Source organism: Cataglyphis hispanica, chromosome 25 (assembly GCF_021464435.1).
Source record: "Cataglyphis hispanica isolate Lineage 1 chromosome 25, ULB_Chis1_1.0, whole genome shotgun sequence".
Lineage (NCBI taxonomy): Eukaryota > Metazoa > Arthropoda > Insecta > Hymenoptera > Formicidae > Cataglyphis > Cataglyphis hispanica.
The window spans coordinates 231,741-511,890 of NC_065978.1; the positions used below are offsets into that span (position 1 = coordinate 231,741).

Genomic DNA, 280,150 nt, shown 5'->3' on the forward strand with positions numbered 1-280,150 from the left:
GTGAAACGTTTCGAATTCGTAATATCGAATTCCCAAGATACTCCGATTTCTCCATCCTCAGCTAGCGGTTTCGTGGCCTGTACTAAACCGGCCTGCGATTAACGCTCGCAATTTACGCGCGGAAGCCGCGCGCAATGCGACGTGCACTCGAAATGATTTATACGCGCTCCGTCTCTGAACGTGACGCGTCGTTTACCACCCGCTCTCCGGCGAAGATTAATTAACCCTGTGGCGTTTCGAGGGAGAAACGTGCTCGGCTTGGAGCGCTCTTCGCGGGGGCGACGCGGGTCCCGCCGGCTTCGGTTTCTTAATCCAATTTCGTGGCGCATTAATCTAATTATGCCGAGGCATATGCACGTGACGTGCAACTATGTCTGCTGTACTGCTGGACTTTCGTAATGCAATGGCGCCCGGACGTCGGGGAAGCTGTCGGGTAGGCGAGAAACTCGTCCGCACCGAGTGCCCCAGAACTGTCGAAGAGAGGTAGATGGATAGATAGAGAGAGAGAGAAAGAGATATGATGTTTTAAAGATAAAATTTTTTCTTTTATAGTTTCAAGCAAATTTGCATCTTAGGAAAGAATCCATTCAAGTCATGCAGAGAAAAACTTTTGATAAACTTGATAAACCTTTCGCGAATTTAGAAGTGAAAATATAGCTGTGAAACTTGCAATACTTTAATATATTCATTGCATGCAAATATAGTCGAGCAGTAAAACAGTAAAGCAAATTTTACTTTTTAATTTAATTAGACCTCAGTTATTGAAATTTAATTACTAGCATGCTAAAATATGAAAAATTTATAAGAATTTTTTAAATGGAATTTATGTTTAAAAATAAAAATATTGCGAATAAAATATTCGTACGGCTTTAGACGAAATATTTCAATTTTTCAGAAAAAAAAAAAAAAATCTTTTATAAAATAAATTGAAATACATGCTTTATAATTTCTAAGATTGTATCGAGAAATTACGATTGCAATATCGCCGATCGAAGTGGTCCGGCGCATTGATTCGAGAAATGGATTTGCTGGCGAAACTTTCGCTTCGACCTATTAACGGCCACTAAGTTTCACATTAATTACATCATCTGTGTTCAGCGATCTCATAATAGGGACCACTCGCGCTTAGATGTTGCGAACCGCGGAAGTTCACGCGCACTCCCGCGCGAATAAAGTATCAGAGAGAAAGATGGAGGAAAAGAAGTGCGAGGTGAGCGAAGCAGTATGTCGAATAACTTCCTAGAGGTGCGCCTGTCACGAAGCCCCGGGTCATTGGTCACCTCGTTCTTATCTCGCATTGTCTGCGGCCCATCTTATGCACAGTGCCGTTGTACGGTTCACCATAAATGGAATTAATTTACCAGGGATTATATGAAGAAGAAGTTGGTCGGAGAAATAATGGAAGAGCTATCTTTAGTAAATATTTTTGGTCGACAGTTATCTCGTTATTAGTTATCTAAGCAATTAATCGGAATGATTGCATTGGCACATAACTGCTTTATAATTGATTATATTTGTAAGCATCAGAAAATTTAAAATAAAAATCTCTATTTGTTAACTGTATATAGTGCCATGAGATTTGCTCTTTTAATAATTATCCGCAACTTTCTCTACCAATTGAACGTTATGCAAAACTGCATCAAATCGTAAAATTAAAAAAAAAAAAATGCATTGCATATTTTAAATATAATTTATTCTAAATTGCTATTCGATGGGTTAATTTATTTTTACGTAACGTTGTCAGATTCACACTTAGCTGCGGCAGCTGCCAGAAGCGCGTTAAAACTTTGATGCAACGGTGAAACAACGCGCGTTAAAGCTTTGAAAGCGATTGGTTCGCGCTGGAAATCGCTTAATACAGATTATCGTGTAATGTTCGCCGGGCACTGAGTCACGATCATTACTTTTCCTCCAAGAGGAGATCCTCTCTGGAGAAATCCGAAACAATCGTCGACACGCCCATCTACATACACCTATACAGATTTATTCGCGTTTTATTCGTTAGGTAACAATGTGTTTTGCCTGGCGCATATCGTCTCAATGTAACGTAATAATCGTGAGCTATCGCGGTTTATGAACTACTACGAGCGAGTCTCGTCAATATCGACCGATCCGTTTCGTGCAGATGTTCTCTCATTAGATAATTGCATATGTTTAGAAACTTTATTACAATTTTAATTCTAATCTTTTATTGTGACTTAATACATGTCGGTTACTTTTTTATCGAAATAAAAAATTGTACGTAGAGTTTAATAAGTCGAAATGCAATAAAAATTATATTATGTATGACATTTCACGTATTAATATTTATCAATCGTATTAAATTTTATCAATCTTATGAACACAAGGTATCGCATATTATTTGATCATCAACATCGCAAATATAGCTTTGACATACAGTAGAAGCCATATTAAATTTTTTTTACATTATTTTATGAATTATTTTAATAATAGAAGTTTTTAGGTCACTTTTTTTTTGTCGCCACACGCTCGTTTCCATCTCGATCAATGCAAGCGTGAAGCCGCTTATCCATAATACCATAGATCGCGCAATGCGTGACGATCAGATTCACGACCGTTAACTTTCCATGGATGAGAGTCTCTTTGGAGAGACCGAAACAATTGTAGACACACCCATCTACGTACAATATATGCAAGCCCATCGCGTCTAGTTAGGTAACTCGCAACAATGTGTTGTGGACTATATAAGACGTCGCGTAAGTATCCAGTATATGATTATTACTGAATCATTCCATCTCGTCCGATCCGTTTGTTGCGTTATACTACTCAAATTAAGATCATGATTCTTCACTCTCACGGAACGAATTTCAGCGCGCATCTTCAGATTTATTCTCTTTTGTAAGTTGCGTTTGAATTATAGTTATATTATATATGTGAGTGACACTTTATATCGAAGAAAGCTACGATCTCGTTATTTCTGATGCGCTTAGGTATTCGCTCATTTTGCTTCTCGCGAGGTTTCCTCTCAATCATTTCCCATCTCCGTTCTGAATGACGAACTAGGAAGCAACGGAGGCCCTGCCCACGTTACGTGATTACCTGCCATTCGTAAGGTTTTGAGCGGTGACCGCCCTTGCTAAGGAAATTATGAAACCGGTCCGTAATTGAAACTTGACTAATGACAGGACGGGTCATTGCGTATATTATTATAGAGCCATGGATTGGCATTAGCTCCCCTCGCGCAGTCGCAGTGTGCCGGACGTTTGACGGAAGCGCAATAGTGCTCCACGTGGGAAAGGATGCATTAAAAGTGCATCAAACATTGGTGGGGAACTGGTGGTGAGCGGTGCTTGCCGAAAGGTGAGCATTCGTCTGTCGAAATTAACATGGTAAAGGTATTTTCGCAACAGAGATTAGTTCCAACAGAGAGCATAAATGTTTGAGTACTAATTATTATTATCATCATCTACACATATTTTAAGCGTCCAAGGATGAGCGAATAGGGCGGATGTATAGAGCTAAATTATAGAGATACTTTATATATACGCATCATATATATTTTATAAAAAAAAATAATTTTTTATTAAACCATATTTTCAATAAATTAATACACATAATAATTCGGAAAAAAACGCATTTTTAATTTCTCGCGATATATTAGCCGTCGAAAAAAATCATATTTTGATGTTCTAAAAAAATTAGAATCTTAGAGATTAAATTGTAATATCTTATCGATATTGCGTCATCTACATCTTTATTATCATATCCGCCCAAGTGTAACGTGAACACGTCAAAGTACTTAAGGATGTTCTGGATGTACAATAGTAGCAAAAAATGATCAAAATTAAAAAGAAAACATGTTTCTTACGTTTATACTGTTTGAAAAATTAAAAAAATAAACTCGGGTTATGAAGAAAATTTAAGTATCACAAAATAATGTGGATTTTGACGTCTTCGTAAAAGAAAATAGTTGTAATTAATATTTTTCCTAATTTATGGCAGAAACTTTTGATCGTGAATATCCTCTAAAATCAACTGCAAAAAACAATGAAAAACGAGTAATTTGCAGAAAGAGAAAAAGAGACAGATAATATTTTTTTACAATTTTTAGTAAATAATTTTTAAACGAATTAGTGGATCTAAATCAAGTTTTGCACAAATATTTATTAGAATTTCCTTAATATATATGAAAATTTTTATTTCATTGGTAATATTTTTTCTTTGTCAAATTTGTCAATAAGTGCTGCAATAGTAACTTTAAATTTAAATAACTTCCAAACCGTTAAGAGAATTGTGCTTAGTTTTTGCAAAAATATTCAGAAGAAATAGTAGAATAATTTATGAAATTTTAATGCTTTTGTTAGTATTTCGATACATGTCACATATGTACATCCTTAAAGCGCAATCGTTCTCGTGTGCCTACAGATGGAGTATAGAGGCGCGCCGCACGGGCAGCAGGAGCAGCAGTAGCGTTCAGCTATCGTCGGAGACCTGATCGGGCCCGATCTCGCGCTCGGGGGGACGCGAGATCGCGGGGGCGCCGCGGCCGATCGAGCGCGATGGCCGCGACCGACGGTCAGATCGTCGTCGCGGCGGCACGCTGGGCCGAGGAGGCGACGTATCTACGCGAATTCGTCTCCAAGTATCGTTTGCCAGGCGTGATCAAGATCACCAAGGGCCAGTACGGTGGATTGGGCGTGCCGACACTACCGGCGCCCAGTTTACAGAGCACGGCGTTGCTGATATCGGCCGGTCGTCGGCGTAAAATCGTGGCGCAGGCGGTGAAGATCAAGGAGGGACGCCGGGTTGTCGGCGTGGGGCCCAGACTCGCGATACCGGATTCATACGGCGGCTACTTTGAGATCTTGAGCGAGGAAGGTCGCGCGGTGCGCGGCATCGAATCGGTAAGCGAGTTATCGCGCAGATGTCCGGAGGAAGGTGCTTTGGTGCGCGAGACGGTGCGCGCCATTGCCTGTCGGGTGGACGACGATTCGGGGATCGTGGTACCGGAGGGCACGAGGACCCTCGCCGCCGGCGAGACGATTGTCACCGCTGGCGAGGTGGCGTTACCCGGTCGCGGTAGATTTCTGCGCTGCGTGGACTGTCGCGGCGACAGCGTCTTGCTCGGGATGGATCAACGTGGCCGCTTCAGCGCTCTGGCGCGCGAGGACAACATCAGCGGCGTACACACTGCTAGGGCGCTTCTTAGCAAGCGTCTCCCGCTCACCGTGAGACTGGTGCATGGCCAGCCGCCTCGGGGACTTAAATCGTCATCGCAATTCGTGCCCGAGTTGAGGCTGCTGTCGACCTTCGAGGAAGAGCACGTATTCGCGCTCCCATTGCAGAGAGAAGGCGCGGCCGTCGCGCTACCGCTCGCGGCGCCGCTCAAGCTGGTAAAGGCGCGGAACGACGAGGCACTCAGATCGATGCAGGAATTCACGAGGCTGGTGGAACGCGCCTCCCGTTTGGTCGCCGACGTGGCCGATCGAGCGCACGTGCTAGACGGTCGTCTGGGCGAGGGCAAGTCCTCGAGGCAGAGGAGCGGCTCGGGCTTTCTCAGGAGACCATCGACGAACTCGGATCACGCGCCGCTTGGTCATCATAGAAACAGCAGCGCCGGCCATCATCATCATCATCATCATCACTATCACAGCAGCAACGGCCATCAGGCGTCCACTGGTCACTCGAGTTATCGGGACGAGAACAGAATACCGTCCTCATCATCGGCCTGCACGGAGGAATATGACGAGATCGATCAGATATACGACTACGTGCGCGGCTTTGCGCCATTGCCGAAGAGCGTCAGGTCGCCATATGAGAATCCTTTTGTCGCTACAGGTCAAGGTGGCTCCACTCCACCCTTGACACCAGTCACGGTGACGATCGCACCATTGCTCGACGATCGACCGGAACCACCGCCGATCGAGACAATACCGACAAAGAAGATCCAAGCGGAGAAACGGACGAGGCGCGCGGTCAAGGAGGCGCCGCAGCCGCGGGTGGAGAAGCCGCCTCTAGCGAAACTCTATGTGAAGAACAGCGGCACTCAGCGTGGACGTCCGCTAATGAGGCAGAAGAGCGCGTCGCCGTTGAAGGAAACGCCACCGGGTTACAAGGGCGGTTCGCCGCTCTTCAATATACGCTATAAAAGTCTGACGAATCTGCAGCAGGCAATGGAGCTCGACGGCACGCTGGACTCAAGCCACTCGGGCGGAAGGACGTCGGGAGATTCCGGCGCGGGCGCCAAATTGCCAGAAAAAAGGTACGCCAATAAATGGTCGAAATGTATTTGTCAGATTTATTTTGCTTCAATTTGAAGAAGCAATCTTTAATTTCTATCTCTCTCTCTTTTTGCGCAATCATATTATGCACACATATAAAGGCTAATCTTTTTTAAATCTTTTATTAAAGAAGATTAATTAAATAAAAGAATGTCAAGAAAAAACACAATCAAATAATCTATTTATTTTTTTATATTTATTCATTATGTGTTGTATATTAATTGTTGATTATTAAAACGTCATTTAAAGAAGTAGTGATATATTTTTTGGAAAATGTGTTTATTATTGGATTATTAAATAATTATTTTTTATAATACATAAAATAACTTTAATACATTTTTATTTATTTATATGCGTTTAATTATTAGTTGTCTGAATGACATGTTGATATTCATGGTCAAAATTTATCATGCTTTACTATGTCATTTGGTGAATTAGATCGAGACGTTTAAGCAGACCACGTTCGCTGACAAATTTAGTCTGGGAGCTACGAGGTGGAAGCGGTCTTGGTTGCACGAGACCGGAAACACCGCCGCCTGTCACGACTGCACCGCTGCCACCAACCAAATGTGGGCCACGTCTGGCTGTCACTGTCGTAGCACCGCGACGTGTCGGCACGCTCTACCTCTAACTCGTAAGTAGCGTTTTTCAAAATTTTCTATGTTTAAATGTTATCAATTGTTCAAATATTATTTGACAGATTATGGGATCGTAAAAGCGCTTTTGCAAAAAAAAAAAGGTAATTGTAAGGGATCAACTTCCGTTGCGTGTTTAAAAAAAAAATGCAACCAGTGCCCAATTGCTCGAAAGATCGCGTGCGCGGCTATTTTCTGAGAGTTCTTCGTGCGAGCGATCTTCGTCTCCTGTATTTCAGCCAGATGATACTTGCCGCTCGGCGGCAAGTCTATTTGTCGAATGGGCGGACATGCACATTGTAATTAACTATGTCGATGAAAATACCGGTTACGACGTAGTTACAGCCTACTTTGTCCGAGGAAGGAGGACTGAATCGTTAAATTCGCGAGATCTAGGATCGGCAGGATGATGTTTCAACGGGGCGGTTTAGTAGGCATTATAAGAAACGCGCAACGCTACTTCCCTATTGCCATAAGTTCTTATTCGTTTAATCGCTCCCCCTCGCCGCTCTCGATAATTGTAACGACGTCTAAGAAATGTACCTGTCCGCGAACGATTCAGGAAGTTCTTGCAATTACTTCCAATTACAATCCATGGAGAAACCCATTCTTAAACGTAATCGTATTCGGATGCGAGACATAGAAGTCTCACAAAACATATCCGAATCGAAAGACTGATTACAACTATGTAGTAATGTCATAATTTATTTTTTTTTTTCCTCTCTTAAAATTATCGCATTGGTATTTTTTTGATACTTTATCAGAATTACGGAACTCGATCATATTAATCGATGTAAAAATTGTAGCTATAAAATTATCATTTAAATATCGCGAATGAATAAAAAATTCAAATTACTATCTTATTTTATCAAAAATTCAATTTTCAAAGAATACACGAAAAATATTTTTTTTTTTTTAATTCATAAACAAAATTGTTTATTAAAATTTTTAATTCTTTTCGCCTATGACAATAGACTCAACGATGCGTTTACGAAGTTATAAAGCGGATATTGTCAAGTTAACGTACGATATTGTATACGCGTATATCGGGTGTCTCGTAGAATGAGATGTAGCAAGTATATAATTTCCGTGGACGCGATCGGGTCTCGCTCATTTCTCCGTCCGCTAATCCGGCGATGATAATCGACAGCGACAGCGAGAGATTGAAAGCGTTCCTTCGTCACGGGTCTGGTTTTACATCGGGGCGACGATGAGGCGTTTACGGGAGAGGAAGTCAGGAATCGCACAAAGCTTCCTGTCCGCCTGCATCGGCAAACCAGTCAGAATACTGATTAATATTCCTAAGTCGCGGAAATTAGCAAGATCCACGCGGGTTAATCTGCCTAATCTCTCTCTCTCTCTCTTTCTGTCGCGGGTGCCATTTAGCGACGATTAAAAGCTTTACCTCGCGAGAGGGCGGCTCGCTTGGAAACTCGAGATCGGAGGTCGGTGAGAGAGAGAGAGAGAGAGAGAGAGAGAGAGAAGGAGATAGTTGAACGGTGGACTGGCGGTGGACAGCCTCCGGGTATATAACATCATCCGCGCTCGGTGCAGCGCTATAATAGCCCCGGTTCGCTTCGTGAGCGGAATTAAACGAGACCAGGTTCAACGGCTGGACACAAACCGTGGCTTCCGGTCCCAGCGCGCGTCCTGTCCCTCCGCCCGCTTCATCACGTATTATGAAAATTATGATTGTACACGCGATTTCATCGATCGCCATAGAAAGCGAACGGCTTCCGATAACGCAATCGGCGACGATCGTACATCCGGCGGATCGTTTACAATCTGATAGCATGACTTGCAAACAAATCAAGTACATTGATTTCTTTAATAATTATATATGTGCAAAGATTGTTTCAAACTTCAATATTTTCGATATTTTCGAATGTCAATATTCGAGGTATCTCTTGATAATAATTTTGGATAAAAATTTTTATTTACGTATAAAATAGCCAGAGTCGAGTTTCTCGTACATATACTAGCGCATGTCTGCGCTAATCATAATTTAACCGATTCCCTTTCCACTTGCTAACTGTGACTATAATTTGACAGGGGAGAAAGATTTAGTTGGAGAGGCACGATTAGCTTCAGAGTAAAAGCCGAATGAAACTGGCCGGCTAAACCGGACTGCGAGCGAGAAGAAAATTTATAATACGCGGGAAACGCGCGATGATTCCGCAACGGAAACGAGGTTCTCATAGAAGGTTCAGGCCGCGTCTCATCAGGCGCTCGCGTTGCGCTCTCTCACTCGGACGGATCAAAGCTGGAAATTCAGATCTCGCGGCGCGAATTTGCGGTTTTCTCCGTAACATTAATTTCGACGTCGCCTTTCCCCGGCGACTCGCGCTGATCGCGTACTCTAAATTACCCGGCCGTACTTGTCACTTGCGGCTATCCGCAGAATCCTCGCCGCGGGCATTTTCACGTATATTTTAATATCCTAATATATTTTAATATCTACGCGCGAATTAACATTCGCCGTGATGCGAAATTACTACATGTCTTCTCGAGAGAAACAAGGACGTGCTCGTCCGTAACGTTGCTTGTCCGCTAATTAATTAACGCGGATCGAAAAAACACGATACTCTCTCTCTCTCTGTATCTCTGCACGCGCTACTCGTTCTCTCCGAATATCTGAGACGGTGGTAAAAGACGTGTCAAAGCTCCTTTGGGATCTCCAGAGAATAAACGTTTACGGCTACCTACGTTAAACCTCGCGTCATGGGAGGAGATGGATAAGGAGAGATTATCGTTGCCGATAATTAGAAAGTAATCGCGCCGTAGCCACGGTCCTGTATATATATATATATATATATATATATATATATATATATATATATATGAGAGAGAGAGAGAGAGAGAGAGACGATTATCTTGAAAATTGCCGGGTGCGCTGCACCTCGTAGACCCCTTGGAGCCCTTTCGCCTGCGCCGTCAACGACGTTGATTAATATCAACGAATTCCTCCGCGCGTTCGTATAATTATGCTCGTGGCGATATCGACGAACAGCTACGTCGGTTAACGCCCGTGCCCGTGCGACGACGTGCGCCGAACGTAGTATTACACGCGCGAGCGAAGATTGTCGGAGTCTTGGTGGATATGGCGTCTCACGGCCAAGCGATAATATTAAAGCCGATCTATATTCACCGAACGCGATCCCTCGCTCTCTCTCTCTCTCTCTCTTTGCCGTTCGTCTGTGAGCTTCTGACGCTCGCTCCACAACGAGTTCGACGCTACGATCATCTTCAAAATTGCTAGGCGTCCTTGCTTCGTGCCTGTGTTCGCTTGTTAGGGTGTTTCGAAAGGCACGATCGCTTCAATCGTGCCTTCAAGAACGTCATAATATAAACTCGGGATAGTACAACTTGCACGATTCGTAGTAAGTTTAACCGATAGCTAACATGCATGTATAATATAGCTGCGAGAAGATTAGAAAAAAATTATTTCGATTCATGCAATAATAATATTTGCATATTAATGCGTGAAAAATTTCTGAAAAAGTGTACTATATACTTACAATTGAAATCGTTTACACGACGGATGTAAATAATATAGATTTTTCTAAATTTTTAAGTTCGTTTAAATTAAAAAATTTAAAAGAGAAATTTTTATAATTTCTTGTGCCATTGTTTTAAAGAATACCAATCATATAAATATGATTTTTCATATATTTACGCTAAGCAAACGCGTGGCGATGTGTGCTCAGCGTGCTCACTGCATTCGATGCTTTTTCGCTTTCTTCTAACCAAAAGCATGCATATTTATCGTATCCCCGGTTACATTGCATGCAAATTATGGGGACGACGCTCGGCTCTGCGGCCACGTCTTCTCGTTATTCCGTCCCATTGTCTGCCTACATCCTTTCTTCCTGGGTAAATGCCGTCTCGACGTGGTTCACGTGCTTGTAGGCCCGCTTGTACGTCCTGAGTCATCTGATGAATTTTTTCACCCATTTACCGTCTAAAACCATCTACGTACCCCGAGATAGTCGCATATTGAGAGGCGACGAGACAACGGCGGAATGAAAGAAAGAACTTGAAAAAGAATATTATGAAAAGACTGCATTGTCAGCTGCTTCATCTCGAAAGCTCTCACTTAAAACCCACGCCTACGACGGATGGATGACGCGATGCATGGTTGACTGAAAGGTGTCCTGCATTATTCATCTATAAATTCTTTAGCTAATGCGGAGTTTGGAATATTAACTTACTTGAATAATAAAGTTTTTGATTAAATAAACGGTTAAAAAATCAAAAATCTTATTCAATTAAAATGAGAAAGAAAAAATAATAGAATATTATTTTTTTACTTAATTTTAAGACTTTAATTTTAGACTTAAAACTAGAAGTGAGTTTCACTTAAGTGCATGTATGGAAGTGTAATTTCAGGTAGTTCAGAGAGTGGTATTTTCTTGTTTCGAGAAAAGCGATCTGTTTATATGATGATGTGATTGAAATTCTTTGTTCCAAGAATGCGTGCAAAAAGGTATTAATTAATCCTGAAGGTGATCATTAATAAAGCTTACATCTTTAACCAGGAGCATAAAACGAGGGCCAACAAGTCTCGATAAATAAGATTAATACTTGTTGCTGTTTTCGCGTTTATAAGTTTCTCCTAAAAATCTAGAACATTATAATGATTTCTGATCTTATCACGAGATAGGTTCGGATGTCTTAACACATTCTCGGCTTATGACGCAAAAGAGAAAATAAAACAACTATTCTTAAGGAGTCAGCATCGCTTAAAGTCAAAGTTTAATCGCGTCATCGCATAATCAGAAAATATAACGAGTCTCGAAACTTGAGTCGCGTTTAAACGTGATAAAAGTTTTAAGTAATTTGCGATAAATAATGACGTTGCATCGTATCGCGCGAAAAGAAAAGATAATAACACGTTGCGGACACGCGTCTTAAATTGGCAAATTTACTGCGAAGCGACAAGAGCCGCGCGGGTCACGCTTCGCCTACGGAAAAGGGTTTGGGCCTCCATGTGAGTTACGCAAGAGCACGTCAACACTTTGTTTCCTGCGTCAGTAATTTTCTCCGCGAAAGCGAAGCAAATCGATGGCATTGTCGGCATGCCACTCGCCCACGTTTCTCCGGCTGCGTACAACGAGAGGTAAAAGTACGCTTTGAAAATGCGTACTCGCATTTCAACGTGTAACTTATAATTGGTTTACAGCGATAGTCGGGAGATAAATAGACCTGAGGAAAATGGAGAAAGAAGAGATCGAGGGAGAGATATCACCGCGTTGTTCGGCGAAAAAGAAATTGGCGAAAGAGATGCTTTTGGAAGAAAGCATATGTATGTATCATATGTCAAAAGATTTTACATGTATCGATTGCGACATAATAATATATTATTAAGATTGATTAATAAATTAAATAAATTTTTGTTTATTAAACTTGTAACATGCGTACACTCGAGATTGGAGTCATCGTTATGAGAAAAAAGAGCTAAGTAGAAACATCGTTATCTAGTCAGCCTTACAAACGCCGAGTTCGAATCAACATCGCCCATCATGTCTCTACTATTGATACAGATTTAATGTGTGTTTCATAATATTTTTGTAAATGTGATCTATGTTATATACACATGTAGTGTCAGAAACATTGGTTTACATTGGTAATTTTATTATATAAAATCATAATAATTTAAGAAATGAAATTATCTGCCAAACATACGTATCATATATTTATATATAAATATTAATTTATGTGAATTTCGTTTTATTGGATCAATAATTTATATTACACGAATACACCAGGAGATATTAGCATTCCTGCTGCTTGTTTTTCTTTAAACTTCTTGCGTGTACGTATTTTATGAGTCTCTCTCTCTCTCTCTACTCATCCGAATAGGATCCGCAGCCCCCCGAGTAAAACAAATTTTTCTCTTTCCGCTTATTCTTGCTCTCCGACCGCAGCTAAGGTAGCCGAGTATCTACGATAGAGTATCTACGCGTATGTAAAACTATAGATGAGCTTGCCGGGACACACACACATGTGACTCTCGCGCGCGCGTGCATAGCAGTATGTTACGTGGCCAAGTATATAACTATACACGCAACACAGTAGTAATGCAAGGAACACTCGCGGGCTTTTTGCAGCGTGTGCGTGCATAGATGCAAGTCTGTGCGTGGGCGGAGACCAGTAGCCGACTCGCCGCCGCACGGCCGGTTGATCGGCCTGTTGGACCGTGACGTGCCAACCACTACCACTTTATTATTACTACTGCACTCGTTGCTAGTAGTGCTTTGCGTTCGGCTGGCCATGCACTTGCTTAGGATGGACGGGAGGAGGGCGAGTCGCCCTCGTCTTGCCGGGCGGCGACTCACCGTGAGTAGCATACCGCGTCCAGATAACACAAACGCGCTATGCGATATAATGCGTACGACCGTGTGTCCGTATGTATGTGCGTGTCGGTCGCAAACCTGCGTGCAAAATTGCTCAGGGTTTATTACACTTGTACCGATGAAATTGTGCATGCGCCGTTCGTTACGCATCTATCTCTACCCAAGTACCATCGGTCGGCTGGTAAAGGAAAATACTCGACATGTTGTCGGAAAAATTGGCGCACATGATGGCGGAAAACGACAGGAGAGGAATCATTGAATAACATTGAGAATATTTAAGGATGTTCTGGATGTACAATAGTAGGAAAAAAATGGTCAAAATTAAAAAGAAAACGTCTTTCTTACGTTTATACTGTTTGAAAAATTAAAAAAATTAATTCGGGTTATGAAGAAAATTTAAGTATCACAAAATAATGTGGATTTTGACGTCTTCGTAAAAGAAAATAGTTGTAATTAATAATTTTTCTAATTTATGGCAAAAACTTTTGATCGTGAATATCCTCTGAAATCAATTGCAAAAAACAATGAGAAACGAGTAATTTGCAGAAAGAGAAAAAGAGACAGATAATATTTTTATACAATTTTTAAATAACTTTTAAACGAATTAGTGGATCTAAATCAAATTTTGCACAAATATTTATTAGAATTTTCTTAATATATGTGAAAATTTTTATTTCATTGATAATATTTTTTCTTTGTCAAATTTGTCAATAAGTGCTAGAATAAACGATTTTCCATAAGAATCAATAGTAACTTTAAGTTTAAATAACTTCCAAAGCGTTAAGAGAATTGTGCTTAGTTTTTGCACAAATATTCAGAAGAAATAGTAGAACAATCTATGAAATTTTAATGTTTTTGTTAATATTTCGATATATGTCACGTACTTAAAGAAATAAAGTATTTTTATTTCAGTATTCTTAATATTTTTTAAAGTTTTAATATTTTTAGATATAACCGAATTTAATCGCGATATATATATATATATATATATATATATATATATATATTTATTTATTTATTTATATAAGACATATTAAATATATAAACAAAATTAGTATTAATTAAACTTAAGAAACATGCTTCCTTATCGCACAAATTTCTAATTTATATTATTACCGATTCTTCTTCCTTTGATTAGTTTAAAGATTTTAAAAAGGAAAACTATTACCATTAATTAAGCGACATTAATTAATTTTTTCTTTACAAGCGATTAAAAATGAAAAGTAGGATTTTATCGTTCTAAATTTCAGGAACTCGAGTAGACAAGTAGAAATATTTTTATACTTTAATTGATTTAAAGATAGACTTTAATTTTAACTGTGAACGTCGATGTCAATTACAGCCTAGGCTCATCTTATCAATTCGTTCGCACGATACGCTCGCGGTGGACGAATGTCTGCGTATATAAAGTCGGCATTCACTCTCGTTCACCGCGTGTACAAATTCACCGTCGTTTTATTTACGCGGTGTTTATCGTAGAAAACGTGCATCGCACACGCGTTCCGTTAGAACGTCCACCTTGTAAACTATCGCTGGTCAGGCAGTCCGGGCCTTGCTAACTTGGCTAGGCCCGCATGAAGGCTGTCCAACTGAAATTATTTGCAATGCGCCACGGAGAGCTCCGGTTATACTAATTTATAATACTGCAAACGAGACTTGATAGAATCCATTTGCTTGGAGTAAAGCACGGAGCGTGTACGTCGCGCGGGCTGAAGCGAAACGTGGACATTAATATTGCTTTGACACGATAGCGCGAGAAGCCTCGACTAAACTGGTATCTCGATCCTCTGTATGTGTGCGTGTATGTGTATGCGGGCTCTTGCCTACGCTCTCTATAAAATTATTTCGAAACCGAGCGTGATATTAATAACTCGAAATTACAAGAGCAAACAAAACGGCGAGCGTGATCATGGCTCGTTAAAATGCGTACGAAGATCTGGCATGAAAGTGGGCTATAAACGGCCAGAACAGAAATCTCAGAATAAGGTAAATGAATGCTTATTTAGCGCGAATTATATGCATTACGTGAAAAGATAATCTGCGTTCTTCATTTTGTGCCTATATAATCTGACATATGATGTTTATGGCGATCTAATTGCTCTTAGCGCAAAAAATCACCCGCCATTTAGCAGCGTGGATTTTGTAGAAAAGGTCCTTGCATGCGCAGCGTATATACATTATGCTTATGCATCTCAAGCAAGATCTCTGCCACCCTTGTTCTTGCATAATCGGCCGCGTATACGGTCTGCATCGACATGGAGCGATCGGAGGTCGATGCGGAACGAGCTTTGACTCCTCTCATCTCCATGCCCGTTCATTTCTCTCTCATCGTTCGCTCCGCTTTTACGATCTAATCTCTTCTTTTACTCTCACCTTCGATCGCGTTCGCTCATTTACGGGACCCGGGATAGGGCAGCGATTCGCGCCCCGTGGTCTCCCGATACACCTTCGCGAGAGCGAGCGCTAGCGATTCCCCCGTCGACCGGTTTTTCCTCGTAGATGCAGCGTATGAAATTGCACGAAGAGAGGCAGGGATCGGTTGCCACCGATCCAGAAGCAGCTGCAACCGGACGGAGAAACGTCAGACCGCTGCGTCCACCTCCTCCTCCTCCTTTTTCTCCTCTACCTCCCTCGTCCTTTTCCTTCTTCTCTTCTGCCGTTGGCAGGCGCTGCATATGCTACTATGAATCCACTTGATGTTTTACGATCGCCCGTGAAATCAAAGTACACGGTGTTTGCGATGCGGTTGCACCGGCCAGTGCGTTTTTCATCGCCGAAGACGTCGATCGAAGACGAAGAGAGCTCGTTTCTCGCGATCGCGAAAGCCGCTGATTAGTGAGCTCGCGGGAATATCTGTCGTTGAAAATTGCGGAAACATCCGCATAATTTATTGAGCTGCGTCGCCGCGCGCGCTAGTGAAATCGCGAAATATGCATAAGGTCGCGTGCACCTGCGATAATTTCTCTCTTTCGTACTTTTACTCTTCCGGTAAACATTTTCAGATAATAGTAATAAATGTCGTATTACAAAATAATTTCCTTTGATTGTACCAACATATAGATAATAAATAAATACGCGTTTTAAAAAAATACTATTCGAATATTTTCGTATATGTATATGTAAAGAAATTTACAAAATAATTATTTAATTGTTCATTATTTAAAAAAAAAAAAAAGATAAAAAATTATGTTGCTTGCTTTTTGGAATCTTAAAGAAGATATAATTACCCAAAAGAGCGTGTAATTTTTTATTAATCGGAATAACTGATAAAACAACTGAATAGAGCCACTTTCTATACTTGTCATACGATCAATGTACACGAGTACTTAACTCTCTCGACGAAACATTATGACTTTATAACATTTCTTGCTGGGTTCAGCGCGGTAATAAATTATACGGCATTGAATCATACATTGGCATTCCTGCGGCGCGATTTCGTTTTCACACAGCCGATAAATCACGTCGCGATTGTACGTCGGTTAGAGATCGAGATTTAACGACTTTTTGCGAAAAGTGCACGCAATAGCAGTATTTAGATCGTTTGCTCGAAGCAGTTTTTTCCTTGCAGAATCGCGCAATCGCGCCTCTCGTGCTTTCGTAAAGTGCTTTCGCTCGAATGACGCGTGCGCATAGATGCACGTCGCGATTAATAGGAAGTTACAAAATGACTAATCGTTTCGTACAAACGATCAAACTGTCACGACCGTGGCCGTGATCAAGATAGCCGGCCATTAACAATCTTATGACAAAGGTAATGACGCTAATAATTCTTTGCGCAGCTTATTGCGAGATATTGATCTCACTTCTGTATGACTCTCGCGCCAATAAGAGAATCTTGAAGGGCGCATCGCGTATCGTGTGCTCGATAGTAACAATACCCGGCCTGTAATTCCACAGAGATTTGTCCATTCATTCCGCAAAGCATTCAACCGTGCCGTACGTCAATTCTGTCATGCATCTTAGATACCAGCAACTAATTCTCCATTGAATCATTTAACACCGGCCATATCCACGCGATTCTTTCGATAATGTTAATTTTACAGCATGGCAAAATATTATTTCGTTGTTATTTTTTTATTTAAAAATATTAATTATCATGTTTTAAATATCTTTTTGAAGAAAAGTAATATAGAATTATTTTTTTATCTTAAAGAACCAATTATAATTTTTAAATACTCTCCTTTTAAGAAAAATAACACATATGCATATATTATATATGTATAATTTATTATTTCCTCAAAAAGAAAGTATTTAAAAATTATAATTAATATTCTAAGGTAAAAAAATAACAACGAAATAATATTACAATGCCATATAATTTCCTGCAAATTGTACTACAACAACCTTAGGCATTTCGAAGGCCGCTCTTCGAAAACTCGATAATACTATATACCCACATACCTTTTATCCTCATTCTCGAGGAGATCGAAAATCCCTCAAGCCGGGGAAGAGGATGCACCGTCGCAGGATTGCTCTCGGTGTTGTTGCGAAACAGCGGTTCTAAGAAGCGTATGGATTGGTGGGTGGTCTCCATTCAGAGATGTTTATGACTGTGTCGTGGCAAAGTGGCTGTGTGCGCGCGCCACTAAGACCGTGCGAGAGGAGAGGCGCTCTCCTCTTCGTAGCGCCCACCGGGTCGAAGACCCTATGTTCGTCCAGGTTCATCCGCGAGAGACCCTTCGCTCGGATCGACCAAGGCATCCTGGCGACCTCGGCGACGTAACGGCGAAATCCCAGGAATACGAATCGTGCAACATAAATATTTATTTCGCTTTCCTCTCTCTCTCTCTCTCTCTCTTCTTTTCTTTTTTGCGGCTGTTTAATGAAATGATTTCGATTTAATATTCAGTTGAACGTTTTCTACCTATAATAATTTCCACGCATATATTTTCCTATATCGAGTTCTCGATCTTTACATACATTAGGTTACTGCGTTACGCAACGTGCTACGTATGGCTCTCGTGATAACGTCCCGATGATATTAATCGATATTCTAATCGGCCAATCGACGCCCTAGGCACCTTTTGCACGTAATATCCTCCTCGTAACGGGACACCGAGTACTTCTGTTCCTTCATAGCTGACGATCAGCATCGATAAATCGCCCTCGACGAAGTCACGAGGGAGGAGCTGGCATCTCAGAATCCTGAGATGCGCGATGAGTGCGGCTCGCAGAATTTCGCTAAGCAAATATTGATTCTATTATATCTTACAGATAACTATCTGTACTAGAGATTTTTTTCCGCTCAAAATGGATTAAATAAATATATGGATGATTACATATAGGAATATATGATAAATATATGAATAATTATATATATATATATATATATATATGCAAATTATTCTCATCACAATTATTATTCCTAATTTTAATTTGACTCTTTGTTGACTAAATTATCGAAATATACTTTATCTTATCAGCAATGAGAATAAAGAATAATAAGACTGACAATTGTATTTATCATATTTATGATATCATTACGGCGTTTCATTCGAACGAATAACTTACAATGGTCTTTGAAATATTTAGGGCTGTGTTAGACAGCAAAGACATAATTCCCATAACTCGACATAACTTGTGCGAATGCAACCATCCTGCGCGTTCTCTACAAGCATCGTACATATAAATGCTATTTGAATTCCATATGAATCGCTTTGCGTACGTATTCGCGCTTTAGCGACCGCGAAATTTACGCCCTTCCGTTTTTCCTCGTCATATTCTCAAAAGAAAGAAAGAAAGAAGGAGAGAAAGAGGGAGGGAGAGAGAGAGAGAGGAGAGATTCATGAATAATTCACGCTATGCCCGCCTAGTTCCCGTCGCGCATTGCTGTAAATCCGTATCATTACATAGCAGAGCAATCTCCACCCGCAGGAGCCATCGGTAAATTTTCTCCACCGGAAACTTTAGCCACGCTTTATCTTCGCCGGCAGGTGGTGCTTGCTACATCTATTCGTAAAATATCACCGACGAGAAGCTCACGCACGAGCGATCGGCTTCGACCTGCCAATTTTATTTGCGTATGTATGGTATATGGATCGATATTATTCGCACTTATTCTACACTGAGAAAAAAAAGTTGTTGATTTGATTAAATGTGTTCAACTGATTATTATTTCTTTAATTGAAATATTTAAGTATTTTTTAAGTTAAATACGACATATTAAATTTAGCATGACGTATTTGGCTTAAATACTTAAATATTTCAATGAAAAAAAATAATAATCAGTTGAACACATTTAGTTAAATGAAGAATTTTTTTTTCTCAGCGTAAGCGAGAGCTATTTTAAATTATTTCCTAGGATCTCGATCGACGTATTCTAAAAAGAGTTCTTAAAATTTAACACGCGCGAATTGTCTGTCAGCAGCTAACGAAAAATATATCGTGATACACAATGAATCTTGAGAAAAGCGCATACATCATACATAACACATGCACGCACACTTTGGAGTTGATGAGCGTTCTCTTCAGCAACTTGTTATAGAGCGCACGCGACAATTATTTTTGCATCACCAGGTTGGGTAAAATCCTCGTTCTCAATCTGTGATAATTATGCGTCGACAAACTTGTCTAATATATATGCTAACTATAGGCGGTCATAAAAACTAATTGACAGGCGAGCGGTAATTTATTATCTCGCCGAGTTTCGAGACTCATTTCGTTCAAGCATGATTTAGCGAACGCGATCGATAGTGTTCCTCGGCTGGCCACGAGATAGATTATCATCGCGAGCTTCGATCTCATTAGACCGAACGTGTGCGACGCGGGCGTCAAGGTTTTTCGCCAACATGGGCACGTGATACGTGCCTTCTTCAAGTAGTAATGCCAATTATTCCTCTTCCACGAACAGATACGCCTCCGACTTATTGCCGATCTCCCTTCGTTAGTAACACCCCTCTTTCGACACTTCTTTCTTTAAAGCCGCTTTTACGAGCGTCACCCAGACTCGTTACGTTTCTTTCCTCCGCTAAGAGCATCAACATCGCTCTTTCGAGTCTCTCGAATCATCGGTCATCCGATATCGAATATATCTGACACGTGTCGCATTATACTTTATTGTCATGTCTAATATAATTCATACGAATTATTGCAAATTATAAATGTATCACGAATTTTTGAATTTATGAGTGTGTATCGCAAAAAAAAAATATTATTATAGATGAATTAATTTTTAATTTATGTGTAATAATTTATTCTTTCTTTGATTTTTTTTATTTATTTTGTCGTCGAATTTATCTTTATATAATTTACGTATGCAAAATTTAATATATTCTTCTTTTCTCTTTAAGAAGATTTTTTAATATAAATACTTTTGGGGGCATAAATATTTATCTCATTTGGAAAAATGCATGCTATTTTTTAGCTCTTTTGTTTAATTTAAATTTAATGACGGATATATTATGATCATCTCGTTGCATTTCTCGTTTTTTATTCTTGAGCATATGAATATCTTTTAAATTTTTTAAATCTTTAATTGCATAGCATTTTATTACCATATTTGATAGAACTTTTATAAATTACTTACGCCATAAATATCGTGAAATTTGTGTCAAAAATTTATTAACATTTTAGTAAACCTTCTAATATTTGAGATCATCTTATTGACTGTTGGTTCTTGTACAAACATATTTATTTTATTTGAATCGCGAGCGTTAAAAACAATCAAAGTAAATACTATTCTGTTTTATAATACAATAGTATAACTTATCTTAAATCCTTGCGCTCTTAAAAATTATTTTGCTTCAATATTTAAATTCACGGATTAATAATAAAAATCAGAAGCCTGCGCAGATATATTTTCGGAAATTACAAGTGTCATAAAAAATCACAGACATAATAAAAATTATAAAAAAAAAATTTATGCCGAATGTATTATTCTCTATTTGTGACTACGATTCTTTTCTTGAAAATCGAAAAGAGCAAGAGCGTAACTTGTACACGAAAAATTATCCACAATCGTCCACCCGCGCTTATTAATCTTCGAGACGAAGGAAGAATTCGACCGCTGATGATGCCGTTACTTGGAATGCGTGTACTCGCCAGTCGAGAGAGACTCGTGCATGTGTTGCTGGAATACCTACACCTGCGTATGTAATGATACGTAGCCACTATCTAATCGGTAGCCCTTCGGACCTTGAAGTATTTCGTAATAACTGAAACTGTACATGTATGTGTGCAGTCTGCCTGACAGCTGTCAGTCTCTCTCTCACAATAAATCTCTTCAATTATGATAAATTGAACAATATTAAGCAATATTTATCGTGTTGTAACTATGTTGCAATGAAATCTAATCTGAAAATTGATTTTTATCAAAATATTAGTGCTGGCTCATCAGTATTTTTTATTCATTCAAGCATAAAATTTTTTTTATTTCTGCCTGTAAGTCGGAATGTATTTTTGACACTTAAAGCAAAGAATATTTGATTCTTTAATTATTTAACGTTGTAAAAGTGGCGTAGAAAAGGATTGCGCGGCGAAATTCCTCAGCTAATAAACGCCGACGTATCTTCTTTTAATCGGATGCATAGGCGAGCGATCGGTGATTCGACGGGCTTATCAATCATGCGTTCGCGCACCACGGGGCTTTGCCGAGAATCTTGCTGGAGGAGGATCCATTGACGCGTATAAGTACACAGAGAGAAACATATAAAATGCACGGGTTATTGTCGCCGGGCCTCTCACCGACAGCTGCTCGTTAGTTGTTGCCAGTCGTGCGGAGGTGAACCGCAGTCGAACCTACATATGCAAACGTACATCTAAGTATCTATATACATATGTATTGCGCACACACGCCAAGTAGTATTTCTACGATATACGCTGTGTATTATATAAACGTGTATATATTGTTTGTAATTTATTAATCTTGGAAGCGATGACAACCGCATTTCTTAACTATATTTAGTTTGCTTTAGTTTATTAATATTTGTAAGTAAAAAAAAAAAGGTAAAATTTAAAATTTTTAATATTAGATGAATAAGCAAATATAAACAAAGAAATAACGTCAACATATATTTATGAAATGAATAATAATATATGAAAATATATAGCCCACGTCTATTTGTTGCAAATTTTGTTTTAAAGCTATTTCTAAAAACTTAAAAAGAACATGTAATGTCTACCTTTTCAAGGTACACTCTGTGTGCATAGACGCGCATATTTGTGTGTACACACGCATAGAAACGCACGCGTGCGCTTTGTCGGACTTGACGGCGGTCGTACGAACGAGTATATACGAGTGAAGAAAGGCAAGCAAAGGCAAAGTAAAGGGACAAACCACGCCTTACGCCGCCTTGGCAGTGGAGAGAATTCGCCTTCGCCTCCACTTCTTCGTCTCTCGCTTCTTGCCTCCGGCATAACTAATATATCGACGGCTGCCTTCCCCCCCCTTCGCGCTCGCTCGCTCGCTCTCGTGACGTCGATTCGCGATTCGCGTGATCTCTCGTCGACGTTTGCGAATCGTCGAGGAGATGCCAGATGCGTTCCGCGCGTTTCCTCTCACGTGCCGATAGTACGTGCTCTCCTTCTAATTGTAATTGTTTTAAAAATTATATATTTATGTAGAAGAATCTGTGAAAAAAATTTTTTTTAATTTAAAATTTACGCTCTTTTTGTCTGAATTTTCAGATCCGGAAATTTCAAACAATCTGTCTTAATCATCTGGATCGTTTTTCTGAAAGTTTAGAAGAGTGTATCTGAAAATTGTCAGATAGCACTCTGAAATGTCAAACAGTGTGTCTGTGAAAAAGCTGCAGACACTTTGTTTGAAGTTTCAATCATTTTTTTTTTACAATGCAGATATACTCGTAGATCTTACCGAGCGAAAATATTATTAGGTTGGCAACTAAGTTGCCGCCGTTTTTTTTTTAAATTTTAACATTCCGTATGTCATTAAATGTTTTTGGCATAATGTTTTAAGTCATTCGAAAGAGGATGTTTTGTTCTACCGGAATCTGTTTTTTTTTTATTCGAGTTAATTTATGTTAATTTTCAGATCATTAAAATGGAATGTCAAGTTGAGAAAAATAAGCATTTTCGACATCTCCTTCTTTTTGCTTTTAATCAAGGTTCTAAGGCCGCAAAAGCTCGGATTTCCACTTCTTCCGATCTCTTTCAAATGCTATGCGCGGAGTTTCGTTCAATATTGATGCAGAATTGAGAGCTTGGTTGGATGAATTTTTCGAGTCGAAACCGGGTGATTTCCACCAACGAGGTATTGAAAATCTTGTTGAACTTGTTGGGAAGAAGTTGTAAACAACAAGGGAGAATACATTATTGATTAATTAGTTGTTAATTTTTATTGAAAAATAAACTTTTGAAAAAAAAAAAACGGCGGGAACTTAGTTGCCACCCAATATATCTTTGAAGACAAAGGAACAAGAGTTTATTAATTTAATAAAGATACTAAAATACGTAGTTATTAAAATATTATAAATTTTATATTATATATGTGGTAGATATATTATTAAAATATTTTTATATAAATTTAATTTATAAATTAATTTATTAATTAATTTTAATATAAATATTTATTAAATTAATATTAAAATATTTATGAATTTAGTAATTTTCGTTTGAATGACAATATCGACCTATCTGATAGTGAATTGTCACTGGGTTACTGGAAAATTTTTTAAGTTAGCAAGCAGGCGAAGCGCAAGGTGTTACTTCCCTATTACTGTTTTACGACGTATCGTTGGCGTATATAAAATTAGTTTCGTTCCCGAACAGTGGTGTTGACTTCCTATACTTGCTCTAATAGACTTTTATTTAGCGTTTTGTGCGGGTATTTTAATTGCTTTATAATTAATTAATTTGAAAACCAAAGTAGTCAGTAATACGTTTACTTGGCATATTGATAACGATAATATGTGTGTGATACTGCAATTAAAAATATATTTATAAATGTAAGATTTTTTTAAGAACAAAAAGATTATTTTGCTTTGATATGTAAGAGATACTTAGCAATATATTAGAAGAAAAATATTGAAATAATAAAATTAACAGAGAGAGAATGAATGAATCAAAGTTTTAGAAAATATGCAATGTCAAAGATCTTAATTACACTATTTTGAAAGTCGAGACTTTTTTTCATCATGGATATTAATCATAATTATGTAATCATTCGAACACATTGACAGAAGACGGAAGAGTGGAAAGAAAACTTTATTGATCGTAGATATCCGTAAAAGTTGTGCAGCTACGCTTCGCAGCCGGCAATTCTGATTCAAGCGAATCCTTCCTGACGGTCAGAATGTCACTAGGTTATTAGAAAGTTTTCCAGACGAGTAAGCGTAGCAGTAAGCGTTTACTATACTCCATTGCTTGTGAGAGGGAATTGGCTGTTTGCATCGCGTAACGTCTTACTAGAATCTCAGTAATATTGCACAGTTTATTGTAAATCTTAGTTCCTTTTAATATAACTTTAAAGAAACTTGTAAAACAATATTTTTTTTTTTTTATTAAATTACTAATTTACTTAAAATAAATTTTAATATATATATATATATAGAATATATATATATATATATAATATATAAATAAAAATATATGTGTGTGTATGTGAATTAAATTAAGACAGTTGTGATGCTACGAAGATAATAATGATTGTTACGATTTTATTAAAATAAAATTAGAAAATTAGAAAAAAATTACTCATCTCTTTTTGTGCCTGCTAGAAATATTATTGACAAAGACCCTCGAGTCACTTTGAAAGTTGATCTGCATATCATCTGCGTAGCCTATTCTTACACCTGGCGGGTCATGTAGATAGAATTTTTCATTCGATGTTACAGTTAGACGTGCGGAAGGCAAACGCATATGGAGCTTGACGCGAGAGAGAATGAATAAAAAAGAAAAAGAGAAAGAAAGAGGAGTGTACCGTTAGGACACCTCTTTAGCACCGAGGAAAAAAAGGGGAGCTCGATCGTTTGGTACGATGAATCTAACGATGCTTTCGCATCGAAAACGGAAATGGCACTTTTAATGTTCTATTTCTCAAATTCCTTACGATTCAATCCCGTTTGCTCGCAATAAAGATTCATATGATTTTTCTTAAAAACATGAAATGTAAATTTATTTACCAAACGATATAAAATAAATGTATGAGACGTGTAAAGGTATAAAGAACACAGATAAATCAGGCAAGAATATAAAGATGCATAAGGACATAAAGATACGCATCGAACGTATAGCATCTTCCTCTCTCAGTCTCCCTCTCGCTGTACATAGTGTCTGCTAGTTCAATAGCGAAATTAAGATAATACAGGCGCAATGTCGAGCGCTAAATTGCCAACGGGACGGCACGAATGTCACCGGGGGTGACTCCATTTCCTCCATCGCTAAAGCGAGCAAGAGTCCTGCGCCTTAACATTTAACTCTCTCGGTGCTCGGCGGATCACAATTGACTCTCTCGACGGGCGACTCCGCGGTATTTTGCATCGTAGATCTAGCCGGCGATCGGCGTTCCACGATCTGTCCGAACGTGAGAGAGGATAACGATAACGGGAGTGCACGCCTGGGAAAACGATCCGTCCGTCTTCCGTGAGACGTAAACGCGCCTTTCGCCTTCCACTCTCGGCGCAACCACGAGACTTGCAGGACTCTACTTCAGAGAGAGAGAGAGAGAGAGAGATGTGTAACGCGCATATTATTTATTTTCGCGGATGAATCGATCGCATGACGATTTCAGGCCCGATGCGCCTCTATACGCACGAATAAACTTTCGCGGCTCTCTCGAACGGACGGACTTTATATATGCGCGAAGGGGGGAAAAAAAAGGGAGACAGAGAGCGAAATAGCTCGCAGGGAAGTAATCGCGATACCGGTCCCTGGCGATCGTTATCTTCTGCACACTCGTCGTGGCAATTAACCGCGGCAATAACGATTTTTGTCCGGCCGCGTAATGCCCGAGCGCGGACAAACACCATTACACGGTGCGCGGCGTGGTCAGTTGCGGCGCGACGAAAATTGTAATGGAGCGTCTCGCATGTAATTATGATTTGTTACGAAGTTTCAAATGGCTCTATAACGTTTGACGAGAGGACGAAACATGCCGCGTTTTCTATGCCTTGTGCGTTACCATGCGGTTTACGGTGTCAATTTGTGCGCTTTTTATCAAAAGTCTACATCGCCTTTGAACGCCATACCAGAACGAAAATCTCGTATAATGCTCGACATTATCTCTCTCTCTCTCTCTCTCTCTCTCTTAGTTTCAGCAATCGACCTTCCAATCAAAGAAGAGACGTCGCGAACCAACAGAGGCATTGTAGAAAAGTATAACTCGAGATAGATTTTATCGAAGAAAGATAATTGCTTTCTTTCACAATATTAACTTAATTGTCAAATATACATTTAAAGCAATATTAAAACATTCGTCGTTAAAATCGTTTCATCGTAAAGGGCATCATTCGCCCTTGGTTCAACCAATGGGCGTTCGGCGCCGATGATGAACATCGTGCGTGTTCAATAAAACGTAATCGCGTACGATATTCACGGCGCGACGTTACAGCCGCTCGTTCGACCATGTAACGAAACGGAAAGAGCGGTTAAGCTCCTCTCTCTTTCTCTCCTCTCGCGGCGCAGCAAAACCCGTAGGACAGAAACGAGCGCTACGGCAAAGTGCGCCGTTCAGGCGGACTTACCCTGCAGGCAACGGCACGAGATGAGCGATGGATCGAAACGATTCGGGAACAGTACAATCGGGATGCCACGTCATAGCGCAGAAATAATCCCGAAGCCGCTCAGATTCTCTCTCTCTCTCTCTCTCTCTCTCTCTCTCTTTTGCTTTCTCGAGGGTAGTTAATCGGTCGATCGATTAATTGACGGTTCGCGCGCTCGCGCCACGGAAAATAGCGATCGATCAAAACAATCGATTAATCGCCCGCGCGTCCGATAAGGCCGGATGATAAGGCATCGGGCCATTGTTCCTCGTTGCAAACAATTAATGATACGCCGCCGATCGATAATCGAACGAGCCTCGCGATCGCGAAGCTCTAGGCTACTTTCTCCCGGATTTTTTTTTTTTCGTCGCACGCGGAAACGCGGAAATGTTTCTCGATCAGCATTTCCGCGAGATATTCGTGATAAGAGAATCGATGCAAATACAGGATGTTTTCATTACGCTTTAAAGACGCAAACGTGTTTTTTTTTTTTTTTTATACGCTTGTCTCTTTTTACTAATTCAACGGACGATCTACGTGGAAGGCAATATGAAATGCATCATCAAAATTCGATTAGTTTTGGATTACTTTTCACATTTAAAAAATTTATAAGCATTCAAATTTATGGCAAATTTGGAAAATGAAACATACAAGTGATCGAAAATTAAAATAGCGATTTCCACTTATGCTAGTCAAGCTGTCAAAGTGCCTTCTGCTCACTTCGCGAACTAACAATATGCTTCTATTGATTATGGGGGCGATCTATGCAAGAGTATCTAATACAATGTTTGAATGAAATTGGTAGCCAGTCGCTCGGGGCTTAAACTCGCGATTTCTACGTAAGGGATCTCCGTAAGACATCACCGACATTCCGAAACTCACTTGCAGTTAACGTGGCCGGTTACCAATGATGCGCGCTCGAGTCTTTCGCTGACGTTGGACGCTCGGCCGAGACAGGAACACGCTTCTTCCTCATATTAATCTAGGCTTGTTGAGCCCGCTTCTTATCCATAACGGATTTTTCCGCGTTTTTGCCATGGCCCCGCGCAACACAGGCGCATTATCCCTAACGTGTTTCGTTCCCCGTCGCGATTATCCTCCCGGCAAACGGTAAATCCCTTTCCGATGGGCGATCGTCAGACGTCGACTTGAAAACGGCGTTCGTCTCTATATACGCGCTTAAGATAATCTTATCGATAGTTGTATCGATGCGATATCATTCTTATTGTAGAGATCCACTCTTGCAAGGACGGTATAATCTCTCCTTTATGTGCATTCGCGAAAGTACCTTGTCCTAAAGATACAAGGGTGTACTGTATTGACCGGATATAATTATATGCATTTTTTTATTTTGCGCCGTATATGGAATCTTGAAGAATGCATTTGCGTCTCTATTTGTCGAGTACCTGCTTCTTGCGCCCGATTCTTTCCAACTTTATCTCTCATAGACAGGATGTCTATTCCCTAGAAGAACTTGGAAAGATTTGAAAATTTTCAGAAAATTTGTTTACAAGATTTAAGAAGACATCTTAGAGAAAACATTTGCACATTTTATTTCAATCTAAAATCTTTGATTCTGAATGAAAAAATTTTAAAATAATTAAAAGGCTCCAAGGATAATAAGCAACAATTAGAAAGAATAGCAGCGATTAACGGATATATTAACTTATATGTAGTATTTCATTCTTTAATTTTATAAAATTAATAAATTTTCTGGCGTGGTTCTTATTTTCTAAATTTAATTATATATTATACGAATATCCGAATTAATTGCTCCTTCTAATTGTTGCAAAGATTTTTATCTCGTGGTCACTCATGGAGCGCGATTGGACTCGAATAATCACCTGCGCGCAATGAGTTCACTGGGTTTCCGAGCTGCAGACGCACGGCCGCTCGCAAGTCGAGCGTGGCAAAATGCCGCGGCTCCACTTCGCCGAGCTTTCGTTCGAAAACGGAAATGGTAGGTTGCAATTATTGCAGTCGTTGGCTTGACTTTCCCGTCGGCCGTGCTGCGCGAGTGCATAACCGCCGCCGGTCCATTAACTACGACCTTCGCCGCAACGTTGATGCAAATAGACGACGTATCCGCAACGTATATGACCGCCTCGGGATCTTGCTACGACAATTTTGCGACGACTTTGCTTTCCCCTTCCTTTCAGCTAAAAGACTGGACTCTTTCGAGCCTGAAGATAATTATTTCTTGGAGGCTACTCTTTTACGCAAACGTGTAATCAAAATGAGGGCTTTCAAGAATGAGGATTGAATATTATATCGAATTAAATGTCTCTCTTTCTCTTTTTTAAGAGAAGACGAAAGGAGGCAAGGGAAGGGACACAATTGGAGACATGATGTTGCTGTTCTAATCCACGAATATGGGATTCATCTCGCTCGAGAAGATCGGCGAACGAAAGTTACATGCAACGGTGACGTGTGGAGCTGCATGCTGCTCCATCCGTTTGCATCATCGCAATTGCGCGATCTCAGAGCGAATTTTAGCGCGTAGCGCGGGCTAATTATTATCGAACGGTATTAATTATTGCACGTTTTCGCTGGATAACTTTTATAATGGCCCGTAATAGACATAATCCATCATTGTCGTCTCGGAAAGATAATTGCATCTGCCGCGAGGCATGCGATATAATTGATTTCCTCCAAAAGTTTTCTGGAGAAAGGCAGTAAAATATTTTTATTATGCGTTAGTGTTTTACACATCCTACTGTCATTTTAAGTTTGTGTCAAGTAAAGGCAACTCGTGCGTTATGCGAGCACTAAAATTTTGACGTGCCAGGTGAAACGGAACGGCGGTTAATAAGCAATTTTCGAGGTATAGTACGGGTTTTGCAACAGGATCTCGAATCGACCGCGGGCGATGCTCGCCGGATCTCGAACGCGCGTGGTTGCTTACGCTGAGAAAAATTCGTGAAATGCCATCTGGACGCCGCGTCGTCCAGAACAAACAAAGGTACGCTCGTCCGTCGTCGCTTCTCTCGCAAACAAGTTCTCCGCGGTCAATTATAAATTACCTCGAATTAAATCGATGGTCATCACACCAGCAGTTATTGCCGCCGCTGACGGCGGACCTTGGCGAAAACTCCCCGCGCTTTTTACCATCACATATGCGCAAAGTCTTTTTACGGCGATGCGCAACGTAATTGCAACGTGGCGAAGGGAGTGATAAACAACGCTCGAGGCTGTATTATAAGACAGTAAGGGCGGGCTTGGCTTCCCTCCCGCTCGGGCTTTTCTCACTCCTTCGTACGCACGCGTTGGATAATATTTATCGGCATACTTAATTGCCGCTCGCGACGAAACTCTCAACCTCGAAAGCGCGTATTTTTTTGTCGTGCTTTTTTTCACGCATCAAAATTGCTCTGCACGCCCTCGTTCGATAGCGGCCATAAATTAATCCAAAATATCCATGCTATTTATAAGTAGACATGTCAAGAGTCTTTATTTATTTCTTAAAAAAGAGTATATTTTTTTTTTTTATATGAGAAGAAGTATTCTTTTATTTTATTAGAGAGCGAGAGAAAAAGAGAGAGAGAGAGAGAGAGTTTTTAAAAAATGCCTGAATGTTACATGATTTCTTTTTATTTTCTTATCATCGAACTGCTATTGTATATATAACTTGGAGATATACATAATAATATTTTTAGTAAATTTATTTAGTCGAATAAGAAAATATATTAATATAAAGTTGATTGAATTTTTAGTTCTACACTCAATCCTTTCAAGAATTTTAAGACTATTTCAAAATTTCTTAATAAAATTATATATTTTTTATATCATGTATACTTTGTGGTGCGTGTGTGTGTGTGTGTGTGTGAGACCCTGTGTTTAATTTTCTTGTTATTCCGGTATTTCTCAACTCTATCAAAGCATTGCCGGCTCTGGCCTCTTTCAACGTCCGCGCAATCAGAGAATTATGAACCTTCAGACTGATTATTAAGTCCCGATGATTTAAGGTAGCGCGTTTAAATACCTGGGTAACATTAAACGAAATTCATATTCTGTAATGAAAAAGCATGCCGATATCGCCGTTCCCGTCATTTAATGTTCGCCTACGCGGCCCGTTAGGCCCCCCGAGGACGTTAACCCACTAACTGGGAGATTATTTTTTTTATCTGCGCAGTTACGGAATCACTTGTTGTGCTCGTAACCGCGACCGTGATTATCATATTTTGTGGTTTCGGATGTGACGGTGTTATTTTCGGCCCCGAAATTTATGGCCCCGTCTTTTTACGTCTCTATGACATCGAGCGCTTTTCAGATGTTTGAATATTTAATAATATTTATTATAATTATAATTTTTTATAATTTATTATAATATTTATATTCGATTTATGCTTTGTAATAAATAAAAAATAACAAAGGAACATGTATTTCGAAATTCAAGATTGCACTTTTTTTTAGTAAAAGAATTCCCTTATCTATGATAATAATTTTGATATTATATATCATTTAATCATTAAAATTTTATCACATCACAGCTATGTTCTAAATAATCTTAAAAGAACAAACAGATGCATTGTGTATATATATTTCAATATTTAATCGCGAAGTAGACTTCCTTCTTGATGTTGGAAATAATTCTCTCCCCCACTCCTTTTTCCGATCATTATGGATTCAACGTAAGAGGAACCGAAGAAGTAATTAATGAGCAATAATAAATTACTGGTGTACAAATATAACGATCGCGAGTTTAATGCCGATAGACTGTTTTCTAAACCGGTATGCACACAGTGCGGTGCATCGCGAGGGAGGGTTGGTTGAGGGGAGGGGAGGGGAACGGCGGACGATGGGGATACCGCCGTATTCTGCATCGCCAATTTGCATGACCGATGATCGGACCGCTACTATACGCCAGTGACTAGGTGCATCATCATTACGCACTACCGAGATACGATCAAACTGTCGGTAATAACAGTCGCACGACCCCGCGCGCGCGTACACGAGAGTGCAGGGTCGCGTTTATTAAATTACGTCAAATTATTGGTACGCGTCGTGGCATCCGGCGTAGAATAGCCACGGCCTCGCCGTGGTTGTTTAACAGCGAGCGATCACGCCACTTTCCCAATTAGGCCGCTAATTTTAACGGGGGAGCGTGTAATTGCCGCGCGGAGCCAAATTCTCTCGTAGCGCAGAACTCACTTTCCCAGAAGTTCCGCCTAATCGTAGGTCAATGGCTAATGCCACGATATGGAATTAAGTTATCTCACTGTATTTCAATTATCAAGATTGGATGTGGCTGCGATATTGATGATTTACGCTGCGGGACAAGACTGAACACGAGGACAATCCCAAAGTTTTACCTTTATCGAGCAACTTGTCGAATTTTAATCGATTCAAGCCGAATTACTTCGAAGCAAGCTCGAAATATCGCGCGAAGATTAATTATTTGCAACATGTTAAAAATCGATACACAAATGGAAGAATACGAAATCCAACTCTTGTCTTAAAGCACTTATACGTCTTGAAAATATATAATAGTAAAAAAGAAGGACGATATATTGTTATAAAGACATGACATCGTACAAGATATTAAACAGAAAGACGATCCTATCATATTCTTGTCAGACGATTGATTAAATTTTAAACGATTCCAATCGAATCTCTTATTGAAGCGAATTCGAAATATCATATATTTAATTCCAAATTATTAGAGAAATATTTATCTGTGAAGATTGTAACGAAATAATAATTTATAATTAATTAAGATGTTTTCAATTGAGAAATACTTTTACATTCTTTTCTCAGTTAAATATCTTAATTGGTTTTTAATGAAAAGAATGTAAAAGATGAATGTGAAAGATGAATCGTTCACATTTCGGAGTATAAAATTTCAATTTCAATATGCTCGTTAAATGAGAAAGATTCAAGTAACAACTATAAATACGAACCTAAATTATCGTCGAAGCGCGACACTTTCAATCAACGATTTAAAAATTCCAGAGTATAATTCTATTTATCCATCAGGTAACACAAGGCGTATATATCGCATTTCATTACTGCCAGCGCGATAGCTGTTCATCAGCGATCAAGATTGAAAAGGGGGATAAAGTCTGTAAAGTTTCACGTTTCCCAACGACGCGGATTCACATACACCACAAAATATATTTTATACCTAAATATTTAAAATACTTAAAAGATTTTTTCTGATTAATATAAAAATTATATAAAAAAAATATTATTTAATGAAATTTCATTTAATTAAGCGACCGTTTTTTGTCAAAAGATGTTTTATAGAGATTAGATTAAATTAATGAAAGTATCGTTACATGACATGTTCAGAAAAAAAAAAATGGACTACATTCGTAACAAAAAATTATATATTTTATACTTGAAAAACGCTGATTTTATAAATTATGAATTTAGTTTTCTGTTATTCTGTATGAATATTCCTTATCTTTATTAATTGTATTAATTAAATTATAAATTTAAATTATAAATTAAATAATAAATAGATATAATATATATGTTATTTTACCTTTGCTTACAGATTCGACCGACGAAGGGCTGAAGAAGGCATAGAGCCGTAGGAATTTCTGACGTCGTTTGACTAATCAAAATTTGCAACAAGAATTCAAGAAAAGAAGAGAGAAAAACGGAGAATATTTCGCCATTCTTTCAGCATTAATTATATCGCAGCTGCGAAAGCCATTTAAACTCGTCGTTCGACACATATGCTCTATATGCATTCACACGTACAAGACATTAATATACACGACATTAATATAACACGTACACGACACATATAAGGGACCCAAAAGCCTGATTAACACCGCGTACTTCCTGTGATCGTCGATTAACACGATAAGCGGAATAATCAAAAATAGCGACGCAACGAAAGGAGAAATATGTGTCAGGTCACGTACGAACAGAAACGTGAATTACTGTAATGCTCTCGTAAGAAAAAAGACGACGCTGTGTTTCAAAGAGTATCGAGATCGATAAGATCGACGAGGCGAAATAATGGAAGTCGATAATTTGTACGATTCCAAATACTTGATCTACTGATATGTATAGATACAATTATCTTTATATATAAAAACAACTCATTCTTATATTTTTAAATTTTTTTTATGAAAAATAATTAAGAATAATTACACAAGTAATTTTGTATTAGAAAATGGATTTGAGACTTAAAGTATGATCAAAATTTATCGACGAAAATATATCATTGTTTTATGTGTTATTTGTTTTGTCTTCATCTTGCTGCATCAGAAAAAAAGGACTTCTTTAAATTCTGATAAAGAAGGATATAAAAAGATATTAGCAATATCTGCATTTACAATTTAACTTTTTGACGATATAAATTTCTCCATTAATATGATGAAATTAGATAAAAAGAAATTTATATCTCGAAATAAAATAAATTCTAAGCTAAAGTATAAATAAATTTGCTATGAAAATTTATCGAGAAACTTGTCGAAGTTTGAAATTTTTTTCATTGATAAATTATAGTCTTTGATGAACAGATGTGCTATGGTATTATAATATTGATAGTACCGTTTTCAATCTTTAATTTATGTACGCGTGCGTCGTATACATAAAAGATAGAAGCCTTAATTTATCGCCGAGCCATACTCTCGTTACTCTTTGCTATCGGTTAAAGAGGGAACCGGGAAAAGAGGAGTCGAAGAGAGGGGATCGAATCTATAATCGTGCGTTTTTCGGAGAGCTACACGAAACGCGCGTACGCGTATCACGACAATCATCATCTTCGTACGCAAGTAATAGATTCTTTTTATAAAAGGACGCGCCGTCAGAGAGCAGACGCTATCTAACGGATCGCGTAGTTAAGGATACGAATGCCATAATAATGACCAAGTTTTGTGGTTGTACTTAAGTCATACTTTATACTCTACTTTATTATTAAGATGCTCTAAGCGTAAGTTACTTTTATATTTCATTAGCGAAGTGTCTATCTACAGTTATTGCTACGTGTGTTTTTTTTTTTTTTCCTATACTTTTGCATCGTCGAACTAGACGACGAATCGACTCTGTTTTGCGCTGATTGTCAATTTTGACGCAAGCTATGAAAACTTTGTAATACTACCTTACCTGCACTTGTGATCGTATACCTAACTTGAATTTAAGCTGAATGCTTGTAATCTACTACTCCGATATTTCAATATTACAGTGACTTGTGGAAAAATAAATTTTATCGCGATGTTATATTGTCTTGACAATAAAGTGAAAATTGACAGCAGTCTTTATTTTACGGAAAAAGTAATACATTATTGATGAATTAAATTGTAGACGATAAAACATTTTTTTCTTATTTGATGCTAAGATACGCAAGGATTAAAACAAAAACCAAGATTATACTTTTCTATAACATTGTGTGAATATAATTAATAAAACAGTTTGGAAATATCTTCTACAATCTGAGCGCTCAGTTCCGATTTCCACGTCAGAAAAACTCTCGATTTTTTGTTCCTGAGAGTTTCGATTTTTTAATACAATATCACTATATATTAGTAACTCTTGGGATAAAATTTTGGCACTGCGATATACATAAAATTATATTATACTGCACTTACTTTTATTCCAATGTTAAAGAAGCCATCGATGAATCATATCACCTGTGCGATCGTATGAATGAAAATGAATAAACTCACATTGAAAATCAGGTGCGAGACCGCCTTTCCATTGATGGTCCCGACCAAAGGACGTATTTGGACCTTGGTCTCATTTTTGTGATTATTATTTAAATATACGTTAAGCAAACAATAGAATAGGTTAGCCTTGTTATGTAATTGAATATGAGAGAATAGCATTGGGTGGCCTTACCCAGTTGATATAATTTTTTTTTTTCTTTTTTCAATATCCGACAGAAGAGCAGTAATTACGAAAATGATCCGAAAGGAGGTATTATATAATTATGCTTATATATGTATATTTATCCAAAAAAATCAACGGATATTTTTCAATTATCAGTAAAAATAAAACTGTTGAAAAAAGAAAAACAGTCGAAAACAAGTGGCCTTCTTTAAAACAAGAATTACGAGCTAAATGAAAGAACGTTAAATAATCAGAATGCGCTCGCGTTACAATGAATTAGCTGTATTACGAGTGTACAATAAGCTTTTAGATTTATAATACAAAGTATAGATTCTATATTATCATGAATATTATATTGCGTCATGAATTTTTGTATAGAAGGCACTCGGTCCCCTTTACGACAGAACTCTGTGTGTTATAAGCGTATGGACACGCTTATTTCGTACGTTGATGTTCTCGGAGAGTGTAATTTTGCCATGATGACGAGCGCCGGAAGAAGAAGCGCGGAGCTTATTAAAAGCGATATTATACATTTGCGTATGAAACTAGAAGTAGTTTTATGATTCCTCGGGGCATTAGATGTCAACGGAGATCCGTTGACATCTTAGAACGACCGCCTTGGAATTAAAGCGAACTCTGATCGTGTTTTAGCCGCTCCTTCGTTACGCGAGATGCAGAAGGTGCGACTAAAACGAATGGATATTATGGAATAATTGCACGATCAGCTCATCGATATTACTTCTCAATATCGTCAGCCACGTTCTCGCGGCGAAATACTCAGCGCGTAAGGGTCGAGGATCGTTGTGCCTTCGTGTATGCACGTTAAAAAGTACGTTTATAATGATTGTAAGAAGAGCAGATATCCACACTTTGTGATTCCATAAACAGTTGTTCATTTTTTTTATACTTTCTTTAATGCTTACGTAGGATAGCTTGTATACCCTAAAGAGTGTTTCAATAAAAAATCACAGTGAAATAATTTGCTGCATTCTACTACTTGTACTTCGAGATCCAGTTTTACCTGTCCTTTCGCAAAAAAAAAAATAATAAATAAATAAAATAAAATTTCCTTTATATTTTGCAATTAAATTTTCGTTAAATTATATAATATTTATATAATTTATATATATTTTTAACATGTATCTAGATAATAATATCTTTCGTTATCGATATAAATTCTGCTGTTTGAAATAGAGAAATTTTGCGAGAAAATTCGAAAGAAAAAAGGCTGGAAATAAATTTTTCGATATTAAATCAATAATAAATCGTAAATGAAAAATCGCAAAATCATCTGTTGAAAATATACTATTGCATAAAAATCGATTGGATCGAAATCCAATTTACTTTATTCGTATATCACAGGTAGGGTTTTATACAAGGGGGACGAAACAGCGGATAACATGATTTATTATTATTTTTTTGTATTCAAGGTTCTCGAATTAATGTTACAAGCAATAATATAATCAAAGATAACGAATGAAAAGCGATGAAACTAAATTCAAATATTACACCTCTTTCATTATTGGTCGCATTATCTCATCTTCGAATGATTGATTTTTTCGCAGTTATCATCTTTTACTCTTTTCTTTTTTTTTTTCTTTTTAATTTGTACTTCTCTTGGCGCAATCTCTTGGCTCTTTTATTTCCAAGGAACCAGTCGATTGCTTTCCAACGTCGACAGATTTGCGAGGTTTATTATACTTTATCGTATAACGATAATGATATTTAGAAACGATGCCGCTTGATTCACAAATTTTAAGAAGGAAAATCTCTTTGTCCGCGGGAGATCACGTTTATTAAACTTTGAATCAATGTAGGTTTGCATGTCTGTAATGAATTGAATCAATGATGACAGACAGTTTGTTTCAAGTTATATAAAAATATTATTTGTTCAACATATTACTAATTAAAGTTCTCTTAATGGGTCAAAAAATGAGGAAGAAGAAGTATTTGTCATAAACGTCGATCTCCCACTTTCGTTGACGAATACATATGCGAATTAAAAACATTTACATAAATAAAAATAACAAGAGAAATGCAGAAGTCAAGCCGCATCGTTGCAATAACGACGGCAAGCAATTGCTTGCCCTCGTTGTGTATTCCACTTAATAAAATCTTGTTGATTAAAATAACGAAACATTAGTCATAATAACTTCTCTAATTAACGATTATTTGGTAATATACAAAATAGTAGAAAAGAGAGAAAAGCAAGTCCGTTTCCTATCTCGTAAATTTTTTTCCTTCGTAAATACAAAAACGTAACGCGTAGTATCTAAAGTATTACATGTGTTCCAGGACGTCAGAGATGTTCCGATCGCACGGAAAAGTCCTTTCATAATTATATCATTTAAATTATCTGCAAATCAATTGTAGATAATTTTCAGATTTGTATATCCAGTGATAAGAGCGAGAAAAGAAGCGTTAGTTTCGCTTCTGAGAATAAAATACATTGTCGAAATATGTCATCGACTGTCACGTAGTGTACGATCTTTGGAACGACGTGCTTTCCGGAAAATTTCGAGCACAAAAAAAAAGAGACCGAAATCATCGCAAGCTACATTGAAAACTTGTCCGCGCGATCGTTTGCCGCCGCGTCGTGGAACTCATCCTTTTTTTAATCGTATATACGTACCGCTGTAATATTCCTTCTTCTTTATGTAATGTATCGTTATAATGTTCGTGTAACAATAAAAAGCAATATGCAAATGGTATTGAAGACTTCTCGTTCGGAGGTGGCTGCTTGTGTTAGCGCGTTCCGTGCATTCGCGCAGAGGAATTCCATTAGCTCTAAGACACTTCGCTCTTTTACATATCTCTATCTAACGCATTTTCACATTCTCTTATTTTCTCTCTCTCTCTCTCTTGCGTTCACTCATTCGCTCTCTTTTGCCCGACTAAAGTAATCTCGCTATCAACAATGCTATTAATGCGCCGCAACATCTCATTTTTTCTGGAAGATCCAAAACTGCACATTTGCCGATTTTCTAATTTCAATTTAGAATCGATTTTTCCTCATGATCAATCAAAGGATACAACGCGACACCCTCATATCTTTCAGTTATGGAGATAATTAATGATTTCTTTTTATGATGACTTTTCAAGTGACTGGCGAATAGAGTGTTTTCCAATTATAATTACTACTATTTTTATCGTATATATGTATTTTATTGCGGCACATTTGTATAATAAGCGATTGACAGATAGACATACGAGATTCTTTGATGATCTGCAAAAGTAACAAAGTCGTGTTCCTGCTCTAATCTCTCAAACATGTGTTCGAGTCAAAGTAATCGGCAGGTTTTCGCGCACGATAAACGTCTCTGTTTTTTTTTTTTTTTCATTTACCTTTCAGAATAATTATGCGTGGCAAAATACCGATTGATAGAAATTGCAGATAAGAGCCGAATAAATATCACTTCGCGCACGTTTTCTCATAAAGAGTCTTACGATACAGGGTGTCACCGAACCATCGGGTATCCTTTTTAATCACAGTTTCTTCGGCCAATTTCAATTCCATAGGATTTTGCTTTGGCTACAATATCATAAGAGCTTATCATCTTTATACTTTCCTATAATTTTCTAGTCTTCAATGATATATCGAATTAAAAATTGATATATTAATTCAATTTAATATATCTTTTGTTGCTTGTTTAGCTTTCAAAATTTATTTTTGCGAAAAGCTTTTCAATCGCTAATAATTTATAAGCTTTTTATTCAAATTACTTTTGAGAAAATATCAATCCCAAAGAGTGTGCCTTGGTTTATGGGACGCCCTGTATAATATTAACGATTTCCTCCGTGGCTTCGAGTTGCCAGCTTGAGCTCTCGAACGTCTTTAATCGCCATAGCACGAAATCTCCGCTTTTTCCAGCCGCTTCCGATATCTCCCTTCTATTTCTCGTACGACAGTAATCATAGTTCTTAATGCTATCCGCCGACCCGAACGAATTATTAGCGGATCATCATCGTCATCGGCACAAATATTAACGAGCATTTCTCCGGGATTCGCTCGAGTCGTCGCGATGCAATCGGCGTTCTTATTATTTTACGGTGCTTAATCGACAAAAATCTTTCTCGCACTCTCACTCGCAAAATCAATGCACTCTCTTTCTCATTTTATCTTTTCTCTCTCTCTCTCTCGACATTCTGTAATGACTATCTAGTCTTTCTCTATCGCTTTTCCGATTCTTCCTAGCGTCATGATACCTCTCCAGGCTTTCTTTGATATCTCCGTTTATAATCCCCTTTATAATTCCGCGTTATTATTTCTAGATAGCTAAAATATTGACCGATGACCGACACAAGATTGTTTATTCCTTGGGGGTGCTTTTGATTCTTAAAGATAAGCATAAGGGTTAAAAAGCAGAAATATAAGATAATTAAAAACTATTTAAAATATATCTTCGTAATTATTCTTTGTTACTCTAATTTCTTTTTCCTTTCGCGCATAGACTTTTTTCAATAAAATTTATATGTGTGTAATTATATTACACGCGTCTCTCCGCACGATGGGATAATTAAATTTTTTTTACATCGATATTAGATTCTGATAAATGAGCGAGTGTTGCGTATCTGCATTCTCTCGAAAAATTCATTACATAGATGGAATTCTTGCACCGAGTATACTTTTGTCAAGACAATCGCAATGTTATTACTCGCCTATCGCATATAAATAAATAATGCGAAGAAAAAGTGAGAGCTCAACATCCTCACGCCGCGAAATATACATACGCCGTTTTGCGGGAACTTCGCTTGGTTTTTTTTTTGTTTTTGTTTTTTTTTCTTGTTTTTTTTCCCCGATGTTACATCATTCCCGCATTTCGATCCTCGGATACAGAAAACGATTAACGATCTCGTGTTTATAGTCGCAATAAATTATACGATTTGTACGATCTCACGCGCGCGATTCTAGTATCTAGGATACGGACAGCCTCTCGGCAATATTCGATCGCGCTACATCGCGTCTCATCTTACACGCTACTTAATATTGATACTTGCACGATGCAAATTTACATATTCGCAAATAATATTAATTAATCGCGCGCGCGTCAATTCGCATAAATATCATAATCATAATTACATACACGTGTAATTAAATCATGGAAATACATCACAGAGAATTATATTTTTCCCCTCTCCTCTTGTATTATTGATTTCTCAGGATTTCTTCTAGTAATAAATGCCAAACTCGCACACTTATAATCTCGCATCGTCTCCGGTCTCGAATAATCCTTTTATCGGGGGACGTTTGATCTGCATAATCCTATGGCAATTTATACACCGCTGCGTCTCCGACCAACGACGTCGAGGAACGACTCGTTTTCTCCCGCGGAAAGATCGAAATTTTACATCCCAAGAAGACCTTTTATGCGGAAGGATTATACGCGCGTCGCCCCATTTTCTCTTTCACAAATAATACAATGGCATTTAAGCTAGTGACGGATTTAAGACTTCAAATTGCGTGCGATAATTAAAGACCCGAAATGAGAACGGAATTAAGTGCCGCAACAATTACATTCGAGATAAGTAAGTCATATTTTTCCGCTCGTGACGTATACTTTTTCAGTCATTATTTTCTTTATTTTTTCTTTAATTTTTTTTTTCTTCTTTTTTGTTTCTTTAATTTGTTTCCATTTCGAGTTTTCAATTAAAAGCTATAGTTTATCATCATCAAAAGTACCTCTTCGAGTATTACAACATCATTCTTTATACATATACCGAAATTCACGATTATTTATTTAATAATTACAAATATTTTCGAGAAGCAAATAATTATAAATGCGTTAAATGATTTAGAAAAGTAACGAGACCATTAAGTCAGTAAATCCATCACCGATTCACGCACACACTCGGTCATACATACGTCTCTCTTCTTCTCTCATACGTTTTTTTCAGAAATATCGGTTTGCTCTTTCTCTCTCTCTCTCTCTCTTTCTCTCGGTCAATTATAACTATTTATTACAAACGAGTACACACTCAAAACTCAATGGCAGTCTGTTCTTGTGGTGTAGGTGACGTTTACCACGTGCGGACGATATTCGCTTCATCGTGTAAAATCGCGTTTCTCGAAAATGCGAACGCACGCGGCAAACGCCGCTCTTGAACTCTTGAGGAACTTTTTGTTTATTCTTCTTTTTCTCAATCTGTGTTCAGAGTCTCGATTTCGAATTTTTTTTTTTTTTTCTTTATTTTATTATTAATTGCGCTTACCGGTACCCTCGTCGGTATCACGGCTCTCTTCAGTATTTCAGTCTCGAGAAGTTATTTCTCCTGTTTCAGTTCATATAAAGAGCTCGATACTGTAAATAGGATCGAGGATGCTCGTGTCGTATCGGACTATCGGCTGGTCTACACGTAGAAAAAATCGCATATTTTAACGAGAACGATGCCACCTCGTTCCTTGTAATAGAAAAGCTGAACTGTTTCATTTCGTGTGGTTATTTTCAGAGATGAAGTGATGAATTTATTCGTTTTAATAGATATGTGGCTGTAGAAAACTCGTGAAATAATTGAAGGATTCGATGCATTTAATACTCTTTGTTTTAAAAACGTATCTTTTCTTCTGCAATTTCAACATTTTATTTAATTTACTATCCTTTTTTGCTCGTGTACTTCTTAAAGTGATCAACACGTATATTATCTACATCATTTCTTTATATTCGACAACTAAATGTAATCTATGTGAGAATTAAAATCTAAACTGACGGCGAAAGGTAAAAAAGTTGAATAAAAAAAAGTATTAGGGATTACTTTTTTGTATGAAATTCTTAAACAGTTAAACCGTTGCACCGTGAAACTTTTGCAACTTTGGAACTCTTTTTCAATTTATGTCAACAACAGTAATTTTAAGTAATGAATGTGAGAAGATTTCTTGGCTCTCTTTTCGTTCGTTTCAGCTGCATTTATCCGATCGTTTTAATCTCGTCATAATATGAATTGTTCTCTATTTCATTATAATTCATAATACATTTTTGAAGTTTTAGAAAAATTCAGTGAATATAATTTTCGCGATTTCCATTGTAATAACTAATCACTGGATTATTGATCGCGCGATTCGAGCCTAATTAGTCGAGTTATCTTACGTATTGCATAAATCATGAAGTACTAACGGCAGGTTTCTCGACTGAAATCTTAAAAAGTGAAGATGATCGAACACTTTAATTCGAATTGACTATTATCAGTGTAAAAAGAGATGGATCTCTAAAGGAACCACGTGATCTTCGGCTAAGTCTCTTCGTTCTCATCGTACTCAACTGGACGGTGCATGGAAATTGTAAAATTCAAGCAATATGTCGCGTGTTTGTGATACGATCGATATTAAAAACTTATATCATATTTATAAGTTTCATTTATTCCATCTTGTTTCATATATTCTTTTTTCAATTCAAATGCTGGAATCAATTTTTCAATTAGTAGCATACACTATTAATTAATAGTTAAAATAGATTATTTAAGTTCTTCAGTTATATAGTAGAAAAAGGTTCAATTTTTTTCCATATTTTCCGTTATCACATACAACGCGACGCATTGCTGGCATATTAATCTTCCGTATTCGGTCTTGCGTTTATACGACGCGCTCTAATAGATTTTTATTTGGTCGACATTATGCTTTTCTTATGCTTATTCGAGATATAGAATTGTTTTTAACGTTTTTAAAAAATTAAGAGAGCACCTTTCTCTCGCTAATCCGAATCTCTTTTCGAGCAAAGCGTTTTATTAGTACGTAGTTGATTATTAATTGGTACATTTTCTCGTCATTCTTCGGATAATATCAATTATCGAAAAATGCGTTACGTATTTCAGAAGATTTCATCAACAACAAATAGCAGAGCCGATCAAAGTTTAAAATAATTTAGGAAAAATTTAATAAAATGCAAAAAAAAAAAAAAAAACAAAAGTTATACTTTGATTTAATACTAGTTTGATGAGAAAGAAATTCCTATCTTTCCTGGACAAAATTAGTTACATACTTTTTAGTTTTCACGATTAAGTTTGGTGTTCTTCGAAGCGATGATTAAATACGTCTCTAGATAAATATTCTCATCATAGAGTTCGCATTAAATAGCGTTTAACGGAACTGCAGAAATCTAAGAACTACGTAAATAAAAGTTACAAAAAATAGAAACGTTTTGCGTACGAAGAAATTTCTCGAATAAATATCTAACATTGATTTTTTCATCATTTTCTTCTCTTTTTTTTTTTTTTTACAAGATTGAAAATCTCCGGTCAGCTCACCACGCTTCAAAGTGTCACAGAGATTTTTGAGATTCCTATTTGACGTCTGTAGTGTATTAATTCTCGATCTGAATCAAGGGAAGAATCTCGAAATACAAATATATTATTCAACAGCGTTTCTTTCTCTCTCGATTTTTTGTGATATTAATGATTGCTACGCATGCCTCTTCGTTTACCAGGCGCCGCGTAAGCCCGGATTATTCTTCAGTCGGCGGATACTCCGATGTGACGAATATTCAAAGCGCGAAGTTATAACGTCATTTAAAAGAAGAAGAAAAAAGAAATGTATTTCAAAACTTGAAAAAGAAAAAAACGAAAACATCCTTTCGGCGCACTACAAATTACATCTACGCATTCTCACGCTCATTTTTCTCATTCGCAAAAAAAAGACACGCGCCCGCGACGCGCACGCTACTCAGTTCTGTTCCTGAAAAACGACTTCTGGAATCTCCGTCGCTATCTACTATTACTCGTTATTACAAATTTCCGCTATTTTATACGCATCTGCCTAGCATTCTCTCGCACTTTCCCGTTCACCCTTTTACTCTCGCTTTCTCCATCTCTACCAGATCTCTATCTACCTATCTACTATCTCCCTGTTGTACGTTCTTTCGCCAGCAATCCAATGTTTTATGGATTTTACGCTATGTACATTCCTGTCGGCAGGCCTGTGGCGAAAGAGAGTAGGATACTGACCCAATTAAAAAAATACTCCATTTCGCGAAATATCCACGTCGCCGAATTTCGATGCACGGCATTCTAGAAAATAAACAAATATGACGTCGACGAGTGATCATTTTCGGACAACGCAAACAACATTCAAAGACGTATAAAAGACATTTTGATACAGATGTCAAAGAAGCTCAAGGAACATCTCAATCTCTCCGATATCTGAAAGATAGCGTTTTTAATCTTTGCTTAACGTCTTTTAAACTCTTTCGTATTGTTTGAGTTTTCTCCAATCTCTGAAGAGAGAAGAGCTTGCGCATTTCGAATAAAAGCGCTAGCCCTTGATGACAAACATGATTTGCAATCTTCCCTCTTTTGGAGGCGACCTTCATTAATCTCGGCGCTACTCTCAATCGCCATTTGCCACGTCGTGTACAAATCGGATTAATCTTAAATGGTATAAATTTCTTCGTCGTTCTTCGTGATCGCACGCGCGATCAGCACAGCCACGCCCTCGCTCGCAATTTCGGATATATTGGCTGTTCCCCGTCTTTTTAACTTTTTCGCACGCATTCTCTATTACTCTCAATGCGATTACGTTACTCTATCAGCAACTTTCATTAGCGCTAAACCGTATCCTTCGAATTGTTACTCTTTTTTGCCTTTCTCCCTCAACGAAGCAGTAGAGAAGTTATAGGAGCCATTGTGTGTTTTGTATGTATATATATTTTTATACTTTATATGTATATATTCAACGATAAAAAAAAAGATCATTTCGATCGAGTGTCGTCGCGGCAGAGACGATGACAGCTCTTTCTTTTCTTTTTTTTTTTTTTTTTTTTTTTTTTTTTTTTTTAAGAAACGTCATTTTCGAGCGGCTGAATCTGAATCATTAATTACAATCTCGTTTTATGTGGGACTCTCTCGTATGTTGCATTGTATTCTGCCTCACTGGATGAACTGCCGCTCGAATATCAACATTTCCGAGTCATCACCCTTGAAATTCGCGCAAACAAGTCGACGATATCTTCAAAATTTTCGTAAACGATTTCACAAACATCAGAACGCATCTGACAACAGATTTAAAAAAAAAAAAAAATATTAAAATTTCGTCAAAGTTTCATGATACAGAGTTTTGTAGCTTTGCGCATTTTATGGATGAAATCGAAAGAAATGTATATGAATAAAGAATGACATTTTAAATGCAAAGTATTTTTTAAAAATTTAATTCTCGTCAATTTTATTACTATGGTTGATTAAAGTTAAAAAGATGGCAAAAATTTTTTTTATATTAATATTAACGTACAATTATCATTAATAATGAATTGCAATTTTGCACGACAAAATTATTTTATCACATGTATTATATTATGCATGATGAGATTTTGTATAGCAATCCGATTATGTGCGTAGAAATCGAACATCTCAATTATCAGCAATATTAGTCTCTTTCTAAGAGGCTCAACGCCATCGTGTCAAAAAGAAAAAGTTATGTGAATGTACATCATTCATACTGATATCTGCGAGTTTAATGTGAAGTGAAACTGAGCTATAATTCGTTTGCTAGAATTAAATCTTGTCGTATGAAAAGTTATAAACAATAATCATGCGCGATTAAATATCATATCAATAGATACAAAATTTATAGAAAATTTGCACTGGTGAGCATTAAATATTATCACAAATGTACAATATAAGTCTTTAGTAATTAAATATTAGGTAATTTAGTAATTAAATATCAATTAATTAAATATTAAGCAATTATAATAGTATTATAGTAAGAGTTATTATTATTTGTATTAAACAACAATAATAATTGCTCTTAGTATTAATTATTAATTAAAACCAATTGCTCTTAATATTACTTTTTTATTATTTATACTATTATAAATTTGTAATAATATTTATATGTATCAGTGCGCATATGTGCATCCGAATTCGCTATTAGTTTCAATAAGCGTATAAAGCACTAACGATTAACAGAATATCAAATAAAATACATTTAAATGAGTGAGGTGTCAATAGTTGCAAAATAATTATATCACAGATAGTGAATAATTTAATAACATTAGGTGCAATTTTTAATGTGAATGCAAGATTTGCATATAAAAAAAATATTTCTAATGCAATACTTTAGATATATATATAATTGGGATTATTTTTTTATTATCATCAGTAACAGACTTATGTTATTATTCCAAAAATGTTTTAAAATTAAAAAATACATAGTATGTATATATAACAAAATATAATATATAACAAATACATAAAACACAAAATGTTAAGATTTTGTAATGACTTGAAAGAAGAGAATGGAGCTTTGCATTATTTCCGCGAAATTTAAAACTTTTATAATACCGTAAGCATTGTCTGCCTCACGATCGTAAAGAGCGATATCAATATGAATGAAACCGAAAAACAAATTGAGAATTCGATTCAACTAATAGTCTAATCTCGAATAAAAAATTTTGAAATGACTTTCATAGCAATAAAACCGTTACCGATATCGTCAATCTTGTTCACGCTGTCACGTGTGCAATGATGTTTCGAATTTTCTGCAATTCGGTTCTATCTATCTCTTTCTCTCTCTTTCGCGCATTCTCGACCACCCATCGAAAGCAAATCGCGACACGCTATTAACAAGGGCGACACGCGGAATAAAATATAAAAACGTGCCGCAAAACAAAACACTTAAAGAAGAAAGAAAAAAATCAATCGCGAAAAACTCGAGAATCACCAATAGGTTCTTTAAATGCGTACGCGCGTACCGCATTCTCGTATACTTTATACGTGCGTATATATATAGTTACGCACGTGAATATATCTGTATTCGTGTATATATGGATGTACGTATGTGTGCTTATGTGTATGTGTATGTATCATGGAAGCGCCGAAGATATTCGCACGAGATTTTCGAAACTGTTAAAATCATATGTATATATGGGAAAATGAGACGTATTATCGTACACGCGTATGGGAAAAATTCAATTGCTGTCAAACTCAATGATATATATTTCTTTTCGTATCTTCGAAAATCTTCCCAGCAATTTTTTTCCGCTTTGCTTTGACAATCTATGTCAAACCTAAGTGATAAACAGCGTCGCATTATACTCGGTACTTTTACATACACTCGATTACCGAAGAATATAGCGCGACAATGCAGAAGACGACTCTTCTATAAATGATGAATTTCTTATCCCGTGAAAATTAAGAATTTGCCGTGAATCTTTTGCGTATGATTCATGGTGGGAAAAAAACAGAAGCGGAGGTGAATTTCTCTACTTGTTTTAGGCCCTCGTGCGTCCTCGCATGAACGTCGACATCGAGCTTTGTACATTACCTTCGAGATCCGCGACTTTGGAAACGCGCGATCACACTTTCATCGCGAATGTCGAAAGCCTAAGATAGAATCGTAATTCCTACATAGGGCGCCTCTCGTACGTTTCGGGAGCAATTGTTTCGTTAAACATATCCTTTTCTCTAGTCCAGATAAATAATACATCTATCTACATATTCTTGAAAAAAAAAAAAACAAACAATGAAAACGTCAATGGTATGTAAAAAAATATGCAAATATACCCTATCGAAATGAGATTTGAATTGAACGAAAGGTACGAAGGGCGCATTTTACGACATTATCCTATTTCAGCATCGTGGTACGTCAGCTAGGTGATCGTGTGTTGCGATGATATCCGCTAAAAGGTATTATATACACGCAATACAGTTACGGAATAGCGTCACATTTATCATACAGATAGACAATAACCTGGATGTATTTCAAATTGCGTACTCGGCTAAACAATTCCTACGTTTATCCTAACTGTTAGAAGATTAACTAAAGGTCTTAACTGTAATTCTGCGTCTTACCACCACGTCTTACTTCGCTTGAAGAGGTTCACTAACTTACTTACATATATTTAAAGAGATATACTTAAAATTAATTTCTCGTAGGCATATATACCTCTATGCATTAAATCTTTAAGCTTACGTCGCGCTCGTACATTAATTATCCTCATCGTAGAAAAGAAAGTAGTAGTAATAGTAGTAATAGTAATAGTAGCAGTAATAATAGTAAATTACAGGTGAAAGGATCCGTACTATAATGTAATCGATTAAAAATTGGTCTATGAGTCTATTACTCGCGAGCGATAACGCTTGCATAATCGACAAACACTCGATGAAACGGTACACGCACAAAGAGAGAAATAACACAAAAAAAAGTTAACGCACATAATACACAATAGACGCGTGAATGAATTAAAGAAAAGGAGAAAAATAAAAATAAAACGTAACGGCTCTTTTCTTAGCGCCGGTCGATCGATCGTTCGACCTTCCTCGTAAACCGATCGCTCCTCTCCTCGAAAGGCACGAGAAATTGTAAATTCCAAGCCTCTTAGTCTCGTATTCGCAAGCTATAAGAAATCCATATGTTGCGTAGAAAAAACTCGTATGCAATATATATCGTATGCGGCAGGTTAACGGTTTCACAGCAAAGAGAATCACACAAGACGTCACTCAACGCATAGAAAGCTTGTCGCCGTCCCGGTTTTTCCTCGGTTCTTGCAACAATTAGCGTTTATTAACGCTGGTTGTTGATTTGATAGAATGATCTGTGACGCAACCGGGAATATTAGCCGGGAAAAGTCACCACTATTAAGATTCCCGGTCGTCGTATCGCATTGACGAGTAAATTGAAGGAGACGAGCAATCGTCAACTCACACTACGCTTTCGGTCTACCGGATGTACCGACCGGCGTCGTCGCTTTACGTACATTACGTCTACTATGAAGGAACAAAACTTCTGGGTATTCTCTGGGAATATTTGGCACAGATTAAACGGAATTTTTCTTCAATCCGCGACACATGTTTTAATACGCGAGAACATAGTAGACAGGAGTTACGCAGACCTACACGCAGAACAGCGTAGGACAAGGTCCATTTTTTGCTCTGTCGTAGCATTTCTCTAACATGTGTGTCAAACATTAAACATTGCGGATATAGTTTGATTAAATTTTGTTGTTACGTGATAGACCACTTTCTCCCAGTTGTTTCGCGTCCCAATCCAGTGGTATGCGTAACTCCGTAATAAACATCAAAAAAACATATATACGCGTCGTTATATTATCTCAATACTTCATTCCTCGCATCATCGTCTTGTATTTTTTTTTATTTTCGTAACAATATAAAAAAAAGAACGTAAATATGTACTTTATATTCTTTACAAATAATATATTTATGTGTAATATATGTATTATACAGCGTACGCAGACTTATTCACCTAGAAATATTATCGACGTAATTCTCGCTTAAGTCTAAAAACGAACTACCTAGTAAAATGAAGGACGAGAAACATTCGCTTCGCATCTCGCAATTTTCTTGCGAAAGGAAGAGAACCTTTCTTCGGGAGGAGGGAGGGAGCGGGAAACTCTTCGAGATTCAAAGCGATCTCGTGGCGATCGTCGGAAACACACGATCGGAAGGAATTGTTAATATTTACACGAGAAAAAAAAAATGGAAAAACGACGTTTCGTTTCAACGACTCGACGATGAGGATCCTTTCATCAAGCTTCGAGCTTGGCTCTGTCTTCGCTATCTGTTCCGTGATTTAAAACTTTAGTCCTTCCATCTAAATTTCATTCTCTCGCGATCGTATGCATTATTCCATCTTAAGCAACCTTTATTAAAGCGAAGGCAAGCAAAGCACGTAGTAGGAACATACATAAGGTGTCTCTCGCAACATAGTCCAAATGAAGATCTCCGATAACGATTGGAGATTATTGGCAGATGGAGAATATTTTTTTTCCATCAAGCCGGAAGAGAGTGCATGCAATGTGCGATAGCCGCTCTATCTACCTGCCCCAGCGAACGCTCGCTATCTTTCTCTCGAATCAACCAAAAAGGATTCCTCATTTTCGAGTGATAAACCGTGGTGATGTCGAACGATGGGGACGAATGCATCGTCGTTTCGAGTACATCGTTCAGTGCACGGAGCGCAGCGCGTTGCTGGATCACGAGTGCTTTACCACAATCACGCCGGGCCGCTGTTGGGTCTGCTGTTGCGTATGAAATTGGAGGAAGTGTTCAGCGTGCAATATCCGTTGCTTCGCGGACGTCACTGTAGCGGACGTCGCCGAGGGAGAAGAGGAAGATGGAGGAGAGGAGGACGCCGTAGACTTCGTCGACGTTGAATTCACCATCGTTTGCTGCTTATTGGTCAATGCCAGCGGCATATCCTGCGCGGGCTCATCGCTGAACAGATGATCGCCCTCCAGATGACGTATCGCTTCGACAATCGTTTCCAAGTTCTGTCGGGATGTGTTCGCGATGTACAGCCTTGCTTGCGGAATGCCGTCATCCAAAGAGTTTGACGGGGAAGGCAACCTGTAATCGAGAAACTTCTTGTTAACAAATATCGAACATCGTCTACGCTTTCTGAGCCGACAAAAACAAATCTATATAATGAGGCTCGCGCAAAAAAATGTAAAAAAAATTTTAACATAACGATTGCTACGTCAGATATATTAAGTACATATGACTTTACCTCTAAGCTAAATCTTCTAATTAATTAATTTACGGATCTACTTTTACTCTTTGTATCTCAAATAAGAATCAGAATCAGACAAACAATCATACATAAAGCAGAATGACATAACATACGTACCTCTCCACCTCGACTTTGGGCTCAGCCTTTATCGCAGCCTCCAAAACACTGGGTAGTCGTTGAGGCTCAACAGTCGGCGAGAAGGGTCTGCTGGGACTCGCGGTGATGTACTGAGGCGAGGTGTTCTTAAACTCCGCGGAAGATGACGTGGCGTATGTAACACGATTCGATGACGAGAAGGAATCCGCAGTGGTCTGCTCCTCCATCGCCGTGAACACCTGATTCTGAGCGAAGGTGACTATCTTCGGACTACTCGGACACGATTCCTCCTCTTTTATCTCGTCCGGTTTTATCTCCATGTCAGCCGGCTGCGGTGACAAAGGTGGTGAGCTCGGGTCTGGACTTGAAGTCTCCACGGTTTGAGTGGAACCCACCGGCGGTAGAGACATAACTGAGACTACTTGCAACGCGGCCACCGCATCCTCCGTTTCCTGCGCCATCACATTATCCGTGTGCTCGATCACCTGTAGCAGAAATAGCTAATTATTAGTATCAGAATTGCAAAACCTTGTGCTTTGACAATTTGTTTATTCGAGGCAATATCCATTGTTTTGCAAGCAAAACGTCATTGAAGGAAAAAAAGGAAGAAATCGATTCGATAGAAATAACAAAACAGTACACAGAGCGTTGTGTAGAGCGCGGACTGTTATCAGAAGCAACAATCTCTATTCAAGCGATTAAAACAATGTTTGCAATATTTTTCGCCTGGAAACGTTTAAACCCTCGAGGGTCAAGCAAGAGTTCACGGTTGAATTATATTCTGCATCGTGTGCAGATGGTAATCTCTCGGCAACCGAAATTCATTTAAACATGTTTCCATATAGATTGTGACATTTCAGTTAAGGCCAATATATCATGTTTTTATTATATTCTTTTCTTCTTTTTTATAGCAACATTCCGTTTGCAAATTTCTTGTCGCCTATCCAGTCTGTCACGTATAATTTAATATTTATTTTTCTTGTTTTCTTATTTTGTGAATTAATCTCTACTTTTATATAATACTCATATATTGTCGGATTTTTTAAGGGGACATACCTGTTTGACCTCTTAAAAAATGAATATACATTTTCTAGATTTTTTTGCAGCGCAATAACTTGATAAAAACTTTTTATTTTTTTACAACATTAATAATTTAAAAATTTTTTTAAATCCAATTGTCCATTTTTTTTTGTTATATACAAAAGAAGATGAATATAAAAAAAAGAACATTTTTTCAATATGCCGTTTTCTTCAATTTTAAAAAATATTTAAAAATTTAAAAAAAAACGCTTGGATAGCTATTAATTTATTTAATAAAAAAAAAACACTTGTATTTTTTATTTCAAATATGATAAACGTTTTCATGCACATCGTGCATGAAAATATAAATTTGTAAATATTCGCATAACTTAAAAAAAAAAAAATGATTTAAGCTGAAAATTTTTACTAAAGTACTTATACTTAATAATATTGTAAAAAAGAAAGTTGTTAAAAGTGTTAAATCATTGCGCTGCAAAAAGTCAAGAAAATGTTCTCATTTTTCGAAGTTTTAAGGATATGTCCTTTTAAGAACCTCCTCGAGATAGATTGATGAAAACGATTATATACGGAATAGGATATTTACCTCGTGGGGCTGATAAGCGATTAGCTGATTGTCCCGGAATCTCTCTGGATACATCTGAGTCTGTATGGCTCTCATCTGTTTCTCTAAATGCAGTCTCGCGTGACGCTCCCTCTCTAGCTGTCGTCTGAGCTCCACCACCTCGCTGTTCACAACGGAATGTCCCTCTGTTGTCACTGTGATTACAGACAACGGCTCAGGGGACATGCTGCCCAAGCCCTCGTCGCCGCTTTCGCTGACGTGCATAGGTAGACTAACGACAACGCCTAAACAACAGAAAAGCATTCAATGACAAAGAAATTAAATCAAAATATTTATCAATAAAGAGATGAAAATAGCGCGCATGGAAAATCAATTGATAAGCGCTGTGAGATCAAAACGATCTCGAATTCCTTTTTTTTTAAATCTCTTTCTCTCTCTTTTAAATCATTTCACGTCGAAGAGCTTGTTGTCAAATAAATAACTGTATGTGTGAAAAAAATTTTATGCGGAGGAAAAATGTGCGCGCACGCGCGACTTAATATTTTGTGAAATTAGTTTTTCGGGAAAGCTTCGCAAATTTTCGGATTACAGATCGTTGAATAATCGCAATGAACTTTCGGAAATTCGGAGATTTCTAGTGTCCGCGCTTCAATGCAACAGCGCGAATACAGATATGCGATATAAACGGGGCTTGCGAGACCGAGCGAAATTAAATCTGGTCATTGTTTACGATATAGAACAAATATAGAGACCCTCTTCCCCCATCTCGCGCGGATCAAAGGCCAGTTCATTTGTTTCGACGTTATATTAAAGCGAAGTAAATGTAACTTTACGTATCCCTGTATGTTTTTTTATTTGTGCATTGTTGGACGTCATGGAACGTCAAATTATGGCAAATTATAATACGATAACGTAGCAAATTGTGTATCGTTCTTGCAAATACTTTTCATCAACCGAACATTTATTAATTAAAATTTATACCGCGTAATTTCTACGGCAACGATAATTGAGATTATTGATTATTACTGTCAATGAGATAGTTTCAATATCATTAGTTTTCATTTTTCAAATCAAATATGAATTAATTATTTGAAATAGAAATAATGTTAAATCACTTAAGTTGCCTTTACGCCGTAGTTTAGCCAGAAATTGATATCATGCTTTTAAATATTATACACGTTTCTTGTTTCCATCCCCGTTTAATCGTTTAATCTCTCTCGATATTGAGGATACAAAGCTAATGGTTCATATAGAATATAAAATGTATTCATATAAATATAAAATGTAAAATGTATATTAATAAAAAATATATATTTTTTCTCTTTACATCTCCCTGCGTGGCTTAAAAATTGTTTCATTGCTACACGCGATTGATACTATATTTCATATTTATAGAGAAAAAATCCGCAAAATATCTGTGCAAATACTAATTTGAAGAGAGCCGAGTTAGCTTCTTCTTTATAAATTACGAAATTACTCTTATTCTACTGTTCTCGGATAATGATTGTAAATGTCGAGACTAATATTTGAAGGCAATCGGGAGGATAACTGCGGCTGATCGATAAAAGTGGCTCGTCGGCATTAAATCCGCTTCGTTGCACAGCCGACGACGAACTTTCTGAATATCGGCATGCCATCGACGGAGGAAACTAATTTACGATAAAATCAGAAATTGAAATTGTCTCGGTCGAAGTTCGCGACAGATACTTGCCGGCGGTCATATCGCCACGATGGCGACCGAAATCACCGAAACCGCTATTGGCGTCGGAAAAAGAGAGCCACTTTAATCCGTCAAAGTTGTATTTAGCCACTAAAATAAAATATAGACTTTCAAGGGCGAATATGGTCGAGAGCAATCCTTGCCATTGCTGTCCACTGTCCCGTTACATTAAATCCAATATATAATCCAAAAGTTTAATCTTCCAGCAGAATAATTTCATCTTTTAATGAAACAAATATGCAAATGTAATTATAAATTAATTATCGTATAATTAATTATCATTTATAGATAAAAAGGTTGCAACATTACTTGGAAGCTCTGATTTACATAACTATTTTCTTTTACTCGTGGTATTTTTTAAAGATAAAAATAATAAAATATACACTGCAAAAAAGATTCTCTTTTATATATAATAATTGGATACATAGTTTAATTAGATTCCAAGTGAATTAAATTAGATTTAACCAAAGTCACATTCGCACTAACCAATATTATATCATCTCGACATTATACTGAAATCCCCTTCTCTAAAATAGTCTATACATATATCTTTCCAGCGTGATACTATAGTCGCGAAGAATGTAATTACTTTCGTGAAAATGACAAACGTCTCTCTCAAATGCGTTTGCATTGATCGTTGTCGCCGACATGGGAGTGATTAAAAAAATTCCTGCAAAATTTGCCATTCCTGCCGCGAAATATGGCACCAAATCTCGCGCGTATTGATTTGATGATTGCATTGAATAAGTAAATGTGGGACTGCCAAATTTTTCATACGTGTTATGGCGACACGTTCGAATACACTAGTTCGTATCCAAGCAAATAAATCTATAAATTATGTTCGCGAAAACGCGATGTTATTCACTTGGGCGCGGGAGTTTTCGAGACTCAACAATTCAATTTCGCGATTGAAAAATAACTTATGGTTCAACGTCGCGCGTGTTATAAACGCGGGTAAACCGTGAAATAAGCGGATCGCAATGTGTATATTTCCGCAACTTTTCGCGTTCTGCCCCGATTATTTTCCGCTTTTTGTTTTTATGATTCTAAATCCATACCGGGAGAGTGCAATCGCGGTCGCACTGGCGATAAATAATTCAAGCCCATTTGGAAAATCTCGTTATGCGATGAACGTTAATTCCATTGCTTTTACGTGTACAAATGTTTGCGCGCAAGCAACGGTCATAAAGATATTTTGTTGACGCATTTTTATACTATATTTTCGCGTAATATATGTTTCGATATTTTGCGATAATTTCATCGCGACTTTTTTAAAAGATTTTGTGCAGAAATCGCAATCAATTAATTTAATCTCTTCATTTATAAAAACAAAAAAAAAATTGTATGTTTTAATAAAAATATAAAGCTCTTACTTTTTGCACATATAATGTATATATAAATAATAATAAATTAATTTACATTAAATAATTAATTAATTAAAACATGACGTAGAACTTTTACCTTGGGTGTCGGATTTACGTTTCTTAGGTACATCGCCACCTTCGTGTTGATTTACCAACCGTTTCAGTTGACAATTTTGCGATAGCAATTGTGTTTTCTCTTGCTCTAATTGGTATATGTATTCGGCAGTCTGTTGAAGTATCGCGGCCTGTAACATAAGTAAAGAGACAAATTATTCTACGCATCTTATTTTATCTCATCATTATGCACGATTTGCTAACTCACATTACAATATACATCGCGTATCAGAATATTAACAAATTATTTTTATATGCTTAAAGCAAGGTCAACAATGATAATAAAAAACATTTCAAAATCTAGTGAAGAATTCTGGAGAACATTTAAAACGAGAAACGTGATGTCTACGATAAATCGCAGAGAGATCGCATTCACTGCAAGTGCCTCCTACGCATTATTAGCAATTAGCAACCTGCGGCGGAGGGAGGGACGCGATAGCGACAAGAGGAGAGCGGGCACTTCCTGTTTACGTGCCCCACGAGCTTAAGGGATTTTACATGGTCAGAGGGAGAAGAAGAAAAAGGGGGAGACCACACTGTGCGCGTTGCTAGCCGATAACATCCGGCAAAGGGTATCGCGTGACACGCGTACTACGTCGTAGTAAAACGGGAATGGCTTTGAGGAACCAGATCGGTGAAAATAAAAGGACCGATTGATACCCGCAGTTGTGGCGCGGGGTAACGGGGCCGGGTGTACGGTTCGCACCTGCCGACAGGTGGTTAACGAACAGATGCCCCGCGTACGCTCTGAACGTAAATGCACGAATGATTCTCGCCATTGCGCCTCATCCTTACCCCGCAACCGGTCCTTCGTATTACGTGAAAAACGTATTGAATTATCCTTCTCCTTTTCTCTCAAAATGTTTCTTCTTTTTTCCTTTTTTTTGCTTAATTGGATATCAGCCTGGAGTGATCGAATAATTCGTGTCGCGCGATTTCTGCGCCCCAATCTATTTCTATTCATTTACATATCGCAAATATAAGAAAAATAATTTAAAAAAATGAAAATTATGAAGAAAGAGAAAGAGAGAGAAAGAGAGAGAAAAGGATAACTTTAAATAAGATATTAATAAAATAAAATAATACAAGCAGAATTATAAAATAATTAAAATTAAGAAATAAAAAATTACTCTGTTATACCAATTTTCAATTGACGGCAATTAAAAATAATAAGAATAGAGGAAGATGGTGCGTACACAGATGATAAATTTTTATACATATTATGGATTTATTGTATGTTATCTCTTAAGGTATTTTTAAGATAAAAAAATTATAATAAAACATGCAGTGATACTCTAAAAAAATAAAGAAAATTTTTGTATCGCAAGAGAGAGTATATTTAAATACATTTACTTTCTTTATTAAAGCTTGTTTATTTCATGTTCGTTAGTATATGCAAGTCATCGAAACAATATACGAATATATTTATAAATATAAACGCAAACCAGGAACAAGGAACTGACGAGAATATTGAAACGTGACAAATAATGTAATTTAAGTTCCTGTTAATTTACACAAGCATATTTAAAATTAATGATGCATGCAGAATTAATGATTTCAGATGATATATAAACGAATGTAATGCGGAGAGATTACAGTTATCGATCTCGATGTCAGTTCCTGATATCAGTGTAAATCTATATCCAAAGTAATATTATTTCAATTATTCATTATTAATCTTTGATTATTTAAACTTGATATTTTGAAGATAAATTTAAAATTGCGGATCGTAATTACAAAAGAGCAAATACTTACAAATTTACTAACTAAAATTTAACAAATTTCCGAAAAAAATCTGTTTTACAAACATGGATACAGAAGAGATGCGTGATAAAATTAACGATAAACTTTATGATTCGGAGGAATTATTCCACAAGAAATTAGGTACCGATATGAATTATCGGTTCTCATACATTTGGCCATTTATCATATTTCATACATTACTTCAAATATCATGGTTCATTGGAGCATACATGCTTTATCACGCAAAATTAGCTACTATCATTTGGGGTAAGTATGGAACCTAAAATAGTATAAAATTATGATAGCAAGATTATATTATAGAAATGTATTATGAGAAATTAATATTGTCATATATTTTCATAATAGAAAATATTTTATTCCTAACATTTATGTTACATATATTTGTTAGATTGAAAAATGAGTGTATATTATATATGTACTAAAAAAATATATAATTAACTTTTTTCTAATCAAATCTTTCTGACAACAATTCTCGTACATTCGTTTTATGATCAATTTCTCGTAAAAAGCTGCACTGTTATCTTATAAAATGTTTTATGATCGAACTCTTTATGATCAAACATTAATAACGTTAATTTTTCAGCGATTTCTCTTGGACTTGCGACCCTCGAAGCAATTTCGTTGGTCGCGCATCGTTATTATTCTCACAAAGCTTTTAAACCTACCAGACTTCTAAAGATCATTCTTTTCTTTTTCCAAACCATGGCAGGCCAGGTAAAAAAAAATCGGTGAATATATTTGAGACAAAATCTTTGTTGTGCATGATATACTGAAAAAAAAAAAGAAATAAAAGACCTTGTCACGTAGTCTCACGTAATTTCACTTTCATATCAGAACAGCATATTTACGTGGGCTACAGATCACAAACTTCACCATAAATACAGTGATACAGACGCGGATCCTCACAATAGCAAGAGAGGATTCTTTTTCTCTCATATGGGTTGGCTTATGGTGAAAAAGCATCCGCTGTTTATCCAGAAGAGGAAGCAAATGGACTTTTCCGAATTGTTAGCTGACAAAATGTTAATGTTCCAATACAAGTAAATGTCACCAGAAATTATTCAATATCAAATTGTGCACCCAAAGAGATACAATAGCTGCGAATAAAAAATTCAAATATCGATTGTAGTTATAGCACAAGTCGGAAATATAATAAAGCAAATACAAATGATTTTTTTTCAGATACTTTTTGCCGCTTTACTTCGTTATAGGGCTTGTGTTACCGATAGCGGTGCCAATTTACTTCTGGAATGAGACATTATGGACATCGTTCTTCGTGGCATATTGCTTTCGATATGTCACCACCCTCCACATCACTTGGACTATAAATTCATTCGCTCATTTATGGGGCACTAAACCTTACGACAAGTATGTTTATTATTTCAATATCGCAATATTAAGCTGTCCCGAAAAATTTTCAATTGCGAAAATCTGATTGGCATTATAAAAGCAAATTTATTTATTAAAACTTTTATTAAAATTTATTTATTCAACTAAGGAGACATGTTTTTTTTCACGATTAATCTCTACCATTTTTAATGTCACTTAATTAACATTTATTATAATTACACATAAATATTATTTATTAATTATTACTTTATTAATTAACTGCAATCAATTTAAAATCAATTTCGATTATGTACAATACTTGATTTTAATTTGAAATTTATCTCGCTTTTTCTTTCGATTGAAATACAAGCTCACACAAAAATCATGTATGATTGCTTTGCAAAATATTGCAATAATTGTCATTGCACGTGATATTTGTTTCAGGAGACTTCAAGCAACAAACTCAAAAATCTCTTGGTTCTTTACATTTGCCGATGGTTGGCATAATTTCCATCACGCCTATCCTTGGGATTATCGAATGTCCGAGTTCGGAAACTTCACTAGTTCAAGTGGAATGTTGCTCGATATTTTCGCTAATATGGGATTGGCCTACGATTTAAAGACAGCCTCGCCTAATATCATTCATGAACGCATGAAGAATCATGGAGATGAGACAGGACAACAAATGCTTAAGAACAAAAATCTTTAAACATTTAGAAATATATTAGAAGATTTATTGACTTAAGGATTTATTACGAAAGATCAAAATTGCGAATTGCAGCTGTAAATTTTGTTACATTAATTCGAAGACATCTTGTATAACAAAGATACGGTAGAAATAAAAAATGGCAATTGATAGAATTTCTTCGCATACTTGTAATGTGATTTAACGCCTTTCTCACCTCATCCCTATCGTAGATATCACCTTTTGCTTATTCGGGAATGGAATAAAAAGAATTTTCTCCCGAGGCAGGTTAGCACATCGATCACTATACGCTGGAAGACCATGAGCTCTCGCGATTTATATGGTCCGCTCGACCCAAGTTCCAACGCACGTGCCAAAATCTCGTTAGACGATTATTCGCTCTGCAAAAGACCACGCGCGGGCCAAGGACGTTCACTGGCGGCGGCAGCCATGATTTATGCCACAAGTAACGATTTATGCGTGAGATCGCACCTCCTTTTCTTTCTCAAACAAGCCGCCAATTTCCTCAAATCTCCCCCCTTTTCCTTACTTTTCCTAATTTATACATTTTATTTAATTATTTAATAATACGTGGGCAAGTCAAATATAAACCGGGCTTTTTCCAAAACATTTTCGATCAAATATTTTTTTGCGCATACTCAAATCACTTTTCTACGTATTTAAAGCCGATTGCGCACGGAAGAATTCGTGCGCAATCGGCTTTCGACACGTCTCACTACTTTTTATCACACGCAAATAAAAAAACTGCCAATCCGGTGGCAAAAATGCTTAGATATTAATAAAAACTATATAGAAAAATAACTTAGGCATGCATTGAAAATATTTTGATCAAATAAAGAATTTTTTGAAAAAAGTTCGATTTACACAATTGATTTCGAACACGTCTCACTATCTTTTATAATACGGAAATAAAAAAAAATTGCCAATCCGTTAGGAAAAATGCTTAGATTTTAGTGGAAACTATGTAGAAAAATAGCTCGTGCGATAAAAACATTTTATTCCAATAAAATGTTTTGGAAAAAGTCCGGTTCATATTTCACTTACCTACGTAATTTTTTTAATTCAAAGCGAGAAAAATATTTCTGATTTACATGCAATTTTAGTTTTGACAGCTCTCTCGTTTTAAGATTTCTCTATAATTCTTGTTAAAAAAAATTCTATTATATTCTTGACAATATTGATAAGGAATAATAAACTCAAAAATATTAACGCACACAATAATGAGGGGTGGGGTGGGGGGATTTTTAATCCGTCAATTATTCCGCCTTCGTTTTCGTCTGTGTATCGGTAAAAATGTAGAGTACGACAGCTGTGCGGCCGCCTGTCTGAATGGGGTGACGATCGATATAGAGGTACAAGATGAGAAGGGCGAAATAATGCCGGGGCAGCTGGCGATCGAAAGAGAGGAACATTCGCTGCAACGCACGATCGCGTGTCTGAGTTCGTGACCCCACCTGCTGAACTCGTTTCCACGAAGCAGGGTCACAACTGCCCTCAAATAATCGACAAAGCGATGCTGCGTAACGCAAACGTATTATATGTGCGAATACACATTAGTTTTTACACGTGACAACATTCTGCCAAATAAATATGTATCTACGTAAAAAAAAAGATATCGAGTGATCTTTTGCGTCGAACATTTTTTTTTATTTTATCCCATCTCTTTCCAATTAACTTTTCCTAGCATCGTTCTGCTTCAAAACAGTCAGAGCCTCAAGTTTGATCCTCTCTTTAAAGATAACATTTATCGATGCAAATAAATAAACATTTTAATTTCGATACACAATTCTTTCTTATATGGGAATATTGGCAAGATTGATGCACTTCGACTGATTATTCTATTACCGTGCGTGCAATCTCTCCTCCTTCGCTCTCGTCCTTTTCGTCTCTTCCCGCTCTCACCTCTCGCTCTCCTTCACACTTTCTCCCTTTTCTTTCCGTAAGAGAGCTCCCACCAAAGACTCGCGGCTCTTCTATCGCCGAATCTTTTCTTCTTTAGTTCGCGAGAACTTTCCCGTCGAGAATCTCCCCGCCGGCTCGGCAATCGGATTTCTTTCTTCTTGTTGCAGCGGCGATGGTAGCGGCAACGACAGCATTCCAAAGTATTCGGGTTGGGAGAAAGAGAGAGAGAGAGAGAGAGAGGGAGAAAAAGAGCGCAATCTACCAAAGTCGCTCTCTTCCACTCTCGCGCGATCGTTTACGATTTCGCGCGCGAATCCAACAGGAATCCCTTGCTATTCGCGTTGCCCTATTGTTCCCATTTACGAATCGCCTTACCCTGTGTCTCCTACTCGGCTACAAATTGCTGTTCTGAAGGACAGATGTTAAATGAAAGAGGAATGAAAAGATAGAACGTAAGATATCACGTAAGGTATACCGAACGTTAATTATAACTGATGCATCGCTGCACAGTTTATATTTTCATAATTTTTGCGCACGAGAATTCTTCAACGAAAGATTCATAATTCAAAAATTGTAATTTTTCTCATTTTTGTATTTAATAATATTTTGTATAGAAAATTTGTAATTTTTTGTATATAACAATTTTTCAATAATAATCTCTACTTATAATAAAACTTTCTTGAATTTTTTATGTTACTTCTGATGATAAAATGAGTCAAGCATCTGTAACAGTTATAAAATTAATAATATGTCTCGCAAATATGCTTGCTGCGCGCCTTTAATCTTGTTTTTCTCGGAAGACAACGCGGTCCGGGTCGCTATAATTAATTGCTGTTATTGCACCATGCTTTTCACGCGCTTAATTATACAAGATGCACGAACGAAAATTTTCGAGGCGGAACGACACCAATGATTTACCGATAAAATGCCATCCTTACGACTCTACGTTAGTTATTATATCGTAATTATTTCGCTTATAAAAGCCACAGCTTGTTAGCAAATGCATTCTTTCGATTGGCGCGCAAAGACATGGAAGGTGTAATAAAATGTAATAAAATTATCATTTTTCAAAATAATTTGACAGATAGTAATTAGTTGTGAATTTTGGCAATAGTACGCTTAATGCAAAAATAATTCACCTCTCTTTTCTCCTCTCCCCCGATATTTTATTACAATTGCATAAGAAACTTATAAATAATTATCCATAGTTTTCTTGGGGAACAAATCTCAATAATAAATGTTTCAAAAGTCGCAAAGTATTACACAATCTTTCTATCTGAAATAAATAATCTTGTTCTTTGTTTTTCTCTTTTTTTTCTACCTAACTCTTGCTGTCTCCTCATTTCTTTTTCCATTCCCAATGTCGTAATAGGCGATTAGATATTTCGCGAGGAAGTCGAATGTGGGGGGATTCGCGGAGTCTAATTAGGATTCTTGGTGATGAGGTAACGAAGAAGGTCAGACCGACGCAAGTGGAAGATAAAAAGGATGGGCCGCCGGCCTGCGGTCGTTTTCGAAACTCCTTCTTGGAAGAGAATCCTTTGTGATCGCTCGTCGTATATGCTAAGTAAGCGGCTCCGCCGGCGTCCAAAGGCGAAACCAGAGATGCTATAGAAATTCGAACCGGCTTCACGACGGCGCAGTGGCCACAGCAGAATCGCTGGACCGGACGTTGAAAAACGACTAGTGTCCGCTTTCGTTTACGATGACGAAATCGCGACATAATATACGGTAAAACGGAATTTCGCGCTTACGTCGAATCAGTTTTTTTTTTTTTTTTTGTTGTTTAGCTGGCTAACAGTTAAAATTCAACATATGCTAGAAATGGTTTCTATAAAATCGAATATTCGCAAAAGAAATGTTTACAATTGTTTATAAAAAAGAGAAAAACGCGTATATGTTAGTTTGTGAAAAATAATAAAAAGATTTAATATTAAAATAATTTGAGAATAACGAAATGAGAAAAATGAAAATAATAAAAAAAAAATAAATTAATAAATAATAAAAAGATTAAATCTCTCTCTACAAAAATATTTTTTACTACAATTCTAAACAATTTGATAGACAGTGGCAAGTGAAACAATATATCTTCTGTACACGAAATATACAGCTCTCTAAATTTCAAGGTCTCTAGGTTTCATGTCGCAACGCAATTATGAAAGAAAGTAATAGTATCGATAATTAAATTTTTTTTTTTACTTAATTTGTGCTCGATTGTAGTCATTCTAGGCAATCGGCACGTCGTCTATTATTTGTACGTTTCTCCACAAGCATATAATTTTCCACAACTGTGTACTGGGTTATTATACGAGAGACGATGTCTCCCCGCGACGCGATCTCGCGCGCCGCTGAAATTCCTCGGTTTAATCGGCGCGCGCGAGCGCCAAGTATAATATTCCGTAGAAGAGATATTTCGCGCGTTATACGCTTCGCCATTTCACTCCACCAAGGGAGAATTATAAATCGAGCGCATTTGTTCGTACGTCGCGGTACATTGCGGTACGGGGGGCGTCGGTCGCGGCGGCGGCACGAAAAGCGCTTTTCCGCGTGCGGGGCGTGCGAACGAAAATACGTTTTCCGCGAAATCCGTCCGTCGTCATGTGCTATCTTCCTCTGCTTCGTTCACTTCCCTCCCTTTCTGCTTTTATGTCGCGATCTCAAAGCGCTCCGTCGCCATCTCGTAATTAAAAACGTTTATTACCGCCTTCTTGCACACGATGAGAGAGACTATTTGCCGAGCGAGCGCGTGAATGATATTCCGCGGATGTTACTTCTCCCAAAAATGAACGAAAATGACTCGCTCGCTCCACTCGCCTGAGTTAATTTTTAAATCGCGTTCAAATGACTAACAAGTGCCCATTCCAATCTCGAGAGATAGTATATACTAAAAAAGAGCTTCCTCCTCCTCCTTTCTCATTCTTTTCTCCCTCTTCTGCAGCTTTCCCTTTAATTCAGAAAATTTCTACAATTAGTGTATCTACTGCTAAAGTGTAATCGTTGATAAATAAAAAAAAAATTTTTAAATAAAAAAAAATGTAGATGAATATCGCTTTAATGCGATCAAATCAAATTGCTACTTTATTAACAGTTTTATTTATGTTTAATAATTTGCTCGTCGAATTTTGCGTTTTTTCTTTTTATATTCATTTTACTAATGTGTTGTACCGTCATATGATACTATTTTTCATCGCATTGCTAATCTATTTTGCTATCTTTTGATGCTATCGGATGATACAATCATATAACAAAGCTCTATTTATTTTTAAGAAAATGCAAAAAATAATACTAATTATTTGCTATTGTAGCCTTATTGTTGCGTTAAATTTACGAAAATATTGGAAATTAAAAAAATTAATAAAAGAGAAAAAAAAGAGGAGAGGGCAAGAAAATGACGTCAAAGAGTAAAGCTAAGATATAAAGGAAGAAGAGAAAGGAAACGAAGGTGTCGGGGGCAAGAGTGACCGGTCGTGGTGTTATGCAACTGCATTCTGCTCGTGGTATGTTTTCATACGTGCATTTGAGGACATTACTCCCTGTATGATACGACTCTCGTTGTATCGGGTTTTAAACGCGATCCAAAAAACGCAATTTGTAATATTACCATTAATTAACATGCAATAATTGTCGATTTTCATACTTAAAATATATACACGCACATATTAAATACATTGTATATGAAAGTTAAAAACAGACTTTCAAATAAACAAAAAAAAAAAAAAACGTTAATTAATTAACTTTGATTAATTTAAAACTCGACTTTTTTAAAATCAAATAATACATATATAAATATACAAATAATAGGATATAATAAATATTCTCTGAAATTCGATATATACACACATGTTCTTTCGTCATATTTCTAAAATAAAATATTACATCACGAGAAATCTCTACTTGTAATTATAAGAAAGAATTAACAAATATTATTCTTACGATACAGGCCGACTAGTTTGTTGGCAACAGGATGATTTTTTGTTTGTACCTGTAACAGAAAAAAGACAGCAATCAGTATAAAGTAAATTGTGATATATACAATGTGAGTAAATCAATGCTGTTCCGAAATAAGCTAATCGAAAAGTTTATTTGATCGATAATCACACATCACTTAATAAGCGACGGAAATTGCGCAGAACCGAACGTATATAAACGTTAACGTGTGACGAGTGTCCGTTCGTCACCTTTATCGGTTGACGTATGAGCGACGCTTAAGCTTATCTTAAACGAGCGAGTAAAGACGGCTATGACGACGGACGTTTGTGAAAGCTCGAAAATCGATCGTGATCGGGCAAGTGAGAGAGAATCGACATATCTGACTTGATCGGCTTATGGCGGGAGATGCGCGTATTCGAAGTTTGCCGAGAGAATTGGTGCACTTAAATATTCCTACACTGAGAAAAAAAAGTTGTCGATTTGACTAAATTTCGTCAACTGATTATTATTTCTTCAATTGAAATATTTAAATTAAATACGACATATTAAATTTAACATGACGTATTTCACTTAAATACTTAAATTTTTGAATTTAAAAAAAAATAATAATCAGTTGAATACATTTAGTCAAATCTTAGTCAACTTTTTTTTCTCAGTGTACAAGCTACAATATATAAAATTACACAAGGCTCAAGACAAGACAATGTTCGTAAAAATATTGTATTGGTATTGAAAATTTTCCGAAACTTAAATCCTGTCTTAGTCTTGAGTGAATCTTGACATTTTAAACAATTCAGTATTAGATAAAAATTCTTAATAAAATCAAGCAAAGATAAAACGAGATTTTATTAACAATTTATATATATATATATATCATTATAATACATAATAAATTAAAATAATTGTTACTATTTATTCCATTCGTTCACTTCCTAAAACACTATGTATGTATTTGTATATGTACTTGTTCGTTTTTCGCGAAAAAGCAGTTGCATCATATTGTTACGTCATCTGCAGATGCAGGTCACACGCATTCAATCAGAGAATCGCGTATATGTGTTGTACGCAAAGTTTTGCGTAGCTAAATAATTGTGTAAAATTTTATATTGTTTATTTTGTCACTATATAGTGATTTTTCTCTCATTTAATAAACACGCAAACAAATATATATATTTAAAAAAAATCAATAATTTTGACAAAACTAATAATCGCGACAATCTTAGTCTTGCTATGATCTTGAACTAATTAAAAATCTTGTTTTGATCTTATCTCGAATTTCGAGACAAGTCAAATATTAAGACTAGTCTTGATATCTTGCACTCATAATCGACAATATATCGGTCTCTTGCGCGCTGCGTTCATGCGCCATCAGCAGTTCATTAGCGTAAATACATAACATGTACGTAACAACTTTGCTGCAGTTCAATATATCTCTCGTCGTCACGCGGTCATTAGACTCTACGCGCCGGCTATATAAAAATGCGACCGGCAGGAATGCGCGTGGGAATGCGTGCGTACGTGCGTGCATATGTAGATGCGCGGGAGAGAGGAGAGTTATGCGTTCTCGATACGAATCGATATTAACAGCCACACGTCTATTACACATTATTGTATCGTTTCGACATAAGTAATCTTCGTCTCTGAGAAAAGTACAAAGCAGGGATGTATCTGCTACATATTTACAAGTTCATCCATTTTAAATCTTCTCTTTATTGTCTGTATTTTGTACAAATAGAACACGTAATAAAGTATCTTCTTCTCTTTCGAGATCCTTTTTTATGCAGATGATAGTTAATGTTAAATATATTAATATTGGTTTGTCCGATACAAATTATAGAGAATTCAATTCAGTGAATTTCTGACGTATTGAAAATTTCAGGACGTAATTTCCAGATTTTTATTGTCTTATGTAATATGTGATTTATTACGTCGATGTAGCCAGGCCGAATCAATTTATGCTTGATGCTCATTATGTCGGAAATGTCAGTCTGATGATTTTCAAGAAATTACAAAACAATATTTCTGTGAAGTATATACGATGAAATGTGATACGAAATTAGTTCACGTGTTTTAAGAAAAATCTCATTTATTTTTCGATATGAGAAAAATCAGAGAAAACAATTTCTTGCTCTAGATTGTTATTCGATGCAACTGCACTGAGCGCGATGTTAATGTTCTCATGAAAAAAAAAAAAAAAAAACTCGAATAATCGGATCAGTGCGCTATAAGTGGGTCAGACGCGTAAATGCTTTGTCGGATTTAAAGGCGCTCGTCAAATCGACGGATATCGAAAACGATCGAGTTGCTAGCTTATAAAATTTCTAATGATACTCTTCTAGACAAATAAGTTTGTCGCGAATAAAGCATTGCTTCTCATCTGGCATTTTACAAAGTATTGCGTGGTAGATTTTTTCCCAAAAATATGCAGACCAATTAAATTATTTTTGTAACTCTATAATCTATTTCTCGTGTGAAAATATTTAAAAGTATACTTTTTCAAAATATGGAAAATTAGAACGTGTCGATGTTTCAAGAAAAATCTTTACATTCCAAAAAATCCACAAACTTTTATTAAATTTGTTACTCCATTTTCTCCTTCATTAGAATTTAAGTTTATAATATTAGGCATGAATTGAATGCTAATTCATTATTAAATCTCAAATTTATTGCTTCTGTACATTAACTATGGAAATTAATTATGGTATTGACTTGAAAAAAAAAAAAAAATTGAGAACAATTTGACAAAAGTTTATCAACTGACCCCCAGTCACCGTGTCACGACGATATGACAAATGCGAATAATAAATATACGTTCTAGATAGAAATCGGAGATAATTGGTTTATTAACGATTCCACGAAGCAAACACGTTTGTGAAGGTCGTGCAAAACGATCGTGGTATTTAAAATAAAATGTATAAGAAAACAAGAGCCAAAGAGAATATATACAGATACATATATACACAACTGACGAGCATGCATCTGACATCCTGCAAGTGCAACACGACCGTTTATGGTTGCATTCCCGAGGGAGAATCAACGTCGATAGCCCGACGGGCGTGCAATTACTGGCCTCAGCCAGACTCATGGAAAAGCCGGTAATTAGTTAGCGCGCTCCAGATTCGATGTTTGAGCAGATAAGCTGGCGCCTCGACCGCCACCGTGACAGCGACGCCAGTGGCTCGCAATCCACTGGTTCACGGTCAAGGCCAAGGTCACGTCGCGTACTCACGATGCTGGTCGCGTTGCTTTATCGCGATTCTTTTTTCGGAATGCGATTTAATTTATTCGGACATTTTAATTCGCTTAAACGATAGCATCTTCAACATTCCGCATCCATTTAATTTTATTATACATTTTTCGTGTACTTGAGTTTTATCTCCCTAATAAAACTTAATCTTAACGTAGCATTTTTTCAGAGAATTATTAGAAAAAAAAATATTTGTGTACGAAAGAATCGATTTATTTGCAATGTAAAGATAAAAAAAGATGTTATATAAAAACGTAAATGTTTCTATATTAATAGAATTATATGAAAATAATAATCATTCTATTATAATTCCTAAATCAATTATATATAAATAAAATCTCACAAACAACATAAACATAATAAACCTTATTAATATTATAAATGAATAAATTAACAAATTAAAAATTACCTAGAATAATAAAAATTATTTCTTTAACTCCACAAATTAATATTTTATTTATATAAACTACCTAAGCTTAATAATTACTTTTATAATTTTAATATATTAGCCCTAAATTTAAAATTAATAAAACTAAAGGTCAAACATGAATCATTATAATAATATAATCTTTTAAATTAATAGAAAATAATTTTTCTATTAATCTAAAATGTAAAATCGAGATTTCTTCGAAATTGCAACCGAGCTGTGAGTTGATTTCGACGACCATAGGCAGCCAGCATCCCGCAGAATTGCGAGTGAGTGAGAATCGCTCAAAAAAGAGTGGCGGTTTCGGTATCGTGTCACGCATAGCAGATTAGCGACGCGAACGTGGCGTGTTAGTTAGACCGCGTGCTCGCGTGCATCCGACACTCTTCACGCGAGATTCCAGGAGCGCGATCGAGTGTCAGTAGTCGGTTCACTCGTGAGAACGGATATGCGAGAGAGAAAGATCCGACTTGTTGATCTGTATTGCATCGTTCTGTGTATGCATCGCGACGTTCTGGTTGGCTCTGCTGGTTCGACTTCCGAGAGACGTTTTGTACGCTTCCATTTGTCCGATCGTGTCTTATCATCCCGCGAACAAGAGAAAACGGATAAGCCGTGTCACGATCGACTCCGCAATCGGGGCTCGCGTCCGATCGGCGATCCGCCATTGTAAAGTTACGCTCGTATATATTTTGCTTTTCTCGAATATCACTCGTAAAATAAATCTCTTGTCGAATAGCCGCTATTCGACGAATAAACTTATTTCCTTTCCTTTTCAGACGCTCATCCGGAAATAAATTGTCCATCACTGAAGTTGGACATGTGTGCGACTTAAATGGTAAAAGGATCATATTCGATCGTTCATTTCGATTTCTGCTCACACACGGAGAGGATGAGCATAAATGATGGCCGACGTAGATCGGGTCATTTCGCGCAAGATAAATCACCGGCTATTCGCCGCTTGTCTTAAGTGCTCGCGACGTTATTACGTCAAATGAAGCCGAGTACCGACGAGACGAATCGGGGCTCGTTTAAACGACCGAGAGTCTCGAGGCGGCGAGAATCAAGAGTTTATCTTCCTGTACGTCGATCTAACCATAATGAACTCGATTTCATTATGGCGATATATAAAAGACGCCGAGTTTCCCGCCATTTTTACGACGCGCTCGTAATAGTGGATTTATGACTATATTAATTCCGTGTCGCACGATAATGGGATGAAACAATGCGAGGATAATAATCTGGCTGGCGTAAAATATACGTAGACGTTTCGATGATTATCGATGAGGGAATCAATCAAGAAGCAAGCGAGGCAATCATCAAGCAAAAAGAAGCGAGGCGATTTTAACGCGCGAGTTGACGTAACGCATATAAATGCATTATAATGCATACATAACTATGTATACGCGCTAACTACCGTGTAGATATGTTTCATCATGATTTCGATGTTTGGCTGATTAACAAATAAAGTATAATGATGTTTCTTAGATTCCCATCTTCTCTGGTGCTTCGCATATATTTCGGACTTGTGTGAACGCAATGCATTTTAATATTCAGTACGTTCTCGCGTACACTTAGTGCGTTATCTTTGGCATAACAACTATATGTACCTCAAGAAACATGGATTGTGAAAGCAAGCCCTTTTTCACCACACGCATAGGATCATGGGAAACGTGACTGAATCCGTGCAAACGTCCCTGACATTGGATTTCCAGAGTCCGGGCGCATTTATACACGCGCTCGCGTGTAAACAACGGAAAGGATGTGTGTATGTACTAGAAAGTCAGCTGGGGAAACTAGTTGCACACATTCGTCGTGGAATCGTATCGCTCGCATTGTGAATCGTGCCGAGATAGCTAGGTAAGTAGGTAGGTAGGTAGGTAGGTAGGTAGGTAGGTAGGTAGGTAGGTAGGTAGGTAGGTAGGTAGGTAGGTAGGTAGGTAGGTAGGTGGATAGGTAGGTGGATGGTAGGTGGGTAGGTGGGTGGTGGGTGGGTGGGTGGGTGGGTGGGTGGATGGGTGGGTAGGTGGGTGGGTGGGTGGGTGGGTGGATGGGTGGGTGGGTGGGTGGGTGCGTGAGTGGGTGCGTGGGTGGGTGGGTAGGTGGGTGAGTGGCAGGTGGGTGGGTGGATGGGTGGGTAGGTGGGTGGGTAGATGGGTGAGGTAGGTAGGTAGGTAGGTAGGTAGGTAGGTAGGTAGGTAGGTAGATAGGTAGGTAGGTAGGTAGAGATACCAGTAGCACGTGGCCGTTTATGGGAGACACGATTCCCATTGGATGCCGAGAGCTGGCGGAGGCATCGGGTGTTGCGGACGACCGTGACCTTGACTGTCGACAAGGACAGTGAAACGCGGCGAACGTACAGGCCCGCTCACAACGAGCGGAACCTTGTGAATTTTGACACGGCCTCACGCGGGTTATCGCCTTATCGTCCGATCATTCTTTCACGCAAGCGAGAATTGACTGAATATTTCGATGAGGATGACCATTGGCGCACAACTTGTACGACGTTGCCAGAAACGGAAACGATGCGTCGTAAAATATGGAAAAAGATATCCTTCATCCAATCAGAATTGATTTTTAGTTATATAAAAAATGTGCAAGTATTTTAAATATAATGTAACTATATTAAAAGAGATTTTTATACTTGAGTTATTTTCCAATTAAAATTTTATTAATAAGATTCAAGGAATTTAAAAAAAATTCCTTGATTTCAATCGCAAAATGGCCGTAGGTATTATTCTAAGTTGTGTTTAGAATATTTACTAATTTAATAGCACATATATCATTTTAAAATAAAAAACTAATTAATATATATTGTGAATCAATATACACATTTTTAAATGCAAATATACCATCAGTGAAAGATGAATAGTCCATTAGACACTTAAAATGATTATCTTGATAATCATAGTTTGTGAAAGTCAAAGGTGCTCGTAAAAGCTTCTCTCAGTGTCAAGGTGCACGGCAAATTCTGTACAAGGCTCGCGTGTGAACCAGACCTGAGGTACACGCGTGCGGGGATACCGATTGCAGGAAGGATGCGAAAGAGGGGAAAGACTTGATGCTTAAACATGGTTTGTTTGCATTCCACGACCATGGAATGATCGTCCGTCTTTCGTGGAAATTATCGCTGCATGTATGCTGTATGCGATATATGTCTTTCTCCCTCTTCATCTTGCTCTTTTAATAACTCCTTTAAAATTTACGAAATAACCGCGTATGAAAAAAATTTTAAAGAGCGTGGAAGATTATTTGAGAATAACCCTCGTGATAGCGTGTCTTGTGCCAAGTATGTACGAGATTATTATATCTTTATATCCGCGCACATATATTGCAAATATATAATAATTTGTGATAGGCAAAAACTTAATAATAAAAGTTATGACAAATTTTATCTATAAATAATATAAGGTAAAAGTAAACATTTTTGTACGGTATTGTAATCTCTTCCCAACTGAATTTTATATAGCTTTGAATGCTATTTGCATTTTTGCAATAAACCTGACTCCATGTTCCTGAAAATCTATCACGACAAGATCATGCGCGCACGCAAACTTCATTTCGAATCTCCAATAATGAGCGTAATAAGGGTATCTACTTTGCCATGGTAAGTGGCCACAAAGTAAATAGATAAGTACAGAAAATCGTCGAACCAATGCGATGGTAGAAGATAATCGCGATGCACCTCGCGACTCTTGTAGACTCCTTTTATAATATTTATGCATTTAAAAGGCGATCGTCTCGATATCGCCGTGAAAAGCTCCGGCTGTCTATCGAACTTAAACCCCATTTCAGCGCGACGCAAGCCAAGTAGTTGCCGAGCCCTCGAGAAACTTTAATATCTCGCGTCGCGAGAGATTAAAGATTCAACCGCCGCTACTTGTCATTCTATTGGCACGTTACTACGGGAAAGAAAAGGAGAAGGATAAATGGAAAGAAAGAAAGAGAAAGCCACCATCTTCTCTCCTTCTTTGTCTCTTGCACCCGCCAAATTGCGAATCCCTTCGTTCCTCTTCACCCTACGACCTCCGGCGACCCATCTTCACCTTCTTCTTCGCTTCTTTCTTTCTCTCTCTCTCTCTCTTTCTTCCTGCCTCTATCGTCGAGGCGTCGCGACGCTAAGTCACACTTTTACGACGTCACCCTGTTAAACCGTTTGCACAGCCCTTTCGGGCATGACGAAAGCGCTCTTGAGAGGAACCGTTTCGCTTTAGAAAATATATTTTCATCCTGTAAAGTGCGCTCCACAGACTCTCTCTCTCTCTCTCTCTTTCTTGCGATGTTACTTCTGATTTCCGTTTAACTTTCGTAGAATTGAAAAATTATTTAGTCATCTACGTAAATGCGACAAAGAAATATAAGATTATTTTTCTTTTTTTTGTTTAAATTAAATTATTTTTAAGTCGGTCGTTCTTACAAATATAGTTTTTCGTTCCCAACAGTATTATTCTGTAGAAGGAAAGGGAATAATTATAACAATTATAGCATGACACTCAAATTGTATGCCAATCGATAGACTGATTGCATCTTACGATACTGCTATAGCGTGCCGCGCCCTGGTGACAGTCAATCATATTGAATGCTTACAACGCATGTAAGAAAGAGGCTGCAGGGAAGACAGAAAGTACGCATTTATGCGCGTGCAGCTTGTTCGTGTACATATACGTTCCGAGAAAATATATGATGGCACGAATCTTTTAAGACATGCGGCCAAAACAAGAATAAGTAATAAGCTTATGAGTATGTATATTATCTAGCGGAATAGCCACGAAAATAAAAAAAAACCATTCAATATATATAATGTATTAGCGATGCATTCGAAGCTTTCTGCAATAAAGTATTTGCAATACGTCAAATGTCACTTCAAGTCGCGGATACAATATTGAATAAACACTGTTTACATTTATATCTATCATTTATGATTTACGTGATATCCAGAGTTTATAAGAGAATTATATTCTCGCATGAAATACATAGAAGAATATCAGCTATCAAACAAATCTTCCGCGGTCACGTATCGGTCGTTATTGACGACTAGCATCGATCATTCGTTGAGTCGACTCTATAGGAGCGTTGCCGCTGTAACAAGTGGCAAAAAGGAATAAGTACGGTAGCAACCTTAGCCAGTGATGGACGCTACTGCTGCTGTCGAGAATATTGGCTTCGCGGTTGGTGGTGGTGGAGTGAATTGAAGACGCACGGGATATCACGAGTGAGAAAATACGTAAGCCCGAGAAGTATTACATATCTTGCGTATTGTAGTTAACTCTTTCAGCTGGAGTTTCTGTGCATGAATCGCTGTAAAGATCTCTCGTGCATAAACTTTCAGTCGGACGCAGTAATCGTCAGAGTTTAACATTTCATTTGTGATAACAAGGTTGGACAAAATAACATTGATTCTTTGAAAGATTGCTGAAATATAGAGAAATAGAGAGATTATTATATTTAATATAGAGATTTATGTAGAGAGATTTTGAGAGAATTTTTGAAACAAGATTCCATTTAACATTTTATGTATTGTAATATATATTGATTGTAATATACAAATATCTTCTGATAATCTATCTTCTCTGATGATTTTATTTAATAATTAAATACATTATATAAAACTATATAGAATAGAAAAATTAGCGACTCTCTCAAAGCCTGTAAACTGTACATGTAAAACACACCGGATGTTTCGAGAAGATCCGGGATGCAGCTTGGGACTCATGAAGGCTGCGAGGAAAATAGACGCAGCCGACCTGATGATTTTATTTAATAAAAATATTTGAAAAAGATTTCAAATATTTTTATTAAATAAAATTCTATCTTACGAATTATAATATCGTAGAAGATTCTTTAAAAAATGATCTTTAGATTATTAGCAAAGAAATTGTCATTAAAAGTAATTTCATACAATTGGAATATATCATGAAAATATTATATATTTTACATTTATATATAAAGCAAATATAAATATTTAATTTTAAACATATCTGCTGTCTATAAAATGATAAATACATTATATAAACCTATATAGAACAGAAAAATTAGCGACTCTCTCAAAGCCTGTAAACTGTACATGTAAAACACACCGGATGTTCCGAGAAGATCCGGGATGCAGCTTGGGAATCATGAAGGCTGTGAGGAAAAGACGCAACCGATCAAAGAAAACGATCGACGAATGCGGGACGAACGCGCTGCTCTCTCTGTCGTCTCGCGGAACGGCGGATGTTCTATTATCGGCCAACCAAGCGCTATTTTTAGCGTTGATTTCCCGAGGCCGCCCCGTTGCACTGTCGCCATCGGTGCGGAGCGCCACTGACCTCGCCAACCGCTAACGCCGTCATCGCCGTCGCCGTCGTCGCGACTGCGGTCTAACCGCGAAACTTAGCTGAAATGTCATCTCTCTCGCCCGCGAGATAGACTTCTTTCGCCTCTCGCGCTGTATTCGCGGCTATCGAGCGAATATACGATATCGCATTTCAGATCCTCAGCCCCTAAGGATTCTACAATGATAAGATTAAGAAACATATCTTTGGCTCCTAAAAATTTTTTCATCTTGAATAACATAATTGACTAATCAGAAAGAATAATTCTAAATTTTAATTAAATGTAATATTATGATTATATTTTAACTCTCTATCGTCTTTGCAGTCATTTTATATATATATATGTTACAAGAATGTTGAAAATGCTAAAAGTAAAACATTCAATTTACATTTAATTTACATTCAATTTTTCGAAAGTCAAATTGAAATCTGACCAAATCGAATCTCGCGATGATAATCTTATGGCTAGCGAGTAGGATTGTTTGTGGCGCCTGATTAATAATAGGTCAGCGACGAAGTCATACATCAGCAAAGTCGATAGAGATTGCCAAGTATGCACAGACGTATGCTTCTATATGAGAGAAGGTGTATCATTAACTTATACCATTCGCGCGATTCACGACGGCACATCGATCAAGCGCATTGACGGTGCATCACGAGTCATTAACATGATAATAACTATCACACACCAACGAGATCGCAGTAACGACCGACGATCATTAAGCCACGCGGTGCGCTGTCCAATTGAATTCATCTTTGACCTATCGCGGCAAAAGATCGAGACACGAGACATCATCGTACGTGTTATTATTCGCGGAGCGAATGTGTGATTACAGAAGGATGATAATAAAACCGCGCATTCCCGAGATTAACGTTGCTTTAGACGAGAGAAGACGTGTCTATAATCCACAACACATACGTAAAACTTGCCCCAATTACAAGAAGCGTTAATTGTACGCTAACTTGTGCATAAAAAACAAGTTTATCCGCAAGGTGATAGTTTCAAGCCAATTAACGAATTTAATCAAATACAGAGCTGTCAAGCTGTCAAAATATATAGTTTATTTTTTAATGCTGCAAGACGACATATATCTACATAGCATTTTCCTATCAATTACACAATTCATTATTCTTTGTGTACTTTTTCCTGAAGAGAGAAAATCACTGATATTAAAGATTTTAAGATAAATGTGAAATCGATTAATCTTATAAATTAACATGTTTCGTCGTGCATTTCAATTTCCGACAATTAAACGGCCTTGTTGCAACTATCGACTCGAGTAAAGCGATTCTAGAATTTTGCATATTATCGTAAAAGCATAATTTTCAACGAGAAAAATCGCGGAAAAAAAATTATAAACTACTAACTCCGCGGTAAGAAATAAACAAGCAAAAATAAGCGGTGGGTGGGGGGAGGGGCGATACGGGATGAAGTGTACGGCTGATTTAATCTGGCTTAATTATGGCGGCGTCGATAATTTTTAATCGAAATATTCGCAAGAACGAATCCGGTTCGTCGTTATCGTTGCAATTTAACATCGCGCTGTATCCGCAATGCGGATCAATGTATTGGACCGATATCGCTTGCATGTGGGTCATTAGACACTCGTGTCGTCTTTATCTTTTTAAAATCTCTCCCCGCGAGTTCTTCCGTTTACCTTCGTGTCATCCAACCTGTTCCATTCGATGCGATTTCAGATGACGGTAATTCGCGCGGCGACATATCGATTAGCGAAAAATGACGATTTTACAAATCGCGCTTATTTCAAGGTTCTCAACTTTGCAAAGTTATATCGAAAAGTATTCCGATCTTTTGTAAAAATTCGTTCCTGGAATACGAAAACTGAAGAGATTACCGAGAGGAGGCTGCCGTTTTATTAAAAATAAAAAATAGTTTTCAGCATTTTTACATCTTTCTACAATGACGCATATCACCTTTCTCCTTTATTGCTATTCACTCTCAGCTTTAACCGAGTTCATAATTTCCGTCTCGGGCGTGTCCGCGCCCCCGTTCGACGTCGTCGGTCCACGCGCGGCTGCTGCACTGCCACGAATTTCCCGACGGAGGAGGCGATCGTCGACATGCTCTATCTATATCTCTCTCCTTCTCGTAAAATCGAAGCGCGAGGTCACCGACTTCAACTCTGCCGGTGAAATCCGCCTCTTTTAGAGCCGGCAGTATTAATTACTACGAAGATACTAAGTGGAACGACAGAGAGGTGAAGAGTTAGAGTTAGAGAGAGAGAGAGAGAGAGAGAAATCGCGATTGCTGCTGCTACCGTTGCAGTTCTCTCGAATCCGCCTGCCGCCTCCTGAACGTAATTGGAGCACGCGGGACTTTCCCATTAGCGAAATATAGGCCAGAGTGCAGTGACACGCGGAGGATGCCTGTGTGGTCGCCTCGTACGATACGGGAGAGAGTAGTAGGTTTCGTCCTACAACTCTCCTCTGCCGACTCCATTGAAAAGCCTCTGCGGTATTCTCCACCATTCGATCACCCCTCCGGCTTCCCTTCGCGCCACCCTTCCCCACCCCTTCCATCCTCACCGACGTTTCTCCCTCGTGGCGTCTCACCCCGAGCGCTCGACGAGGAACGACATCGCCGTCAATGTGGGAAGCGCACTCCGCCCCGCTGCATATCGCCACGGAGATTCGTCGATAATGAGAAGAGAGGAAAAACGGCCGGTTGTAGAGGGGAAAAAAAAAAAATTAGCTCTCTTTTCCTCCGTTCCAGTCGCCCCCGAATATCGAAGGGATGCTATCTTCGCTTAGGAGACGCGAAAGGATGGTGAGATGGGTGGGACCGCGGCGCTGAAGGCGACAACGAATGTCGCGAGACGGTAGTATTCTGACAATGATGATAACGGCAATAAATGCCCACTCGCGAAAGACAGACGGACAGACGTGACACGGCTCTGATAGTGGGCGTCGACCGGAGCGTAGGAAGCAATAGTAATAGTATCGTGATAGTAGTAGTAGAGTAACGAGCAATAGTATACTATACGAGGGAGATAGTACTATGTGCCATCCGTGCAATGGTAACCTCGTGGCGAGAATTGTTGCCGGTTGCAGCGGCGCGCGGCGGCTGCGGTACTCGCGCCTTCGAAGCGGAATCGAGGAGCGGGGAAACGCTCGCGCTAGGTCGCTTACGCTGCGCCTGCACTCCGTAATGAATGGTGCATCGTGTGCGCCAGCGGCGGGGCAACGCCCTGACAGCCAGCTGACTGAAATGAACCGAGTCGCGCCGAGGCGATCCGAGTCGAGCCGAGAACCGCGCCTGCCTGTCATGATCTGTCTGGCGCGGCGAGTTGCATTTACCGGCAAAAATTTTTTTTTTATCTCGCTGAAGAAAAAAAGTATCCCCTTCAATTACATTGAAATATCGGGAGAGATGAAGAAAAATAAATTACGTTAAAATCTTACTGCATAAAGTCTTTGGTATGCGTCTGCGATTTTCCCATCACGTCTCTAACGTTTCATCCCAGAATGCGAGAAGCTTCGGAAGGGAAAGGTCGATAACTCGAAGATGAAGTACCGGCTATTGCGGATAGAACAGTAAAATATTCGTGCAAACATGTCTTTCATTTCGAATAATTTAAAAACTACGTAATGGTTTGATAATTGTTTATCTCTCATCCTGTGAAGCATCTTCATGCATACCGTACGTTCAAAAGTAAGCGTGCTGGGTGTTGCGACAGCATCATACATGATAAACTAAAAGCTTCATCGAGATGCCTATACGTCAAATTTCGAAGAATTATCTATTTGTTTAACAGAATCTTTTTATACGACATTAGCTGAGACTCCTCTTCAAAAATAAGATAAAAGTAAATTAAACATTTCTGCGTATGTTTCAACTTTTTTAATTTTAGATTAAAGATTATTGAAATATTCATATTTTGCTTCTCGATATTATCATTTTTTTTTCTACTCGTATCGATTAACTTTCTTAAAATTCTCGATAAATATTCTGCTTTCTCCAATCATCGAAGTTTGTAAGAGCAGAGACAACGAAGAAACGACAGAAATATAGAAAGTTAAAAGAGAATATGAGAAAAGAAGATAGGCCGCTATAGTTATAGCCATCGTTACTATCCCCATAGACAACTCGTCCGACGACCTAATCGACCCCGTTTCACGTTTACATGCACGGCTCTTCCCTGCGAGTATCCCGATAAAGCCATGCGCCCTCTCTCTCTCTCTCTCTCTCTTCATCTCTCGACTCGCCGCTTCTCGAAACTGTGCCGATGTGTAAATGGAGCGCCCACGAAGGTTCAACAGGAAGTATTCGCGATAAGCCGGCGTTGGCTGAAGGTGGATTGGAAGGAATGTGCGAGCAAGTTGGCGAACGTCTGAATGGAGGATCACACATACATGCACACACAGTTACAAATATTCGTTAATAAAAGTAAAGAGCATGAATAAAATTTTTATAACGCAATGTTAAAGTTAAAAAGTCAGTTAAAAAGTGCGGAAAGTATATCATTGTATTAAACCTAGATAGGGAAAAGAACGTTTCTCAAGAAGAAATATTGCTCCTTTCGTTAGAAAAATATGATCGACGAAAAAAGGAAGCGAGAGAGATGAGGGGAGGGTGTAGTAAAAAAGAACGTCGCCCGGGCGAGAGGATATCGAGCGACGTCGGGACGTCGACCACGCAACCGTGACGTCACACGACGCGTCAGCTGCTGCCTTCCGCGCGACGCGACTACATTCCGGATCTTGCTGGCTCTGCCTGGTTCCGGTATTACCGGTTATCAAAGCAACCCCATAACTCGAATATATTTATTATTTTGTAAAATAATTTAAGCTCAAACCTCATACATCTCGTCGCAAAATACAAAAAAAAAAAAAAATTATCGACGAAAAAAGAAAATCGATAGTTAAAAAAAGATTTTGTCACCAAATCCTCGAATTTATGTATTGAGAATTTTTGCAGAAGAATAAAGAAGGAAGGACAAAAGCCTTCTGAGTTGCAGATAGAAACTGATGGTTCAACCCGGAAGTCGAATATCGCGAATGACGACAACGAAGAGAATTGAAGAGAAGTGAAGTGCGAAAAAACAGAGAGGAGAGAAAATGAAAGACGGAGAAAGAGATTCATTGTCTATGGATTTCTGGTGTCCTTCCGCCTGGGCGTATCACCGCGACCGGATTGGCTGCCTACGTGCGCCGTCTACGTCTTCCATGCAACGGCACGGCTACTTTCACGTAGTGCAATACGCGTGCAACGACTGTAAATTCCATTCTCCGCTCGATCCGATAACGCACTTCCTATGCATCGACCGTGAGGCGTAAAGCGATTCCGTCTTGAGGAATCGTCGCAACGATTCGAAGCGCGAGCGAACTCAGCTTCCGATCCGTTATTGACTGTTTACAGGGCACACTTGAAGACGAGATGTTCGTCGTCGATGTTAATTCTAGTACCCGTCGTGTTCTAGCATATGGTACTTGGCGAAAAGCGGGCATTTCGCTCAAACTCACTGACATTTATTGGTCAAAATAAAATCATTGTGCATCGCGATTAAATTTCTTTTCTTTGTGCGCATGATATGCTGAAAAATTTCTCTTCAAAATAAATGACGATACTTTTCTTTTTCTGATATTTATTATTGGAAGAAATTAATGAAGGACAAATTTTTCAAAATCATGAGATCAATTGGAAATTCGATCGATTGAAATGTAATGTAGATCCGCTCCTCTCGGCTTTTTTTTATACCGGATGCGATAATGAGAAGGAAGAGCGCTCTTTTGTCGGACGCCTTGTCGCGGATTGGCGAGTACGCCGCCAATTGGCTGACGCGATAAATGAATAGAATAAAACGAATTGACCGTACGATAGGTTAGGATCAGCCGACCGGCTGGTCCAGTTGTCAGTCAGGCGTTCGGCTTCCTGTGACGTATTCGATTGAGCCGACTAAAGAGGAATGAGACGCAGTACGCGACTCGCCTGGTACTGCCAGACACACACACACACACACATACACAAAACCGTTTCTTTCATGCGGCTTCGTGTGGCCGCGACGCGACCAGAGCTACACATTCCGATTAGAGAGAGCTAATCCTAATCGAGCGAAGTTAATAAATAAGTCTGGGCGAAGCAAAATTAACATCCTTTTTGATTGCGAAGAAAATTAAATCAGCGCGATATCAAGCAACCATTGCGCATTATATAATCAATGATTTTTTTAATTTCAATTCAAATAAGATTTTTAATGTTTAAAATAATTCTGTGAAACGGAATCTTATATAAATTATAGTCTCAATCTTAATTGACCAAATCCTCCGATACTAAATGCTTATTATTGCGTGATGTCGCAGATGGCCGCTAAAATCCGCTGATCCAAGAACAAGCTTGCGGTAGGTCTGAAACATCCACCCGAGTCTGATACGCGCCTGTCAGAATACATTTCGCGTCAGTTAATCAAGAAGCTCCCGAGAACGGTCGCCGAATCGCGTCGGCGCCCGCCGGCCAGATCGCGCGCGCACCTTTTGATCGATTGTGTGGCCTCCGCTCTCGCTCCGCTCCGCGTTACGTAATACACGCGCCGGTCGCGCATTCGTTTTACAATATACGACCGACGTCCGCTTAAAGAGTCAATGACCCCACGGCTTACTCCAGTGACCATGCTGGGGAGGGGGAAAAAGAGAGAGAGAGAGAGACGCGCGCTTGGAGCACGCAAGGTACGAGAAAAAGCGAGCGTGTGTGTGTGTGTGTGTGTGTGTGTGTGTGCTGCTTAACCCCATAGCACTCATGGACGAGTTATCTCGCCCTCATGTCATCCGTTCGATGCCTTGTACGAGATGTCTCGTGTTTTTCTTTCATCTTTTTTTCACCAATATTGCGACAATATATGAGCCTCGTTGTATATACACGGAAATGGAAATCTACGAGGAATTCTCGACGTTATTCTCCGAGTAATTTCGAGAGGCGATCTTTTCTCGAGATACTCATTTTAAGAAGGAGAAAAAAAAACTCGTGCAAAAAAATGTATGTTTAAATTTCGCAATGTCGAACAATCGTGAACCGAAAAGAAAAAAAAGATTAAATCCCGAGAGAGAGAGAGTCGTTAAAAAAAATTTATGAGTAAAACCATAGCACTTATACGTGAAACAAGGAGCTATTCAACAAATAGTTACGATATGCCTAGGTGTTTATGTACCTGTCGCGGTTAATACGACGCATTGATCGACGAGAAGTTATACGTTCCATTGGCGCACGCTATTGTCTCGTTGTCCACTCGACTGTGATTTCCGCGCACTCGTTGAAAAATAATGGAAAGACATCGGGCGGCCTTCCCCGAGGGAGTTACGATTTTATGTATACGAGCAGACAGCTCGTCATGACAATATCGACAATACTTCGACTTTTATGTCGGTACTTTGTAATTTAACGGAGAAGGAAAGAATCGATTATAAATTGTTATCGTTCTCCATTTTTTCGTCTACTTTTCTAATATCTGTGACTGACAACATTTTCCTTATGAATAATAATTTTATTATATATTAATATAATATAATATTTATGTTATATTATGTATAATAAATTTGTTATTAATAATAATAATAAATTTCATCTGTTATAATTTTATATATTCCATAATTCAAAGTAAAATCATCATAAATAAAACAATATGATTAAATCTTAGCAATCAAAAATTTTGTATATGTTTTTTAATAAAGTTGAATATCTTGTTAGTAGATATTCGAAGAATACCTTGTTAGTAGATATTCTCGTGGTAATATATTTTACACTTGACATACCGAGAGTATTAGCGTACAAAGCGCGCGCGGATGCAACAACTCGCTTCACATTGTCACAACAACGGTAGATTATTTCTGACATTTCACGGAGGATCGCGGCCCCGAAAGAAACGAAGGGGGCCTGTAAGGACCGCCGCATTAATCAATGTCACTAGATACGTGCGTTAAGCAGTCCCGCGAATGCATTGCGGAATACCTGCGCCAGAGGTATCCGGCAAATCTCTAATCACGAACTTGATTCGATAGGAATACGGAAGGCTTTCTGAGGTCAAGCTGATGCTTTTACACGGATTCGTCGGGCAATGAGCAAAAGGTCTCTCCTCGCGCGAGATGCGCCAGGCGGATAGAACACGCGGGAGCTCCGCGTGTTATAAAGAAAAAAAGAGAGAGAGAGAGAGAGAACTCGGTTAGAAAGATATGAGACTAACCGACGGACAGAACGTTGATGCATAATCGTGCATGAGGGCAGTGAGGGATGATTTTCTACGAGAGCGGAACGGGTTTCCTGCGGCGTAATGCATCACGCGCACCATGAGATCCGCGATGAAAATTTATATGTAACATTTCTATACCACCGCCTATAGCTATCCTCTTCCTCCCTTCCATCCAAGTAAACCTATCTACCTACATAAACCGAATAACTATCAAAATAAATCGCGAGCGTCCCGTAATGAGAAACAAACGAGTTGGTTTAATTATAGCCGCTTGCGGGGTAATTACGTGTACGCACATTGTTGCATTTGTTAAATGACAAACGCAGGGACTGCAATAGTTTGAATGCGAATGGCGCTATACATGTACGAGGAGGCTTAATTAGAGGATCGATTATTATATTAATTGATAAACGAATTAGGGGAAATATTCGTTGATTCTCTTAATATGAGAGAGAGAACTCTCGATAACGATCGACGTTGAAATAACAACGCCAATTTCATCATGTTATCGTTATCTCGTGTATAGCGAAGCAAATGGAAATTTCAAAGGATCTCGTTCGCTATGACAAGCGCGTCCGTCCTTCAAGAGGACGAGACGTGCTCGACTCGCAAATAGGGGAGCAAAAAGCGAACTAGTTTGCCTTCTCGAATTAATTCATACGAGAAATACGAAGGACGATGCATTCTTCGTGTCTCCGCTTACTCGAATCAGGATATGACGCGTGTTCTGATTATCCGTGCTGCAAGCTCACCTCACGTACTTTCTCAATGTATCATTTCACATTTATTTCCCTTTCATAAGCGAGAACCTTTTTGCACCGTCCCCGACATTGACGTCAATCTTTCGACGTTTATGATAAAGAGCATCTCTCCTCGTCTCTCGAGACCGCGTGGCTGCTCGACCGAAAACAAACGACCGGATGACGGCCACGGTGTGCATGAAGGATGCAGCGTAATCGCCGCGGAAATGAAAATCCTTTCGCAGCCGCGCGGCTGCGTCTTCAAGCCGCGCTATCGGTCGTGCTCGACTGCTGCGGAAAAACGATGCCTGTTATGAGTGAAACTGCATTCTTGTCGAGTAGATTTGCGCAACCGATCGTTATTTCGCGTGGATTAAATCGCTATTACTTTTCCGAGAGATTAATCCTCGCAAGTTCGATTTCATCGCATTTCTGAAATTTTTCGTACCTATCGCAAAAGTATGTAAACATTAACAAATTGCATTTACGAAACAATTGAAATAAATGGACTCGTGAAATGAACATTGTTATTGCTATCGGATAAAATGTTGCTTGAAACATGAAAAACTACTTGAGAATTCTTCTAATATCTCAAATTATTCTAGAAATATTCATTCATTATACAATACTTTTCTTAAAATTAAATGTCAACAAATCGCACTCTTTTCTTTTTGAAAAAGTCGCATTATACGAAAATGAACAGGCAAGAATTGAGAACAGCAGATAAAGTCGTAGATTCACCGAAACATCTCTCAATAGAAGGTAAACGAGCGCGGGAATACGAAGCGGGGACGAGCGAGAAAATCGAGAAAGACAGATAGAAGCGTACTATAAAGTGCATAGTAATATATCTAAGGTTCGCGAGAGAGGTATGCGGATCTGCGGGATCGATGTAGGTAAAGCAGCAGCGAATAGCGCGTACGTGCCTCTGTTAACGTGATATACACGTGTGCGTAGCTCTGCCGGTGGTCGATTTAACCGCATTATCTCTGAACGCTACTACTAGCAAACTCCGATACAATCCCTTCTAATTCCGATACCTTAAGTGCAAAGTGACGGTTAAATCGTTGGCGAATTTCCGCGTACAAGATAGAGGTATTCGTAGAGATTAGTATGTGTATTTTTTTTCTTTTTCATTTCTTTCATTATTTACCTGTCAAGTATATCAAGAAGTTTTTAAAACTGTCAATAAAAAATGTAAACGATATTTATAAATAATATTAAAAGAATTGCAATGCGTGTAAGTGTTTCGTGTGGCAAAATGGCGCATTTGAACGGAAAAAATGAGTAGATCGAATGATTATTGTCAAGAAGCATCGCAACAGCAATTTCATGCTAGTTGAAAGATCCTCGTCTAATACAAAATAACGAGTTTATAATATGCGTCCTTTTCGAGATACATTACCTTTTCGATTGAAAAATAAAATTTGTCCGAGAGAAACAGAGAGAGAGAGAGAGAGAGAGAGAGATTGCGCTTAACAAATCCTGTTCGCTCGTTTATTAATACACATTTCGCACCACATTGTACACGATGTTTTACAATAGGGGAACGCCAAATTATATATAAAGTGAAAACATCATTCAAAAACAATGGCAAACATACTGGTTTCTTTTTTTTTATTTTTATGAATTATTTGAAATATCAAAAACATTGTTTTTGATATTTCAAATAATTCATAAAAAAAAAAAGAAACCAGTATGTTTGCCATTTTTTATTTAAAAGCATGATTTCTCCCTGGAATACGAGAATTAGAGCGATAATACGATAAAGATCTCAAGCTCATGATAAAAAATATTTTGTAGAAAAATAAAAAATGATCGACAGCTTAAATGCCTCGCGGATAATTAATATTTCGAGTAGGGCGGATACAAGAACGGCGAAAAATGTTGTAAGAGGGTAAAAGTGGAGTACTGGGTCGATCCGTCTGCGACCTACGGAGATGCAAGATAATCTGCGCAGAAAGTTCGCACGACTTACATCGTGAACGCGAAAGACTCGAATTATTGCGCGACGACGGGTTGCCTGCCCGCCAATTAGCAGCGACTCGAGACATAGAGCAATGAGAAGGGACAAAACGCCGTGCGCGTCGCGGCGGCGAGTAACGCTGTAAATGGAGCTCGTTAATTGGGGATCCAACGAGAAAGTGGAGTAACCGCGGTAGCGTCGCCCTATAATTGCGAAATCCCGATCTATCGAGAAATCGCTCGGTTTTGCCCGACATCCTACACCGCCACGGCCCCAATATTCACGTTTGTATTTTCCTAAATGGAGATAATTGCGAAAGCGCTCAGGAAGTTGACCCGTGTGTGGCTTGCAACTAAATACTTGTCATCTCTATTTTTGTACCATATTTTTATGCTAAAATTATATAATTTAAAAAATGATATACTCATAAGCCCTCATTAACTAATATATCTATAAAGTTAAAAAAATAAATGTTTAAAATAATAATATATAATTATGTCTTATATTTTAAGCAATAAATCTTACTTAAATCTATTTATTTGAATATTATTTCCTCGTATATTCTGCGAAATGTTTTTCTTTTAGAAGAAAAATAATGGGCATTCTCTAACTGTAGCAATAATATATATAAATTCGATAAAAATTACATATAATAGATTTTTAAAAATTTTGCCTTTATCTCTACAAATGAAAAAACTTCGTGTAGTTATTAACGGACAATGGCAACGTTTTGTCCACTAAAACGATTAATTTGCATCCGCTCATAGGACAAGACCTTCAAGCTATGCTGTCCCAGGTGGAATTCACAGCGTCGTGGATCTCGATCGTCCGATCTCGATTCACGGCGAGCAAATTGCCGAGACATTAATCACACGACCCGTGCCCTCCCGCTTTGCCTTCCCGCGATCGTTCCAAGTCGCGATTCGCATCGACAACACCTTTACTCAGGCAACACAACTCGCAACTTCGTGCTACTATCTCGCTCTCTCATGCGCGCGCGATGTATTTACAAGATCGTAATAACATAACACTCGATCCAGCGACGCAGGGACCAAGTAGAGAAACTACGATGGGACTGCATTCTCTTCTCGTACAATATTGCACGCTCAAGCATATCCGTTTGAGCGAGATAAAGATAAATTCAAACAACGACGTTAGTAAAGCTTAATCCTCGATAACCATTTAAATCGTTGCTAAAGATACAGTTATAAATAAAAAAAATTGAAAGAAGTGATCGCGTTTTTTGCGAATTCTGAAAATAAAATAAGCCAAAGATATGGATATCAATTTTATGATAATTAATTTTTCATTAATTGTCACGTGTAGCGATCAAAAATTTTTAATAAACTTGTAAAAAAATATTTTAACAATTCTAATAATTTCATAAAATTTATATAAATTAATAATATATTTTAATGTAAGAAACATTCGCGCGAATTTGTGAGTGCTACGATTCGAGATAACACGCCATTTCTGAATGCATCTTTGTAAAAAGGAAACTGTGGAGAGTCGGAGGAAAAAAAGTCGCTTAACGGCTCTCCGTATCCACGAATCATGAAGGATACATGGACAGCTATTTCCTGGACCGGGAGAGACCGATTAAGTGTCGACATATTTCACGGAAACGGGAACTGTCACGAATACACGGATGCAGAAGCGAAGGATCGAAAGCGCGTGCGCGCTTCGATTTGTGTCTCGAAAAGAACGATAGCATTACTTTTACAAGTGGCGCGATACGAAGAATAGAACAACACCATGTATCTTGAAAACTTGATATGTTATGTCATGTTAAAACGGTCTTCTTGAAATCCTGAATTAAAACTACGAATTTAACGATTGAGCCGCGTGCAATTAAATAGAATAATTTGATTGCTAATATTTTCATTATGCAAAAATCGTTTATCTCGCGGAAGATTTAATACGTAATTCTGTTTGATTTGACAATTCGGGTCATACAAAGTGAAACGATCATGAGCATCCGCGTTTTACGTAATAGGGTTCCCCATTTTATATGTCATATTTCATATATATGTGAAAAAATAAAATTGTCCCTTTATCCCTTTGATCGCGAAATCTCTGATGTTCTGATGAGCAACTTTTCGATTGCAATTCACACGGTCGTTGCGTTTTATTCAAATATATTTATTTTACGATAAAATGACGCTTCGACAAAAAGAGAATATATTTTATAAAACAATTTTATAAAATCGGGGATATAGACACGGGTATATAATTTACGAAGTAAAAAAATGTTTATAAGTTTACAAAAATTTACCACACAAATTTCTCAACTTATGATTCTCTATTAACACGCATCTAGAATTTCTCTTTTACCATCTATTTTATTTTCAATTTTTTATTCCGATTGTTTGTCCATCAACTAGATCGGTTCATTTTCATTTATGCTCGGTTATCGCAATGAGACACGGAATTAAATCCGATTTCTATAAGTGTTTACTCGTTTAACATCCTCCGATACACGAGACATTTTAACGAGCGCGACATGATGCACGAACTATGGCGTTTAATGTTCCTCGACGAGCTTCGCAAGTACAATCCGGGAAAATATAAAGTCGCTATTATTCGCTGCAAAAGCATTTCGTGGATGAATTTGATTTCCTGTACTTCCTGGACTTTATCGTACCGTCGGTCGCGCGTTACTTCTCCCTTACGTGGTCGTAATAGAAATTGCTAGCTCTCAGCCCCCCGACGTTGGACGATGGCCAGACGAATCGGCTTAAAGCCAAAGTGATGTCACACACAAAGCTAGAACGCGGTAGTGACACACGGCAAATATTATACGAGCAGCCATATACCCGATCGTTCATCAATTTCATCACCGAGACAAATGCGCGTTTATCAACGATTTCGCTCTCGAATCGAGTATTCTTGCATCTTTTTCCGTCACGAAGATCCATCAAGTCACTCCTATAAATCACGAGATTCGAGTGCCGAAGAAATTCGATTTTCATCTCAACGCGGAGACTATCACCATACGATGTTCCACGCTTCGCTCTCATCGTATTACATTCGCGGTTCAATCGGTCAATTAAGATGATAATATCGTTTCAATAACATCAATCCACGGGTTATTTATCTCTATCGATAATCTGACGATCGCAATACGAATCACCATTAATAACTTGAGCAACAGAGGCCGGCGCTTCAATATTTCATCCTGCATATAATTATGTTTATAATTCATTATTAATCAATTAGATGAGTTGTCACCAAATTGTACAATCATGAACAATATATATACAAAAAAAATTTTTTTATTAAAATATCAATCTGTTAATCTGGAATTGAATAGTAAAAATTAATAAACATGTAATGAAATAAATAAATTATATATATATATATATATATATATATATATATATATAAAATACAATTTTTTAAATAAATACTAAGCAGTTAACTCTCCTTAAAAGTCTATTTGCAGATAAATACAAAAAAATAATTTCTTTTTTAAAGTTTAAGCTGCTCTATATAAAAGGCTTTAGTTTTTTATATATTAAATCTCTCCTATCTAAAAAAATTGACTTGTCGAAAAATTTAAAATGCAAGATACTGTACGTGCGAATTTGAGAAAGAGGACAGGGTGTGTCACCGCGGTTGCGGAAGTCCAGACGCGTTTTATGGCTGTGAAAAAAGCTGCTGCGACTGCGTCGTGAATTTTAGCACCTTTTTATCGGCCGCTCGACAAACGCTCTTCCCTCTCTCGTTCCCATGCATAGTCCCGTCCTGAAGTCCCCCAAACTTCGTCGTATTCTCATCGTCGAGCGTTTTCATTTAGCATGCGTATCTCCAACATTTAGCGCGGATGGCGGTCCGCTAGGCACTAATAAGACACCTGCTGGCTGATAATCATCGAGGAGAATCGTGAAACGCAAGCTGTCTCTTCCTTGTCTCTTACGAAACCATCGCGAATACCGTCGTGCATCGTCGCCAGTGCATCCTCCGGATCTCGTTACATCGATCGCCCGCGAGAAATATCTCGGATACCCGAACGGATGCGCGATGTCATCTCATGTTCGCTCCATCCCTCCAATGTGGAAAGAAAATATTTTTCGTAAAAAGATGCGATTTCTCCAGCCTGGTTATCGCGCGATTGCGCGAAAAATATCAATTTTTCATATATAACAGGTTTCGCGCAGAAATTTACATTAATCCTGAGTCACGCCATCTCTCTCTCTCTCTCTCTTTCTTTCTCTTTCCTCTCAACTTCCTCCCTGATTTTCTGCACGATTCTCGCGTCTGAGAATGAGGTATGTATGCATGTATATCGAAAGCGATAGGACATTGTACTTTAATAATAGCTTAATCGAATCAAAAATGATATGAGAAAAACTTGTATAATTAATATCAAAGTATTAAAGCTAATATGAAAATGTTAATAATGTCTTACGTGTGACAATTAGAAATTCAATTTCATTATTATTCGTTATAATAATTCAAATGTGTATGAGAATAATTATTTGTTTTTACAATTACAATTTTTTTTTTGTCATTATTTCATATTATTCTATTTAAAAATTTTCAATTTAATTTGGACACCAACACGGAAAAAATATTATATCTTTTTTTTTTTTTCGAAACACCAATATGAAGATTTGGCGAGAGGACCCGGTGTGATGCATTTCGAGAGGATCGATGAGGAAAAAAATGAACGGATCGGACAGGTGCACAATCGACATGACTCTCGCGCATCATCATCGCAAAATCCGCGCGCGGAACGTCATTGAGAAACGCGCATGCCGACGGGGCGAGATCACGCGTATGCGAGAGACCGGCTTACCTTGACGAGGTCCTTCCACTCTCGAGGCTCTGGAATGCAATGAGCCTGTATGCAGCCTCGAGAAGGGATAGAAGGAGAAGAGGGCAAAGCGACGGCGGCGGCAGTAGAAGGAGGAGAGAGAAGAAGAAGAAGAGGCAGAAGAAATCGAGGTGAAATCGTGGGTTGCAAGAATCGCGCAGAGTAAAATAAAGAGAATGGAGAGGAGCAAACGTAGAGAAGCGAAGAATTGGGTTAAAAGGCGACAACTCTCGACAGAGAGAAAAGGAAACGTGCGTACGAACAACCTGGGCTCCCATTATCTTGTAGTGATGTTCTTTCTGTCCTCTTCTCTCTCTCTCTCTCTCTCTCTCTCTGTTCCAGCAGGAAATAGAAATGTGCATTCGTCAAGCCGACGTCGGCCCCCGAGGCATCTACTACTAACGAGATCGTCCACCGTTATACTCGTTGTCTCCAGTCTCGTCATATACTGAATGATGTGCAACTACAAAACTGTCCCCAACTATAAAGGGTGTCCGGCGTCAATCGCATCACCCGTCGTATGCAGATAAAACTGAGGAGAAAAGTCGTGTACCATTTTTTTTCTATAACGCTTAATAAGAGAGTTATTATTGAGTAAAAGTCTGGCCGATCATCGCCGATCTTTAGCCAGAGAGACACGTCAGTGAGCCGCGCGCCTAGCATGTGTGCGCTCAGCTGTTTACAGCGTCGTGTGATGCGATTGACGCCGGACACCCTGTATATTAATATCGCATATTAACTGTAGAGTAAGACCGCTCGATCTACTTTCAGGATTTCAATACACTTTCCGCACACATACACAATACACACATTGACGTACATTTCTATTTTTAAATAAGCAAATGATACGTAGTTATAATATAGCGCATGCTTTTTTTTTTTCAAATTGACTCGATAAAATGTATAGCCAAGCATACGGGCAATTTACAATGCTGGTGCACAAGTACGACACTATCGCGTACCGTATACCGGAAATTCTTGCAACTTGTCGGTTTTATCATTCGTAATGTTTCTAATCGCGACACGGCATTTTCTACTCACGCATGTCTCGGACAATCAATTTTAAACATAAATGATTATTACATTGAAATGCTTATTGTATTTTTGTGTGTAAATTTCTTAAAATTATTATGTGTGTATATATATATATATATATATTAATGGAAATTAAATTAAAAAGAAAAGATTTTAAAAACAATATAATCTTACTATAATTAAAAATATAATATAGCTATACCAGCTTATATAAAGAGAGAAAGAAAAAAGAAAATGAAAATAAAATCAGATCAATTCTTTCCCCGCGTTAATTAATGAGACTTACGTCATCGAAGAAAATTATTTCTGGGAGAGCAACGGAAAATGCGCCGGTATATAAACCCGTGTATGTCGTACGCGGTGTGGTCGCGGGAGTAATTGAGATATCGCAATGACATAACAATGCAACTGGCACGCATTATCGCGAATCTCGTCCAGACATAACATTCGAGTCGGTCGACGGTATCGTTTCGCGAAAGCGAGAGGGTGGAGAAGTAGAAAAGTATGTGTGTGTGTGTGTGTGTGTGTGTATACATTGATACTAGGAAGAATACGGTATCGGTATTTAACGTACCAGACGTTCCGCGTATGAGTAAGCCTCCGTCTCGGAGCTCGATAAGATATATCTGTTGAAAGACGACGAAATCCAAGACGAAGGGAGACGAGGTATATACACCCCGACTGATAAACAAGCGATTGGGCTGATTTGTCCGAGTATGTGAACTCGACAGAAATTCTCTCCGTCCATGTGGTCGGGAGAGGAGAAAACGGAGCGCAGCTCCTATTCTGCCTGCCGTTCAAGACGAGCTATCGAGTAACAAGCATAACAGAACGCGTCGTAAATATTATCTAGAAAGATAAATATAATCATAAACGTATCTGAATGTATTTATTTATCAATTGAGAAGAAAAAACAAAAGAGTAATAAATGCAGTGATTGATTTATGATTGAATCAAATGTATATAATCGAGGCTCAAATAATCGAGACTCCAATGTTTAAAATCGATCGATACGGAAATTGTCCGAGATATACACGGACTATGCGAGGCTGTAAATTGCAATGCGAGCGCGTATTGCAAATTCCCACCCACGCGGATTGCGCTAGACGTCGTTCAACGTGACTCAATGTATAAATGGTCAGCTATTAATTTCTTATGTCTTTAACCCGAATAACCATCCTAAGACCGACAGTGGTGGACCAGTCCCGCCGTATATGCGTATCCTGATTGCGTTTAATGCATGCGAATATGGCGAACGTAAGTCGTTCAGGCTTCGTATGATGATGGTAAGCCGCTGCACGATATCGAGTCGAACGCAGACAAGAGAAAATCGAGACCCAAGGAAATTAGTATACGCGATCAGCTGATTGCTAGCAAAGAGGGACTGAAATAAATGACACCTGAGAGTTCTATGTTTTATGATCGCTTAGGAAATGTCAAAGTGATTTTTTGTTATTAAGTTAGTTTCATCCATGATAAAGAGAAAATAATTGTACAAAAAATTATTAAAAATAATCTTTTATCAACATATATATATATATATTTTTATCGCAGAAAATATTATATAAAATAATTGCTAATGAAATCGATTCTGCTCTGGAATTTTACGGTAAAGTTGCTGCGTGAGCGTCAACATCGTAACATTATAAATGCTAAGTAAAATGTACCAATATATTAATCGGATAAGTTAAATAAAAAGTGTTTGATTCATTTGTCATATCTCGAGATATTGCGATGAAACGTAAATATGACATCAGAAATCTAAGCGACGACGATGATAGACCGATTCCGAGCAGATCGGCGTCTTATTGATCATGGTATGATAAGTCGACAAACTCACATTGACTTTCCTATGTACTGCCACGTGGAGTGACCCGATGACTCATTGCGAGATTACTCGCGCAAATCTCAGCCTCCCCTTCCTCTCTCGGCCTCTCCTGTCGTCGCGAATAACGCACGTCGATGCATCGACGTGACATTCGCGAAGAGACGCGTATTCTCGCATAAATTTTTGCCATATATGGTGACCATCACCGTTGACACGAAAGTTCAAATTGAGGTAAACGCGTACGCTATATTCCGTGATTAGAAAGTAGCGATTTCGCTTGTAAATTTTTAAAATATAATCATTTAATTATTTAATAATTATTTCTGAATCAATCTGGTCATAATAAAAATAATGAAACATTTAAAGTAAGAGACTAGAATTAATCGATGCTGAAAGCAAATGTAAGATAAGGAGACTCGTGACCAGTTCTCTGCTATTCTCGCATCGCAAAGCGCATTCCGCGATTTCAGACAAATCACTCATCAGACCGGTCCTAGCCAATTAAAAAGAAGACGTATCATTCACCAGAAAACATGTAATATTTTTTTTTCTTGCAGCTATTTCCGTGACAATTTCATTTACACACAGCAAATGACAACCGGTATAGAAAAGATGAGCGAATTCTTTTAAACTGCTAGATAAGTTAGCTAGCAATCCTTCTTCATCTGCGATTAATAATCCGCGACTACCGCAATCGATCAGACCGATCGCGAGGCGCGCTTCGAGAATACATTCGAGATGGTTGAAACTGGTCAAGTATGAAAATTTAACGCGGCTCTGTGTAGGAATCACTCGCGTGGAAATCCGTCCATTGGCGTTTTTCATGTTCCATCTGACTGATTAATTTCGACGATATTTCTCCTTGTAATCCCTCTTCCTTTTTCCGCGATATCGTTAGTAAAACAAAAATGTGTGAGTATATAATGGTAAGAGTTTTCTAATTTTCTTTATATTAATGTTCTCGTTTCTTTCACACTTTTCACTTTTTTCCACACACATTCTATATTAAAACATAATTTTATAATATATATTTAAAAACATGTATTTAAAACATATAATATATGTTTTAAAGCAGTAAAATTATTTAAAAAATTGTCTACATCATATTTTATTTTCATGAATCAACTCTCATAGATTTTTCTGTGACAAGACAGATTTTAATGAAATCAGAAGGGTTGTTCAATATTCTATTCTTTTCTTCATTTCTAATAACATAGGATCGCAAAAAAATTCAAATTACGCAATTAAAAGAGCTTCAAAGTTTATTACGCTTAAATTGCGTAATTTTATGGAGCGAGAACGCACAAAATATGTGCAATGCAAAATAAAGCGGAGAGTTCGCATTTCCATCACGCAAATTTTTTTTCCTCGCGGATGCATCACCCATGTATAATTTATCTATATTTCACGGTATCGGTGGTGTGTGTCGCATGACATTCAGGGACATCATCGAGATATCGTTCTTCGTTAATAATTCATTACGACCTATGGCAATTATAAAAGTCACCATATAAGATTATAATAAAAAAGAGGAATAATAATAAGAAAGAAAAAATATCATGATATATTTGAAAAACATTTCCAAACGATTAAAATTATTATTATTGACGAAATATAAATTATAATTAATGTAATTGATAAAACTTGACACATGAATAAATATTATATTCAAATATTATACTTAAAAAGAAAATATATTTGATATTTATTGCATGGAAGAGACAATCTCTTAAATATGTCTCATCATCATATAATAAATAATTTTAATATTGATAATTTGAACGTTTGTGTCAAATGATAGTTGTCTTGATGATCTCGAAAAATATTTTAGATTTTATTTATTCCAGGAAAAGTGTCTGTAATACAAATTATATTTCCTTTGTAATATAAATTACATTTCTTTTGTAAGAAAAAAAAAAAGAATTTGATAAAATTTTGAAGTTATTATTATTAAATTGTATGAAAATGGCTAAAAATTTGTGATAATTAATTTCTAAAATTGCTATTGTGATCAATTAATTTACATCTACTGACTGCTTTTTTTCCAAAACCTCCAACCGTTTAATTTCGTTTGGCGAATTTGCGGATAGCGTAAAGACGACGAGGGGAAAGGCCGCTCATAGACAACGGGGGTGCCATTACAGACTGCATGCACGCACACGCGATGCGTGTAGGGTAGATAGGTGAACCGAGTTATACGGACGGTGCTTCGCACTGCCAGGACATTATATTTACGACCGCATCAGCGTCGTACGGCGGGTTCAGACGATTAAATGTGGTTTTCCTGGTAGGTGCCCCTCGCGCGACTGAGATTGAGCTACGAGTAATACGAAAAATGCAAAAAAGACCCATGCCCGCAAAATAAATTAATCTCCAAATCGGGCGCGAGCAATCGCGCAAATAAATTTCGGTAGAGAAAAATATGCGTATTAATTCGAAAAAGATTCGGTTATTTGAAAAACGCCTATCTATATACGACGAACAATTTACTTGTTGCTTTTTTTCTAGTAAAATAAATATTTTAGTAAAAAATTTATGTGCAATAATAATAATAATAAAAATTCAATCCATTATTCTTATCGCGGGCTTAGAATCTTTTTTAAATTCAATAATTTCAAGATTTTCAATATTGCGTTTTTCATATGTAAATCTTTCTTTTTCATAAGTTTTTTTTTGTGCTGTCCAACCAACTAATTATCCATCATTGTATAGTACGCTCATTAAAGACATTTTTGAGATAATCGTGGAACGAGAGATTCTTGGCCAAAGTCTTTGTCAAAGCTGTACAAAGATATGTTTCGAGACAATCGGGACAAGAGACCTACGCTGCTACGTTTGGCAAAGGTTTTTACTTGCATCACCTGTACGACGCATAGTGTGAGAAGAAATAGAACGAGGAATTAGTTCCCCCCGCACCGCGAGCGCATCGCGACAGAGACGCGGCGTGAAGGTGCCAGGTCACGTAGCTAATCAGCGTCACTCATTATGCGGAACAAAGAAAATTACGGTAACGCGGCTTACGACTCACGACGACACGAACCGCGTTAATGTTGCGTACACGCGTACCCACACACATACAAACAAACCCCCCCACACACACACACACAAGCATCCCCGCGTGCTAGCGTGATCGACGCTGTTTACGCTTACGTATATTGTCGCCCCTTGCGCGGTAGTTACAATGCAAACTCGAAGGTCCTCCGACCTGCGTTTACGCCAGCCACACGCACATTCGTCTCCGTCGTACGTGCGTGCCCCGGCATACCAGCGCTGCATTTAAAATGACGTTACCTCGTGACGTACGTCGGACCCGCGCATCTCGTGAGAGCGAGAATCTTCTCGCGTCCTCCCGTCGTCGTCATCATCGTTAAAAAGAATGTAAATCCACGTGATTTCTTTCTGTCTTCGAACGAGAAAGCATTCGTTCAAAATCAAGCACCTCCTCTTCCTCCCATTGCATGATATTATATTATAACGATGCAAGCAAGCGATCACCGAACGCCGATTTCACTCCGCAAAGTAGCACGGTCATTGTAATGATCCCCCGCCGTTCGACCTATCCTTCATTCGTCAATTCTATTGTCGGCGTACGATTCGTGTCGTAATTGATATTGCCGATGGCAAAACCGTACTGTTAATAATTGCGGAGTTAAAACAATGACCGTGATAAATTGTGCCAACTGGTTGATTTGAATTGGCGTCTCTGCATTTTGCGATTGTGAACTGTGTATGTGCAAACTAACAAAGAGAGACAGAGACGTATTCTTCGGAAATATAATGATTTCGAAATACTATAATACGCTATATATGCAATTTTTAATATCCTTCTACGTTTTATAAGAGCAATTTTATAGAATATATATGATAGAGAGAGAAAGAGAAAAAGCACGAGAGAGAGAGAGAAAATTACATATATAAAAAGTATAAAAAGATTTAAAAAAACTTGAAAAGCGAATTATATATTTTTTTCCATTGTCCTATTTTTTGCAACGCAATGCATTCTGAGAGATTCAATTTGTCGGTCACATTTACCGAGATAACTCGTGTAGCGCAATATCCGGTCTGACAACCCTCACGGCGCGTATTAACAAAGTAATTGTTACTCAGGCAATAACGACCGACGTTACGGCAATAATCCAGCGCGCGACCGGGAATTGGCAGTAAATTTTTCGTCCCGGACGAGACGTTACAGGCGCATCGCGTGCTTCACGGGGATAGTAAAGCCGACACTCTCCGCCCTTTTAGCGCCCAGCGCCGCTCGCTCGCAGACCGTATCGCAAAGTCGTTTGATCGCCATAACGCAGTTTTTTTTTTTATTTGCCCCGCGGCATCGTTAGATCAAATTGTACGCATGCCTTTTTACGAGCGGCCTGGGAGCAGCTCGTTGGACGCATTAAATCGCGCACATGTCGCAGTAATGTAAGTAGGTATAATATTTTATTTCTCAAGACACACAAAGCTTTCTCTCCAGAAGCGTATATTTTGACATATTCTATCGTTGTTTTGACACAGTCCTGTTGTGTGTGTGTGTATACAAACAAAAATTATGTATTCATAATCAGATTTGTTATTTAAATAAATAAAGTCCCGATCAAAACATTCTTTCCGATACATTTATTTCTTTCGTTTTCTTCTATCGCTTCCATTATTGTTTTTTTGTTATTATTTTTACGTTCGCTTAATTTTTTTATAAAAATAAGAAGAAAGATGTGAAAAAAACAAGAAGAAAGATGTGAAAAAAAGACAGATGTGTGTTTCCACATTTATTTCTAATATAAGGTGGCTACGCTTCTGGTATCATCGTTCGATAGTTTCTTCGTAAGCCCGTCCGGGAAGAATGTTACAAGAAAGTATTTTACAGATTGCCAAATTACGCTTGTTTGCGAAAATTTCCATGGAACGAGCGCTCAATGTCGCCCAAAGGATCGCTTAAAACGCTTCCAAGTGCGTTCGCCACGAGCAACTGCCTCTGACGCGAAAACATTAACCCTCTGGGTATTGCGAGATTTTTGGCGAATCTCACAAGAAAGGGTAATGGCATTAGATCTATCTTTTAAAATTTTCCACGAACGACGCTCGAGAAAATAAAAGTGGATATTTTTATAAATATTTGTAACTATTCAAAATTTATAATAAAGATGTTTTATTTTTGTTATAATAATAATGGAGAAAAAATCTATAATAATATTATAAAATAATATTCATTTCATGTTTTTAACTATTAATAAGTAAATGATGCTGCATTTTTATAAATATTTGTAACTATTCAAAATTTATAATAAAGATGTTTTATTTTTGTTATAATAATAATGGAGAAAAAATCTATAATAATATTATAAAATAATAATATAATATAATATTATAAAATAATATTATAAAATATTCAAAATTATCACATTAATAAAAAATAATATGATATAAAATAACATATAATGTTACAAGCCGACATTCCATGTAATGGCACAAGAAAAAGATTCCTGGACGTTACTTTGCAAATATTCACACATCACACGCATGCATAAAATTATTTTCGTTAATATATATCGCATATTGTTAAGATTAGCATCTCGATCATCCATGTAAATCGTAGCGTGCTTGTAATGGCGAGTCATCAAATGCGTCCTAAAAGTTTTCATCTTGCATTACGGACTGAAGGGACATAAGAAGATACTGCGCGACTCGTTTCAAGTCGGCTGTCTTGAAGGGGACGCAAGAGCAAACGCAAATAGCAGTAGGCTGGCCGACATTAAATTTGCATTTATATTGTGTTCCGTAATTTATGACACCGACTTATCTCACGCGGTGGATGTACGTACTCTCGTAATTGTTTTCGCTGCGTGTATACACGCGCAATGACGTCGGAGCAATTGAGCCGAATGAAAAAAAAAGACGAACATGACGAGAGGATAGAGAGGTAAAGCCAATGACAAATGGAAAGAAAGTTGCGAGGAGAATATACATAAGAATATCGCGCGAGGAAAAAGAAAGCGGAGAAACTATACGCCGGAAAAAATCAAACCAACGATAGTAAAGAGAATTTATTATAGTATTTCATGTTTTTTTTCTTTTTCTTTTTAAATCCCAAAATATCCTGAGATTTTGCGCGTTCGAAAATTCGGAAATTTTTTACTCTCAAGATTCGAAATTGTTAAACGAGTTTCTAATTTAACGAGCTTTCCAATATTTATACAAAATACAATAAATTGGCGTGAAGAAGTTCGAGATCGCTATAGGCGCCACGTACTTTCCGCGGCGACCTACCTCAATCGTATCGTTAGAGTTCCAGGTTAATTGCGGCGTTTGCGGAATCGCGGTGCACGGGAGTCGAGACTTCTTCTCGTGCCTTGAAGCGAGAGTAAAGAGAGAAGAGAGGGACGTTTCGCCGTCAAATATGTTCGGCGTCTTCTCGTCTTGCGGCGGGAAACATCGGGGTCGCTGTTTCTTTGCCGAACGTGCCTGCCTTTATTATCGGCATCCTCGACATTCCGCAATTTCTTTCGTAAGCGGGTAAATGTTATTCTCTACCGAGAGAGTTTATCGTCGAACGTGCGCAATGACGGCTAGGTATTTGCGGCCGGCGATTCCCTACGCTACTACGGAGAGCGGGCTCGCGGCGATTCTCATCTCGTGAATTATTCATTCAATTTGTATCACTGGAATATACGCATTTTTAGTGCACCTTATTATTGCCTTGTCGTCGAATTCATCATTTATAATATATTCCATTTGCGCTTTTACGAGGACAACATTTTATTTAGACAGATTAGTCCAGATTAGCGATCACAATGTGTTTAAATTAAAAAAAAATTATAATTATAAATTTTGATAAATTATAAGGAATAAGTTCCCTCAATGTTACACATACACGGGAAAAAAATTCTAGAATGCATCTTCATGTATTAATTGCTAATACAGTTCAGTAAGTAATACGCACACTTCTTTTCTAAGAAGAGGATTACTCTGTGACGTCAAAAGATTATTCACGATACGTTCAGGATAATAATCTTTCAGATAGTATTATGTTGAGAGCAATATACGAGCCCTGTAGCCTGCGGCACGGCACCAAGTTCCGCTCAGAAATCGCACATCGCATTAGAAATTAGATTTCGCAGGAACAAGGAAATGATCGGCGACACGCGAAAGTGCCGGCAGTAGCGACTCTCGGGAATTACTTCCGGCCGCATATTGGCTAATTAGGCTAATGACTCGCCGAAAACGGAATGGAAGTCGCCCGCTCCCGTACACGTGCACACGAAATCAAGTGAAAACTTCATTGAGCGGGCTTTCTTTCTGATCTGCCGTTTGATAATTTTCACCGATAACCAGAACATTTCCCTTTGCTCGCCCTTTTACAAAGGATCGCCCAATTTAAGGAATTGCTGCGCCGTACCAAAATGATTCTTATCTCTGGAGCGGCCGAATATATACAGGTGCATGTTTTATAGTCTCCGAATTATAAAGTCGCTATATCACATTGAAATGAGCTTTATCTGTGAAGAACACACGGCCGAAAATAGATGAGAATAAAGTCCATAAGGCTACGAATTTATTTTTTTATTATACGTATAAAACTGTAAAAATTCGACGTTAAAATAGAACTGCGGAAGTATCGAGGACGGAAAAATAAAAAGAAAGAAAAAAAAAGAAAAACATTTATCGAAGTAAAAAATTTGATATCGTCTTCTCATCTTTTCAAATTTTATCAACTGCTAAAGGCTTTGTAGCGCGAAATTGCTATGATTAACCTTTTCTTTTCCAGCCATTCCACAGACTGAATTTTTCATAGCCTTCGAAACTTCGTTAAGTGTAATGCGAGTCTACTAAATTCAGGTCATCGTACCTCACCCCCATAATATGCCCCTCCTTTATCGCGGCATTATCGAACTATAGGGTCTTTCTCGCCAATTATCTACGATCGTTGTTTGTTTTGTTCGATACTTTAATGATTCATGAAAACCGGTAATGGTGTCACATGGTGCGTTTGATAAACGACAAATCGATACAAATATTTTGTCTTTTTTAGTTTCAATTCAAATTTTACTACGAGGTGTAATTGAACCAATCAAAGAAAACTCGATCAACCAAGAGAAAGAGAGAGAGAATTTAAGAAGAATTTAAATCTCGCACGAAACTATAGTTACACTCAAACTTTTGTCTGCACTTGAAAAAGCTAAGATTTATTTCTATTAATTTCTAAAGGATTTCGCATATGTAGAAAATTAGATGAAAATTGAATGTAAAAGTTAATGTGTACATAATTTTTTTCCACAAAGAAAAATCCTTCGCTTCCCTACGTTTCCTCATCATAATCGACCAAAAGAAAAATGACGCAAATAGTGTTTATAATCTTGGACGACAGAAAACGCTCGAAAAGCTTTGAACGATAATGTGCTTTACACAACAATTCTCTATACTACACATGTTGATGCTGAAGAATCTTGTGTCGCTACTTGCTCCATTTTGCAACACGATATCAACTTACGGTTTGCGAGGTACTCGATGCGGACAGACAGGCAGGCGCGTGAAAACTAGGCCGATAATGTCAGGAGAGACATGGCAAGCATCGAGCTACCTACCTAAAGATACATTGTCATCACTGCCAACAGACTACTCTTAAAGGTTTAAAGAATCCTTTCAACCGTTTGTCTAAACAATGAAATAAAAAAAATCTTACAGCTGTAAAACGTGAGTTTAGTGATTAAAAACAATATCGTTCGTTGATTGAAAATGGCTAAAAATAGTAGGTAGTATAGTGGCTATAAATAGGACCGCGTTCGCGGCCAAAAGCATCCTCAAGTAGGATGGATACACCTGGGACGGATTCATCATGGCAAATAACGAGGCGAGATTCTCAACACTATCTTATAGTTCCTGGTTAAAAGCATCTTTACATCGACGGATTCCACGAAGCGATACGGGGTCAAACCGGTGTTACTAATAATCGATACTGTATAGAGGTGAGAGGACTGGGTGCCGGTGGTCGATGAAAACCACGTGCAAGCAGACTGTAATGATAATGATGATGATGACGACGGCGACGACGACGACGATGATGATAATCACGATAATAAGAAGCATAATGATGATCGCGATGTTGACGACTAAACATTAACGATGCCAACCGCAGGAACGACAAAGGTAAAAATATATGTGAAACGGTGAAGAAAGATGCGTGAAATCGTCAGCTAATGAAGGAACGTATTAAAGAAGGGCAGATATCTGCTTATATAGTAATTGCATTAATAAGCAAGCGTGTTCTTAACGACGTTCTTCCACGAATTAATCTTACGATTGTATTCAGAAAGAAGAGAAAGAAGGAGAAAAATTTACATATATATATACACACGCAGAAAGGTAGAATAAGGTTGAAATATTAAATTGGTGTCATCGTTTAATTAGACGCGAAATATGCGCAAATATCTATGTTTATTATTTTTATAGTATTACACTGAAATCGATGTTCTCGTTAAATCGATGTGACCGTTAACTCTCAAATAATATTGTTTTTCATATAAACATAATTTAGTTGCTAACTATGTGTCAATTATATTATGTATATATTTGTGTATTACGTTTGTATTAGTTTGTGTAAGCTTAAATAGAGAGATAAAATAAGCTTATTCATTATCAAAACGAAAAAATTACTAATTGTCAAAATTAATATAAATTTGAATTAATATAAATTAATATAAATTTGAAAACTGTCATATATATATATATATATATATATATATATATATATATATATATATATAAAAATTTATATTCTGATATAAAATATCATTATATAACGCATCTAATTCCAAGGATAAAAATTGACGTTTTTTTACGTTCTATTTAATGCAATTATCTAAGGGGTATAATGTCTCCACTGAACAGAATGCATTATCGACGGAAAGTCGGTGCAACAAAGTAGAAAGTGGAAAATGAGGGGGTTTATAAAGTTGTGTGCATGCAACCGACAATTGAGAACGATCGTAACGATCGACTTCCGTACAGTCCCTGCGACTCTAGAAAACAACCAAGCACGATTAAAGGATATCGAGAGACATGATTAGAAAAAAATTCTATAGCTAATAAATAGCACTGTCGGTTATTGCGCGGCTACACACAAACACACGCACACACGTATATACGATGTGAGATGAATGTGTATTAATCGTAATAATAATCGGGTCGTGGCCCTAATGACGTCATAATTACCCCGGCGCGGCTAATTCTAATTGTCTTTACATGGCGACAGGCCTGCAACACTTTCGTAATTATGATCGATGGTGAAGGAGCGATGCACCGAAAGGGGGAAGAAAGGGGACGCGAGTCTCCCGCTAAGTGTATGCACGCGCCGCTATTGTGCTTCAGGAAACCATCCGCGAAGGGAAAATCCGTCCGGCATGATGACGGGTGAAGGAAGGGAGGGAAGGGGTGAGGGGAAGGGAGGGTGACGATGACAAATGGCCGATTTCACCGCCTGAACAAGTACCAGGGAACCCGTGATATCTGCGCAAAGCTCTCGTCGTGGAATAACTCCGTTCAACGACAACAAGTATAAAATTGCCTGCCCCATCTCTCTCTCTCTTTCTCTATATCGTTCTAAATATTTTTCTTTTCGCGTCGATACGTAGATATAAATTTTTGAAAATTTCGCTACTTAGTAAAAAGAAAATTAACAAAAAAAAAAAAAGAAATTTCTGAACAAGATGTAATTTCAAATGATTTCACGTTCTCGCCATTTACTTGCGCGACTACTGGAATCAAAAGTAAAGATCGGGTTATTATTGACGATATTAAGGATACAACCACACGGTGATCTTAATGCGATTTAGCGGATAATACGTTTAGTTTAATATAGGGGGATCGCGGGATTGCGAGATCAGTCGGTGGAGAGAAGTTGGAACAATATCGCTTTGAGTTACGTGCACGGTGGGTTGCAATCAAAACGTACTAACTCCATTATCCATCGGGAAACCAAGTTGAACCATACGCCGGAGATAAACCGATATATTAACCAGGCGAAAATTCGCCTCTGTGCACTTAAGATAAGCTGTAGCAGCAGAATCGACAGATTTGATTCGTCGAGGATGATTAAATAATTTGCCGATTGAGACTTAGATTCGCTCATCGGCATCATCTGTGTTCCATCTTGCGCGTTTCAAATAATTAATTACGCACTTTCTCGAAATATTTCTTGACAAGTCCTGTGGCGTATAAAAGATTCAATCTTGATATTCGCGTCGATAATTTTGTATAAAGATACTACTCAGATAAATCTATGCATCTATGCATTGCGCTTGAAGATGCAAATATTCTGCGACAGAATATTCGGTAGATTCAAGTCGAAAGAATCAGAAAAATGAGAAAGAAGATAGAAGTAAAAATAAATAGAAATAGAAAGATAGAAGGCATTCATCGTCAACGTTCTAACATGTCATCGATTAGGACTGTAAAAAGTGGAAACTTTAATTCTCGCTGTACAAACAGAATAAAGACTGCGAGAAAAATAACAACACCTTCTCAAGCAATTTCTGAATTTGCGCGAATGATCATCAGGTATCTCGCGATATCTGATAAATATTCAATAAAATTGAATATAATTGGGATCCTATTTGTTGTGGCAGAATCTTTTATGTCTTTCTCTTTCATTTCTTATTTTCTTTTACTATATAATATATAAAAAAGCATTAATAGATATAAAGCTTTCCAATAAATAGATACACAAATAACTTCTCAAATCTAAACCGAGAGAAATGAACATGTCGCCTTGTACATCGCTGCCTTTTTCCTAGAGCGGCATCTGCTCCCCGGCGAATTAAACAACAGACCAATATTTCGCGTCTCCAGCATCTGCTGCGTACGCGCGGCAAAAAGCTAGTCCCGACTAAATACTACGAAGGCTCGTTTAGAGTTAATTAAAGGTTTACTCATTCTCTGCTCGACCAAGAAAATCATTGCAAAGTCCGACACAAAAGTGCGCCAAATGCGCCGCGTAGTCGACCCGACGGACTCGACCTTCCCTCGCGTTTCTCACAGCTGGTGTCCATTGCATATTCTATTCGCGGAATGTACGCGGGATATCTGTGAAAGCGGAGTCGGTGCCGGTGGAGGGAAACGGAAGCCATACAAACAAAATGCAAGCCGCGTGCCTGCACGCGCAATGGAAAAAGCGTTTGCTTCAACTGTCAGATGGTTTCATGCAAAAAGGCAATCTGGAAATGATTAATCGTTTATACTGAGAGAAGCAATTTCACGTACATTTTAAGTACATGTATAAATAAATTTCGCTACGTGGATTGTGTGCGCGTAATAACTCTTTCACATATGTAGAAAATAAATGCATTGGATCTTCTACTAAAGCGATGAAACATTTTTAAAAATAATAGACTATATTTTTTAAAAAGAATTCTTCAAAGGAGATTTTCCGACTCATGGATTCGTTTTTTGCAAAGACAGACACAGATTACTGCGTCTCATCCGCTAAAGGTGTTAAACTTATTTACACGGTTCCGGCGTTAATTCCGTAATTATCGCGAAATACGAGTCTAGAGAGCAGAAACTTGCGCTTACTCATGTTTCAGTTTGCGTTAGCCAGATTTCGCGACACGCTACGACATAGTTTCCAATGTCCTATTCGAGTATATACGTGTAGAAGAGAAATAGCAGGGAACGGCCGCGTCAACGCCTCCGGTGAGCAATCTGCGACCTTTTACGGCCGCTTCGCGTGGCGGTGTGGCTCGCTCAAAAGCGTCCTACTGGGGGTTCTAGGTTTGTTACAGCCTTTACACGTCTATCGGGAGTCTTCTAGAAAGCCCTACAAACATGAAATCTTAATTCTTCTAGCATCTGCTCTGACAGCCATCACACACGTGAACAATAATAAAAATAATATTGCTGTTTAAATTAAACGCCTATATGTAATTTTTAGAGATGTTTATATTTTTATTAGCATATATTGTATAGATTTGTTTTTTATTGTACTGTTATATTGTTTTGTTTTGTAAAAGTTAAATGTAAAAATATAATACATTATCATTTTTAAAGATATATAAATTTATTTCCTCTGAAAAAGATCTCATTGATTTAAAGTCTATTTATTTTCTCATGACTTTACTTCTAAAAAAATTCCAGCTTCTTAAATTTTTATATTCCAAACTGTCTAACTTTCTAGATATTAATCATTCTTATGATTTATGACATATTAATGATTCGTTCTCGAGTAATAGTTCAAAGTAAAATCGCGAATCAACTTAACCGAGAGGGCGGCGAGAACTTTTTTTTATCGAGTCGTTCCGTTGTATAAATCGAACAATACCGGCGGGTAATCCGGAGCTAACACTGCCACACTGCACATTCGAGATGCATTCCTCAGTCACAACACTGACGCATCGTAAAGTACGTTAGAGAAAGAAACGTGGACGTGTGTACTCGCGCGCGTTTGTGTCTCCGTCGCCAACGCTGTTTCGCGCGTATAGCGGCACGCAAGAATGCGATGTAAGAGAGCGACGAAGCTACACAATATAGGCTTTATATGAGTCTCCAGCGGTTTTACTGCTTTCCCGTAAACATCAACCCTTGCAGCGTTACAGCCACAATCAGTTACAGGCGCATGCTTTCGCGAAAGAGCCTTTTCAAAGACACCGTATAACACGATTATATTGCTGATGTCAATGTTCCAAGTTGGATTCTATTCTTTTCGAATTTAGTAAAAGTTTCCACGAGAGACTCTATCGTAACTAATAAACGCCTATATGTAATTTTTTGAGATGCTTATTATTTTTATTGCTATTATACATAATATATGTATATGTTATATATATCCATTACATTTTTATTAGCATATATTGTATAGATTTGTTTTTTATTGTACTGTTATATTGTTTTGTTTTGTAAAAATTAAATGTAAAAATATAATACATTATCATTTTTAAAGATATATAAATTTATTTCCTCTGAAAAAAATCTCATTGATTTAAGTCTATATTTATTTTCTCATGATTTTACTTTTAGAAAAATTCCAGCTTCTTAAATATTTATATAAATTTATTAATAATGCATAATAATGCAATATATTAATAATGCATAATAATGACAACTACATGAAAAACTACGATTTGTTTTGGAAGTAATAAAATTGAATAAAATCCAAAAGGATCTATATATTTTTACGATTTTTATTAAATTTAATTAAAACTTATTAATTCTTAATTTTTACGATACACTCACCCACGTAAATTTCATGTATATAAAAAATTACTTATCATTTTTCTTATGATTTTTATATAAGAAAGCTTCTAATTGATGCTCGTTAACATCGTAAAATTACATCATTGAAGTGTTCCAGAAGAAAAGGACGAGAGAGACGAAAAGGGCGATACTGTCGCACTCGTGTAAGATCTCATTCGTCCTGCGACAGGATTGGAGCTGACGCGGCGGGGAGATTATCATCGCAATGCCTCTTGCAATGCGAGAATAAATCCTAGAGAATATATACGCCTATATCTTATCACTTCGGGATGATCCTCGATGGAAGACGCGGCGCGCCGCTCTCTCTCTCTCTCTCTTCTTTATTCCAGATATCATACCTTTATGTTATACCTAATTTCACGCCTCGCCAAAAGCTATCATTTGTTTCAGATCGCTCGCGTGCAAACTCGGAAAACTCTATCGCCCTTCTTCGCTCCCTTCAAAAAGCCACAATCATGAGGTTGCCTAAAAATATGTGTGTACAAAGAATTAAGTTTTTCTTTTTGTACAATTGCATCTTTTTTCACTTGGGTTATAAAATAAAATTGCAAAATAAATATAATTCATAAAATAATAGCAGAAATTACGGTCGATTTTAAAATTAAATGAAATGAAGAAAGATATCTCTGTTATTATTTAAGAATCCTTTTTATACGTCATATATCTCCGCGTAAGAATATTAATTATTGCAAAATGATCGTTAATGTTTTTATCATGGCGTATTTGTTGCAAAATTAGAAGCGTGCATCAATTGCATTGTTCTGGGAATTTACTCTTTGCCAAAATTTTTCGAGGCTTGTCCAATCAGTGGGATTCCTATTTCGTTGATTTAGAACTCTGTCTAAAGATACTATTCAACGATTTCGCAGTTAAAGGCTGTACAACACCGTTTTCTATCGCTAAATCTCGCGCTATTCATTTATAATGGTCGCAACAAATCTTAGATCTTGTCACCCCTATTAGGAATCTAGTCGCAGAAAAAAATGACAGAAGGTAGGATTCAGTTTGTACGTCTCATCCGCGCGCGAACGTTACAGATAAGATTTATTTAAATTATGCGATTAATGTATTGAACGATATAAAATAATACTAACAGAAACAATATAAAATAATACTACAGAGCTTACCGAGAAAATTTCAGATAATGCAAACGCACATACAGAAAGAGTAAATTATTTTCGATGCAAATATCTGGTAGCTATCTTTCTATTAAATTAACAATTTTATTAAAATTATTAAAAACTTTTAGTATTTTTTTTTCAAAGATGAGATTAATTACCATTTTAGCAATATTTTATAATTTTAAGCAAAATTATTTGATGTATTGAAATTGACAAATGATGATCACGTGTTGTATATTTTCTACTACCTTATCAGGGCGTCAGGGGCGCCCGATCCGTTATTATTTACTAAGAAAACCACTATCCATAATACGTAAAATCGCATCGTAGAATCAAAGTTGTGCGAATCAATGCGAAATCAACGCGAGAGAGATTCGACTCGTGAAATCCCAACCGGCCTACGCGCGAATTACGTAATTTGCGAGTTGACGTAATTGCGCGGAATGCGTATATCTCTGTAACGAGATCACCTTGCAGAGTGACGGCTACCACCGTTGCACCGCAATGCAATGGCATCCACACGCCTGAGGTAATCGACCGGCTGTACGTGTTACGCAATTTTTAACCGAGTTCCAGGAGACTCCGATCATCTCACGATAGCCGCGATATCGCGAGACGTAAACGAGTGATCCTCCCTCGAGGATCAAACTCGGGGATGAGCAATTATAATAAAATTATTGATCGAGAAAAAATATATATGTGACGATGTTATAAATTCAAAGTAAATTAAAATGCCGCTAGGCTTAGCCCGCTTTCTTCGAAGAACTTGAGAGAATTAATCTTAAAACTGGGGTGATCGATTCTGAATATTTGAGTGAAATTCAATTCTCTCTTCGGGATTAATTTTCTCTTAAGAAAGTGAATTGAATCGTACAAAGAAAAATCCTTCAGTCTCTATAATTATTTAAAAAATCTATCGCTCTGTTTAATATGGTAGTCAGTACATACAAATTTTTTTTTTTATAAAAACTGTAAGAGAGGAATAAAAAATTCTCATGAGAAATATTCCAAGACGCATCTGACCGAAAAATCAAAAAACAAAGTGTCGAAATATACCCTGAATGAGGTTCAATGTAGTTATTATAATATTTCACAGAATACACCGACTCCCTAAAATATATTATCGCTCTTCATTCTCGCAAAGAAGAAACCGCTTTGAGCTGCGTTTCTTCGCGAGTTTACCGAAAAATTATCGCGATCAATGACGCCTTTACTGTATAAGTATGTCCACCGCTCTATTGGGTATTTCCCAAACGAGAGAGAGAGATAAGTCTGCGCTATAACGTTTTATTATATACTATAAAATCACCCATTTTAGTCTCTCATCCTACCTCGCGCAGAGAAACTGCTACATTGCCTCTAAATCTGTTAATATTTCTCTGTTATTTTACGATATCATCGGATGCAGGAAATAATAAAAGAAATTCGTGTGGAAAATCCGCGCCATAGATAAAATCGCGAGCAAATCCTCGCGTGCGCATAGCTCTGGCTACATTCCCTTTCTTCTACTTTACGAATAAATACTCTCCTGAACACACACTGTCACAAGTACAACTCTTCGTAAACATGTCCTTCAATTACGACTTTAATACTGCATAATTTAAGGAGCATCTGAGTTAAACATTAAGTTTAAAAACAAAAAATCCTTATATATCGTGTTGAAAAATCCACGATTCATGTGTTAACGAAGAGAGCGGATTTATTTCAATATATTGATATAAATTACAAGAATTAATTAATTAAATAATAATAATAATAATAATAATAATAATAATAATAACTATAATAATAATAATAATAATAATAATAAAATAATAATCAAAGTAATTGTAATAGACACAATCGCGATATTGTTTGAACTCAACGAAATTTTTTCCATGCACGAATTTTTTGATAAGCACAATAGCTCGGTACGAGTGAAATAACTGCTCAGTATTACCATAGCAACCCCCGCTAAAACTTGCGGCATCAAGGGGTTGTTTTCGGCACCCTGACCGCGCAAAAACCCAGACGTTGATACAATTGCAAACTAATTTCGACGAGCTTTGCTCATATACGACACCATATAAAATCTATTCTCTATCTAATCTCTTTATCATATAATCGCATAAAAAATTTAAATCAAAAGAAATACTGCAAGATATTTGAAAATTAAAAAATCAGAAAAAAAACAAAATTTAGTCAAGGCTACAGGAAATGCTGTAAAAAAAAAAGTAAATAGCACATAATATCGAAAATTGAATCTTATGCGATTCCTGATTGCCCGAATGTCAAAACTGTGAAAGTCGATAAGTCGTTGCAGAAATCAAATTGACGTAATGCTGTTAAACCGCGATTTTAAATGTTTTGTACGAGAAACATTCGTAAGAATAAAATATATTTTCATCATTCTTAAAAAAAAAAAAAAAATGATATTTATTGTTTAATAGATAACAAAAGAAACTTGACGCCCGGGATTTCAATCATAAAGAAAAATTTATTTCATGAGATATTAAAGGTTTGTTAATAGAAAATGTCCACACATTTTTATAATTGTCAAATAATTTTTAGATAAATGCACAAACATTTTATCAACAAATCTAATTGTATACGAATAAATGAGTGACTATGTATTATATCAAAAAATTGCATAACAATATTTTTATTTGATATTAAAACAGTGGGCACATGAAATATCAAAGCTAAATAATTTAAGGATTTTAAGAAAAGATCGAATATCGCGCGAATATCGTCATCCAGCATCAGAGATTCCCAGCAAGAATACGAGTACGACCGTAGGGGCGCAAGAGACGCGCGACCGCCTTAGTTTGGTCCACTTTCGGGAGAAAAAAAGAAAGCGGGAAACGAGAAAGGAGCACAATGTCCGTAATGCGCGAAAGGGAGAGGTCTGAGTGAGAAAAGAGAGAAAGAGAGAGAGATCGGAAGAGAAACAGGGGCGATGGTGGCGCGACGGCGGGCGAGGGGAACGAGCTGGTGCGAGGGGTGCGGGGGAGAGAGAGGTGTCTTGAGGCCGACGCCCAGATCGATGCTCTCGTCTGAGGTTCCTGTAGGCGGAGGCTGTGCAGAATTCCCGGCCGCCGAGAATAGGAGGCCCCCCGTGTTCCTCTCGCCGCGTGCCACGATCCCTTCCTTCTCTTTCCCCTCCTTTTTCTTCTTCTTTCCCATCCTCGCAAGTTCCGGCACGGAAATTCCGAGTCCACACGTCACTTATACGAAACAACGGCCGTCTTCCTTTTCGACGGTATCAGGTTCGCTTCCGGTCTGATCGCCGCGTGAGAGGAAATACGACGGACAGTCGGTCGGCAGGAACGAAACGACATCGTGATGCGAAGATACATACGCGGCCTGTCACCATGTGACTCTCTGTCAGATGGAACGAACCGTGTCATTATACGCGGTACAAATTCTGCTTGCGATTAAAGAGCAAATGTACACGATATAAATGTTTATTACAATAAACAATTTTTGAAAATAAAAAAAAAATTGTTTTTCTATTTTCTATTTTCAATGAAAGATTATTCCAAGAATGCTGTCATAATCCTTGATAAATAAAAAATGCAATAAAACTCGATTGAATTATATTTAGCATCTATTATTTAAGATTTATTATTTTGTAAAGATCTGGTATTTTGATAATATCGAACAGCGCGATGACAAGCAAATGAAGGACAGAGAGAAGAAGTCCATTCGAAGCTTTCGCGCACACTGAGCGATTCATCGTCATTCATGCGAATGCTAAGAGGGGGCCCCATTGTGCGTTATTACGGCCCTCGTGGGAGAAGGCTGTGCGTAATTTAAGGGCGTATGTGACAAATGCCTTTATTCACTTTCCCTCCGTATTATCGCTGCGACACGCACATCACCGGGTGGACAATATTTGAATAACGTTAGATGGAAAAACGTTCTACCATTTGCAGCACGAAATGCTAAATCTTTGCATTTTCAGAACAATTTTTTTTTTTTGTTAATTAATTAATTATTTCTTTATACGCTATTGGCTTCGGATAATAACCATTTTTTAATGTAACACACATGAATGAGATAATTCTTATTTTATATATATAATTTAAATATGTGTCATTTTTATACGAGATACGCTGAGAAAAAAAAGTTGTTGATTTGACTAAATGTGTTCAACTGATTATTATTTTTTTAAATTGAAATATTTAAATATTTAAGTGAAATACGTCATGTTAAATTCAATATGTCGTATTTAACTTAAATATTTAAATATTTAAAGAAATAATAATCAGTTGAACACATTTAATCAAATCAACAACTTTTTTTTCTCAGTGTAGATAAAAATAAAATAAATGATTAATGTATGTGTGATTATTTAAATGAGAATGTGTTTTAATGCGCGCGATTTGAAAGAAAAATTACAGCGTGATTCAGCCAACGACTGAAAGAATGCGGATGATAGTTTAATCGCGCGGGAAAAATAGCATTTCCATGAAAGAATCCAGAATTAAACGATTCGTGGAAGAATATATTTAAAACCACGATATTTCGTATAAAGAGAAAGCGAGCATTTTTTTTCCTTCATATTAGCGCCGGTTGCCGGCGTGATCAACGGGTCATATCCGGTGACTGTTAAAAAGCTTCATTTTTCAAACGAGCTTATATCTCTCCGCTCTCTTAATTACGCGCCGAGGTTTTACAATCCTCTCTCCATCTCGCAAATAAAACGCGAGTGATTAATGACACACAAGCGTGTCTGCCCAGCCTAGCTGCATAACATAACATAGTTAATCAGACTCAAAATCATAGTCACAACTCGGATAACGTCGCGTTTATCGGCTCGATGCCATGACGAAATTAATGAAAAATATCGGCAAGAGAACTTACGGAGAACTCCATCCTCGATGCAATCTTGATTACGCTATCGAGAATACGACGAATGGAATTTTTTTGACCAAACTTACCTGTAAAAAAAATAAAAGGTAAATGGATTAATAAAATGTTGAAAATTGCATAGATAAAAAAGAGATATAATGGAAAAAAATATGTAAATTATATTATAAAGGGGTTGAATTGCGAAAATCTCTTTTTTAAAAGAAAATAAGATGCCTGATTAATTTTCAATTCTTCGTGTTCGTATCAGAATTGTGTCTTGTAACGTCCCGTTTTAAAAGAATTTCGTATTAAAGTAACAAAGTCGGACATTGATTCGCGTTATCGGTGTACATTCACGGCACACATAATGTAATTCACTGAGCGCTCGGTTTACGTAACGCGTTCCGTGAATGAATCAGAGGTTGCGTTAGTTCGCTTTATCTATAGCTCGCAACTCTTTTCCCGCGTTATTTTTTCCCATCGCAGTTTTTCATTCAGCCGCTGTTCTCGCGCGAGTAGACACCGACCGGAACTCTCGCTCTCTCTCTCTCTCTCTCTCTCTCTTTCTCCTATGTCGTGTGTTCAAGAACAGAACACAAAGCCTACATCCTTGACTCCCTGACATCTCTGACATAATAACGCTACTATTTTTATATACGCATAAATCGCAAAGTTATGCGAGACTCATTCATCTAAGTAATCAGGACTGAAAACAATTCAGTATATCCCGTAGAATTGCGAATGAAAAACTACTTCAAATCATAGAATGCCCCAGCTAATAAATCACACGAAATTTATGCAGCGCGCAAATTGTTATGAAAAGTACGTATAATTATTGAGAAATGTTGAGGCTTCGCGATATTATAATTTAATACAAATATACGCGCGCGATGCCGTTTTCTCCGTAAATATTTGTATAAGAGAAACTGGCATTTAAGAATTTTTTAATAACTCATGCCTCTCTTTCTTCCTTTCTTTTTTATTAGCACTCGCAAGTAATTAAGAGACAAAATAAAACAGAATATTTATATATATATATATATTACAAAGTTATTCATTCGATATATCCAATACAATTCTGACAATAAAATTATTTCGATAAATTATTTTCGCTCTTTTTGTGCGAATCATAGAAGCTTACTGAAATATATAGCTAATAAAAAGGTATCAGGTCTTTTCTCAAGCACCCAAAACATTTTATCGCGTACGGTCCTGGCTGTCAATGGCAGTTGTAGCCTTGACAAGAGTCCGAAGAGTGGAGGGAATCGAGCCGAAGCGAGTGAGCGAGCGGGGAAAGCATCGCTCGTCGTCGTCGCGAGTTGCACACGCTGCGTGTCTATGTTTAGACGAAGCACGATCACGACGAACCGTCACATCCGGTAGCCCGTGGCCCCTCCGCTCGCACGCTCTCTCGCGCCTCGTCTCCCGCCCCGCACCACCACCTCCTCCACCTCCTAGAGCCTAGGAGTCGTCGGCAAGATATCCAATCTCCCGCGAGTAACGCGAACTGAATCGAATCCGAACGTGACCTACGTCGAATTATGGCAGCGACCTTCGGGCAAGTCGCGGCCAGCCGCCGCCACTGGCACCAAGGCTGACCGAATTGTGACACGGTCACGGAGACTTCCTGTTTATTAGCGCAGGTCGCAGCAGCCAAACCCTCCAAGAAATTCGTTAGAATAAGTTGCGCGAATAAGCGACGCGAATCAATTGCCGATCGGCGAATCATTTCAAGAAGATATGTTATATAAAAATATATGAAACCAATAAGTAGTAATTTCAAAAAAGACGATTAAAAATATTTTTATAAATATATTAAAAATTAATATTAATATATTTTATAATATTATTTATAATTATATATATAAATAATTATATATATAATTATATATATATATTTTAATTAAACGGATACATTTATCTTTGTATAACATTATGTATACAATATTAAATTTTATATATTATAAAATTACGATATATATATAATTCGAAGAAATTCGTGTGAGAATCTTAAGCGATTAACATTTGTTCACAAGACTGCGAGGCGATTACAGTTGGCGAACGAAGATCGCAATCATCTCTCGCGACAATTCAGTCGCGGGCATCGCCATTAATTCCGAATCCAATTAAAAAGATGGCGATCCAATTAAAACGTCAGCGGCGTACGGGGAGCGCGCGCGCGCAGTAAAGTTTTCATTAACGAGAAAGTGCCTGGCGCGCGCGTATCGGATTTAGCCCCGGCTTGAATCGACGTACACGTTAAGACTTTACGATTGCTACGGCTTCGTATGTCGGGCGCTGGTTCGCTTTACTCATTTTTAACATATTAACATAATACTCCATTGCGAGCCGATTTATGTACGTGATATACTGTTTTGTTGAAAGATCAAAAAATGGATATACATATATACATATTTTTTTTTTTTATTTTCAAAACTTTCTTCCCAGTTATCCTTTTGATTTCCTGATGTACTCTTTGATTCAAGTATTTAAAAAATCAAGTAATAAAAAAAGATTGTTGATTTATCATTTTATTTATCGGGTTGCACTGGAAAGCATTAAATTAAATAATAGTTGCCTATATCGCGCCTACGTTGTGTACGCACGTGTGAATCAACCTTTACACGAGTTCCCGCCCGTCTCAACCGCCACGAAAGACCGGTGCGCACGCATGCACGAGAGTACAACCTCGAGTGCGTGTCGCGTGTAAAGCCGAGATACGACGTACTACGCCGTACTACGTCGTTCTTATCCAAGTGGGCAGGGACGGACGGATCAGCTGTCGGCCTCGGAGTTTAACCCTTGACTCTTCGCAAGTCCCGAGTCAATTCAGCAAACTTGCTCGATCGTTTTCTTATACGTTTTGTATTGCCGCAGCGTTACGATAATTGCTAACTGATGATATTTCATGTAATGATATATCTCGATTAATCTAACAACTCGTAAAGTATTAAAAAATTCGATCACCAGTCCCGAGAATAATATCAATGAGAAAAATTGTAAAGTTGATCGATTTGATTTTTCCAATTAACGATAAAATGGAATAAACCAGGGAGATGAAATCAAGATTGAAAATATCTTCGTTTCAATTACATTTCATCATTAATATATTTTATATATATATATATCTATGCAAAAAAACTTTATAAACGATCTTTTCAGATTTTTCGTAAAGTTTTCGCAATGCAAATGTATTACATAGTCGAGCGGCATATTTATGCGTTCGAATCAGACTTTATATAGCTTGTATTCAGAATACTAATTATATTACAAAGGTAATTAAGAATTTTTAATTGCAATTCCGCGTTTCCTCCCTCTTCCCCGACAATTGAAATCCGTTTTCCAAGAATGAAGTAGCTCTGCTTCGCAATCGCACGAGCGCTCCTGGCGACGCCGTCCCTGAAAGCGACGCCGTACGTTGCACTCGTATGAATGCTCGAGCGATTCTCGAGGCATCGCCGCCAACTGCATTCACGTGCACGCGAATTACGACACGAGGAGCACACCTCGCCGCGGGGTAATATAAACGACCAAGGCAGTAGGTTACTCGCGTCCGGTGAAATAACAATGAAACAAAACAAATAGCCGCGCGATATCCTGCGCGTGTGATCAAAAAAAAAAAAAAAGGAAGAATTTTACATCGATACCAGCAAGTGTAATAACGCAAATATAAAGTAAAATTTATCGAATCGAAAGAATAATTTGTAGAATTAAATACGTAAGTCTCGAATTATAAAGCTCACAAATACGACTACTTATTTAAGGATGTATGTGACATATCGAAATATTGACAAAAGCATTAAAATTTCATAGATTGTTCTACTGTTTCTTCTTTAATATTTGTGCAAAAATTAAGCACAATTATCTCAACGGTTTGGAAGGCGATTCGCCTATTGTAGGCGATTTTCCATAAAAATCAATAGTAACATTAAATTTAAATAATCACTTATTAGTAACTATAATAGTAACTTAATAGTATATATTTAATAGTATATATACTTAATAGTAACTTTAAATTTAAATAACCACTTATTGACAAATTTGACAAAGAAAAAATATACCAATGAAATAAAAATTTTCACATATATTAAGGAAATTCTAATAAATATTTATGCAAAACTTGATTTAGATCCACTAATTCGTTTAAAAGTTATTTACTAAAAATTGTGAAAAATATTATCTGTCTCTTTTTCTCTTTCTGCAAATTACTCGTCATTGTTTTTTGCAGTTGATTTCAAAGGATATTCGCGATCAAAAATTTTTGCCATAAATTGGAAAAAATATTAATATTACTATTTAACAACTATTTTCTTTTACGAAGACAAAATCCATATTATTTTGTGATACTTAAATTTTTTTCACAACCCAAATTTATTTCTTTAATTTTTCAAACAGTATAAACGTAAGAAACATGTTTTCTTTTTAATTTTGACAATTTTTTGCTACTATTGTACATCCAGAACATCCTTAAACGTTAACAAAGAGAAATGATAAAAATATTTATCAATGTTGCTAAGTAGTATAATTTTGAATTTAAAATAAAGTAAAGTTGTTTTAAATTAAAATTGGAATCTTCGACACGATGAGAAATAGACCGGTCGATACGATTCATACTTTATGCTACAAGTTGCTAACCTGCAGCAAGCTTATATTACCGGTAGACAGAGCATTTCCACATGAGCGAGCATGAGTCATAAAACCGATTAATATACTTCAGACGATTTTTCATATCCCGAAGCGCAATTACTCCGTACGCGCGCAATGCATTGTTTTGATATATTTCTGTATTCAAAGGGACGGATAAAATGTAACAAAAGCACTCACGAATAAGAAGAATGATTAGGCGCGATGATATAGCAAAAAAAAAAAAATAGTATCGTAAATATAGCGGATGATTTTATTTCTTACTACATCGTCCTCTTCGTGCAGAGGCCAAATACTAACTGAACGCAGATACGATAGTATCTTGACACTTGTCAATAGCACAAGCGACCTTCAACAAAAAACAAAACAAACGATCTTCACGGCTGAGGAATGCGAACACAATTACACGTCACTCCGTATTGATATGATAATTTAAAGCATTTTTCTCTGCAAAAAGAAAAATGCACGCGTGTAAGATCTTTAATTTTATAAAAGAAGTTTCAATACTTTGGCGACTGCAGATCTTTTTTATGTGTAACAAAAAATCGTACGAGAGAATTTTATATCAGTTTTTTTTTTCCATTATTTAGATTAATTTAAGAAGTCTAATTTTTGTATCTAATAGATCTCAATAGTCTCTAAAAAACTTTATTAATGAGACAAATAAAATACAAGTTTCCTCAATTTTAAAACTAATTTCGTGAAAGTTCCTGAAAAATTCATATAACACATCACTCTGAATCTTTCAAGCCTATCCATTAAATCTATTCAACGTCGTTATCGTCGACGACGTAGTATGTAATTCGGCGGATGACAATAATTTTCGCGTACCATCTAATTCGACAGCGCTCGTTGTCGTAATTTCTATCGAATGGAATCGCGAATTTCCGAATCGCTCCGAGATAGCGGAAGACATCCTTCCATCGCGAATGGAAGAGGGTCATTGAACGAAAATGCACGTGGATATCGGATACCTCGCGCGTAGGTCGCAAGACGACGACGACGACGACGACGAGGATCGATCGATCACGAAGCTTCCACGCTCGGTGCGTACGCGATGGATCGATCCCTCCGCCGCCTCTCCCCGCATCGTCCCACGTGCAATACTTTCTTGCGGCTTTACAATGTTGCACGTTCCGCCTTCGCAGGCGAACCGTGAAACAAAGGAAGTCGAAGTCTCGTGCATATATATAGTCAGGGCGACAAGCACATAGGCCTACCGGCGTACACAGGCAATACCTGCGCACGAAAGTAAAGAGGGATCTCTCTCTCTCTCTCTCGTGCACACGCTAACGCGTGCGGAACGGAAACCCTTTCCCGTCGACATTGTAGTGAAATGTGGCAGCGCTCCTCTCTATCATCGCCGTATCTCTCGGAGTGAAAATCTTTCGCAGGGTCGCGCGCACGACGACGAACGCATAAAATTCGCTGTTGCATAAAATATTATCAAGCTTCTTGTACGTACCTGGACGCGCGCGTGCATGATAATATATAGCGCGAAATCTATTTATAGTACATTCATAAATAGTTATATGACTATAAGTTGTGAGATGCGCTTATGCGAATTGACTGCACATATGAAAAATTGCAGGTAATCATAGGTATAAAATTACGTGGCGTAATCGAACGCTTCGGAATAAATTTTACATCCGGGATGGACATTTTTTTATTCATCCATAACAGCAAATACGTATTAATCTTTGAAACTAGTGAAACATTATACATAATCATTATAGAGTGGAGAAGAAAATTTTTCTTTCCGTAAAACTCTTCTCTCTATCTCATTTTTCCAAAATGAGTGTCGCTCAATTAATTTCTTAAAGATCATTATATATATTATTAAACTTATATTTTTTAAATGAACTAAAACAAAAAATATGAATTTTCCAAGGTAAAAGATGGAGAACGACGTATAAGTAGGTTATTGATTTTCACGATAATACTTCAGCAGTATTGAGTTTTTTTCCCTGTAAATCGCGCAATGTGGGGAAAGGAAGAGGATTAATTCCGCAAGCACGACGGCGCGCTGCGACGGAAGGATTACAACGTAATCGAATAACTCGGTCTGTTATTAAGCCGCCGTGTAAAATGTACGAGCGTTCCCGACTGCGTAAAATGCGCGCGCGGGATAGAGAGGAGAGAGAGAGCCGGAGTGCGCAAACAAGCGCGGGACAAAAAGTTCATCCGTCGGCATCGCCGCAATATAGAGGTCTGGTTCAGTGAAGCGTGCATCTATTAAAATACAGACGAGCTGGCTGCAACGATGGGTCCCTTCCGGCCTGCGTGCCAAAAATAAACCGCGGTTAATATGAAAGTTCCAACCACGAACGAGGCGAATTAACGGAGAACATCTTTCATCGATATCGATAAAAGCGGTGGAGTAAATAAAAAAGAAAAAGAAAATACAATGTTCTCTAAGCACAATCATCTCAAACTAAACATATAACTAAGCTTATGAGCGCCACCAATTGCTAAATAAGAATAAAGCTACAAAATATTGATAACGCAATATAATTCACATCTCTCTCTCTCTCTATTTTGAATAATATTTTACTTATACATCATTTTTCGTTTAACGCATATTAATATTGTGTATAGCAATAATGTAATTGGTTTCGATTGATATAGGCCGGCCGGCGATTTTGCTTGGTTAAGCCGCGCAATACCGAAATGAAGGGACTAATTGCACATCGATTCTAATCGGGATTCCTAAATTACAGTGAGCATATAATTTCGAAGGCCCTCTACCATATCCGTATGAGATCCGAGGTGGGCAAAGCATATGTCAGCGGCAGATCCTGACGCTTATATTCGAGGCCTCACGAAATTAATCGCGAACGATCGAGTGTGTGACGACTAGGGCAGGTTGGCCGACGCTCCTGCGTAGTCAATTGGTCAGAAATGTCAACGACAGGTGGTCCTCATTTATACTCGAGATCTCGCGAAATAGGTCGCAAATACGATATCGTACATCGAAGAGTGAGAAATGCGCGCGCTTGCGGCGGCGACAACACGATTCGCGTTACCGATTACCTGCCGACGTCAAGACCAGAGCGAGATATCGAGAATCGATACACAACCGGCGCGTATAATGCTCTATGCTCTTACTCTTCTATTTGGCGCCGATGGCAGCTAGCCCGCGTTTCCATCGTAATGCTGTAGACATCGCGGATGGAAATCGGCGAGTTGTAAGAAAAAATGCCGGCATAAAACGCATTTTATATTGCGAAAATAATAAAAAGAAAGAATGCAGAGAAAAAAAGGCGGCTATTGAAATATAACATTTTATGTGTCAAAGTCTCCAACAAAAATGTTTCTTACGGAAATACGGACCGCGAAGACGCAACTATACTGTGATCTACGTAAAGATAAAATAAACATGTAACATGAAATAAATAATTTTTTAAAGTTCTTGTCAATGATCTTTTCTTTGCATAAAAAAATTAATAACGAATAATAAAAATACTTTCAAGATTTCTTTCATATAAATAATAATAAAAATATTGAAGAAATTAAATGTTTTAATTAGAACATTAATTTCAAGACAAGAGTCCGACGTCTTAATTTACAAATGCATATAACGGACTACTACAGCCCGAGGCGAGATAGAGATTAAAATCAGCAAAATGGAACGATCATAAACCCGATCGATAGTTCCACGATGGAAAAATCCGCGATGTACGGACTCTGCGCGCTTTTCTCTTTAGGGAGGTCTGGCAATGCGCGAGACGACGACGACGACGACGACGATGACGACGACAAGGTAGTTCGTAACTCGTCATGAATCGCGCGCGCGAGTAGAAACACTCGGGGTCGCTCGGTCGGTCGGTTGGTTGGTGGGTTGGTTGGTTGGTTGGTTGGGACGCGGTGGGGCAAGGTGTAGGTCTCGTGACGTAGTAGTACGTATTTCTACTACTACGTTGTAACCTCCGCACGCCCAAGCAATCCCCCGGGTCCCCCTCGCCACCGCAGCCAACCCCTCGCGAATCGGACCCGCTTCTTCTCAACCCCCTCGGCGGTGTGTAACCGGGATATGAGCAACCATCCCTCTACCAGTCTCCCAGTCAGCCAGCCAGCCGCCAGCCAGCCAGCCGGCCGGCCGGCCAGCCATCCAGCCAGCCATCCAGCCAGCCAGCCAGCCAGCCAGCCGCCACCTACTCCGCCTACTCTTCTTTCTCCTCCACGTTGCACGTCGTAGTCATGGCAATATTGATCGAACAGCCAGGTAGGCAAGCAGGCAGGCAGGCAGGCAGGCAGGCAGGCAGGCTGGCTGGCTGGCTGGCTGGCTGGCATGCTCACTGCGCGCTTCCTACAATATCCAACGTGCTTGCGGGGTTTGCCGGCCGGCACCCACCCCGTGGCATCCTTCCTTCGATCGCGAGTGGATTGTACCGCTGCGCCACCACCGCGTAGGAGGAAACTGCAAAACTTCCAACAGACTCCGACGAAGAGAGTTGGCGGATATCGACGATTCGCAAACTCGAACACGAGATCGGAAAATGAATCGATAATGACATGATTTTTCCAAAAGATATATATTTGTGAAGATATATATATATATATATATATATATATATATATATATATATATAAAGAATATATATATATTTAAAAGTATAATATCAAACTGATGATATTATGATATGTAATGATGATATATTATGATTGTTTAATGTTACGCTCTCATTTTTAGATAACTTTATGTGTATATTATAAATAATTTAATTTTCAATAATTTCTTTCCTTAATGATATTTTTCAAATTATTTATAAATACTCATATTTTTTTTTCATAATATTGTAATATTAAATTAATACATTCTGATAGTTGTGCTTATTTGAAAACAATTAAAATATACGTTTTTGCGCATTACATTTTCCTTTAATATTAAATTTACAGAAAAGCGACAAAAATATATATACGTGACATGAGAAATATTTGTATCCTTTTCATCTCCCTTTCGCAAACTCTTCAAGCTACAATTTTTTTGTCTCTTCAAGTTCTCCTACGCTTACATTTCCTTTCACATCAATGTTCATATCAAAGAGAAAAGAGAATTTCCATTTGAAGATCAATGGAAGCGAGACCGCGCGATCGGCCGGTGAACTGTTTCCGATATCCGAACAGGATTTGGTGATCGGAATTTTTTTAACGATCTCTCGCCACCATCGTGAGTCCGATCGCACAAACCCGAAAGATCCAATTACACCAATCGAGTCGGGCGGAGATTACAGGCTGGCCGGTTTGCGCTCGCTCGATCTGGCCAGCCGATTGGCTGGCTGGAAAAGTTTTTCTTTTTGGAGCACACGGGCGCAAGTGTGCGCACACAAGGCCGGTTCAAAGGACCTGACCCGGCCGAGTGGCCGAGATTCATTCTAGGAGTTGACTGAATATCGAGCCAAGATGATTCTCGGCTCTGAAAAGCGAACCGATGGCGCGCGCTTCGATCGATTCGTGACCCGACGACCCCGGTGTCACAAACCGAAATGTAAAGACAGAGAAATGATGAGCGAGGTCACAGTGCAGAATTAGACGTGTTAAATAGTAATATCCGAAGGAAATAGTACGCCGCTGAGTACGGCGGCGTCGTACGACGTCCGTGAATGTTTTCGTCACATGGAATGTCGAGCAGTAGTAAATGGCCGTATCTGTCTGTGTGTGCTCGATACGGAATTAGATTTACTGAATCGTAATGTCGAGATATATCCCGCGCACGTCAGAGCTTTTACAATTCGCCATCGGAAAATGGCATAGGGACATGCTGTTTATTTCTGTCGGAGGATGTTTCTAATGATTCCTTTTTTCGATTTAACGCGTGAAAAAGTAATAGAGCGTAAAATAAATGCTGCTCGCGCATGTCATGTGATCTGAGATCAATTTGGAATAGAAATTATACGAGAATGTCTGTCATCGCGCTTATCGCGTTATTGTACGTTATACACATATATATAAATTTTACGATATGATCCACGTATGATATGATGGTTTGATTGACCTCGAAATAAATATTCCACTCGATATATTTCATATTTTAAATCGATATGTCACGAGTGCGATTACGGTCGCTCTCACGGGCGAGCACGACCAGCGACGTGTTAAGCCTGTAATTTCATCGACCCCCTTCAAACGTCTAATTTTGCGGTTCGTCCAAGTTTTCGCCGAGAAGAGGCACATTGTAATTGGGTCTCGACCTACCACAGATATTGCACACAGAGACGCGGTTAAACAGGGGCTCAATCGAGGTCTTTAACCTCATATCGGACCAGTTCCAGCGACCAGATGAGCGGCGGTAAGATCGAACAAAGAAAGCTTTAGTTGCTACTGTCGTTTGTCTTCCTCTCGTGCAGCCTATAAAATTTATAATCCTATAATGGAATCCCGAATCGGCATGTATATTACTTCAGACACTTCTCGATTTCTTAATTTCTTTTTTATTTATGTTTTTTAGATACTTACATATTATGTTTTTATTTAAAAATATAAAAATTTAAATTTATTTTAATTAATAAATTGCAATTCAAAATTGCTATTATTGTATTGATCGAGATGAAAATGAAAGACACATCTCATTTGCTACACTCCGTTCTTGAGGCAACGTATTTAAAGAGCGAACGTGATCCGATGAACATCGCATAACGCTCACTATCCCGACGGCTAGAGAACATATTTTCCCAGATTACACTCATTATGTCGGAAGATGTTAACGCCACACGCACGCGTCGGCCACGTGATCAAAAGAGGCAGCAAAAATTCAATAGAGATTCGTATAGAGATTAGGAGAGGAAAGCGGAGAAAGAAAGAGAGAAAAGGAAAGAGGATATATACATGGTAGGCCGCCGACGTCGCATGCCTTCGGGGCAGGGGGACAGGGGAAAGGGGGCTTCGACACTCGTCGAGGGAGCACTGGATGCAACGATACGATGCGCGAGAAGATGTTGCGCCTGTAAGTGTATAAATTATCCGTGGCTCTCTTCACGCACCAACACCACAAATATTTACCGTAGCCGGTCTACGGCTAGCCAATAGGCATTCCGGCCTCACTTTCCAACTTCGTTCCATCGACCTCGTCCTCATCGGCAATGATTCTGCTACGCGTGAGACGCGCGGTGATCCGCTCGCGCGATCACCTGACAGTTCGATGCAATTTGCCGAAGGAGAAAAAAATGCCAAAAAAAAATTGTTAAGTGTCAAGTATCCTCAAGCAGATATTTTCGATTCGTGTAAATCGTCCGATGATCCCGTGCGAGCGCAATCGATTGCTAATGACACGTCGCAACTTTCTAATGAATTCGTGAGCGCGCACCTTTAATGAAAGTATTTCTTTTTTTTCTTTTTTTGCAAACATTATTATCATTAATGTTGAAGAGACTATTATTAGGTATTAGAGTAACTATTAAGTACGCTCGGTAAAAGTATGGCTAAAGTGCAGAACAAAACGAAAAGTATATGCTTGAAGTCCAAGTATGATATATAAATTCGAGAGAGAGAGAGAGAGAGAGAGAGAGAGAGAGAGAGAGCTGTTCATTATCAATAGAAAGTTCGAGGAGCGAATTGTCCTATTTTTGTTTGGTACATTCTTCCAAGAAAAGCAAGAAAATGTCACTTTTGCGATCGCTTGAATATATTATCACAGCTAGTTTCTCTCGCTGTGCTGCCGCGATCACTGCAAGATACAAACGACCTTCGATATACTATGGAGCGGTAATACATCTAATGCTATGCTTTCGGATGTCACAACGGTTATCCTCCACACATGTTTGCTTTCGAGGATCAGCTTTATTGTCCGACCAGGATCCATCGTCATCACCGTACAGTCACTTGGATGACATGAGCAGTGAGGCGAAAATGGTAGATTGTCACGACTATTGCATGACGTGCGTAAAGATCAGTGAAAATAATGTAAATATTATGAAATATTCTCACCTTCTCTTAGATATTCTAACAATAAATTCAATATTGTAATAATTTAGCAACAAAATCAAACAATATTACGAGAAAAATCTTTGATCTGTACAATTAAATCGACAATGGGAGATTATATATGCATGGTATTAATATAATGCATATAGTTCTTTTTTATAATACAGGATTAAAAGATTTATTATTGAATAGCTGCCCTCTACGAAAATTTAATTCTACGACAGCTTGTACCGCGACGAACTAAATAAATCGAGAGATATAAGCCAGGATTTTATTGATTGCTCATTCCCGCCATATTTCGCAAGTTTAGTTTTCGTGAAAATTTCAAAGCCGACTGTGGCTCGAAATTTTACCAAGATGTCAAGTGAAAGAGGACTCCTCCATCTTTCCGCGCTCGGCGCTTGCGATCTAGCCTAACGTCGCAGCATCTCTCCAGTCGGTCCCAGCCGGTTCCAATATTCAAAGTGTACTTTCACAAACGACAACTCCCAAGCCGGTTACTCTAACGTTCCTCACTAAAAGCTGCCCCTCTCCCCGTCCCGTATTCCGCTGCTAGTAACTCGCCCTTCGGTAAAAGGAGGTAAGAAAGCGTTCGCAACGTCTGAAGGACTTTGAACTTTACTCCGTTAAGCTCCTAAAAGGAGGGATTGGTCGATCGAATCGGCACTATGTCAGAATGTGATTCAGCGAACTACTTTGACCACTTTGCAGAGTACTTGGTGTTTTTCAATATTTTTGAACATGAGTAATAATCTCTATAACGTACACTCCACCTACACATGTAAGATATTTTTATTGAAATAATATACGTTAAGCAATATGTGAGTGAATTATACGTAATAGAGGAAAAGTTTTGTAAGATGTATAAAAAAAAAAAAAAAGGAATTTTTCCACGACAAAATGATGGATCTTTAAATAAGAAGCGTACTTTCGGTAATCTACGTGTCGTCATAAATTTGCGCGAGAAAGAGCGGATGAATTTCAATTGTCGCGAATTCGTCGCCGTCATCGCGCTAATCGAAAACATTTTCTCTCCCACGACGGTGAGATGGATGCTCCGCATCGCCGCTGTTCGCGACGCCGTCCGTCCATCGATCTTCGCGAACGGAAGCGGATTCCGCGGCCTTTATCGTCCAGAAAAATTCACCGCTGCAAATGGCAAACGCATTAAGCGTGCGGATAAAGAAGAAACGATGACACTATTTCCCCCACTGTCTCCCTCCCTTCGTTGCGCGATTCCCCGGATCCCTCTTTTTCTCCCGGAAGATAATGCTGCCCGGTTACGGAAGGAAGAAAGATCTCTTCCCTCGCCTGGATTCACTCAACTGGGGGGCTGGTCGGTACCGCCGAGAAAAGTGGATTAATAAATCAGGGGCTAATCCACCGTAATATCCCCGCATCCGTTCGTCCGCCAGCACTTTGCGGATGCTGCACGCTTTCCAACGTCACATCGAAAAAATAAGAATTGCGCTCAACGCGCGCTGCGTGATAAACACTCATTTGATTCCGCGACGCAACACGGTAAGCGTTTTAACCAACTTAGCTAGAGAACGAGTATCATCATCGTGCCACTATTTAAAGAGTCGATCGCGCGGCAGCGAAATGCGAAATCGATATTCTTGTTAAGTTTCACCGCGTCTCGCCATCGCTTTCCACGCATGCTACGGCATACTAATGACACTTTAACCGGCGTCATAATCGTCTTACTTCAATTCGTATGCATAATTTTCCACTTCCGCCACGCTCCGAATAATTTTTCAAGAGAGTTGTCGCTCTTCTTCGCTTCTTTACGTCTTTTTCATATATCCTCTAAAAAAATCTGCGTATTTTACTCAGAAATATTTGTTTTCTTTTAAGTTCAACACGAGAAAAAAACATCTAATCTTACAGCAAGAACTTTTGCGAGGTGCTATCGAAAATTTTCCGAAACTTACTCTATAAAAAATGTTAGCCTTATCTTATTTGCAATTTGCCCCCATCCGCTTCAAAGTAGTCTTCTTGTGACTTTATACAGCCATCCCCCGCGTTTCTGTCACGCTTTAAATTTTCCCTGCGAATCTTTTTGCTATAACGTGTGAAGCATCCTGTGATTTCGCGTCGATCTCTTGTACCGTCTCAAAACGTCGACCCTTCAGTTTCATTTTTGGGAATAAAAGAAAGGTTACAAGAAAGTAAATCTGATAACAAATCTCATGAAGAATTTTTGCAATTTTTTTCAACATTTTTGGAGATTGTGCTGGTGCGTGGCCATTCTGTGTGCTTGACGACTTCGACCAACGTTTTGACCAAAGTTTTGTGTCAAACTCGGAAAAGCAGACAGCGAGACTTTCGAAATGAGTCAGGCTTTTAGTGACGATGTTGTAGACCGTACGGTGGTTTCGAGTGGCATGCGCGCTTCAAAAAGGGCCGAACGTTGATCAAAGGCGACAGGCACACAGTGAACGGCCGCACACCTTCCGAAAATATTTTTAAAAATGCAAAAATTGCTCGTCGCCAGACGCCTCTTGTGACTTCTTTTCGTTCCCAAAAACGAAAAGCTAAATCTCAAGAGACATTTCAATAGGGATAGTACAAGAGATGAAGAATCGTAGAGAATGCTTCACACGCTACAGAAAAAAGATTTCCAGAGAAAATATGAAACATGGCAGAAGCGCCGAGGTTGTATAAAGTCACAAAAACACTACTTTGAAGGGCGAGAAACAAATTATAAATAAAATAAACTTTACACATATTTTTATAAAGTCTGGAAAATTTTCAATAACACCTCGTATGTATAAAAAAATATTTATATGTGTATTTTCCGAAATATACATTATTTTGCGGAATGAAGAAGGAATTCTTGTTTCCATAGATATAATAAAATATAATAATATTAATATTTATTACAATATAATATATACAGAGAAAATATTCTCATCTCTTGTGAAAATTTTCGTATATGAAACCTATTCTAAATTAGCAAGAGATGCAGGTAAACTCCTATTTGATTAAAAAAAGAAAAAAAAAGGAATAAGAGACGATATATTATCATCTGTCAGCCGGTGAAAGTGCTCGGTTACGATCGCGTATCATAAATCAACGAAACAATTTCACGGCGCTCCTCGCCACCGGAGAATGTCACGAAATGCCCGTGTTCGTCATAGATCACGTGTATTATATTCGTCATAAAGAGGATCTGTTCCGACTTCATTAGCCGCTTCTCGGCTCTGACCCGATTCGATTCTTCGATGCGGCTCGCTTCGCCAACGTAAACGTCACGGGAATAGAAGGCGCGCTGACCGGCCGGCCGCGCCGCATCGATATCAGCCAGACTTCCGGGAGCAGGATAGAGATACAATTCATGGACTGGGCGTGGGCGATACGCATAACTCTCTGCGCGCGCGAGGCCCTTGTCAGATAATCCACGAACGGCCGGAGTAATCGCGCAAACGGCGAGCGGAGGAGTGATCTTATCGCGCGCGCGCGCACGTTACTTTCCTCTTGGCACATTACGATTAACTACGAGCAAAGCCGAGAGACGTTTCTCTTTCTCTCTATCTTTCGCTCTCGGTTGTTCCGCAAGACTAGTGCTGGTTCCGAGTCGACCGATCCCTCGCGGATGAAGACAGAGATAGAGATATAGAGATAAAGAGAGGAATATCTGGATATTAGCGACAAGAGGAAAATCTTGTTCGCGAATAAACGAATAAGTAGCTCTTACTGGATGGTGGAAAAGATTCCTTGAAAAGAAAATTGTACATTGTTTTAAAATGATACTGACAATGAGAGATCGAACTGGTGTCCTAAAGAAAAGCTCTAGCCTCTGAAACGAATGCATCGCTTTTGATAAATAATTCATCGCGCATCGATGAAGTTCCCAGCTGCGCTCCCATTTCTTGCCTTTGATAATGTTTTCACCATTTCACAGCTCTTTCTCGTATCTATAGTAATCTTCTCACTTTTATATCATCTTACTATAATATTATATATATAATTATATCTCGTATCGATATTAATTCATATTTAATATCTACTTTGGAAATTTTCTCTGATGACTTATCTTTTTGACGATTTACTTTATCCTATCTGAGAAATTCAAATACATTATACTAACTTTATAATATCGTATTAAATCCTTATATTCTTTTACTAACATTAAATATTAACTGGTAATAAAATGATTTTATTGATCTCTCATTATTTCAATATGTATTCATTAAATGTTAATATATATTAAATAGTAATATGACTTCTTTGAAAAATATACATAAGTTATTATATATATAGTATTATATATATATATATATATATATATATATATATATAATATGTAGTATTATATAAACAAGTTAGATTGACAGAAAAAAGCATTTTCTCTTTTTTCTTTCGTGAAAATATTCATCGACCAGCAGTCGGATTTCCCTCTCCTATCTAATCTATCTTTGCCGCCGGCTGCCGCGGACGAATGGAATAAGTAACGTTAAACACACCGTTCCAGGATCTCGTCTACGGACGTAGACGCGAAGACGCGTGGCTAACGGAGCGGAAACGATTCCGAAGATCGCGAGCAAGATTCTGTTCTCGAGACGAGATTGCCTGGCGCGCGCGAGATAATAGATTCCTCTTGGCGAGCGCGTGAGTGCGCTCGCGCATCATCTTCTTCTATCGCGAAGATATTCGTAACGAGCCGTAAAGGAATTCCTAGGCAAAGTCGACCTCACGAGAGAAGAAAACGACCGCTATCAAAATCCCCGCGACTCTATCTCGCGCAGGAAAGAAGAAAATGTGCTTGCAAAAAGGAGATATTATTTGTCGTCTCGGCGACCACCTGTCTTTTCCTTACTCCTTCTCGTCTTACTTTTATTACGCTCGCTTAAGTCGCCGCGGTTCAAGAGAAACAGTCCACCCCGTCATTCCGCCAATCTCTGGTGTTTCTTCTCGTCTTTTTTACTCTGGCCTGGCTCACGCCGCACCGGCATTCCGCCTTACGTAAGGCGGCAACATCTGATCCCCGGGATCTCGCCGGGACCGAGATAACGGAGGAGAGAGAGACGCGCGAAAAGGCGAGATAAGGCGATTAGATCGCAACGTCTTCTCAAGGGTGTAGTAATTGAATCGCGAGAATTTATAGAATAGGCATATGTATGCGCTCGTGAGACACGCGTTCTCCATTGTTCTTGATCACAGCGCAGCAATTAGCGCGTCATTAATAAATATATCGCTCGGCGATTACGTTGCGCGTGCATCACGTTAATTAAGTGATTAATTAATCAAGGACGATATCTATCGGTTTCATCGATCGTTTTCTACTGTAAGATTGAAAAAAAAAAAAAATGGCGATTAAAATCGCTTTAATATATGACGTTAAAAGACCAATGTGAACGTTTATGATGATAATGGACTTGTACTTTATGTTGATGATACCACGGCTGGCATTAAAATATATTATTTGGAGATGCGAAAGAGTATTAAATGAGCGCCGATTCCACAGGATTACGCGCGTACTCTACTCGAGCGAATAATTAAAACGAATGTTTGAGCGATTACTCGATTAAACTATTATTGGCTTATTCATTTTAGTCAATTAATCAGGAAAACGATAACTCGCTTATACGCTTTCATCATATTTGTTCGTTTTTTCGCGTTAAAGTATCGAACAATTTGTTCACCACTCCGTATTGTACAAGGATATGATAGGGAAAAATTTCATGTGTATCTTCTCAATATAACGAGAATGTATCTCCCCGATGTAAAATTTTCTCAATGTTAAAAAAAATGTACAATGTAAAAATATTTGATAATTAACATAACAACTCATGAATTCGCAAACGATTAAAGTTACGGAAGAGGATTTAAGGTATTATATTCACAAAAAATAATTGTTTTATTTACTAAAATGATTAGCGTGATTCAAATATATTTTAAATATTTAACACTCATAATGAATTGTGAAATTAATTAAATATTTTGCGCATTTACTTCGATTCTGTTGTACTATTTTGTTTTTATATGAATAAGAAATGAATGAATAGATAATCATAATCTTTCATCCCACTAATAGCGTGGAATGTATGTCAATCATGAATTAAGAAAGAAATTGATAATTCCTGATGGAAAGAGAGAGAGAGAAAAAATTATATCGTAATTATTATTTACGTTAGTAAAAATTATTTAGTCACTTAAGTACTTAAAAAGAAATATTGCAAAGCAACTTTTCTTAAAAACCATACGAAATAAAAATAAAAATGTATATTAAAAACTGTTTAATTTTTCACAAAAAATACACAAACTTTTATATAATTTACGTAATTGAGAAAATATTATTTTCTGACCTATCTCTTTTATTTAACAAAATGATGAAACGATCGACTATATTTTATATTACCGTATATTTCATTTTTTATTACTTTATTATTTTATGGAATTGCATTGATTAGATTTTCCGTCGGATGTTTCGCGAAACCGGAAAAGAGGCAAATTAACCCTTCCTGCACCGGGGTTCTCAAAATTCTAGTTTCAGATATTCGGAGATTTAACGTGATACGAATCTCGGAAATTTGACAGATCTATATATATATATATAATTATTACATTTTAAAATTTTATGTAAAAATTTGTTACATTATTTTCTTCATCAAAATTGAATGTGATAAAATTTTATTTTATTGAATATTAAATACAATTCGACACACTTTGATTACAACATTCTACGATACTTTTAAATAGTAGCGTGTACCTTATCGCTCACGCAAAAAAGCTTAGACGATGACGTTTGGCGGTGAATGCTTGACGATAATTACGTATTTGCGTATACATTTATGGCGCGAGACAGATTCTATCCTTTCCATGAATGGTTTTCGCGATATGTTTCAAGGTGGGTGAAACCAGTCGGGCACGAAAAGTCAGTTCTCTCGCCGATCTCAATGTACGGTGGGCCCACACGAGTCCGGCCCGCCGCGAACAAACGCGCGACACGCCGGACGCGAGCCCGTGAATAAGAGACTTTTAAGAGACTGTCTCGCTTCGTGATTTACGATGCTCGTTTAAAACCCACGACGACAAGGCCTGTGGCCGGTTCGGATGCGATCTCGCGCGATATGTTTCGAGCACTTGCTCGAGAAAATTGAGTGTCATTGAGCTCAGACGATCTCGATCACTCGATTTCCCGCGATTCGGTTACTGGATTACCTCCAATTAGCAGATGAAAGGAACTTTATTACTACTCGTACCATCTCGTAAAAGCGATTGAGCATAAAACCTAAATTAAACTTTAAGAGAAACGAGACCATATACGAATAACGTCCTATTATCTCTTCGTAATTTTAAAGAACTTTATTATCTTTTAGAATCATTATTATAGATTCGAATAGATATTTAATATTTACGATTAAAAAAATCTATTGACCGGTATAATAATCTTCAGCGATTTTTCTTTATCAAATTGCTTATCATTTCATTTTTGCCATTTAAAATCGCTACATTATGTTCCATAAAATAATATTTAATCTGAAATATATAAATACATTGTGAAAGAATGCTCGAGCGGAAACGTCGAGTGGGTGAAATCATCTTCCGGATCGAGCAATGAGCTCGATGCATCGGATCATCAATCATCGTGATTATTCATGCAAGGACATCGCGGCGACTTTGGCCGCGTGTCATCACGACTATCCCAGTCTCGAGACTGCGGCTGTTCACGCGTGCACGCGTGTACGGGGACGGAAACGCGCACGTATACCTATATAGTCGGCGCAGTCATACAGCTATGCACGCCCACTCGAACTACATTCATTCATAAAAGTGGCGAGTCGTGCCGCGCCTTGCTTAGCCCCCGGTCGGCCTTTTACGAGCGGAGCGTACGCTGCCTCTCACCCGCGACCATGCATATAAGGAACATACGCACGCCGTAGTCTCACTCCACGGCGGAAAGAAATTGTGTGCTAATGGCCGTGATCGCTATCAACGCTCATAGTAAATTCAAACGTACACACTTCCTGAACTGGCGGCGACGGTGTGTCGCCGTTGTTATTATTATACTCTCCTGAAACGCGCGCGAGCTGTCAGAATCCGCGAGAACGAAACGATATCACGCGCGGCCGTACATTGCAGAGAAGAGAAAGAGAGAAAATGTAGGTTTCTATCATATCATGTCATTTTTCCATCTTTAGCATTTTGTTTATTGTTAAGAGTTTATAATTTACTTTAAAAATTTAAAAAAAAATTATTTAAAAAAAAAATATAAATATTATCGAAATATATAATAATTATCAAAATAAATCTATTTTAAATCTATAAAAAATTTACAAAAAACTCAAACATATTGAAATCGTTGATGTTAGTTTTGCAAGATTAAAAAAAAAAAAAAAATGAAACAAATTTTTAGATCATTATAAGGGCATTTAACTTCCGCTGTTTCCTGCATCGCTCTTCACTCGTACACGCACTTCAAGTCTTCTCTTGAACTAATTATACTCGGTTCCATAATTCTTAATTAAGAAGCAAGATGATTCTAACAATGCAATGTCTCGCGTCTAATAATTAGCCATACGCGCGCGAAAAAGAAAAATTTATGAAAAAAAAGTAAGGAAGAACCTGAAGATTAAAAAGTTTCGAGTGCAACACATAATACCACAAATATTACAAATATTCTGTACATCAATATTATGTGATTCAAACGATGCAATAATGTAATATCCGCATACTCTTTTCTGCAATAATCGAATGGCAAAAATTTTGACGGTTAAAAAAAATTGATTTACTTAATACAGAAATGTAGTTGATGGAATGGTGCGAGGACGCGTGTATAATATCTCAGGATTTTTCAGGAATACCTTCGAGGAACGTTGACGAGAGAAACATTCGAGAAATAAGAAAACGTCGATATCGCGCGCGACTGCCATCCGAAGTAACACGTTCATGAACGAAACCGGTTGGTTGGTCGGGTTTGTCCAAGGTATGGAAGGCCGATGCGCGCGACGTGTTGCTCTGCTAGCTCGATTTCGAATAACGAGGTTGCCGGTTCAGTTTCACGTGAAACTGGTTTTTCTCCCCATTCCTTCTTTCGTTCGCGCGCGCTGCGCGGAGTCTTCCCGACAGACAGGGAGAAGAAAAGATGAGAATAAAGTAAGACCGGTGGCGCGCGTCTTCTTATCGCATCGCGTCTTCTTATGCCGCTGGGTACCGTTGCGGTTGCATTTGCGGCATGCTTGAACTTTTTGCGCGGCCTTGAACGCGCACTTGCGCCATCGAAAGCGGAACGTCGTCCTCTCGCAAAGTCTTACAGTGCAGGATCGTCAGCTGTCAGCTCGATTCGCTTTAATCTCGCTCGTCGTGTTCTTAATAACGCAAGCTCGGCAGCGCAATTTTCTGTTCACGATTTCATCGTAAGATAAAATAGTTTGTATATCAGTTATGAAAAGAAATTTTACGTAATTAGCTAATTTAATTTTATAATACCTAAACTCTTTATATATTTTTGCTTTCAAATAATTATTTTATAGAATGTATAAAATAAAATGAGAAAATCGATAAAGTCATCAAATCGCCGAATTTTCCAAGAATCTGGAGAGAGAGAGAGAGAGACAAGAAACATTTATTTAGCAAAATTGTAGAGCAAACGATTTCTTTGACGATCGAATAAGAAAGCTATTGAAAATAATATCAATTAGATGCGTTATCTCCCATGCCTCTGTGATGATTTTCCCGGTTAATCGATTCGTTAATTTCTGCTCATATCGTGGACGAACGCGATCGCGTTTGCATGAGAAGCCTGTCAAATAGTGCGTGCGCCGCCGCTGAACTTGTCGATATGACGGGTGCAATTCTTTTTTATTCGACCACCGATGTTACTCGAGCGTGATCGAAGCACGAAAAATAAACTTTTCTTCAGTCACGACGTAATCGCTCGCAAATTTCTTGCCTCTGCTATAAGACGATGTAGAATTTAAACGACGGTAAAATGTATCGAAAACATTTTATCAAAGCTTCTAGAAGAGTGCTTTATGACGGACATATCGATGGTATTATTCATGAGAAATGCGTTGTGATATTTCTTATTGCAAGACAAATATCGTTTTCTTTTTCTCATTAATCACTATCACCTATAACAATAATATTACATCGTTGATGTATCGAATTACACGACTAAATAAAAAATAAAATCTAGTTTATATATTAAGAAATTCATCATTTTCCAGATTATACATGTAATTTATTAAAAAAAAATAATGTTAAAGTGCGTATGATGATGTTGTCGAGTTTTTCACGAGCAGGATGATATTTTTTATGACTGAAATATGATAAAGCGCAGGGGAGCCGTCTTTCCTAAGTGAAACGATGCATGGAGGGAACGATGCCGCAATAACGATGGAGCTGTTAAAGGATCGAACGAACGTGCGATGGACGAAGTTTTTTCGCGACGCGAACAGTCATCGCAGGATTTGCAGACAACCGTAGAGAATAGAGAGAAGGGGAAACGTCTCTAATAAAAGGAGCATAAAAATTCCGTTTCTTGCTAGATAACGGATTATACAACAGGCCGTAAAATCGTAAGGTACGTCATTATATCTGCCTGAATATCGATAGTCGCAGACGCGAGTGATTCATCATCACTTTCGCGTTTCCAGTTGACGAGACGGGAATGATAATCGAATGGTTTAAAAATTATACGTCGAATAATAATGATAAATAATGTGAAAAAGTGCGAAGAAAATGAAAAGAATCGAGTGTTCTTCCGTTATAGCGTCGCAATTATATGTGATCTTTTCCAGAATCGTCTACCGGGAGGAGATGCTGTCGAGTTGAGAGCGAGACGATTAAGCGAAGTCGAGCTCCGATGGTACGCGGCGGTAGACGGACGCGACAGGCGACTGCGCCCTCAAAATAGCGCCGTACTCACTGTCTGACTATGTGGCTATGCGTCTCTGCCACCCCACTGTCATTTCGTCCCCGCTTGTACGTCTATCCCGTCGATCTGAAACCACGCTGCGGCCGGCCGCTATGGTTGCGGCGACAGCGACCGTTTTATCCCGCATGTTCGTCCAGGGTCAGGATCGCAGCTCTCCTCCCCCGTCCCCTTGTCGAAATGTTTCCTTCGAGTATATTCGGTTATATGTGAGCCACAGGTACGAGAGTCGAGATGCAGGCTTTTACGTCAATAATTATGATTAATTTATTCATTTATTCCCTGAAATTCCGCGTTCCAGTAATGAATTCTTTTTTAACTTGCTAATCACGCGCTAATGGAAAATAATTATCTATATATTCTTCCTTCTCTTATTTTTACAGATGAAAGGAAATATATGACGTCGGAATATATAAAATGATTGAAACTTGTGTTTCAATATTTCGCGTCTCACGGTTAAAAGGCAAGGACTGATCGAGAGCTAGGTTTCAAGATTCACATTTCCCTATCGTTTTACTCGAAAACTCGCCAACCGCAATAACACAACGACGTCGTTTCTCGTTACGCTCTCGGACAATTTTCCTATATGGCAATCAAAGTTCTCGAATCAATTAGCCGCAAGATTGCATTTTTCGGACGAGATTCTTGCAGCGCGTCAATTTGCATTGTATGAGATATACATCGCACTGATAAAACCGATCTCTCAATTAAAACCGCAAACCGTCGTTTTCAGTTAAATGGTTCGAGAGCGCAAATAATACGTTTATTCTATGTTTCATGACGGAATTCGAGATCAATTTTTCTGCAATAAACTCGTACTGTCAATCTTATCTTAGATAATAACTGGGTTTTATGCAATTATAATAATAATGTACATACCATTAATGTTATAAAACATCAAATATCATAGTTTAACTTTGCAAAAGCGTGTAATGAGTCAATCTAATGGCAAATAAATCGTGTAATTAATACACACGGCGTATATGATTTACGACCGACATCTACTCATTCGAGACTCGTTATTTAAAAGTTCGTAAAATTACCTTTCACGCGGCATTAATCCCAAGATAAACGATACTTAATTTCCACTGATTTATCGAGTAGAAGCTAAACTGCACACACACGCGTCGCTAAACGGAAAAAGAAAGCCAGACGCAAGCTCCGTCTCGCCTCCGTGGCGGCGGCTCGTAAAACTTGTACTTGACCCTCTTTTCGAGATAAGCATCGTCGTTCGTATCATTATCGTTGCTGGACTTGACTGCGCGGCCCGGCTCGACACCAATAACACCGACCGCAATAAACGTGGGTGAACGATCTGTACAATCAGCGCAGCTGACATTTATCGCGCATTCCGCGCCCATTCGCGGCATGCATTATAATCGGATTTTATTGTCGTTTAACGCGCTCGATCAAAAAGCGCCTCGGCAGACGGCATGTACGCGAAAAAGAGCGGTGGTTATCGCCGACTCTATATTCCGATCTGTATTCCGTTTCGCGGATGGAAAAAGGGGATCGGAATAGCGTTGGAAATTGCACTCCGTAGCCGGCGGAGTAACGATCGCGGTAAATTCTATCGTGACGAGAACCACCTCTCGTCGCCCGGATTACTCGGAGGATCAGCTCGTCGCCGAAAGTCCGAAACGTGCTGAAGATCAAGTGACAGGAGTCAAGCTCTTTTCATTTAATTTATTTATTATAATTTCTGTAAATATATAGCAAAAAGAATTTAACGTTTAAAATATCCTCTCTCCCTTGTTTGCAAAAATAATCGATAGCGTTGTCAGAATTAAATTAATATAATAAAACGCATTATTATTTGTAATTATTAATTATAATTACATTGATTATTTTACTCCCAAATATTTTTATTTTAATTTCTGATTTATTAAGTAATATGTAACTAAAATAAAATATATAAATCAATTTGTTAAATTATGTTTACATCTTCCACAGATATATAGAAGCTATCGATGTTATATTTTGATGTGCATCGCAAAAACTTATCCGATAGATAAATACTCTCTCTCTCTCTCTCTCTCTCTCTCTCTCTTGAAAAAAAAAGAGAAAAATAAAAAATCGACGTTACCGACTTGTAGTCGTCTAAATAATGGTTATTTCGCTGGGAATTCAATCGACACTATGTCCACATGTATTGAAAGGTTCTCGAAAGGTCGCGCATTGCTCGCTCGCCCGATCGATTCCGATGCCGGTCGCAGCTAGAATCAATGACCAGCATTCCAGAGGTAACGAGCAACTCCCCCTCCCCTCGCACCCCTCACCATCACACTCCGCATTCTTTCGCGGGCGAACCTAATGGCCCGAGCAAGAACGTAGTCGCATAATATTCGCGAAATATGACGCGCGTAAAGGCCCGCCCACGCCGGGCCCTGGAATGTCGTCGCGGCTGGCAATGCCAGCGCGAGAAGGCGGCCACGCCGGATGAGAGCGCATTTTATAGACGCTTTAAAGCGACACGGCCAATATCGACTGTGTCCTCGAGCGAGAGTCCCGCGTCCACGCTGCGCGGAACTTTTAGTTCCGATTCTATAGCGGATAATCGTCCGCGCTTCAATGTTCTCTCTCTCTCTCTCTCCCCTCGCCGCCTTCTGTTTCCGAGCGACTCAACTCACGCGATTAAAATGTCCCAGAGAATTAACGATCCGAATCTTTCAAGTTTCTTAAAAAAAAAAAAAAAAAATAAAAATGTGTCGCCTGTAGAAGAAGATATTAATTAATTTTTCGAAGAATTAATTTCTCCCTTAATAAGAATATAAAATGCAATAATAACACAATTATCAGCAATTCTCATTGTAATTTCTTTTCCTTTCGACGATGATTACTTTCAATAAATCTAAAATATTAAAAAAAATGTTTAATTATTATGTAATTATGATAAGTATAGGAAATCCCATTTTAATAAAAAAAAAAAATGTCTCTGGACTTTAATTAAAAGTCGTGGAAAGAAAGAATCTCAAACGATTTGCGGTGGACTTATAACTTCCATTTTTGTTATCGCATTTCTACATTAGCTTTCTCTTGAAAGAGATTCGAAATTGAAGAAAAGATCTTACGGTGGCGTACACTTATTGGCTTTTTAGTTTCCGCTTTCAGAGCGGCTTTCCCTTAGATTGCAGGAAAAACGATCATCACACGTAACTCGAGAAATTTGCAGAAAACTATTGCCGCTATTATTTCTCACACATGGAGAGCTTCATCATTCCAATTAATCTAATTTGATCTCAAATAAGTAATAAATCGACTACACTCGCGCGCCAACCGTGGAAGGAAAATCGTGTCGGTTGGATAGACAGCCGAATAATAGAAAATTATTTTCGACGCGTATGTGGCGGCGCCCTCATCTGATGTGTGAATGAATTAGAATCGCATTATGCGCGCTCGTCCCGCCTCGTCAGCGCTGGCTCGTGTGCGTTTCGGGTTCAATTAATCAAAGATTGAGTTACACCGCGTTACGGATAATGAAACGATGATGCGCACGTGCGCACGCCGCGCTTCCCATTAATTCTTCAATGTGCAAATACTCTTTTCGGAAAAAAAATTGTCACAAAATTCAAGTAGCAACGATGATGCCGCTCGCCTCGAATCTATAGCGAGATACTTTTTAGTAAAACAATGTCGGACAGACGCTCGATTAATATGTATGTAGACGCTTTTAATTTAATTTGATAAAATCGGCGAATTGGTTATCCTTCTCTAATTAAGTTACGCCGCGCAAAAGAATACCGGGAATATTGTACGCGAGCAACTTTTGCCGAATTATAAATTCCCTGCATGTTCCCGGTAATTTCAACTATGCCATTAAAATAAGAAAATAAGAAAAGAAAGTATATACCGCGTGATTGGAATTAATTTTTCCTAAATTCCCTTTGCATTTTGATCGCGATGGCACGATAAAAGTATTATTTCCAAGAGACCATGTCAACATTTCGTATGCACAAGAATACGCTGGCAAAAACAATTTTTTTTTCTATCGATCCTTATATACTTTTAACTTTCCAACATAATTTGTGAATCAAAATATTAAGCATAAACATTTAAAAAAAAAAAATAATAATAATAATCTAATTACAGCAATAAATCGAGCAAACGCATCACGCAATTCTCGCTTAAATTACATGGCGAAAAAGCTAACAGTGTAAAACGGTCGATCAAGAGATTTTATCTGTTATAGTTGACAGGTTAAAAAAAAAACTCATTGTGCACGTAATGTTATATAATAATACCGCTCCGTTTCTTTTTCTTCCCAACCACGTAATCGGCGCATTTTCTTATCCACACTTAGAATCGCAGAAACGATTTGCTCCTGAGTTTCATTCAAGTTTCCATTTAGTGGCCGCACATAGTACGCGCTGTAGTACTACAGCTATTACTTACTACGCCTCCTGCCTATGTACTGAATTTATGCAATCGCGCCAGCAATGGCTGCGAAACGCGCTCGATCCGTGCCAAAGTTTACACATCACCTTTCTTCGAGCGCAAATTATATATGGAATATTTGCTTCTCCACAACTTGATCTACGAGCCATCATTTTCAACGACAGCGTAAAAATTATTAACATCTTGACGTTTTCATTGTAATGAAATCAACTTTAAATATTTTACAAGAAATAAAGGCTGTACTTTTCATTTAATTTTTGAAATATATACCTAATGCGTTTCTTTTTTTTTTTTTTTTTACATAAAATGGCTAAAAGTCTGATGAAAATTTCAAGAATTTTTAGCAAATCGAAGTCTCAAGAGAAAGAGAGAGTAATTCATAAAATAACAAAATAATTTATAACTTTCATTTTAGATATAGCTACGTTTAAAATCAGCTTTACAAAAAATTATGAATCTAATTCTCTTTAATTTTTAATATAAAAAATACGGGGTTACTCGGTTCATATGGATATGACGTATCGTGAGAAAAAAAAAAAAGCTCGCGTTCGCATTCGAAGACTTCGCTAAAAACACGTTGCGTGCGAAAAGCGTGAGCGCGCAGACGCGTATATCTCCCCGCGGTAATCAGAGCGCCCCGTTCCGCGGGCGCGTAACGTAATGTTAATTGCAATTAACGCTGTTATGCAATTCGCCTCCACCTCGGTGTCTTCTCATTAAAAAAGAGCCCGATGCCCGCGAAACGACAACGAGAAGCGCAAAATATATGCCCGGAAGATAAAACGCACCGCGGCAAATTTCTTCCGTAAAATGGAAAGATTAAATAACATGATTTGTGTAAACGCGCGAAGAACTCGGCGCAATTATCACTCCTTGTCGGAGTGCTAGTAATTTGAACGGTACAGAGAAGGGGTGGCGAGAGAGAGAGAGAGAGAGAGAGAGAGAGAGAGAGAGAGAGGTGGGTAGGGGGAGGGGGAGGCAAACGGCTTCTCAAAGTTACGCGTTTTCGAGTTGGTCCTTGCAAATTGCAGACTTATCCCAAGAGTTTGAGAACTCGCAAGTTCGAGTGCTCGGAAACTTGGGATAGTACTTGCGCCCGGAACTATCCAGTACCACCCGCATATTCTTGTAACATGCTAAGAATAGCGCCCGTGTATAATTTACAAAGTCACCTGAGAGAGATTCTCCCTCTTTCCCTCTCTCCCTTCCCCCTTCCCCCTCCCTCCCTCCCTCTCCGTGCAAATTTTGAGTTACGACAGTCTGTCGCGTTATATATAATTTCGTGCTTTTGATAAACTGTTCTCGACTGTTTGTTCCTCGTGATTTAACGTAAAGGAGCAATGAAATTCGCAAACTCGTTAGAAATAGCATGTTCATCGAATTTCGCTTCGGCAGCGTTTCGGTGGCCCTTCAACATTCTCGTCCGCTAGTTCAGCGTCATCTTAAGCACCGTCACGGAAATTCAATATCATCCGTCATCGAGCGTCCGTGAGCCGTCGATGATGAAAAATATCCCTCCGGATTGGAAGGGTTGAGTCAATTTCGAAACGAAACAAATCGAATCGAGCCGAAAGGCCACTCAACGTTAATAAATATCTCGTTCGAACGATGCGACCGTAAAAAAAATTAATAGAACATGCGAGGAATTTCGAAGTAAATTAACGTCCCTCGTCGAATAGAACACGAGCTACGTGGGGTGGTCACATTAATCGCATTTTGATGACTGTTTGATGTGTATCTTCATATGTACGAGGATACAGGTAATCATAACAAGAACGGTAAATGTCTCGGGAAATATTCATGCGCCTGAAATATTAATCGACGCGGATGGTATTAAAACGGCGAGATTCGCGGAGAAAACTTCGCCGCGAATCAAGCCGAGTAGCGGAACACGGGAGGCATTAAAGCGAGACGAGCGCGCACACACGTCGTACATGGAATATTTATTAGATAGTTTAACCAGCGTTCTACTTTAAACGCCATTCTGTGTATACATACAAATTAGCCGAATATATGGCGTATCGTCTGTGACTATGGGCGCCACTCGCGATTATCGAAAAGAATGCAAGGTCAGACGCGAATGCAAACGATGCAACAGTAAAATGAGCTGCTAAGATTGCATGTTTTTTTTTTTCTATTCCTTTAGTAAAAGAATGTCTTGTGCAAAAATATTTATGTGGATAGAAAAAAGATGAAAAAATTTTGCTTAATATTTTTAGCATGTCTCTGAAAATGATAATTAAGCGGGTCATTATTTACGCGACTATCGATAATAAAAAAAAAAAGACTAATAATTCTCCTCCAATTTTCTGGCTGATAATAATGAATACTCGTGTGTTATATTCATTGCCAATCATAAAATTCAAAAACGACGTTTTAACATGGCTGTAAAGATTAGATAAATTCAGTTGGAAATAATCATCATAAATCACAGCGGAATGATCATTGATAAATGTATGATATTGGCCTGTTATGTTATTAATTTATGTTTTGTTACCGAATTTTCCAATCATTTTACAGGACACATTAAGTGAAAACAGAGCAATTCTTCATATAAGACCATAAATATTATATACATATATATGTGTGGAGAGACAGAGAGAGAGAGAGAGAGAGAGAGAGAGAGAGAGAGAGAATATATAATACAAATCTAATTACTACAATTACTATATTGCTTATGTGTATGTGGTTTATAATTATTATAGATATTAATAACTTATTTTTCATGTTAATAAAAAGATATGTAAACAGAAATACAATATAATGAAATAAATTTAAATTTCCTCATTATCTTTTCAAATCAATAAACCACCATTGCAACAAATCTCACAATACTTTCGTTTTTATTATGTTTAATTTTAAAAATGTCGCCAGTAAATAAATTAATAAACAAGTGTTTATACGACCAAACTGGCAATTTATTGTTTGATTATTATATCACGACGTTTCGACCATATGGTTTTGGTTCTTATCAAGTGAAACTAAAATTACAATACAATAAATAATGATAGTCATGTTACAAAGAAAAAAATAGGATTAAGCAACTTACGTTATAATTAAAAAGTAGAAAGAGAAAAATCGAAATGTCAAACTGACATTCTTTCGTTTTTCTAAAAAAAAAAGCATTATAACACAGGTTACTTAAAAAAACCAAAAAAAAAAGAACATTATATTCATGCGAATGACAATGTACTATAAGTCTGCGCAATTTTCTAAGCAGCACGCGTTGCAATGTATTCTCGGTATTGATATATCGACACTGAGCAAACTGACGCTCTACGTGCGTAAACTACACGTGCGTGAAAACACACAGCGTCAAGTAGCAGGCTCCGCGTCCGGCCGCTATTCTCGGAATGGCCGTTCAACCGTTTTATCGATAACGAAGAAGATTGATTTACTCCCGATAACAACACACGTCGCGGAATCGATGGCTGAGCGTGTAAACGCGAACGTTGACTCGCGCAGGCGTATACGTGAATAAGGGGGAGAGATCGGGGTAAGATTTTTTTTTAACCATATGCCTATATAATGTCATGCTATGCACTGTACAGTGCACGCGTGTTTCGTAACACGCTCGTGGTTTACTTGATCCGCGCAATCTCCGTCATTCGTCATTCGCGCGGGCGCGAGGTTGGGAAATTCCGATAGCAGTTTTCACGAGCGCGATGCACTCTTACGCATACAAATGACCTATGAAACTCGGCAATCGCGATTGAAAATCTCGGCATCCATTCTCTTCGCAGCACGAGAACTTCTCTGTCACTGAAAAATGTGCATATCAGCGAAGATCCTCTACTATCCGCGCAATTTATTCTTTTCGCCAGCATAGCTAGTTTTTCATTCGTTAACACGTACACTCGACAAATAACTAAATACACGAGCAGTGATATTAATAAGAGTGTCATTGACATATTCAAATTTTTAGATTTTTACAAATAATTGGAGCACGTAATCTTCGAGTATTTAGATTTTTCTTTGCTTCTCGCATGTTTAAAGTATAGAAAATTCTTGGAATAATTTTGTTTGATCTAATTATTTCAAAATATAATATTGAATATAAACGAGACATAGATGAATAACTTTCGTTCATCGATCGCCAAAGAAGGCAGTTAAAGTATATTATCACAAACTACTTGTTTATGATATAGAGTCGCATAATAATTCAAACGTTCCATCGTCCATCGCCATAACGATATTACATAATAAAAGAGCCATATTTAAATTAGTGATAACGTATGAGTACAGAACCGATTATTGAATAATGTCTTTGAAATCTTCGGATATCAATTCTATCGACTAAATTATAAATTATTAAAAAAGTAATAACACATTGCATATGTGTAGTGATAAATGATGGACATCAGGCACGAAAAAGTATATTATACAGTTTTCTTTATAGATAGAAAAAATACATTTGCAAATTAAAAAATGTCAAGAATCAAAAGATTTGAAGGTAGACATTATGTAAAAGTCAGAAGTAATAAAAGATCCTAGTTACCGCAACTGTCACGTCATGCAAAATGTCGCAACCAATCTAAGAGTAAAGTTGCGCCGAGGAAAGGAAGCCATTCGATTACTCAATTAATGTAAGGTGTACGATGCGTATTAGCGTAAGGAAGGTAAGGTAAAAGGGAAAATTAAACGCTCACATGTCGAGCGGCTATTGAGATAGATCGTCTGCCGAGCGAGACGATCTTCTCCTTATCCTGGTTCGTTCACACATACATACACACGCATATAAATTCTACGACTCGACACACGTAGATCCTATAGATCCTATACTACCGAATGCCTTCATTGTATCGCAAATTCGATATATTCAAAGGCAGTCGAGGCACGCAGATCGGATCCTGTCATCGTGGATTCCGTGTCGCGTAACAGCACAACGGAAGTTCATTGAAACGATGCTTGCGATGCTACCATGCATAAAAGGAAATATCACAAAAATGATGAAAAAGTTATTCTTATATTCTTTACCTAGAAATATATCTAGGTCCTCTATTCTTGATAATTTAACTGTTAAATATTTTCAGAAATATTGCACGTAATATTGTCAATATATGTAAATAATACAAATTACATATATGTAAATTTCGCTTTTCCTATGTTGCGTATGATCTGCACACATTCCGCACCTTCATAATAGAGATACAATCATTACATTATTCAAGCAATTGATAGATTTATTTCATAGCGCGAGTCCAAGTTCCACTTGGCGACGTCCTCGAACGCGGCGACGTTGGGATATATTGGACGGAAAAATGGGGGCTCCTTGACACGAAACCGTTCGCGTACACTCGCGCCGTCTTACGTAACGATCATCAGCGACGACGACGGCGATGCTGTTCGGTTCGTCTCTGTACCATAACCCTTGGCACGAGCGACGCGACCCGAGTAATTATTTTCGTCATCGAGCACCGCGTAACGGGAGCAAGAACCTCGCTATTTGTAAACAGGATTGTTTGTCAACAACCATCGGTGGATTCGCTATACCGAGCACGCGTTTATACACGTTTGCCAAGTGTTACACCTATCTACCTGCAAGTATAGCGATCGTTCAACTCGACCCAGTTTCCATTCGTTCTTCCTTTTTGTCGCGATGATTTATCTATGCGACGTCGAGAAGAAAATTCGTATCGCGCAATTCAATTACATCATCGGCACTAGTTACGATAATTAATTGACGCTCGTTATACCGCGGTGATACAATATTACAATCGATGATAATTTATTAGGAGGCATTAACAAGACTAGGAACTGTCTCCGCAACTAGTTTATATATCCTAGAGATCGAGTAATCAAGAAAATGACTTATAGTCTATAATGGGTAGTATAAACAACATCGACGTTTTTATCGACACGCTGTTATAGAATATTCTATGTATTTAGATAAAATTCCGATCGCGTATTTAAATTATATATAAACATAAAGACGCAATGATTATATAGTGTCTGTCCATAAATGTGCGAAAAAAAATACATTGTAAATAATTATATACTTTTTCTTAAAAGCAATTATGTGTTTTTATTCCAATTGATTTAGCTCATTAGTCTGTATATAAAAGTATTGCGATAAAATTATCGAAAACTAAATATTTTGCAAAATATTTTATATCAAAATATGTCAGATTGAGATATAAAATAACTCGAAAAATATTTAATAAAAAATATTTTATTATCGTGTTTTGAAAAGATCTCAAGAAAAGGGCTATAAGAATACGCAATAAAAATAAAGGATTCTATTTAAAAATGATGGTGACCTTCACAACTTGAAAAAGTTAAAAATTTTTTTTTTTACATGCGCATTGCAAACTAAAAATTTTGCTATTCTTAAACTTTCTTTTAACTTCAATCAGTTGTGAGATATTTACTCGGACATTTATGAGCGGACACCCAATATATTCGAAAGAAAAAATTCAAGTGTCTGCATGATCTTATATTTTTTTCCATAACTTGACGGAAATTATATAATTTTAGAATCGATACATGTGTGTGTAAAAATCATTATAATTTTAGTGAGAGTTCAATCCTTCGAGCAACGCATTTATTGTTAGAAATAAACGCATAGATAATTTTCTCGTGAGATCATAATCTGACCAAAATAATACTAGGATGTTTTTTAGTTCCCACGTAAGATACTTTATTGTTAAACGTTAGTTGGTATCGCAATTGATAAACATTAGTGACGTAATATTACTTTCTCCGGCATAATTGACCGGAAGTTCCTTTCCCGCTTTAACGTCCACTGGCAACGTACCAGATCTTGCTTGTGCGCCGTGAAAGTCGTAAGTAATATTCACGAGGAAAACATCTCGCTTTGATGATTTCTTCCGGCGGCTCAAGCGAACCCGTTTGGCGGCCGCGAAGCCATTTGCCAGAACCGAACGAGTGGATAATTTTGCAGGCAGAAGAGGTAAACAGGCCGATAACTCGCGTCTGCGGTTGCCACCGCTTCGTTTTCTACTCTCTTCTTCTTCTTCTTCCGCCATGAGAGATCGTCGCTCGGAAGAATAATGCGTCGGCGGATTTCTGGGCCCACACTCCCACTGACCCCGCGGGACAGACCTCACGTTCCGCCACGTGGGTGAATCACCGTAGCGTGAAGTGACAGCTAGCTAAGCTAAAAGTCGGTGCGCGCATGTTTCTTCGCGAGCGAAACCGCAGACGCTACCCTATGTCATGATGCCGCGAAATGCATCACGTAAGGATAAACGATGGTAAACGCGTAAACGATGGAGTTCAAGAGAATTAAATCTTGAATACTACAGCCTATTTTCACGATGTTGAATCATTACTACATCATTATTACACAAATAGTAATTTTGATTAAATTAAATTTTTCAAAGTGCAAAATTTCATATTGCAGATTCAGTTGAGTAATAACACACTTCTTTTTCTTTGTAATTCGGCAAGTTAACAATATTCAATCATTTAAAAAACTGAAGACAAGCAAAGTGTCACAGAAAAACATTAAAGTTGACTCTCTCTTACTTGTAAAGAGAAATGGGATATATACGTGCGAACGAAAAACGATACAATTTAGTTTGCTTCAACGATATCATGTAACAGCTGGTGAACGCAACTCTCTATGTGTGATTCGGCCGATAATTATTAATGGAAAAGCACGTGCTGTGCGTTAAGTACCGTACATACATACAGCCGTGACCTAAATTTTGCGAACCCCTTGGTAACGCTGTCACAATAAACAGGCATGCGATCAATTTTTGGAGCAACGGCCCCGTAATCACCATGTATCGTGAATAAAGCTCCTCAAACTACATGCCACCAGCCACTGTCCAAACAATGTACGCGTGAGATAAGAAACAGCTAAATGAGAGAATTCCATTACGGCCGCATAACTTTGCATGATTGATGACAATGTAATAATAATTTATGTCTAATAATAATTTAGTATGTGAGATATGTTTAAAATAATAAAATTTTGATAAAAGGATTTTTTTCTCCCTTTCTCTTTTTTTCTTCTCTTCTCTATCTCATCATATTATATTTCTCTCTCTATAATATTCTACTCTACTCTACAAAACACAATTATAATAATATAAATAGTTATTAAAACATGATAATTTACTATATTCAAATGTTCAGAAATTAAAATACAATATAACAAGAAGACAAACTTGCTTCATCATTTCGTACAATCACAAAAATCAAACATAAGCGAGGAAATTTTTCTCATGCATCTGCGATAGAAATCTGGTCATTAAAGCGTTATGGGTATAAACGTCACCTTATAATGTTTATAATTATGTACGTCTCTTATCCATTTTTACGTAACAGATTGTCAGGTATGGAAGGCAAAAAACGGAAAGAGAGCCGAATACGTATGTGCTGCCTGTTCTCAATGATCTCCGGCGTTACTTACGAGCGTGCACGACATTACTGTGCCATGTCGTAGCAGGGTACAATGCGTCCATTAATCTCGGTTTCGCAGACGGAATAACACGACAGTTTGCTCGCGCAAGAAAGCGCCGTTTATACCCGTTAGCGCCGCAGTTGGCCGCCGATATTAAGTCCGGTCTTATTTATCCTCGTTTCTACTACTACATACGAATTACATATTAAGATATTGAATAATTTTAAATAAACATTAATCAAGTTTTTGACTGCGAGAATATATATCCAAAAATAAATTTTAAGAATAAATTTTAAAAATTTCCTACAGTATACACATAATTATTATTTACATATACGTTTAATTTTTTTATTAAACATATTTTATTTTATCTCAATTAGAAGATATAAAGCCAATGTAAAATTCAATCAAAGTGATAACCGATTTCTTAATAATAGAAGAAAATAATAAAATAATATACTTGTGCAATTCGCAACAATAATTGCAATTTCATTCTACATTCACCTTACGTAACTGCTCGTAAGTAGATAACGTCTGAGCTATACAATGGAGATAAGGTGCATCGATAACGTAAGGTAAATATGACTCATAACTTAGTTACGATAATAGCTTAAACAACGATCATAATTCAAACGGTAATGTTTCTATCAAATTTTTATATTAAATATATTCCATCTTTAGGCAGCAAAATATATTTGTAATTTTTAGGTAATATCGAAAACATACGAGAATGAAGAATTTATATAATAGTCAATATGTATCAATAATGATATAACAGTAATAATAAAGACGATCAAAATCGTGTTAATAAAAAAAGATTTGCTGCTGAACACGAGCGCTAAATTCTGGGGAAAAAAAAAAAAACATCGAACTTCTCAAAAAGACAACTAAAAGGATTGCAACATAATCCGTATGCCAAGTAATAAAATCTATGCATTTATTCAAGATAAAAATATATTTAACCGCGTCGCGTATTTTTCCCTCTGCTTCACTTTCATATAACTCTATCGTAATGCGATGGCCAGTGGAGAAAGATTTGCAATTTCAAATATCCAAGCGCGTTACGAGCCGTCTCAAGCTTGGTCATATACGGGCGCGCTATTCCGTAGGGCTGACATATGATTATAACGCGCGTATATACACTCACGCGTATGTAACCCGTGAGACTGTTCGCACTATAAATCACCCTTTATGAGATTAACACTTAACATTTTTAACAATTTATTATAATTTTTTTTTTTAGGTAAGAGCGTTGTCTCCAGAATTGTTTCTAAGATTCTCGAAAAACTGTCAGAAGATTTTTCTGTTCTCGAATTTTTTGACTTTCTATTTTTTTAACGATTTTTTTATAAGCAATTTAATAAACCAGGTATATACATAAGGAAATAAATTCAATTATGATTGTACGATGTGTATATTAATCATTTTACTCGATTACATGATAAATCCCTATTTCCACGACGGGAAAGCGAAATTTTTCTTCCGCAAGTTCGCACTTACGTGTTTTCTACGCGACGAGGGGGAACGTGCAAACTTATACGTCACGAACGACGTGGCGAAAACGTGTGAGAAGGAATCGCGCGCGAGAACATTTCTGCCGAGGCTACTACGTGCCGTGCATCACACTGTCACATTCCATAGTCGGCACAATAAATATACGGCCGACGATATAAACGCCGTATAATGGTGATCGGGCATACCCGTCGCTCCTGACTTTCTCCCTTCTCCCCTTCCCTCCGCGGTAGTGTGGCATAACGAATACTGTGTCATCATCGTGAGTTAATATAACGCGCCGACAGAGAGAGAGAAAGAGGAAAAGAGAGAGAGAGAGAGAGAGAGAGAGAGAATGGCGCGCTTGTGAAGATGGTGCGAAAGAGCAAGACGGGGGTATCCATTAATTGCGAGCTATCGTATCGCTGATGTCTGCGACTTTTACGAGTGAACCTTGCGACGATCTCAGCGGCGCGATTAAATCACGGGATGCGAATTAAAAGTAATTAAGAGAAGAAAAAGAATCATCGTGTTTCTCTCACAGATATTTTTTTTTTTTTCTTTTTTTCTCACGAAGGTACAATTATCATCGTCCTATTTCTTCGCGCATCAAGGACAGAAAACAACTCGTGCACAACAAAAACGACAATGGAAACTGCTTACCGCAAGTTACGCGAATCCTTAATAATTAATTTTTTTTTTTTTTTTAAATTAAAATTATCAAGATCGATCGTTATTCGGATAGAAACGAGCGTTGATCAAGATTAAGAAGGAAAAAAAGCGAAGACGCACACGCGCCGAGAAATCACGTGGACCGGTGGAAAAAGAGAGAGTCGAGTGCGCGCAAGATTACGGGGATGCAGGTGCAACAGACAATGGCATCATTAGGGCGACTTGTTACTAGCAAACGGCAATGCAATCACCGAGTCACGTTCTATAAATACAACTGATGATTCTTGACTCGATGGTGTGTCTAGGGGGCAGGTCGATGAGGAGAAAGATCTATATAACGGCAATGGTGACAATGTTATTACGTTAAAATTTTTATCAAACATAAGTATTATTATTTACTTAAAAAATGAGTTATGGTACACTTAAATGTAAATTGAAATCTTTCCTAAATTAATACAACTAGCTTTAACTAATTAATCCCAATTATTGATTTTAACTTGTATTTTTTTTATGTATGCACATACACATTTTACATTTTCTATAATTTATTTTTTTACAATTAAAAATATTAAATTGAATTATACGGTATCATAAAAACTACAAAAATAAAAAAATAAAAAAGGAGTGTAAAATATATATATTTCGTTTTCTTCAACTATTATATTTTTCAATTATGTAGATAAAAAAATAGATTGTGCAAGAAATATCATCACAAATTTGTAGCTTTCTTGCAAAAGATCAAAATGGAATTTAGTTCTCACCCTAGATAGATTTTATAGTAGTGAACTAAATTTAGTAATAAATCCTATGGACTCGGAGTAAATTTGCACGGATGTTCCCTCGAGAATGTTCGGCTCGCTTGTAACTAAAATAGCTTGACGCGCTTTTAATAACTAAAGCAATCTATTGTTCACGCTATTACGTGACAAGGCATGGAAGTTGTTGCCGCTGATCCGGTACGGGTCGCACGTGCGCGATTTATTTATTTACGCGATTCACGCGTAAATTTACGAGCGTGAAATGGAGCGAGGCATATTCATATATAGGTACATATTCGTCGCATAAACAATACCGTCACAGCGTTATTCGCCGTCATCGAAGTCGCCGGTTCCGCCAGTCGCGGAAAAGCTTGCAAATCGCTGGATGTTGATATTTAACGAGTTAATTTCTTGTGAATAATCATGCAGACAATTTATTGTTAGCCTTCATCGAACGTGTCTTGACATCGACGTTAAATATTACTTCCGGCGCAAGGACAATTTGTCTCTTACGTTATATAACTCTAACGAGCAAAACTCGTGGTTATTTATGATTTACCGAACAGATGAGCGTTGGACTAAACGATTAAAAGTTGTGGATCGAGAAGATTTAATGATAAAAACAAAAAAAAACTTTTTAAAATTAAGAGAAAACTTTCTTGCAATATTTGTTACTGTATCTCTCTCGTTTAATAAGCATTATTACAAGCTAAATGCAATTTAGATATTCTTGACTTTGTATTGAGATGAGAATATACAGTGTGTATTGAATCTTTGCTGAATTTTCTTTGCATCAATAAAAAGAAATTTCATCGCGATAACAATAATTACGACAAATTAATATTATAGTAGGATTGGTTCCATGACTCTCGTATATCACTAAATTTGTATCTCATAGTGTTATCTCCGTCCGTCCGAGCAGGACGTGATTCGTCATTTAAGATTTCGCGAAAAAATCTGCAGCCGCAGTCTCGCGTAACAAACTGCGTTGTAACCGCAGAAATACGATATTTGCGACACATCGTATTTATGTGAAAAAAAAAAGATGACAGCGGTAAAGTTTAACAGCGATCTGTTGTTATGTCTCAACACGACATTTGAAGAAAACGCGATTATAGAACCGTTATTATGAAGATTTTATTCTTGGATCAAAAATATATCGCGGTATCACACAATCAGCTTGATCAATTATTCGATTTTTCATTTGTTGAGAGATTGTATATTTTACGATTATTATAAAGAGAAAACTATATAAAAAAAAGAACACCTTATAGAAATCAGCAGCTGTATCGGTCGAAGTTGAGTCACCTTTACTGGTCATGAGTTAAAAAAAAAAAAAAAAAAAAGGACGAGAGGGGAATAGTGGGATAAAGAGATGGGTGTGCAAAATCTGTGGTACTAGAAAGGAGAGAGGCAAAGAAGAGGAAGAAAGAGTAACAAAATGACCCAGATGCTTAAGGGGATCCGCCCGTTTGGCTCACCGCGTCAAGTAACAAAAGCCGTATCGAAACAGCAAGAAATAGCAAGAAACCATATCGGTAAAAGAGTACGGGCATCAAGGTGCATGAGGCACACCTTGATTTCTGTCTAAAATATTTTTAGATACACGTAACAGGCTATAGTTTCCGAGAGATTAAGATCTTTAATCCTTAAGACTAAGCTATCCTCCTATTGGAAAAAAATATGTTCATTATACGAATAAGTAAAACAAACAAAAAAAAAAAAAAAAATCGTTCAGATTATATATGGTGATTAAAACTTCGATACGAAGAAAAAGACAATTTTATTCACGTGTTTTGAAAGTTTGTTCACAAAAAAATAAGACAAAGACGTTTTTTCGTTAGAAATTAACGAGATTATATACGTTAATTGGCCTTATTGACAGTATGTTACTGTCTTTCTTCTTTAGCATTTTATTAAATTCATTATTAGGAATAAATTTCTTATGAATATCTCATCACGCCCGTTACTAAAAATGTCGACTAATATGCAAGATTTTAAATCAAAATCCTCAAAATTCTCATCTCCTGCAAGCTCTTTGAAAATACCGAAAACGCAGAGAAAGTCATTTCTACTTGCACGGTTTTTAATATATGTATTATGTATAGGAAAAATGACAGCGAAGGAAGATGGACGAGAGAGAGAGAGCGAGAAGAAAAGCGAAAGAAGCGACAGAGAGATGCTCATTGTCAGTTAAATAGAGCATTGTCGATATTGACGCTTCTTATGATGTTTATAAATCCTGCCTTATATTGTGTAAAAATTCTTTACATAATTCAATAAAAACTAATAAAAAATGGATTTAATATTTTTCAATATAACGTACGCGCATAACAACCAAATATATGTTACAATAGTCGCATTGATTATTATAAAATATTATTATAAATTATTATAAAATATTCTATCAAATATAATCTAATTTTTATTGTACTGCATTAATTGTTTTATAATTATATAGATGATATATAACTTGTAATAATTTATATAATTAATTGAGTTATTCTAGCAAAAAGAATAATTCAATAATAAAATCCCATATTATGTTTAATTTTTGACAAATCAATAATCATTAAACAAAAATATCTTTCAAGTGTGTAAGACTTGTGAGTGAAGATTTATGAATGAGAGAGAGAGAGAGAGAGAGAGAGAAAGAGAGCGAAAGGATTTTCTTTTTGTATAATTAAGCCGCGATGATTGCACGTACAACAGCTGTCTTAATGTATGCAATCTTGTAGCAATTTTCAATGTTGCAGTAGCGCGTGCCACAATTGAAATCGTGAAATATAAAACGTCATAGAAATCATTATTTTATTAACTCAATTTTCAAGATAACGCATTCTTTTCTATAATACAAATGCTATGAAGATTCTATAACCATTTTCAAATAATATCATTCCCCTTTTCTGTATATATATATATAATATTTAATATTAATAATGTAAAATATATATCATCATGCATGTAACATACTTAAATGTTGCATGCATAATATGCGTATACATAATATGCAATAATATTTTTTAGTCATATACATATAACAATTTTTGTTACATGTGTTTGATCACATATGTAATCAGAGAGTTATTACATATATATAGTTCCGAGTGAATGTATTATATTACATATGTATAATATAATACATATGTATTATATTATACGACTTCATTCTCGCAAGATATGAGACGACGAGACTTATGTTGCGTAGCCGCTATTTGTACACACGCGCGCGTATGTATGCGATGTGCATCTCGTAGTACTCTATCGGGGGATTCGAAGAGAGAAAAGACGAGACCGTGGCGGACAAAGCACGTGATGTCTGGGGTTGCCGCCGTCCTTGCCTACCACCACGAAGATCAGAGAAAGACTGCACCGCGAGAGAACGACAAAGAGCAAAAGAATAATATATACATCTCACACAAAGAGGGAGAGAGATAGAAAGAATGAGAGAAACGGAGGCAAGGGGGATATGACCCAACCTCGAAGCTGGCGTTGAGAGTTCATGGAAATGAATGCAGCCCGACGATGCTTCCCGACGCAGTCTCTTTACGAGGAGACGACTCTCAATGAGAATCGAGGATCGAGGGGCCTCGTCCACTCTCTCTGTCTTTCTCCGTGTGCCCTTCTCTCTCACTCCTCTCTCTTTCGCGCGGCAGCCATGAAATTCCTACTTCGAGAACTTTCAAGAAAATGGGATGAAAACGTTTGTTAAACATTAGAAATGAACAAGATTGAGATTCTTGGATATCGTCATCGGTTAATGCAATTTTTCACTATCGAGAGAGCTAATAATAAAATTACTCCAACGCAGAATTATTCATATTCAATTGAAATCTATTTCCATTTCCAGGACCAAACTATCGATAATTAATGATTAGTTTGATTAAATTTGTGACTGTTATACATATATATTGACATACATTTAAAATATATTTTATGATGTGTATTTTTTTATCTCTTGATATATTCCTGATGGGATGTTCTGTATAAATTAAAACATTTGTAATAATAATTTGAAATACCAATATATATACAAACAAATCATAAGATGAGATTATAATATAAACAGTTTATCACGAAATAAAATTACTCCGTGTGAAAATCGAATCTAGAAAATAAGGAGAGTCCATCAAATTCGGGCGATCGATCGGAGCCGGCCTCTCCCACGCGGCGTGAAACGCAATTACGCGCACAAAATGCTCTCTTTAGTCGCGGCGCGCCAGTCTCGAATCAAGTTTCGTTAAAGGCCCAAGAGAACAGCAGAGACGGTTTATTTTTATTTCTGTCTGGCGAGCGCTAAATGAAAATGGGTCGAGGCGTCTGCGCTCATTTGCGCGCGCCCTCCTTTTATTTCGTTTCCGATGCGTGCTGCGCCCTCCTGCGCACAAAAGGCTCAAGAATATCCAACGAAAAATCCACGATCATCTCACACATCATTTTTTCAAAGGAAAAATATCGCTAGAAATCGAGAATTCAGAGATTAATAATAGAAAATATTGAATTATATCAAAAGCCAAAATGTATCTGTTTAGATTTAAGAAGAAATTTTTTTTTTTAATATAATTAATACAATTTCTCTATATCTTAATAAAATAAACAAAAAAGCAAATAAAATTTTCAATAAAATTTATATTATTGACACTTTTGATAGAAAATTAACATCGACAGCGTCGGCAATTTGAATCCTAAGCACGAAAAAAAAAAAGTTTCAAAGTAAGAAGTTGAATAGTATATGGCCCGATAGATATACATATGTATAACGACAATGGTCGAAATGATTCAAATGCAAATTTTGTTCGTGAAGAAAGGGAAGAGAAGACAAAAGAAACAATAATTTTTCATTTTGCTTTAAGGAAGTAATAAGCAAGAGAAGAAGTTGGGAGCAATCGGGCATTCTCGCATTTGGAGACCGTGGGCTCGTTAATATTGCCAAAGAGCCGACCGACGACGACTCTCCCTCAGTGGGCCAGGGCTTCGTGCGAATTTCGCTTGTCCGAGTTTGGCCTTCGTAGCGATGCCAAGAAAGAAGGGACAGGACCGACGATGAAGGCGAGCGAGATAAAAATGGGGAAAGGTGAGCGGAAGGAGAGAGGGGAGGGACAAAAAAAAGATTGAGATCGAAGGGAATGAAAAGGAGAGAAAGAGAGGGGGGGGGAGAGAGAGAGAGAGAGAGAGTACAAGAGAAATGCGTGGGAATTGAACCATGTGGTCGGCCGACTGGTTCGCGAAATATCACGTTGCGAAAGTGCGCGCATACATCCGTACGTATATGTGTACATACATATATACGTATATGTATACGCATTACCGCTTACCGTATACACGCGGAGGCAAATGAAACCGGTGCACGTATATATATTATCATTCGAGGTCACGGAGAATTTCGAGATAATTAGAGTACCTTTTATGGCATAGCATCATTGGACGCAACGAATTGCCGAGCCATCGGCTAAATAGTGCTTCGAATAAAATTCGCGATTTAATAAAACTATTATTATGAAAATGTCTTCGTATAATAAAATAAAATTTATTACATATGTTATATGTACTAAAAATTTAGCATACTATATATTATATATAATAGTATTTAATTATACTTTAGCTCTATTTTAAAAATGTATATTAAAGGTATAAAATACTAATGCAATCAGTGGGAGAGAAAAGCCAAATATATTAAAATTAATTACATAAATTCTAATTTTCAATCATAATTTTCTTTAAATTTTGTATTAATTTCTGAAGATAGAGATACTGATAGAAAAACTGTAATTTTTACGAATGATAAAAGATAAATACGACATAATAACATACGATATCACGATGTATACAACGACGCGTACGTAGGAATACGACACGTGCTTGATTACGCAGCGACTTGCGCTTGCGATCGGTGCGAGATCAGCTGTTAGTTCACACCGCCAATTACGAGTCACGCGACTCTCGAGGTTCTTGTCCCGACTGACACACATGCGCATTGTGTGCCTACCTTTAATCGTCTCATGAGGCACGGCGGTGTTTGACGACGCCTCGTCCCCGTCTCGTTTCGCGCACTCCACATTCCCTGTTAAATACTCGATTAACTCTTGACCCCCGCGTGACCGCGTTGTCTGGGCGCGTATACATTGCGCAATTTTTAGTCGATGCTATTTTTAAAGTTGGCGAAATTTTATTAGCATGGCTCATCTCCACGTTTATCCTCTACGTTCATTCTCAATTTTCATTTTAAATAAAGTTAACATAAAATCAAATAAGACAATTTCATCATATATATATTTAAATTATATTGTGAGATTCACATGTTGAAAAAGTTTTCAAATTTAACTGCTCATAATTCAAAAATATATATTGAAATCTGAATACAATAAATTTGTGAATAAAAAATGGCTCAGCACATTTCGATAATTAATGCCGCGTATACAAGTCAACTATCAAAAATGCGATTTTCATATGATTGACTTAATATTATTTGCGTTGTAAAATACACTAACGCTACGGTCCGTTCCCACGCTCGACCTTACTTCAGAGATTTCACAAGGCTATAGGAACAAGCTCGCAGGTAAAGATTTACGAAGGTCCGGTATTCATACCCAACAATGCTAACTGCCCGCTTTATTTTGATTTTTTTCTCGAATAAATAATTTTTTATATTTATTAATATAAATTTGCACAGACGTAATCAATTATTTGTATCAATTACAAAAATAACTTGAGGAATTACGACAAAATATATTATTCCATAATAAATAAATTTATAAAAACAAAACAAAAAAAATAACGCGTATGTGTTATAATACAAAAAAATCATTCCACTTTGTTTCAGGAAATTTAAAAATACCGTAATAGTTTCGTTTTGCAAGTTTGAAATTCAACAATGTTCAATCATGCGAATTATTCGCGTCAGCTGATACTTGACTGCAGTGACGTCAATGTCCCGACAGTATAAAAACTAAGCGGACGCTGTCACATGACGTGGGACTTAATAATGAAAGTCCCTGCGTGACTGGCTCAAACCGATTGTGCGGGAGTTTAGTTTTACGGCGTGGGATCGGATACCGACTTTCATCACATGCTAAAATTAGCCAAAGCCGAAGAGCATGCGGCGATTCATAAAAGCCGTCGACAAGGACTTGCGTAATATTGCGATGCTCAAAGGAGAGACGATTGAATTTTATTGACGAATTCGTTTTGTCAAAGAGAGGTAGATCGTTTTCGATCCACGTGTCCGCCTGAACTGACCCGCGCGTGTATGTTAGCCCTAATATAATAAAACTCTTTCGATCGGATAGTATCAAAACGCCATTCTAAAGTGTAAAGTATGCGTTTGCGTTCTTTAGTTTCTTATAACGGTTAAAAACGATTTTTAAATACGTACCAAGAGATTCCTTACTTGGCGAAAATGTAGAGAAATCCTTTTATTTTTCGGTACTATGCATGTGCAAAATTAGAATTAAATATGATCCAGTTATGTAATTAGCGAGCGCCATTGCATGCCAGCAATATTTTTTAGTTATATGGCCGAATAATAGTGATAAATATTATTTATATGCTCGCTAATAGATATCGAGTAAAAGATCTTTAGATTAAAAAAATAAAAAATATTTTGCAAGACAAAAAATCATGCAGTATTCATCCCATACAATCGGATTTTCACGGCATTATTATTTCGTTATCATCGTTACTATTCTTGTATGGTCTTGTATAAAATCTAATACTGCTAAATTAAATCGCAAGTAATTATTCTTTAAATGCATGATATAACTAATCATTTATTTTTTGACAATCAATTCGTTATTTTACTTCCAAAGTTATATTTCATTTTCATTATTGCTTAAAAATAGATAAGATATAACAATATCCAACAAAATGCATTTAAAAATTAATAAAAAAAGCTCTCAGGATTATTGTAAAAAAAAAATAAATAATTTCATCGAACATCTTCGATGAAAATCGAGTTGAAGTTATCCAAGGAGTATTGAAATATAATATTTTGCATAAAGCAATGTAATTCCTAACAACTTCACTTGGGCCAGATTACTGAATGCTCATATACTCGCACAACGACCCAACGATTCGAAATGTTCACATATCGGTTGAGAGCGTCATAGGAGTTCCCAAATCTTAAATATTGTTCGAAGAGATAATCAAAATCGCAAAGTGATACTAATACATAGGCGTGACACCACTTTTGCAATTCTGCGGTAATATCGCAAGATTTTCAATTTTATACATTAGTGCGTGCGGCATAAAAGAAATTTCGTGTACGCACGCCACGTCTTGCATATGGAATGAAATGAGAATTTCTCAAAATCGGATGCATTTTTATAAAAAAAAAAAAAAAACAATGTTTTGTGATTGTGATAATGAAACATTGCTTGCACAATAGAAACAATCATGCATTAAGACTCGAATTAGTCTCATGCAACAATTTTCGTTTATAGTTCGACTATTACGCGGTCTTTTGATAAAATTAAATTCATGTTTTTTTTTTTCTTTATGCCTTAAGATTCTGATAAAAACATAAATTATTAAAGAAAAGAGAAAACAATCTTATGATAAAAATTAAACATTTATAAAATTTAATTTAATTTGTTGGCATTTGATAATATCTTCTTTTCTCAAGAAGCATGCAATAATTGTGCATTCCTTCTAATGTATCCATGGAAAGACGTAAGCACGAGGCGATGAATGGATGATCGTTATTATTCAAGCTCAATCAATTTTTCCTCCAGCACAGGTAAAACTTATTGGAGGAAATATTTTTCAGTTTTTTTTTTTTACATGGTGAATTCATACCGAATGAACAAGCGACTCAAACTACGAGAAATATGACGATGACGATAACACTTTTCACATGGATACAATTCTCATTTCAACCAAAGATTTATTATACGATGCCAAGTATGCCCCGCACATTTTTATATCGGCACACTCGACTTATCGTACGAAATCAATATATAATGATATAAACGCGAATTTTCAACCTTAAACCAGAGTCGTAGAGTATAAAAATTGATTTTTCATTAATTTCTCATAATCAAAAAATGTAAATTCAATGTACTTTGTAAAATATATTAAAAATTTTACATATATCGTATATCCATTAAAAGTCAGTTCAGATTTTCTTGTTCATGTATGATACATCTATATACATAATATATTATAGTAATCATAAAACAATTTTATATTAAAAAAAAATGTATATTATATTTAATATAAAAACATATACATAATATGTATATTTAACATAATTTAATATATTTAATATTTTCTATATTTATTTTTATTTATATATATATATATATATATATATATATATATATATATATATATTAATTTGATGTATTTTTAATATTTTATTGTGGAAAATAAATTATGACTCCATGATTCAAAACATGTTCGAGATTCGCACGACTCCGGTCAGAGGTTAATGTTAAAGCCACACGAGAGACTTACCTTAGACAGCTTCTCGCCCTCGTGATGCGGCAGCAACGTCCTGAGCGATTGGAATCCGGCGTTGATGCTCTGCATACGACGTCGCTCGTTGCTGTTGGCGATTTCTCGCCGTATTCGCTTCTCCTGCTCCATCGCGTGGCTGCGCGGCGTGACGACACGGCCGACGTTGCTGATACCGCTGCCGTTGCTCAAAGCAGCGCTATGATTATTAACCCGTCGGCCAATTCCCACGTTTGCCTTAGATTGTGGTGGTTGCTGCGATTGCTGCTCTTGCGTATCAGCGACTTCGGCGACCGTCACACCCGTGGTCACCGAGCCGTCGTCCACCGTCTCGACGCTCCTGTAAAAAAATAAATTATAAAATATATAAGTGGAATTTTTCTTCACAAAAATCAGAATTTTTAACGATGTTTTGATGTTTGGCTGGAATGATAAACGACACGCTATGATCTTATTATTAGTGGAAAACGAGTGCGTAATCTATAAAATATATAATTTATGTGTGTAATTATCTATAATCTGTATCTATGTATGTAATTAAAAATTTATTTATTTTAATTAATATCAAATATATGTATAGATATATTGATATATAGATTTTTTGCATAGAATTATGGGAATTAAATTTTCATAGATTGTGCCGAATAATTTCCCGAATACCTTATTATGCATCACACATATAATTACGCAAAACAATAATGTTTAAGTCTTTAAAAATTTAAAAGTTAGGATCCTTGAACTTTTGTATCTTTGCACATTTAAAAACGTCAATTTATTTTAATTACTTCATGTAAACAGCTGCGCGTATATCTCGTTATTAAAGAAAAAAAAGAAGATATTTCCGTTGGACGATAAACATTTGCGGTCAAAGTATTTCAGCACAAATATCAAACAGATAAAGCTACAAAACCGAAGCGATGCGAGCGAGAAGGGATATTTACACGCGTATGGCCATTTGGACATGCATGATGCGTAATGTCTTACTGAATTTTCTACCGTTGTTGTGGGATTGTGCGACTCGTATCGTAGCGCAAAGGCTTTTAAGAAAATTGAAAGCAAGGTGGCTTTTCCCTTCCCTTTGTTTTCATTTCACCTCGAACGCGTGCGGCTTGGTTACGACGACGGACTTGTCGATGGTTGGATTCAGGGTCAATGAAGCGAGACCGTTGATGCTTCTCGGCGGCAGCGCCAAAGATTTGCTTGCGACACATCTGTTTCGATTACAGAGATATACGTCGCTTTAAAGTATGTTATGTATTGTTTATCCTCTCTGAATCGTTTTGTTATTACTGTCATCCAACTGTATTATATATACTGTTCTCCTCTGTTTACATTTTTATATTTATGTGAACTAGAGAGTACTTTATGAGTACAGTATACGATTGATGTTCTGTTAAAATATGATATCACGTATTTCTAATAATCTACCATTCATTACTTTGTTCGTATGACAAGCTTCTTCCCCATTCTTCTTTTTAGAATTATTCTAGAAACAATCTCGATATGATTCAAATTATATGCGTGATTCAAAAACTGTATACTTTATAATATATATAAAAAGTACCGTGAGTTATGTACCTAAGTTTTTGTAAATAATTTTTCTATTCACACTTTTTCTCAACATAATTTGTATCGTTGGTGTGTTTGCATAATTTTGAGAAATTATAATAATTTTGAAAAATTAATAATATCGATTAACTTGTTTTAAACATTAAGAAAATTAATATACGCGCGCACACAATATGTATTATTAAAATGTTGTTAGAAAATTATATATATATATATATATATATATATATATATATATAAAATCTCATTAAATTTAACAATACATATTACATATAAAATAAAACAGTACACACAAGTGACATATTACATATAAATATGTTATATATTATATAAAATATTATATATATAAATTATATATCATTAATTTTAAATCTTGTTACATTTTAATAGACATTTCTAGTTTCATGTTTATAGTATATATTGCACGTAACTACCTTCAAAGGTACGTCACGCAAATAATGGAGGCATAATAATATATAACGCACGTACGCTATCGGGAAATCATAAATGCATCTCATCATAATATAAAAGTCAGCTGTAAACACGCTATAACGTGGCGTAAACATCAATTTTAGTAAAGAGCAAGTATAAAATATTTAGCGCTATCAACATCGAGATTCGTTTCATATTTATCGTGCTAAAAATAATCATGATAGATAAAAATAATAAAAAATGTACACAGAGTTTAAGAAACATTTCGGAATTTTATACAAAAAATATTATAACATAAATTATAATTTTTGAAAACACAAAAAGATACAATCAATTTTACCAACTTCAAAATAAAATTTGCTAAATTTAGTAATGTTCTTCAATTTTGTTTTATTAATAATATCGATAATTCGTTAAATTATTCATATATTTAAAATATGAAAAAAGTTTGGCTATTAATACCTACAAATACTGTTATATTCATGTATCCTATATCTTGTTCAATCTAAAAATCATTTTTGTTTCAAAATTAATACTAAAATTAAGAGATTCATTTTTTAAATCCATCGAAGTCATGCACTTATGTCTGATTACATAGTTAAATCCACTTCGGTGAACTTATAAATAAATTAGCAAAGTCTTTAATAATACAGTACTTATTCCGCAATTGTATCGTAGACCAAGTTATAAGTAAAATCGGTAAAGGAGGAAATAGCAAAACAGCTGACAAAATTATATGTTGAATAGTAATAAGAAAAGCAATAGGAAAGACAGTTAAAAGAAAGAGAAAGATCGAGATAGTGGATATACCGCCGTAAGAATGACTCAGCAAAGAAGACTGTGACCTTGCTCTTTGCTCCGAAATGCCACGTATCGATAATACAAACGAATGTGAAAGCTTTCACCAAAAATTATTACGTAAAACGTTATATATATAAATATTATTTTTATATATGTAGTTATAACATAAGTTTCTCTCTTACTCTGTTAAAAATATTAGAACACTTCTCTGGAATTTATTAAAATTTGATTATTCTGAATTTACATTAAATTTAAATAAAATTAATTCAAATCAATAAAAATATACATAATTTGTAGATGGATAAACTTATATAATTAAAATAATAAGATACTTTAAAAAATAATGCAATTTAATTTACAACGTAAGAATACTTATTGCTATAGAATATATTAACAAACAACTATAAAAGTATGTAAAAATACGAAAGATGTCTTTAAATTTCACGATGCTTTATTGACCACTTGTCATATCCAGTAATTTTCTTAAACTGAAATATTAACAGTTACTCATTCGAAGATGTCACTCAAATACCGCATAACCACGATCAAATGTACAGAGGCATAATCGTACATCACGCGCGATGCAATAACCCATGTCACAATCATCTATCAAAGATTTCACAATGGCCGAAGTCTGTTGTAACATAGCATTCTAACTCTCATTCCCAATCCCGTACCTTAAAAAACGAAAAATTTTCCACAATGTTGCAATACGTCGTTAATTTATGAATTAAACTGTATAAAATGAAGACGCGATCACAGTTGTCTTGTATAATAATAGTCAAATCCAATACTGTCACTCTAATATCAAAATAAATCACGTTCCATTATAGTTTTGTTCGTTTTCGAAACAGCCGTCTTTTCTCGCGATATAAAAGCAGCTCAATTGTTCAGAGTAACACACACTTTGGATTGAATCAGGCCGCGACATTCATCGGCGATCATTCATAACAGCACGTGGAGGTCCACGGAACCAGAAATCCACGTGGCATACTCTCATCGAGTGGTTATATTAGATCAGCTGGTACGCCGGCGGCTTGCTGGCTGGATGGTTGGCTGTCGTGACGTCAGCTCGTTCGTTCGCCGGATACCCGTAGAGCGCTCGCTTGGCCAGATCAGTTGCGGCGAAGTAGGTCGACGAAGTGGATAGAACTGCCTTCCTTTTCACCCTGAAATCCTGCTACTCGTACGAAAAAGAATACGATCGTGCCGCAGACAACCCTATATAAAGCATCTAATATTTCTTTTAAATTATTATTTATCGCGCGCCTTGTATTGTTATTTTATGATCACTTTCCCTCTTTGATGATGGTCACTTGAATATATTTATCTGAATTAAATAAGATTAACAAATAAAAATTGTTTGTTAATCTCTATTTTTATCTCCTAATTTTTAGTATACATAGTTTTTAAATTTAGTTACAGCTATGATAACTACAGCTGTGATGAATCACGTGTTATCGGTCTGTGCCACAACCGTGATAAGCAGTCGAACCTGCAAAAGATAATTTCTTACAAGGTTACACGATACTCATGCTACATGTGCCAACGAATTATCTTTTATAATAGAAAATTAAAAAAAAAAAAACAATAGCACTTATACAAATCATACGCGACGTACAGTTCAGAAAAATATTAAATAGTCGAACAAATTAAAAAGTCAACGATTATTTTTTTCTAATTTTTAAAATTTTGCAACATTATTCCATATTACTCAAAAATCCTACTTTAAAAGTAATAACTCCAGGACATGTCTGCTGTATTTTAATGCATTTCGATTAAATAATTTTTATTTTTTATTGTCTCTATGTATTATAATAAAAATTTCCTACAATATGGCGAAAAGAAAACTATTTATATAAAGTGCATTTTTTTTAAATATTATATTATAAAAGAAATTGACTTTAAATAATTTTTTTCCTCGCATTTCAAACGCGAGAAAATATAACTTTGTTTTGTCAAAAATTGATCGATCGTATGGCACATCGAGAGGCAAACCGCGTGTCACGTTCTACTACATTATATCTGTCAGAGATTATCTGCCAATAAATGAATAGACTTTAGAGAACGATCGCTAAGCAGCAAGATCTATGTTCTAATTATAACCTCACGCATTTTACTATTAAGTAACATCGTACGATGAAGATCGACGATAAAGATGAAGAACACGAAGCGGAAGAGAAAAAAATAAGAATAACAATATAAAGTAAAATATTTGCGTATCGAGACGCTTTGTCATTTTTTTATCCAGGTCCAGCCGCACTCGCGAATTTTCGTTTATAGGTAGAAAAGAGAACGTCTTCATGAGAGATACACACAGACAGACACAACGGTATGCGCGTCTGGCGCACGCGCGCGCTAATATTGGTTGTGTATGTGTGTGCGTTATGCATCGGTGTACGCGACTGTACGTCGTCCGCTCTCGGTCGACTCGCCCGCGTGAGTCACCAACAGCTGATGGCTGGCGCCACTCAGCTGGTTGTTACCGGTGCCTTTGCACGAGCGTCGCTATCTGCAGCCGCCTATCAGCTGCGGCTGACTAGGAAACCGCGGTCGGAAAGTATGTACGTGTCTCGGAAAGAATGTCGTGAAAAAGTAATCTCTCTGCAGTACGCGCGTTCCAGATGCTACGCGATTCTAAATTCTTTAGATAGTCCCCTATCCAAGCGGACGATGATAATCGTTTGTGGCTGCTCGCAACCGGGGATAGAACAACGTCTCTCGTTGCAATCTAAATTTATTTTCGTTGTTGCGCGTTTGTATATTAATGTTATAATATTAATATTAATATTATTTGTACCGAAATATATGATAATCGCATTCAAGTTATCGTAATTTCGCGCATAATCATTTGCAATTTTAGCTAGATGTGGAATATGCAAATGTGCGGCGGCATAAACATATTGAAAATTCCAGTGACGTATTTTGCATGATTTAGCAGAGGACTGAAGAAAGTCAACCAGAAAATAAGAAGGGCAGGAAGGTGCATTGAGCATTCCGTAACAGTGACACACGCAGGTATTGCAGAATAGACGACCTTCCATTTGCATATTCTACGAGAGTGATTCTAAGAACATTGCATAACGCGATTCTACTGCATTTTACGATTTCTCCTTTTTTTCCTATTAACGGCTACAAAAATAACTGTCGGCTGGCGTCAGTCAGTTGCCTGTTACTAACGCTTCTACACGATATCTGCGACGGTCTATCAGCTGCGAATGACTAACGGGAGACGGCGCGAAAACGGAGATAAAGATGAGGCGCGGATTGCTCATAAACAGTAAACGACCTTGTGATACTTTCATTTATAACGTTTCATTGAGATTTTTGCAAGAATTCAAATTTTGAGTCTATTTTACGCAATTTTGCTTAACATTAGCATGTAATAAACGGTATTCTACATTCTTTAAACTATGTAATTTTTTCATTTAAATATAATTTTTTAAATGCAAATTGTAAAAATTCGTCATAGTGTTGAAGTAAATAAAATGTAGTTCTATATCGTTAAAACTTTCTATTTTATCTAGGAAATTATTTTAATATATCTAATTTTAATCCATCAAGTAATTTTATGCAAAACAGATTAAATAATGTGGAAAAAGAAACAAGTTGCAATTATTATGACGAATTTCTTTCTTCATCTATGGATTGATTTTCGACTAACTTATTCTCTGACCTAACCCAAAGCGAGATCTGCTCGCAGTAAAAATTCCAGCGAGTCACCCTATATAGAGGCTCAAGGCCAAGCTCGTCCGGCACAGCTGAAGTAATACGTGTCTCTTCCCGATTGGTTGATGCGTATAAGTGTGCGTGTGGGTTTACGTTAGGGTCTCCGGAACACCCTCTTTGTGCCTATCCACCCTAACAGCTATTCCCGGAACTCGTTTCTAACAGCTAAAACCCATCGTGAAGGCTTGTCTTTCCTTTTCTTCCTCCAAGTTCCAAAGTGTCGTGTCAGTTGACGAATCGATTCCTTAGTGAAAGTAACATAGTTTGGCAAACTTTTAGTTCAAAATTTTGAAAGATTATTGAATCGTGCAGATCTGTAAAAATTTTTTTGAAAAATATCTGATGTTAAATTTTTTTTTTTAAATCAATGCTTGCAAGTATAAATTACAAGAGATTTACATTATATGTAAATCAATATATTTCAAAAATTCTTTATAAATTTAATCTTTTTATAAAAAACCTTATAAAATGTTTTTAATAAAAAAAGAAAAAAATCAATTTACAAAAATTCGGCAAAGATGGAAAAAGATTAGACCTTTTAAAAAGGCTGATTTTATTATATAAAAAGCCTATAATATATATTATTATTGTTATATTTTTTATTTATATTCTTTTAATATCTTATTTCTTTTTGTAATAAATAAATAACTAAGTAAATAAATAAATAAATAAAGATAAAAATATGACGCAAAAATTACGGAACTTTTCATCAAAGAAAATGGAACCTTCTGAACTATAGAAGAATCTGAAGAAAAAAAAAAATCCGAACAAGAAGGTAAGAAGAAGATAAACATTTGGAAGGGAATTTTCGTGCGAACGCAACTGTCGTCGGCAGATGTTAACGGGATCAGGATCAGAAATAGGCAACAATAGGTTTCTCTCTTTCCCGAATATCTGGCTGGAATGGTTTACATCTATATGCCATCTAGCTGAATGAAAATAGTGACGTAAAATATTTTTGAATCTAAGAAATAAAGAAATGTGTTATTTGGTGCGTACGAGAGAGCGGAAATAAAATATATATTATATATTTTTTTACAAAAATAAAATAAATTAGAGTAAAAAAACACGGAACAAAGTAAAACATTAATATTCGAGATTTATATCTTTGCAAATTTAATAGAACAAAATGTTATATAATATGAATAGAATATGGATCTGAGACTTTAATCATGGTTACAAATACGAAAAAGATTTTATAAAACTAAGTGTACTCGAGCACAATTTGAAAACCCTACAGACGTCTGACAATGAGTTCTCTTGGCTTCCACGATCCGTCTTGACCATCGGAATAAATCGCCAATAACAGCCAATAACGATCGGCCGACTATTGTTGGCTCACGTCGCGCGATCTCTCGAGACGCCAGTTGCATCTGCGGCTTCCTAGGCGCACGATATCAAGTTACACGCACACATGAGGACAAAATAAGAGAAGAGATGCACGCACGCAGATGTCTTTGGCAGTAACGGCTAACGACGGCGACGACGAAACGACGATGCCGCCGCGCGCTGCTACTAGCATGGCTCACAGCGCACGGGATGAAATGAAGAACGAGAATGGGTATGAGATTGGGAACGGCTAAGGCATATATTTAGCAGTGTGACGTAAGACGCAGCCCAACGGGCGCCACGTCGCGAATCGTCTCTACGTGGCCTTTTCCCTACCATCTCTCATTCTCCGGTCGCTTCATCTTTTTCTCTTCCTCTTCACCTTCGTTCCGATTGAATTTACGCAAAACATTAGAACAAATCGATAGAATTTCGGATATGTCGAGTCTTCCATTCAAAGATTTCTCTCTGTTTATTGTTAAATTACTTTTAACTGCTTGAATATTTTATAAACTTAAATAATTTTAATCGATTTTCTTGTATTTAACATGAATTATAAGTATTTAATAAATTTTATATTTGTGATATATAATATGAAATAAATATTCAAAATTAAAAAAATTACATATTGTGTACATACTAATATATCACAATAATACTATTTCTTATAATTATATGCCAATATTAATATTTGATTATCTAAATATGAAGACGTGTTATTATCTAAAAAAACTAAGTTTAAATATTCTAGTATTTCTAGTTTTTTTTTTTTCGCAGACGTAACGTCAAAAGTTAATCGATCTGTGTGCTGTCTTATCGATTTAAAAAATCATTGCGTTTACTTAAGAAACGTTCTCGTATGTCGCCTCGTTAATTCACAGGTGTTTCACTCGCACATAACAATCAAAAGAATTCGGTTCGTATTTAATGACATGCGCGCGTGCGTAAATATATTATACTCTTAATCATCTGGGAGGGGAAACACCTGCGATGTGAAAACAATGACAATTTATATAGATGACAATTGGAATGCGTGCGTAAAATGACGTGAGTCAACCAGCTGTCGAACTCGGTTCGAACGAGACAGCGAACCGAGGCGCGAATGACAGACCAGTAATTTATGTATTGCGTCAGATTAAAACAACACACTCCTTATACTTAAACTCTCTGACGCGTGACACGAAATGCTGCATCCTCTTGTGCGTCAACAATCGTCCAAAAGAAAACACCCTTTATCGTGAACGTTATCATGTCTGTCAATCGTGCATCACGAACATTCTTACAATTTTAATTACGCTTATCGATCATAACCAATCCTAGGCATATGCAAATATGCCTAAAAGAAAAAGAAAATATAGCAGTTTAATGTTTTATGTGGCACTTCTCTACTATTGTGATTCATCAGACAGTCATCGTAGAATTAAGCTGATGAAGAATAACTGGATTTAAAATGTTTTATTCTTTTCTTCTATTTTTCTATGTTAAAAAATATTATGTATTTTAAATATATCTCAAAATCAGTAATCAGTTCATATATTCTGAAGAGTCCGGATTATATGCTATAGATTATAGTTCAGTCGAAAGATCTTTCTTGATGTATACATTCAAAAAAAACTGCCTGTTCTTAATCGCATTTTCTAAATATCAAACTTTGTAAAAAAAGCTAAAAGAGAACTAAAAACAGCAGGTATCGTTGGTCATTCCTTCTTTCTTTATTACTAGCTCAAAATAACGTAGATAGTTTGTAAGGAAAAATTTAAATCTTGATCAAGTAAGAGGAAATATAAAGAGATGTTAAAAGAGAAGAGCTATCACATTTTCTAATCGTTCTTATTGCTATATCGTTTTAATATTTGTCACAACTTTAGCAAGGCTAGTTTAATTTTTTAATATATATAAGATTAATATTAATATTTTTATTTATATTCTCAAAAAAGATTTTGTTCTAAAAAAAGTTTTATCGCCATTTAATAAAATATAAAAGAATTAAAAGAGAAATGCGATATGTTTACAATTAAAATTTATGTGTTATTGATATTCTGTGAAAGGTATAAATTTCACTGCAACAATCCTCAGTACGATATAGAACATAAAATACATATGTATACACACACATACACACACACACACACACTAGCGGTATTAAAATAAGACCAATAGTGGCGAAGAAAAGCATCGCATGAATACTTAAATAAAGATGAAAGAGGAGCGTGAGACGGAGGCATTATTCCCGTGTCTGAGGTCGGTCCCTTCACCTTTATCTGTATATGACACCTCCACGAGCATACGATATTTGTGTAAGCGGCGTTTGCGGTGCGCGACGGATATGTGGAGCATAAGAGGTCAACAGAGAAGCCATTGTTGTCTGCTGTCAGACTGCACAACTGAAAGGAGTTTCAAGATCATCTCCATAGTTTAGTCGCGCTTATTCTTTACGAAAAACGGAACGCTGTGCGCCGTAAAAATTATATTAAGGCTTTGTGTGTATAAAATGCATCGAATGTTCTGCATCGTGAGAATATTTGTAGACATTTGTAATTTTGAAATATACTAGAAATATATTAGAATTCATATTTAAATTTTTAAAATTAATAAATTCTAATACGCGAAATTTTAATGTAATCGATATACGTTGTGTAGAAAATTTCTTGTAAGATAATGGAGGATATTTTTTCATGCTTTTAATAATTAATTTGTTTTATAAAATAATGTAAATTAATGTATATATAAAACGTGTAAATCTTTTGATTGTTATACGAATATTATGAAAATGATGTAAGCATTGTAAGCACGATTTATATAAGAAAAAAGTCGGAGGGTACACAAAAAAGTAAATTAAATTTTTCATTAAAAAGAAATCGCATCGCTACCAGTTTGAAATATCCGATTAAGGGAAACCGGTAGTTAAATATTTCTAGCTAGACAACAGCTGGCTGTTATTTCCAGTTACAAAAAACTACACCTGTTACTTGATACTCGTTCCTATGCAAAAGTCGTACGTGCACACGTGCGGCCATTCGCATTTTTACAGTCCAAGGATCGCGCGCGAACAGTGAATTCCGCATTGGAGTAAACGGCTCCGCGCGACCTAATCCACCATTCCTGAGAAAGAGGAAGAACGCAATTCGTAACTGACAATGAGCCCCGAGCGACTGTTCCGGTCGCGATAACGGTTCGCGTCGCAGTTTATGCGCAGACGATCCTAGACACGCGGAATCAGGAGTCTCATTCATGCTCTCTATCTCGCACTCACACCCACGCGTTCCGATCGCGCAAACGGAGGAGAGGGAAAAGGAGAATGCGGCGTACGTAAGCGCGGCCATAAAGAGAGAGAGAGAGAGACGGGAATACCGGCTCGTCGATGGCCATCCGGCTCGCAGACGGTTACGAAGCGACTAGCCTTGCTAACGAAAGCTTGCCGATCTAGCGTCGGACGATCGCGTACGTTGCACCGGAAAAATTGCGTAGTCTTCGTTGGGTTAGGTCACGTTCCTGTCACTTGTTTATTTGCAATGTCAATAATTTACGATCTATCCGGGGATCTATCCGTTAATTATTCGCCAAGGCAAACATTTGCATAAGATATACGATGAAAAATAATTATTAGTAGCAATATTGCAATATCTTTTGCGATAAAATAATATAGGACAGAGCTCACTTGTATTGTACAGTAACTACATTATAAAGCTCCACGTCACAGAGATAATATCATTAATTTGTTATTATTGAGCACAGCGCTGTGTAGTCTTCTTTACAACGTGTGAAATATTGTGGAACACGGTTCGTTATATTGTGCGTTGCACTGTACGGTTTATAGAAAAGATTAAAAGATAAATTTATCATTAATTTTAAATTAATTATTGAAAAATAGTATTGTATGAATTATAGCGTGTTCTTTTGTAATTTCATATAAAATTCTGCAAATTAAAACTCATACACTCGTGTATACTACATTGTAGAGAGGCTCCTAGCTAGTTCCTAAAATAAAGATCCCCGTATTGTCTATTTACATCTATCGCGGTAGCTCTCTGTCTTCATGAATTGTATAAGAGAATCGCGCTTATTAAATTTACCTTGTCAATTATTAAATAGTGACAGAGATGATAATATTGTATAGATTATTGCGGGGATGCGGTTGCTTGTACATAGTATGCAATTATCGTGGTTCTTAAAATAAAGACTGCGCTTGTTTGCTTATGTCTATCATCGCGATAATACATATATTCACAGCGAGAAATGAAATCAAGTATGTACACCTTCTATTAATTATAATAGTGATATCGCAGGTTACAGTATGTGTGCAACGCCAATAAAGTATTCCCGCACATATATATATATACACACGCGAGTCATACTGCGAAGTCATGTTCCAGATAAGTGCAGGTAAATACAGGCCCGTTTTGTCTACTTATGTCTATCACGACAAGGCACAACTCCTATCTATTACGGACGTTATGCCGCAAGTAGCCGGCCTATCATTCGCATTGTATTTGCATGAAACGATAAAAACACGGTCCGGAAACTCGGGGAGATCGTCTTTATCGCGACGAGTGGATGAATATATAGGATGCATTGCGAATGTTCAACCCAGTTAAACATGACCGGCAGGAAGTCACGGGGGATAATGAGATTGAAAAAAAATATGCAGTTGCGACAGGTGTTAAGCCCATTCCTAAACGAAGCCATTCAAACGTCTAGATTTCACAGTGAAATGACATAACGCGGCGTCGCGACGTTTCCTTTGCATGCCTGACATATTGTTACGTTCGAGGTGCAATAATCAGTAAATGCAATATTCGTCATTCGTTTCTAATAAGTGAAAATAAAAACGTAAAAACGTAGTTTTAGCTCGTTGGAGCCAATGTTTTTTTTTTTGTTTTTTTTTTTTGTACTCTCCGAGAATTTTTCACCTATTATTATATTTCCAACCACATATTTTTTTCTAAAATATGTATAATTATAATAATTTTTCTATCTCCATATTTATATAGTAACTTTATATCTCACACGACAATTTCAACGCGTGATGTTAACTTATCAAGATCAATGACGTTTCTTTGAGAGAACGCGTTTGCGAATTACGTCGTGGATACGACATACGGCATGCACCATCATCAGGTACACGCGCACCCAAATGCAGAGGTTAAGCCGGTGCAAGTAGGTGCATCGTGCGAAATATATAACTCACTTATCGCATCTCGCTCCCTCTCGCTCGCTCGCGCCTCTCGCACATTGCATCGTGCGCTCTCGCGGCACGAAGGTATATATCTTCCATGTATGTATATATACTACTTAAAAAGCAATGTACGCGCGTGATATGGTGCTCTGCTATGTTGACCGTGGTCAGGATTGGCTCGACCCGAGCCGTTTATTAAGCCACCAACTTGCATACGCGAACTAGCAGGCGTACGCAAAAAGTGCATCGAGGTGAGACGAGGTCGCTTCTAGTTTTGGAATGCGGGATAAACAGTAAAAAGCTATGTGCGTCGTTTTTGCACGTATTTGCGCATGAAACGTGAAATAATCGATAAACAGTTTAATGATTTGCCTAATGAAATATACCTCGCATAACCATTTCATATTGATAAATATTACTTAGACATCATTGAATCGATATTTTCTTTTTATCTATGTATCTATGTATCTAATCGATATACACTTACGAGCTATACAAAGAGCATGCATATTACATAATTAGGATTATGCAAGAAATTACTGTCGTGATATTAAAAACATGTTAAAAATATTATTATACGGATTATACGACCAATTGTGAGTTATTGATATACATAATATTCGAAAAATAATATAAAAATATGTAAAAAAATAGATTTTATTATAAAAATATTAAATGTCAAAATTTTACATGTACACATAAAAAATAAAAAAAAAAAATCACATTTAATATTTAATTATTTACAACTGTAACCACCTCAATTGTACGTTATAAGCAAAAGTCGACGAGTGCATTTGACAAACATATATGATAAATATAATTTACATTTCTCTAAACCATTATCAAAAAATAAACTAATTGTGAGAAATATATACAGAGACAACATGCGCCAGAATAAATTATTTTATCAGTACGCGCAAATTTATCGTAATTGGTAATGCAAGAGCTATACTGATTACGTAACGACAGACTGTTTGATGGATTGATATCGTACTTGTCGTGCGATTAGCGGATAAGCACATGTGATGTGATTTCGTGCGTTCAATCTAACTTTGGTGTCAAAGTTATGGATTGCGCGAAGGAAGTTTTGGAAATAGTTTCTCCTCGTAACGCGCCGCCATAACACGCTATGAAAAAGACGAATTTATTATCATATAAAAAAACTTATATAATGATAATATAGGATAACGTAAGTAAAATGCATTTGATTAATGATGAATTATACATATAATTTAGATACATAAAAATGTTTATGAGCCATCTCTCCACTGTTTCCACTATCATATCACAATTAAAAACATAGAAATAATATAGCACAATGTGATGCAATGATATGATTACACATATGTGAAAAACTAAATTATTACTTCCACTTATTATTTACACTGGTATGTCGCGTACAATAATCATTGAATTTACGCTTGATACCAATTGTAATAATCCTTGAAGACAACAGCATTGACATTTACTTTTATTATCATGGCGTACGCTGTTTCATATGTTTTACACCATACATAATGTTTTGCATATGGCGCTTACTTCATATTATTCACATCTTTTATGATAACTTTTATGATAACCAAACATTGCTGCAATGTTCTCTGCTGTATAGGAATGATCTATGATAATGAACGAATTTTTGATATATCATTAAATATTTTAACATATTTTATTGAGTACAAAATATTATATGTTATTATGTTATCTATATCACACAAGGATGCGTCTGTAGACACCAAAGTTATTACGAAAAGCGTCAAGTATTACTTTATTTTCTATATACGCGCATATCATTATTAATAAAACAGATTTGAATAAATAGAATGAACAGATTATGAATGAAGTTGTAGCTTCCAGGATTCGGCACTCAAAGATAGAGCGATCGAGAAACGAGCGAGCGCAATGCAACGATCATGAGTATGTAAACAAGAAGTCGAGCCGAAGTGCGGCATGCTTGGAGTTATTTATAGAAACCGATTATTGTGCAACAAACGCGGCAGCTTTACGTAACGCGTATAGCGGCATTACATACACATATACATACATACATACATACATACATATATATATATATATATATGATATGTACACATATATGACCGACTCTGTCGGTCACTCGGCTGTACACAAAAGAATACTTTCCTCGCACCTTCCCTCTTTGTTCTACGATCGTTGTGCTCTAACGTGAGACAAAAAAAAACCATAAGCCACGCCATACACACAAGGAAGACGCAAAAAATGTCTCGACATACTTGGTTGAACTGGCGATGTTGCGTTGCGGGCTTCGCATTGGGTTTACGCTTTTAAAATAACTTTGTATCTTCATCATAATAATAAAGATTTCATGTAAGTTTTTTTTTATTATAACGGATTATTTGCAATCTCTGAGATTTATATAACTGTTTATTGTATATCAATATGTTATAATAACGTACACAACATAATGCATAATGGATAAAAATATATAGATAAAGCTCATATTTATGAAAAAATTATTTAGTAAAACTATGAATATATAATTTTGACATAAATAAAAATAAAAATTTATCCTTTGCATCTGTATATTCTTTTATATAAATAAATACATAGAAAAAGCTATAGAAAAGAGAACCCGTTTTATTATCTAGCTCTCAGCTAAGTAATACTACATGTATCGCTAGTAAAAAATATCAAATATGACAAAAATTATTTAATCGAAATAAAAGATAATGATTATATGTATGCGAATGTATATTTTAATCTGAGAGCGTATTCCATGCAAAAAAAAATATATATCCCTTATTCAATTCGTTAAACGCATAGACATATGCATGCGATTCTAGAGATATAGAAAAATATTTGTTTCCATAAAAGATTACGAATTACATGACATAAGAGTGAAATGCGGATGTGTGGATAGAGCGCGCGGTAATGGAAGAAATGTCACACGCGCGCGACAGAAAAAGGGACGTCGGCGCCGAGCGCGAGCAAGCGCGCGCGCCATGCTTGTTGGGCGTGAACGCGTAGAGAGTCGGGAGCGGCGGAGAAGATCCGCGAGAGTGCCGGCGCGGCGCTACGCGTCCCTGCATTTCCAGCGGAAAACAAGCTTTCGGGGAGCTCGCGGCGGAGGCGACGCGACGTCACGATCTCACACGCACACATCGGCCAGGCCGCCAGCGATGGATATCAGGCGCCGGCCGGCCGGCCGGCTTCAACAGCTGTGTGGCTCGCTCTCTCGCGCGGTTCGATGACGACATGACGACGACGACGACGACGACGACGACAATGATGATGATGCCACGGCGGCAGCTACGTTTACGCTTCACGCGAACAGATTGAGGCCGATAAGCAGCCTCTCTGGCACGACACTCTTTCGAGAGAGCCAATAAACCTCGTTTCCCCCTGCTCGCTTTGTCTCGCTCTGTCTCACTTCGATTATACGACGAGCGCGTACTATATAACGTTCACATAACCGAGTCATATCAAACTCGAGTACAGAGTATATATACGAGTATACGAAATACTTAGGTATACGTGTGTATATACGCGCGCTGCATGCATCGACACATACGCGTATATGCACATTAACATTACTATCGCGCGTATATACACATCAATCTTTTTCGTAAAGGAAATTTGAAGACTCACCCGCACAGCTCAATCTCCGACTGTTCAGTCGACTCGACGATTTCCTCGAGCAAAATCCGATCGTCACCACCAAACACTGACATATCTCGTCGGTCCGAAGCACTGAGAGTCCCGCCGAGCGAATTTCACGTCCGCGACAGCCGTCGTAGCGGCTGCGGAGAGACGACGAGTTACGCTGCTCTCGATATCTTTTCGTTATCGCTCTCACTTCTTCTCGCGCACTTATTTGCTCCTTTCTTTCTCGCCCGGCTGTTCGTTCGTTCGTTTGTCGTTTGTTCGTTCGTCGTTCGCTCTTTCGCTCGCCCGCCCGACCGACCGACCGACCGCGCACTCCACCGGAATGGAGGAGGGGGACAAACAACGCGCGTTTTATCAAATACGTCTCCGTTCGCGGTATAATATCTGTATGAACGTTAATCGCCACTTCCGGTACACGCCGTGTATCGCGACAGCCCCTTCTTTTCGTCAGCAGATGCCGGCGACGCGCACAAAAGATTCGTCCACGGGACAGCCACACGCTCCGCGCGGCGCGCACACACAACGCCCGAACGCGTTTTGTAATGGCGATCTTTGGCGGGAAACAGCTGAGGGCCCCCACGACGCGCCGTGGATCACTCCGCCGCCCGGCGTCAGGAACGTCACTACGTAGTCCAAGCTCAGGTGTTCCCTTCTCTTCCGAGGCGCCGTAATTTTTCCTTCACTTTTCACTCGCCACCGAATTATACGTACTCTTTTCCGGATAAATAATGTCACAGGCGAGATAGATCGCTGGAAACACTCGCGCGAAATTACACTCGTATGAAAAATTGCACACGCGAAATATGTAATAAGCGTAGTACAGTATCGTTAGAAAATATCGAGTCACACGCACTTACTCGTATTTTCACAAGAGACACTCTCTTTAGGACTGTCAATCGATCTAATTAAGATGCTAGGATGCAGAACGAGATCGTTCTGTTCTCATACGCCGGTTGAATCATCGCGCGCGCGAGTAAGCTTTTTCGCTCATGTTGACGCATCGACGAGGATGCCAGGTGCGATGAGTCCGAGACGACACGTAACTCACATACGTTACCGGCGTACGTACGCGTCGTGGGTGAAACGCGCGTAGAATATGCGCGTGCGATGCGACGAACGCGTTCGCGAAATGAAATTCACTGCGAGATAAGAACACTTGAAAGTCGTGGTCCTCGCCGGGCGCGTACTATCGAGGCGGCCTCGCGCTCGAGTCGAGGGGGAACCGCGCACTTCACTCTGCCCTGAGAGCGACGACTCACTTCAATCCTCTCCCTCCTCTTCCCACCTCTACATCATGGCTCATCCTCACCATCGACTCGCGATTCCGTCTCTCTTGGCGATCGGGTACGGCGTCGTAATCTCGCATTAACGATTCGCGTAAATCCGTGAACTCGTCTGTACAGAGCGATCGCCTATTGCGGGAAATATCCGGCGCCAGCGTGGGACTATTTGCGCGTCGCGTAGGTTTACGCTAGAGGAATGACGCGGCCGCGCGGGAAACATCTGCCAGCTGGCTAAAGCCCCGCCCATAGAATACGCGAGTCTACTCGCATCCCCGCCACTCTCCCCTCCCCTCTTCCCCTTCCCCTCTGCACTCCTCTCCCCGGCCTCGCTGAACCGGCGTCGCGTCGTAAACGTATATATGTATATACGATCGACCATCTGTGTACGGCTATCGGTTATATGTTTGACAGGCTCAACACAGCGTACGTTCTCACGTCTGCGTCGTTCGTTGCTCGACGGAGTCACGTCGCGTTTACGAGGCGCCGGACGCAACGTGAAAGTAGACGATGATCATCGAAGACCACCGGTCATCGCGATGCGTCTCCGCATTATTTATATCTACGCTTTATCGCGCGTTTCAGAATGCAGCTGTTATACTTTTATCTAGTAATATGATCTCCTTCCTTATATGGCATTACATCAAGGACGCTGTGTCTCGAATACAACATGGTGTTCCGAACAAATCAATGAAACAGATTTTTTTTTAGTTGTATGCGTTCCATTACATTAATACTTGCGAATCGGCGCGACATCCTGCGGAGAGATTCTAATTAATAATATTTCGTCGATAACGAAATTTATCGCCTAAATGATATAAATCTGCATTATCGGCGAAAGATATCTGTAGAATTGTAAAATATCAATTGGTGCCATATATGTATTAATTTCGTAAAATTCTATGCATATATAATATTTTTGAAGAAACTAAATCTTGCATTAATTAATTTTAGAGATAATCATATATATATGCAATATTCTTCTTTAACACAGTCATGATTTTATAGAAATAATGTAGTTTTGCGATACATAATTTTAGAATTAAAATAAATGATTATGGCATCATTATCGATTTCATATTATCGATATTTCATGTGCTGTATAAATAATATTAAATTTTATTTTTGTTATCGAGGTAATATGTATGGAGATTAAGAACAATAAACGATTGAAAAATTGATCTTTAACTCAATTAAAATTAAAATTTGCAAAATGTTTTCTTTTTTTTAATCACATATGTGTATATTATAATATTATTAAAAATAAAATGGGACCTTTTTATTGAATTTTGCGATGAATTGAGTTATATATGAATTGCAAATTTATAACCCAAAGACAACTATCATACTATGAATAATCTGATGATAATCTAATAATAAAAAATGTATGCATGCGTATTGCTCCTAAGTCTTTTCTAGTTTTTGTCTAATAATAAAAAGTTTCACAATAATTGTTACAAATTCCTGATAAATATCCATTTTATTTTCTTAACCCTCTATAGCCTACATATTTCTTCATAAACGTATGCAAAAATGTGGAATGCACTTGACAATAAATACAAATCCAGAAATTGATATGTAAATTACAATATGGCATAGAGGGATAAGACATATAATCAATAATAAGTATTTATCTCTCTCTAAGCGTATCTTTTTGTTTGCTCTAGCATTGACAATGACCAAGATGAAAAATTCTGCATTATTGAAAGGTCATATATGTTTTCATTTAATAGTTTTCTATTATTTCATTTAAATATATGATGTTTGAAATTATTACAAAATTTTTAAGACACAACACAAAATAATGATACTTGTTGCAGATTTTTTAGGTAAATTATAATTTAAGCATAAGATTGTACAGTATGAGCTTTGAAACTTAGATAATATTGCCTTTTTGTACTTTGACCATGTGATTCTTATTGGATAAAAATTAATACGCTTTTTATATAATCACAGAAATACAATCAAATAGCAAATAATCCTTTTATCCAGTCAAATTGTACATTTTAGAATAAAAATAAATTTAACGAGTAAGCAATATGTGTTCAATTTTGTTAAAATTATCAATATAAAAAAAAATTTTAAATAAATCAGATAAATCAAAATTAAACTTTAATTATAATCCTTAATTCTTTAAAAGTATACATATAGCAGGCCAAATAATGAGCAAACTGCTCCTGTATTGTATGTTAATGTTACTATTTGATTTTACAGCTCGTAACAAAAAATTCACTTGTGAACAAGAATCAATATTTTTCAGACAAAATTTAACGAACAAATATGGTTAAGAATATACAAGTTTCACTTTGCATGAATAACATGTTATTAGAATTCTGTAATAATTTGTGCACGAGAACGATACAGTGATTGGCCAGTCATACACGAGATGCTCTTTTACCACAAAAATATATATATATATATATATATATATATATATATATATATATATATAATCTTTTCAGAAAACATTATAGATAAAAGATACGAAATAGTCTAGTTTCTAGAGATTCCAAATTATCGAATAAATAATTGGCGAGTGTAATCACGTTTTGTAGTACTAAAATAGTATTTAAAAATCAAAGCGATATTTTTTAATGTTACCTGATTGCTTTGATTCATTATAAAAGTGCTTAAGCAATATATGGATATAATGTACATGTATGTATGCATCAGCCACTTATGTAGTGCAGCATAGTGCCGTGTGTCATGGTTTGCACCACAGAGAGATAGAGCTAAAACTAACATCATACTACATATAATATATACAAGATCTATATATACGCTTATATAATTTTTCAATTTTCTTTTTGTTATACTTAAATTTACGTATATGTATTATACGTCATACGTACAGAGTGTATTTGTAGAGATCAATTAAAATAAAAAAAATTATATTCTTCTGCAAAAATTGCATTATTGTACAAGTTTAATATTAATTGATATTAAATCAATAAAAAAAAAATATTCTCTTTGTACTTTGCATAACTTTTGCATAACTTTATATCTGTAATTAATTTACTCTATTAGCGTACATAAAGTGTGAGATGTTTAAATTTTTATCTTTATTTATCCAAGAAAGTTATTTATTATTTATCCAAAAAAAATTTTATATTTTCACATATCAGTTTGTGTATGTGGCTGATGCATCCATGTTATTAATGCAGTGCAATGTGACAGCATGGATTTACAAATAACGCTGTGGTTGGAAAAAAAATTTCAGTAAAAAAACATATTACAGAAAATATGTCACATATTTATGAATATGTATAAGTGCAATACGTACATCAAGTTTTCCTTACATATGTATCAGGTATAAATATATATTTATTTATATATATAAAATGTATGATATTATTGTAAAAAATGTTAATTTTAATTCTTTTCTACAATAATATATAGGCGTTATAAAAAAATTAGATGCTGTCTTTCTTACAAAAAGAGTAATCCATTCCAAAATGCCGTTTTTATGCAAAATTTATAGTTTATTTACTTATGTATGTAAGTGTGTGTACAAGGTATCCTATAATAACCATATTACCTCTTACTTTTCATCTGCTCTGTCAGCATAGAAATGATATGGCTATTAATGGACTCTGTATACATACATTATGTTGAAAAGTTAAAAGTTACATGCTTTAAATATTTATTATATAATTCTATACAATTATTATTTTTCTTACTTGGTCAATTTTATTTTATATTTCATTATCTTATTTTTAAAATAATAATAAACAAATGTACTGCATTTGTTAATTTATAGAAAATAAAATTTACAGAAATAAGCTAATTACATTATAAAATTTTGTTATCAAAAATCTTATTAACTAATAATAAGTAATTTAGCAATAAATGATTTTAATAATAAATGACAATTTAAATAATGAATATATATTATTTATTATATATAATACATAATATATATATATGTACATATATATATATATATATATATATATATATATATATATATATATATGATATGTATGTATGTATGTATGTATGTGTGTATATATAATTATATAATTATATATTCATAAATTTTTAATATTATATATACAAAGAAATTATTATTTATTATGTAATTACTTTATAATGTAATTATTTTATTGCTAATTTTATTTTCTATAAATTAGCAAATAAATATGTTTATTTATTATTATTATTTTCGTTCATAATAAAATATAATAATTATTTGGAATTATAAAATAAATATTTAAAACGTATATTAACTTTAATATCCTTTTAATAACGCAACAGCATTATTGTGTTTGTTTGTGTGTGTGTGTATATATACATATAACAATTTTTGTTGTTATATCTATTAGAAATAGACTACTTTTGCTTGCAGCAATCACACATTGTATATTTAACACTAAATATTTTTATTATATTTAATGCTTAAATGATCTCAATGCAGATTTATAGTTTTATTTTTTTTTTTCATTTTGGAAATTAATAAATAACTAATCAAATATAATTTTTTGATGAATTTAAGAATAAAAATAAAATCACTGCTGCCTTTCAGAATGGAATATTCTTTTTTAAATAATAATAAATCATACGGCATCTAAATTTTACGCTTTTGTTTTAGACTATGAAGAATCTACATATAAACATTTCTTCAGTACATTAGTAAATTATGTAACAAATAACATGTAATCATACTGAGATAGAGATAATTTTAATTATCGTTATTTCACATGCCTTACCTGTAAATCCATGTCTAATTTGCATAATGATGGAACTTAATTATAGCGCTAACTATATACTAGTTTTGTTATAATAATTTCTTCAATCCTAATTTCAACCTTTCCTGAGCTGGATTCACTTTGATTTTTAATTGTTGAATTAAATCATATATCTTTAAAGAAGGTCCAACTTTAAAACCTGTTAGGTCTATTATTTGGTCCTTAGTGAGAGTCAGCAATGTTTTTCCATCTATTTTACGTTTACTGAAATTATCGCAATATGTCGCACAATCATTAACACGAAGAAATTGTGCAACGTCAAAAACATTCCATTCAGATGGCACTAGATCACCAGATTCCGAACTTTTTTGTATACCATCTGCTAGTCTCGGTATATATTTACTACTTGCTGAAGTAACCTATAAGAATCAAATAAATTAGAATTTAGCTCCATTTATAATAATTTTAATTAATATGGTATATTTATATTTGAAAGAGATAAATTTTTATACAAATATTATGTTACTTACATTGATGTATGATGTAGCAGTCCTTTCTTTAGGTGGTGGAGGATTCTGTACTTCACTTTGCGTGTCACTCAATGCTTGACCTTGACCAGTGGTAGGACTGGGTAAGGTTTGATCGGGACCAGCCGGCTCTTCTGCTGTTTCCGGCTCTCTGCTTCTCTGTTCCGGTAGACTCTCTAAGTCACGCTCTCTCTCAATTTTGGTTCCTTGAGCAGGCTCCAATTCTCGCCCGCGTTCACGAGCCATACTAATACGTTCGCTCTGACGAGGTAGAATATTTTTGGAGCAAAACATCTTGCTACTCTTTTTCAATTTTCTCTTAGTTTTACGTTTAAGGCCTCTTGGTGATTTTACTATAAAAATATAATTTCATAAATATGATATATATATATATATACACACACACACACACACACACACACACACACACACACACACACACACACACACACACACACACACACACACACACACACACACACACATATACTTAATCTATCCTAAACAATATGTACAAAGACATATAATATTTACCAGTAGGACTAGTGTTTTTAGTGAGTACACCTCGCGGCGCTTCTAACTTGTGATCAACAAGATCGCACCATCCAACGGGATAAATGTCTGGACTTTGACAATCTAACCATTGATCATATTCATCTTCCCAACCATCAAAATGTACTCGTAATAATCTGCCAATCACTCTAGTAATAGTAGCAACACAAACTAATCTAGGATCCATTAAATCAGCAGCTTCAAGTCTCATTCCTTCGATAAATCCATGTTGGGGAATATCCTAAGATACATGAAAAATATTGGCAATTGCAAGATATAAGCAAAAATAACAAACTATTTTAAGAAATGTATAGAAAAATTACCCAATTAAACAACTGCATAGGAGCGGGTATAGTGTTAGTCTCCATTAGATATGCATCCCATGTAAATGTAGTAGGATCATAGCCTTTTGGTGGCGTCAACGGTAAACCATGTTGGGAACAAAAGCCGATTGGAAAAATACAAGGCGAACATGAATGATAACAAAACCAATCCGCACCACTCGCGTCTTCATCATAAGTATCGATGCGAATCATAATATAATCCTCTTTCAAAACTCGCATAATTGTCGCTGCACAGATAGCTGAAAGATTGAGTGGATCGATGGCCTCTATTTTCATTCCTTCCCTAAAGGTGTATCCGAGATGTATATGATTCTTTGGCACATGAAAAAAATTCTCCGTTGCGTCGTCTTCGGATAATTTTGATTTAGAAATTCGATCCAAATATTCGGGATATGCATCCAGCGTCTGTCCCACTCTCTTAGCCCAACCGACGGGATGTATGAGAGGTGAATCTTCGTGACACCAGAAACCGTTATCCTCCGGAGAAGAATCGTAATATCTCACATGCAAACGTTTGCCAACAATTTTTTGTATTGTCGCAACTTTTACTTGTGAGATTCTGTTTTTATCTACCACTTCCAAATGAAGACCACATCGAAAGCGAGATTTCATGCTATCGTTCACCTTATTGTAAAAATTTGTCGGCAATGTTCTTGCACCGGTTAATCGTCTCATTAAAAAATCTTTCCAATCTTTGTACTTGTTTGCAATCGCTGCAAAAATAATTTGATACATCAGATCTTGTTCTTATACAAATTTTTTTTAAGATTAATAATCGTTTTTCTTTACGTATTTCTTCTAGCCCGCGCAGTCATTTTGTTAGAAATAATTTCGATTACGTACTGTTAGGTGGAATAAGAGGTTTTCCAATTGTGGCACACCAACCAACGGGATGTATGTCATTAGAACAAAGCGACACCCAAAAATCTTTATCTGCATTGTGTCCAAAACCCTCATACCTTAACAAAGCTCTATATCCACATATACGTAATACAGTTGCAACCCAAAATGAATCTGGGAAAGCCTCGCATACTTCATCACAGTCGGTATTTTCTACCTCTACTTTCATACCTACAGTGATATTATCCCATATTTCAGATATAGGGGCCTAAAAAGAAGAATTGATAATGTAACAATAAGATTGTATAAAAATATAACAATAGGATTATATAAATGCTTGGATTATATATAGCAGATATAAGATATTTTGTCGCATATTTAAATAAGTTGTTGCTACTATGTATACCTTTAAAATGTATATTTTTCTATTCTAAAACTATACATGTGTGTAAAATACAAAATAAAATTCTTTAGAAAAACTAACATGTTTAAAGCAAGAGACTGGTGCAGCACAAAATCCAGGTTCAACAAGTTGCGGCGTCCAATCATAAGAACCAGCCATTTCTGCTGTTCTCTTTTTTCTAACTGGTAAATCCTCGGGCATTACTGGCTCTAACTTAACTTTTTCTTTTTCTGATTCCATAGGTTCCTTGATATCTATTTCTTCTTTAATAATCATCTGAAAATTCAAAACATTAGTTTTTTTTTTTATTTTCAAATGAATTCAATATTAACTTACATCTGTTGATACTTTTGTTTCATTAAGAGACGCTGGGTTTCCAGATGCTGATTGATCTACTGAATGAGATGGACTATATGTCGAATCAGCAGTAGGTGCTGTATGTTCTGAAGAACGTGCACATGCTCTACTGCAAAATCTACGCTCCTTTGTATAAAAGGCATGTTTCACTCCAATAGCACCACATTTTTCGCAAACAGCTGTAAAATATATATAAATCCAAATAAGAATAAACTGGTAAATACAATCAAATAAACTATATATATATATATATATATATATATATATATATATATATATATATATCTTGGAAAAATTCAAACCTTTGCTTTTATTTTTTTTTTAGTAATCTTATCTTCAATTAAAATGTTTATCAGAAAATATATCTTATAATATTCTATTATCTTAAATTCTATTATTTTTTTTTCAAGTTAAACATTCAATATATTATTAATTTATTTTAACATTAAATAACATTTATACCTCTATTTGTTATATGAAGTGCTATTTTAATATATTGAGTTAATAAACTTGTATTCCAATTTTTATAATCCTTCATCATTTTGACCAGCAGTGTACATTCCAGGTATAAATTTAAAGATATGTCTTATCTTTACAATGATTATGCTTACCTATACCATCTTTACGAATAGGAATAAAATTTAGATCAGTATGAGGTTGATAAGCAATTGGTGTTTTCAAAACAAGTCCAGGATGCTTTATAGGTTTTATTTTTCGGTTGCGATTGTCTTGAGTTGTTTGAGTTGCCGCATTGCTTACAATTTGTTCACGTTCTTCATCACCAATGTAATCTTCTAATGTTAAATATTCATTCATTTCTGGCCTTTCAGATTGTGAATCATATTCCTTTAGCAAGAAAATTGTAATATTAAAAAAATATTTATGTACATAATTTTACTATAGTTTATCATGGATTATTTTTTGTTGAGCAAAAACACAAAACTTACTTGTATCTCATGAGAGTCTACAGCTTCCATTGCCTCATCAGGTTCCGAACACTCATTTGAGAATTGTTGCGGTATATAGCGTACCATGGGAGCAATGTGATGATTTCTGAGATCTTCGTATGGATGTGAACCATGAGAGAAGAAAGGGCTTTCAGCTTGGCGAGGATCCAACATAAGTTCATGGGTGGGTTCTCCCACCATCATATCTCCCATCCATACCATCCCTAGTTGTTCAGGCAATCCAGGGATGGAAGTATACACTGTAGTCATACACATATCCATTCCTACATTCACACGATTCACCAATTGTTACTACTTCTATTCTAATTATTAAGAGTATAAAATATTTTATGTGAATACTGTTCATAGAAAAAAAATATTACCAGTATAATTACCAATATAAGTAAAAAATTCCATCTGAATAAAATATTCCAAAATTATTGAGAAATATGAACGATATTATCAATTAAAGATTGCTCGATCTATATTTGGATATCGATTTTGATTTTGATGAATCTTAACTATCTGTAGATTACACTTTTCATTTAGCATATGTATCGTGACATACATAATCGTAAAATTATCGACTATGACTTTCGCGGTGTTGCCGCGCTTTTTTGTGTAAATTTTTTATTAGCCTTTAGATCAGCGAAAAGCGACGCTAGAAAACCTTGAAGAGAGACATACTTTTATTTAACCTTCCTATCATCGTCACATTCTTCTCGTGCATCTAATAATCTCGTGATTGCTTAGCAAACAGATAAATGCGAAGATTGATCCGCAAATTGTCGTATCGCCGAAGAGAAACGATCGGCCGATCGCGTTCGAATTATGCCGCATACGAAAACAAGTGCGTACCATTAGAAGCTTGCATGTCCATGACAAAGAGTCGTCCGTGGAGTTTCTCGACGTTTTTAACCAGTATTACCGCAGTCTGCGCTCGTCGCAAAGAACTTGTCCCATCTCGATAAGCATAAAACACATCTCTACCGCTCGGATTCCGCTTTACCTAACTCGAATTCAATAGAAACCCATCATTTTTCGCGACATCCCTGAACAATAGGGCAAAACATTCGGCGGTAGGCCGTTCGCTTCGCCCCCACTATTTTCGTCTTCTCTAGCAGAGCTGGCAATTCCTAGGGCTGCAAATAAAACCAGACACTCTGGCGGATTTACATTAAGCCGATGTTCGCCGTATATATGATATTCCGATATCCAATAGGAGAATAGATTTTCTAGAGAATAAAATTATAGCAATAATTTTGTCTCTAAAGTTAAAGAAACAAATATTTCCCGTAGATAGTAAATGTTGGTCATAGTGTAAATTCTATATAAAATAAGCCTCATCTTTCTTGGATTTACGTTTATAATGAACGCGGGATGTATGTCATGTTGATCAAGTGATAAATTTCAAATTTATATACTTACCATCTTTATAGTTGGTCCGAATTTTTAGCCATTCTCATTTGCGTCTATATATGCAATCTATAATATATTAAGAATAATAAATCGATCTAATGAATATCGTAACGTGTTAATAACTATTGAGAAAAATCTTTTCTAATGGCTGATATAGATAGAAAACATTATTTGCCAAAACATTATTAAGCAATTAATTTATCATTTTTTTTATATAAGAGTAAAAAATTTATTCATGTGTCACTTTTTGTCATGTAATAAAATGTTTTTTTGCTTCGCGTTCTGCATAATATACATTAATATATATATCTGAGTTTACGAGTTTAAGTTATTGAAAACAAATACCGCGTAAAATATAATAACGGCAGATCCGCGTGAGAGTGCCCGGAAAATATCGGGAATGCCGGAAAATTATCGGGAGTGTCGGGAAAAGTATCGTGCGATCGTTTTTATATTTTATATTGTCTTATAACTTTGTTAAAGGTGAACTCTACTTGCTGCAGGTATATATTTTATTATACATATTAATAAAATTTTATTAAAAAATTAAGCCACGAAAAATAAATATTGCAAATAAGCGTGTAGTAGTCGAGAGAAAGATAAAAATATTAAATTTTTATTTTATTTTTTTCTAGTTAAAATAATAATGCTAATGGTATTTTTTATCACTAAAATACCAATCATTATTTTAACGACTATTATTTTAATATAAATAAAATTTAATATATATATATATATATATATATATATATATAAACATATGTAAAATAAACGCTAGAAAAGAAAAAAAATAAATAAATATCATAATTATATAATATTATTTATATAAAATTACTGTATTAAAATATGATTTAAAAAAAAAATAAATACGACTAGGATGATCTTTTTTTCAAACAAATTTAATAATACATATCTTAAATATACATAAAATATGTTTTAAAAAATCAGAAAAGATATATCCCCTACACTGAAATATTTTTCGATACATATTTAATCTCAGAATGTTCAACAGGACGAACTATTGATTGTCATTTAGTAATATCTATTAATTTGTTTAATCTGAAAGTAAAAATCAATCACATTCCATTAGTTTGCACAATTATTTTGTCTCTGAATGAAAAACGTTTGTATGTGTATAGTGTAATAAATATATCATGCGCGATACGTTATGCGCGAAGGTGAAAGACGTAGTTTTGTTTACATGAGAGAATTTGTAATAATTTATCAGCAGTTTTTCAAATTTATCTACGGTTTTTCGACTCAAACAATTTGCGTGATCCCATATAATGGTAATTATAAACATTTCGTGATTATGATTGAGGAATTTAAATTAACAGATCATATATAACCTGTACACGACAAGTTAACTATCACAAACTTGAAGCTGAATTCCTATATATATTGTGTAAAACGTTATTATTACTAGATAAAAAGTATTTAATTTATGTGAAAAATAATGATTAATATTTTGCCGCTGTTAATATAAATAATAGTAATGCTATTGCATCACTTAATGTATACGATAAATTTATAAATAAGATGAACATTTCTGGAAACGTACTAATATAATCTTGTTTGGCAGTCTGCCATATTTAATTTTCAGAGTCTACTGACTGTAATACTACTACTGATTTGTACTTGTACCTACATCAGATCACTGATGCCCAACTTGTTTGATAAACGTCTGGGAAAGGTTGGGTATGTACAACTTATATTAAGCAGATATATATATATATATATATATATATATATATATATATATCCATACATTACATACATAATCTATACGTACATATACTGAATTTTTGTTTTTAGTTTTCAGGGTACTTTTTGGAAATGTGCTAGGATTGGCGAAAGAAAAAGCCCATATGTAGCTTTTTGTTGCGTCTGTATGGCCTTTAGTATTTTGTTTTGGTCATAACATTCCTATCCAAATTATTTTCGTCGATGCATTTATATATCTCAATGTAGCTTAATATATTTATGTATAAAGGCCAAAGGTGAGAATAAAAAACAATTTTGATATTCATTTGATGACAAACAGCTATATTTGTCGTTTCAATAATACATAAAAATACATTCGTTTAAGCTAGACTTGAAGTCAAAACGAACGTCATTGCTAAATGTATGATAGTTCTTTTTTTTTTTATTTGTCAACACGTTTTTTCCCCAAAGCTATATTATCCAATTTGAGCACATTTTCTCATTGTATTCTCGTAATATATTTTCCGTTCTTAAATAACAACATTCTTTTAACATAGTTATTGTAAAGTTATTATATTGAGCATTCTCTGTGATATACAAGGTTCATTGAATAGATACATTTAACATATTTTTGCTCTGTGTGGGATATGCTACATTTTCCATGATAATAAACCACGCGATGTAACTAAGACGCTTTCCATATTGATAGATATTGTAATATTATTATAGATTATCGAATCACTTTTTTTCCTTAATTCTTACAATTTTAATGCTCTATAATATCTTGCTGATATCACTTTGCACAGTTGTCTTAATTATAGAGCAAGATATGGTTTGTAGTTTTGCGAGGAGCATTAAAAATAATCATTAAACAATATTAAATAATCTTTGTAGCATTGCTAGAAATTATTAAAATACATATAAGAGTATTTACTGTCAATTCCTGGTAAGTTTATATGTAATAACGACACACAGATATGTATATATGTATATATGTATATGTATATATATATATATATATATATATATATATATATATATATATATATACTCCATTATTTATATTTATCATCATTGAATTGTACATATGCTATTCTTAAGAGGAGCATATCCTATACAGAAATTGGCATGCCAAAGCCAATTTATAACGCATTTTATCTAAAAAGCAATATATCGGTCATTTTTTGCAATCAACCACTTATACTATATCTATAATGTGGTCTTACTTCATCACCGACATATAAGGTACAGTATTTGTCTACAAGTAATTTAAAAAAATACATAATATAACTGAATGATACTGATAATATCTTTCTAAGGGTTTGTATGTTATTATATGCGCTATGGATATGAATCTTATTTCGGATATGACGTGAGATAATTATCGCTAAGATGCCAAGTATAATATCGCAATTCGCTTTCTTACATCACAATAAATAAAGGTATTTTATCGTCTTATTTCTTACATACAAATTAGTATGCTAATTATTTGTCTGCATTTGGGTACAATCGCGCAATTGCTCAGAAAAGTCGTGTGGTTTATCGATGAAGACATATTACAATGACAACATAACGGATGTTCACTTTAACTGAATCGCCATTATCGTTATGAGATATATCCACATTGCGATTACAATTCATACATAAGCAATTAAATTCTGCGAGTTATCCCTTGTAACGATAGTGACAGTTCATAGACACCCTGCATATATAAGGCTTTTGACGCTAATATTATAAAATTTCTTCAAGTGTATTAATTAATCTCACAAACAAAAAAAGAGAACTTAATCACTAATTCTTTGAATAATAAAAATTTCTCTTTTGTGTTCCTTAACTCTCGGACAATAGTGATCGGAACCGAAATCTTCTTTTAAGACATTAATGTTTTTTATATAAATTGTAAAGAAGTGAGAGAGATAAAAATATTGTTTATTTATAACGTAAAAATACCTTTATATTTTCATCCAATTTTTTTTATCCAATATTATATTTTAGTCATAGTTTGCTTTTATTATTTATTGATTGTTATATTTATTTTTATTTTGGTATTAATAAGAGAGAAAAAATTATTGATACAATAAAATTAATAAAAAAATTTATTTTGAGATATTAGAAAACATTTTAACAAATCTGAATAGATTATGTCAAGCGTCTTGCTATCCGAGAGTTAAAAAATATGCATATTATATTATATATTTAGTCTAATCAAAAAGCACATTTTGTCCCCGAACTTTTCGCACGAACTTTTAGCAACGGATAAAAGGGTCATAAAAAATACATTCGTAAGCGTCTTTCCGGAAAAATCCGCAGTGGTTATCTTGGCCAACATTCATCCGCATTAACGGATCAAAACTCTTCCTATTACCCTACTCTACCACGCGTAAAAGTCCAAGTATTTGCGTCCCTATGATCTTCCTCGAGCTGTTAAAAACATCGATCTATAATTAAAACGAGCAGTTCTTTGCCATCCCAGACTCCTATAGCCGTCGTTGTCTGAAAATTGTTCTCCTTTGTGAGATTCCCTTCTTTTTGCTTATCCTCGTCATCCTATCAGATCGATGAACGCGATTCCATATTATCTCACAAAGTAACTCCTTTCGGATTAGCTCTCCTCCTTGTTGCCGTCATCGTTGTCATCTTATGTCTTATCGCACTGTCGAGAACAATATGAGACAGAGCGGCAAAACAATCCGCTTGCTAGCGATGACCGCGGACGCGTCGCTGCGATCCTTGAGATTCTGCTGGTTATCGTTACGGTTATTGTGCTTGAAAGCGTTATCATAGTCCTTGATTAAGGGCGCGCGTGGGTCCGCCGTGGTCGACGTGATCGCGTATCTGTTGTTGTAGATCAATCGCGCGGTGCTCTTCTGCATCGCCGGCGTGCTCACCTGCTGATGGAAAACCCGATTGCCCATCGTCCCTTGCCCCTTTGACTTGCCTTGGTTCATTCGCTTGTTACTGGTCGAGGTGACGCGGCTGGGTACGGTTGCGCGCTCGATCTCTGAAAGTATTTACACGAATTATGGACAGGATAGACCAAACGCTCCGCTTTTCGTGGGCTTGCCTCTTTTTTTAGATACTTTCATGTATATTTTTTTCTAAACTTCTCTATTGATTTTTTTTTATGTATAAAAACTACGATGAAAAATTTAAATGAACTTTATTTTATCATTATTATCTGATCATACATTTTAATGCTCTTTAAATATTGTATCAATAATATTTACGTTATTCATGTGTGATTGAAAAATTATAATAAAGTATATATATAATGTTATTTAATTATGTTTCGAAAATTGATTGATCTTTATTTGCAATGCACGATAATAATTATCCATACTAAAAGAATTTCGATTGATCGCAAATTTTAAACCTGATAATTATAAACCATAATTATAAATCTGATATCGCGCGTATCTCTGCTCCAAAGAGGATAACGTATTCATTCGGTCTTATATGTGTAAAACTACTCACCGTACACCCTGAGAGTCGCCTCGGCTTTTCCCATGCTTGAGGAGGCTGAGCACGTGTATTCGCCCAAATCCGTTTTCTTCAAGCGTCTTATCTTCAACACGATCGTCGTCTTCCATTCCTCGTCGGGGTCTCCTCGTTCGTCGATTTCGTACCTGCCTCTACATTGACATATCACTTAGATTTAACGTTCGAGATAGAGTGAATAGATTCCGTTATTCGACATCTCGTTAGAATAATCGGATCGCTGCCGGGATCAATATCCGAAATTGCAGTGACCGAGGTCGGGCGTGATTTAGCAAAAAGCGGAATGAAACGATTTTCTCTTATCGTCAACGAGATTGTCGAACAACGGCTTCGAACTATGCCTAGCAGACTAAATTGTCAATATTGTCTCAGCACATACCCGCTCATAATAACTTGCTCCTTCCGCATCCACAAGTTAATCGTCTTGGGATAAGCCTCGATTAAGCAGATTAGTGACACGTTTGTTTCCAGGGGAGAACTGAGTAGCTGATTGGGTGCTTTTGCGCTGGGAGGGACTGAAAGGGTAATGGGTGAAATGAGAGATATATTCGGTATTCATCGTTGCATTTGAATGAGAGAGAAAGAAAGAGAAAGAGAGAGAGAGAGAGAGAGACTGTAATTTAATTGCTAATATAAATTTTTTTTAAATTTTCATTCACATTTTTCGTGAATAATATATATAGCGTAGTAATACTAATATTATTAAAATACGTCTTTTCTCTCTCTCTCTCTCTCTCTGTCTTTTTGTTTACATAAAAAATAAACGTTAAATTGGATAAACAGAGTTTTCCGTTTGTCAATTGATTTCAATCTTGATTTGACGTCGTCAAGTGAAAGTGCTATAAAACGTTGTCAAATACTCACAATTTACTTTTAGATTAACCCTCTTGCTGACTGCCGGAGGCACTTCGTTTCTCGCTATGCAAAGATAAGCCCCCATTTGCCTCCTGTCTACTCTGGTTAATTCTAGCCTTTCGCCGGACAGGTTGTACACTAGAAAATCGTACGTTGTATGAATATCTCGTTGAAAGCTGCTCCCTCGTCGACCATATAAGCCGACGTGTTAACGCGGCCTGAGTAATTATTCACGAAATATGTCTTCCGGGGTACGCAACGATAAGCAGAATATGAATTTGCAACAAATTTTGTCGCTGGACTTTATTGCCCTTGGTGATAGTAAGCTTGTGTTAATATTTCTACCTTAATATCAAGGAATATATGAAAATTTGTTTAATCTGAAATCACATTTTATTAGAAGAATTTTTATAACATCAGCTTATACATTTAAATATTATTTTACGAAAATATATTGTTTATATAATTATAAAAGAAAGGATAACGAAATTTGAAAAATTCATATTTCTACTATGTATTTACATTTTCCATTATCCAATGAAAAATTGCATTAATGTGTGCATATATGTGTACTAGATATGCTTTTCGAATAACTGAAAGATAATGAATTATATTATTATCGAACGAACGGCCGACATAAATCACATGTGGAACGTGTCGTTCCATGTTCGCGATAAAATGTGTCAGAAGTTTAATAAGATCGATCGAAAATGCAAGATGCGTGATTTGTACTGACAGCTGACGAATTCGTGCAACACAGCAGTAACTTGCATTAAATTAATAATTGTCGAATGTCTGATTGCGTTGTTATGTACGGAAATAACGTCTTTTTATTTTTGAATTTAATTATTATCAGATTTTCGTTAATATTCATTAAATAAACCACGACAGAAACAAAATCTATCTCTTGCGGGAAAAAAGTATACAATTATTTTCATTATATTAACAATAGCACAGGAAGAATGTGCGTCATAATATTTATATTGTACAATATCATGATTTTCTACTTTTTACACATGATATTAATGTTATTAATATTTTTATTTACATAGGATATAATTGAATAAAGTGTAATACACGTATTTGAGGAAAACTTTTTTTTCAATTAAGAGAAAAATTTTACGTATATATAAATATATAGATTTTATATTATAGTAAATCTGCAGATCAATATTACAAGACTTTGAACTGTATTCGATGAATAAGATTGTATACTTTATGAATTTATGAAAGTCTTTCAAACGTGCATTGTAAACAATATATTGCGTTATACTTCGAGATACGCAGGGAGATGTATCGAAAATCGATTGATTGCCAGAATTTGTCTCTCTAGCGCGATGTCAATCATTCCAATTGAATGTCAATAGTTGTACAAGCACTCTTTTAATTCCGCACGAGCCATTGGCACTCATATGATGTTGCAAAATTAAAATTTTTTTTTTAACCGATCACGATTTATTCGCATTGCGCGATCCATCGCAACTGCACAAAATTCCTCGAGAACAGATGTCTTGCAAAATGCAGCGTGGTTCGACCGATATGCCCGAAGGATATTGAAAGTCATTGCGGACAAACTAATCTCTATTCGATGGAACGTGTTCTGTCGTAATTGCTTTCGATCGGGATCACCTACGTGTATGAATTTACGATATTTTCATATTCCCTTAAAACGCTCGATCATTTGATTGATCTAATTACTGTGATTATTTTAATTTCGAAAAAATGCAGGAAACATTTATTTGTGTTAGAAATTGACATAAAGATGAAATATTTTTACAATTTTTTTTTAAGAGAAAGAGAGCAAAGAAAAAGAGAAATGCTTTCTTCACATATTTTAGAGAAAATTTTCTATTTATTATTTACTGAGTGTATATATAGGGTGTCCTAGAGCATTTTAGAGAAAAACGTTTAGAACAAAAATTGTATTATGTTCCCCTCAAAACCATACAATTTTTGTTCAAAACGTTTTTCTCTAAAATGTTTAGTTTTTGAAAGAAAAGGGGTGGTCTAGGACATCCTGTATATAAAGTCATAAATCTTGTGTATAAATAATCAAATAAACAAATCTGTGTAATAGAGTTACATGACGTAAATAAAGAGGGAAATATCATTTGCGTGGCGGTTTCCCTTACAGAAAAAGAGACCCTTTATTCCAAAACAACGCGTATTTCATGTCGCAGATCACGTCGTCGTCACAAAGAGACGATGATTACCGAGGATTGCCGGGAGTGACAATTCCAGAATCCTCGGAATATAAGGGCGATATCTTACCTTGTATCAATGGATCGTGAGAACCCCTCACGAGTATGAAATCACTTTTCTCGCGTCGCCAGAACACACGAGGCGGTGGACGTCCGGATGCTTTGCACGACAATGTGGCGTTCTCACCCTCGAGAACGGAAACCTCGCCGTCCGAGGTGCCAGAATTCAGGATATCGGGTGGTACTGAAAAAAAAAGAGGATAATATTGCCAAATCAGGCAAGATAATGAAACTTAAAATCGTATTAAACAATTACGTAAAAACACCATTTATTTGCTCTAAGATAAAATTGAAAATATTTCTCACACATTTCAGATTTTAATTATCTGATTTTTCTGTGCAATACATTCACACTATATCTTTTATTTGAAAATTATGCACAATGAGATACACAATAAGCCTTTCTAAATTCAATAAAGAAAAAGATTAGAGATTGTGAGTGTATTAGTTCTATGCAAATACATTTATCATAATATTAATACACAAGATAAAATATATATTGTTGAATAAAAATATTTTAAACTAGAATAAGCAAAAAATATCACAATCTATGATAAGGAAAAATTGTACTATATAATCCATACATACCATACAATACATATCACAGTGAATTACGAGGACTATGAAGGATACGTTAAAAATTTATGGCTGTGAAACAAAAATGTTTGCAACGATATAATTCTATATCCTCTACAAAATTAATTTCCCGTTATTCACGCATTTTTCGTGAGTAAGTCATTCAATTGCAGTCTGTTCTGTAAAATGCAATATGAAAAATTAATTCTATTGCATATGTTTTAATCGCGCTTGAAAAAAAAAGAAAACTATTATAAAACTCTTTTGAGCTAATATTTTGTGTAATTCATTGCGTTATTGCATTGTGTTATTGTATCGGGTCAGACATCAGAAGCACATGTAAAGCTTGCTAACAAAAGAATAATAAAGCAGTTGTATAGGGAGCGTATTTTCTGGACTGCATTGTGTGTGTATGGAATGTAAAGTATACTAAATGTTATCACGCAGCCTTTGTGAAATGAAACGAATTTTCTCGATACACGTCCATTTATCACAAATTCAACATGTGTCCGAGGATTATGATGCAATTTCACCTGACATTGTTTACAACAACGAAACAATTTACGAATTGGATCGAAATCGCGCGTCGTGCGAAACGATATATCTTCATATAAGTCTCCTCGGCGTCTGTGCTTTCGACGTTAGATCGTGAACGAGATTTCGCGAGCGAATACTGGCGGGGGCGGGCGGGGACATGTGGACTATAAAGAATCGCTATTGTCGTCGTTTTAACTCAATTTAACCGAGACGTTGCCTGTGACGTTGGCAAATGTGACCGTAAAATCATCTTGAAATCATTCCCGTCACACTCAACGGAAATGAAATATCAGCGGGACATTCTCCTTTCTTCAAGGAGGAAAGAGAGAAAGCTTTCCTGATAGAATTTCGTCCCATTCGAAGAGTTCGGTTCGTTTCAATTACAATGATCCAAGCTGGACACAAGTATGTCATAATATAACATACACATACGAACGAATTGGCCGATGAAAAAAAAAAAAGAGGATGGCATTTTCTGGTGTTTCTATACAAAGGAATTTCATTCCATTCGGCAGCGAGAGCCCGCTTTTTGGTATCCGACGATGAACGAAGGCACGCACGCACACCATGCAAAGCATTCCCCGCTCATCTTTCGCCCCGGTGCGGCGTTCCCACGCACAAACTAGATGATATTACTCGGGCGGAGCTGCTACCGGCCTCGTCGGCGCGATATAAAAGTGAAATTGTGCATTTCATGATGCCATAATAGAGCGCAACGAGCGCGTTTTACGCCAAAATTGAAGCATACAGCAGTTCCTACTATGTCTAGGATATTGCCGATGTAGAAGCTAAGCGGCAAATATTGAGATGCATGTGTTATACTGGCGTAATTAACATTAAAAGGAGGTAATGTAAATTTAATAAAAACAATCTGGTTTGACGTTTGCGCACGAGCTACAAAGTACGAACATCCATCAACTGATGCAGTCAGTGAACCGATAGACTTTTCGCCAGATAGACTTCCGAACTTGGTTATCGTGTTTAATTAAACTATAAATTAAAGCACGCCCGTTAGTATTTCTTATATGACCGATGATGCTCCTTGTAAACTAACTCCTGTCGATATTATGTCTTGCAGAAAACACCTGTAAAATGTAACTTTTTACTAATCAAATTAAGCCAGTTTATAAATACTTTGCACACGTACGTCAAGTATTTTAAATTACATAACAAAATTAAACAAGATAATCAAGATTTTAAATCGTTTTTTGAAAATCGATTAAATCTCTTCCAATCATAAATTACCAAGGACGCAGTAGCAGTTTATAACGTATTTTCCTCATTTCGATTGTGCGATTTGCATGACACGTGCAACGAGAAATCTTCACGTTGCACGTGTGCGATATGCGCGATGGTACACGTGTGGTACGGCGGCCTATTCAGGCGCGCCGTTGCATCGGCGAGGCACGCATACTTTCCGGTCCTAAAGCATGGCCCAGATCTAATCGAAACGCAATGCGTGCGTGCGTGCGTGACGTCTCTGCTAACAGCCGCAAACCTTGGTCGGCTGGAATGCGGCACGCGTAAATGCGTGCAATTAGGCATACCTAGGACATCCACGCATCCCAGCTGGCTCAACATGGGTTTGGTGTTGAGTTGGCACATGTAGCAGCCACGGTCGGCCTCCTTCAGCGCCCGGATATGCAGCTGCCAAGTGGCCTCTTCGTCTTCCCGCGATTGCGTCTGGTTCTTCGTTTTGGCGTTCTCCAGGGTGACGAAGAAACGGGATGAGTGGGTGACTCTGCGATCGCCCATCGATAATATCGTCTGATCCTCGGCACGTAGCCATCCCACCTACGGAGCAGCATACAAATATCGGAATTTTCTTTCATGAAATCGGTGAGAGATCTCGAGAATATTTTGAATCGGTCGCTATGGGGATCAAAACTGAAAGGGGGTTGCTTCTCCCCAGCGGCCACGGATTTGAATCATCGAATGAATACCAGGCCCATGTAGATTGAAATTTCATGGAAAATTTAGTTGTGAAATTTTCAGAGCCACGGTTGCATAAATTATTCCTCGATAACGACACGCGAATACCACTCCCGCGAGAATCACACATAATATCCTATTATGATCATATTAACATTTAATGATAGATTTGGCCAATTTGAAATCGATAGTTTTCTTTTAATAACGAGACACATTGTATAATGATACACATTGAATAATATGTAATGGTTTCCTGCAGATAATTAGAATTATTTATCAGTTTAAAAATTTTCTATGAATTTTAAATTTATTTTATTTTCTTAAAAAGTAATGAAGATTATTATTATTGGAAAAATGAAATTATTTTACTTAAATTGTTCTCTTTTGCCGCAGAAATATTTTTATATAAGTTTAGTGAAATTGTGTAAATGCGCGAATATTTTTATTTTTCAAAGATTGATGCATTGAAAGAGTATCCGCATATTGCTAGATGACATAACTTTTTCTCAAAAATGATTTTTATGAAAGAAATGAAAGAAAAATATTAAAATAATAAGATGACATAAATTTTTTCTATTTACATTAAACGTATTTAAAAGACTTAGAAATTGTTGAAATCTCTTGGCTATTTTTCTATTTTCCGCCTCATTAATTTACATTTTATTATTACACAGCTAATTAAATTGGAATATTAATTGCGAATGTTATTAAAGAATATATTTGAAAGTGAAATTCAAAGGTACGATATTACTTTATATGATCATATAAATAGCCTAGATTTATCGATTATAGTTATCACTCTATCTATTATTATATAATTTATATTTTTCTATTCATTATATTTATGTTTTATAAATATAATATATTATATTTATTATATTTATATTTTTAGAAAAATTAGATTATTAGGAGGCATACTCTCTTAAAAAATGAATACATTTTCTAAATTTTTTGCAGCACTGCAATTTGATAAAAACTTTTTATTTTTTTACAATATTAATATAATATTATTAAGTACTTAAATAAAAATTTTTTTTGAAAATTATGCGAATATATTTTATCATATTTTATGTACGAAATATTTTATGTATGAAAATTGGGATTACGTTCGATGGATTGATTTCAAATTTTGCATACGAGCTGCTAATAAGATTCCGCATTTGTTAACGAATCTTTTTTTAAATCCGATTCCCCATTTTTTTGTAATAAACAAAAAAAGATAGATTAAAAAAAAAAAGAAATTTTTTTGAAGTGCCGCCAATTTTCCATTTTTTAAAATCTTGAAAGAATGCTTGGATAACAGATAGCTATTAATATGTATAATTTAAAAAACTTGTATTTTTGATTTGGGATATGATAAATGAACGTTATTTTTTTATTCGCATAACTTTGAAAAGAAATTTTACGTTGAACATTTTTATTTAAGTAGTAATATTGTATTAATATCGTAAAAAAAAATTTTATCAATTTGTTGCGTTGCAAAGAAAATCTAGAAAATATACTCATTTTTTGAAAGTTTAAACGGGTATGTTCCCTTAACTTGAGACGTAGCTCGGCGTTCAGCCCATAATGATATTCAGTCATCGCGCTCGGACATTAACATCAGATATCGCCTTTCGCTCGTGTCCCGCTACGGATTTGACGGAGCCGATACGAACGGGATGCTGGCCGAACAATATTATATCGCGCGCTATCATCGAGTTCACATGCGTACGTGTGCACGTCGGCAGTAATTGCTTTTAGGCAAGTACGCATACTGTACTCGAGTTGCGCCGAGTTAGGTCGCACCGGGGGTTGGTGCAGGAATCAGCGGTGACGAAAGGTTCAATTTAACGTCGTATCTAGGCGCCATCGCCTCACTTAACCGCCGCCACCAAGCCTTCGCCGCGTTATCTCTAACGATGCACTTGGTAATTAATCTCAAGTGACTGTTGTGCGACCCACATAACCACCTTCGGTCATACGCGGGCAGCCGGTTACATGCCGCGCGCTGGGACACCGCCGGTTGGTGGTGTGTCATCCATACACACCTGCGCGACACGCGTATACTTCGCCGCAAGCTACCCTCGATGACGAGCTTAGACGAAGGGTTGATCACTGAAAACATGGTTAATTGGCCTTGAGGGCACACACTGCGTCCACCTGATACGTGTTGATAAGTTGACCATACAACTAGAAACAAATCTAATCTATTTTTAGTGGTAAATAATGAAAAACCTTTCTTGTCTTTGAAAACTAATTAGGTAATTACTAAATATTAGCAGTTTTCACAAAAGTTTGTCAATCGTGTACTTTAACAAATTTTGGGACGCTAGACAAAATAATGCAATATCATTAATAAATACGCAACATTGACAATAATTAATTTGACATAAAATCTTAATTTTTTTTTACAATTACTAGGATAATATATATGCTACTAATATTTTACATCAAGTAGTCTTTACAAAGCCTCTTGTTTCTCAAAATATAAAAATGTACAATCATAACATATCAAGACATACAAAATATTAAGGGTAAAATCGTGATTTTGGAATTAAATTTATGTTTCATGATACAAAATTTGAAGAAACGCATTTAATGTCTTTCATTTAGAAAAACCGTTGCGATACCGTAATTCATTCTATAGAAGAAGTTTTTCTTTGTCTAGAGCGGCGCCATTTGTGATCATGGTAATGGGAAAGCGGCGAGCTGTGCACCGCACAGCTTAATCGAATCGATGTATAAGTAGTACAATATAAATCGAGTTTCCGATAAAGGTGGCCATTTGCGCGAAAAACGAGACGCTACGTGCTTGTAGCGACTGTAGAAGATGGGAAAGGGTTGGACAGGAGAAAACTGAGAGATGATGGCAACCGCCGTTTGAATTCTTTCGTTATCGAAGCGCAATCAACGACGCTTTAAGTACATTGTCACGAAGGAACACAGTTTGTCTTGTCTATGAAAAGAGTGGTGGGGCGTTATCGGCGTCGAGGTTGCGGAGTCATTATCTCTATGGAGAAGATAACGATTCGTTCGATGCTATCCCGGGATAATGCCGTCCTCCCTTTGGGAGACGGCATGCTTATCGTAGAAAAAGCTCCATAGAACTCAAACGACGACTTAGTTCGGCATTTTGCATGGTCACGATTCTGAGAACCGGCGGATATCCGGATGATATCTGATTGGAAAGGGTAATTAATGATATATAAATCTGAGACTTTTATTTCACTGCACGTTTCACATATAATAATATTTCTTTTTTTTTCCTTGTTGATTCTAGTAATGCGGAATATGTTGTAATTCTCCAACGTGTATTCTTAATTGAAATTTTTCTTGCCATTGTTCGACATTCTATTGAGAAATAAAATATTATATATAATAATGTCCATTTTTAATAGATATATCGAATCGGTGTACACATAAGAACGAAACTATATGACATCTATATGACAATAAAAAATTTATTGATATCTAAAGTGATACCTTAAGCAGATTAGCTGCATGAATTTATAAATAGACATATTTTTTATCTTAATATTTAATTCTTAAAAATTTAATTAACGATTGTGTGCGTATCATCGTGTTCGATCGATTTTCGGAAAGCAGTTGATTGCATTAAGTTACATTCACATTAAAACGCCTTTCATGGTAGATGCTGAAGATGCTTAATGATAATCCTTGCATCAAAGAGACTTCGCTATTAATTAGACTGTTAGAAATGTAAACTGCTCCTTTCTGCATAAAGGATTTTCATATGCTGAAAGTATTTTTCAATTAAATATGTATAGATACCAGGAATATTTAAATACAGAAATTTATATATATATATATATGTATAAAATTCTGTATTTAAATATTCCTGTTATCTATACATATTTAAATGCAATACACAATTAAATATATATAAATGCATCATTATTATATAAATTAAATGAATATATAATTATTAGATTCTTTTTATTTGGATCGCCCATTATCGGATCAAGTGTTCATTAAGAGATATTTCCCATCTATATTCATTTTTAATATATCAGTAGTAGTAGTGTATATACATATATATATATATATATATATATATATATATATATGATATACACTATTACTACTGATATATTAAAAATGAATATAGATGGGAAATATCTCTTTTTAGTAGTAGTAATAGTGTATATACATACAGGCATACATATATATATATATATATATATATATATATATACACTATATATATACACTATATACACTACTACTACTACTACTGATATATTAAAAATGAATATAGATGGGAAATATCTCATAATGAACATTTGATCCGATAATGGGCGATCCAAATAAAAAGAATTTAATAATTATATATTTATTTAATTTATATAATAATGATGCATTTATATATATTTAATTGTGTATTGCATATGTGTATAAATCAATTTGTAAATATGTATCATATTTAGGAGTATAAATATTAATCGCGTGAAACGATGATATTATGATATTAGTTTTATAAGCATGCAGTAATAAAATTTGCTAACAAAATTATGTGAAAAATGATGACATATACTATATATATAAAACAGTTAATATTTACTAAGAAAATAATATTCAGATAATTAACAAGTAACTAATTGTTGATTGAATTACTATCAGTAGTAATGGCGCGCGAAGTGATTGCGCGCAGAAGAGAGCTTGATGAAATTAGCGAGATATTCGGAGGCGATGTGTAATCGGCTTGAGGCCTTTGAGCGGGAAAACTGATCGCCCGATGGAAGGTTGCACGCCAATCGTTGTACACGATTCCTTCTTTTCATCGCAGTTCCAGAATTACTTCTCTCGAGTGCGCAGTTTCATTGTGTGTTGCTTAATTTAATAACTGAAATACTATTTCTCTAGTTATTCGTATACGTTCTCGTTCGTAGCTGCACTGCTCTCGTCTCCGGTACGCTTTTATCTGGGGATTTTCCACGTTCGCCCGTTGCAACAAGAAACGTTCATTATAACAGAAAGAGACGTAGAGAGAGAAAGACTTTCTCTCTCCCCGGAGTTGATAAATTAAAAACGAGTTCTATACTTTTCCTCCGGACGGAATCGCGCTCGACCGCTATTTCCACTGCTAGTCTTTGTAAGAGCATTAGCACCTTGAATCTGAGGCTTACGTTCCTTCGTACTTGGGATATAAATCTTCCTCCATGAATCGTCCGTGACGGAACCCAGTGCCGGCGGCTACGAGGTGATGTAACGAATCTCCGTGTCTCTCTCTCTCTCTCTTTCTCTTCCTGCATCTTCCGGCATCCAAACGAGGTGCAAAGTATTTTCCCCGGGAAAGCACTTCGGACAGGCTCGATGGCTGACACACATTACCCGCGCAGTTACGAAATTCCCCGGTGGGTACATCCGCGTCGGCGGCGGTCGTCGGTACCTCTCTGGCGTAATATTTCGAGAGATCCCGTCCCACGAATCTACGTTAGCGCTAAGAGATTGCTCCCCATACCGCTTTACCCGCGTCCGCCACCCTTGCGCTCTGCCCTATCCTACCCGGGCCGTCTCCCCTTTTCCTCTTCCTCTCTCCATTGTAATCATGGAAACAATCATTCTTCTCTCTCCCTGGCTCCTCTTCAGTCCGATTGCGCTCTCTCTGCCCTTCGCGCTCTCTCTCTCTCTCATTCTCCCTTTTGCTTACCAACTCACGGACACCCTCCACATCGCACAGAGTCTTCTCTATTCTACCACTTCCGCTTCTGTTACTTCTCTGTCTGCGTGATCGTTCGTCTTTGTCGTTCTACCTCCGCATTCACGGCGGATTTCAGCGTAATGTCTCGTTCTATCGTTGCACCGATAGGAAGCACAACGTGTTTGCGGCGCGGAGTGCCACGGTGCGGTGTGCTGGTGGCAAAGGCAACGGACGGGGTCGATAGTAGTAAGGATGATGGTGATGGTGATGGTAGTGGCAGCGGCTGCGGTAGCAGCGGCGACGGCGAGCTTACCTTTTCGCTCGCCTCCGCAGCAATCACCGATTTGTCTGAATAAGCCCCGGGCAAGTATATGTTCATGCTTACCCCAGGGGAAACACCACTCCGGCCAACTCTTCGGCAGCCCCCTCTCTTCTCTCGGTTCTACCTCGGCTCGCATCCCTCTCATTGCGCCAACAATCTGCTGCCGCTGTTGCTACTGCCTGCCAGAGCGCACCTCTGCCTCCTCGTTTTCGGCAACCCCGAAAATGCTTCCGTCGATGCTTGATGGGGACGGTCTGGGATACGGCGCTAGGCCGTGATGGAGAGGAATGAGATGGAGATGGAGCGAAAGAGGAGAGACGCTGAAGTTTCTCCTCGTCTATTGTTGATGGTGAAATTGGTATTATGGAGGAAGTACAAAAAGACGAGCAGCAAAGCACGGTGGGGAGGGGGCGGTAGATTCTTATCGCTCTTGTCTTGTAAATAGAGGGACAGTGCATAATTTCTTTCTTGTACAAAAAAATATCTCAAGCGCTACATCGGTATGGCGATTAATTATAATAGTTGTATGGTGTACAAGCCTGTTGATTTCAAGAAAACACAGATTAACTAACTATTGTACACATATGGTTTTTAGAGAGTTCTTAGGTATTAAAAAATTACGTATAATAAATCGCAATGTATATAAGTACTTTTCTAATATATAATAGTATCTTTTTAAAAATAATTTCTGTCTCTCTCTCTCTCTCTCTCATATATATATATATATATATATATATATATATATATATATATATAATACGCATATTATAAAATATTTCAAGATTGCATCTCGCGATGACACAAGAAAAAAGTGTTTCTCCCGCGAACGTATTACATATAACGCGTGTTAAGTTCACTGAACAATAAGGAAGTGAACATTCTCTTGAGTGGGCAGTGAGATATGACTTAGTAAACTTACAACTTCGCTCAACTATAAAGGACGATATCTCGCGAAAGAGAGAAAGAGAGAGAAAGTGGGGAAGAGAGAGAGTTGACAGTGATAAATGAATTGCCATAAGCAACTAAATTCGTCTCAACATGCCCTCCTCGCTATTCATATTACTATATTTATATTCATTTATCGCAATCTTCCTCCATTTCGCGCACATTGCCTGAAGTATAATTGGATTATGTAGGGATATCGAGGAAGCGTTCGTGGATTTATGTTTATCGGATATTTGCTATTATGTTTCATCGGTCGAAGTGTACGCGCCTATCCTATTTCACCGTTAGTCTCCACCGATAATGGATGATCTTACGCGAATTGAAATAAATCGCTTTGAGCTTGCCAATATTCGCAATTATGAATAAACAATAAAATTAAGCAACGTTATTAACATAATCGCAACTTATATGACGAAAATTAAAATTTATTATTTTTAATATGATGATGCTCTTTATTTAGCAAGTATCTATAGATATTAAAAAAGAGAGAAATCAATAAAGATTTTGACTATATTCGATGGGAGATTAAAGCAAAAAGTACAGCAAAAACGACGCGAAAATATTCACGTGTATTTCACGCTTAGTACTCTCTTCATGCTAGAATGCGAGAAAAACGCTTTGATTTCTTTCGAGCACGCGTTTCGACTTTCGCGATGGTGTAAATGAGAACGTTTAAGGGATCGCAGCCGTCACGTACATCTGACAGAAGGTATCTCCGTCCATTTTTTTTCTTGATTCGTCTTTCGCGTCGACAAGGGAAAAGAGGCAGAGACACCAATCTGCCGCGCTGCATCTCAGCGATTTGCCTCGTTTTATTCCCTTGAAAAGGTGCCGCGGATACTAAAAGCTTCAAGCTTGCCGGTGTCTTTTTTTCGTTTAGGTGGAAGGCTTTAGAAAGATCGGTCGAGACGAGCACAAGAATAGTAAGAAAACACCGAGGAACTCCACGAAGATAAAGCGCTGAGAGAAAGAGCCGCTGTTAAAGCATGAATCGGTGTGCGTGCAAATGTATGTGTGTATGCGCGCGCGCGCGTGAATTTTTATCTACTTGTCGCGAAAGGCGTTTTATAATCTCTTGAAAATTGCACACTTTTAAAATCGTACTTTTGTGTCAGTGACGGTAGCTGCTTCCGTTGCCTTTTATTCATTATGATCGCTTTTCAAAATCGGTTTCCTTGTTGCTAGTTGACGATGTTTAACGAACAAAACTTTGATCGAGAGAAACTTGATTAGCTGCTCTGAAAACATTGAAAATTCGTTTCCATTATGCAAAGTATCTTGTAAATCTGCAACTATTGTATAATAGCTTAATCCAGTTATCTTATTGATTACACACATGCGTATTACATATAATGTCATTCTCATTATATGTCACTTTCTCATTTATTTTTTTTTTCTTTCTCTTTTTCCATATCATTAAAAATAAATTTGACATAAACATATTACATAATTATTTCTAATACGTTTTTATGTAATTATCGAACCTTTATTAAATCTTGATTATAATCTGAAATTTGTAAAAAGATCTTTTGTGCATAATATCTGCAGAAATTTTAACGTTGAAATGTTAATCAAGTGAAAATATTTACCGAGTCGAAAATTATATATTCTGTCTGATCATTTCAAGTTTGGGTACTGAATCATGCCATTTCAAGAGGAATGTACATTATATGAACTAGTTGTATAAATACTACTAAATTAAATTTCTTCTTTAGCAACATATATATAAGCTTCAGAAGTTTATTAAATAATTTATAGTATATAAAATTTCGTGTGTAATTGCAACGCAAATTTAAAGTAATTTTTGAAGGAATAACAATATATTTACAATATTCAAAAATAATATTTATGAAAAGAAATGAGTACTTATTTTATATGATATAGAAAAAAAAGAATCGCGTCTCTCGCAATAAATTGCGGTGTTTCTATAAATGCAAATAAAAATTTATTTATATAACGAGAAGATTAGAATTTGTCAAAATTTTACGATCCTTAATCAATGCGAGAAATAATTTATATAAAGTCGGGCAATTTCTTTTTACTGAGACGATATATTCGAACTTTATTCTACATTTGAAAGAAATGCGTGTATATATGCGAGTTTCGATGTTTTTGACACTAAAGTGTTAAGTGCGCGCGAGAATAAAGTGCTGTGAAGTCTTAATTAGCGGCATGTTAGAGGCGAAGTCGTTATACATCAATATGAGTTACATATCTCTAACTTTGGTTTACAATGAACATTAAATTCTCGGACGCGGATGCATGTGCTTCTTGTGATGAATATAAAAGCTTGCGATAAATAATCATTTCACCTATTTTTCGCAACATTTTGGAGCAATCTTTTGACGATGATTTAAATTTATTTTGAGCTATTAAATTTTTGAGTTTTTTCAGTCATATTTCTGGATGGCTTAATAATTTTTTTATTAATATATAGTTTATTTTGTACATATAATATTATTTAATAATAAATATTAATATATATATATATATATATATATATATATATATATATATATATTATATTAATATATATAATATATTATATTAATATATATAATATTATAATATTATATAATATAATATTATATAATATTATATTATATTAATATATAATTTATAAAATTATATTGCGTGTTATATATAACTTTTATTTTTTGCACTTACGTACATTTTTCTATTTTTAATAGATAAATTTCAAATAATGCAAAATTATAATAAAAAAGATTCAAATTCTCTTACGATGTTTTGTATCGCGAATTTTACATTAATAACAAGCATCAAACTTATATGGTATGTTAAAAGACATTCCATTATTGCAATGTTTCTTTGTAGAAAACACATGCATAAAGCACTTTTATTACTCTCTATCCGTGGTATACAAATATGCGAGTCTGTTTGCCGATGGGCCATAGTTCTGGGATGTAGCGGAGTACATAAAAATAGCGCACGTACACGTATAAAAAAAGTATTAGCCGCGCGTATATGTATACCGTACGGCAAACAGTCATTGCCTAGAATGTTTTTGTATCAACCGCGAAGTGTATTCGATTTCGTTGTGCCCGTGTAAAAAAATTACACAGTTTAAAAAAAAAAAAAAGAAAGAAAGAAAATAATAAAGATATGTAACGCGTGTAATTCGCGCGTGAAAGCTTGCGATTCTTATCGCGCAGGCATATTGCTGTTTTATCCGCGTCTCACATCTCATACCTAGAATGAATTACTGGATCGTAAAGTACAAGATGTCGTAGAATAAATTAAACAAGATAATTATGCTGGCTGAGAACATTAACGCCATGGCATTATTGCAAGAGTCAGGGAGTATTATGGTGCTCAAACATTTAATTAAGCTACTTATTGTTAGATGCAATTTGGCTGTCTGCAGATGCGAAATGTTATCTAACAAGAAAAGTCTGTAAAATGTACGGAAAAACTGATCTGTTAATTTCTTCTCGGCAATGGTGAAATAATATATCCTATAATAATATAACCAATACGAGTGTTTTTCTTGTAAAATATGTTTGAAATTTGAACCTCTACACCCATATGTGACCATTAGCTTTTTCTATTTTTTTTTCTTGTTATTTATTTTTTCTATATTTACGTGCAATAATATGACAGAGAAAAATTCTTCTACAATTATTTAGTTGAAAAATAATTACATTTTATGATCTTTTTATGATCTTATGTTACTTTACAAACAAAAATTAATATACATATTAATTGCTTTGAAAAGAGAGAAAAAGGGTTAATTTTATCAATTAACTTGACGTCAAATAATTTTTTGACATTACATGCATATTATTTTATGTTTTCGTATAAGTTTAACGTTTTCGTTACATGTTATATTTCTTATATATATATAAGCTTATAATATACATATTATACTTTACTCTTTATTAAATTAATATTATATTTATATCATATAAATAGCGGATTTTTAGTCAATAAAAATTTTTTTAATCATACTTTTATATTTTATAACTTCATATACTATTTTCTACAAGATTAAAGTATTGCTTTCGTTCCTAATTAACGTATATTTGTTTCTGCATAATTTTATTTTTGTATTCGATTTGCAAGTTTGCCGTTATTACACGCTTTATTTTCCGATATCCGAATGATAATGCAATGCTTTCTATAAAATCCGCGCAATTTTTTGTCCCTTTTGCGGCGTCGTAATAATTGACCTGAGAAAGATGTATCCACTCTGGATTACAGATCGGCAAGGTCGATTCGGCAGCATACATATTTGTGGTTATCGAATTTTATTTTACAGGCGGTCACGTATGTGGTATTAAAAGCACCGTGTCTAAAATAACACAGAATAATGGCGATGCGCTGACGCGCGCGCGAGCTTTAACGCGTTTAATCGCACGTCAAAGCTTTATCCCGGAAAAAAATCATCCGAAGCGATGTCTATGGTAATTGTTCGTCGACGAATCATATATCCTACTATTTGCACGCGCGCGCGCGCGCGCGCATGTGGTTTGACTTCGAGCTTTAATTAATCGATTTATGCGATATATATTATAAGCGCGCTCGATAGCGAAAAGCTTGAGAACGAAATGGCAATTTCGATATTCTGCGAAAAATAAACATTGTATGTGCCAGTAGCAGGCGTTTACGCGTGGCTTATTGAATATACTCTATACATTTGCATCGTAAATTGCTGTGCCAAACATATTGCACGAATTGCGTCGGGTCCCCTTGTTATTCTTCGCTCTCTTTATTTTTCCAGTATTACCGGGGAGATTCAACATGAAATGCATAAAACTGTTCTCATGCTCGGTATTAACCACTTATCTTACTAATCCGAGGCAACTTAATCTTCGGATACGAGGAAGAAAAAATTATCCTGAGATAAGTCGAGCATTATTGAATTTTTCCGCTTAAATAATATGTATATATAAAATAAAGTTTTTTTTTTCATCCTCATATTTAATGCATACGAAATGAAATTAAAATGAAACTTTGGTGCAACGGGGGAATGAGAGGATGCTCTTTGACCAATTATTCGCCTGTGCAGTTATTCTAATAAGAATCGGCATATACATTTAATGGTTTTCTCTTCATTTAACGAGCCCGAGGTGCATTGCCTCGACTTATTTCGAGCGGAAAACTCACACCCGCGGAAAAATACAGGAAACGGCGGACGCAGAGCGCGCAAAAAGACACACCGGTATGCTGACATCTGCCAGAACCAGCCCGGAGCGACCCATTTATTTCCATGGGATTAGCCGAATTTCAGATTCCCTTATCGCTCTGGCAACGCGCGCGCTTATGCGTTCTACGAGCCGGCTCTAATTAGCGCCCGATGCTTGCTCTCCCGCGAGCGTCGCGCCGCCGTTTCTTGCCGTTGAAAATTCGCCGGCTGCCTTACCTTGTAATTTCCCACTTTCCTGATGGTACAAGAGAGAGCGACCTCTTTGCCGATGGCGGCGGTCACATTGCCAATCGGCTCGGAAAAGCTCGGCACATCTGTGAACCGAAAGAAGCATCGCGTTAATGCCTTCAATTAAATTTAAGTATCCTCAGATTCTTTATTCACGCAACGTAACTCTTTTATGATACTTTATAAAAATTCAATTGAAACTTTTTTAAACAAAATTCGAAGAAGAGAGGAGTAATGCTGTTCTCATTTACGTTTCGAAATAGATTGCCCGGATAAAAGTTAAGCTGTGTCGTACAGAACAACTTGTTGGAAATTCTTACGAGCGTAATTTTCATGACGTTCTTTGTGGCAGAACAATTTTTTAAACAAATATTTCAGGCAGATTATCGTATTTGGCGTCTTTTTAATATTGATCATTGAATAATCTTTATAATGGAAATGTCAAACATTAAAATTTTGTACCATTCTTCAAATGATTTAAGTGAACCGAATATAAAAATTATATTTGGAATCACCAAACTTATATCACCCGCCATATGATGCTGTTTGTTTGCTGAATATTTTATTGAAAATATTTGTTACAAAATAAGCGAAATATAATATACAATATATAAATATATAACATTGGTGTGCAGGTTGACAACAAAACGAAAAACATATTTAAAAACATATTATTTATAAAATATTTGGGTTGTTGTTACAAATATCGTAAATTATAATTATTGTTAATTATTGCAATATCATTTCTACGCGAAATAATTAAAATAAATATTTTGTCATGCATATATATTATTGATACTTTGATGATACGTCATATCTAGAAGCGATCAGGTTGAAATTATGAAATTAACACCGTGAGTTATACTATTTCTTGTAAAATAATGTTTCAAATATTTGGCCTCGTATAAATATATTATTATATATGAAATTTAGTACACGTTGCTTTGACATATATTTTATGCCACTCGAGGCAAATGTATACGATGTTCATGATTCGTTATTCTCGTTAAAACACACGTGACGGCGCAATAGCGACGATTAACGGCTTGTTGACGCGTATAATACCGTATTTCGAACGGTGAAATATAGTTTTAATTTCCTGTCAAGTCTCAAATTGTAGCTCGTTGACATAGATGACGATGCATCAAGTTGTTTCATGCATAAGAATGATACATGACCGATTACAAGACCGATATAAATATAATAATATTTATCAAAAAACACCAACTATGGAGAGAATTTGATGAATTCTTCATAACGATGGCGTTAATCTCAAATATTTCGGAATATTTCCTTCCTGAGTTTCGTGTAGCTTACAATAAATTCGTGCGTGCTCGCATATGTACATCTAATGCAAATGCCTCACACAAAGCGGTGTGAATACCATAGCTTACAATGTGCTCCTATATTATACGTAATCTCAGCATGAAGATAACTGAAGGAATTACACATTAATCAGCTGTATTAAAATTACCTAATGAAAATTTGCATGGTATCATATTACAAAAGCGTCATTTAATTTCCGATTACGATTAAGATCTGAGAACTTCAACTGTCACATCTGGTGGATAAAATCATATAACTGTCATATAACTGCTAGTGAGTTTGTTCCTTTCTTTTGAATGTATAAAATCTCGCGTGAATGTCATTTATTGTGGAATCTCATTGTTTAATGTTGAAAAGACTTATGCGATTTTTCAGCAAGTTCACATTAGATATTTTCGCTCTTATCATCTTTTTATCTCTAGAGGAAAATTACGTAATTGATCTCCCGAGTTCCCCAATTTTTCTGTAATAAAAGAATCTAGAGATTCATTCCTCTTGATTCATCCTTCCCGCTCTCGAGAACAATGCGCTGGTTTTATTTTACGAAAGCGTCGACGATTGTTTCCACCCGGCCGGCACCGTAAAATCGAGTCGGCGAATACGGTGCTAAGGAAAAAAGTTGCAAGGCGCTACACATTTTTATAAACGAAAAACCGTTCCTCGCCAGTGTGTAACATGGTGGAAGAAAAAACGAAAAGTTTAAACAACGCGTTCGGCTACATCGCGCACGGACACGTGGCGCGATATTGAAACACGCGCCAAGTCAAAAGTTTACAAATACTGTCTCATCGCCAAGTCATGCTTTTGGGGGATGCATCGGACGCGCAGCATCCGGCGGCATTTTGTCCCGATGCGTCGCGGTTGCATCGAACGGAAGTCGCGACTACAATCTGTCGATCGGCCAAATCGAAGATGCGATATTGCCAGATATTTCGAAATATGTCAAAACTGTATTTGAATCCTTGCGGCTGTTTCTTTCGCACGTAGCCAAGTCGGACGAGACAAAAGCGTTAGATGTGTTAGAGAGTCGCAGGGACTACTTTACAGGGGTCCGGGGCGATCTCCGCAAGCATAGAGTATCGGCGCAATATTATGATAAGATATTCACTGACAGAAACAGGAGCGGAAAGGAATTTTTAGCTTCCTCCGCCATCATCCCCGCAGCCGTATCTAGAATGTAATATAAGAAGACGTAGGGGAAAATAGTGATGTTACCCGTCTCGAGTGGCGAAACGTGGTGAAACGAGGGGATGAAGGGGGGGGGGAGGGCGGGGGAAAGGAGAGAAAGAGAAAGAAAGGAAAGTTACCGGCAAGAAACAAGAACGAAAGACTGAGGATCGAAGAGAGAGGAAGAGGCGGGAGCTGCAGAAATCGCTTCTCTCGAGAGGGATGATCCGCCACGAGCGGAGGTCGTATATGTGTGTATGTGTGTATAGATTCGCGCATGCACACTCGTACTGATCTTATTTTATGGCGAAATTATTCCGAGAGAAAAATAATTCAATCTCGCGGCACACAGGTTACGGTGGTAGCCGGCATCCGCGCTCCTATACTCGAATATATCGGTCGCATTTGCGGATTCGAAACGCGGATCGAAGAGCGGATTGGCTTTTACCTTTGGCTCTCGATATCGACGAGTACATTGATAATTACGTGAAAAATAAAAGCGGTGCCTCGAGAAAATTGATTCTGTCATTGCGTCGCATCCTTATTTTACTGTATCGTTTTATTGTTAATTTACACGAAACAAGAATAATGATACGAACATGCGATAAATTATATATATATATATATATATATATATATATATATATATATATATATATTACGCGGCACGTTGGGTTTTATATATTAATAAATATATTAATAAATTATTAATTTGATAAAAACTAAAGACGAAAGCGTGCCGTGTAAATATATATAATTTATTAACATCTACGAAAGGAATTGCTTATGCTTTGAAGCAAAATTTAAAAGTCACTTGGGACGATGGCGCAATGTGAATTTCTGGCTCGGGGCAATTCGTTCAAATATTCGATTTTATGTAATACAGCGTAGGGAATAGTTATAAAAAAATAGTAATGTGCCGATATTACATTTTTTAGAAAAATGTCCACTTTGAGTATGCGTAATTTACGATATAGTAGTTCTTTTTTAGACACGAGCCACATGAAGAAAATAACAATATAATAACCGAATATTTTCGATACTATTTGAAATATCAAAAAATTGTTTCAAATTTTCAAGTTCGAAAGAGAACGTGTTCGCATCTGCTACAAAAATCCTATATAGCAATCGAGCAGTTAAGCGTATATAAAAAAAAATCAGGTATCAGATTTTGCAGTTAAAGTCGTTATCGCTCGTAACTTAAAAAACAGCATGTAAAGCAAAAAAAAAAGGGTTGTCGGAAAGCCCTCCCTTGAAATATTCACGAATTTTAAAAATATTGTTTTTCTTTTATATTTAACTTTTAGCGAGCGGCATTTTATATGGAAATATTTGGAAAAATGTGGATCTCTCTCTCGCTGAATACGTATGTTAAATGGAAATTACTGACATAGAATTAAATTAGATAAAATAATTAATGTACATATAAAATAAAAATTATTTTTATTCATAATACAATGTTTATATTATATAGGTTTAATTTAACAATGAGCTTTAGTATGTCATTTTTTATTATTACAAAGTCAGTGCATTTTATGTTCGTTAATGTGTTAATTTTACACAATGCTATATGTATACATGCATGTATAGCTTTATACTTTGCTATTTACATTGTATCACGATCGCGATCGCGTTTGTAGGATATCGGCAAATGCGGTAGCGAACAAAAATAGTGGCGGTCAGTAGTAAAAGTAAGGCACGAATCCGACGCGGTATCGTTATTCCCTTCCACGTCGTAAAATACGTAACTACGTTAGCGGCTTTAAGCAATCGAGATTCGAATCGCGATAAAACGGTTGCACCGTTTCTATAGCAGCTTCTCTGCGGGAAGTCTCCGGCGAGAAACTTGATATGAAAATAAATGGGCGCAGCGTATCGCCCGACGCGGTAAAGAATCTGGGAGAATTCGGGCGTGTACGACGACGTTAAACCAAACAATATTGTACTCGTGATACATGTGAACACATTAGGTATCCCAATCGAGCTATAAATCCGTCACATCGCGGAGCATATTTTTTTTTTTTCTAAGCGCATAGTATATAAATAACTGCGAAGGTTACGTGATAAATCTCCACGATCGTTGAACAATTTTTGCAAAATCACTCAGTTTTTCGACAGGATTGACATTTTGCAAAATCACTCAGTTTTTCGACAGGATTGACATTTTTGGAAAAATGATAGAAGTGGAGCTGACTGGAAAGAGTGATATAACTGTATGGAAGAATTTAAAAATGGAGAGAGGTCAATGCAATTCATGAAACTTCATGAATATGATTGTAAGCGTCACCAGGATGAAAGGAAGAATTATCGCAAACGGTAATTTTACCTTTCTGTCCTCTAGAATTATACGTTTTTATTCGGCGAATGTTTCATTTTCATTATTCATGAGTTTTGAAAATGAATTTACCGACTTAATGAATTAAGAACATCATGTGAAAAGCGCACTGAAAGTCAATAATTTCAACATATTCATGAATTACACTATCCATGAATACTTGGGTAGATGAACGGTTAATCGGATCGGCTAACGATGTTAAACGAAGTTAAAAAATAACTAAAGAAGAAGGGCCAATATCTGCTATACCACCATGTACGCGCGCGAATAACTTTGCCGAGCTATCGCAGTTTTCACATCGTTTGTAAATACCAGGTTGATGCTGCTATATGCGCAAAATTTTTCGAATCGAAATAAAATGGAGGGACTAAACGAGATTGAGTCGCGATTAAAGCCGATTGCCAATATTTGAAAATAAAAGGGGAGAGACTCACGCGCGACGCCCAAACGTCCATGCCACAATAACGCGTTCTAACTCAGCTTTCGTCCGCGCTGCGAACATAAATCTTCGACAGCGTCTTATACGCGGAATTTTTGACTTGGAGAGAGAGCTGCTGGAAAATAGGTCCTAAGATCGAAATCGGCCTGCAGTCAGAAAAAGGTGGGGGAGAGGGGCTAGGAGGCGAAGACTCGCACGTCGATGTTCGACAGAACGAAATATCGCCAGACGTATTTCACAGATCTTACGGACATACCATCCACCGGCGATACATACCGACACGACGTAGAGCCGAGATACCGGCGATGCACCAAGAGTTGCAGAGGCTGAAAGACGGAGAAATGTTTCTATACATGTCGATGCACGATGTTGCCGTGCCCGTACGGACAGGTTATCGTGAATGGAGAATCGCGGGGACCGATACTTTTTGCCGCTATGCATGAGAGAAACGTATGTTCCAGCTACGATGCACGCTGCAAGATCGTGTTTTCGACAAATGATCCTCTTATTTCGGTCGCGCATCTCGCCGTTATGCAAAATGCACCGCGATGCATCGGAATCATTCGCTGGAGGATATTCACAAAATAGACTTGGGTTTTCGAAAAGTTATTTATTTCGCCACTCTAAATTTGTCTGTTTATAAAAAATAAAAACAAATAAAATAATAAAAATAAAATGTATAATAATATGTACTAATTAATATACACACAGGCATTCTTTTAATAGATTTTAAAATAAATACGAAACACATTATTACGGATTTTTATTAAATATGGATTATTTTTGACATTTTATTTATACGTAAATATATTACGATGTATATGTTCTTGATATTAAGAAAGTATTAAAAGCATTCAAGCTTAAAGTTTGGCAAATCCACAAATATAATAAATTTAAATCCTCTTAACGCATTTAAATCTTCTTAACACGTCAAAAGGGTTGACAATAAATATTATTAGCAGTCATGATAAATACGGTGAGAAATGGACAACGCGATAACAATGATGAAAGCATATCGCGTAAAATTGATTTAGCTCGTTCATCGCGTTATGTCGGAAAATTGACGACGTTAGATTATTGATAGACGCAGAATAAAAATGATCGCATAATGTCCCATGAAATTGATTTAATTTTTATTTATAAGTACGATAATATAAAAAAGACAAAATTTTTTGAAAATTTTCTACGATCATTCAGTAGTTTAAAGCATCTAATTGCACTGACGGATTTATTTATATAATTTCATATATAAAAAAATATTAATCAACTGGACGAAAAATATTTTTTAGATCCTTCTTTTTTATAGAAAAGAAAGGTATAATGTAAATTTAATCATAGAATTTATAATTTCATTATCGATATTTTTAGAGAGAAAAATTTTGCATTTTAAAGAGATGATAAAACTAATTATAGGCAAAATCCTCGTTGGAATATCCACGTCAAAGAGTTTCGTTTTTAGTTTTTAGATATTATTAGATACAACAAAATAGCGCAACAAATCTTATGAGCATAAATCTACTAATATAGTGACAGATAAATGTTTCAGCAACAGTGGAGACGAGCGGCACAAAATTTGCATTCTTTATCTCAATAGAGCGAATACAAGCCGAATGACGAAGTCTATCCCACGTTTTATGCAAATTTTATCGTACTTGGAATGCTAACTCGCTTAAATCGGCCCGCGATCGCTAGTTTGGCATTAATTGTCGACTATTCTCTCACCTGGTCTTTGACTCTCTAAACACTCAAATTACATTGTTACTGACGGGTGGGACGTGTATTGTGTTGAGTTAATAAGAATCGCCGCGGACAAGCGGGATGAATCGGGGCCATTAATGCCCTGAAGGAGAGAGCCCCGAGAAAGTGATATTTTCTTTAAACGAGAGTTTAACAAAGTTCCCGGTTATTACGACAGAATAGCCAACTTGCGTGATAAGAGGAGTACTGAGGGTAGAAACGCGAGACACGGCCAACTTCTCGCTTCCCCAGAAGGGTAAATATTTTTCTTTTCCTTTTTCGGTGCGCGCGAGGCTCAGCAAATTTTTATCTCGAGCAAGAGCATTAATTTGAGAAAAAACGATGAGAAAACCTTGAAAGTTTGGCTACCGCGCTCACGACGTCTACGAGACACCGTCGTAGTCTTTGCTTCTCGCTTCGTTGTGCATTCGTGTTGCTCTCTTAAAATCAAAACTTAACTTTCATCACGAAACTTTAGTATCGTTTTACATTTATCAAATCTTTTTACGTATTTCAATATTTTTACGTGATTGTGAATATTTCTCGATATCATCATTGCGTTAATGTCATCACTATAACAATATTATGTTATTTAGATTTGATAAAATAAATAATTAAATTTTCCGAAATTTATTGCAATGATCTTATTAATATTTGCATGATTTGCACGATGTTTGACGATTGTAAAATAAAACAATATTCCTTGCGTAATTAATATCCAATTTGTGACAGAAATACAGCGGTTTTTAACGAAGCTTTATCAAAAAAGAGCAAAGACGCAACATCTAAAACATTCATATATTGAAATATACATATAATATAATGAAAAAAAAACTTGTGCTTTTGACAACATATTTACAACCGCGTATATTTTAAAGCCTCGACACATTGCTGAATATAATCGGTGTCTCTGCTGCACTGTTTATGTTATTCGCAAGAAAGTGCCTCGTAATACTCTGCAGTCAAATTAAGGCACGAAGTTTCGCAAGAGGCTAACGCGATGCAATATATTCGTGCGTTAGATTAATTAAGATACCTCGTAAGACTTTTACATAATTACACCGTGAATATAATTCGCATTATCTTTTTCTTTATGAAAAAAGCCTCAAGGCTTATTTTGATCGTTGGCTCTCCTTACTTCTCATATAAAATGAATGTATCAAAATATTTGTGCATTGCTTTATATTATATTCATAACATAATTAATGAAATGCACGCCAATTTATGTTACGCAATGATTAATATATAATTGCGCGGTGAAATTTCCGTAGAAGATTTAATAACGCAATGTACGCACGATACTGCGATTGACGCATAAAGCGTAATTATATACAACTTACGATTAATAAATACGAGCGCGTCGGTTTCGCGAAAGGAGAGACACCATCTGCGTGTGCAACGTTTAAAGTCTCATTTAACCTCGTCGTCGACCGATTTTAACGCGTTTACGACTGCTTATTAAAATCCATTGCGGCCACCGGGCTCGTTTTCGAAACGCAATACAGCATCTACTGTAGTTGTCTCCATCAATGACGTATAATCACGCCTGCAAACATTTTTCACCGTGCACAGACGCAAAAGATTGAAATACCTTCACTGCAAATACATTTTTTTTTTTTTTATATTGTATGACGCGGTTTTAATAAGATTAACGAGGTTCATAAAAAATGAAAATAATCTAGATGCTCAGAATAAAAACTAGGCTAGTACTAAAATTTGAAGATAAAAAATAGAAATCTGAAAGTTTGTGCCGTTTTTTTTTAAATCGTTATGAAATATAATGAATAAGTATAATACGGAAAATGATGTTTTGCAAAATATAATTGCTTTTGACATGCGAAGAACTATATTAATTGGCGTACCTTATATTTTTCATGTTCACCTTTTTTGGATAGATTTCTTGATTATGAGAACATTAATTTTTTCTTATACAATATCCCGCAATCTGTATTATATATTTCGCTTCTTTATTAAATATTTCGTAAGGTTTCTCTGAAGTTTCTGTGCGCGCGTTGTGTTTCATATTTTCCTTGAAACTCTTATTCGTGCGCGCTCTTCCATATTTATCTCGAACTTTTCTCAATGTAAATATGATACTGGCAAAATCACTTTTTTAAATTCTACTTTTTTTTTAATTCTTCGTAAGACATAAGATAAATGTTCAACGGCGGCTTTATAACACGATAAAATTATTTTCTAATAAAAAAACGCATCGGGCATATACGAAATAACGTATAACCTTCCAAGTTAGATTTCACTTTATTTACCAACAGTGGAATTTTGTTATTAAATTTAAGCAATATTTTTTTGATGTACACGACACATGTTTGCATTTTTGCATTAAGCTTTTTACATGCACACGCAAACTGCGAGCTTTTTACAAGACTGGATTTGTTTGATGTAATAATATATAACATAGCAACTGGCAACTGTTAATGCTGAAAGAGTAGATAGTTAAATAATGCTTTTTTGCTAGCCTTGTTGTCAGAAGTGAGTAACACCAATTATATAGCACATGTCAAAGCGAAATGGCGGCCACAGTGTAGAGAATGGGTGGAGGCTTAGCATACGAATATCCGATTCTCTGTTTGTGGGTTGCTACGGCGGGTCTGATTTACATAGTTATTATGATATTATGCGGCTGCAAAAGGATTTTTATCATCAGCGCTGTCTACACCAGGGGGAAAAGGAGGTACAAGCTGTGACATACGCTTCCTCTTCTTCTCCGTCGCTTTTTTATCGTGTTTACAATGCTGTCAAATTCTATTCTCTTGTACATCATTCTTTTGCGTATGTGAAAGCTTACATATCGAAAGTCTACAATGAGTATTATCGCAAAAATACAAAAAAATAATTATTTAAGAAAAGAAGTATCTTATCATATCATCGTTCATCACTTTTTTCTTCTTGCACTTTCTTTGTTTTTTCCTCACAAAATTTGTTACTTTTATTTGGTATCAACTTGGCAGATTTAAATTTCAGATTTGCTAATTTATATTGCGATAATTGAACTTTTACTTTATTCATTAGTTATTTTTTTTTTTTATTTGTTTTTAAAACTTTTATTAGATTATTTTAGGAATAGAGTAAATGAAAATATTTTTAATATTAAGATGAGAGACATAGGATGAACTTTGATATCTGTAATAAATGTCTAAAAGGTCTCTCACGAAAAAGTATCTTTTGATATTCTAGCATATTAATAAAGATTCGGATTTTTCAAAAGCTTTTTTTGTGAAACTGATGACATAAGCGGATTATTGAACCATTACTAAAAGTCAAGAAGTCTTATAAATTTTTCTAGCTTTATTAGTTACTTATTATCTTTTTCTTCCTTATTCTTATTTATTTAAAAATAGCATTAATTATTGATATATTTCTTTTTTTAATTGATGTGTATGTGTGCGTGTGTGTGTGTGTGTGTGTGTGTGAGTGATTATATTTTATCTGCATATCATGGTCAACATTTATGTATTACATATAGAAATAATGCTAATTTTCTTATTTAAGAAAATTTAAACTTTAAATTTAAACTTTTTTCCTTTTAAACTTTAAATTTATTATTTCTTAAATTGTGTAATGAATATTAATCATATAAAATAAATAAAACATATTTGTAGAAAATATATGATATCGAATATTTAAAAAAAGCGTTGGTAATAACAGATATATATTTATTTAAATGGACTGAAAATCGATAGATAACAGATATTGTAACAGTGAGTTTAGCATTTTGAGCGGAAGAAAATACTTCAATTGCACTTTGTTTCAAGCGTGCACTTTATAACCGAGAGGCATAGCTTTCTCATTCCTGAAAAGAAAATCGCAAACGATCGCAAACATGACGCGGGCAATTTTCCAAGTGATTTTCAAACGTACACGTGTAATGGGCGAGAAGAATCGATATTTCTCGCAGCTCACGTCGAATGTCGGTGGTAATCGATCAGCGGCAGAGAATTCGACTTGAGAACCTAATAAATGCCCGTCCGACTCTTCCTCACCTCGGACGGAGGCTAAGCGACGCGATACCAAAGCGGATTATTGAAACGCTACTCGAAGTCGAAGGCGAGAGGAGGGAGGAAAAGTCCGTCGGTCTTAGCCAGATTCGCGAGAGTTTAAATTCTCACGGTTCCTGAAACTTTTCTCTATCACGCCACGCCGCTTGGGGTCGTAAATATATACCCTCCCTTTGGCCCGTTCGCTATCCATCCTTTCCCCCTCGTCCCTTTCCACGCTTAGAGAGTAACGCAAGCTGTTACACTGTTCGATCCCCAAATACCGCCGTTGCATCTCGCTGACGAAAACATAACCACCTCTTCCTGGTGGATAGCGATGATAACGGCTCACTGTCCTCGAACCGATGCATTTACCACCGCCACCGTCGACTACGCCGCGATAATTCCATTTCCGCGAAGCGGCGCGAATTCGAAGTTTAATTAATCGAATTCGCGCCCATGTTATCTTCGGCCATCCGAATCTCTCTCTCTCTCTCTCTCTCTTAGTTTCTCAGTCTGTCTTGCTCTTCCTACCTCCAGCTCTACCCTCTGGAGACACAAGCTTCGATTCCGGAAATTAGTAAGATCGCACATGCGGAACACGGAGGTTTCCCGCCTGCTGGAGCACTATGCATATATACGCGCGTACCTTAACATTACATGCATACCGATACACATCGATACGTATATGCAATTCGGTGTGCACACTCGCTTTACATAATGCACGTCATCTTGCTGCCTCCTTGTTCGGTCGGTCGGTTAATACGATACGGAAATATGTATATCGTTCTGAGACGCGGCGAAAAGTTTGCCGGAGAGTCAACGAGAAATTTACAAACATTGAACGCGCTCGTTCAAGCGCCTTGAAAACGGTCCTTTTATTGCCTTTTCTTTCTCGTTTCTCGTGTGAAAACGAGATCGATATTGATCAAGATTGTTGAGATGGTGTAACTGAATCTATTGCTCCGAGGAACAAAAAAAGCACTGAGGATATTAATGTAAACAAGTTGTTGTGCGGGATAGAGTGGTTGGATCACTCTCCTGTTTTCTTTTTTTTTTTTTTTTATTTCTCGTATAATATATTTTCTGTCTGTAATTAAAATTTATTTTAATTAAACTAAATTTTACGTTTACTTGAAATTAATTGAACATTAAGGACTTGTTGTATATTAGAAGTTTCGGAGTTTAGTTTGTAAACTGCTTGAGATTAACTGTATGGCGATGTAATGCAACGTTAACAGTGTTGGAACATAATTCGCAAGCCGCTTCATTTCACTCGCGTGTAACGGCGAAAATTATTAGCCTTTCAACATTTTCGTTGAACAAGGGATTTTGTTGCGTAAAGCATGGCCGCTGAATTTCTCATCCTTTATGGTGTGGTGACTATAGTTTTACCTGTTGCAATAAACACCGCCGGGTATATAGGCGGCTGTCGGGCGTATGTGTCGCGCGACGTGCGAAGAATTAAATATTTCAGCGTTAAATAGAAGCGGTGCATATTTTTTTTGCGCGCGCGAAAAGAGAGATGCAACATACGCAGAGCGCCGCATGTATTCACCGGCGTAGAAGAAACAGGGAGCTATAAATATGCGACCGCAGTTGCTAACATTTTTTTTATCGCTCAGCTGTAAGTGTGGACGGAGCGTGTGCGAGAGGATGCGCGAAATTGGGTTTAAAATTTCCGACCGGACGATAGATGCGCGCCTGTATGCAGATATGCGTGTGCATACGCGCGCAAATAGCGGACATATATATGCGTATATATTACGCACTCACAATTCACCTCACGCTCCTTCGTCCTTTAATACGAGCCTGTGCACGTATGCCTGGTAGCGTGTCCTTAACGTGTAAGAAGATTACTACTAGTACGTGAGCGCGGCCGGGAAACTATGCTTGAAACTATTTCTCATTCACCATATAGGCGTATAGCACATATTAATATTAAGCGCATGTGCTGTACAAACATGTGCGCACCGGTTGTGTTACGGGATGTGATACTCTGTGTCTTAGAAGTTACGCACTTTCCCTGATGTGTACAGACTTGCGGAAGTCGAAAGTACGAAGAGCGATTGTTTCGGTATCATCGATTATTTTAGAATTAATCCGGTATGTATATTACACACAGGTAAAAGGTTTGTTGAATTGAAATTTATGTGTAAGTTTAGGTGTCTAACTAACGAATCATATTTATGGGCGTGCAATTTAAATCCTTTCAGACATCGGCACCGTAAATCTCGAGTGTTTATTTTTTAATTACAAATAATAAAGACTTCTTGCTTATGTTGCAACAGCTTTTTAATTAGCGCGCTAATTGGCATTACATCTAGACATCACGTCTCAGTGACACAAAATAAAACGCTATGAAAGGTTTCATTTAAAAATCAGATTTTGCTCGCAAACAAGAAACGTTTTTCTTCAAATCCCATTTAATATATATTTAAGCTTCATTTTTCGCAGGATTTTTGAAGGGGTGAAAAAGAATTCTCACAGACAATTACGCGCACTCTAATAAAAAATAATTGATGTCTAATAGTTACTAAAATTATAATTTATTAAATGATTAAAACGTTGATGTTGGCGATCTTCTAATGATAGCGAATAACGATGCGAATTTCTCGAAGCGAGGAAAACGTTATTTCAAATTTGTTCGCGACAATTGAAACGGTCGAGAGAAGATGCCCAACGTTCCTGTGTACCTGCACCAATTGCATGCGCTCCGATGCTGATGTATACCTATATAATCGCAAATGTAATTGGTTCTATACATGGTCCATGTCCTTAACGTTACACATTACGTCGAAGCTTCCTCGGCGTTAACACAGTGCTCAGATGCGAAGCGACTACCCAGCCTCGAGATGATGGTCGAAGCCGTAACGGCTGTGTTGTGTAAACGTAGTTAACTACGGTAACGAAACACATTTTGCTGGCTATACGTGCGGACACGCGCATATATATATATATATATATATATATATATATATATATATATATATCAGTTATGTAGTATAAGCTAACATGTAAAAGGGCTTTGCCATGGAATACTCTCGGAGGATCGCGGCCGCATTGCACCTGTGACGCTAAATGCGAAACTTTAATCTCGCGTCTTAATCGCACTCCTGACGCGATCGGGACGCGTATTTCTGGAATTTTGCCGTGCGATTACTTGCTACTTTAAATGCAAAGCTGATTTTCATAACGGAAGATAATCGCGGATTATTTTCAATCTCTGATTAAAGGCGGCATTAATTCTAAATCCGTATTCATGAATCATTATTGAGCTCTTTACATTCATATTTGATGAATCTGTGTTTTGCAAATTGCCGTTTGAAAACTCTGTCATTACATATTTAATATTTATAGTTGATTAAATTTTGCTCATTGCCATGAATAATTGTCGATTGGATTTCATCGGAGTGGAAATTAATTATAATCTGTTTCGACATTCTCGTAAAATTCCTTATATTATTTCCAAACTTTTACTCCACACATTCTTGTTTTCTTTTTAATGCTTACTTTTTTTTTTGTTACGAATTAAAAGAATATTATACAAACATTTTTTCAAACGACATATAATTTCCTTTGTGCGGTTTTGAAATGTGCTTATCCCCCCCTCCCTCTCTCTCTCTCTCTCTCTCTCTCTCTCTCTCTCTCTGTCTCTTTCTCTTTATATCTATAGACAGAGACAACTGAAAATTGCGGTTGGAGCAAAGCTCTGTTTCTGCTTGCACAGAATCAGTGTATTCGTATTATGAACTATCTAGAATGACATATCACTGCGCGAATAGGCAGACGTATTGCGACATCACGTATTACGCAGATGGACACGTACGAGTATATTACATACAAGAACCTGACATCACGTGCATAACGTGTCATTTGATAGATAAGATCTTTACACTGTCCAAAGCGAATGATAGAAGCTCTATATGCAGCTTATATTACATTATCTTTTAATCGTTTTACGAATGAAATCAACACATTCTCTCACAATACAGATTGTTCTATCACTTCATATCAGCACACATCACAACGAGTAATCTTTTATTAAACGAGTTATTTCTTGCGAAATTTTGATTTATTTTAAAAACATAATAATAAATGAGAAAAGAAGATTTATATTTATCGAGTTTATAAGCAATTATATTTTGAATGAACACTTTTCCATATGGAATTATAAGAATATTTCATATGGAATATTTTTAGACAAATTTCATTATAATATGCTTAGGAAACATTAACTGGGACAGCAAATAATTTGTAAATTTTATTTATGATGTATTATGATGGGATTAGAAATGAAAAATGAATGTTTTAGAGGATAATTTTATTTTGATGATCTTTATAAAAATTAAATCCTTTTATGAAATTATTGAATATATTTATAAAAGTTATAATTGGATTTTCTGAATGTTTGAAAGAGATTATCTTGCTCAACTAATCCTTCATATTGAAAGATGAATGTCCATTACATCATGCAACATCTGCACCTGATGACTAACGCGACGTAGCTGTTGGCGTATTTCGCTTGCAGACATTTTCTCCTGCAAGTTTGAAGCATAGAGCTTTGCTCTGTGTAACAGGGTCAGTGTAAAGGTCGGTTGCCAATTTTGCTTTAGTGTGCACTCTGTTCTCATCTTGATATGTACATAACGCTTCAGTTTCATACATCGGTTATCGGCTATCGAAGTGTTAAACGTAACCGCTGTCAGTTATCAGAAAAGAGAAATGTTGGATAAGTAAAAGGTAAGTTAAATGAAGAAAACTGACAGCAGACAGATATAGAAGGGTCATTTATTATGCGCTTTACGGACATTTCCCCTTAAGCGTCTACTAAAAATATATAAAAGAGTCAGGAAATTTTACTCGACAAAAGGATATAGAATTTTATAACAAATGCATTTTACGCAAATAATACTTTTCTTGTTGAAAATTGAGATAATTTTATGCAAAATTTAATTTCCTAATTTATTTTTAGCTCTTGGAACTTATATATTACAATATATATATATTGTACAAAATTGCTATAAATATTTGTAATCAAAATACATATTTGAAAAGAACAGATGAAGTCTAAATAAAAAGAAAATAGATGAATTGTCTGCTTATGACATATATATCAAGCTTCAGCATGCTTGCCGATATATAATTGGCCGATTTTTTTTTTTCACGCGCGCATCATGTTTTTTCGCGTGTTTCGTCACGATTCGCCCTCGTCTATATTCTCTATCGTGCGCATAAATATGACGCGTTAGAGTCGCAAAAAGATGACTTGCCGTCCGCCCGCTCGCGTATTCTCGCGCACCTAAGTGGTAAACTTGTAAGTGGCGAAATAAAGTTGGGCAGGGTATCCGCGCGCGTGCAGAGTACCGTGTCTGTGACAGTTTAATTAATATCTTTCATCCTCAAAGGAAAAACTTGGCGAACTAACCGGCATGGACCGGGTCGCAATGCCGGGCCGGTTAGAACCACTTCAACTTCGGACGCGACGACAACGTTTTCTCCGCGGCTCCATTCTTCTCTCGCTTCTACCGCGTTTAGTTCTTTCGTCCCGCGATCACTCGGAAAGTTTCGTATAGTTTTCTCTTCTTTTACGTTTCGGACAATTTTGCATTTTGACGCTACCGAACGGATAAGATTTGCGCGACAAAAAGTCTTCTTGCACGGCGAAGTTTCTCTTGGGAAGAATGTGGCAAATATAAAATAATTTTTACTTGATTTTATTGTCTCTTATAGAGTAAATTAAAAAAAAAAACACTTAATTAATAACTAACATATAAATAATTTATCAAAATAATATACACAAAAATATTATAAATGCAATAGATGCAATTTTATAAATAATAATTTTAATTTTATTTTGTTATTTTTCTCTTTCTCCTCTCTTTTTATTATTCGCGCAGGTATTATAATTTATATTTTCATATGAAATGAAATGAAATGTTGCTTTATTTTTTCACAAGTCGGTGATTAAAAAAATGAATCGTGTACACTTGGTTCGACACGCATAGATTTACCAGCCGCGTATCTGTGAATGCACTGGCGATTAGCTTTATAAAATATCGCGGCAGATAATGCATTCCCGGCTGCAGAAACTGTGAAAGAGAGAAAAAATGAAGGTGATCTCTGACGATGTGTAAGCCGCGACTTATGAACAATCCGCAAAAATAAACGACAATGAAATCCGCATGCATCGAGTTTGCTCGGCAAATTTCCTACTATATTCAACGTCGACGTGGTCATTATAAACTCTTTGAAGTGTCTCGTGAGCTTTATAAGCTCATGACGTATTTACCCATTAAACTAAATTCGAGTATTTTCCAGCTTACGTTGATATTGCCATTTTTAGAGGCCATTTGGGGAATCGATGGAGAGTTAAAAGTGAAATGACAAGGGCTTTTGACGAATTTGCGAAAAGCTATTTATATTATCCATTTGCAAATATAAGAAGCGCATATGTTTTGCATTGTATAATATTTATGTTAAAATTATGCTATATATGTATATAATATTAAATGCAATTTTGCTATAATTGCTGAAGTTCAACGTATAAGAATATTCTATTAATCTTCATCTCTTTTTCTTTCCATTTCTCTCTCTCTTTTTATTTCTGAAAAAACGCAGTATCAAATTCTTGTTGTGATTATTCATATCGCGATAAGAGTAGAATTATTTTTAACGGTTTTATTTATTTAAAACTATTAAAACTGTTTCCTTGTATATCGAATCGAGATCCATGTGTGGGGATATTCCTCTTCTCTTCTTCGCCAAACATTATCGGGTTTTATGATAAAGGCAGACAACGTATCGCCGAGGCACAACACCGTATAAATCCGCCACGTATAGATAATATTTCACAATGCATTATTCAGATTTTTCACAAAGCTTTATACGCAGGAAAGCCCTTCAGACACATCGCGGAGTAGATATCCGCTTGTGTCGGAAACACGTGACGTTACAGCGTTTATTTACGACTTGGTACGCAAAGAAACCCTTCGATTATTGTCGGTCAAATACGCTCGACTATTAACAGTAGAGTAGAACATGCGATTTTTTCAAATAATTAAGAAACCACATATCTTGATTCAGCTGATGATTCAGAAGAAACGAAATTAAGATTTACATTTAGATTAAATATACTAAGAAAACAAATTCTTTTTCTATATATTTGAGCTTGATATATTCAATTATATTTAATTATCTTTTTTTTTTTCTATATAGATCAAATTTTAATAGCGATTAAAAGAAATATCTAAAAAATATTTAATTAAAAAAAAGTCAGTTGTGTGTGTGGGATCATTTGTTACGAACAATTTTATCAATCGAATAAGTGACAGAAGTATCACACAACATTATTTGTATTATTAAAAGATAAATATTAATTAAGTAAATTTTTTATTAAATAAAATATTGTGTATTGTGTAGAACTATCTGATAACACTTTATTTTCTTCACCTTCTATATTGTAAACTAAACTTCTAATTTATGCAAAGCGACGAAAAATAATTTGTATTCACGTGGAATACAAGTCATAATTTATGCATGATATAACTTGGATGTAACGAATAATTTTGCGAACCTTTGCTGTAACAACTCGAAAGATATCCGAGGGTGAATTCCTTTATTCTATTTATCAATGTTTGTCATACAGGAGGGAGAGAAACTAAAAGACATTTAGAGCGACGAGTGTCCTTTATTTTTCTATTTCCGGCGATAATACGGAATATTTGTCCGCGCACATTCCTCGACGCGTGCCATTAACGCCGAGGGGGAGTCTCTGCGACGCAGAGGAGCGAGGAAAGGAACCGACAATATGCAGATGAGCGTATATAGCTATGTACCTGATAGCGTCGGATTCGTCGCGGACGAGGGACCGTCCTGGCGCATGGCGTCACTGGTAATTGCCGTTCCGCCGAGATTGGTGCTGTAGTCTTCGAGAAGTACGCAGCACAGTAATAGCCGTGCCACCCTCATTCTGAAAGAACGAAAGAAGAGCTGAACGATAATAACAAACTTGTGCTCTTCCTCTGTCTTGTTTTCTCGTCTCTCTCTCTCTCTCTCTCTGCCTTTCTCTCTACGTATCTTGGATTTTTCTACGAGGAAATTTCTCGTACAATGACGTTTATTGTGTTTAGGTCCGATTCAGTGACAATTGTTATAAAATAGAAAATACATAAATGACAGGCTTCATATCTGATATATTTGATATATGATTATTAAAATTCAAACGTACAATAATTGGTTAATTAATTAATTCATTTATTTATTATTATATTAATTAATTAATAATTAATTAATTAATCATAAAAGAGCAACACAAATTGAAGCCAAATGATAATGCATATTCGCGAAATGTTTGCGAATTATTTCAATGTTTGAATTTATTTATTAAAGCAAACAATGGTTATTTAAAGATGTATTGTATTCAAACGCGAAGCTTTATGTTACATATGATGTTTTGGAAGCATTGAAGCTTTTAATATTCGTACTAAAATTGATTTACGCACAGCGAATTATGTAAATATTTTTTAAAAATTGCAAATTTGTTTAAAAAGGTTTTTGTATTTTCACATTTTGTATACAAAACTATATAAAATATATTTCATTCGTTGCTAAAATCAACTTATATAATTTAAAAACTAATTTTAATAAAACAATGTAACGTATTATTGATGACGAGACATTAAACTTTACAATTTCGTAAATTCTTTGAAATCAATTGCATCTCTGCAATATGTTTTTTTTTTTTTTTTATATCTGCACATATCATTGAAATTTAACATAAACTTATAACTCTATTATTATTCATTGTCATGAAATTTAATTTTAAATAAGATGTAGAGAAAAATATTTAAAGAATTTTATTATATCCTGAAAATTCCTAAGATTCTTTAAAATGCTATTAAAAAGACATATGCAACATTGATGACCGACTGTACCATTGTTTGTTATGCAATAGAAAAAGAAAGGAATTATTAAAATAATAAAAAGAATCTTAAGAGGTTGAAAAAAATGGGGAGATTTAAAATAAAAAAAAAAAAACAAAAAATATATAAAAGCTGAAAACTATAAATTAAACTAAAAATAAAAAAGGAAAGAAAACTCAATCGGCCGTGCCTATCGCGAGAAAACAAAGCTTCCAGGAGGTGAGGCTACCCCCAACTACTCTCGAACCGCCGAAGGCGGGCGAACTGGTTAACGTGTGCGAGAACTTTCCTCACGCTTCGTACTCTCTTGTGTCTCTTTTAGTCCATTTTTTCGTCGTTTTGCGCGCTTCTCCCTGTCTCCTTTCGATCGATACATTTGTCAAGCGACGTATAAACGCTACTAAGTTCACGGCAATTCCATGTAATGTACGTGCCCGAGAAGAATCGGCCGCCAAAGTGATTCGTCGGACTTGGACTCCGTATATCCAAGATCTTGGAAAAAGCGCGGTCGCCGCTCGTCGTCGTCCTTCGGGGAAACACGCGCGGGACAATTATACTTTACGCCATCTCGTAAATAACTATCTCTGCCGTTTAGCGACGAAGATTTTAGTCTGTGCACAGGGTGGAATTTACCGCTTCTCCCGCACCGCACTTGTATTCCGCGAGTAACTGTTTGTTCTTATTTACGACAGGACTAAATGAAAACTCTTCTCCTTGTTCTTTATCTCTTTCCGTAATTTTCTCGTTATCCTTTCTCCCTTCCCCGGGGCTCTTTTCCTTTTTTTTTTCTTTTTTTTTTCTTTTTCATTTTCCGTCAATCTCCATCGTCCCTCTTTCCGCACGCCGATGTCAGATTATGGGCTCTTTGTCCTATCTCGCTTACGCGTGATCGATGGTTCTCGCAGGCCAGCATGAAGTGAAAGATCTCCCAGCGAAAGCATCGTGATTTCGAGAGATTCCCCTATCTTTGATCTTTCCCCTCCCCTCCTCCTGGTCAAGAAATATCCATGATATTATATCCTGTTGATTACTTTTGCCGTTTTTATATCACATGGAGAAATATTCTTATTTTCAAATATCACTGTCGAGATATTTTTATAGCTGTCATTCCCATCGCCTGTTTCCTCCAGCTCTTAATTTCGGACTCACTTCTCGACTAGTGCTTCCTTCAGGGTTCTTTTACCTCTCGACTCTTTAGAGAAGCAGCTTCTCCTCTTGCAATTTTATCTGATGGAAGCCAAAGGAAAAATCTGGGGCCAAGCTGTTGAGCTTGAATTTAGTTTCCCGACTGAGCGAAAATCTTCCCGGGTGCTTATTTGCGTGTAAAAAAATATTTCGAATCAAAAGATTTTATTTCCATATTTTATTTCTGATCTCGATTTCTTCTGCTTCCTCGCCTCTTCGACTTTAATTCTCAGCGGCATACTTGGTACAGTAAAATCACGATGTATCTCGATTGCGATCGATCTTGCGCGATAAATTCAAGCATCTTATCGCTATCCAGATATCTGCTCTTTTTATTATTTTCTTTTTTATTTTATGAATCTTTCTACGATACGGATGGAATACTTTCACGTTCCATCTAAGGACAGCACACACATATCTCTCGGCAGCATCTCGATTCGATAAGATAGGAAAGAGAGAAATTCGAGGTCGCGCACGCCGAAGAGGGCTTGATTTATTCGAGCGCGGCGAAAATCTTTTATTCCTCAATTATCGCCGCGTGAAAATATTTTAATCCGCGCCACGGACTTTAATTCTCGCTCCATTTCCGCTGCTGTAATTTCCCCGGCTCTCGATATCTCTCTTTCTTTCCAAAAATATTTTTTCTGTCTATCCCTTTGATTGAATGCATTTTATTCTTTCACACGCCTTTATTGAATTTTTATTATCACGATTCATCAATTCACTTGCTTTATTATTGACGTGCATTTTTGCCGTTTAATCCTACCTTCTCTTTTTCTTCTTTTTGCTCTCTTTCTTTCTATTACTGATTTTTGACTTTGCAATATCCGACACCATTGCAATCGCACCTACAATGGTGGTAATTTTCCGCAAGGCGCGAAGTAAAAGCTTTGCGTCTATTAAATCTGATTTTCATCATTATCGGAAACCGTCTATCGCGAGGAGATTGGCAATAGCAACATCCATAAACGATATATCGTTATACAAGTCATTCTTTTATACTCTTAAGCGAGTTTGCAATCGCGGCCTGTTTGATCATCAATTGCCGCAGAAAGAAGAACCGGGCAAATGTTAGGGCCGATCCAGAATATCAATCCTATTATGTGGCAATGCGATAGAAACCGCGTTCGGGAAAATGCTAAAATCCGAGAAACGCTAAACGAGAAACACGAATCGCGAAGATTTATATGCGACCAAATTTTCCTCTTGCGAACGTAAATTTACTTCTCGCTGTGGAATAATGACTGCAAAAGTTTCCTGTTCTCTCGCTTCGTGGTGGAATTTCAGAATTTTCCGAAAAAAGGATTAGGACGAGCGAGAAGGTCCGTACGTTTCTTCCAAGTCTTTTACTCAACATGCTGAAAAATTTTTTAAATTTAAAGTGTAGTAGTAGATAGTCGAGATTATTATAGCCGTGTGCATGAATACTTACACATACAAACATAATAGGTATTATCAGTTAGATATTATTTTTATAAATAGACAAAATATTTATAAGAAAAAATGTGATTTGAACGTATACATATATATCATTTTATTATATATATCCGTATCGTTGCTTCTAAAATTTGCGTGTAAACTTTAAAGTCCTATGACATTATGTTTTTCTAATCAAATTCACAAGAGAAGGAAAAATAAAGCAACACTATTTATACAGCGATTCGGTGCGGATGTAGATAATTGACATATTTTTCTGTCTTTAATTTTATAAATTAGGATGGAAAAATCACATTTATTTCGCTTATAGATCTCTGAATTTTCTCGCGAAACATAAAAAGAAGCTTTGAATAAAAAATGGCTTTGGAGCATTTATAGCTCTTGTTCAGCAAGGAGACATATTCAATATTTTAGTAAATTTCTTACTCGTAATAATCTTTTTTTGTTTTGACTAAATTTTAACTTAAAACTCCTGTAGTATTTGCACATGAACGATTTATCGTTCCCTGTCACGATCAATACAAGGTTTGGCAGATGATACGTAACGATTGCCATAAAATATGATGAAATGACGACGCGAAACACGAGGGAGACGCCGACCCGAAGTGTGTGACATTGATCTCTATCGCGCGAATACGAATAGAAAATATAAAAAGTGATATACGACGAAAGAATTTACCGATTTAGTCGCCGGGCTTAAGCTATCGTTTCCTCCAATAGCCGTATCCTCTCCTCGATCCGTTCGATAAATCGATCGTGTCGCACGAAAATCGCATCCGAGCCAAGTTAATCGCGTCCGAAACGACGTTGCGGAAAAACTTCCGGACGGCTGATCAATTTACCGAGAGAGACTTTATGTCAGCGGCGGTTCTCAATAATCTTTTTTCTTATGATAATACACCCCGTCAAATGCGGCGGATTTGATTTCGTCCGCCGCGCTGGAGATCTCTCCGCGATCTGCGATCCCTCATACCGACGACGTTATATCACTCCCGAATGATTTATTCCAGCTATTGCACCGCACCGTGAATCGTTCTCTCCCCCTCGCTGGCTCTCTTTAATAATGCGAAGAATAATTCCAGCATATAATATCGCCACAGACAGACATATGTCTGCTTTATGAGCGGCCGGCATTGTACGGAAATGGATTAATTTGGATACGAGGCAATCGCGCATAAATACCATTTTATTTGAATAGAATTGCTCTATACGTTTTGCAACGATGAATTCATATATAATCATATGGTTGCGCGACATTTAGAGTCATTACAAATAAACATTGAATGGAATTTTGAAACATGTAAAAAAAGTATATGCAATAGAAATATGTTTAATGTTTATAAGAAATTGTTCGACAATTGAAATTTTTTCCATAATTTCTGCATTATTATTATATTTTTTTTATAAGAAATATTTATATTTATTTAATATTTTGCGATCTGCACAATCGAAAATATTAATCTAATTACTTTTATTTTTGGATTATATCTTTACTTGATAAAATAATCTTGGTATTTTTATGATTAATTTTATTTTCTCTAAATATGTACTTTTTTCAGTTTTCTTTAATTTATCTAGATGAATGTAATGTATAACTTTTTTGCAAGGCTAACGAGATGTGAACTTATTTTTCATGCTTGAAGTATTCGATAATGCATACATTTCGTGCATTACGCGATATCATCGTTAAAAACTTATCTTTTCTCGATAAAAATCATGAAACATTATTTATTTCTTTATGAAATTCACATAATCATGAGAGAAATTTTTATGGATCATATTTCTATATGCATATACGTACAAAATTAGAGAACTTTATTCGCCAATTAGAATGTTTAGTTAGGTTGTCTTTTAATACTTATAATTTCATATTCTAATTCAGCAGAAAATTTACTTCAACTTTAATTTTAATTTTAATATAATTAATTAAATATATTAATTATGTAATATTTATGAAAATTAACCTTCTAAAAATTATGACAAACAATGATAAATTTGTAGAGAAAAAATTATTTTGTTTATAAAGATTAAAAAAACAATTATTTCATATAAGATATTAATGACATTATTTAAAACTATTTGTTAGCAATAAATTCATATGTTTATACATTTATATAATTTTAAACAGATTTAATTAATAATTAATAATCATTTAAAATTTATTTTTTCTAAAGAGTATAAATATGCCACTAAAGTCATTAGCAGCGCCATTAAATATATTTGTAGATTTTGTCTTGTATAAAATGTTATGTATAAACGCATCTTTCTATTTCTCGCACACTTTTCTTCTCTGTTTGTCGCACGAGAAACACGCTCGGTATGCGGGTCATAATGGGAGAAAAAAAAAGTATCTAAGGTAAAGCACCCACGCATAAATGTGAAATATAGTGCAATAACTCACATCTTGCGTAAAATGCTCCAAAATGTCCTTTTAATAATATCGTTTACGTTAACGTTGCAGTAACATCGGTTTTACGCGTGTTCACGTCGACCGATTTTTATTCCCGGCTGTGCCATGTTCGGAGCAACTTATCATGCAAAAAGAATGCAACTGTAACTGTAATTGATGAGTTAACATAACTCTTTTATTCCAGTTTTACACCAGGCACACATAATGTATCGTAAAAAAATTGCAAAAAGGCTCACTCGCGCCCATCGACACAATGAAAATTGTTATTAAAATCACTTCTCAATCAGATCGAGGAGATCCACATTCTCATTACATCGCCGTCATTGAAAACGAAAAGATTAATTTAAAAATGAATTACCTCATTAACGATATTTTATAAAGGAAGAATTTTTTAATTTAATTTCGTCGAAGAATATTACCTCGCGAAAGAAGTGTAGCATTATAGTAGCAGAAGTATGACACGACGCGCCATACGCGCGAATATCCTTTTTTTTTTCTCTCACTTTTTTTCTCTCCTTTTTCGTTCTCGCGAATTTTTTCCCGACGGAATAACACCCGCGCGATTGACGATGATTCGCGCGGCGCGAAACTATACCTCCGTCGACGAACGCATCCCCAGGCGTCGAGACGCGTGTACTGACTGCGTCGAGTTGGCCGCGTCGTCGAGCGAGTCGAGAGCGGCGTCGGGACGTTCGCCGTGATGGGAAGCCCGCATGGCGCAGGCCCACAGGACTATACGGTGTCGCTTTTCTTCTTTCTCTCTATCCTACTCTCTGTCTCTCCTCTCTCTCTGTCGCTCTCTCTCTCTCTCTGTCCCTCTCCTTTCATCTTACTCTCTTTCTCACCCTATCGCTCGTGTCGTTGGATATAATATTCAATTTATTATGTGTCTTTGATACATGCGGACCGTCGCGCCGGAAAAGTGGGAGACGCGAGAACACGACAACCACCGTGCTGCCGGTTCTCCTTCCGGGGAAAAATAAAGCGAAGAAAAATATGAAGAACGAGCGAGAAAGAGAAAAAAAAAGAAAAAAGAGAGAGAGAGAGAGAGAGAGAAAGGACGCGAGAGGACATGGTTGTGGAGGAGGTGAGAGGTAGTGATGGAGGAGAACGAACAGAATCGGCAGCGTTCCGCTCGAGGGTGAATTGTCGAGATATTGTCGATCGGGCAGCTCGCCCCTCGATAAAACGTCTCGGTCAAAACGTCCTCCTTTTTGGTGCTCGACCAGCTGACGAGCGGAAGAAAGAGAGCCCCGAGACTGAACGAGTCGACTTGACGAGCCGATCACTATGTCAAAGATGAGGGAGTGAGGAAAAAGCCGGTGACGGTGACAACGATGACGACGACGATGCCAATGACACGTCGAGGGATCAGGTTGGATGTAATGTAGTAGTGCGGGTTCGTGCTCGCATGTTTTCCTGCTAATTGTCGATGAACAAATCGTTGCTGAAACGTTCGACTGTAATTTCGAGAGATTGTAGAACAATTTCATCACGATTAATAAATCTGGAAAAGTTGAAGGGATAACTGAAAGGGAGGATTCCAATTCGTACATAGTTTCAATAATCACGATTAACTGTTCGCCGATATTAATCGGAAAAGTAATTCAAATATCGCTAGGAGAGAGAATATATCAATCTGATAATTGGAGAATCTGCAAGATGATATCTTTAAAGGTTTTTAAAGGTGGGAAGAGATGAAACGTATCGTAGAAAGGGCTATCTCTCTTGAAAGATAATATAATGGTGTAATGTTATATTCGTAATAAATTTTAAGATATGCCATCTCAGGAGGTGTAAGACGAAGTAGCTTGCCTATCGCGAACTTGTCCTATTTTTCACTATAATGAAATTTTTACTACAAGTCCATTGATCTGAAAATTTGTTTAACGGGAATTAAATGCTGCTATAAAAATATGCTAAATAGGAGCGAAATTAAAGATAAAAGCAATATAATTAGCGTCTCGTTTAGCTTATTAAAACTCATTAAGAAGCTGCCAAGATATCGCGAGATATTTAATTTCAATTCAAGATAATCGCTGCCTGTTGAAAGATTATTTTCAGCTGAAATTTTTTTAGATAAATGTATTTCATTTTGAGATATGGAGTTATATTTCTTCTTTAGCGCTATCATCGTATTTGGACATTCTCGTGCAAAGTTAAATAGTTATTTAAAAATATTTTTTTTTATTATATTATAAATTTTATATTACTTACAATGCAATCCCTAAAATCTCTTTAAATTCTTCTGAAAAGATATTATAAAATGGTCGAAAAATATTTGAACAAATGTCGCCGATCAAGAATCGCAATAAACATTTATATTTTATCTTTCAATCAATTAATATAAATTAATTTCTTTTTACTAGTATGATTAATGATATTTCTGATAAATATTAATTAATTCTGTATACTTTATTTATTGATTTCTCAATGATGGTATAAGGTAATTAACTGTTATAATGTTATTACTATAAAAGACATTTTTAATTAATCGCGAAAATTTCTTAAAAATAAAACTAAACGAGTTTAGCTTATCGTAAAATAAATGGTACCTGAGATCCTTTTAAGCACATTTCAGTTACTAATATTGTAAATGACGTGGGAAATAAGTTAATTGAAATATACTCTCGACGATGAAATTATGTCAGCGGATTAGGCAAGAGTGCGGGATGGTATGTACACCTTGGTGCAGTACAAGCTGTAGGAGGCGCATGAAAAATCGTGAAAATTTTTTCTAATATCGTAACACGAGGCGTACCGAGGTACAAAGGCGCGTACTTGCGAGGCATAAGGCCGGAATTTATGAGAGAGGAACATTCCCAGGGATAGTGCCGCGGCTTCCTCCTCCTCCCTTCTCATCTCTTTTTCCTTCTTCTTTTCCGGGCGGCTCCTCAATTATGACAGTGAGAAAAAGTACACATTAAGGGGATTGCTCGGGGGCGGCTGAAGCAAGCACATGCATAGCGCGCTACAAAATTGCCGCTTAAGCTGCAGTGGGCGGTGATAAATGTAGAAAGGTTAGAAGCGCATTTTGACGGGAAGAAAAGAAGAAAAAATAGAAGAAACAGAGAGAGAGAGAGAGAGAGGAGGGATGGGTGGCCATACACCACGAAAAGCTCGATGTGCTTATTAAAAGAAAGGCAGACTGATGAAGTGCAAGCCGAGCATCCCTCTCATCTTCTCACCGCAGGTCGGTTGCTTCATGATGAAGGCACGCGACGAGATTAACCGAATTCATTTGTGATGCTCCCCGTTTTCTCTCTCCCTCTGTGGAGATTGAGAATTTTTTAGGTCGCGCTACTCAATCATAAATCCATTAAAAAACCTAACAACCATCGTGCGAGCGCATGTGCGGGAGTGTATCTGTATATGTGTGTCGTGAGGTGCGGGTCACAAATGCTGTGACAAATGCATTAACTTTTAATAGGGGCCCTCTCCGCGGGAGAAAACAATGCTTCGAACTGATTTAACGTCGGCGATAATTGGACGCTCGATATCAGGAGTAACGGCCAACTTTTTTGCCGCCTGATTTAATATTAGCGGTAGATGTTCGTTCGCGTTCGCGGGGGCAGAGGGTGAGAATGGTGGGAGGAACGGCTACATGGCGCTGGTAATTATCGAAAAAACATACTGCAACTTCGGCCTCAATCTGACCGGGAGTAATGGCTCGTTACTTCGGAAACGACGCTTCGGAAGCCTCGTACGAGCTCGCAAGTACCAACGATACGGATTGCATTATGCAACGACGATTCATGTTTCTGTACTTGACAAGCAGAGAGATCTAAGTCCTAAGAGAATTTTTTTCAGAGACAAACCTATCGAGTTCCAAAATTACGGATGCGTTTTCAAAATAAATTGAAAATGAATGAGCGCATACAAATTTGATCAGATATTTATATGAAAAGCAATATAAAAAAAAATTTTTTGTTTATTAGAAACTTTTTAATTAAAAATACAATAGTATCATTATTTTTTCCAGAAGCACATTTGAGAATTTTTAATTAAATTTATTTTGTTTCATAATTTTAACAGTCTATTTTCTTGACTTTGATGAGACATAATTATATCAAAATCAATGAAAGTTCACGCTTATTCTTTTTTACTTTTTTTTAACACACGCGTAATTATCTGCCTTTATGCCGATACTTTGCAAGATTGGCGATAAGTTAATAGATAACACGAATACAAGTGCGAATGCTTCTGTTTTTTTTTATTTATGGACGGAAATACTTCGAGAACATGAATGGAGATATTGGATCGTATGAATAAAAACTACAGCAAATGCTTTTGCCTTTATTTATCGAAGAAAATGCTTCGAGAAATACGAATGAAAATATCGGATGCTTATTTCTCGAAAGTAAAGCATTTCCTTTTCTCCAAGTAAAGAAGTTGCGGCGCATGTTGTATAATTGAGAAAGGGATCATTTTCTATCTGTAATATATAAACGCAAAATAATATATGTTGAAATATATCATTATAATACATGATACATATAAACTATGTAAACTATAGTAAACTATAATATAATATAAAATGAATGTGAATATAATGGCTTTTATTCATATGCACGGGTGTCTTTTATTATATTATATTATAATATAATAAATGTATTATAAATTTTGTAGTGTCAGATTAATGATTTTCAATCATAGTTGCGATGACAAATAAATTTTACAAGCATATTGTTCAAACTGACAAGCGTTTAAATTATGCTAGACGGAATAATTTATTACAAGCATGTTTCGCATCTGTTTTTATTTTAATCCATGATCTAGTATCTAATACGCATATTTATCTACGCGCCATAATCTATGCGATACATATACAGGGTATCCGAAAATTCGCGCAACACCCTTTAAGGAAAGGTAGAGGGTATTATTTTGAACAGAAAAGTCCTGTGTCATTTTTTTTCTATAACGCTTAATAAAAGAGTTATTATTGAGTGAATTCTGGCCTATCATCGCCGATCTTTAGCTGGTCGCACGGTCGGTGAGCCTGATAGTGTGCGTGAGCTCAGCTGTTTATGACAGTTCACCGACGGTGCGTCCAGCTGAAGATCGGCGATGATAGGCCAGACTTCACTCAATAATAACTCTTTTATTAAGTGTTATAGAAAAAAATGGTATAGGACTTTTCTGTTCAGAATAACACTCTCTACCTTTCCTTAAAGGGTGTTGCGCGAATTTTCGGACACCCTGTATAATATACATACGAAACGTATGTACTACTAAAGCTAATTTTCTTTTTTTAGGACGGAAACGACAGTGCACGTTGAACTCTCGTACTTAACAGATGAACTTTTGCGGAAATCCGATAGAGTTGGTGCTGAAATAATGTACGCTAAGCGTGAGTATGCTAATTGTTATATGATATTGCTAATATAAAGATTTTACTTAAGATTTTGTCTTTAGGATTTATCTTAATAATAAAATTAATGATTTTATTTCTATATCTTTATTTAATTAAAATAATTAATGAATGAATCCTCACGTGATCATGTTAATAATTAATTGTATTGTTGATATAAAAGATAATATCGCGGTTATACTAAATTATTATAATAAATAGTTTTAGCAATACGTACATTTCGAACGTTATTTTATTGAAAATACTCAAAATTCATTTATAATTTGTGAAAAAGAACAAGTCAATCGATAATTCAGTTTCAGTGCGCATCCAGCCCTTAATTAGCTAACTAATTATATACTTTATCGCTTTCGGTAACCATAATTAGCAAAATGAAATATGCACCGAATTCGATCACTGAAATTGCAAAACGTATATTACATATGTAACCACCGTATTTAGGTTTCTGTTGAATTAAACTATATTATGGTTTCTCACTATCTATGAAGTACCGAAAGCAATTATTAAAGTCGAGAACTATGTTATCCCCAAAATTCTTTTTTATGTTAGCGAAATTATAAATTGTATTAAATGACGAAAATAATAATGATTGAAATGAAATTTACCATCGTAATTTAAACATATTATTTCTCACACGTTAATTAAATTTGAGAAAATATTATAAATAGTATATTTGAGCTATATATTTGATCGTAGATTACAAAATAAAATAAAAAATGATAATAAAAACATATGAAAAAAAGAAATAATTTGAATGAAAATTTAAAGGACAAAATTGAGAGAAATGGCTTCAGAAAGAGAATATTATAAGTAATCTGAAATGGATTATTGGGACACTTTCTGAAAATGTTTTCATGTTATTTCATGGTTATCGTTAGGAATCGCGAGTTTACAGTGTATCGAAGGCAATACAGGGGTTCTACCATTGAGCAAAATGATCGTACCTGTGTATAGCTACGATTACGTATCTAATACTGTTATCGACTGTAATATATTGAGAGGACCGTATTATATCTGGAACGGAAATATATATATATATATATATATATATATATATATATATATATAGAGTTACTGCTGTACAGAGAGAACTTAGGAAATAATGGTCTTCAGAAATGTTCGAATAGTGATAAAGTGGCATGTAGAGTTGAAAGGTCGGAGGTTGCTGCAAACTTCATTATAAAGCTGTGCACGATGTAAAACGATGGCAACGAGATATCTTCTTTTGTAACTTTGCTTAAGGAGCGTAATATCCCGGCGGACTTTTGCGATCCATAGCGGTGAAAAGCTCGTAGCGGTGCGCAATGCTTTAACGTACTTTATAAACGCTAATTAAGTCCAAAACGTATTATTATGTTTTTAATTGAAAATTGAAAACAGTAATGAAGAGATTGTACTTTCACGGACACTTTTAGCTTTCCTTTTGCCGTTGTTTTGTCCCCGCGGCACATTAATATTCCATATCTACGTGTTATTTCTGTTCCGTAGCGGCCATTCCATCAAGAGCTAGGAAAAAATCTGACGCGTTACGAAAATCGTGGATGTTATGTATCATTGATATTTGCTGCGGACACTAATGTGAGAAAAATATTTGTTACAATGGTGCACCACTGTGTTAATTTCGATATACTGCCTGGAACACGCGGGCAATATCGCCTCAGTATCCTAGTACTCGAGTACGTTCATCGGACTCAATAACGATATCTGTTCGATTACGTTTGGAAAATAAAACGCGCGTGCGGAAGTACGCGCGCTCGTATAGCGCAGTTGGAAAATATTTTTCCGGACGCACACTGTGTAAATCTGGGAGTGATTTATATTGGATTTAATATCGGATTTCGTCACGTTCGTTCTCATCGACTTTCGCCAGCCCGCAATATACTTACCAATATAACAATAAAACGCATCGATAATTTTCTAATAATATTTTAATATTTTGAAATCTGCATACATTTATTGATATTAAACGTTATCTTCGGAAGCTTTTCCATTTTATAAAGCTTTCTTTCTTCCTTTTCTTTTTTTTTCGTTTAAAAAGTTTTCTTTTACTGTGTGTGTATTTGCGCTATTTATAAAAACAAAAACAGAATCCTCTTTGAGAAAATTTATTTATTTAATTTATAACATTTTTATTGTTTTTATTCATAAAAATTTTATCGTAATAACATTCTTAATTTTCATTTGCGAGAATTTTTCGTCCATTACATTCTCGGCGTGTGTTTAAATTATATACCATCTTTTGTATCCATATATATATATATATATATATGTAATACATGTACAATACACAAGAGCGTAAATTTGATCTGCAGAATCCTCGTGCAGAGGAAAGGAAGGATTGTGCACGTGTCGTTCCTCGCGCGAGCCCATCCGGAAAATGCGTTTACCTTTTCGCGTAAACCTACTAATGCCGCCGAAATTCTGCACGTGCATTACCGCGTTTCCAGGATGTATGTATACGTGTACAGTTTTCGCAGTATATACTTTATAAAATACGTGACTTCGCGTATTTTCGTCGGCTTATCTTCGCTACCGCACACGTCGCGCGTACACGTACGAGCGTCCACGTGTCTGCTACCATCCGAAAGTCTTAAGATAAAAGCTAATTTTACACTTGTACTCACACTTTTTTCAATTGCATTAAAGTTTTTGTTATTATTGCTTTCGTTATCATTTGTAAAACATGTTTTTAAAGAAGTCAATTTATTTCCGCCTTATTTTTTTCTTTCACGCGAGTGAGATGCATAGTTAAGATGCATAATTATCTTTTCTACTCTTAACGCACGCTTGTTCAGCCTAAAATTTTTCAATGATAGTGTGTATACATATAATGTATGTATTGCGCGCTATAGTATGTATATGCAATTGAATGAATGTTACATTCGAGTGTGTATGTGTATGTGTCTGCATCGTGTGTGACGCGAGTCGATACGTCGGTGCCCGTGTCGTACGTCGTGGCGACGACATGTGCATCGACATGCATCAGCAATGCGCGACGTTAAATGTACCGGGTGCCGTTCCGAAATTAAGCGGCGGAATAAGCCGTTTCCATCACCGCGATAAAAAGACAATTTAAGGATTGATGAGAACTTGTTATGCCAGGCGGTTTCTGAAAAATCATCAAACAACGAGATGTTTTCTCGCGCAATTATTTTACGAGTAATTTTACGATGTACGGTTACCTTAATAACAACGGAAACAAGGACTTTGTGGTTTTAAGAGAACGTGGAAGTGGACGTGAGTAAGACTCAAACAGAATATTAATCGGCTTGGCACCCAACACCTCTCTTCATCATCGAGAGCATTAACTGAAAATATAAAGCATGCTCGATAATTGTTTTTTAACATAGGTATCAAGATACATTTTATGTATCATTTTATGTTTATTTTAAGATGCTATTTTATTTTAATCGATGTTTTCTTTTGTTTTTAAAAGGCAGAATTTTTCTAAACTTTATGTCAAACTAAAAGTTTCTACATATTTAATGAAAAATAATAAAAAGTCTCAAGACAAAATAAAATACAAATTGTCTTTGTTTATTCTGAGACAATTTTATTCATAGAAAAGAACGGAAATAATTAAGCTAGAACTATTATTTCAACTATCAGAAATCTATAAAACTATTGAAAATAAAACTAGAACTTATTAATTTATATGAAATGTCGTTTTTATATGAAATCGTATTTTGATAACGCAAATTGATATTTAAAAAAAATTTTTTTTAATTAATTGAATAATAGTTTGATAAATTTATGCTCATGAATATAGTCTTTTTGAACACCCTCTAAACGAGATATTAACTGTCATGAAATTGGATGTTTCTGCTATTAATTTAATTATATCGGTTTATTGATAAACGCATTGCAAATAGATTTTCATCGAAACACGAGAATGGCAAAATCAAATTTCCTTTAGAATATTTATAATTACTGTAATGGTTACCGTTTGCATTGCACCGAGGCATAAACATGTTTTAACCCATTAAAAGTTACATGAATAGGATGCTATATGTATGTATATTAATATTGATATTATATTATCTACATATACTGTATAAGTTTCAGCGTTCATTCTGTTGAATATTAAAATAAAATTGGTACAGAACTGTATTAAAAACAATATTAAAACTTCCAATTATTATTACTGTACTAATATTATTAATAATATCTTTTAGATCTTATCAAATTATCTTATTAATTATATTTTTATAGCAAAAGGATTTCATCATTTTTAGACTCAGTGAAGATTCGTTTGAAAAATTTATATGTTTCTATGTGATATATTTCATTATGAAATCTATTATGAAAATTTTTAATAACTTATTATAATAATTTTTAATAATCTTATATTTTAGAAGTTATTTAAAAGAGTAACATTTTTTTCTTTTAATATATCTAAACAAACGAGAAATAGATATCTCAATAGTATAAAATAATATATAATAAATAAATAATAAAATAAAATAAATAATAAAATAGAATTATTATATGTGTACTTATATGAAGTTAAAAAAGGACAAAGAAATTTTATTTCAAAGCATCAGATTTATTTTCTTCGTCCGCTAAAAATCTGAAATTTTCGCGAATAACTGCGAATATATGAGCGTCAAGGATCGAGTCGAGATGATCAGCAGGGAGAACGCAGATCCGGGAAAGGTGCGTTGGAGCGTGCGCACGCCGCCACCGCGTGTGTGTTGATTTCTAAATGCATCCGTAATCCCGGTGAGAGATCGATGGTTTTAATCAAGAGAGTGTCTTCCCCGCCCAACGCTCTGCCGCCTGCTCTCGCGGGGTAACCGTATCTCTCTCACTCTTTCCCTCTCCCTCTCTCTTTCTCGCTGTTTATTTTTAAAATAAAAAATAACTTGCACGCGCGCTTCGCGATTTGGTGAAAAAAAGGGAGAAAAGGAGGGAGGAAGAGAAAAATATTTGCAGGTCCCGTTTGTACCATTTGTACGAGATTAATATGCGGCGACTTTGCCCCGGGATCGCGCCCGCGATATTTTCATCCATCGACGCATCTGTCACTCGCGGTGGCGAGTGTGGCGGAGAACTCTTTTAGATCGAGGAATCTCCATTGAATCTCAAGTTTCGTCAAACTATCCAGCTTGCTGTAGATTTTCATTTAACTTACAGATCTTGTTCAGATTGAAGACAAACGATTCGAGTGCATGATTGAATGAAATTGTGGAATTACCGATTCAGCAGAAAGTGCTATTTTTTTTTACTTATGTATAATATATATTTTTTTTTTCTCTTGAAAAAGAAATTAAATTCTTTAAAAGTTAGATTTAAATTAAATTATCTAAAATGCATTTTCTCTATATTAGGCTTCTATCTTCGATTATTCCTAAAAGAACTTTTCGTTATAACACGATAGTGGGAAAGTTTGGACTCTCTCTCTCTCTCTCTCTCTCTCTCTGGTTTAGATGGAAAAAGGCTGATCGCGCAACATCCTCTTAAGATAGAAATTGCTGGTTGGATTTGAATGCGCGGATATCGCTCGACCTCGTCGATCTGCAGGGGATTTCGCGGCGTGTATTTCGTTTATGATCCCATATTCGAGAGAATAAGAAAAATGGATCGATGGCGCTCTCTTCTTTTTCTTTCTCTATCGGAATTGCGCTCGGATCGATATATTAATGTATCAGCATCCGATCAAACAACGACACACTGCGATGACATACATCTTCATGCAAATGGGAACGCGGCTTTCTTTTCTTTCCTTCTTTTGATCGTTATTCCTCTTTGTTTTTTTTTTTTATCGTCACTGAGTGCCGTGTATTTACGCGCTGTTTTACAGCAGGATCGTAAAATTATCGGTGCTCATAACTCTCGTAGATAAAAGGGCTCTATTCCGCGCGAGAATCTCTGCGCGGGCTTTGGATACGCGCGCGTTCGGTGAAGTTATGGGTCCTCCGGGGGTTTTAACTCGTCACGCTTGCCTCCCTCCCTGCCGCTGGAGGGTGGTATATCGCGCGATAATTGTTTCTCGTAATAATTGAATACTTTAATTACGTTAATTAATTAAGAAATCTGCCCGAGCGATATCTCGCAGCGTAAAGGAATCGCGATGGATTTCTATCTGCTTTCTCTGTTCCTCTGTTTCCCCTTTTCGCCCTTTCGTCTTCTCGCGAGAGAGTAATAACGTCGTTATCATACCTTAACGGCCGTCAGCGAATGAAGTTAACTACGTTAGCCTCTCAATAAGCGGGCTTTGCTTTACAGTGAAAGTTCCGACGCCGTAATTGCCGCGCGCGGCTTTATTGTGTGTCACCCAGGCGTAACACGCGGGCGGCAATCGCCGGCACACAATCTATGAAATTCAGTTGCACGGGAGCGAAGCCGCGCAAGAGCGCGAGGATTAACACACCCCGACGTCGTCTCGCATAGCTTTAAACGAAGCGGTGCAAGCAGCGTGAACGGCACAAACGAGCGTGTCGTTGTCGTCGTCGTCGTCGTCTTGCCGGTGGTGATCCGAGGCCACCCCCTCGTGCAATCACTTTGCAAGTATAAGTTGGAAACGTCACGGCTCGGGCAACCTCTTACGTATGAGGATATTCTAGGCGGCGTCTGCGGACAGTCATGCCACCGACGATGACGACGACGAAGGAAGACGCGAGGAGGAGCGAAAGAGATGGTCGGACGAGCCAGGATCGGATGCAATTCGTGATATCTCCGAATATCTGTAGAAAGTCCCCAGTTGGTCGCTCTGTCAAAGCAACGTCGTCGCGCGCCATTCAATGCGGCAGCTACTTTTTTGCACGCAAGCTTTTCCTCAATCGCTGAAACGACATATAACGATACCTGCATTCTGATATTGCGCGAGAAAGAGAGAGAGAGAGAGAGAGAGAGAGAGTGGGAGGATGTTTTTCAATATGGTGCGGGTGGTCTTTTTTAGTTTTCGGTTGGCTTGGTTTTGTAAAGCAAAAAATGTGAAAGCTGAATAGAGAATAGCTTTTTCATCAAAGAGCTCTTTTGGAGAGTTAATATTTCTGATTTTTACGAGCTCTAATATTCTGCACAGATATGTGAATGTTATTTTTAAATACGTATGCTGGACGGAAATTGAGTTCTGCGATTTAGATTGTTTATTGGAAAACAACAATTTATTTTATTCTACGAATTAACATTGAAAAAATACTGATTATATCATTTACATATATTGCATATCAAAGTATATATATATATATATATATATATTAGTTGCAAAATATTTGTTATTTTCGTGAAACCAAATGGCGACAAATATTTAAAAATATCTAACGCAATAATTGTACAATTATGAGCAGCAAACGTGATCTTACATTCTCATATAAAAATGAGCGAAAAAAACGTCTATACATATACATATAATATTTTTTTTACAAAATATTTGTTATTTTTGCGAAAACAAATGGCGAGAAAAATTTAAAAACATCTAATGCAACAATTTATACAATTATGAGTAGTATGCGTGCAGTCTACGATTATGTTTGATTCAATGATCACAAAAAACAAATCTACTATACTAAATTTTATTATATATGTAATGTATAAGGCATTTGTCATACCGTCAATTTGTGTAATTAATCAGAAATATATGTGATAAAGTGATCATTTCCAATAATGAAATCAAAGTGAATTATAAACAATCATAAGGTTATTAACAGATGATGGCTTCTCCTCTTTTGATGTTTGTTTCAAACTGATGGCGATTCCACTGATTTATTATCTCTTGTTATTCTTCGCGCAGAGAATGCTATTCAATCGTATCAAATTGTAACTAAGTAGATAAGTATTCATGAATAACATTTGACATTAACACGAAAATTAAATGAGACATTAAATGAAGAAATAAAATTCTAGCGCGGACGGTTCTATAGACCGATATTGTATGAAAAGAGCGGGGTGGGAAGGTGGGTTAATTTTCCATTTTACAATTACATTCCATTTGCTGCCACAATTAGCTCGATTGACCTAAATATAAGTCTATTATAAATTGTAGCGATGCAAATGCAGGACGAGAGCGCGGCGCGAAAATGGGAAGGCAGCCGTGCGCGGCGAAACAAAATTACAGCGGCAACTAATATTTCTCTGCGTCGGTCATGAAAGTCCATTTAAAGTTAAAATAAAGTTAAAACAAGCGGCAGCAGTCGCCGCCGGTGGTGAGATTTGGTACACCGTTACCGAGCCCGGATCAGAAATTAAGGAGGGAACGTTGCCGGAGGGGGATTGGAACGCGTGAATCGCGGCTATTTACAAAATTATTCAGGATTTTATCTATGGCGAGTTATTAATATTCTGATTACGTAAACCACTCGCAACGGGAGGGGGATTGCACTCTTTTCTTTGGCCGGCGAGATCTGATCGAGATGCATGTACGAACACTCATACAAATCGCCTACAAGACCTGCGAGAAATGTTCGTTTTTTGCAGTGTCCAGCTGTTCAGGTCGTCGGTAGATCGTTCCCTAAATGGGCTTAAAAATGATCCAAGGGATCAGAAATAATAAAAGAGAGAGAAACATAAAATTTAAGAATGTGAATAAATACAAAAATTCTGAAAATATATAGAATAAAAAATAATCTCTCAAATAAAAATTAAAGGAAGAAAATGAAGAGAGAATATTAGTATAATAAAAATAGAATAATTTGTTACGTTGAAATATATTCTTGTTTTTTTTTTATCTCGAATTTAGATGGGAGAAAGATCTTTTAGCGCACAAAGATATACATGTCCAAGCTCCAGGCCGCAATCGAAAACAGATATTCGATGCGGTTGTAAGTTTTGAAGTAGGACAGAAATGCTTCATCTGCGGTTCTGGCATTAAGAGATTACGGTTTGTGGGGAAAAGGCCTCCAAAGGAGACTCCCAAAAGGAAATCATTCGGTGTTTGCTTGCGCGAGGGATTTGAAAGTCATGAATTCTCATTTCGTATCGAATCGTCATTACTTTCATACGCTTCGCGGTACAGCCGAATCTGACAAATGCGATAATCGAGGGAGAGACAATTACACCGATTGGAAGGCATAAAAATGCATGAGGTCCGTTCGAGTTCTTTGGTATTTTGCGAAGCAATGATGTTGCTGATATGTTTCCTCCTCTGTCCTCTCGCTCGGTGTATCTTCCAAGCTCCGTGCGTAGCGTCGTCGATACGCTCAAATCGATTTTTGCGAAGGCTACCCCTGTGAGGAATAGCGTAAAAGGACCACGCCGCGCATAGCAATGCGCGATTCCAGTTTCCGCAGCGACGTTACACAAAATATCGCTAAGTCGTATCGCTTTAACATAACCAAGTATGTATGGAAGATGGTTAAAGGAAGTTCAAAGATATATTGCATATTGAAAAGTGTAGAGCTGAGTATCGAAATTGAGAACATTATTAATAATGAAAAGAATTATTTTCACATAAACATGTACGTTCTCGATAGAAGAAAAACCAGAATTGTCAAATTTCTAGTAGAGATGACATAAATTGGGATGTAAACGCGCGTATCATGTCAATGCGGGATGCGATGAATTGAAAAGAACGCAATGACACGAAAGGAAGGATTTTTCGATTAATAGCGAACGTTGCTCTAGCATTGAACGAAATTACGATTTTGACAGAGCGCATAACGTTGCTCCGAAAGCACCACTTCATCAAATTTTGTCGATTCCGACGATTTTGGGATCGATGCTGCAAAAATACTGAGATATCGCACAAGTTTTACTTGTGATTTTTTTTTTCGGTCGTAACGTCTTTATCGCGCAAACTCGTAGTTCGCAGAGACTCACGTCTTTTTTCTTTCTCAACGATTTTGAGCTCGGTGTGTTTTACTTTCCACATCGAGCAAGTATATTGGGAGCTCACTTATCAATGTTTCTTGCAATACGTCGCTGACATCTCACCGTTACAAGTATATCTCAATAAGTTTCAAATGTAACATTATTGCGGTGATACATGTGTAAAAAATAATGCATAATCATATGTCAATTGACTTTGAACAGATTAAAGAACGTACCATTTAATTATAAATTGACAGATTATTAATATGTATTTTTGTTAATTTAACAAATAAATTATTCTATTTTAATTTTATATGTTAAAGTCGCAAAAAAGAATTTTAATTATAATTTCAATTAAGATCTGAGATTGAATGTAATATATTGATAAAAAGATTTAAGATAGCAAAATTAGAGAAAATACTTTCGAAAAGATACGATTATTATTTGTTTCTTTTTCATGAACGAATACAACGGAATTGATCATACGATCGATCATGCTACGTATTATCCGCGGTTTACACACGATTCCCAGAAATGGATTCACGTTGTGGACGCGCAACCGAGTTCCGTGATGATGTGGCGCAATTCCGAATCTTCCGGTATACGTACGTACGTATGTATGAGAAGCGAATACAATGAGATGTGCCGCGACGATTATTAGCCGTGAATACCGAGGACGGAGAAATTGCGTGCCTACAGTGAGGGAGGAGGAGGGGAAGAGGGTAGACAGGGAAAGCCTCCTCCTGAGCGACGCACACCCGGGTAATATGATCCTTTCGACAGGAGGAGCGCGCGCGAGGGTGCGAGCAGCAAAGAGCCACCTCATTCCGCATCCCGAGTTCTCAACCCCGTCGCTATCCGCCGCGCATCGGCTTGCAGCTCGATCTCCTGTGTAACCTCGTTACACTCGAGAACTCCCCGAAGACGAGAGACGAATGCTGCTAAAGCGTGACGCGCCACGGCTGATACGTGCCGGCGTGTGTCGCTTCTGCCGATAATTACATCTTCGTTAGCAGTCGACGCGAGGAGGGGTGGGATCGGTGAGACGAAATGCAGGAGATGGAGGATATATAGGGTAGAAGGAATGGCGCGAATGCTCTTTTAAGGACGCGATAATGTAATGTAACTTTGGCGCAAGTAGTGCACGCGTATTTTATCCGAGCGTGTTCTCTCATCGTCAGATGCGAGTGCGGGACACGTTTATCTTCGCTCTTTGTTGATTACGTTTCGGCGATGATGAGAATGCAATTATTATACGACGATGCGACGCGATGGGCGCGAGTAATTTAATGTGAAATTTTCAAAGCGTGTTTCTATGCGAATACGCGTTATCTTGAAGTCCATCTCTGCGAGGAGGCGCGTTTGCCGAAGTACGACAACGGGGTGCCGCGTTTCCTCGGGACTATTTTAATCGACGATTTGAAACGAACTCGCCACCGACTTACGCGCCGAGTTTCCCACGCGGCTTTTTGCTTGCTCGCGTCGCTCTGCTTAGAATTAAGCAGAACTTTGATAAAGTTGCAGCAACTTCGTTACAGCGTCGAGTGCATTTGGCATATTCGGGGCGATATAACTCGCCTCTCTGAGGAAGACAATTTGATCAAGCGCTATTTACGGCTAAACGGCGAAGTAATTAATAATATAACGCAGCTTCTCAAACAGAGTTTTCTTTTCAGATGATTGAAGGGGGATACAAAAATTAAAAAAAACATTCTGACGTGCAAGAAAAAAAAACCTGGTTTTTTTTTCATCATAGATGTTATTATATTTTTTTTTTCCTTGTGTGTTTATCTCTCTTGTTTTATATAGAAAAGTTATCGGGAATATGATGATATATTAATTGCAAAAGAGAATTTACAAATAAATCTAAATTTAAATCTATTTTTTTTTTTTAATTTTATTATTATTATTTGTAAACCTTAGTATTTGTTATTTTCGTATACATCTATTTGTGTACAATAGATAATGTAGTAGCAATATCCAGTAATTGGATATTACACGATACTTCTGCATCAAATGAACATCTATGATTATCCGTGGGAATATCTATGTCAAGAGATACACGCTTCTGATCTCTGGCAAACATCGGGCTAGTTTAATATCGCACCTCTCGTTGATGCGACTAAAGTTCGGTGGGTTAATATCAAGATTCTCAGAGAATTTCCTAAGTAATTTGTAGATTCACCGAGCATTCAGGGTTACATCAATCCTTTCCGCACATGAAGTTTCGTTGTGCGTGATGTGCGGTAATTGGCGATGCCGAATTGTATACGTAGCGAGCGATCTCGCGCGCTCCTAAGGAGTGTAGCGAAAACGGGATGCGTCGTATAACTCAAAGGGTGCTAATGCATGCGACACGTAGAAAGAGAGAAAGAGAGAGAGAGAGAGAGAGAGAAAGTGAGTGGGGGAGAGAACGTCGCGGCGCGCGCGTGCATCTTCTTCAGCCCCACGATCTCTTTCCGTCTCCATCGCACTCTCGGGTCTCTTCGGTTTCCTTTCGACCTTACTCTCCTTTTGGTCTACGACATTAATGCAAAGCGAGGACATGGGGCGACGGTGACGACGGCGGCAATGACGACGATGGCGTCGCGTCGGTGACGCCACGACCCCGCCGTCGTCGTGGACTACCCCGAGGATGCTTCTTGCAAGAATAAGAGAACAGGATCGCTGGGGATGTCCCGGGATTCTGTCCTCTATCGATCTCCCGCGTATATAGACACTAACTTGTGCCCTCCGCAAGCCGTGCTATGTATCTGCCATATATACATATATATCGTATCTTTCTCTCTCTCTCTCTCTCTCTCTCTCTCTCTCTCTCTTCCTCTACCTTCTCTGTCTCGCCTTTGCCATTACCCCTCCTCCCCCCCTCTCTCTCTCTCTCTCTCTCGCTCTTGATTTCTCCCTTTCTCGCCCTCTCTGTGGCCTGCGCGCTCATTCCCATCTCTCTTTCTCCCTCTCTTCGTCTCGCTCTCAGTTAGCGTCTAGTCGTCCACGACCATGCTCTTTCTCTCTCTCTCTCTCTCTCTCTCTCAGATTCGACGAGGAGGTTTCCAACACACGTATACAGAAGCCCCGAAGTTTGCATTCGTGTTTGTGTTACGCCACCCCCGACCGCCACCGCTAACGCCACTGTCACCTCTCTTTCCCCGAGGTTCCCCCGTGTGTTGCTGGGACGTGTCTGCGGGGTGGGCGAGATCGCGCATAGCCGTGCTCACCACTGAAGAATGTGTTAGATGCACATAAGCGGCGCGAACGCGTGCACAACGGGACGGAGGTTGCGCCGGGCTTCGTCCCCTTTGTGTTTACCGTATTATCGAGAGGCGCGATCCCCGCCGTGTTTCCTTCAAGTCCATCAAACCCCGAATATCATCGTGAAATTCCGACCCCTAGCCTGTCGCATGCGAGCTTCCTGTAGTTAGAATGAAATATATGTATATATATATATATATATTTAAAATTATTATCTCTATATATTTAAAATTATTATCACTTGCACATACATATTTCAGGAATAAATTCATTATCAAAATAACCAGGGGTGATCATATAAATAAAAAAAAAAATGACAGCTCGAAATTTTCGAGTACCATCGATACTGAAACTCTCGATATTCGATATTATATTAGAAAACCGCAAGAAAAATAGAGACGAAAAATATGAAATATTGGAAAAGAAATGAAAAATGCTCGAATGTTTCTTTTTAACGTCATGACGATCCATTTTTAATATGTTGGTAGCTTTTTGAGGAGAATAACTCTTCGTTAGTAACTCTTTTCCAATTTAGGTTTGTAAAAATTTTCTCTATACAAGTACTTTATATTACATATATTGTGAATATATTTTCACATGTCTATGGATTTCGCGAGCAATGGTCGATTGAGCGCGGAACAAAATTCGAACCGCGTTGTTTCTCGTGTGCATACGCGTATGTGTATTCGAATAAGTGGTGAACCAGACGATTTCCATATTACTCTCTCCATGTAACATTGAGAAATATTCGGCTGCACGCGCGGATACTACGGCCTCGTGTCTCGGTTATATCTTGTTTTTATATCTCCTTTTTCCTTTCAAGTACTTATCGATGTTGCTGTTGTCCTCTTGCTTCAGACTCTCTCCCGTTATGTAAAACAAGCATCGATGCGATATCATTTTGTTTTGCATTCAAAATGAAACATGAAATGTAATTCGTATAATCTGCGTGTGCACAAATATTGCTTACATTGGAATAAACCAATATGTTATACGCGGAAATAAAATTAGATTCGCGTGTCAATCAATTGATACAATGATATTTATTTTAATAATATTATTTATAATATTATTTATAATTATAATAATATTATTAAAAAAATGATCTGTTTTATTACAATAATTTCTATACAACGTTTCTATAAATTTCAATATAAAGTTATTTATATGATTAATGAAATAAATTTTATACAAATTTTTATTTATAATATGTTTAACAGAATATGAAAATAGTACATTCAATATTTATGAACGAACTGTTGCTTTATATATGATCGCTACTTCAATCATATTATAGTAATACAGGAAATATTACATTATACCATTTCAGTCACTCTGGCACTCGTCGAGTCCGATAATTCAATTTCAGAAGATTACATAAGTTTGTCGTAATAATTATCTTGCCACTTACGTTCGTTGCGTAGACGCGTTTTAAACGTGATATGCGTTCGCACAATTAATTACGAATATCTTATTAATCTATCTGCGATAATGTGTATGTGTGTGTGTGTGTATATAAACTCTATTATATAAATATTTAAACGATAATATGTGAATTATATTAATTGAATGAAAGGAATGATTTTGAAATAATTATATCAGTAGAATTGGCGGATTCAAAGTTAAATAAAATTATATAATTTCTAAATTTGATTTCTCTTAACTGATTAATTACTAATTAATTAAACGCAAAAATTTAGACGAATAAAATTAAATAAAATATTATGCGTGATATTTAAGGCAGAGTGAGAAAGAACAACTTTGTATCTTTTTCAGAATTTAGTTTCGATTAATGAGAGATATTATTATGAAGATAATTACTGATTTTTTATATAAAATCACTTATTACCATTTTTATAGCGTGATCGATTGTGAGTTGTGCGGCTTTACAAATGTTTTTTTACCGATGCAGCTCGTACTTACAAAGCCATCTTTCTGTTTACTGCATTATTTAGAAGTATGACCCACTTCCGGAAGTCCATTAAATCCCGGCTAGTGCTGTCGGGAACTTGAAGTACGAATATCCTGCTCTGAGAAACTGGCTTAAACGATAGTCACGTAGGAATAAGTACCACCGCGTACCGAAGTTGTCCCGCGGTACCATTGCTTAACATCGAGCGATGTCGAACAAAGAACTCGCAAAGCATTTGCACAAAGCATCTCCAACTGCTCTTAAAGTAGATCGAACGACGAGTACGACGCTTAAACGCATTCAGTTTTATTTTTTATCCTTACTTATTGTAATCTGTTTTTACACACACAGAGAAATAATAATTATATGGATTTTATATATATATATATATATGCATTTATGTATATATCATATTTATTTTTATTTATTAATTTTATTTACATCCGTTTTCTGTAAAATTTACGTAACATAAAACACAGGATATTAAAAGATTGAGTATTCTGTCAAAATATGATAATTAAATAATAAATTTTCTTGAGTAAATCACGCATAACTATTCGATATAATGTCAAAGAGCAGAAGAATTTAGACATTTAATTGCTATTATCGAGACATTGTCATCTAAAAATTATATCCCGCGCAGGCGATGCACGTTTGCCTTTTCAACGTACTTTTAATTAAAACATATGCGCTTGATTTAGTGCGTGCCCGCAATATGTTGTATCAATCAAAATCCGTTTGCGTTCGTAATTCAGCTTTTCCTCCAATTCGAAACGAAAACATTCGATATGATAGCATATTTCAGTTCCTAGACAAGACATGCATAATTGCGAAATTTCCTTCGGGAAAGTGTACGTAATATGAAAGCATTAATTAAACACAACGTTATTTTTCTCCCTATTTTTAATGAATTATTTTTTTTTCAGATTTTATTTGTATACGCTTTTTTTGCTTTGTTCCTCTTTTAATAATATAAAATTTAAACTTTTATACCTAATCTTTGCACAAATCATTAATCATACGCTCTTTTTACGATGAACACTTCACTTAATAAAAATAGATAAACCCGTAGTACCTATTAGAGCGCAGCAGTCACTACGCTCACTACATGAAAGAGCGTGTCTCGAAAAAAAGAGAACGAGGAATAACATATGGTGGAAAAGAAATTTTCTTCGTTGACGTGACGATTTGTACGAGCAACAGGCAACTTTCATTAAGCCTTTTGGTGCCGCGCGATTTCTCTCTCTTCTTTCTTCTCCCTATTTCCCTCTCTTTTCTCTCGGTCTTCTCTTCGTCGCTACGGCTTATGTAATTGTAGGAAAGCTGATGTGCATAGTGCGCGCGCAATGCATGCGAGAGAGAAATGCATCGTCTGTGTGCACGTCGACGTAGAAGCCGAGAGCGAAAGCGAGAATGATAGAGAGAGATAGATAGATAGATGGATGGATAGAGAGAGAGAGAGAGAGAGAGAGAGAGAGAGACGTCCGGGTCATTCACGAGTCGCGCGCGCTCCAGCATGCAGGCTTTGTGCCACGCCAAGAATTGCCGGCGGCGTTTGGTTGCGCGTGGGTGCGAGCGCGACGGAGATGCCTCTCGTGTGTTTAAGCGCCGTTAGCGTCGCGTCCCCCGTAATCCCGTCCCGCGTTTTCGCGTCGCATCGTGTCGAGACGGTCCTCACGCTGCTCTCAAACGTAATTAAAGCGACGCAAACGACGCCTCTTTCGGTTGTTCTCCACGTGTCTGCGGGAGAACTGGCAGTCAATCTTTCACGCTACTTCTTTTTTTTTTTTTTTTGGGAAACTGCTTTTTGAGCTTTTGGAGCTTTTGGGATCAGTTATATTTGGCAAAGACAAAGACGTTTATTATGAAAAGGTTTTAATTTAAAGAACGAAAACTCGAGTGTTATAAGAATATTAATAATTGATACAATTAGTAAACTTTTTAGTAAGTTTTTTGTTAGATTGAGTCTGAAGATATAAGTATAGGGAGAAGGAAATCTTTATTAAAGTTTCGTTACTGTTTTTACTTTATATCCTCTCTCTTTTTAAATCTTTTATAGACCTTTTATTTATAGACCTTTTTATTTAATCGAACATTGCCTCAATAGAGATTTAATTTAAAGCGTTATTTAAACATCAAGAGGTATATTTAATTTTGAAGGTGAAAAACGCGCGAAGCGAAATAAGCGAAATAAGGTAAACGTTTCACGGATAATTCTCTTAAGCGGATAGCAATTTCTGTTGGCGCGAGGAGCCGCATTAAAATATTAATCGCGCACTTGAATACCAAGCGAGAATCTCAACTGCCGCGTGCAAAGCGGCTGCTGCTGCTGCAAAAATGTGAAGTTTGTCGGCAAGCGGCGAACCAAAGAAATCACTCTCGCCCAAGACCTACGTACCGTTCAACCAAGTCTCTCTCTCGTTGAAAACTTTCGGTCGGAAGTTTTTTTCCCTCCCTCTCATGAGTTCTCTCTCTCTCTCTCTCTTTCTCAGCAGACTTTCTCAGCACTCCGTACGTACCGCTGATAGTGTCTGTATCTATACATATATATATATATATATATATATATATATATATATATATATATATAGAGAGAGAGAGAGAGAGAGAGAGAGAGGAGAAAGAACGAAGAGGGACCTTTTTATCTGTTTTCCATCGGGCAAAACGAGTTGCCTTTTGTACGACGGTCGATAAAAGGGTGGAAATGATGATCCCTTAGGATGAGAGCCGCGCGCCGAGGGAACTTTCAGGCGACGTTGAAGATTGGTCGTATTAACGACATCGTGGATTTGCGGCGACGATGGCGACAGCGGTTGCGGCGGTTGTGGATCGCGGTGGTAAGGGAATTGCGGAAAGGGTATAGTCGTTTTATCACGCTCGTATAACGAATTATAAAGCGAAGGTCGCGATCGAACGACCGCGGAAATTTGCCCGACACTATGGAATAATCTTACGCCTATATAAAGCTGCTTTTTCCGTAGCGATAATACCATGGTCGTTACGGAAAATTGCTCGCAGCACAATACTGTACATGGTGGGATTACAAATCATATTTAGTGTACTATGTGTATGTGTGCGGGAAAATGAAACAAATCATATCGCCGAGAATAATTAAAAAAAATATATATATATATGATTGAAAATCTTTCCTATAGCCGGCAATGTCGCGGTAGTCATTTATTTTGTTTCTTAACTGGAATCGAGTTGGAGTACTCTGATTGGTATTCTGTCGAAACTGCATTTAACGATTTTCAATACTCTACACATCTGCCCGGCTTAATTTTAATTACGAACGCGAAGTATTGTTACAGGTCGTTTAGCGTAATTAAAAGTAATTAAAGTACTCGCCGGATGTGTTTCGCAACGGTTTGCTGCATTTCGGCGAGCGATTTTCATCCCGGCTTCGATTCCCGGCAAAGTTGGCAAATTTTTAAGTTTGCCCGGGTGTAAATAAAGCCCGATCGCGGATGAGCAATAAAAATTTGTAGACGAGAGTGCAAGTACATATAAGACACATGTGCAATATCATTTGCCCGATATATACACGAAGTGTGCAAACACCGTTCTCCTCGTTTCTTCGACGGAATTCAATATTTGTCCCTCCCGAATGAAAGTGTATTATCGCGTATCAATCAAGAAGAACAAATGTTTGCTGAAAGACGGAAGCGACAGTTGCTGCAGCTTCGACTTCGGCTAGTCGAAGAGACGAGACGACACTCCGTGTCGTATACGATAATCACGGCCGATGAGAGTTTAATTATCCAGTGATTAAATATCTGTCAGCCGGAAGTTTGATCCGTCACTGTGATGATCGTATGATATGAAAACGCGCGTTCGATCGCGGTCGATTTAATCGCGCCCGGTTCATATTGCATTTCGCGAGACGAACTGTTTAAATTGCATCGCGTCGCACTGATGTAAAATGCAAGCATTACGTGAGTTGAATCTTCTCGCGACACACTTTGTACAGGATGTTACTGAAATACTTTGGCAAGCTTTGCAAGTGCGTTCTTCGATCAAGTTGGAATCAATCTTCCCTTAGCGGAAATTTTATTGAGAGGGTGCCTTCCTTTTTAACTTTACATATTAAATATGTCGACAACATTTTGGAATCGAAATTCTATTAAAATGAAGTTTACTCGAAATTGGGACATAACTTTGTTAATCATATCTATCTTTAAAATTTAATTTAAGATAAGCTTCCTCTCTATTGTCAATGATTTATACTTTGTTTATGCACATGATATTTTTGCTACGAAAAAATAAACCGTGTATTGATTAGAGGCTAAAGCTTTTAAACTTGTTAAGTATTTTAGAAACATACTGTACTACAAGCATTTATGTGGGAATTGTCAGCGTCTTTCTTCACCTATTCCTACATAGACTTCAATTTTGAATTTTGCGAGGCTAGACGAAGTGGCAAATTGGATTTCCCGGAATTGTCGAGATCTCCGCTTTTCCCCGGGAAAGCATAATCGAAAACCAGTTTGAACGGTTGAGTACACGTGGTCGATAAATAGTCAGACGAGGGTGTGCGTCATTGAAAGATTCACAACTTGCAAGGTGACGCGATAAATTTTTCTATTGTTACAATCGTTAGAACGCGTAATTCCTTGTATGTTCATTCTTTCTTAACTGCTGTAGTAGTCAAGAAAATGTTTTGAGAAATCTTTGCGTTGAATATCGACAGTCAATTAATTATTTTCGTATCATAAAATAATATTTCTGGAAATTCAATAATAATCTGTCCATATCTACTGTGCGACGAAATGTGCTTTGAATTCGCAAATATAACTTTGTGTTTTCTAATTGCAATATTCGATTTGAAACATCCTGCTTATATGATTTTAGTATTATTTTGAATTTCAATTTATGTTTTAAGTCTCGGACAAGAAATAGCGTAATCATCTGACGCATTGAATCAATTTTGACTTATAGTATTTCTTTTATACATATTGCAGATTAAATTTTTATAATTGATTTTAATTACGCATACGCATACAAATATAAATATAATTTATATTAAAATATATTTTAATATATCTCCTCCCTTAAAAAAATGGATATTATTTGTACATAAATTAAAAAAAGGAAAATATTTTTAAAATAAAAATTATTGATATTGTTTGTACAATGTATACGTGAAATTATTATAAGCAGTGAATTATATTTCAATGTGGAATACAATTGATAACTGAAAAGTTTCTTCAAGTAAAATAATTCTCTCGGGGCGTAACAAATATTGAGATCTTTTTATACATTAAGATGACGATATTATCACTGCACTACTCGTGCATTTTTATCGATGCTTACAAAGTTTAATTACTAATCTGTCCTCGCGTACAGCCAGCGTAGATATAGAGGACAAACTTAAATTAGCATGCATACGAAGGCTTTGACATCGAAGTACAGTAGAATTAATATTCACAGCAAGGGTAGTGAAATCCGAATCAGGGTGCAATCACGGCGACTGAATAACAGGGGGTGCGGAGATATAGTGTTAATTATGTGCCAAATAAATTAGCAACTTGTTGATTGTCATTAATACTCGATAAAGCTGATCAAACATCCAATAGCCCTTGCGAAACGATCGGATACTTATAAGCCCTAATAATAACACATTTTACGCGGCTCGTTCTCGTAGATCACATGTAGATTTAATGCAAATATCCCTAATTGACATTGTACATTGTGAATGCGAATCACCCTTTAATGTAACGAATGTGTGTAAACATGCGTCATCGTTGCATTAATATGATTCAAAATACATGAAGTTCAAATTGTTGCTATAGAAAATTTAAAAAAATTTTTTAAATTGTCAATAAATGAGATACGGTCGTATTAAGGGAAAAAATAATTGTGTTAATGTTAAAATTTTAACATTAAATTTTAACGTTAAAATTTTAAGTATGATATTTTTATGAAACGAAGAAATTTTCTTGGTTACAACATATTTCTTTTCTACGCTCAATTTCTCTCTACGCTCCTTGTAATTCTATGCAAATAAAATTACAATTTTGAACACTGTAAATTTTATATCAAATTAAGACAGCGTATAGTACTATATTTATATAGTTGCAAAAATATCCTGCTACATAACTATATAATGTAATTGCTGTCGGAGTTAAAAATAGACAAAAAAAGTACAAAATAATAATTTAATAGCATATCATTTTTTAATTACTTAAATTAGTTAAGTTATTTTTTTTTTTGTCCCACTTATAGCTTTTTTGTATGAAAGTACGCGTTGTATTCTATGTCTCGTTTATATTATTTTGCGAAATATTTTATGAGGCAATTTATGCGAAAAAAAATTGTAAGATATATTATACTCTTTAACAATGCATTATAATTAATTATTAAGAAATATGCTGAAATAATGCCAAAATTATAATGCGCTTGATATTAAATGTAGAACACTTTCCTAGTCACGAACGTTTTATTAATACGCAATCAATTAACTATAACGAACAGATAAAGGAAATTTTTATCTTGATAATACAAGAAAGAAAGAAAAATCTTTATTAATAAAATATATTAAACAAAACGTACATATAGTTTATTTATACATGTTCAACATTTTAAATAACAGATAATATCATTAATGCATATTTTACATGTATCAACATATTTTTATCTGATATACATACATGTGTGCATTTTAATTTAAATATTTTTTTCTGCTGAATTATATTTTCGGCTAAACTATACTTTTTCAATACTTAATATCGTCGAATGAACGAATGTATAATTAATGATGTTTCTCACCTCATAAACGTCAATATATCCCTATTATATATTCTTTTGTGTTTTTCATTATTATATTTTTGTACATTCAGCCTCGTCGTCGGCTTATATTATATCTCGTTTATAAAACTCCGGCGTATTGTTGCACTATCCTGCTCCACTCCTTCGGGAAGGATCGCTGAATGTGAGAAAGGACCTTCTTGATCTGACGTGTCTCCTCCGGGCTGCATTGCGGGCAGGAGCCTCTCAAAACCAGCGGCACTAAACCTGGATAAAATAACGACATACAAATCTCCGACAGAATTTTCAAGTCGGTTTTACGTAGTATTTAAGTTTATATACGCGTGAATAATTCCTCTCTCCGAAATTCGTATAATATTATTCTGCAATAATATTACAATATTCGTATACTAATATTATCGCAAGATATACATAATATTTAATTAACGTTTTAAATTTCCGTGAGTGTACATATATATATATATATATATATAATTTTCGGAATGCCCGATGCTAATTTTGATCTTCTATGAGATAAACCTGTGCGGATAACAAATAAAAATGAGGAAGAGAGGAAAATGCAAAATTTGCCTTTTTAAAGAAGATGTACATAAATATACTTAACATGTATTACATAAATAGCATATTGTGGGAGAGACAAATATGTTCAATATTTAATATCTTTAATAAAGTATTTATGCACTGGTGTAATTTCCAAATTTTCAGATTCTGAGTTTAGATTCTATTTCTATAGACATGCGAAAGTGTTCAACCCCTATGTTTACTCTGCGACAATGGAAACGCGACAATTAGCGCGACGTACTTGTTCACGTATCTCTCGCGTATCTCTCACTGGAAATTGGACTCACCAAAATTATACCAAATACAAACTCCTTGCTTGCAATTATTTCGATATAATAAGCACTTCACTTGAATTTGGAAATATCGAAAAATATCTTCTCATCTCTGATTAATTTTTTTTTCTTAATAAGAAGTTTATTATAGAGTTGATCTTTTTTCGCCGAGAGTTTATTGATGCCAATCAAAGAGGATTAGAATCTTATTTTTTAAGTCTTATTTGGGATAATCGCAGAATATGAACTTTCCGTGAAAAGTTTAATTTGCTCGAAGAGGAGGGATGGGGAGCGTACTTTTCAAGCGTCGTCCGACCGGGTCGCATGGCGCTTCTCCCAGGGCGCACTTCAGCTGTCTGGTCAAGTAACGCTTGTCGCTCAATGCTATGTTTAATTGTTCATCAGAAACCCGCGATCTGCCGGTTTGCTGTCCCTCGCTGTTGTCCGATTCGGCCGCCATCGTCGCGGCGAGCAGAGCGCAGGCGAGAATAAGAAACTGCAACATAATTGCATGTATTATATATACAGATGGCTCATAATTGTTGCATCAATTATTACTAAACGTATTGTGATATCGCGTAATTAAACGAACAGTATTAGCGCAATTCCGAAATTATTGACTCTCCGTTATTCCGTTGTGTTTTGTAAATAGCGGATACTTTCTCTGTAGATTTTGCACGAAAAAAAAACGGGAGACCGGAACTTTTTCTTCCGCGAGTTTCCGCACTAAATTTATTAACTCTGCCGCGCGACATTGCGACACATATCCATCCCTCCGACAGCGCTTAATGCGATTATACCATCTGCAAGTATTATGGTAAATGGGTTCCGGAGTAGACGAGACAGAGAAACGGGGATAGACATTTCGCATGAGGCGAAATTAGCTGCACGGCCGTCCGACAATAAGGGCGGAAGCACGTCTGTCATGCGGTAACGAAAGCGGATAAGGAAGGGCTAGCCTGCAGGCGAGGCAGGCGGAGCACGCCAAAGCTAACATAGCTAAACAAGCAGCACAACCACCGCGTCGTGCCGCTGCTATACGACGACGGTATGCGAGTAGCTCCAATCTCTGTTTGCTCGCCTCATCTCTCTTCCTCCCCGCGGCGTTTCACCACGAGCGTGCGACGCGTCTCGTTACGCTGCATCGCGCATCATCGTCGGATTTTAACTAAGGGGGTCGCCTTTAAATTATGTACCTCGTCTCTCCTTTTTTTTTTTCATAACCATTCTACTACGGAAAGTGAATTTTCTTCTCATGTGCTCTCGACTTCCTTCCACCGCGACACGTCCTACTTCATTAAGCGAATATCTTACGCTTTAAAGAATCAGTGTAAGTACGCTAGCGAATATTGTATTAATTTTATACTTATTTCTTTATTATTACGCGAATTGAATTACACTTTCCGCGGAGCAAGGAATATTTAATTATTCAATAAATTCAATTCTTAAGCATACAAAAATATCGCCAATTAAAACAAATTAAATACTTTAGATAAATTGTTTATAGAAAAGTATTTTTTTTTTTTTACTAAATGTGAAGTCTCAATACTGAAATGGATATTGGATACCATTTATTAAATTTTCAAAACATCAAACATGTACTATATGATATGGACATATGAAAAAGTGATATATCCTATTTTGAACAACGTATGTTTGTTCGAAAGTGCCAACATACTACTGCTCGATGATAGTTTCGCCGCTGGTGACAGTTTTTATGCCTCGTACACACATGCATATACACGTATATATATATACATACTCACACTGGATGTAGGTCAATTGACTCTTTGAATTTGCGCCAATCAAAAAAAATATTGTGTGAATGTTTTGTATACGTGTGTATATATATGCATATATATATATATATATGTGTGTGTGTGTGTGTGTGTGTGTGTGTGTGTGTTCGTCACGTTGCTTTATGGACATTAATCAAACGAGTTTATGAAGACGTGTTGATTGTCCGATGCGATAGCTTCGACATGGAGACGACATTTCCACAGATTATTACGAACTCGTGTAATATACCTGAGTTCGTAGCCAATCGAATTCCTTCGCGCGCTGTTTATTGGATTCCTTTGACATCCTTTGTGCCAACGTATTCGCCCTGATTGTGGTCCTCGTTCCTCTTTTGCATATCGCCTCGCGAGTAAACCCGTTTGACAGCCCGAACTGCAATCGGGAACTTATGATTCACCGCCGGTTCGACTACATTTTTAACCTTTTTTTTTTCTTCTTCTTTTTTACATGCGCGTTATAATTTGAATTTTAATCTCATCGCCCTTTCACTGCTTTCTCCGACCTGGATTTCGAATAACCTCGGGCTTTATGATCGTCGATTTTCTTCCTTGCCTTCGTCGACTCTTTACATACATACGTCGACTCTTTGCATACTGCCGAGTTTATGGCATTTTTTTGGTGCGTGCTGTCTTGTTTTATGACACTAATATTCATCATGGAACAATATATGCGAGACGGCTGAATACTAAATTCTCGTAGCCGACTGTAATCTATAGTATCGTAATCGAACATTTAAATTTTAGATAAAAAAAATTAATACACATACATTTTTTAGTTTCTTATATTTGAAATGGAAAAATAATGAAAATAGGAAAATGTGAATTGTTGATCGTAAAATGTTACGTTCTTATAACGTCGTGTTAGAGATATTGCATCCACCAACACCACCAAATTTTCATGACCCAAATGCAGCTTAATCACGACGTAATTACGTTTCGCGTTTCAAATCGTACTTAGCGCGCCTGCCTCGTCGTCGTCTGTCTGATTTCCCGGCGGAGATCCGGCATCTCGAATTTCGACTTTTGTGGCAGAATCCTAATAATCTCGACGGCTCCGTAAATCACGACGCGTCCATGTAGATATATATATATATATATATATATATATATATATATATATGTATGTATATATATGGCGAGATCCGGGAGTGATTTGTGGATTCGATGCGGGCGCGCTCGCGCAAAACCGCTTACTTCCGCAAAGCGGTGTGAATTATAAGAATTATTGGCCGCTCAGAATGGCAAATTGGTGGCGATATAGATTTTATCGTCGGCACGTCGCGCCTCGCGATAAACCGTTCGCGCGTTATAATGCATCGGAATGTTACGGATGCTGCGCACTCTCTCGCACACTCTCGCTTGTACATACGGCGATTCGCATACGGGCCGTTAATTACGGCTCGCATTCAATGCGGCCGATAATGCGCCGTAAGCATACGATGTTTCGCGAGAGAACTGTCGTGTATTAGTATAGTATTAATTACGCTCATGAGAAGCTCGCGCCCGTGCATTGCCCGATAATTACATATATCGTGCATTTATATCGGCGCGCCACACTTTTGCCCAGCTTCCACTCGATGATTTATTCTCGCGTCGCGTCGTCATGCTTGCGTCGCACGGCACATTTGCGCGATTATAAAATTAATTTGCATTGATGCTGGCGAGAGAGAGAGAGGAGATTTTCCCTCTCGTCGGTGAATGGTAACCGAGAGATATACCTATCAACGAAAACGCACACACCTTTCTACAAGTTATTCTACGTTCGACCGATATCGGCGTCGCGTTCGATAAATAATAATTTAGCGACACGTCGCCGCCGCCACGTCGATGCGGCGTTATTTGCGACCGCATTAATTTACGGTTATCAAACTAATTTACAGTTGCTTAGCGCTAATCGAGATATACTAGCGAGATTGTCGCCGCGATCGGTAGCCGCGTCTTCGCATTTCATATTGAGCGCGATCAATAAATGATATCATCAATAAATAACAGCTTGCTCTTGCGACTACAATATTTGCGTGTAAAACAGGCGAACTATTTGGGGCGAAATTAATGGTAGATCGTAGATTAATAATAATTATCGAACCAACCTCGTGTTTGTTATATTGTCGAAGTGCATTTATATCAGAACTGCATTTTGTATAAATCTGCAAGACTTATCAATAGTTAAAAGGCACACATAACATCCTTATCAATCCTTAATATTGTTGATGTTATAAATACAATAGATTTTTTAACAAGAAAACTACTTTGTACATATTAGTATAAACTATGTTAATATTTTATAGAAAGACTAATTTATTATATTTTCCAGCCAACGTTTAATATTAAAATCTTTCTTTTAAGTTTATGCGATACATATGACTCGGGTTTTGAAATCGAGAAAATTTTCATCCATTTATTTTCTCATATTTTCATTATCATAAATAGATTTACAAATTATTTTCTATAACGTCAAAGAGAGAGTTTCGTTTAATCCTTTATTCATTACTATACAGGCTGTGAACGCTTTAGACCACAATGTGGTTGCAGTAGGGTTTACGAAATCGTTCGACCACCTTTACGATTGTTATTCTGGTCGATGTTTCCACACCTTTCGCATAAGTATACCATTGCGATACGTATGAATTATAATGTTATTGTATCGCATTGTCGATAAGCCGCTGTTTCAATCGTGGCGCACATATAACCATTGCACTACGTGCGAAAATTCGATAATTCGATTTTAAAGCAGGAAAATTCTTTTTTCTTTCGTAGGATTTTATTCATAGCTCTGAGTTATTTTTTGTAGGCATTCCAATTATACACCAATTATTAAAAATTTTTACGTCATTCGAGAGACGTGTCCATAAGTTTATAAATCGTACAATTTCCTCTTTTTACTTTGAAATAAGTTACATATTGCTATTTGTGTTCTTGTGTGTTATAAAAAAAATTTCTTCTACAATTTAACTCAAGTAAATTTATTTTTATTGTATTAAGTTTTTTCTATACCATTTCGTGTATATCTTGCAATATTCAAAAAAAAAACAAAACATACTAATTTAACTCAGTTTCATAAACACAATATTTTATTATTAGATCAAAAGACACTCGTGAAGATTTAATAATAGTTAATATCCTGTTATGTTCATGCAAAACAACGATATGTATTAGAACACAACGATATCTGTCTCTTCATTATAATAGAAAGATTTCGTTATAAGGTTTCTCTCTGTCTCTCATCTCTACTATCTATTTTTTTTCTTGTACGCGTATGTAATTGTTACAAATCAATACAATTGCATGGTATAGCACTTTCAAATACATTACAATGTTTTTGTAGACGCGCAAGGTAGAATTATTTTGCATCATGCAAATCGTTTAGCCGTATAAAGGTATGCAACAATGAAACATTATTGGTTTAATGTAATGGTGCATTAATCCGAGCCTTTGCGTACATGCAAACATTCATTTCAACAAACATTCATTCCAAATTCGGTAATATGGTCTGTAAAATACGTCCTTATTGGCTTCCAATATTTGCTTCAATTAAATAGAATGTCTGCATTCGGAAAAAGATACAAAATTTATTTTTTTTCTGCAAAATGCGAGTCATGAAAAAAGTGCGCATTCTAAAAATAAATTAAATAAATTATTTTATTAAAATGTATTTTTATTACATGACAAATTTACTTAAAAAAAATTAAATAATATATTCACTTTATTACTATTAATACGCGTTATCAAACAATATTTGCGAGCTTTAATCGTTGATTTTATTTATTTTGTATTTTATTTGCTTGCTTTAGTGATTTAACGATGTTATAATTCTGAAATAGATCGATAATTTTGGATTTATTCCTTGTTATTTCTGAGATGCAGATACGCGCTTCGTAAAACGCGCAACTCCTGAGACACACGTCCCAAGCAAATATGCAATTATGCAAAGTGGAGCAATTTTTTAACACGAATTTATTCACCACTGGGCATCTCCGTTCGTACGGAGATGAAACGCATTACAATAAAAATAAATCGCCCGGAAGCGGCGCGGTAGGGTCTCCCCTATCCTCATCTGCCGTAAATGTATGACACAGAGCGAATCCGCGAGGAGGATCCTAAGTATCTCGTAGCCTGAACCTGAACGCCCGATGAATAAGCTCCTTGAGGCGGTATCTCGCAGAGGCAGGTTATCGTAGGGCGGGCGAGAATTTTCCCCGCATAGCGAAACAAACCACCGCTCCCCTAAACGCGTGAGCTTCGCGAAACGTGTCGCGGTTCTCCCTCGAGGGCGCTCACCCCCGAAACTTTAAATCACCGGTCGCGTATACACCTATATAATAGGGTAGAGGGAGATTGCGTATCGCGCGCGCGCGAGAGCGTACATCAACCTGTTGCGCACGTTCGTCACTCACCTTGATTGCCGGAGCCATGCCGAAACTCGAGAGATCACGACGCCGCTTGATCTTGGAGGTTTTGCAAAGAGGTCGAGATCGAGATAATGATAAATGATGTTCCAAAGTCTCGAACGTGTGCTCCTTCTGCTCGATAGCTCCTCGTTGATCCTCTCACCGCAAAGTCGCGCGACGCACTGGGCCCTGGGCCTAGACAGGCACGTATCTCTGGCCTTTCCTCCCCTTCTTTTAGATAAGTGTACTATAGTGTGCGTGGCGCGCGGAACAAGTGATATATACCGGCACTCCGAAGAGAGATACTTGTCTCCGGCTACCGGCAACGTTGAAGGAAGGGGAAAGGTGCGTGACGTAGCACTTTTTCACTTTTGACAGATACGCATAAGCGGATGTCGTTATTTTATACGACTTTCGTCGACATACTGTTTCTTTCGCAGAAAGTAAAATGGTGAGAGAAAGAAAGTTATTAAATATTCTCAGGCTTATCGCGGATAAAAATTAAAGATTTACAAGATTTATTATACTCCGTTCTATGTGAGTAAAATTTCAGAAAATAATTAGACGATCAAATATATAATAGCGAAAATAATAGATGCTGGCATTAAATAATAGAATTTTGGAGATTTACGAGGATAACTCTGAATGTATAATCATTTCAATATCATAAATTATAATTTATATATAATATTGATAATTATGTTGATATTTTTCTATGATATTATATTGATAAGAGAAATGTTTGACAAGAAGAGAAGGAACGAGAGATCTAGCAAGATGTCGTATTGATTTGAATTCTTTTTTTATCATTATCATTGATAAATTTATAATTATACCTTTAATGTCAAAATATTATTTTATTCTATCATATGCATATCGTACGGATACGGAACAGAACAGAGCAAATTGTTAATTTCTTAAAAAACTTTGTAGAACTCGAAGCGGATCTCGCATCATTAGGTAATAGCCGCCCGGTCGATTTCACTCATTGAAGAAATGCGCTGTCATAGATAGCTATTTTTGTTCAATCTCTTCAGCGGAAACGAATTGCATGCATTATGTCATACAAGGAAAAGTCATTTTCATGGATTTATCGACTTTTTTCTTGGCACGCTTTGGAATGACAATTCGATTATACAAATCCGTTCAATATTACGCGTATAACGTTACACGACCAGTTAATGCGATGTATTTTCAGCTGCTGGATTATTACAAAATTGGAACAAAAATAGCGCCTCTTGTTTATTCAGGGCTGTCGATGAACCCTGCTATCTTGGTTCCTTGAAAAGACATTGGCTGAAATATTTAAAGTTACAAAAAATAGTTGCAGTAATTAGCTCAACGGATAGCTATAACAATGTTATAATATCTTCGCTGCTCGACTCTTTTAAAGCTAATTGGATCGTGTAATTTATCTCTCTTTGAGATTTTTTAATTTCCACATTTTATTTAATTGCATTTAATTTTCACGTTCTTTTAATCTCTTCATCCTTAAAGAGATATACTTTCTCTAGATCTTGGTGGACGATACCGCGTAATGAAAACATGCAGAAAGAGACGCCGAGTGAATATTTCCATATTCCAACAGAATTAATCATCGCAATGTGGGATAAAATATATTCGCCACCATGTAAAAATATGCATTTATCTCGTCGTATGTTCAGACAGAGGTCTCGGCTTTTTACATCGACTCTACCGCCCCTTAATGCGGCATTTGCATCGCAAATTCCCTCGCTATTTTCTCCGCCGGATACATCCGATCCGCAAAGTTGCATCGTTACAAAAGCAATCCCGATAAAATCTCCGACCTGTCCTCTCTCTGGGACGAATATAACGAGTCAACGAGCGTATTTTTCGGCGCGCGTTTCATTTTGTTGCTGTCGCTCTAGCTTTGTCGTCGACCCCTTTTTCTTTTTTTCTTTTACACATTTCACCGCGACTTCACGACCTGGAAGCACGAGAAAGAAAATTCCCGGCTAAAATCGACGAATTTAATGGGTATGCGATGCCATAAGTCGAGGCGTCATTCGCGTTCGCATATGCGACGCATGCTCGTCCAGGATGGTAACAGGTTTCGAAAGCAGGGTTCGACGAAAAAAAAAAATAAAATAAAAAGGAAGATGACCTGGGAAGGTATGAAAAATACGGTTGTGTCGGCGAGAGAGCGGACGCGGCAACCCAGCTTCCACATCGACGAGATGGACCGACGACGAGGAAAACTCGTGCCTTGTATCAATGAAGGTTACATCGGCTGGAATTTGCTGTGCACTTTCGAGCCGGAAAAGTTTACGCGGCATTGCGTCAGCAAAATTACAACAGCATCCAAAGAGAGTAAATTTGAACAAAATTTAGCAAAATATAATTAAATTAATGGTTATTGCATAATTAAATTAATAAATAACACTTATGATTATAAATATTCTTGATCAGTATTTATTATTAATCAGTATTTATTTAATCAGTACTTATTATTTTATATTAATCAGTAATTATTATTAATTAATAAATAATGGGAGAAGGATAGCTAAATTAATTATTATTTATGATTGAATTATTAATCATTAATTGGAATTTGATTGTATTTTGAATTCAATAAATTAAACGATTAAAACAATATTGGAATTTATGAAATTTGTATACATTGTATATTGTATATATTGTATTAATTGTTAACGAAAATAAATCTCAAAATTATATAATATAGAGTATATATGAGAACTTTAAAGAAAAATTATATCAACTAAATACGAGATAAATATTTTTATGCAAAATTTATGAAAGTTCGTCATTATTTTTTCAACTTTGTACGAGAAGTATTACATATAAATAAATTAGATATTACATAAGTCTATTTAAAAATGAATGTTTATAAATAAATGTGTGGTCTAAATAAGTGTTCATCTTTAAAAATCTGAAAATGTGAAAAGAGTTGTAAGGTAAGAAATACACTGTTAAAGTTTTATGTGATAGTTGCAAATTCTCTCTGTGTATTAGCCCAGAGATTTCCGCGGCATCAAACCAGCGGTATCTAAAGGGAGCGGGATTCTAGTCCCATCGACGTGCCGAACGATTGCGTCGATTTGTTCGGCAGTTCCCGTAGAAAGATTTAATTTTCCGGCAGCAACGAGGAGTGTATTTTTGTTCAGAGATTTTCGCACAACGCCGGCGGCATCCGAAAAAGGGCGGATTCCAACCCCGTCGACGTGTCGGAACGATCGTGCTTTCGCGCTTCGATTTTTCCGCGCCGCCTCTCCGTCATCGGTTCAGTCTTCCTTTTTTTCGTCACCCGACTAGGTTGTCGGGAGCTGTTTGAATGGGCGATCGTTTCGAGGCGATCCGATTGTTCCAACGGAACGAGTTTACCCTGGAAAAAAAAAAAAAAAGAGCCCGATGGGGAAAAGGGGAGATCGATGGCTTATTGTGCTGTTAGTCACGTCGCGTGGCTCTTCCGAAGAGGGACGGGAAGGAAGTACGGTAGGGGAAGTTTAATTCACCTTGCATTGAGTTTATTTTAACATTTGTAGCCGCTTAACAGCGCGATTGATCTTGTATTCTTTTAGCGGCGCATGGATATTGAGAAGCGTCAATTTTGAGTTCGCGCCTGTATAACATATAAATAGATTTTCTTACAATTTAATTTAATAATAATTGAATTCGATAATTTTCTAAATTTTTAATTTATTGTGAACTGTTGTTTATTTATTGTAGATCAATTTATTTAAGCTTTAATTAGCTTGAGCTAATAATTTAAATTTAAGTATTTTTTATTCATTAATTTAATAAACCAATGTACTGTCGATTTAATTATCCTCATTTTATTTAATTCATGTCATAATAATACAATTGTTAATAAGATGTTTGCCAGAAAAATTATGTTTTCAAGTGCAGGACACGTGCATAGTCGCGAAAAGAAATTAGGATCCACTAGGACAATGATTAAGGTGATTTTAACGAGTACATGCCGGGCGTAAATTTGAGGTATAGCGCGAATGTGGTCGCGTTAATTTTTTCCTTTTTTTTTTTTTCATCGTCGCTCCGTTATTTACCAAGCTATCGGAAAATTCAATGTTTTATCTTTTTCCCGGGTCCAGCGCAAATGGTTTTTCCGTTTTTACATGGCGCGTAACAGCCATAACACACGTGAATGACTGTGTGAGGTATAACGCGAATTGTATAAGTAAATGTTTCGCATTTCAATTTACAAACGAAACGAATGCATGTTGTTACACCGCTCTCTTGTACATATACAAACATATATACGTGTATACATACATAAATATGTGTTTATATATATATATATATATATATATATATATATATATATATATTTATATATTCTAGAAATTGCGCTGTAAATCCTTGACTGCCAAGTAAACTTACCGTGAGGTGGATCAGTGGACGTTAAACCACCAGATTAGAGGCGGGAAAAGGATGATGCTTGTTTTAACCCTTCTGCGAGGGTTAATCTCCTCCGAGAGAATTCGAATAACCAGCCCGTAGCTTAACAAGGGCTGCTTTTCCTCCGAGGATATAAATTTAGATAAACAAGTTTTAATCACATTTTGTTGCTGGAAATTTCGCCGCTGCAATGTTAACTGTAATTTAATTATGTTAATTTTAAGCGAATGTAGCGGATATAATTATTCTTTCACGCACGCGCGTCGTGCACACGGACGGGAAAAATTGTGCGCTTTAAATGTACGAAGTGCGAGATTGCGCGCCCGTTGTCAGTAACGGCATCGAGTTACGCGAGATTAATCGTGTAACATTAAATTTATCGACAGAACCGTCCCGCGTTTGAGTCCAGCTTGATATTGGCTAGATTGAATAAATCGTCCGTGTTATTTAAATATTTATTCGCGGGAAATTACTCGCGTCGGCTTAATAAATTCAACTATGATTTCCCTGTAGACTGTGATCTCTTTGCTTCGAGGCGCTGAGAGTTGAAAAAAAGATACGGAGGGTAAGAAAATTCTCTCTCTCTCTCTCTCTCTCTCTCTCTCTTTATCCCTTTTTACTGATTTTCCTTATTTTTCCGTATTTTAAAACGATAATATGATTGATTGAAAAATAAATCGTTCTACATAAAACTCAATAATAATTCTGTCTTGGAGTAACATTTCATCGAATACATAGAACAGATAGAATTGTATCTGCTATATGTATACAACTTAATGAATAATCCAATAGGTATTATAAATCTTTTGCGTTACTTTATTAAAATTTTTATTAAACTTAGCTAACGACTATGCTTATATTTATTATGTTTTATATTATTATTTATATTATTTTCTTCATTTATGTACGCTGTGTTTCTTACATAAATCTAAATTTACTTTATATTTCTTGTAATGTTCCGTACTTTTGATGGCCGATTCTAAATTTCTTTGTTATACATATATATGCTAGTTAAATGTGAAAGTAACTTTTATATTTTTTTATCATGGAATAAAATAAAAATTCGAGTCTTAAAAAGTTGAACATATCAATAGATAGCTATTATATATACATGTAAATATGAAAGCATGAAAATTGATTCTATTTTGCAGATACAATAGATACTTCCTCACAGTTTTTACAATTTGCATGAAAAGAGAAACATTTCATGCAGATTTACTGCAGTTACATTGTTCGCGCATTCGTATAGTGTGTAGAAAGTCGTTGGAGACTCGGACCAACTTGATAGCATAAAGCGAACTTTTCAATCTACTATTTGCGCGTGACCACAGGAAAAGATATATACAAATAATGATATTGATAAATTTGACATTTTCACTGACAGTAAGGTATTCGATCGAATAGTTTGACAACGACAATGACGACAACGACGATGAGTTAATCACCTGCCGACGTGAATGGCAACGTCGATGATGAGCGAATGAATGGGATTGAACGCAATTTTGTCATTACGAGGTGTTCGCTCGAGATAATGCGACAGGAGAGAGAGAGAGAGAGAGAGAGAGAGAGAAAAGGAGAGAGAAATTCCGCCGCGCGTCCATGAACGCGGAGCCGCTGAGCTTCCGTTTAATGACAGGTTAATTTTTCGTGGCGAACACAAACAACAACGGGGCGTAATTACCGGCTCGTGGAAAGGGCTGATGAGAACACGCACGCGGGCGTTCGTTCCACGATGATTCTACGTTTTCACTCGCATCTCACTCGCTGTAATAATGTGAATGAGTCGCCTGATTATCGGCCTGCGAGAAAGTAATCTCAAGGTGAAAGTTCATGGGAACACGTTGCGGCCTGTGTCGTTCACTCGCTCGACGAGAGAAAGTGGGAAAAGTCGAATCGACTTGTTGGTGAACAGTCACGAAAGTGAGTTCGTTTCCCGGAAATATCTTACATAGATGTCAAATCTGAATAAAGCTAGAGAGGAAAGAATCTCGAACTTCTTTATTATTAT

The 280,150-nt window shown here is 36.6% G+C and overlaps 7 protein-coding genes across 14 annotated transcripts in view; 3 read left to right on the top strand and 4 right to left on the bottom strand.

Annotated features, from left to right (window-relative positions):
- LOC126858507 (uncharacterized) overlaps nt 1-36,657 on the top strand; it is a 145,348-nt gene extending 108,691 nt beyond the window's left edge. For 2 of the 4 annotated variants that reach the window (XM_050608895.1, XM_050608894.1), the window contains exons 4-6: nt 4,387-6,223; nt 6,681-6,876; nt 33,391-36,657. In XM_050608895.1, the coding sequence (XP_050464852.1) occupies nt 4,521-6,223; nt 6,681-6,873 (1,896 nt within the window). In that variant the 5' untranslated portion in view covers nt 4,387-4,520 and the 3' untranslated portion in view covers nt 6,874-6,876; nt 33,391-36,657. Of the gene's footprint in view, nt 1-4,386; nt 6,224-6,680; nt 6,877-25,025; nt 25,166-29,195; nt 29,515-33,390 lie in introns of those variants that run through there. The other 2 variants (XM_050608896.1, XM_050608897.1) reach the window with 2 other exon arrangements.
- An 8,738-nt stretch (nt 36,658-45,395) lies between these two features.
- Nucleotides 45,396-180,866, bottom strand: LOC126858512 (helix-loop-helix protein 11). Its single transcript, XM_050608909.1, has 6 exons — nt 179,676-180,866; nt 163,013-163,352; nt 56,007-56,154; nt 52,847-53,109; nt 51,244-51,707; nt 45,396-50,963 (listed from the first exon to the last, which is right to left on the bottom strand). The coding sequence occupies exons 1-6, from the start codon at nt 179,756-179,758 to the stop codon at nt 50,591-50,593; spliced, it is 1,671 nt and encodes a 556-aa protein (XP_050464866.1). The 5' UTR covers nt 179,759-180,866; the 3' UTR covers nt 45,396-50,590.
- On the top strand, nt 57,613-59,978 carry LOC126858527 (acyl-CoA Delta-9 desaturase-like). Its single transcript, XM_050608931.1, has 5 exons — nt 57,613-58,033; nt 58,371-58,501; nt 58,622-58,827; nt 58,970-59,155; nt 59,561-59,978. Exons 1-5 carry the CDS (start codon nt 57,832-57,834, stop codon nt 59,823-59,825), a joined length of 990 nt encoding a protein of 329 aa, XP_050464888.1. The 5' UTR covers nt 57,613-57,831; the 3' UTR covers nt 59,826-59,978.
- A 4,384-nt stretch (nt 180,867-185,250) lies between the features above and the next one.
- LOC126858492 (polycomb protein Sfmbt-like) lies at nt 185,251-190,726 on the bottom strand. Of its 2 annotated transcripts, none has more exons than XM_050608865.1 (10): nt 190,490-190,726; nt 189,632-189,915; nt 189,296-189,530; nt 188,664-188,863; nt 188,409-188,603; nt 187,928-188,192; nt 187,064-187,797; nt 186,723-186,981; nt 186,192-186,541; nt 185,251-186,080 (listed from the first exon to the last, which is right to left on the bottom strand). In XM_050608865.1, exons 1-10 carry the CDS (start codon nt 190,509-190,511, stop codon nt 185,751-185,753), a joined length of 2,874 nt encoding a protein of 957 aa, XP_050464822.1. In that variant the 5' UTR covers nt 190,512-190,726; the 3' UTR covers nt 185,251-185,750. The 2 variants fall into 2 exon arrangements, with proteins under 2 accessions (XP_050464822.1, XP_050464823.1); XM_050608866.1 differs by having other exon boundaries at nt 185,260-186,080; nt 189,632-189,891.
- A 1,454-nt stretch (nt 190,727-192,180) lies between these two features.
- LOC126858547 (protein kish-A) lies at nt 192,181-193,079 on the top strand. The gene is made up of 3 exons (XM_050608956.1): nt 192,181-192,339; nt 192,633-192,748; nt 192,866-193,079. Exons 1-3 carry the CDS (start codon nt 192,337-192,339, stop codon nt 192,969-192,971), a joined length of 225 nt encoding a protein of 74 aa, XP_050464913.1. The 5' UTR covers nt 192,181-192,336; the 3' UTR covers nt 192,972-193,079.
- A 114-nt stretch (nt 193,080-193,193) lies between these two features.
- On the bottom strand, nt 193,194-240,330 carry LOC126858518 (lachesin-like). Of its 4 annotated transcripts, none has more exons than XM_050608922.1 (9): nt 240,270-240,330; nt 233,557-233,690; nt 214,708-214,805; nt 202,029-202,275; nt 199,379-199,552; nt 197,117-197,245; nt 196,632-196,767; nt 196,229-196,386; nt 193,194-195,755 (listed from the first exon to the last, which is right to left on the bottom strand). In XM_050608922.1, exons 2-9 carry the CDS (start codon nt 233,687-233,689, stop codon nt 195,400-195,402), a joined length of 1,431 nt encoding a protein of 476 aa, XP_050464879.1. In that variant the 5' UTR covers nt 233,690; nt 240,270-240,330; the 3' UTR covers nt 193,194-195,399. The 4 variants fall into 4 exon arrangements, with proteins under 4 accessions (XP_050464879.1, XP_050464876.1, XP_050464877.1 ...); XM_050608919.1 differs by having other exon boundaries at nt 240,094-240,300; XM_050608920.1 differs by lacking the exon at nt 240,270-240,330 and adding an exon at nt 239,666-240,059.
- A 26,144-nt stretch (nt 240,331-266,474) lies between these two features.
- LOC126858545 (ejaculatory bulb-specific protein 3-like) lies at nt 266,475-273,944 on the bottom strand. Its single transcript, XM_050608954.1, has 3 exons — nt 273,751-273,944; nt 267,855-268,053; nt 266,475-266,970 (listed from the first exon to the last, which is right to left on the bottom strand). Exons 1-3 carry the CDS (start codon nt 273,766-273,768, stop codon nt 266,825-266,827), a joined length of 363 nt encoding a protein of 120 aa, XP_050464911.1. The 5' UTR covers nt 273,769-273,944; the 3' UTR covers nt 266,475-266,824.
- Between the last annotated feature and the right edge of the window lie 6,206 nt (nt 273,945-280,150).

Coding starts and splice junctions, on each gene's coding strand:
- LOC126858527 (XM_050608931.1), top strand. CDS start 57,832: ATGGATACAGAAGAGATGCGTGATAAAATTAACGATAAACTTTATGAT. Junction 58,034..58,370: donor ATTAGCTACTATCATTTGGG/GTAAGTATGGAA, acceptor TTAATTTTTCAG/CGATTTCTCTTGGACTTGCG. Junction 59,156..59,560: donor GGCACTAAACCTTACGACAA/GTATGTTTATTA, acceptor TATTTGTTTCAG/GAGACTTCAAGCAACAAACT.
- LOC126858512 (XM_050608909.1), bottom strand. CDS start 179,758: ATGTCAGTGTTTGGTGGTGACGATCGGATTTTGCTCGAGGAAATCGTC. Junction 51,708..52,846: donor TCGCTTATCAGCCCCACGAG/GTAAATATCCTA, acceptor TTTCTGCTACAG/GTGATCGAGCACACGGATAA. Junction 50,964..51,243: donor CCCAAAGTCGAGGTGGAGAG/GTACGTATGTTA, acceptor TCTCGATTACAG/GTTGCCTTCCCCGTCAAACT.
- LOC126858492 (XM_050608865.1), bottom strand. CDS start 190,511: ATGGACATGCAAGCTTCTAATG. Junction 189,531..189,631: donor TAGACTCTCATGAGATACAA/GTAAGTTTTGTG, acceptor TTCTTGCTAAAG/GAATATGATTCACAATCTGA. Junction 186,081..186,191: donor CTGCTACATCATACATCAAT/GTAAGTAACATA, acceptor TGATTCTTATAG/GTTACTTCAGCAAGTAGTAA.
- LOC126858547 (XM_050608956.1), top strand. Junction 192,749..192,865: donor AAACGTCTGGGAAAGGTTGG/GTATGTACAACT, acceptor TTTTGTTTTTAG/TTTTCAGGGTACTTTTTGGA.
- LOC126858518 (XM_050608922.1), bottom strand. CDS start 233,689: ATGAGGGTGGCACGGCTATTACTGTGCTGCGTACTTCTCGAAGACTAC. Junction 214,806..233,556: donor GACGAATCCGACGCTATCAG/GTACATAGCTAT, acceptor TTCGGTTCACAG/ATGTGCCGAGCTTTTCCGAG. Junction 196,387..196,631: donor GAGCAAGTTATTATGAGCGG/GTATGTGCTGAG, acceptor ATGTCAATGTAG/AGGCAGGTACGAAATCGACG.
- LOC126858545 (XM_050608954.1), bottom strand. Junction 266,971..267,854: donor GGTCGGACGACGCTTGAAAA/GTACGCTCCCCA, acceptor TATTTTATCCAG/GTTTAGTGCCGCTGGTTTTG.